The sequence below is a fragment of the Equus caballus genome, chromosome 2 (genome assembly GCF_041296265.1).
Source record: "Equus caballus isolate H_3958 breed thoroughbred chromosome 2, TB-T2T, whole genome shotgun sequence".
NCBI lineage: Eukaryota > Metazoa > Chordata > Mammalia > Perissodactyla > Equidae > Equus > Equus caballus.
Window position 1 is genome coordinate 115327940 of NC_091685.1, and position 288358 is coordinate 115616297.

General features: G+C 36.3%; 1 long non-coding RNA gene and 1 pseudogene across 3 annotated transcripts; one reads left to right on the forward strand and one right to left on the reverse strand.

Moving 5' to 3' along the window:
• Positions 1-32225: 32225 nt before the first annotated feature.
• On the forward strand, positions 32226-196473 carry LOC111772581 (uncharacterized). 3 transcript variants are annotated; one of them, XR_011436269.1, is made up of 5 exons: positions 32226-32805; positions 50825-50931; positions 64407-64606; positions 143375-143497; positions 195204-196473. It is a non-coding gene; the product is annotated as an uncharacterized lncRNA (long non-coding RNA). The 3 variants fall into 3 exon arrangements; XR_002806569.2 differs by lacking the exon at positions 195204-196473 and adding an exon at positions 153547-156552; XR_011436268.1 differs by lacking the exons at positions 64407-64606; positions 195204-196473 and adding an exon at positions 153547-156552.
• LOC100072487 (phosphatidylinositol-3-phosphate phosphatase MTMR1 pseudogene) lies at positions 125412-128226 on the reverse strand (annotated as a pseudogene).
• Positions 196474-288358: the final 91885 nt, after the last annotated feature.

Consider the following 288358-nt stretch of genomic DNA (forward strand, 5'->3'; position numbering starts at 1 on the left):
ATATTGATGCTATTTCACAGAATGCGTAGAGAAAGAAAAGTGTTCCTAGTCAAAATTAATCACTCAGTCCTCTATCTTCCTCTGCTCTTTGTATTGTAATCGTAACAGGTTTGCTGTCCTGTCTTGTAAAGTTAACTGAGCACATGTCTGCCTTTGTACTTCATGGAGGTTTCAGCAAAAGTGAAGCAGTGGGATACTCCCTTCTTGAAAATCTCTCTTCCCTTAGCTTGGGTATGATCACAGTCTCGTGATTTTCATTCTGCTTTCACATTCTCTGTCTTGTCTTCTTACACATATCCTTTATGTTTTGTTTTCCCCAGGGCTTGCCTTTGGTCAGCTGCTGTTCTCATTGTAGTACTCTTTTTTGGGAGTTTCTTAAGCACCAATGGGCTTTCACAAAACCAAGTAAATACTGTTGACCCTCAGATGACCTTTCTTATAAAATTTTCTTTTCCCCCATTTCTCCCTGTCTCAGTGAGTTAAACCATCACAGATTGTTCAACACTGACAACCCCTAGCTCCTTGCTCTCAATGAATCCAAGCTCAATTAGTCTAAATCATTATAGACCCCACACTTTTAGTATCTCTTGCTTTCATTTTCTTCTCTAATTTCCAGCTGCCATTGCACTAATTCGAAATTCATCTGTTTTTACCTGGATTACTGGAATAACTTTCTAATGGATTTCATCCCCACCCTGTCATGAGGAGCAGATTTATGGTTTCCAATTTCAACTAGGCCCTCAGAATTATTTGGCCATCCTTTTACTTGTCACTCAAATGCATCTTGGTTTTATAGCCCTGAGCGATATATTAGCAAGAGCACAGCTCTCTCCCTCACAGTGTCTAGCAGTGATTTTGGAGAGTCTAACATTGATGCTTTGCGAGTAACTGTATAGGAATTTATAAGCATCTGTGTTCATGCCAAATTGTCCCTGATCGTGTTATTTGCTCACATCTGCTTCTGGACAGCTGCTTATAGAAGCCTGTACCATTATTCCAACCTAAAATGCCAACATTCCTGCCAAGGAAGTTGTTTCTAGATATTCCTAGGACTTCTCACCTTTGGGGTATTGGAAGGATTCTGACTTTGTACCCAGGCAGGGCGAATGCTACACTTCATCACCTGAGCTCCAAACCATAATATCCAAAGTTTCTCCACCAGAATTTTGGAAGTTTTTGAGGCTCACCCCCTAATCATAGGCGCTCTCATTCAATCATGCTGCCACCAATGAGGCAGATCTCTATCAGCTTCCCTAAATAACTCTTTATTATTCTTTCCAATCTTTCCTTAGCCAAAATCTCTTTATCTACTTACTAGGTATAAAATGGAATGTGACCTTCATTTTAATGGAATCCGGTAGACACAGAGACATCTAGAAGGGGATGGAAGGAGGAAGCAAGGTGTTTACTCCAAAACAGAAGTGGGGAGCAAAAATATTCTTTGTTACCATTATCTGAATTCATCTTCCTTGTGGACTTCCCTTGCTTATTTTCTGAACATAGAACATTCTGTTCTAAGTCTACTTATTGTTCTTTGATGTGCATTCATCATTTTCCTTACTATAAATTGACACTATTGTTTCCAACGTCAAAGGGAAAAAAATCGTCCCTCAATTCATGTATTTATTCCTTCAACAAGCACTCCTTGAGGGCCTGAAAAATGCTAGGAACTCTACTAAGTACTGTGGCTGTAAATGTCAGGCATACCTTTTCCCCAAGAAGCTTACAGTGCAATAGGGGAAACATTAGCAAAGAAATAAGTAAAATTAAATGTTAACATTACTGTGTGAAAATCCATGTAGAGCACAAGGGGCTCACAGTGCAGGGAGAAGAAAATTCTATTAGGGATAGGAATGAAAGGCTTCATAAAGGAACTAAAGTTTCAGAAGTCCTCATTTGATACCATTGATATTGGGTACTTATCCCGCAAATATCGTAAGATAGATTTGAGAATTAAAGGTTATAGAACATATAACCTTTGTAGTTTGTAGTGTTTAAAAATCTTAAATGTGTGGTTTAATAAGGATGTGTATGTGTGAATAGGTTTGTGTGAATGTGTTTGTGTGAATGTGTTTTTGTGAGTGTATGTGTGTGGCAAAGGGGGAGAGGAGGAACTCTTTCCTGGCCTCCTGTTTAAAGGAAGACATAGTTTTTGTTTTTCTGCTCTTATTCTAATCATGCTGTGGATGGATCCTATTAATTATATAAATATTATATAATTTGATCTAAATTTTTCTAGTCTATACATTAAGGAACTCTTTCAAATTTTCTATGTTCTCACTTTTTTCATTTTATTATTATTACTTATTTAAGCTTTCATAGAGTACATACATATGAAAAAGCACTGTGATAAAGCTGTGACTGAGAAGAATGTAGGTGATCATCTAAACGAACGCGATGGATCTTAGCATTCAAAGGGGTTCACCGCAGAAGGGAAAGGGCAAAATAATAGTGGAGGGTAAACTAGAGCAGTCCACGTTTTCTAAAATTGTGGCATTGTTGTTGTTCTAAAACTCCCTTTTTAAGTCCCATCTTGCAGAGTAGTGAAAGGAAGGTGGTCCTTCTCTGTTTTGGGAGAATATTGCAGCTGAGGTATAGAGAGAGGCCTTAAAACCCATTACAGTTGTGTGGTCCTGGTACGGGGGATGCCCAAGATTCCTTGTTCACACTAGCATGTATGTGATTGATAGCCCCTTAGGGAAATATCACTTCACACATTTATATGCAATAGAAAAGAAAGTCTTTCTTTCAAAGGTGATCAAGGTCTTTTAAGGAAGTCATTAACCTCTAAAAGGGGGAAAATTTTAGATCTTTGGTTGTTGCTTTTTGGTCATTGTGCCAGTCCTGCCTTGAAATCACACCACTGTAAGGGTCTAATATATAGCACTGTGATATTGCGATTTATAGTAAGAAATATATATTTGGTCTTCATCCCCTTTCTGGCACAGAACTCCTACAACCCTTGGAATTTCCTAAGTAATGAGGGTCACAAAGGTGTCTTTTGTTATGTTAACGAGGCAACTTTTGGAAACACCTAAGAATGAGGGCTGGTTGCCAGTGGAGCCAACCATGTGATTAGAGGGTTGGCACTTTCAGACCCCACTACCTCCACCTCTAGGGAGGGGAGAGGGGCTGGAGGTTGACTCATTTGCCAATGGCCCTTGATTTAATCAATCATGCCTACGTAATGAAGTCTCCATAAAAATCCTAAAGGACATGGTTCAGAGAGCTTGTGGGTTGGTGAACACACAGAGATTCTCTCTCCCTACCTTGCCTTATGCATCTCTTCCATCTGGCTGTCCCTGAGTTACATCCTTTTATAATAAACCAGTGATCTAGTAAGTAAAATGTTTCTCTGAGTTCTGTGAGATGCTCTAGCAAATTAACCAAACCCCAGGAGAGGGGACTTGGGAACCTCTGATTTATAGCCCATGGGTCAGAAGTCCAGTTAACAAACCTTGAGACTGGCATCTACGGTGGGGAACGGGGGAGTAGTCTTTTGAGTAAAGGTGTATTATTCTGGTTTGGTTAGGAACCAGAACTGCTCTAAGGATTGGGGAAATAAAGTGATTCAATATAGGATTTGGGGCTTATGTGAATGTGGGAAGAGAGGATGCGGTGGGGGAGTTAGTGGATGGAGTTCGGGAGGGTCAAAAACCAGCCAGCAGTGACATCAGCCTGAAGTACTAAATCAGAGGACTCCAAAGTTGATTGGGAAACTGCTGGAATTTCTGGAAAAGATCCTATGGACTTTATTAGCCTTCAACAGAGAAGCAGGAAATTAGGGAGATGTCTGAGAAGTCCCAGTGAGTGGTCACACGACCTCCTGAGAGAATTACAACTTCTACTTCCAAATCTGTGTCAGTTCCTCTTATGATTAAACTCTAACCTGGAAACATACACAGAATGGTATTCTGGGAAATGTAGTTCCTGGCTTCTCTGAAATATAGAGAGTCTTTAAGAGCGGATGCTTGTAGCTCAAGATGAACAACTAGTGATCCAACAAGTGTGAATCATGTATTGTAAGCAGGACTTGATATTTAATACTGGATATTTGCTATTCAGTGATAAAAGCATTGACATTTATTTATGGTAAGAAAGTGGAAATTTTAACATGCTTTAAATTTTGCTTAGTTTCTTGCCATATTCTGAATATTTGACATCGAATGGCTGATAAAGAATCTTCTGTTTTCTTCACCATGTAAAAAATCAAACACAAATAAGCCTAGTACACTGAATAGCATCATACTGAGAAATATTACTTACCTAATAAAAGTTTTTAAAAAATTATCTGGAGGCATTTAAATATATCAACTTCTTTGGTTAAGTTGATGATATGATCAAACTATATTAATTCTGCTTATCACTAAATATATTATGGTAAGAATGTCTGTGTGCATTTGTTTGCCTGTAAAATCCAACTGAAGTGCCATTTCTATTTCTAAAAACTTTATTGAGCATATACACGTGTGTATATATGTGTGTGTATGTGCATATGTGTGTCTACATATGTGTCTAAATATGCCTGTGTGTATAAATATATTCTTATGTATCAAGTCAATGATACTTTTGTCCAAATTGCTAGCTAATCATAGCAATGGAATTTTTTTATTTATAGCAATTCAGCTTCTTTAATAAACACTGTGATTATCTGTACTCCTGAGCCAAGTCCAATCCCCTAAACTCGTCGAAATGCATTATTTTTAATATTCTCAGTATTCCCCGTGGTAGAGCACTGATACTTTTCTTATAGAAATTCTGCCTTTTGGGCATCAATGTTTTTTCAGCTTTAAGTAAGACAAAATTGATTTTGTGGCAGCAGCCTAGTTTTCCGTGTAGACCTATGTTAAGATACTTTTTTTAATTAAATGTCAAATCCAGCTTGGCATTGGAAACACAATGCATGCTTGATGTTTCAGGAAAAGCTGTCAGCTTGTCTCTCCTTGTCAAATTGCCAGCTGCCTCCTAGTGATTAGTCGAGGCTCAGGGATCACGGCGGGGCAAAACTTCGTGTCACAAACGGCTCGATACTGGGTGGCTTGGGGGGGAAATGTGAGGCAACCTATTTGTCTTGAGGAGATTGAATTTTATACTTTTAATTATTTGAGGTTATTTTAGGTACTTTTTTCACTGATGTACCAATAAATCAGAAATCCTATTTGGAGTTAGGAGCTAGAAGGAAAGTTGAAATCCTTCTAAGTGGCAATTCCTGTGCATCTCAGGGTCTGGGGCTGTCGCCGGAGTGGAAGATTTTATTCTATTTGCCATGGCACTATTTTGTATTAACACACTTTACATTTGGAAAATTTCAAGCCAGAATGTAATTGATAGTCAGTTACAATGACTTGGAGAACTGTATTGTCTCAGTTCTTTGGAAAAACTCATTCCCTGTGGTGATGGTTTTCGTGAGACCGTGCAATTCTCTAATAACTTAGAAATCAAATTAATCCAGATAATTAAATGCTTCCAGTTCCCCCAAAATAAACCAAAAGAAAAAGAGGAAACATTACTAGTATTTTTGCTACTCAGGAATCCAAAAGAGAATAGACACTGCTTTAACCATTAGGAAAGCAGAGTTTGAAGCTGAAATGAGGGGCATAGAGGTGGAAAGGGGCGCTTACTCCCGAGGCCGTGTCCAGTGCTGTTTAAGGCGTCCTGTGGCAGTAGCCGCAGGGCCCACAGGCAGTATTGGGGTCCTATTTCTGTCTTAAAATGTATTTTTTTTCTTTTAACATAGCTGCACTAGGCTTTTTTTTTTTTTGGTTAGAATTTGCTTAGTTTACCTTTTCCCGTCTTTGTACTTTTAACTTTTGTGTCCTTATGCATCTCTTCTGAAGAGTTTAGAGTTGGATTTTTAAAAATCCAGTCTGTTAATATTTGATTTTCACTGGAGCATTAGGTCCATTTACATGTAATATAATCACTAGTAGATTTGCATTTTTATTTATCATCTAATTTTGAGTTTTTTATTTGTTTTATTTGCTTCATATTGTTTTTCTCTTTTTTCTTTTTGGGCTTTTTTGGGATTGATTGCTTTTACTGTTTTCATTATTTCCCCTTATCCTACTTTGGAATGTATATCTCCGCTTTAGATTGCTCTGGAAATTGCAATACATGTATTCAACTCTAAAGTGAATGAGTGACTTTATCTTCCTCTCAGAAAACACAAGGATTCAGACCCATTCATCATTCTCTGCAAATGTTGAGTGTTTAATTATATTTTTCATGCTGAAATATACTATTCTTATTACTGCATAATATCAGTATTTCTTTAGGTTTACTCGCACTTTTATCCCTTTTGGTGCTTTTCGTTTCTTCCTTTCTAGCAGACTTTTATTGGACACTACTTTGCTTCTGAGTCAAGTATCCATTAGGATTTCCTTGACAAGGATCTGCTGGGGGTAAATTGTCAGTTTTTGTTTGTCTAAAAAAGGTCTTTATGCAGGCAGCCCATAATATTTATCTATAAGGTCTTTGTTTACTCCACTCATAACATGTATGGGGATCATAGCAAAAGACAAAATGGAAGACCCTGGTTTGTAGCATAATCCATATTCTCTTTCCGTCCCCAATTTTGTCCCTTACCATGAGGATTCTTACATGGGGACAACCCAGCCCGCATGTCCTACTTGTGTTTCTAAAAACAGTCTCCATTTGATGGGTGAGGCAGGGCCAAAGAAGGGTCCAGTAAATTACAGTGCCCAAGGCAAGGCTCCTGAGTGCTCTAGTTTAAGAATAGGATTATTTATTTTGTGGTCATTCATTCTTGAAAAGTATTTTCACAGTATAGAATTCTAGTTTAATAACTTCTTCTGTTTCTCAATCTTCAGGAGTTCATCACTACTGTCCAGAAGTCAGCCCTCAGCTCAATGTCACTCATTTGAAGATAATCTGGTCTTTTTGTCTGACTACTTTTAGGACCGTCCATTTGTCTTTGGCTTTCTGAAATTTCACTGTGATGCATCTAGTGTAGATTTCCTTTTATTTATTCTGTTTGTGGTTTATTGGCCTTGTTGGATTCAGGATTGGTGGCATTAATTAGTTCTGCAATATTCTCAGCAATTGCTTCTTTAAATGTTGCCTTTAGCCCATTTCATTCATTCAGTCGTTATGTATTTATTGATTGTTTATCATGTGACAAGCACTCCTCTAAGCATTAGGAATATGGGTCTGACCAAAACAGTGAAAATATCCCTGCCCTAGTGTTACTTGCATTCTGCTGAGGAAAGACAAACAATGAAGGTGCAAAAAAGCGAAATCCATAGCACTTGAAAGTTGTGCGAGTTATGAAGAAAAATAAAGCAGGAAAGAGGGCAGAGGGGGTCATAGGCATAGCTGCAATTTAAATAGTGTGTTCAGAGAAGACCTCAATGAGGTGATATTTGAGTTAATCCACGGAGGAGGCAAGGGGTGAGCTTTTCAGATATTTGTGAAGAGAGAATCTCACAAAGAGAGATTCACGAGTGTAGTGGTCCTGATGTGGGCAGAAGTCTAGTATGTTCACAGATATTTAAGGAAGCTGACCAGGTTTATACAAAGTAGTTTTTGCATTTCTTTAATCCTTTCAAGAATAGAAACTTGAGAGCTCCTCATACACAGAAGAAAACAAGATAATTGTTCATTTTCAATGAAGAGGTACATTAAACACCACATTCCTATTGTAACAGGTAAATGCTGCAAATAATGATACATATGTGACACACATATATGACTATATTCTTTTCAGTTGTATGAGTGAAACTTGGCTTCGTAATAGCAGTGGTCTAACTATATGCACACAGAGCAATATGTTTTATTTTTCAATGATTGTATTATTTGGTCTAATCTTAAAATATTGGAAATTTCATCCCATCAAGTAAAAGTTCTTATCTGTAAAAGATAAAACTTACATTCAATTAACACAATTTAAAAACTATTTTTGAGATAAATTTTTGGAATGATTTTTCTCCTTTGGATAGAAATGCATATTCTTTTTGAAGTTTGGTTCCTACTTTTCAATCAAATTTCCTGCTAGGGTAACTTAGAAGCTATGTGAAATCTGCATCAGGATCTTCAAGGTGGTGCATAAGTTTGTGTTCTACTGGCTTCATCATCTTTGATGTAGTTGGTGCTAATTAAAATCCTGTTAAGTACTTTTAAAGAACTGCATGTGGGGAAGATGTTTCATTATCTTAAAAAATATTAACTACAATTAGTTTGCTTTAGATCTTTTGTGCAAGTAATTTATAGAATCTTCAGAAAATGGGATAAAAAGTCTTCCTTCAGGTCAAGCCTGTTTAAGTGAATGTCCCCTTTTCTTTTCTGGGAATATGCATTTCCTAGAATCTTAAGCAAGAGAGGGTCCATGCATAGAACTTATTGTTCTCATTGCCTTTACTTAAGACTTGACCTTGGCAAAGACACCATCCTTCAACCCTGGGCATGCTCCTCAGGTTCTTTGGGCTTCTTTTGTTGGCCTTTTAATCTTTTTCTTGTACAGATTAATCCTTAGAGGTTTCATGTCATATGGTAACTTCAATTAACATCTGTATGTTATGTGTGTATGATGACAATTCTATAATATCTATCTCCATTCAACATTTCCCTAGAGCCTATATATTATCTGCTTATTGGTCATCACTATTTTGATGCTTCAAGATTATCCTAGATTTACCCTATCTGGTTTATTTTATTCCAAAAATCTCTTCTCTCCTTCTCTACTCTTTTTTTTCAGTGAATGGCATTACTGGCTACTCTGAAACTTGAGTGTAATTTATCCTTAACCCTGTTTTGTTTACCTATCCATATTAAGAAGCACACGACCTTTTGAGAGAATAACTTTTTATTTTATCTTTAAAGGCTTTACTGAGATATAATTCACATGTCACACAATTCACTCACATGGAGTGTACAATTCAGTGGCTTTTAATGTAGTCACAGAATTGTATATCCATCACCACCAAGTTAGGACATTTTTATTACCCCTAAAGGAAACTGCATGCCACTGTGCTGTCACCTACCAGTCCCCTCAATTGCCACAGCCCTAGGCCACCACTAATCTACTTTTCTTCCCTATAGATTTATCTAGTCTATTTCATATAAATTATCTATTTCATGTAAATAGAATCATACTATATAGGGTCCTTTGTGACTAGCGTCTTGCACTTTGCATAACATTCATTCATGTTGTAGTGTGTATCAGTATTTCATTCCTTTTTATGGTCAAGTAATTGTTATATAGATATACCACAATTTTTATCCATTGATTTATTTATGGACATTTGGGTTGTTTCCATTTTTTGGCAGTTATGAATTACGCTGCTGTAATCATTCATGTACGAGTTTCTGCGTGGACATATGTTTTCGTTTCTCTTGAGTATACACCTGGGAATAGAACTGTAGGATCACATGGGAGCTCTGTGTCTAACCATTTGAAGAACCGCCAGATACTTTTCCAAAACAGCTGCAGCATTCTGCGCTCCCACCAGCAATGCAGGAGCGTCCCAATTTTCTCACATCCTCCTGAGAGTTTTTATTATTTATCTTTTGGATTATAACCATCTTCGTGAGTGTGCAGTGGTGTCTTATGGTTTTGCTTTGCATTTGTAGGATGGCTAATGATTCTGAGCATCTTTTCCTGTGCTTGTTTGCCATTTGTATGTTTTCTTTGGAGAAATGTCTATTCAGAGCCTTTGCCTATGTATTTGTCTTCTGTTTTTGAGTTGTAATAGTTCTTTATATATTCCAAGTACAAGTACCTTTTATATATATCAACCAAAGGTGGCCTCTGTATATTTGCCCCAGGTTGTTTATTTCTTCACGGCAGGTTGAGACTTGTAGGCTCAAAAGCCCACTGGTGCCAAACTCCGATTTATACACATCAATTATTTTTTAAGTAACCCAAACAAGGCAATTTTTAGCCATTTAAAGCCTACTTGCTTTGAATAGCCTACAAGACCTCACCCCACATCTGCTAGTAATAGAAGAGATAAGCCCAGGGCTATCAAGACACAGAACTGCTGTTACCCTTTGGAGTCCTCCGATGCAGAGATTTCCCTCTGAGTAGTGACCAGGACTTCCCTTGCCCTCTTTCCCTTCTGAGAAGCGACCCCCACGCTTTAGCCAGCACAGCACAATAAAGTTGGCTGTGCTACGGCCACCTCTTGATCAGCCCCTGAACCTCTATACTACCTTATGAGATATACAACTTGCAAAATTTTTCCCCCATTCTGTGGGTTGTCTTTTTACTTTCTTGATGGTGTCTTTTGAAACAAAAGTTTTAAATTTTGATGATGTTAAGATTCTCATTTTCTTTTGTTGCTTGTGTTTTTGGTGTCATATCTAAGAAACTATTGCCTAATGTAAGGTCACTAATATTTATACTTACGTTTTCTTTTAAGAGTTTTATAGTTTTAGCTCTTATATTTAGGTCTTTGATCCATTGTGAGTTCCATTTTGTATGTGGTGTGAGATAGTGCGACTTCATTCTTTGTATGTGGATACCCAGATGTCCCAGCACCATTTCTGAAAATGATGATCATCTCTTTAAAACCACTTGTACTGATATTCATTTCCACATTCTTATTGCTGTTTCTTGAGTTCATATCACCAATTTTTTTCTGCATTTACACAAAACGATCTCATAATTAATTTACATTTGTTTCATCCTTTCCAATTTATTTTCTGTAATCAGCCGATAATCTTTTCTCAAATAAAAATTTGCTTGTGTACCTTTCTTGCTTAAAACTTTTAAATTAAGCTTCACTGATTTTAGATAAAACATGAACGTCTTAGTATGACACACAAGTTTTGCCTTATCTCCCACCCTTGCCCTCTTCTATGCTACAGCTATATTTTTAGTATGTCAAGTACTCTGTTCAATTCTACACCTTTTCATATGCTGTTTCCTCTTCCTGGAAAACTCTCAATCAGTGTGTTTTCGTTCTATCTTAGACGTCAATTCTTTGAGAATGATTTCCTTAAAGAGCATAGCACAATTGCTCCCATGGATTTGGAACTTGTCAAGGTGTTTATCGTAGGGTACTGTAATTGCCTGAGCATCATCTTTCCTCCTCTGTTTTGTAAATTCAGTGAATTGAAGGGCTGCCTTTTTCACTCTGGTATTTTCAAGGCTGAGCATAGTATTGGGTACAAAGTAGACATTAAATTAATATTTGCTGTGTCGAATTATTTTTTTACATTAAATAAAGTCAATAAGAAAATACAATTTGAGTCCAATTTTGAAAGACATGACACTTAGTGCTGTAGAAGTAGGAGTATTGATTATTTAATGAAGAATAAAATTGCTACTCAAAAGTTTACTGTGCAATTGGCCATGTTGGATGTAAACCCATGAAGTGAAATGAGCGATAAATCATTTACATACTTCCAGAAAAAGTGTTGGAGATGTATAGCCCTTACTCTTGAATAGGTTTTACCTCATTTTATATGAGGTAGTTATATCTATTGGGAGGCAGAAAGACATAGAATTAGATAATTTCAATACATTATGGTAATTATAATGATCACATTTGTAGTCATACTAGCAGAGCCTGGACTTGCTTAAATATCTATGAATCTATGATATATTTGGAAAAATGGATGGCAAAATGATTACTTTTAGCAACTGGGGAATAATAAATGAAGAAAATAAAACATGAATATAATCATAATGAGTATTTCATCTAAACTTTTTTTCCTGATACTTAGAAGCAGACAACGTTATAACATTCCCAAATATCTCCCTTAGTTGGTAAAAAATAGATACTTCAAGAGTTGTGGAGATAATGGAGGTGTGGTAAATCTCAGTAGACATTAGATCTCATCATTCTTTACCGTGAGGATTAACATTCAGAGAAGCCTTGTATTACACATAGGCTTTTTGCTCTTACTTTACTCATTCTATGCCATAGGGTAGCAATTAACCAGAAATTGAATGATGGTGAGAACTTAATAGTTTTAGTAGTTTAAGGCTATTCAGATAATTATACAGAGGTTTTTTTTGTTAAAAAAAATCTATAATTTACAAAACTGTAATTGTTACAAGATATTTCTTTCTTATGAGTTCTCCAATATTGTAAAGGCATTTTTACAAGCATACTTATATATACATAGGAGATTCTGACACAGTAAGGAGATTTTCCTTCTCTTTTAGTATTATTGAACTTAGAACAATTAGTTTGCTTTTGAATCAATAGTTAAGCTGTTATTTTATAGGAAACAATTCCCAACTATTTGCCAACTATCATCCTTTAGAGAAATAATTAGTAAGAAAATAGCATGACCTTGAAGAGGCAGTAATGTCATATTTAGGAAAAAGGCATGTGTGGTGTTATTCTCTATGCCTACATAGGCTTTGGGAAGACAAGTGTTTTCCTTCTTAACTACCTCAAAAACAGATTTGAATAAATAGCATTTCCCCAGGAAGTCAAATAAATTTGTGGAAACTTTACAAAATGCATGTTCCCGGTCAGGAGCACTGCACATGTAAATGATGCTGAATGGATTGGGGGTCATCTCCATACCAGTGCCCTAGTGGAGGGCTAGGTGGCACATTGATATAAATTGTCCTGCCACAACCTATTCTGTTTTACACTTTTCCTGGATCCAATGACTATTTCCTCTCTCCAAAGACTACAACTTGGGATCAACTGTAACTCTTTAATAATGTCACATTCTAAAAAATGACTCTGAGGGGACTATTAAAGAGTTTGGGTATGCATATAAAAATCATACTGTAGGAAGATAATAAGTAATATGATAAAGCCATGACCTCAACAAGGCATCCTATAATTAATTCCAATAGATTACAAGATGTTTCAGACATAGGATAGATAGATATCTAGAAATATTCCATTTCTAATTTTCAAATATTTCTCTGCTGACAGTTATTCTCAAACAAGATTATTTTAAAATATTATTCTACCTTAAAATAATGAAAATACAAGCCAAAAACAGGGCCAAGATATTTTCAAGTTGCATATCTAATGATCAACTTGTATCCAGCATATATAAAGAATTTTCAAAGCTCAATAATAAAAAACAAACAACCTACTATAAAAGTGGATGAATCATGTATAGACATTTCATCAAAGAAGGTAAACAAGTATTAGATAAGCACAGAAGAAGATGCTCAGTATCATTAATCATTACGGAAATGCAAATTTTGAAAAATGGGGTATTACTGCACATTTATTAGAATGTCTCAAATTAAAGCCTGACCATACTAAGTATTGGCAAAGATGTGGACAACAAAACTCTCATACACCGCTGGTAGAAATGCAATATGCTGCAGCCACATGGGAAAATAGTTGGACAGATTTTAAAAAACTTAAATGGACATATACAATATGACCCAGCCTTTCCATTCTTAGGTATTTACCTAAGAGAAATGAATGTATTTATACATAAAGACTTCCACATGAAAGTTCATAGAAGCTTTATTTGCAATAGCCCAAAACAAGAGAATGGATAAACAAATTTTGGTATGTCCATACAATGCAATATGAAGGAATGAAATATGGGTATATGCAACCTGGATGGATAGTAAAGTAGTTATGCCAAGTGAAAGAAGTTACAGAAAGAATGCATACTGTGGAATTCCATTTATATAAAATTCTGGAAAGTGAAAACTAATGTGGTGATGGAAAGCAAATCAACAGTTGCCTGGAAACGAAGTAAAGTGAAATAGCAGGGCAAGGAAAGAAGGAGAAAGAAGCGTTGCAAAGAGCCATGAGGAAACTTTGTAGTGATGACGTGTTTACACTTGTCATTGGTCCATTTTAGAGTAGGGCGTTATATGTCTTATATATATTTATATATGTAAATGTATACGTACAATCTTGATTGTGGTGAGGATTTCACCAACTTATTAAATTGTGCCATTTAAATATGTGAATTTAATTTTTTATCAGAAATATAGTTTTACCTATATTTAGGTTAAATACTCTTTTCTTAATTTGCAAAATTGTTTCCATATGATATCTTTTTAGTGGATGTTTTCTTTTATTTGTGGGTTCAATTATCCTTTTGTAAAAAAATTTCTTCAGGCCTCATTTCTCAGAAGGTAAATTCTTCCTTCAGGAATTTCATGAGCAGTTTACATCTCCGGTAATTTGACTTCTGAAACCTGTTGATTCTGAAATTTTCTTCCTCTCTCTAGAGGGGAGACTGGCAAACTTTTTCTCTGAAGGGCCAGATGGTAAATCTTTTAGGCTTCAAAAGCCACCTGCTGCTTTCTCTTCTTCCTCCTCTCCTCTTCCTCCTCCTCCTCCTCCACAACCCCTTAAAATATGCACAAACCATTCTTAGTCATTGGCCATTCAAAAACAGGCCACAAGCTGGATATGGCCTGCAGGCCATAGTACGCTAACTCCAAATCTTGAGGACCACAGCTCATACACTCCATCAAGTTTGGTGGAATTGTTCTGGCTGCCACTCCATCTTTGCTTCATATCAGCACATGTTGGTTCTCTGGGGCCATGGCTTGAGCCTTTTCTCTCTCTTCCTTTTCTCCTGGATGTGCTGTACTCTGGATGGCTGATGAGCTGTTTATTCTTTTGTCCTCAAGCCTACCAGTTCTGTTGACTTTTCTGTTTGAAATTCACTGAGGGCAATGCCCAACCATGCTTGTCTTTTCCTTATGAACTAGTCAAACCTTTGCTGAAGCCTCCGTTAAATGTTACATGGACAAGAGCTGTTCACCTCTGCAAACTCAAATACTGTATCATACTGTGTTTTCTTTCTCATTGACACTTGACTATACATTCTTAGATGGCTTCTAGACCTTGTACTAAATCACGTTCTTTAGCTGTTATTGTCATGTAATTACCAAACTCCACTTGGCTTCTTATTCATCTAGTACTTAGCATAGAATTTGTCACCTATGCCACTCAAGTTCATCTTTCATTGGAAGCTGGAAAAATGACTTGAAAATGTCCATTTCAAGTTTTACACTCTTCTATGTGAACAGCACAATAAAAGTCCTTAGATAATAAAAATTTGGTGGTATTTTTTTTAAATTTATCTAGAGCTCTTATCTCTAGGCAGAGCATACACTTACCAACAGAGTGAATGGGTTGGAGCAGATTCAAGTAACAGGTACGACATCATAATTGAAGTCACCATTCCCCGAAACTCTCATGTGTTGTTGCTGAAACTGATATCCAAGAAACTTCCCTTTTGATGTCCAAAGCCCTCATTTGCTGTTTATTTGCCTTACTTTGCACCTCTACCTCACACCTTCCTCACATTCATATAATTTAGCAGCTATGCCGTTTTTATCTGAACCCCTATTACAGACAGGGGTTGTGCTATTTTACCTGTAGGCTCCACATACTCTTGAAATTAGTGGATTCAAGCAAATATGGGACAGAGCAGGGTTCAAAAATTTTACATAGCACATTAAAATGTCAGGATGACCTTTGTTACTTTTATAATTCTACACAGCTAAGACAAAGATTAATAAAATTGTTTATATTGTGGGTATACATGTCCTCAATGTTGAAAAGCAGAAAAATCCATTGGTTCTGCATGTACCTCTCTGTTGTCATCATTTTCTCCTTGATGAAAGTTTTTCTTATGTTATGATTCTTTCAGCTCCAGATACAATGGATTATTTGAACGTGGAAAGAAATCATTATGACTGTTCACGAATATTGTTGTTGATCACTTAAGCACCAGCTCACTTGCTCTCTCTTTAAAATAACTATGCAGGAGCACAGCAAAGCACATGTTTAATTTGACTGTTAACTATTTTTTATGTAGTGAAGACCTGTCTCTAATAGTGAGTATCTGTCAAAATTTCAGCTGGGCATAGGTTTAAAAAGATCCATTTAGCGTAAGACTATGGAGGCAAATACTGATTACAGGAAAACTACATTAATTTATAATGTTGAACACTAATGGATGAAAAAATAGTACATGTAAGATGTTTTAATATGTATGAGTATTATTAAATTAAAGGGCTACCAATTTTAAATGGAAAGATATCTTACCATATGTAAAAATTATTATACTTTGTGGAAGGCATGCTAATGAAACATTAGAAAAAAGCACAAAGAAACAACTTGCTGAAAAGGAAACTATACTGGAAATGAAGATAGAGATCCCTGAAGAAAGCTAAGAAACTTGAAAGTTAGAAAAAAACTACAGAACTAATCAATTAGAAGGCAAGTAATCAACAAATTATAATAAACTGGACAGAGACCAATAATTACACTGTAGACTTTTTTTCCACACATTCTTCTTATTCCATTTAATTTAAAAAATGATTATCAGATCATGGGGATAGACATTTAAGTATAGTCATAATATACCTATAATTTCTGAAACCCCTGTCTATTTACAATCAACTTAATCTATATTACTTTTCTGGAGTTTGATTATTAAACTCATTAAGTGGTTTGTATGAAAATAGAAGTATTTTTTTTTCTTGAGAAAGATCAGCCCTGAGCTAACTACTGCCAATCCTCCCCTTTTTGCTGAGGAAGACTGGCCCTGAGCTAACATCCATACCCATCTTCCTCTATTTTATACGTGGGATGCCTACCACAGCATGGCTTTTGCCAAGTGATGCCATATCCGCACCCAGGGTCCGAACTGATGAACCCTGGGCCACTGAGAAGCAGAACGTATGAATTTAACCACTGCGCCACTGGGCCGGCCCCACAATAGAAGTTTTAATTGGGTTTCAATGAAAATCATAACTCTGTAAGTAAAATGGAATATTTATAAAGCCAAGATTGCCACATATGATGTGCTATAGAAATGTGCATATATGATGTACATATATGTATGTATATCAATACCCGTATCCATACATATCAATATCCATGTTCACTTTCGTATTCTAATATGAACATAAATAGAATTGAGTTTCACTTCTAATGTATTTTCAAATGGGAAAAATTACCTTCAAAATACTTTTGAGTTGTCAACCTACCATAGCATTTAAAAACTCAGACTCTATAAAATATAGTGCAATGAGAATTTTAAAATAGCGCTATCAAATTTCACAACTCTCTTGAAAGTTTTAGTGTTGTCATATATTATGCACATGGAAGTCTATATAGCGTTGAACAGCTTTTTGACTTCTTGATGTAGGTTTTAAAGCCTTTTTCAAAATCACAAGTTGTGTTTAGCGCCAGCAGTGGTGATCATTAGAGTAGAAAAGTAAACATTTGTCTTGAAACTGAGATCTAGAGGTATCTGAGAATCTAATGAACGCCTGGCACCTTTGACATCCATTAGATTATCAGACTTTGTTGACAGTAGGAGAAGAGTGAAGGCATTAGGTCAAGAGGCACAATAAAATAATAAAAGAAAATTTCTTGTTATAGCTAGTGGTCTGAGGATTATTGTCAGTTTTTTCAAATGTCTGATGTAGATGTGACTGTATGTAGTAGTCACTGAAATCCAGCTTCTTGGCAGTCTCCGGGATGTGTCTGTGTGACTTTTCTTTAGAAGATGCTATAGTTATTCCTAGACTTTGGCACTATGAGGTCCGTGTACAACCTAACTGTTAGAAAATCCGTCTATTTATTTTTGTGTGTGTGATTTTAAAGACATGAGGGGCCAAAGAGAAATCAATTTGCCTTGTAGATGTACTTTTTATATTATAATAAAGATTTTAACTTAGTTTTATGAAGGGATATAAAATTGGAGGGATTAAATTACACACAGATAGGTGTATCAAGCTTCTCAATTTGGAATGCACTGACACTATAAACAGCTCGAGAAAATATCTGTGTTTAAAGCCTCTGATTGGGTTTTCTGTGTTCATTTCCTTGAGGTCAAGTCACTTTCTCTTGAGCCTTAAAAAGAATCCAGTGATTGCTTTTTATATTTGCTTTGAAAAAATATCCTAGCTACACAAACATCCATGTGATACTAATGAACCCATGTAATCAAAGTTTATGTTTTTAACAAATAAAACTTAGAAAAATGATAATATGACATATATTTACAGTGTTCATAATTCTTATTGTGCTCTATGATCAGTAAGATTTTTAAGGTGAATCCCTATCATCTAGAATACTTTTAGTGGAAGATCTGGGGAGAATCGGGAGTAGTTATGAGTATTCGTTATTTGAGTATTTGTTATATCAATTTCTCCAGGCGTTTTTCCTTCTCCTTTGATGGTGACTTGCAGTTCCTTCAGTGGACATCTCCTCAGTTGGAGTTGACAAATGCTCATAGATTGGCTGGGAGAGACGTGTTCCTGGTTCCTACAGAGAAATGTGCATTTCCTGTTAACATGTTCACCAAAGTAAGAAGCCAACTGGAAATGCTAAGTTCTCTGTTCTTCCACTTTGAGAAATGGATGGTAAGGAAAAATAATTTGCTGAGATTAAATTGAAGCAGCACCACTAATAGTAATGGCCAGGAGGTTATTAACGCCACACCTCAATTTCTAATTGATTTATTCTGCTGGGATTTTAATGGTAACCATGGTAAATTTAATAACACGTATCAGACATGCAGCAAAATACAAAAATGCAAGGATGTATATCTATTAAAATTTATGATTTTCAAATGTTCTAGATCTTGTCTGAAAAAGTACAACCTCAGTCTTGTTTCAGAAAATTTAAAATTGCCTTTTTAAAATCAGAAATCAGTGTTGTGCTTCAACTTTTCCCTGGACTCAACCAATTTGGCCTTGCTCCTTCAATTGTCTTCTCTCTCCAGTGTGTCATCACATTTCTCATTACTTTCTGAGAGTTAACAACATTATACAATTATAGTATAGTGTCGCCCATCTTAAGAATAAACAGTTCTCTCTTGATGCCATTTCCCTTTTGACTATTGCTTAATGTGATAATTTTCTCTTTTCTGTCTGTCTGCTCTACAGCAACCTTTCTTGAAGCTGCCTCCCCTTCCTTGCCTCCATTCTTCCCTATATCAGTTCCAATAGGAAATGATCATCCGCACAGCTCCACTAACACTCATCTTGGCAAACTCTCCACTTACCTCCATGTTGACAAATCCAGCGGTCACTTCTTTTTTCTTGTCTTACCTTACTTCAACTCTAAATCCTGCTGGACAGCATTGATACACTATTCTTCATTCTGTTGACATACTTTTCTTCTGGTTTCCATAATTCCTTGAATGCTTTGTTTTCCCTTTTAGCCCCAGTGATCAATTTCCTCTGTCAGTTCTTATTCCTAGGCTTGATGTCTAAATGTTGGGGTGCCCCAAGCCTCAGTTCTAAGACTTCACCTTGTCTCTGCTTACACCTCTTCACTGATTATCTCATCTAGTGCCTTGGCTTAAACGCAGCCTTTATGCTGATGACTCCCAAATTAATGTCCCAGCTCTCAACACTCTTCTCAAACTCCAGCTGCCTACTAGCATACTTAAAAAACATGTCCAAATTAACAGACCAGAACATACTCTTGATGTTTATTCTGACCAGCAAGCATGTTTCTCCCCCAGTGTTCCTTTTCTTAGTATGTATCGTCAGTATCCTTGCTCTTTGAAGTTATGCAAGTATAAATCATTATCTTATTTCATCGTCATGACATCAATAACCTAAATTATCTCTCTGCTGCCATCCGTATGCGTTGCCTAAAAACAAATCTAGACTTGGGAAAGGAGTGAATTTATTCAAAAGGATTATTGCAAGAAGAGGGGAAAGGCAATAGGAGAGAGAAACGATGGCAAATAGGGAGCACTCTCTGATTATGGGCTCTGCAAGTGTCTAAACAGTTAGGCTAAAGAGGTTTTTCTCTTGTGGGGAGGAGTAAGCAAGGCTAGGAAGCATGGGATGTGGGCAAGGGAGATGAAAGAGTGGCCTGATAGATAGTAATCAGAGAATATCTTATCATGAAACCAGCCAATTTTCAGGAGACGGTGTACGCTGGCTCAGGCTGAAGGTGTGTCAAAGTTCAGGACTCTAGGGGAAGGAGACAAAACTGACCAAAGTGTCATTAATGAGCATTTTGTTCTGATTGATCAATGAGACTAGCAGATAAGCTGGTCTATAAGGCAAAGAAAGGGAATTTGGAGGGTCTGTGTCTGGCTGTGTCAGAGGTACACAGGCTGGGGGTATCAGGAGTCTTACCTGAGTCTTCTGGGGAAGGATGTTTCTTTGCAGTAAGCCGCTTCCAAGAACACAAAAACTCAAAAAGGTGGGGGGATTTCTTAACCATCACTGTTTTCCAGGAGCACAGGGCTCAGGTAAAACTCAACGTTGTTCGTATCGTCCTACCATCTATTCTTCATTGATTGGACAGAATTATCTTTTACAGAGTATTTGTCCCATAATTAAAAGATTTTCATATTTTTAAAATTTTACTTCCAGTGAAATCCAAACTTCTCTTCGTTCTCTTCAAGGCTCCATATGATTAGGAACCTGCCTGTTTCTCTGAATCCATTTTGGAATTCACTCCTTCTTGTTCAGGACACTGCTGCAAGCCCCCTGCCCTTCTCCGTGTTCTTCACACAAACGAGCTTCCTTCTCAGACCTGGGAGATAAGCCCTGTGGAAGCAGGGACTAGTCGGCCTGCTCGCTGTAGGCTCTATCCTCAGAGATGCAATTTGTCTGACACATAGAGGATGGACATCTAAACAGTAATATTTGAATGAATAAACCACTTTATATGTTAACATGCTTTTATGAATGCTTCTAAAATTCTGTTTCAATTGATGATGCATTTTGACAGATACTCCATTTTGAGTCGGGTTCATTCAGATTATCGAAATATAGCAAAGCCATTAAATTTTTTTTTTTGTGAGAATCATGTGATTTCTACACCCTAGATTCATTATTTCCTATAAATATTTTTAATTTCTTCTTACTTTCAAAAAAAGAACTAAAACTTTCATTATCATGTACATAATATGGAAATGCACATAACTTTTATGTTGTGCCTTTTGAGAATATTTCAACTGATACTCCGTAGACCTAAAAAGCGTGTTTACCCTGCCCTTTCCCCATGTTCTCTCCTTCCCACATACAACAGTCAGAGTACAACAGTATTTACCACAGATCCTTTCTCCTCCTCTTCAATCCTGGGATCAGAGGAAGAAATGTAAGTCATTTCTAGTCTGCAGCGTTTTCACTGCACACCAGAAAATAAGGATAATTTTCTTTCCATCCTTTTTCCTATATGTTTGGGAATCCTACATAGTCAAAAACAATTTCATCATAAATGAGAGTCTACTCATTTTCAAACGAATCTTCAATATGGAGAAAATAATTAATGTTAGAAGAACTCTGTTAATTTTTCTTGTACAAAAATCCATTTAATGACACAGTCCAAAATGCCTCATTGCTAAAGAATTCTGGGTTGTTAGTGATATATGAATGTGGCATATATCAGCTTGATATATAAATGTGGAATAGAAGGGGAGGAGTATTAGAAGACAAAACTATCTGGGACTATGTTTCAGGACTACCCACCTAAAGACTGCTATATTAAGAGCGTAGCTAAGTAAAATATATAGTGTCCTGATAGGTTTGACATATTCAGGTTTGACTTGAGCCAACGTTGAAGAAACAGATTCAATGCAGTGGATGGAGTTCAGCTGTATAAAAATATAAGGTGGACAATGTTATAATCAGTCAAGGCAAACACAGCATGGTTCCAGGTGGCCAGGCCTCTAGGAGCAGAATGACAGCTGCTGCTCAGGGGTATGGAGAAGAGGATCCAGTCTTCAAGGCTGAGAGGGACTGAGTGGGATGCCAGGGATGTGGCCAAGTAGTCCAGCATTCAACTCTCCAGACTCAGTGGATGATTGCAGCTCAAAATAGGAATCTGGATTGACTGATGGAGATTGAGGGAAGAGTCCATGAATTTCACAAAACAACCCTAGGACTTGTAGATTGCCACCTCTGGATAGATTTCTTATCCTCATCACTGTTGGTTGTGGAAAGCAGGCGAGACTAATAATACGTTGAAGGAACTCAATGCCAGCAGCCGAGTGGCGCTAAAAATAATCTGGTTGGTTTCAATGTTTATATAACTCTGGAAAGCATCTTTATTAAGCTTGAGCAAATGATCACTATTAGTTTATATTCTTAACTCATTCACACTCCTACGATTAAGGTTTATTAGATAGTGTCTATATTTGCCGTGAATATATGCGTATCTCTCATACCTGCTTTTGATGCTTAGTGCATTTGTTTGTACTCTGGCACTTTTCTCCATTTTGGCTTATTCTGCAATATGATAATGGTAAAATTTACCTGCAGTTTGCATTTTTATGTACATTATCTTTTGTTAAGAAAAGAGTTTAATTTATAATTACTGATTATAAATTTTATCCTACCATCTGCATTCTGCCCATGGACATATTTCCATCGGCAAGCAGAGTGTTGATAATAATAATAAAAAAAGAAGGCTTTAGGTAGGTCCTGTGTTCTCCAGTTTTCCAGAGTCCCCACAGCTCCCTTTTGTGTTGAATCAGCTGGTGCCTACCTTTACAAAGCTTGCCTGGCCCCAGAGACATTTAAGTTTTAAACCTCGGCTTTATATGCATAGGATGGTATGGGGAGAAAAGTATGCACTGGAAGGAAGAACTATTTTTCATGTGTTTGCATCTGAAACCCAATTTTGTGTAGCACCAAATTAAGCAGCTGACAAAATGCATCTTTTTAAATAGAATTATATTTCTTTTGGAATTAAGTAGAAAGACATCCTACACTTAAACAAAGCTTTGTTAGAGAAATTTTGTCTCTACTATATAACCATATTGGTTAATCTATCTTCTTCTCCCCTTTGCTTTCATGTTATACAAGCAATTCATACTCATCCAGTGAATATTCAAAGTGGGGAAAAGAGTGGAGAGGCAGGAAAATTCACTCTTAATTATGTCATATAGAAGTAACCAATGTTGACATCATGGATATTTCTTTCACATCTTTTATACATGTTTTATGTATGTATGTATGTATACATCTATTATGTGTCATATCTATATATGGATATGTCTATGTCTGTATCTCTTTTTATTGAAAACTGAAATAAATGGGAACAAATGTCTTATTTTAAATGGATATTTTTCAAAACACAAGAGGACAATTGTGAATAATTGTGCATGATTATATTGTTGTATATATAAACAGCTATTTGTTCAGTATAAATTACCTTGACTTGAGTAAGTCAAAGTAATTTGAGGCATTGGTATGATTTATATTTATCTGTCTATGATTTATATATTTTATATTTATTTACGCATATATACATTTTATATAAATAGGTAGCTGTATAAATACTATTCATATTTGTATTTCTTTCCCTAGAGTAATTTTCTAGAGTTGATGCATATCAATAAATAGTAAGTCAAAGGCTATATTATAAAATTATTTTTGCTTGTTTACCTGTCCTTTTAAGTTATGGAATCATGAGGAAAAATTAGAAATTAACTATTTAAATTAAATAATAAACCATTGTGTTTAGTCATAGAATGATTAAAAGATCTGAGTTCAAATTACTGAGTAATCCTGGAACCAGACGTTTATTTTTGAACTGTATTTTTAACTAATAAAACTTTATTTACTTTATATTACATATTTGAAGCTAGACTATTTTTTGTTGGAACAGGTTTACTTCAGGGGCCGATCCGGTGGTGCTGTGGTTAAGTGCGCACATTCCACTTTGGCGGCCTAGGGTTCATGGGTTCGGATCCCGGGTGCGGACATGGCACCACTTGACAAGCCATGCTGTGGTAGGCATCTCACATATAAAGTAGAGGAAGATGGGCACAAATGTTAGCTCAGGGCCAGTCTTCCTCAGCAAAAAGAGGAGGATTGGCAGCAGATGTTAGCTCAGGGCTAATCTTCCTAAAAAAAAAAAGGGGGGGTTTATTTAAATCCTGAAGATTTTAAATATCAGCAGTGAAAAGAGGCTGCATGGCCTGGCAGTGTACCACATCTTCCATCGGCAACTACATACCTTGCAGACACATCAAATACAGAGATCATGTCAAGAGAACTAAAACCGATTAGTAATGATAAAACCATAAATAATTGCCTGGCCTGGTGCCCTGGTCTCTAATGTGGAGTAATGCTTCAGTGGGGCACCAACAGACAAAATCAAACTGTTGTTTATCCTTAATTTGCCAGTAAGAATAAGGGTGGGATCAGCTTCACAGACTTTTGATTCACGGGTGAAAATGTGGCCTTACATGACTCATTGTCAGGTGGTCACATCTCTACAGTGTCTTTGCTGCTGGTGACCCAGGAGTGGAAAGAGCACTGTTCTTGTTTGTGGCTTACTGCTCCCGTTTGTCTACAGGGGATTTTCCCATGTTGCAGTTTATTTGTGCCAAATTTAGTGGATTCATCAGTTCTATTATCTTTGTTACCTATTACAAACTGGACAAGTGGATTATATATTTCTGAAAATAAACTGTACTTTGAAAAATAAAACTAATAATATAACCACAAGTGAAGAAGCTCAATGACAGAGCTGGCATTTTGTGTGTGTGTTTGAGGAATATTGGCCCTGAGCTAACATCTGTTGCCATTCTTCCTCTTTTTGCTTGGGGAAGATTGTCACTGAGCTAACATCTGTGCCAATCATCCTCTCTTTTATGTGGGATGCTGCCACAGCGTGGCTTGCCGAGTGGTGCTGGGTCCTTGACTGGCATCCAAACCTGCAAACCCTGTGCCGCCAAAGCAGAGCGAGTGTGCCACTGGGCTGGCCCCAGAGCTAGCATTTTTATTCTAATATTCTTCAATAACCAGGACATAAGATAAAATTACGAATAACTTAGGGGCCGGCCCAGTGGCACAGCAGTTAAGTTCGCACATTCTGATTCTTGGCAGCCTGGGGTTCATCGGCTTGAAGCCCGGGTACAGACATGGCACCGCTTGGCAAAAGCCATGCTGTGGTAGGTGTCCCACATATATATAAAGTGTAGTAAGATGGGCACAGATGTTAGCTCAGGGCCCGTCTTCCTCAGCAAAAAGAGGAGGATTGGCACTAGTTAGCGCTCAGGGCTAATCTTCCTCAAAAAAAAAAAAAAAAAAAAGAGTAACCTGATCATACATATAAAGGAGTTGGTCAAAAAATTCAATATTGTACAGAGAGAAATATGTGTACCGTTAAGAATCAACCTCACCCCGAGGCATTTTTGCTCTGAGATATTTGTGAATTCTTTAGCACATGTACTTAAAATAAATCTACGTAAATGTTGGTAAGATGTGTTTACAATTTTGACTTATGATAGTTCATTTTGTCTTTCCTATCTGTTAGGTCTGGAACTTTTTAATTTTATCTTTCATTCTCTAATGCCTAAGACAGCATCTGGGAACTGTGTGTGTGTGTGTGTGTGTGTGTGTATAAAATTATCAACTGCACCTGTCAGTGTGAGATGCATAATCTACTAATGTTCTGTAAAACCGACCAAAATCAGCCTCACAGCTTGGAGAACCATATCTAGATATCATGAGTCAGATCATCATTTGAGTTTATCCAATCTGACTATACTTGTATTTGTATCCTAGTAGAACACTTCCAGACCTTAAAACTGAATTATTGTGAAGCAAGACCATTAGGGGTGCTGGAAAAGAGGAGCACAGCTGTAGGAATTAGATCTGCACCTGCTGGGGGAGGAGAGCAGATAACCAAAGATTCCTCTTAGGAAGCTGGAATGAGAGGGTCTGGCCACAGTATGGGGGACTGTGAAAGACAATCGGAGCAAGTGGGATTCGATCCACTGAGGAAAGGGAAGGACTTCAGAAGCTTACTAGACCAGACGTTGTTCTAGATGCTTGCTCATCGCCATCCTCACCGTATGAGAGCTACATTTTCCCCAAGTGATAAGACCCGCACAGAAATGCTGTTCCACCACCCTGTTTTATTTAATTTAAATTCCTTTTACATCTGTCTAATTTTCTAAAGGTATATTTTTTTTACCTCTTCTTTTTTCCGGTTCCCATTTTTTCCCTAATGCTAACAGAAACTTGCTTTGTAGAAAGCATGTTGGTTATTACCCACTGATCTATTTCTTTTTAAGTGTCTTTAGATTGATTTTGTAAAGATTTTTGTCGAGAGCAGTAAAATATAATATTTCCTTTTGTTTCTGCAGAAAGCTTTTGCTATTAATATCATATCTTACATTCATTGGTAACATATAAAATGACAGCCTTTTTCATTTATGGAGAATTCTAGTTGTAGCTTCACATTTAGAAATCAAATTCAATTTTACTTATAAAAGCACTCAAGTTTCAAAGAGCTTAGCAAATCAAGACTAACACTAGGATACCACACACTGAATTCCTAAAGAAAAGTCTAATGCCTACAGCCAGTTTTTTTCTCCTCTACAGAAACACTGATTGACATATTTTTAGTTCCGGAGAATGGAGTTCAATGTTGTGTGATGTGTGTCAACCAATTAAAAGTGAACTGTAAGTTCATTTATTCATCAATAACAAATTTTCATTGTACTAGCTGCTAATGTTGTGTTGGTGAATAAAAGAAGTATGGTTCCTGTCCTTGGTCTGGCAGGAGTGGCAGATGACACACAAGCAAGAACAGTGAATTAATCTTTACAAATGAGGTGCAAGCACTTTTTGAGGCGGTGACAGTTAAGTTTGCTTTCTGTTAGGAATTGAGTGCACATCAATTTGCTTCAACAATTATGAGTGCCTTTATATGTGCAAGGCTGTCAGAGAGGTATGACGATACAAAGAAGAAAAGTGACAAACACTGACCACAAGGAGGTCGCCGAATAGCATCCACACCTATTTTAAAAGGCTGTTTGAGCTCTGTGTAGTTTGCTGAAATACATGTCAAATCCAACTTTTAACTTACCAGGCATTATCTATCTAATAAGAACTGAATTTTACCTTTTTAAGGTAAATTATTCTGACAAATAATTCCCTCCTTTTTGGGGAGAGAAAACAAGTATTTTCACATTGTTAACAATGAAATAAAATTACTATGAATTCAATAATGTTTAAAATAAATGTGATTTATTATTCAGAGGATAATTGCTATCTATTTGAGGGGCGTATATATAATGCACATTATCTATATAATGGCATTATTGTGCATTTATGGTTACATTGCCTTATTATTAAAAATCTGCTGCCTAAACTGGAAAACATCACTATGTATGAATTATCTTGTGGTGGTAGAAAATCTATAGGGTGAAATTTGTGTGATGCTTCAAGTCTGTAGAAGATATGTGTGTGTGTGTGTGTGACATCCTGTTATTCACATGTGAAAGATGCATATATATTTATATTTTATATGACTGTATTTTGAAAAAGTAATTTTAAAAGCAACACTTTGACACAGATGAAATGGATATCATGTTAGCGATGTGGAAATCAAAGGTTAGAATGCTTTGGAGACTTCTGAATATCACACAGCTGTGAGGAGCAGAGCAGAAGATTGACCCTGACTTTGTTTGTTAACCATTATTCAGATTTATATTATTAGTTTCTTATGCTGAACTTATACTCATATAACCTAGAAATATGCCTTTAAGAGGCAATGACGTGTTTTCTAAATTATGTTTTGATATTCAAGTTCATAACATTGACAGCTTCACATTTGCTGATTTTGTTGTATTTGAGGATTGAGGAAAGGGCACAGCTGTTTTTTGAATTAAACAAAAGAAGAAACTGACACGTCTATCTTCAGATATGAATACTTTGCAGCGTGGGATGATTTAGGTGAAACCTCAGCTGGGCTTTCTCAGACTTTCTTCAAGCCGTGAGATTCTGTGCCCTGGTATGAATGGTGCTGGTGATGTTGAAATGGTGTGTTTTCAATTACGGTTTGGGGAATTTAGCGGTCATTGGCGTAAAGTAGATCTTGCGCCTGCATCACAGAGCATTCTTTAACACAGACCCTTGGCACTGCTGGCTGGCTGGAAGCTGTCCAGGTCACTGCTGTGAACTTAGTTTAGCTCTCTTCACCCTCAATTTCAAATGAACCTTTGACTAGGTAGTACATTCTGTTATCTCCTCAATTAAGCAAGTATCCTCTTAAATTGAGAGCTGATTTTTTTGCAGATTTAACAGATTTAACAGATTTAAACAACGTCAGCTACCAGCGAAGATGGAAGCAGCAAGGGAATCACGTCAGGAAGACAGGCTGAAGGTCTCTCTGAGGCCGGGCAACTTGAATACTCATCACCCCCAGGGGCTGGAAAGAGCCTGAAAAGGACTTGCTTATAAGAATTAAACCAACAGAGGAAAACGATAGAGAAAACTCTCCATTTAATAGTTTGAAAAATTATGATTTTTTGTAAGATGGAGTTGTAATTTTTTAAAAAACGTACTTGCTTAAAAAAATAGCAAAACCAGTCGCAATTCCTCTATAGACACGCTTCTCGTGGGTTGTTTGCTTGAGTGTTTGGAGTGAAATGTTCTAAGTGAACAATGCTGCTTCTGTTTCCAGAAAAAATCTGCAGGTGGGGGCACATGGTGTTCTTTTGAAGGGTATTTGTGAATCCCCTCTAACTCAGACCCTGTTTTCCAGTCCAACCATAATTCCATCTGAGTGGCAACATTGTCTTTCTCCACATTCACAGTGAAAATGTTTTTCCAACAGAAAATCCTTCTCTGACACATGCAACAAGAGATATACATACATTACTATTACAAGGAGTGCTTTGAGAGGAAGGTAAGCTGAGGGGAGTCTGTGTTTCAGTGTGGCTTCAGTCTCCTTGAGCATTTATTGATAAGAACACTGTGGGAGTCAGTAAGATGACAAGCGATGTGCTGAGAAGGTGGGCCCAGTGTGGTTGGAGATTTTAACATGGGGCTTACATATTTATTTAAGGAATGAAATTTTTCAAGTGTTGGAAACCATAAATCAGAGCAAGATTTTTAAAGTTCAAGCAATAAGAGTGTGTGATCTAGTATCTTTTCCAACTTCACGTGGTTAGTCATCTATATGCACTCGCATGGGACTAACTAATAATACTCGCTAAGGAGAAATGCCTCCAACAGCTAGTAAGCAAAATTTTGCTTTCATAACATAGTTTACAAAAAATAATTTTCTGTGGTGTACTCTGATGGAGTCCAAACCTCATACTGTTTTACTTCAAAAAGATCCTTTTTCTTCTTCTTTTGAGACTAATTTTTTGAAAAAGCACTTAACACTTTGGGATCCGACTACAACTGAATTGTACTCAGTTGCTTTGATAACTGATCTGGGATAACCTAGCAGTATACGTTTTCTTTTCTATTCATATTTATTGAATTGCAGCAAAAAGTGGAAATGTATTCAACATTTTCCCCTCTCTTTCCCCTCCCAATAGCCCCGATATATGTGGCATATGCATTGTTTATAGGGAAATGGCGCTATTCCTTGATCCACGGGTGAAGTGCATAACCTAACTTAAATGAATCAGCACACTATAACCTTTGATCTAATGAGTCCAATATGAGTAATATTTCAGGACTTCTGGTGGGAATTATGATACAGGTCCTTTCTATGGATGGTGTTTTATGCACCTGTAAGGACTAGAAGTGCTGTATGTATTTTCCTATCATGATCTGAGGATGAATCTGACTTATGAAGAGGACAGAGCTAAGGTAGTCTCTCTCTCACACACACACACACACACACATACACACATACACACACACACAGACACACAGATATGAAATCTGTACAAACTGGATGACCAACCTAACATATCTCTTGACAAGTTTCAGTCATGTGGGACAATAATTTTCCTGCATTTTTTGCTAGTTTGATTCAGTTTTTTGTTGTTTTTTTTTTTGCTTTATTTGTAGTTATTTTCAATCAAAAGTATGTAACCAATACCATATTTGGTATCAAGAGGGGGATCTCACAAATAACAGGCTCTAAAATATTGGATTGCCTGACTTCTTTTAGGCTATAGTAGGTGAGAAGTTGAGGATATTTGTTATTTAATTGCTCAACATATGGTAAAAAGATTTTTCTTTTACTGTGGACCTTAGATCATGTACCTCCCAAGTCTCCAACATTAGGGGAAGTGAGTCAAAAGGGTTCTGATGCTGGAATCTCTACCAAGAAAGAAGCTAGCTTACTTTACAACTGTTCTCTGAAGCAGAAAGTGAAGAAAGAAAGTTTTGCTAAAAGTTGCTCTTCTGCTTTCGGTCTATGATCCAAATTTACTGACAGTCTGATAATTCAGGTACTTGAATGGTCAGACAAGCTTAGTTCCATACAGCGAAGCAAAGATAGGGTTAACGGGGAAATGGGGGTCTTAGTAGGAGAAAATAGAGGGGGCTAAGAAATACAGGGCTTCACTGGTCTCACCCAAGAGCTTTAGCTTAAGAATTCCCTGCAGGATAAAGTAGTTAACTGCTCACATTGTGGAAATGAACCCAAAATATAGGCTTAGGACAAAGATATAAATATGCATATTTTACCAACTCAACAATTACTTCAAATTGCTCCAAGAGGCAGACCTCTTCAAAAAGATCCAGGTGAATGATCAGGGCACAGAAGATCAATACCAACTACTAGGAGAGAGAAACTTCCAAGTCTAGTTCTAGGCTCAAGGTCTATGATCTAATCTAATCTCTGGTTTTGATCACTGGAACATGGAATTGGCCAAATATAAATAGACCTAGAGCTAGCTCCGATTTTAAAGGAGAGATATTTATAAAGAAACCCAAGCCTGGTAAGCAACAACCTGTGAGTGCTTAATTGAGTACTTCCTAGGAACCCAAACTTGCACTAACAGAAAATACAGCCTCAGTAAGATGACCTCTCAAATGCCAACTGCAGGTGTTTACAAGGAATAAAATTGGCAAAGGTTATACTCAGTACTGTCAAAATCAGGGTCCATGGAGAAAATGGATAAAGGAAGCCCTCACCAAAGTTAGAACCAATACTGCCATATCCGCCATTCATGAATTCTATTCCATCTCCAGAGCAGTAATTTAACTGACTTCTGTCTGGGAGGAGATGCTACGTGATGTACATTAGTGACTACCGTGTGGTGTTTCCCATTTTCCTCATAATCAACTGAGAATTTTTATTGGACAATAATAGGGAATATTGGAATTCAAAAACTCATCCTTTTTCCCTAGAGTACTAGGTTATCGAGAGCTCAGTGCAGAAATCCATTATCCAGAATAGGCCTGCCATTATGCAGTAATCCTAGCCTCAGAGCTGCGTGCAATACATTTAAGTCAGGGAGGAAGCCAGTGTGTTTCAGGCGGGTACTTGTTATTTAGTGTGTGTTTGGGAAGCAGGATGTGGATGGAGGTTATCTAGTCAAAAAGGTGAAGCATACCTGCTATCTCTGCTTGCTGTCCTAGCATCCATCACTCTTTCCTCTTCCTAAGAGCCTCGATTTCCATTGAAGATCCATTTATTTTGAGAGTAAATGGCTTGGGTCCCGGGTTTGAGCAAATCACTTGGTTTACTATTATAGGTGTGGCTGAAACTTTCACAGACCTGGAAGAACCTTTGAAAGCTTCTCATCTCCTTCATGGAACTTCTTGCCTTTTAGCCCCTCCATTTATTGTAAATGCTTTCAGATATGATCTTATGGGAGCCACATACTCACAGAAATGTTACTTTTTAGCACTCCAGAAAAATCATTTAGTAACGGGGGTCAGATTTATTGTTAAAATAAGGTGTTATTAGATACACATCTTATGTCTTTACTGAATGACCACTGGCAATCGAAAGGTAGCTATAAATAACATTACCCTACTTAAATTCAATTGTTTGCAAGCATCCTTTCTTAATGGGACGCCCAAAGCTAAATTCAGGGCAGAAAGAAATATTTAGACAACTTGATTCCTTAAAAGTTCAAACAGTGTGTTGTGTAAAAAACAATTCTTAAAGATTTTACTGTGTGAAATCTTTCTTATCACATTCCTTTCAGTGCTGGACAGGGATTTTTAAAATTAGCTGTATAATATAGGATTTATGAGCTCAAGAAAAAAATTAAAATTTTTTTTGTAATATCCTCCCTGAGGGAAAACTTTTGTTATTTATTGAGCTGCCAGTGATTGAACTTGGTTTACTTTGGAACATGGGGGTGGAAATGGTCCCTGAACCTTGCAAAGTATTTGCATTTGAGAGGTGTTTTAAATTTTTATTGAATGATAAAATGTTTCTGATTCTGATTTGATATAAATCAAATATGCCTGTGATTTCTTGATGCTTCCTAAGAAGAAGAATATTTAATTGTTCACCTTTAGGGATATATCTCCAATGATTTCTCTCGTGAATCCTAATCACACTGGTTAAAAGCATCCTTGGGGCCCATTTTCATCTCATTTAGCACCTCCCACAGTACTGATCAGAACATGCAGTCTACCTTGACTTCAAAAGTCATTCTGTGCTTGGATCCTCTCAGTGGGGTGCTGAAGACACACCGAGAATTTGGTCCTTCAGTTCTCATTACAATTCCTCTGAATTTCAGTTGGCAGAAGATGAAACACTGATGTTTACGTAGATTGTATTTAAGGAGGCACTCTGTGAAGTACTTGAAAGAAAACTGCCAAGATAAAACCTTTTGGGGAAGAACTTTTCATTCTGCTATTCAAATACATGAAATCTGAGTTTATATCATGAGATTGTTAACATAGCGAGCCTAATTTTCTTTCTCCTCCACAGAAAGGGCAGAAGACCGGCATAAAAACATGCCCTATGAGAAGCCTGGCATGACTTCATGTAGAGTGTGGGAGGAAGTGAGTTTACCAAATGAACTGTGTGCACATGTGCACACTCCAAGCACAGTGGGTGTGATAGCAAACCTGAAGTGAGTCCGCTCACCCTTTACTCGGCAAGCCAATCTCTGACACCAGGTGGAGGGGAAGAAAGTAGGATTTTTATTGCAAAATGCTGAGCAAGGAGAATGGGTGGCTAATGCTGTGATCACAAACTCCCTGAAGAGCTACAAGTAAGGGTTTTCATTTGGGGTTTTAGGTAGGGGAGGGGTCATGTGGTCTTGCTGCTCAGCGTTTTCCCACCAGTCTCTATTTGGCCTTGTGAGGCTGCTTGCAGAGAGGAGGAGGAGGGGGAGATAAGAGAATCCACAGGTGGATATCCTGGACTGTCCTCCACAGTGAATGGTGGACTCCAGCACCAGGAAGTGAGGAGTTGGGGCCTGGGAAGCTTTAGTTTCTTGATACTCTCTGGACATAAGTTTCCCTGTAATAAAATTTAAGGACCTGTGATTAGCCAAAACTTTAGTGTGTGCCCAGCATGAGGCCACCCAGGCTTTAGCAATTTGTAACTTCTCTTTGGTTGTGAAGCTCAGGAAGTCAAAGGATAGAGAAACAGACATTTACATATGAGTGCAACTAAAGAAGCAGGGGAGGGGATGAGTGCTTTTGGTTTTAACCCCATATATGCTGGGTTCAGTGTAGGGGAACTGATTGATATAAGGGCCCGTGTCAGGTGTGGGTTGATGGAGCTGTATCCACATGCTGCCTTTTTGTTTGCTGATCCTGTCCCAACTGCATGGCCGTAGATTATGTCCAGGATTGAGAAAAGAACACAAAAAAGTTAGAGAATTGATGGACGTGGGGAGCATTCTCTTATCCTATCTTTTTGGCTTCATGTATATAATTAGGAGGGTGAATTGTTAACATACTTCTGGAATCTGATTCTTTATTTAGATTAAAATTCATAATAATCAGTCTTGATCATTTTTTGAAGGGATTAGATACGATCTGATTTACACCAAGAACACTCTCCTCAGTGGCTTATGTTGCCACACAAGTTGAGGGTTTTTCCAAGTATGGAAAAGTGAATGCATGCAATTTTAAAAGTACTGATTTAAGGCCTAAGTTTTATATCTCTAATGTCATTTCAGGTTTAGGGACTGGAAGGAAAAAACCTTCAACATTGATACTACAACTGTCACTTCTACTCTTTATAAGAGAGCATATGCCAACTGTTTTTAACACTTTAGCTGGGTTCGAGGGCTGTGGTTTCTGAGGCCAGGAGAGTTAACTTCAAATAGTTAAGAAGGTTGATGATTCCAAGGCCATGATCTGTAGCTTTGAATCAGAGACAAAGTACAAGGATGTGAGGATGAAATGAAGAGTTGATCTATTCAGAAACCAAACACCCTGCTAGAAAACCAATCAAACAAGAAGGGTGAGTGAAAACAAGTTCCACATCCTATCTACAATCCAAAATTCAAAATGCTCTGTACAATGAAGGTTTTTATTTCCCCCTGGCAGTGTGTGATAAACTCAGGTGACTGCAAACTCTGAGCTGAATTGATGTGAGGATATGCACTGTCTTTATTTATGCTGCTTATCTTCAGTGCAGAAATGTTAGCACATTTGTTTATGAGGTCCTTCCTCAAATAATTCTGAGAATGTAATGTAAGTTATGTCTTTGCACTGTATTTCCTTTATAAAATCTGAAAAAACCTGTTTTCTGAAAAATATCTGAACCAAGTGTTCTTATATGGGATTGTAGACCTGTATTTTCATCTTTGTGTGCTAAAATAGGACATTAATAAATAGCAGTGTATTTGAAAATTTCACACTGAATATATATCTACATTTTTAAAATAATTTTTTAAAAATATATCCCCTACCTTTACCTTCTCTTTTCCTGACATAAGAAAAGAACAAACAGGGGCTGGCCCCGTGGCTGAGTGGTTAAGTTCGCGCGCTCCGCTGCAGGCGGCCCAGTGTTTCGTTGGTTCGAGTCCTGGGCGTGGACATGGCACTGCTCATCAAACCACACTGAGGCAGTGTCCCACATGCCACAACTAGAAGGACCCACAAGGAAGAATATACAACTACTTACTGGGAGGCTTTGGGGAGAAAAAGGAAAAAAATAAAATCTTTAAAAGAAAAAAAAAGAAAGGAACAAACAGATGGCGTTACCTACTTACCATGCGATCTCTTAGTGTAGCCTTGAAAATAGTCCCTTCAGGACTCATGTCCAGTGGGCAGAGGCAACCTGGAATGGTGGGGTAAGTGTTAGCTTTGGAGTCATAAAATAATATGCTTTTAACTAAGTCACTTAGATTTTATGAAACTCAGTATCCACATCTGAAAAAGGGAGATAATATATGTCACAGATTATTGAGAGAATTAAAGCAAATTATATAAAGCATGTAAACTGCTTAGGGAATTTCTATCTTCTATATACTTTACATTCACCTCAGAGTGGGGTGGAAGTCAGAAAAAAAAGTAACATCTGAGAAAGTGCTCATAATTATTTTTCAAAGATATTTTCATTAATAATTAAGCTAAAATGGATTAGGACCCTGACTGTTCTCCTTTGCAGTAGTGATGACAGTTGTGTATGTATGTGGATCATAGTGCTATTCTAAGCACTGTAAATATGTCAACTGGATAATCTTCCTAGCCCCATGAGATAAGCAGTCTTGTTGTCCGACTGCTCTGTTGCAGATGCAGAAATGGAGGCACAGAGGTTAATTAACTTGTCCAAGATCACATAGGTAGTAAAGAGCAGAGCCGTGATTTGAGTCCTGACAGCCTGAGCTCATAACAGTCATATTACACTACAGACATTATGCTATGATGCCTCTCACTGAAAGTCGATTGTATATGGAAATCTTGTACCATAACAGTAGCAAAACATGCATGAAAATAGTTCCCTTGTGGACAGAAAAGTCCATTCAGCAATTGTATTTTGCTATATTGGATGGTCATTGCAAGAGTAAGGAGAACAAATTATTAGTTTCTGGAAAGAAGAACAAAGTCCATAGTTTGCTGTGTGGACCAAAATGGAACTTTCTGACTTCTGATAAAAATGACGTTTCGCATTTCATTAATCTGGTTTTGGATATAATCTTTCTGAAACCCAATCTTCAAAAGTTAGCTTCTTTTGTAAATGGTAATGGCTTTGTAAATTAAAATTCTAGGTTCGTTATCAAATATCTCTTTGAACTTGAGGCAATTACTTACCTTTGTGGCATCTCTTAAAGTCACAACAATTAGTGATAGAGTTAGGGTTTGAAGCCTGCAGTATAGGATTACAGGAGTTGTAAACGATTCAAAAAATAAAGCACATGTAATATTTAGAATTCTAAATTGTTTTATTTTTATTGTGTCTCTGCAGACAGTGAGCTGAAAAAAGACTCAGCCATTTTGTGTAATTATTTTTACAAGACTTAAGGACATGCTGATCAGTAGACAGTGCTGCCTGTGTTTTCCAGAGCAGCCACACGATCACATATGAGGTTTGATCACGGAAAGCTTTCCTCATTTAAAGTAGCACAATGTGCTTCCATAACACGAATTTCCTGTGTCTTCAAGTGCTGCTCATGTGTCATTCGCTTCCTTTTTTTTTTTAAGACTTTTTTAAAATTTTTTTATTTTTCTCCCCAAAGCCCCCCCGTACATAGTTGTATATTCCTCGTTGTGGGTCCTTCTAGTTGTGGCATGTGGGACGCTGCCTCAGCGTGGTCTGATGAGCAGTGCCATGTCTGTGCCCAGGATTCGAACCAACGAAACACTGGGCCGCCTGCAGCGGAGCGCATGAACTTAACCACTCGGCCACGGGGCCAGCCCCCCATTCCCTTCCTTTTAAGGCTCTAGCGTACTCTCTTTTCTTTTGTTTCCCCAGCTGTTACTCAGTCTTTGGCTCTGTCAGCTAAATTGTGTATGTTACTAGAGGTTAATTAAAATCAATGATGGATTATAAACTGAGGTGTAAAAATCAGGGCAGCAACGAATGAGAAAACTTCAAACTAGTTTAACGCTGTCTGTGAGACACCAAAAATATTGGACGTTGTCAAAGACAAGAGCAGAGCCTTATGCGAAGTGTTAAGAGTTTGTACAGTGGAGTCGACATCTACTTTTCTGGTTCTTATTATATTCTCAAATATAAAATTCAGAAATCGTTTTTACAAACATAGACAACATAAAACTTAGTTATTGCAATCATTTAAGAAAGCACAGGAAGTAAAAACAAGCAATAATGTTATAACTCTGCAATTGACAAGTGTTTATTTTTGGTTTCAACACTATTTTTAATAGGACTTCCATGGCGAAAATATTGAATTTCATCTCTCTCCCTTAGATTTCACATCTTTCACATATCCTTTAAATGCAAAATAAAAATACAAATTCTCTGGATTTATGATGCTTGATTTCAGTTGGTTTGGTGGCTCTTTTGTCGGAAGAAACATAAAATGTACTTAACAGTATTTCAATGTTTTTGATACTTATGTGTTTATTATTTTATGTAACAGATATTATGGGATTCCTCTACAAGTTCAACTCTTTGACTGTGATTAAAAATAATTGTGAGAATTCAATGATTCAAATGCTGAGTTTCCCAATATAGTAGCCATGAGCCAAATTAATCAAAATGAAATAAAATTAAAAATTCAGTTCCTCAAACATAATAACCATATGTCAGGCACCAAATAGTCCCATAGGGCTAGTGGCTAATGTATTGGACAGTGCAGATGCATTACATTTCCATCGTGGCCAAGGGTTCTATAGGACCTTGAACTTAATTAATTTGCAACAATTGTGCATGACTTTGGTAAATATTATGTTAAATCTAAGTATTTGGTTTATGTAATTCCATATTTTAACAGCATATGTATATTCTGATGATTACAGTCCTTATCCTTACAATATGATCACTTTACTAAGAAACCAAAAAGATTAGAGTAAACCACAAATGTGTCTGTTTTGACCAGAGTAGTGTAGATTTATTCATACTTTTCTATTAATCTAATTTAGAAAATAATCATTTTTTGAAAATTTCATTCTACCCAAATTAATAAAATTCAGGAAAGATTATCAAGCAATGAACATGTATTTGTGAGTATATGCTATGTGGAAAGTATGACATCCTATTAGCTGCAGTTGAAAGAATATATAACGCAGGACAGAACAAAGTCCTTAGCCTCAAACAGCATGTAATCTAATTATAGATATGATATATATACAAAAAGTTATAAGGCAATTATTAGATTGTAGGGCTTTTGACGAGAGAGATAACAGGGCTTGAAAATCAGGGGAAACTTTGTGGAAAAGGTGGGATTTTAAATAGGTCTTGATAATAGCAAGATGATAAAAACAATCTACAGCCAATTCATCAAAACAACATATTGACTATTCAATGTTTTGAGATATCTAATTTTTTTAAAAAAGTGAAAGCAACATACAGAATTTATCCAGTTGAATCATTCTCAGTTCTATCAGACCTAATATCTATTTTTAAACAAATAATTTTTAATGTCCCCACACCAAGATGGCCTTTAACATTCCCCTGAGCTTGACTAAATTTTAGACAGGTTTCTTCTTGACTGTGGGCCCCTGACCTCCCTTTTCTTAGTGCACTTGCTTTAGAAAACTTGGAATTGCAAATTCTTTCTCTGACCCTTTGAAATGCAGATAAATCTTCTCAGTTTTATCTGAAAAATGAAGCAGTTTTACAACTCAGGAATGTCTTTCCAAAGTACCTGGGAGCCATCCCTCTGAAGGGTCGTCATCAAGAAAGATAGCATCCCTCTCTCTCAGGTTCGGTGGGAGGGGAGAAGCCTAACTTTGATAAACAATAACTAGCAAGCACAAGTGGCCTAATCACATTAATCAACCTTTCCCCTAATGTCCTCCAGTACATTTCCACTAGCTCACTAGTGCTTAAAACAGGCTGAATTTAACTCTCTCCCATATTGCAATAGTCTACCAATTTGCCAACAGTGTGATATGTGCCATCCACCTTGGAAGAAGATTGGGCAGTCCCAATTAATTCTTCAAAAGACTGCAGCCCAAGTGACAACTGAGTGCCAACTCATGAGAGACCTCGACTTAGAACATGTCAACTAAGCCAGTCCTAACTTTCTGACCCCCAGAAAGAGTGAGAGATAATAAATTGTACTGTTGTTTTAAGCTAAGTCTTAGGATGAATTTATGCAGCAGTAGATAATATCCTACTAAAGCATACCTGATTCAAGTTCACACATTTTCATCTCAGAAAGGAAAATACATTTGTTTATTATCATCTTCAGATATGAGAAAGACAAATTAGATATCAGACAACTCACAGAACAATTCCTAAAAAAATGTTCACCTGTCCTTTGGATAGGGAAAGTGAGAATTGTAAAGAGTAAATTTTGGTTAAAATAACTGGTGAGAGACAAAAGTCAGTTTATATTCATCATACGACACGGCTAAAAAATCAGTTATAATTCCCAGTATTGGTTAAACTTTACGTCTCTAAGAAAAACGAAGCACTTGAGTTCAAAACTCAATTAGCTCTCTTGGTTATTAGACTATTGTAGAAGAAAGTGAGTCACTAGAAGAAAGCCGTGGCTTCTGATGAAATGACTAACCTTAGTGGAGAGCATCCAGTGTTCTGCTAAGGAACTGTTGCGCATACCGGGGAAGGCTAGCATTAGAGGACTGAGTCCTAAGGTGGACCTTTTTGCATGAGCACATCCTGGTGGTCTGAACGGTGTCCTGAGATCTAGTCAACTTCGTTATCCATTCTCCAGAGAGGAGTTTCATGAAAATCATGGTGTTTGTCCTCATATAAATTTGTCTATAATTTTAAGGGGCACGTATTTTCTCAGGATGATAAGAACATTTGACTCAATGTGTTTCATATCTAAAAATGTGTCAGGTTTCCTCATCTCTCCTTTTTAACTGTTTTACATACATTCTGTGACTACGCAGAATTTATGTTAACAGGAATTAGAGAGACAATATTTAACACACCTGGAAAGTAGATTTATTAAAGATTGCTAGAGAGGACTTCAGCCTAACCACTATCAATGAGGATATGATTTTAAAGATTTATATTAAGAGAAATTTGATCAATTTTACCCCTTTTCACCAAATTTTATTCATAATGCGTCTCCACTCAATGGATGATGTGGTAACTAATGATCATTTCGTCAGTTCATAAATGCTTGGTAGAGGAAGATTGGTCAAGTTTTATCTCTTTTTCTTTTTTGGACAGGTGATATTTACAGTTGTGTGTTTGTACAGTAAGAAGGGGAACTATTCAGCATCTTCTGTGCGGCGGGAGCTGCATTTATATTATTTCGTTCTTTATTTACAATAAACTGACAGAGTATGGGTCATTGTTTTCATTAGAAAAAATAAAGATATTGGTTTTCTTAAAGGACAAATGAGTTGCCATAAATCGCAAAATGTAAGTGTAGGGATTCTGACTCATCTCTGATTCCAGTAAGAGGCTGATTCCACTGCACCACCCCACCTCCAACTCACAGACTGATCCTTGCAGATATGTTCTTGAAAATACATCCTTGTTTTGCCTGATTATAGCACATGTGTCTTTGTTGATTTATGGCTCACTGAATTCTAGTTTTGTTTTTGCATGGCAAATTTCATTAAAGTTCTTTTTTATGTGTAATTTTCTCTGGTGTATCATTCATTATGCGTGCTCGAATTTTCGAAACCATAACTGTCTGCTATCATCACTGTAGAAGCCATTTTATGTTTTCTTTCTACTCATCCGAAATAAGAAAAACAGTGTACACAATTTTATAATGTGATTCTATATTTTACAGATTCAAAGCTTGTGCTTATAACACTTATAACCTGCATATTCTACATAAAAATTGCATAGTGTCTTTATGATCTGTATTTAAGATTCTTTCAAGCAGCTTATAACTTTCAACTGTTTAGATTTTACAATTAGAAAATTTGGAATCATAATGCAGTTTTTCAACTAGTCTAGGTGATAAGGAATAAACGAGATAGTTCTATAGAGCTAGCTCAGAGAGTACTAAATATTTAGCCCTATGTTAACGGTTACCTTAGAACCTGAAAGGGAATAATAGTATAAAGTGTATTTAAGTGTACTTTGGAAGTCTTTCTAAACCTAAATTTAATTTATTTATTAACATTTGTGTAGATAAGTGTCTATATATAGAATTGACAGGAAGGACTGAAGAGAAGTCTGTCATTTTTATGGACAGGATCCAGACACAGCATTTTAAAAAAACTTCATGAAGTGATTGAAACAGAAAGATGAGCATTTCCACGTCACCTTTCATTCAATCACACTAACTTAGGAATGACTCTCTCGACAAGTCTTGACATTAATTTCATCTTTGAACCCTGTCAAATTTCCACGTACTCCTTTAGTATAATCAAGATAGGAAAAAGAAAAGGAATCTTAGAAACATGATCAAAACTATATATTCATAGGCTCTTAGAAGTCACATTTTATTAATCCACCCCAAGTCGATGGTAACTATTGCTATCTCATTTTCGGCCTGTAGTTTATTTTCTTGATTACATTTGCAAATAACCCAATATAGCTCATTTCTTTCAATTGTAAGGTTAAATTTATTTTTGTCTATTGCACACACAATACTACCTGTTCAAACTCCCCGGTTGCTGTGGTCATTAGGTTAAGCTAGGCCATTTCATTCTTCATGTGGTAGAACTTTACTTGTTTCAGTTATAATAATACCCAAAATATGGATGAGATAAATGGACTTAACTTTTTCCCATAGGTCCTCTATTCATGCCAGAAAATTTCATAATGTACATGGAAATGGCAGAGGTTAGATATTCTCCTTTCAGAAACTTGGATTATAATATCAGGAGTTTATTTGCTTGTGTTTATTAGTATATTTTAAGAGGTAACAGTCTCTAAAAGTCTTGTCATGTAAATATTTTTCTTTTGATATAATAACCAACATCTACCATAATGGATATGTATCTCTCATTTTATATTTTGTCTGTTTATCCTCTTTTCATTGTCAATTAGTTGTGCAAAATATCTGAATGGCCTACACTTAGTGACAAATACATATTGTCCATTGTACTCTCTGAATTAATGTCTATTAACAAATTTATAGTGGTAACCAAATGGGGACAGAGTGGATGTTCCTGAAAGTGCTGCCCAGAGAATGGCCTCACTTTCAGCCAAATGTCTTCTAAAGTGCCATATTGATTTCCTTACAAGAAACATTTGATATTCTGAAAAGAAGTCAATAGGAGACCCAAATAATTTAGATGTTATCTCTCGGATCAATACTAATGTATATTGTTTTCCATTAACTATTTCATATGGCAGTTTGAAGTCTACTTTGTGATTTACGTTATTATTCAGATAAGTTGGTTATAAACACTCAAAAGTAATCTTTTACATACATTTTTTAAGTATAATTACTTTAAAAATTGGCTCAGCTTCTGACTTTGTTAAATAATTAAAATAAGGATTTTTCTCTGCATTTTGTTTTATCTTTTAATAAATCTCTTTTAAAATAAAAGCAATATATCTATGAAATTTATAATTAAAAATTTTTCTTTTAGAAATTTAAAGAGAATTTTAGAGTTCAATAACATTTGAAAAGGAAAGGTAGGTTAAAAGAAAACCAATTTATGAAAATCATACCGAAGTCACTTCGAGATGACGAAAATGCATTTTATTAATGTTTATGTTAATATTTAGCACTTATGATCATTGACTGTGTTTACCAAATATTTGTCTCATTAAGCAAAACAGAATATAATTGAGCTAGTACATGAAATTACAAAGTCACTTTGCATTTGACTGGTTTAAATAGTCTTGGATAATTAGGTTTCTAAGTCAATTCCTTTTAACTGATAAGCTATGTTAGCACATAAGCTTTTGAAAACGTACAAGTTTTTTAAACACATTTAATATGTTTAGATAAGTAGGGAGAATTCAATGTAATATTTCAAAATTCTAGGATGTCTGATTATACATTTTCAATATAAGCCCTGCCTGAGGGTTAGCTATTAGAAGAGATTAATAGTGTCAGTTTACATATGAATTAATAAAAATTGATAAAAATTAATATTGGTAAACCTACTTTTTAAAATATTCCCTCTAGTGATTAGTTAAGTAGCATGGAGTGGGGGCACTGGTGTCCCCCATAACTAAGTATGAATCACAACAGTGACTTTATGACCTTGGGTAGGTTCTTCAGCCTTAGAAAGCATCTATCTTATTCTCTAAGTGATAATCACGTCGCTTTCCTCAGAGGGTTGTTGTGGGGATTTCATTAAATAATGCAACAGTAAGATCTTAGAACACACCCTGGTAAATACTAAGTTTTTCTTTTTAGTGCAGGTTAACTTTTACTTTAAATTAATTTCACTTTTGAAAGGAAAATCATTGTTTGCCATAATTTTAGAAGCAGTTGTTTCTATTATACTAATCTACTATATGGTTCTAATAGGTTATTAATTATCAGATGGTAAACTTTTTTCTCAGCAATTATTTTCCAGCGGAGTGACAGAAATTTGAGTGTATATCCCTTATCTTAAGAGGATGATGGTATAGAAATCAAAATTGCCTATTTGCATGATTGTTTGTGCTATCTTCTTCTGTTGCCTCAGTGATGTGGTGTGGGCCTGGGGGACAGCTGGGCTGAAGGTAGAGTAGGACTCAGGGCAATTTCCCCCAGCCACTGTTACCCAGATTTCTGGGACAGACTGGTAACTCTGGACACAAGGACAGTTTGTATAAAGTAGCTGTTCTGGCTACTCCGGCACTCCATATTTACTGACCACTCCAGATACAGGAACCATATTGGGCACCCTAAATCTTTAAGATAAACTGTAAGGAAGGCACCTTCAACTTCCTGTAAGTCCCTACTTGACCTCAGGCAAAACATATCTGGATAATGTGTTGATGTGTGTGTGTATTTCCCTAGAGAAAGAGAACCAATAGGTTACAGAGAGAGAGAGAGGGAGACAGGGAGGTAGAGAGATTTATTACAAAGAATTGACTCATGATTAAGGAGGCTGAGAAGTCTAGACCCAGGAGAGCCTGAGAAGGCTAGATCTAGTACAGCTGATGGTATAGTTCCAAACTGTGTCTGAATCTGAAGGCAGGAGAAGACCAATGTCCCAGCCCAAAGAAAATAAGGCAGAGAGAAAGAATTCTTTCTTATTCAGCTTTTCTTTTGGTTGTTTTTTGAGGAAGATGGTCCCTGAGCTAACACCCATGCCAATCTTCCTCTACTTTGAATATGGGACACTCCCACATCATGGCTTGATAAGTGGTGCGTAGGTCCACACCCGGGATCTGAACCCACAAAGCCTGGGCTGCTGAAGTGGAGTGTGCAAACTTAACCACTATGCCACTGGACTGGCCTTCGTATTCAGCCTTTTATTGTATTCAGATCTTCAGTGGATTGGATGTGGTCCATCCACATTGGAAAGGGCAATCTGCTTTACTCAATGTATGGATTCAAATTAATTTACATTTTTTAAAGATGGTATGTGATCAAAATCCAAACTCAACTGATTGTAGGAGGCAGGCAGTGGCATAATGAGTGATGTGGACTTGACGTACACAAAAGAGAAGAGGCTATGATAAATTAGAGGGCACACTCTCTTTCTGGAGACACTCAAACTTAATTAAAATGAAATGACTCCAGGCTAGAAATGCCTTTAGGCATAATTTGTGACACTTGTCTAGATGCTGTTTGGAAAAAATATGGGGAAGGTGAGTGGGGATGCAATGGGTTTGTGTGGGAGGCTAATTCAATAATCAAGGCAAGACGATGCAATCTTGGAAGGTCGGTGGTAAAAGAAATAATAAGAAGTGGGCGTAGTTTAGATATATTTTGAAGTTGAAAACAATAAAACTTAGATTGGATATGGAGAGGGGAGAGAGGAAATGGAGTAAAGTGTAACTACTTGGCTTTTGGACTAAGCATCTGCTGTACTGCAGCATTTTGTATGGAGAAGAAACAGACTTTGAAGATCATTTCATTTTGGATGTGCTACATTTGAGGTATCTGTCAACTTTCCAAGAGGAGATTTCAATCAGTTGGGTACATAGATAGAAAAGTCTAGAAATCAGAGAAGATTCTAGTATTAGAATATAATTTTTGGAGTCAGCAGAATGGAGATACTTCTTAAGCCATGGAACCAGATGAGTGAGATCTTTTGGAGAGATGTGTTGACATCAAGGACTGAAAACTCCAGCATTGAGAGAAAGTGTGAAGGAAGTGTATTCAGCAAAGTAGACTAGTAAGGAATAAGCAAGGAGTAGGAACTAAACCAATAAAATGCAGAGTCAAGGAATCTGTGAGAAGAAAATATTTCAAGAAGGAGGGAGTGGTCAACCTCAATGAAAGCTTCCAACAAATCTATAATGACAACAAATAGGAACCAATGAATCTGGCAATATGGAGGTCTTCGAAAACCCTGGTAAAAGAACTTACAGTGAGTGCAGAGGACAGAAGTCAGAATGGTGCGGGTTGAAGAGTGAAAAGGAAATGAGGATATGGAGATGTACTTGCACCTTTTAAAGAAGTTTTTATCCTGAAGAGGAGTAGAGAAATGGGGAATATCTGGGAGGATATTCATGGTAAAAGAGAAGTTTTGGTTTGTCTTGTTTTTTGCAGAATAATACTAGAATTGTCTTTCATTTTTTACAGAATAATATTAGACAATTAGGATATTGAACAGAAAAGCATCACACGGTAAACAAAGATTCACCTCTTTAAGCTGAGAGGGAATGAACAGAGAGTGCACAGGGAAGAGGTGATGTTGAGAACTGTGGGGATATTTCTACTCTGTAACTGGAAGAAAGACACCGAACGTGTGGACAGGGTTAGTCATATTTGCAGATTTGGTAGTGGAAGATGAGGGAGTCTGTTTAAACTGCTTCCATTTTTTCTGGGAGGTATAAAGACAAGCTCATCAGATGAGAAAGGGAGGAGGATGTTGGGGAGTTTAGAAGACCAGATTCTGAAATCACCCTTCCAGTGTGTGCGGAGGTGTACTCACTTGGGAAGTGTAATAGGATTGTTACAGAGAGCTCTTTGAGCTTTGTGGACATGAGTTAAAACAGGACAAGTCCACACAGTTGTGTGATTTTTCTTCACCAGTTTAGGTGGTCCTATACCCAACAAGAAAAGGCAGATATGCGGGTTGACCTCGTATATTAGTATCCTAGGGCTGCTGTAACAAAGTACCACAAACTTGGTGGTTTAAAACAACAGAAATTTATTATCACATCTCAGTTCTGGAGGCTAGAAGTAAGAAATCAAGGTGTCAGCAGGGCCATGCTCCCTCTGAAATATCTAGGGGAACCCTTCTTGCCTCTTCCTAGCTTCTAGAGGTTTACTGACAATCTTTGGCCTTCCTTGGCTTACAACCATACCTCCAATCTCTGCCTCTGTAGTCAGATGACATTTTCTCTGCCTGTCTCCATCTTTGTGTGGCTATCTTCTTGTAAAAGCACCACTTATGTTGGAATAGGGGCTTACCTTATTCCAGTATGACCTCTAACTTAACTAATTACATCTGCAATCAACCTTTTTCCCAATTAGGTCATATTCTGAGGTCCTGGGGTTTAGGACTTCAACATGTTTTTTGGTAGGGGAGCACAATTCCACCTGTAACATCTGGGTTGATGACTGAGGGAGAGGCAAGAAGTTAACTCTTTTCTTATAACTCCAGGAAAGTCAGGGATGTTTATAGAACTTATTTTCCTCACTTATAAAATGAAAGAGTTGGTCTTAATGATCTTTTGTGTACCTTCCGACCTTAACATTATATGTTCTATCTATCCGTATTCTTAATTCAAACTTCATTTTAGTCTAAGGGTGGTACACCTTTCCTATCATTTTAGATAAGATGAGTGCTTTTAAATTTTTTCTTGATCTATTTCTGCAGCACAAAATGGCTATTTTAAGGGGATCTCAAAGAAAAAGTTCAACAAAGGGATCACAGGACTCTCAAATATTTAGTCTGCTTATCTATATTCAATGTCATTCATCAGAAAATTATGCCACATTGAGTAAAGGAAATCTAAGTAGAAATAAAACTAATGGCTGAATTTGAGTCTGCATGCTAACTGCAGCCCTGAAACTCACCATAGGTTTGAGATTTTTAAACTTATCTTTATATGCAGTAAATAATACCTTGTAGTTCATTGATAGATGGAAATTGTGGTTTATTAGGAAAGTTACGTAAGTATTATGTACAACAAAAAAGAAGTTTTTGTTGTAATTTTCATGATTTCAATATCAATAGAAAAAAGGAAAAAAATATTGCAGCTCAAAAAGCGCATCAGCTACTGAAGTGACACTTATTTTTCAAAGACTGAATGCTGTGTCTGGTTCTGCTTTTAATTTTAAATTATCTAGTTTGCTGAATATCTTCATTCTTCAGGTTTTTAAAACAGCTTTTTGAATTAGCATATTGCCTTTCATCTCAGGAAAAAAATGCATATATCCTTTTTGATGGATCTATTATTCAAATGACAGTGATGCTATCTGGTTGGCTATGTTGTGTATAACTTATGCTTCAAATTATTATGGAAATAATTTTATTGAAAGGGAGCAGAAAATTAAAAATGCAGAGGCGAATGCCTTCTCTGTCTGCACAATCAAGTGAAATCGGCATTTTCTGCAGTCCAGGAAAGATTCATTTTCTTCCTCAGGCCCTGTGGTATTTTTAAAAACAAAATTCATTAACAGATGGAATTAAAATAGCTAAACATTGTTAGCCCTTTCAAAAGGAGAATTATCCCTTTGTTTTCTTAATTTCCAAAATAATATTATTGTGAAAATACATACACATAGGAAAAAGTGCAGGGTGTCAAATGGTTCCCAGGTGTCCTGTGATTGTTATCTCCTGGGTCAACCGCTGTTGCTCTCTTCTCCAAGTGTCTAAAGAAAGCTTCAGATACGCATTCCTACACTAGGTAGACACTTTAGCATCGGATTCTTGCATTTCTCTGTGTCCTTCACTTCTCTATAAACCAACCCGCATGAAACTCCAGTCTTATTTGACTTTTTATTGACAGAAAAACTTGTGAAGTATAGGTTTCTACCCCTGCTTATTAGTTAGTTCACGCATAATTATTGTCAATCCATAATAATATAACTAAAAGCACACAGGTATGACAAGGTATCAAGTAATTAATTAGTATTCTTGTAAGCATTTTTATTTCATGAGCACAATAAATTATTATTAAAATCGTGACACTTTGATAATATAGTTGTATATAAGGACATTCAATTCAGGGTTCTTATTAAGAATTTACACGTTTTAAGAATTTACATTCTATGCGGGGAGAGAAAGCAAGAAATTCTTATAAAAACATGAACTTTGGACTCAGTCAGAGCTGAGTTCAGATGCTGATTGATCATCTGCTCTTAGTGAGACACTCAGCTTTGCATTTTCCGGAATCCAAGGTGGATTAGCTCAAGCACAAAGGGAATTATTAACTCATATATCGGTCAGGAGTAAGATTCATCTCAGCAACTGCTTAATCCAGGAGCTCAAACCTGTTAGGCAAGCTTCTGTTTCTTCCTATATGTCTTGGTTCTGATATTCTCAATGTATTGATTTTAATCTGTGTGCAGTTTCTTCCTTAATGCCCAGAAAAATGGCTGCTAGCAGTTCCACACACACCCTGTGTGTGTATGCAAGGTAAAGAATGGTGCGCTGTCTCTTGTTATCCTCATTTCAAATCTGAAGGAATAGTCTAGTTAATCTGAGGAAAGAGCCTGGTTGGCCTGGCTTGGGACTCAAGACTTCCCAAAATGGCAGGAGAGAACTGGTGTTCATGGCAGATTGCCTTGCCTTGATTTTGTGAAATGAGGGGAGTTCACCAAAGGAAACATAGTTAAAAAAAGGGAAGGCTATAAAAAGATGATGAGAATCTAAAAATAGCACAAGTCCAGCTACACGTTTTAAGTTCCAGCTTTTTCAACTTTAAAATGTGGGTAATTACACTTATCTCATGAGGGTTAATGTAAACATATATAAAGTGTTTTAGCACAGTGCCTGAGACATAGTGTTTATTAGTGACAGAATTATTGTTATAATTATTATTAGATGATAATAGTTATTATTATTACATGAAAAAAGTGACCGTAATATTCGTTTAATGCACATAAACATGTACCAAGATCTTATGCTTGGTAGCGGAGAAACAGAAATGACTCAAAGACTTTTTCTTTTACAGTATTAGACTATGATTTGTGTATATTTCTTTGCATGTGTACACCTAGATACATGCATGAACGTGGGGGGAAGAGAGGTAAAGAAACAAGCACTTAACAAGAATACATTATACAAGATACTGTATTTGACCTATGAGAGTTGTATGAGAGTCTAGAAAAAAAGTGTTTGATTCCAAAATTTTAGACCAGTGACAGCTTCAAAGAGCAGGAGATGAAGTAGAATTTCAACCACGCACAGGAGATTTTTCGTCAGAGGTAGTGACAAGGACATAACAGCATGAGCAATGGCTAGAGGTATGAACAAGTGTATGTTCAAGGGACTAAAGGTGTGTATTAGTCTTCTATTGCTGCATAAAGAAATTACCACAAACTTAGCAGCCTGACACAACACATTTTTTATCTCACAGTTTCTGTGAGTAAGGAGTCTGGGCATAGTTTAGCTGGATCCTTAGCTCGTGATCCCACGAGGCTGAAATTAAGGCTTCAGGCATAATGCATTCTCATCCAGAGCCTGGAATGGGGAGGAATCCATTTCTGTGCTTACTCAGGTTGTGGGCATAATTCATCTTCTGTAGTTGTTTGACTGAGGTCCTCATTTTCTTGCTGGTTGATGGCCATGGACCACAATCAGCTCCTCCATGCCGCCCACAGTTCCTTGCCATGAAGTCCTCTTCATAGGCTCTCTCACAACATGGCAGCTTCTTTCTTTAGAGCCAGGAAGGGAAAGTCTCTCTCTTTCTCTAGTTTGCTAAGATGGGGTGTGGATCATTGGGGATCTTCATAGGTTACTATGATATGGTTACTACGATATGGTTACTACAGGGCAATTCAATAAAGCTTGGGATAAGAATCAGTCATGTGAGTAGAAAAAAGTAAACAGAAACCACATTATGAAAGGTCTTGAATTTTTTGCTAAGAGATTTGAACATTATTTTCTAGGAAACTGAGTACCATTGGGAAATTTTAAGCAGATAAGTGGCATAATCAGATCTGTGTTTGGAAAAGACAACACTGCTGAGAAAATGAAGAATGGATTGGAGTAGGGGTGAAAGGGAGGCAGGGAGATAAAGTAAAAGGCAGGGTGGGAGGGGAGGTCCACTTAGGACATTAGGAACCAGTAAGAGTGGGAATGCAAATGGAAGATTGGTCATAGAAGATTCAACATTTCTTTTCTTTTTTTTTTTGTTGAGGAAGATTCTCCCTGAGCTAAAATCTGTTGCCAATCTTCCTCTTTTTTTTTCACTTGAGGAAGATTAGCTCTGAGCTAATGTCTGTGTCAATCTTTCCTCTATTTTGTATATGGGTCAGTGCCATAGCTTGGCATGATGAGTGGTGTAGGTCTGTGCCTGGGATCTGAACCTGCAAACCTTGGCTGCCAAAGTGGAGTGTGACGAACTCAACCACTACACCATGGGGCCGGCCCCAGAAGATTCAATATTTTGAGTTTAAAAATGTAATTCAAATTTGTGCCTGGAATATCACATCAATAGGAAGATAAATACCCATTGTTTTAAATATGTCCTTTTCTAATGAGTTAAAATTTAAAATCTCATTTAAAAGTGTTTACAATGTCCAGTCACTTGACATTGAGAGCCCATCAATGTCATTTCACTGAGTTTTCAATGTGCTGTGTTAATGGTGTGTTGCCTAAACACCACAAAATTTGTGTATTCAATAAATAATATTTTGTTTAGCTATTTATATTTTACATAAAAGTAAAATATTATGGATATTTTGATAATATTTACTTAATAAAAGCAGAGCTTAGAATCATGTGAATATTTTGGCTAGGCGTGGTTCACTTTGGCCCATAAATCAGTAGTAAACATATTTGGCCCACTTATATTCCCTGCCTGTAGATTTGCAGAATTATTTTGCAACTGAAGATACTTTATCCTTGAAACTCAGGATTAAGCACAAATATTGTATGTGAATTGCTACATTGCCCCTTTAATTCAGATAACATTTCATTTTCCCTTCAGAGGCTAATGTTCTTTTGTTTTGCATATGCTGCCAGGTCCTGTGCTGATAGCGAAGCTGAATGCTAAAACCATCTGTCAGGACCCAGGGGAGCTGGCTCTTATTCACTGCTTCCTCATGGTGTAAGGTCAATACTACAACAAGGTATGTTGCAATAAATATGCAGTGAGAAGAGAAATTGTCTCCAGGTAGGAACTACCGGCTGTCAATACTATTAGTGACAAGAGAGCAGGGATGTGGCCTTGAGGGCGTGCAGACCCATTTGGGAATTGATTTCTATGGGGTTCTGAGCTTTGTTCTGCGGAATGTATTTTAACAGAAAAGAAGTATGTGTTAAAGTGACATCTTTTCAAATATTGTCTTTCCACTCAACCTCTCAAACATTATTCTTATAGCATCTATGTATGTCTTATTGTTGACGGATACAACTATAGGATATGATGTATAAAAATTTTTCTCTCCAAAGAGACAAAGGACTCATTATGTTTAAAAGGAACAAAGAAAGAGAGATTTATGCTCAGCCATCTGTGATGCTTGCTCTAAGTTAAAAATATTGTCATTGGAGCATTGACTCCTAGATAATTAATTCTAAATGGACTAAGTTAAGTATTAATGGCTATCAGGAACAGGGAAGCAGGGTGAAACATATGTCACACCCACATTAAATATACTGTTTTTGTCCAGAAATGCAATAATCTGTTGCATTATTTTGATATAGGTTAATATTTCTAAGAGGGAATAAAGAAAGTCATTGAAGGTCAAACAATTGTACACTGTGCCAATCTGAAATATCACAAATCAAATGGTGTCTTCATTCTTTCTTCACTCTTTTCTTGAGTATAATTAACATTCTTGGTGCAACCCTATATTTCCACTTTTCTTGGCAAACGTCTGTTTTTTTCTACCCTTCTCTACACAGAATAGGTTATTTTGGCTCTGGTGACAAATACTTTGAAAAGAATAAACAACATTTTCCAGAAAGGGATTTAGAAGCAGCAAGGTACGCTGAGTCCCAAATGATATCTTTATTCATTAAGAGAAAGGAAAAGCAAATAGGAATGGTTGTAGAGTCTTCAGAATCTGCAATCTGCCTGGGCTACTGGTCCCTAAGTGCTGCTTTTGTAAGGACACATATAAATGAAAAATAAAAAGCTTAATTCTCTCCGTTGAAAAGAAGGAAGAGATTGCCTCCTCTGCTTTTTCTGAGAGCATTTCCTTTAGACAGCTTGTAATTGTAAGGACTTCCTTCTCTCCTTGAAAACCAGGTAGGCATTTTGTCAGCTTTGTGACCCAGGAATGTTTTTCTCAAGGACTTGGGAACCCTCCCTTGAAATGCAGTCATCAAGAAAGACAATGTCCCTCTCTCTCAGTTTCTGTGGGAGGGTAGGAGCCTAACTTCAGTGGGCACCTTGCTCCAAGTTGCAAAACAACCTCCTGTCAGAAAGATAGGAGAAGTTTGGTTTTCCTCAGGATAAAGTTAATAAGCTAACACAGATGGTCACCTCAATGATAAGGTAAACTTAGCATGAACTATTTGTGACAAAAGGTGCTGCCAAGTACTTTACTTGAAGACTAATTATTATTGATCTTAAGAAATGTATGCAATGGGTTGTATCTGCTTGGCTATATAAAAGGACGAGATTTCTTTCTGTCTTTCCAATTTCTTAGCAGATTGCCTGAAGTGTGCATCACATTCTGGTTTAGTGTTTATTCAATAATATAACTGTTTTCACTCTTCACTACCTTGAGAAGAGGTTTTCTGGGTTGAGAGACGTTTTTTCATTTTTATATTTTTTTTAACTATATTTCCTCCAAGTTTCTCTCCTTTTTGTAAGCAGAAGGCATTAAGGATGAGGATTATTTACAAGATGGCACTTTATTTACAACCCACTAAATACACCATGAAATTTGTTCATTATTTTTTGTTGGTTCATTCCTGCCAGTACACCTGTTTTTTAATATTTCAATCAGATAAATAATCGTACTTGCTTAAAAAGAAGTTCAATGCATGGCTTACTGTAAAGACATGATGCCAATCTTTATTAACTAATCAAAATTACCACAGGTTGTAGATTTTCTCAAAAAGCCTCTTTTGTATTTCTTGGGTATATTCTAGATATATGAAGAGCTTCATAAAATTTATTACAGTTTCATAATTCCAAGACATTCAGATATAAACTGTAGAAGAGACTGTGTGACCATATTCTGAGAATGTGAGTTAAATGTAGATATTCTTCTCACGGTAAATCTTACTTTCCTGGCTAACCTTTTGGTACTGTTACAATGCCATTTTTTCTCCTAAGAATGCCACACTATGATTATGTCGAAAATGATATGGTGCTTTTAAAGGCATAGGTAAAATGGCATAATGATTAAAAGCAGGGACTCGAGTCAGATTTTCTAACCTAAAATCCTAGCTTCACTCATTGTTATCTGTGTGAATACTGCTGAATCACTTAGTGTCTAGATTTCAGTTTCTTCATTAATGTGATAGAAATGTGTCTTAAGTCAAGTTCATTGTAAAGTGACTGTTGTGGAGATTTGCCTGCAAGAGGTTTATTGGGGGTTGCTCTCAGAGGCACCTCTAAGAAAATGAGAGAAGCAGGGTTGGAAGGAAGTTGAAGTGAAAAGCAGTTGTACCATAATCCTTAACTCATGCCCAGTAGCTCTGGAGTGAGGGTGGCCCTTCAGAAGTCTCCCAAATTAATGCAAGAATTTGGGCTATTGTGCCAGGGCATTGACCAGTCAATAGCCGTGGGCTCTTCACCAGGAGGGGCAAAAACTTGAGGGAGGCTGTCCTTTTGGCTCCAGGGCATGTCCCAGAGAGAGACTCAGGTGAAAGCCTTTAGCAGCCAACACTTTCAGCAGCTGGGGGGATAAATGCCTTGGTCCTGAAAGGGGGCTGGACCTGGATCCATCTGGGCAGCTTAACACAGCATCCACTACAAAAGGATACTGCTGCCTCGTAGACTTGTTTTAAGAGTTAAAACAAATCATCAATGTGAGCTCTTAGCTCATACCTAGTAAATACAATAAAAATGTTAGCTTGTAATAAAAATAAATTAAATAATTTCCCACTCTAGGTAATTTATTTATTTAGGTTAAAATGAAGATTATGTCTGAAATATACTCTTGGCTTACTAGAGCTTTTAATGTATGGTCATCATTCTAGGATATTTTCTTTGGAGAAGAACTTTTTAGCTTTCATGGTATATTTGAAAATTTCTTCTAAACTCTCATTAACATCATTAAGATGAACCATTTTTATACTCTACAGGAGTTTCACACCTTCTGGCTCAAGTTATTGCAGACATGTTCAAATTCTGACAGTTTTTTAAAGAGTCAAGACAGGAACAGGAAAGAATCTTAATGATGTTGCGCTTGTATTGATGGGAATTTATTATATTGCTGTATAGCCATTCCATTAAGTTGGATCTGTATTATGACAATACAGTTTTTGTTATTTAAATAAGTAGTAAGACTCTTCAATGGAGTGCTCTCCATCAATGAGTCAACTTGAGAGGCATTGCATGTATTTCAATTTCTCTTTTGGAATTCTCCATGTGGCCAATTTCCCAGCCATGAACACATAAACTTTAAGATTAATATTCAATAAGACAATTTTGGACCTAAAGTCAAACGTCCCATCTTATTGAAAACTATTTTCATTATGCTTAATTTCAATATTTTTCTTGTGGTTTTAATATCAAACATATTCACTAGAATCAAGATTTGACACAATGTGAACTTAAATAACATCCATATTAAATGGGTGGTGGCACAATGTAGTGATTTTGAATCTGATGAATTTGGTTTAAAATTCTTACCTTGCTAATTATGTAGTATGTGTGATCTTGAGCGATTTATTAAATCTTTCTGTGCCCAACTTTTCTCATCTACGAAAAGGGCATAAAAATACATCATCATTTGGTATTTGTGAAGATACCACCAGATAGGGAACAGCGTATTTAATATAGACCTCCATAAATGATGATAGGTTTTATTAATAACTATTATAGTGACCCAAACCCTGAGGGCAACTTTTAAGAGGAATTCTAGAAAATGTTTTAATAATGGAAAACTTTATTGGAATAAGTGTTTGACATCTGAAAATGACCATTTTGAAGAGAAAGCCACTCATTCAAAGGTGTAAATACTGAGATTAAAAAAGAATAATCATCTTCTTTAAGACATAATTACTATAAAGTGGCTTGCCCTCGAGGGCTGGATTTTCCCTGGAGAAGCTGCATGTAATTTGAGATTTTTGTCACTAGATGGCAAACTTTAATATAATTCTACAAGTTCTTTGCATTAAAAAATGGTCCAATCTTTCATTTTTCTAAGACCAAAATTCTTCTAATAGTGATTACTCTTACTCATGTACAAAATACCTAGCAGTAATAAAGATATCAACAAATATTAAGGGCTTAACCCTTATAAAAGTCACATAAATATTGTATCTATTTTAAAGCTAGAATATAATATAAACATGCTTAAGGATAATTAGTGCTTAATTTCTTACTGATTCTTCTGTGCTCCTATTAAACTCAATCTAGTGTGTTTACCTGTTTTATAACTCCTTTCCTATATGAAGATTTCTGTAATAGCTCTTTAGGAAAAAATAAGAAAAAGAAAATGTATTTCTTTCGATTCGCAAATCCTATTTAAAGTCAGGCATCTTTCTGTGTTCCTACTAGATTTTTATCATTTTATCCTTTAATTTTAAACTATCACAAAACCTTGGGACTCATTTCTATGTGAAATAGTTAAGACAACTGACGGCCTTCATTATGTCTGGGGGGAATGCACAGAAACTGGATTTTTCTTTTCTGCCCTTTAGCTTCCTGCAAAAAAAGTTCTCCCAAAAGAAATCTTTGTGCCTTGATTCTAATGGCTATGTCTTATCTGGTGAAAAAGATGCTGCACACAGAAATAAAATAAAAGCATATTTTGGTTCTTACTGACATGAAAATAAGTGACTAAAATTATTAGCAATGATGTTAAACTTTGACCAATGATTACTCTCTCCCTGGTGTTCCAACTCCAGCCTTACTTCGTTTGCACACAGGGAGGCTCATTAAACCCTATCCACTTGGTTATCCAACACTCCTCTCTTAAACTCTTTCCTAGAGGAGCTCCAGAATGACATTTAGACAATTTAGAGGCCTTTCTTAGGATAAAGAATAAAGAATAAATTTAGGGATGAAAATGAATCTTGGATAAATATTCTAAATATAGCTACGTAATTATTTTAAATAAAAATGGGAAAATAATCTCAATTAATTGCAAATCTTAAAGAGCTGAAAAATGCCACAAATAACAAAAAATCCAGAAAAATAACGTGCAAGATATTAACTGTTTGACTCACCATTAAATGGTTTTTATTCAATACTTTTAGTTGTAAATTCTATAATTGCTTCTTTTTATGAAAATGGTTTTGTAATATAATTTTCTTTAGGGACAATAGAAAGATATTTCAGATTGCCTCCAGTGTAGATAATCAAAATTTGTTTTGTTTTTATTATTGATAGCTCATAAAAATAAATTTCAATGTCACAGGTTGTAGTTAGTAATACCAAGTGATTTATTTAAGTTGTCAAATGTGTTGAAACTCTATCACATTTCTTTCATATATGAGCTGACAAATTTAAATGACTCCTTATAGTTTGGCTCTGCACATTTCTCCTCCCCTCTCCACATTTATCCAGTTGCAAATGCTATAGCTTACTTTTTTACCTCAGCGTGGACACTGGCCTAGCACTCTTCTGTCAGGTCCCATGGTGTGTGGTAGGAGTATTCCTAGCGGACTTTTCTATAATAGGACAGCTAGCAAAAACTACACTATATATAAATGTGGCTGCAAACCGCATACCTATATCACACCAATTCTAATATAAATAATGCATCCCCAATTCATTTTCCCTTTCTGTTGACTCAACACCATATGCCATGAATGGCAGTGAGACAAAAGATTGGAAGGAGTAAAATAAAAAATTTTTAAAAGAGGAGAACTTAAGTGATTATGGTTAAAATATCTTATTATTATTATTTTGAATTACAATCACGGTATTAACAGATGGCTACATCCCCACCTAGGGCCTTGGAAGAAGGCAGAACAAGTGAGGAGCCCTGAAGTTGAAGCTTCATTGGCTTCATATTAGATTCACCTCGCTTGTTCTTCTCTCTACCCAGCCTAAAACCCATGACCAGTTGTTAGAATCATTGCCTTACAAATACCCCCTTTCTCTCCTCTTGCGTCACAATATTAACCTGGCCCAGCCATAGCCCTGGAAGATCCACTTCTCTCTATCTGCTCCCACAGAGCTGAACAGGCCTGGAGAAAACCACATTACCATACTGATTAGGCTCAGGTTAAAGTCATGGTTTTGTGAATAAGCTGGTCTTTAGTACTGCCTGGGAATCACACAGTATTTTTCCAGTCTATTCACTCTTTTACTTTCCTAGACAGCGATTTCTACATTCTCTTCTCCCCTCAAATCCCTAATACCTGACATCTTCACTCACAGCTGATGACCTAGCTTCCTCTTTCACTAAGAAAATAGAAAAACTCAGAGGGGCTCCAAAAATATTCACCTACCTACTAGCATCTGTACCCGCAATTCTGCCTTTTCTCAGCTACTATGGGGAATATCCTTGTTCCTAGGTAAAGATTCATGACCCTACTCAAGAACTGTGTCCCATCTTTTGTCACTTCTTCAGCATCCAAACTCCAACAATGGCCCCGTAATTCTGCAATATCATCTTTTCCTGTTTACTATGTCTGTAATTTATATCTCTATTATGTAAACATATTATGTATTAATTTCCCCAGAAGTCCTGGTGCTTATGTCCAGCTATACCCAAAGTCCCTATTCTCATGAGTAATAAGCATGTAAATTTTAATATGTTCCTTCCTAAACCACTGATATTTCCTCTTCAAAACTTCAACCTAATTCTGTAGTCCCATCTCTGTTAGTGCAACTCCATTTTTCCAAAAGCTCAAGTCTAAATGCTGGAAGTTGCACAATAGTGTCTTTTTCTCCCAATGCACATCCAGTCCCTTAGCAAATCCTATTGTCCTCATCTTCAAAATATACTCAGAATTAAACTGACTACCACATTTCCATTGCTGTAATCCTATTTTTACCACATCTGTCTCCTGGATTAACGCAATCGTCTGTTTACCACCCTTCTCTGGCTTCAGCTTATTTAATTCATTTAAAGTGCAAGTCAGATCATGCCATTCCTCTGCTTAAAATCCCTTCACTGTCCTCATATTTTTCTAAGAGGAAAAGCCACAGCCCCAAACAATAACCTACAAGATCTTAAACAATCTGAACCCAAGACCTCTGAGAGCTGGGTCCTATTGTCCTTCCTACTCTATTTCAGCCCCTCTGGCCTCGTTCTTCTTGTAGGTCAGGTACCCTCTATCTCAAGGCCGTGACACCTGCTGTTCCCTTTGCCTGAGGAGTTCTTCCTTTCCGTCCTCATTTCCTTGTCTCCTTTACTCTTTTCCCTCAAATCTCCTTCTCTGAAAATTCTATTTAAAATTTCACCCTCCAACTTTTCTTTTCCCATTTTTATCTTGGTTTTCCTCCGTAACAAACTTGCCACCTTGTAGCAAGCTATACACATTGAACTTGTTGCTGTTATTATTTTCTTTCTCCACTCATTCTAAGGTAAATTCCATGCGGGCAGAAATTTTTGTCTGTTTCCTTTATTGCAGTTTCCACAGTATTTAGACTTTTGCCTGGAAAATATTTGACACCCAATCATTTTGAAATGAATGTGTGAATAAAAATTAAGTGAATCTTACAGTGACACTTGGCATATTAAAAGAAGTTTAACAGGTTAGCTCAACAGCTGAAACAAAAATTTTAACAGAGATAGGTGAAAAAAATAAGCTTAGATCATTACTGCATACCAGACACCAAATTTAATTCTAGATGGATTAAAGCACTGATCACTTTTTTTAAAAAAAGTAAGAAGCTAGAGAAAATTAAAAAGCTAATGTCCATCAGATCTCTGACTGGTGGAGGATCTTCTATGTATAAAAGCAAATAAAGACACCTTAAATTAAAAAATATTTTAAAGCAACGGAAAGGGTAATGCAGGAAGATACTGATAGATGTGATTACTTCTGGATATCCATAAAGAACATATCGAAAATTTAAAATTGGATGTTTAAAACAAATAAGATAAGCAAACTTTTAATAACCTGCATGAAGATACTAGAAAAACTAGAAGATACATGAGTATAGGAGATGAATAGAAAATTCATAAAAAGATATTTATGACTGCTGCAAGCAGGATGGAGGCTGAGTGTTAACTTTTGGTCAAGATTTTTGGAAAACAAATTCGCAGCGTTATTAAGAGACCCTTTTGGCCGTACCCTTCTGTAGTCGTTTGAACAGTGCTTCTCCTCCCCATGCAACCATATGGATATGCCCCCCCTGAACCTGTGACTGTGAAGTTATTTGGAAAAATGTCTTTGCAGAGCTAAGTAAGGTAGGGTCTTGAGATGAGATGAGATCATCCCAGATTAGAGTGGGCTCTAAATCCAATGACAAGTATCATAAAGAGAAGAGAAGGGGAAAGGACACACAGAGGAGAAAGCAATGTGAAGATGGACGTAGAGATTGAAGTTATACAAGCCAAGAGCCAAGGAAAGCCTGGAGCTCCCAGAAACTGGGAAAGGCAAGGAGGAATTCTCCCCTACAGCCTTCAGAGGGAATGTGACCCTGCTGACACCCTGATTTCAGACTTCTGGCTTCCAGAACTAAAAGAGAATGAATTTCTCTTGTTTTTTAGTTGAGGTATAATTGACATATAACTTTATATTAGTTTCTGGTGTATGATGTAATGATTCAATATTTGTATATATTGCAAAAGGGCCAGCACAGTAAGTCTAGTTAACGTCAGTCACCATACATAGTTATGAAATTTTTTTCTTATGATGAGAACTTTTAAGATTTACTCTCTTAGAAACTTTCAGATATGCAATACAGTATCATTAACTATAGTCACCATGCTGTACATTATGTCCTAATGACTTATTTATTTTATAACTGGAGATTTGTACCTTGTGAGCTCCTTCATCCATTTCAGCCCCCAGCCACCCCCAGCCCCTGCCTCTGGCAGTGAGCAATCTGTTCTCAGTATCTATGAGCTTGAGTTTCCGGATTTTTAAAAATTCCACACATAAATGAGATTGTATAGTATTTGTCTTTCTCTGTCTGACTTATTTCACTTTGCATAACACCCTCAGGGGTCTATCTATGTTGTCACAAATGGCAAAATGTCATTGTTTTTATTTTGGCTGAAGAATATTCCATTGTATAGATATATCACATCTCCTTTATCGATTCATCCATTCATGGACGCTTGGGTTGTTTCCTTTTCTTGGCTATTGTAAACAATGCTGCAGTGAACATAGGGGTGCAGATATGTTTTCAAGTTAGTATTTTTGTTTTCTTCAGATAAATACCCAGAAGCGGAATTACTGGATCATATGGTAATTCTATTGTTAATTTTTTGAGGAACCTCCATACTCTTTTCCATAGTGGCTGCACCAATTTACATTCCTACCAATAGTGCACAAGGATTCTCTTTTCTTCACATTCTCACCAGCACTTTTTATGTATTTTTGGATAATACCCATTCTAACAGGTGTGAAGTGATGTCTCCTTGTGGTTTTTATTTGCATTTCCCTGATGATTAGTGAGTTGAGCACGTTTTCATGTACCTGTTGTCCATCTATATGTGTTCTTTAGAAAAATGTCTATTTAGATCCTCCGCCTACTTTTTAATCAGATTGTTTGATTTTTTTCTATGGAGTTGTATGAGTTCTTTATATATTTTGGATATTAGATATATAATTTCCAAATAGTGTCTCACATTCCATAGGTTGTTTTTTCATTTTGTTGATGGTTTCCTTTGTTGTGCAGAAGCTTTTTAGTTTGATGTAGTCACCCTTGTTTAATTCTCCTTTTATTGCCTTTGCTTTGGGTGTCAGATCTGAAAAATCATTGCCAAGACCAATGTCAGGGAGCTTACCACCTATGTTTTCTGCTAGGAGTTTTACAGTTTCAGGCCTTACGTTCAAGTCTTTAATCCATTTTGAGTTGATTTTGTGTATGGTGTTAGATAGTGATCCAGTGTCAGTTTTGTCCAGTTTTCTCAACACCGTTCGTTGAAGAGATTGTCTTTTCCTCGTTGCATATTCTTGAGTCCTTATCGTCTGCTGTTTTAAGCCCCTAATTTGTGGTAATTTGTCAGGGCAGCCATGGGAAATGAACACACCTTCCTAGACCTGAGTGGGCCCAGAAAATATAACATAGTATACACATAGGCATACACTCAGATGCAAGCCTACATGTGTGCGGGCACACGCACACACACACATGAATACTTTTTCTCATCTGAAGTGGAAAATGGCACCTAATTTTTTAAAGTAGCGTTCCAGTTTTTCAAGACAGTTTGGTTTGTGCTGGAAGACAATTTTCCTTGGGTCTCCTGTGTTTCTGCACACTTTGTGAGCAAGTCATAGAATGTTCTTTTTTCCAGACTGTCTTTTCAAAGAAATTTGAATAGAAAACAGCCTTGGAAGACAGGCATAGTGTCTCCCCCTGTAGGAAGGAACAAGCACGTTAACCACTCATTAGCAAAGACTGGAGTTCCTAAGCGCAGGGTCCCTCGTCTATAATGCAGCCCTCTTTGTGTGCAGGTGTCTTCTAGCCCTCTTTATGTGGCCCTGTAATAACTGGGGCTTGAGCATCAGCACAATGGTGATACCCTGGCCACTGCATTTGCCATGAGTAATAAACTGTCCATCTCTGATCCAGGAGTCTCATATCTTCTACCAGTGTTCATAAAACTGTGGCAGGCTCACTTGTTAGCTTGAAAGTAGTGTAAACTCTTGACAATTTATTTTTCCATAGACTCCTTAATCTGTTTGACTGTCAAACATCTATCTCTTGTCTTTGTCTATCTTATGAGTTTATGACTAATACTTGTAACAGTCTGCCAGCCATCACTCCCCAGAGGGCCCATAATGTCTCATACTGGACATGTTCCAAAATTGAGCTCATAATTTTTCCTTCAAGTCCTTTTTACCCTCTTTGAATTGAAACCTCAGTTAACGTGATCACCATTTCACTGTCTAGTAGTATTTGACTCTTCCTTCTTCTGCTTCGTAAAATCTAGTGTTTCTCGTTAATTTTACTTCCAAAATTGCTTTCATATACTCCTATCCATACACCTGTGTCTGCGCTTGTGTTAATCTAGGTCCTCTGAGAAACAGATGCTAAGGTGGGATTAAACATATTAGAATTTTATTAGGGGAGATGCCTATGTGAGAGAAAGCAGTGAGAATTCTGGAAAGGCTATGAGCCATCAGGCCATGACACAAGATTGCCTGTGAGTGAAAGAAGGAAGATGGGGTGGGAGCAACCAAGAATGCCGTGCAGTCTGAGGCAAGCTGAGCAAGCTGTGGGGGATTCTCAAGTCTAAGACAACCCTCAGAGGATCCTCATGTCTCCCAGGAATGAGCCTGCCTTAGTATTCCTACTGAGATGTGCAGTGTTCCCAAAGGCAGTCTCCGAGAAGCATAGGTTGGCGTAAATGCCACAATGGTGGCCTAAGTCAATTACTTTCCCCTTATTTGGAGATCTGTAAAATGCTTTCTCCTGGTTGCCACAGCGCTCACGAAGGACTTTGTGTTTTAATAATAGTTTTAATCTTCAGCGTTATCCAGAAACTCCCTGTGCTAATCTGTCTTGAACTGTGTTGCAAGAATTAAGTTCCTAAAGTACAAATCTGACCATTCACTTCTTTGTAACAAACTATCAATATTTTCTTATTCCCAATCCTGTTCTTCAATGCCCCATTGAAAGCATGTGCCTTTCCCCAGCATTTCAAGCAAGAATATTCTGAACTCTGCTCTCAAATTCAGGCAATTGCGCATGGCAACAATTTTGGGTATTTTCCCTGATGTTTAGTGAGTTAAGCAAAACTTTATAAACTTTAGCGTTGGGGTCAGAGTCTCCTTGTGCTGTTTCCTCTGGCTGATTTTAGATTCTAATTGCAACACTTGCAACCAGAAGCCTCCTTTCTACGGCCCCAAGTTCCTCTACTCACCTTATCTTCCCGCCTTTCCTCTCAGGCTTTCTGATTTTGATGTGAAAATCTCTTCAGTGGCATGTCTGACAACTTAATTAGATCTGCAGACAGCTCTTGTGAAAACTCTCATCCTCCCAGGAGCCATGGATCTCACACTTACGGGGCTGGAGGCTTGAGCACATATGGAGGTTTGCTTACATTCTCGTGATTTTTGCCATAAATTAAATATTCCTCTAATAAACACCTGGTATTGTTCTCTTCGTGAATTTCCTGTGGGTCATACATTATAGATGTCTGTTCACTTTTATTATTTACAGCTTTTTTAAAAAAAAATAACGAAACAATATTTAAAAATTTTTCTGTGTTTAGAATTTTTTTCTTTTCTGGTATTTATTTTCATAGTTTCTATTTTCCCAAAATCTTAATTGTCCTCATTCTCAATTATTTAAAGAATTAAAAAACAGATATATTCAGTGATTTAAAATTTTGATTAAAATTTCATTAAGAATTAGAATCAACTAAATGCACGTGTCAATAACTTTGAAATTAAATTGTTGTATTTATATTTTCAGAATATTTTTACTAAAATATTCAAAATCATATATTGAAGTTAAAATAAATAATATAAATTGTAATTTAAGAATTAAATGAAATTAAATAAAAATTAAATAACAAAACAAATGTTTTATTTAATTTTTGGCATTTTAATTTAATCTTATTAAATATTTTCATAAAAATGAAACTCTTTACAATTCATTGAACATCATGTAGCCAAAGTAAAAAATGATACTACACTTCGTGATGGTCAATTTTATGTGTCAACTTGACTGAGCCATGAGGTGCTCAGATTTTGGTTCAACCTTATTCTGGCTGTTTCTGTGAGGCTGTTTTCCTATGAAATTATCATTTAAACTGGTAGACTGTGTAGAGCAGGTTGCCCTCTTCCTTGTGGGTGGGCCTCATCCAGTAAGTTTAAGACCTGAATAAAACAAAAAGGCTGACCGTCCCCCAGGTAAGTGAGCGTTCCTTCCTTCTGCCTGTTTGCCTTCTATCTGAGTCACTGGTTTTTTCCCACCTTTGGATTGTGACACATCGGCCCTCCTGGGCCTCCAGCTTGCCGCTCACCCTGCAGATCTTGGGACTGGACCTCATCCTTGATCTCATGGCGCTCTCTCGCTATATATATTCTTTTGGTTTTGTTTCTCTGAAGAACTCTAATGCCTGCTTCATGCACATTATATCTAAATTATAATACACAGACACAAGTTTAAGAAAAGAACAGAATGTTTAATATTGGGAAATTTTCCTCAAAGACCGCATGCCATTATTGTGACTACTGTGCTAACCTGTGAGTACCATGGTGTCACGAATTGGGGCACCAAGAAAAACAAGGAAGCAGATGCTTGACACTACTTCATTATGCAAGAATCTATTACATTCTTGCTATCTAAGAGGAAGGGTTTGACAAGTTAATTAATTTGTCTTTCCTCTTATCTAAGCACTTCCATCATACAAGTCCTCTCTGCAATGCAAAACAGTATTTGTCTTCAGCAATGCCAGCAACACTGTCTGCAAGCCTTCACGACATCAGCTGTGCTTGTGTTTTGTTATGAGGACTTACAGCAAGAGATATGGAGAAGCATCCTGTAGGATAGGACCTGAACAGCATAAGTCACACCAGCAGATGTGCAGAGTTTATGTGAGTACTACCTGGTGAATCCCAAGTGACACAACTGTTTGCGTGTGTGTGTGTGAGTGTGCATATATTTGTATGCCCATGATTTCTGAGGCCTTTAAACCTGATGGCTCTAAATCTGGGGTCCCTCTTGCCTAGATGTCATAATGGTAGTGATAGAATTAGCCCATAGGCTTACCAACTTTGTTGGAGTTTAAAAACATTAGGGCCAGACATTATGTTCTTCCTATATGACATAGACTGAATGTTTACGTCCCCCCAAAATTCACATGTTGAAATCTAATTCCCAATGTGATGGTATTTGGAGATGGGGTCTTTGGGAAGTGATTAGGTCATGAGAGCAGAATTAGTGTCCTTATAAAAGAGGCCCCAGAGAGCTCCCTCACCCCCTTCCACCATGTGAGGTTACAGTGAGAAGATTACCATTTATGAGCCAGGAAGCAGGCCCTTGATTTTGGACTTCCTAGCCTCTAGAACTGTGAGAAATACATTTCTGTTGTATATAAGTCACTAAGTCTATGGTATTATTATAGCATGCTGAACAGACTAAGATACTATAAAAGAGAAAATAGACCTACTTTAGGGCTGACACTGTGTTAATCTTGGGGCTTCAATGGTGAGCAATAGGTATGATTTCTCTTATTGGGGTCATTACAATCTATTGATGTATATACATGTTAAACAGATGATTACTCATAGCGTGTGTGCTAGGAACTATATAGCAAAGTTACAAGGTACGATGGATATTCTGATTGGTAGGGCATAGGTCACTGCTATGGTTGGGAAGGTGAGGTATGATTGTAACTGCAGGCCTTTCAGGACCAGTTCAACTGACCCCATCTCTTATGAACAGGGTTGATTAAGAATTGCCTTTCAGAAAATCTGCAAAGTCACTTAGCCAGGGTATGTGCAAAAGAAAAAATTGTGACCTGAAACGACCTTGGAACCAAATATCCTCCTTCCCATGGAAGCCAAAGACAGGAACATGACCGGAATTTGAAAGTCAGACTCTTATCAGAAGAAAGAGGGTCTCTCATTCAGGAAGATCCAGTGTTAAAACTCCCTCCCCACCTCATCAAAAATGTTTAGAACGCCATCATAAATGTTTAGAACCCTGTCATAAATGTCTAAAACCTTACTGTAAATGCTAGAATCCCACCAATCAAAACCTGTCCCACCAGCATTTCTGCATGCTGGCCTCTTCTCCCTAACCTCTTCGATTTTGCCCTAAATCTTGAATTAGAGAGACAAATCTGAGGTCACACACCCCCTGTCTCCCTGCAGATCAATCTCACAGAATTAAAGCTGATTTCTCCCCTGAAGTCTGATGCCAAAATCCATTGGCTTGTTTACACACATCAGGCTGAGAATCTCAATTTTGTGCAGTAACATGATGAAGGCTGGTTTCCACCAGACACATGTATTACCATTGAAGAAGGTGGTTTCCCAAAGTCAGAGGACTCTGTTTATATAAAGATGGTCCTCTACTATGAGAATCAACATTTAAGAACATTCCTGAACAATGAGTATGAGTTGGTCAGGGCTGGTGTCTTATATTTGAACTTTATTGCCACATAATTTATACTTGGAGCCATGAGAATGCATGAGGACCCTACTGACAAAGTACGGAGTGACTATCATTGAGAAGAGTGTCCAGAACGATTTTAGCATTTATCATCAGGCAAACAAAACTGAGACCCACTGGCCAGAAAACAAAGTTTGATTAGAATGCGTAAAGCAATTTCAGAGTGCCCTTGGCAGAGGCTGTACCCTTAATATGTTTAGTTGAATTATGAATCATGCTTCTGTAGCTCTCTAGACTTCCAAAGTGTCATTGTGCTCTGGGGACTGATTGTCCCGACAGATGTTTAACCAGGCCTCCAGGACAAAAAGAATTCAAACAAGTTAATGAAATCTTTATTATTAACTTGGGAAATTTTAGAACAAATTTCTGAGAGAGGACCAACAAATAAGTACATCAGCTAAAGGAATCCAACATCCTAACTATATCAATAATTTGGAAATGATGAGCCAAATATGACATTTAATATGTATTAACGTAGAGTTTGAATACTTGGGTTCAAGAAATAAGTAGCAAATCTAAGAGGACACACTAGCTCAGTAGCATCACATGCGATTTAGGGACTTAAATTTTCTGTAAGCTTAGTGTGAGCCAACAGTAAAAGATGGCTGCCCAACATGCTCGAACAATTTCAAAGTACTTTAACAGGAGCATAACCTCTAGAGTGAAGGAGGTAATATGTTTGATCTTTTGAGTTTTAGACAGGCAAGTAAAAGGTATGATGCTAAACCAGAAAACATTTAGAGGATAATTACAAGAAAGATGAGAGTACATAAAACGAGAGGATATTTATTCCATAAAGGAGAAAACTCAGTTGTCTTTATGTGAAAAATTTTCTTGAAAAACTAGGTTAGACTTGTTCTTTAGGTCCTGGCTTCCATTTAAATAAGGTTGTCAAGAAAGGAAAGTTGGGGCAAGTGACATTTTATCAGAGATGTGAGGAAAGTGATGAATTGGGCAGAATAAAGATCTGGGGGGAAATAAGTATAATGAGAAAACAGCCACTGTACAGCCTGAGGCAGGAATGAGAAAAAGGTTTGGAAAAATAGCAAGATTCTATACATACATACATGAGTTAAAAATAACATGGGTGTGCATACACACATGTACATTTAACTGTATGTGTGCTCTGAAAAATTGTTTCACCAAAGAGGAGTCTAGGGTCTTATGTTAAGGGTACACGCTCATGGTGGAAGAAAGACGACTCGAAGCATTTCAGCAATGATGTCCCTTTAAACTAATTAGTGCTGCTTTCCTAAAGGGTGGTTCAATGAGGGCAATTAATCCTTCAATTGTTTTTCTAGATTATATCATTGAAAATAAACAATACAACTTTATTTAGAGTTAGCGTTATAATGATTGTTTGAACATTATTCCCTATCCATTTAGGCAAAATTGTGATTCGATTTCATTTTCTATGTGAAATAGGAAGACTGAGAAAAAGAAAAAAAAGAATACAGTAAACAGTTGACCATTCAAAGGCAGATTATTGCAGTTTATCTGCAAATATTTCTCAAGTTTTTGGTTGACGTGCTTATCACCAACTTTGCAAAATTAACTCCTTTGTTTACACTGTCTTGCCTTCTCTGCTCTCAGGAGATTATTTCAGGATGATTTCCTTGTGTGGATTTCAATCAGACTTCTGGAGTCCCAAATTACCCTTTTCTTCATTATAATTTCATGAGGAGAGTCTTAAAGATCATATCAGATCCCTTCTCATGTGTGAGTACTGCTTTGAGTCTGATTAAATAAATGAAAAAATCATTTAAAATTTAGCAGATGAGCTCATAGAGGGAAAGAGAGAACAAAAGCAAGTCTGTGGTCCAACAAAACCTCTTGTTTTTCTACAACATAAATAGCTCCCTAAAGTCATAGGCCCTTTTACAAAGCGTATTCATATATACCAGTTTGATCTTCACAAAGAGATTTTGCTAGAATGGGTATCGTATATATTAATTTGATCAGGAAACAAATTCATAGATTTTCAGCAACTTTATCAAGTAAGTAGAAGAGTAAGAACCGGAACTACTGGTTTCTTCCTTCCAGCTCCAGGTTGTTTACACTTTCCTAGAAATGTTTTACTGAAAAACGGAATAAGCTAATCAATTAAGAACAGACAAGAGATTTTCACATATTGAGGTATGTAGGGTAACTATTCAGGTTCAAAACTGATTCGGCATGAACTCAAAAGCCTGACTTATGGCCTGTCAAACATACATTGTACATCTGCTTAACCATTAAAGAATGCCCTTTGTTAAGGTAAGAAAGCAGACTTCCCCTCCTACGCCCTGTTGGTAACACTCCATTAGTAAAGCTCAGATTAGTCCCTTTCTGGAAGTGGGCGTCATGTTAACCTACTAATTTGCAACTAAAGATCTCTTTGAAACTTTGATGAAAATCTATCCTAGGTGGTGTTTATTGGATGTTCCTTGTTCTAAAAAGATATAAGACTGTACTGAAAACCATGCTTCTCTGGAACACTTTCTAAGGCCTTCCTGGGTTGTAATCCTCGCTCTGGCTCAGGCAAAACTCACCTTATTTCTCTTATCCATACAATGATTATTGGCTATTTTTCATCAACAGAACAAAGAATGATCTAAGCAAACAGATATCAATTTCTACAACATTTGACGTTATAAACTTTCCCTACTTTTTGAAACCGTGTTCCCTTGGCTTCCCAGACCCTGGAATCCACTCAGTCTTCTTCTAATCCTTCTTTTGAATTCCTTTTGCTGATTTATCCTTTCGTGCTCTGACACTCAGGGTTCCATAGGATTTATTCTTGCTTCTCTTTGCAGCCTGCACACTCCTCCCTAAGGATCTCAAATTTCTATTTCCAGAATTCACCTGCCTTCCCAAGTTCCAGTCTATTCTGAGCAGATATATCATCGGTTGACGTAGGTGTGGTTTTGTAAGGATGGGAATTAGAGAAACCTGAAAATGTTTACAAAAACAATTTACTGGAATGCAAAAGAAGTCAGCTAAAAATAAGTAAAAGAAGCTTCAGCAGCATTGAGGAACAAACTTAACTTGTAATCTAAGGCTTTGTGGTGAAACCGATCGTTCCAAGAATTTTCAAAATTCCAGCATAAGAAGCTGAGAAAACTAACATGATTATCAAGGAGAAGGAGAAAGGATCTCAAGGATGGGGGTCCCTGTCACCTAAGTGGTCAGGACCAAAGAGCATCGTGATACAAGCCTGGGAGGAATGTAGAATTGTCTGTTACTTCACTGCTGTGACTCTGGCACCTATAATCACGCTAGCATACAGTAGTTGTTTAATCAGCATTTATATGAATGAATAAATAAATAGAAGCTGGAAGAACTATCGCTGACAATGCATGTGATGGATATTCTAGAAGAGTTTTTCATTAAGTTCCATATTCTTTAAAACATAGGCAGTTTTAAAAATGATTAGTTTGAGAATGAACCTGTCCAGTGTGTTATTCTTCCTTCCTTTAACTGAACATAATCATCAAATTCTATGACAATGTCAAAAACCCTGTATTTGGCAAGGGTAAATTTGAAAAGAATGTTGAATGATAAATAATGTGTGCTTTTACTTCTTGACCAAATAAGATTGGTATTGATTTTTTTGTGTGTTTAAAGCAAAATGTTTTATTCCTCTTTCGATTTATTCTTTCCAGCTCGTTTATTGTTGATGGAGAACAGTAAGTACCAACTATAATTTTGTTAGACCATGGATCTCTTGTTATCAGTGACAATTCTGAGAGTATCAGAGTGAAAATGAAGTGTGTTGAGAGGACCAGGTAATCGTTACGCCTAAGGGATATTCCGGTGCAATTTTTAGACAGCTTGCTTTAACGACTAAATGGTTTTATTTTTTTGTGTTGTACTTATTACTAATTAAAATTTTGATATTGGTGTTTTTGAGACACAAAAATATATTTGCTTCAGTGCAGTGTTATGATTGGCCTGCCTTGATCACACGCCTCTTCTCTAGTTAGGAAAAGGTGGGGAGTCTAATAGGCTCACTTGATTTTATCCAAAGGGAAAAGAAAAGATCCCCAGAGGATAGTGGGGACTGACAGAAAGAGAAAAACACTATTTTTTGGTCTGATTGTTTTATTAAATAACTGCCTTAATTCCATTTTTTACATGCGGCTAGAATTGCAGTTTCAGAGAACTAGGAAGCAAGAATTAAAGGAAGGGAATGGGGATCTTTAGCCAAAGACAAAAAGACTGAGAGGAGTTAGGGTTCATTCACTTTAGTGACATTGCTTAATGAAAATAAAACACAATATTTACACTGCAAGATCACAAATTTGTGTTTCTATAGTACTAACAAAATATAACTGGTATTTTGCAATATTAATTAGATAATAACTGAAACAAAAATTTGTCTACAATATTCAACAGTCTTCATTCAACATTGAAAACATGGTCACACATTTCACTTATCATTGGTTAAAGAAAATCCACACTCTCTTTTCTTTGTAAATTTAACTTTTCTGAAGACATACCCACAGATAATCAACTATGGCCTCCATATTACTAAAAACATTTACTTTCATTTCAACCAAACACTTTTTTGGGGAAAAAAGATTTTAATTTCCTCTATTTTTGAAGTCTCGTAGAAGGAGGACTTCGAACTCAGTGGCAACCAGGGTGGAGGTTGAAAGGAAAAGTGGGCCAACATTCAGAAACAATTCTGTCCTATTCTATTTCCTTAGGCCAGTAGAACCATAGCAACAAATAATTTTTGAGTTATACAAATCCCTGAGCTAATCCTTTATTAATGTGCTCGTCTAATTAGCTCTATAAATAGTATATGAATGAATGAATGAAAATTAAATTAATAAGTGCATAAACTAAAACAAAATAATAGCCTTTATAGAATAAACAATTATTGCTTCACTGAGGGAAAACATTAATACATATGAATTGCTTTTAGAAAAACTTTTCACACCGCTTACTCTCTTTTGAAATTTACTTAAATGCTTTTTATTTATAACTATATATTTTGACTTATAGAAAGTAATATAACCAGCGATAGACTGCAAAATTGGTCCCAAACTCTTCCCTTCCCATCAAGAGGTAGATTTTCTGCCCTTGCTTCTGGCTGCTATGCAGCCTTCTTGGACCAATCAGACATTAGCAGGCGTGTCATAAGTAGAGGCTTGAAAAATGCTTATAAATTGGTGTTTACTCTTTTTGACTCTTGGAACTCTCCCTGCGTTCTGTAAAAAACCCTTAGATAGCCTGATAGGGAATGAGTGATTCCACGCAGCAGAGAGACAAGCAGTCCCAGCTGAGTTCCCTGTCCATCTACCCACCAACCTGCCCTCAGCTGGCCTGGCAGCTAATTGCAGGTCCAAGTGTAATACCAGGTGAACCAGAAGAACTGCCCAGCTGAGGCAAATAGTCATTGTTTTAATCCATCAAGTTTGGAGTAGTTTGTTACACAGCACTAGATAACTCACACAGAAATTGGTATTTAGAAGCAGAGTGTTCCCATAACAGAAAATTTGTATTATTGGAGGGCAAGTAGAAAATTATTAAAGATGCTGTTTGCAAAGGCTGGAAAAATGTTAAGTAAACTTTGTGGAGGCTGGAAAGATGGCAAGAAAATGGATATGGCATACTGGAAAAAAAAAGATCATTCATGTGTGTGGTGAGACAACTGGCTAAGCTGTCAACTGTAATAACTTGGAGATAGAAATGGACTAATGAGCTTGTGTCATTGGCAAGGTGATCTCCAAACAGAATGCTGAAGTGTCCATTGCTTTCTTTTAGCTGCCTCTGATAAATAATTCCAGGAAGAAAGAGACAAATTAAAGAAAGAATGGTTCAGTTTACAAGAAGAATTCAGAGGGAATATAAATGGACCAGGATGTGAGGATCTGGAAAATGAAACTGTTTGTCTTTAGCCAAGGACAGAACTTAAAATAAATAAAAACCTGGAAGATGAAATCCAAAGCATTGCCAATAAAACTTGGCATCACGGTCATAATGATTAAAGAGAGTCATGGCATCAGATCAAATCAAGGATATGGCCTTAAAACTGTTTGTTAAGACCTCTAAAGATTTAAGGAGACTGATGTATCCAAAATAGAGAAAAGCCTGTGTGGAAAACAAATGGGGATGTAATTTTTATCAAATGTAATGGCCTATTATCTGATACAAGGGAGTTGTATCAGTAAAAGGGTCCCAGCTTGAAATAAAGAGACTGAGAAAATTACATAAAATCCTCTGGGCCTTTCATTTTCTATGGATGGGAAACAGGCTAAGAAATCTACTTAGCTTTTCTTGTAGAAAAGGAAGAACTTCTCTGAGGGTGGAGCCAAGAGCCTAGAGTGTGGAGTTAAGAGCTACGAAGAACAAGAAAATGGATAAAGGAGTCATTCTCATGATGAGGTGGATGAGAAAATGTGCTGCTCAGATTTTGTGTACTGGAAAGCATAAATGAGTGATGCCCGCTACCTACCTGGTCCCACCACCGTATTGAGCCACTTCCTATAGGCCGCTCTGAGGCAATGACTGACCATAATGGGAGTACGAATGCTGACCCATGCCTGCAGAATAAGAAATGCCTTTAATAACTTTGGCTCGAGAACTCTCCGTCTGCCTCATTGAAAATTTTTAAAAACTCTACTGCAGTCTGAGGCTCCAAGTCCTCAGCTTTCTTCCTTGGCCCTCTCTATCATAGGTGGTCTGAAATCTTGCTCTACCTTCTCTGGCTCTGCCCCTTCATCCTTCATCAATAAATCTCTTGCTCATCTAACACATCTTGGTGTCTGCTTTTGGAGAACCCAAACTGTCATAGGGACATTCTCTGGTCATTTTCTGTAGAACATGACCCCATCATTCTCCAGTTGCCTTAGCCCAGCTTCATTTTTCTCGTTAACCTATCATCTCATTCCTGTTTATTTCTCTCTTCCCTCAATAGAATGTAAGATCCTTGAAGATGGAGAATTTATTTCTTTAGTTTCTATAATGCAGCCTCTGTACAAGTACCTTTCATATGGTTGGCTATAAATATCTGTTGAATGAGTAAATGTATGAAGAAAGAGGCCCGAAGCAGCTGTGGAGGAGGCCGATATTGAAATTCAGGAATAAGGATATTAGGTTCCATGTTGCTAAACAGCCCTGTTGCTAAATGATGGAAAACATTTCAAGCATATCACAAGAATCTTTGGTTAACTGATAATGGTTGAAGTAATAATTTAAAACTTTGAGTTGTTAAATTACTTTTTAAACTCTTCAGCACTGCTAGGAGCAGCCTGCACACAAAGAACTCTGGTATTTTTGATACCCATTAAACTGCTGTAAGTAGTAATCAGCGAACCCCTGAACGCTTACTTTAATACACACCTTATTCCCCCACAGTGATAAGTCAATGTTTGTCACTATGTGCCGTGGAATTCCAACATCCCTCCTCGAATGCTAATCAATTCTTTACTGACTTCAAACTCATCAGATGAGATGACCAATTTCAAATTCCCATTTTTTTTGAGTGCTAGATGCCTCAAACTACCTCTGAAGTCAGTTGGTATAGTGGTTATTATCCTTACTCTAAGTCAATAGACTCCACTCTCACAGGTTAGGGGGAAAGTATTTATTAAGAAGTATTAATAAACTCCCAGTCGTTGCTCTCAGACTACACCACAGAACCAGAGGGTTAGCAACTAATGCTGCTGAACCCGCTGCCACAGTCACGATTAGGAATGGGCCATCACAATTATTTATTTTATTCTTTTAGCTTTTAAATTGTTTTGTTACTAAAAAAACCTTCATTTTTTTTTTTTTTTTTTTTTTTGTTTTCTGACTTTGTGCTGTGCCTTCAACACTTTCACAATGATTTTCCCACTCCTCAGCAAGGCAAGTTCACTTGATCCTATCGCGGACATATTTAGCACACATGGAACCACCCGTAGCCCTGATAACATGGTTTTTCACTTTAGATAACCTCATAAGAACTTTAGGTCTTACAGCATGAGTCCCTTGAAGTCAGCCTGGGCACATGGCATATGCAGATTTTGGTGTCTTCCTAAGCATCTTGGTACAAAGATATACAGTTCTATTACCAGGGGCTCAGGACAGCCTAGTTTTGTTAGAGGCTGTATTTTAGGGTAGCTTATGATGGTATGTGAAACCCTGGATGTTCAGAATGCCTCTAGACACATCCTGGAAAAGCAAAGGGCCACCATTATTGCCAGCCCCATAAATTCACTGCCTCGCCCCTGTGTGCTCCAGCTATTTGGGTGCCCTAGTTCTGGCTGATTTTCTGACATGACTTACTTGTGAATCAAATTCACATGCAGGCACATTAAATTGGCAGAACCTGATTCACATATCTTCAAGCTAATGGGAAAAGTAATTGGGAATATAGGGTTTCAATTTGGGAAAGTGAGATTCACAATGCAGGGAGGTATTGAAATATACAAAGAGTGCTTGATAGCTTTTAGACAGCTGCTAGTGACAGATTTCCACTGAAATTAATATCTAATTTATAATGATATAATAGCAATACCTATAAAAAGCTTACTTTGTACAAATTTGTTTTATGCATTCTACATATATTAATTCATTTTATCATCACATCACTCCTGGGTGATTTATACTGTTATTTACCCTATTGTATGGATCAAGAAACTGAAGCATTGACATGTTAAATGACGTGCCAAAGGTCACAGTGATTGCACAGGGCAGAGCTGAGATTCAGATGCAGGTAGTGGTTCAGGAGTCCACATTCTCACTTTTTACCAGTGTACACATAGGCTTTCACATATGTGGATATAAAGTGCATCGGCAGATCAATGTGGAATCGGCTTTCACATATGTGGATATAAAGTGAATCAGCAAATCAGTGTGGAATAGGCAAAAAAGAAAAAGAAAGCAAAAGGGGTAGACTATATGAAGAGTGTCGGGGAAGTGGGAGAATCCCCCACCGACTTTTCCTTAAGATTCTTATGGCTGGTCAAATAATTAAAAAGGTAGATTAGCAGGAGAAAATTAAACCAAGTTTAATAGCATGTATACATGGGAGAAACTCAAAAGAAACCGAGTAACTCAGCCATCTGGCCGAGGCCGCCTCTTTAAATATCTTCAGCTATAGACAAGGAAGACATTGCGGGTAGTGATTTGGGGCTTCAAAGGGGTGGAAGTCAACTCACATGGAAATGGAAAAGCAAATGTTTGGTAAACAGAACTTTGCTAAGAGTGGGCTTAGCAAGGATCCTTCCAGTCTACCTGAACCCAAAATGATCTACGGTGATGGCCTGTCCTGGGGACAAGCCTTTGTTTTAAATTTCTTTTAGGCAGTTGGGGGGAAAGGTCGAATGTTCTTCCTGAGTCTTCTGAGCCTTTATTGTCTTCAGCTCGAAATAATCCCTATACCTGAGAAGTGCATCTTGGGGCAGCCTGCCCTGAACCCCATCAATAGGAAAATCACAGGAAATGAGCAGTGATGGTTAATAAAATGGATATTAACTATACAATTATTTCATATTTCTTTGGGCCCAATACTCACACACATTACCTGGATAAATCATATTTACCTTAAAGAATTGCCTTAGACATCAGTTTCTCAAAGTTCATTTACTGGTTCTTCAAATACATAGTTCAAATCCCCTTCAAGCTGCCCCATACTACTAACCGTCAGAACAGTTCCAGTCCTGAGTTGTAATTGTTTAGTTTCTGGGTGTCAGCATCATGAGGACACACGCATTGTCTGACACACCCTCAATGATATACTTAGCATTCGTCACACAGTAGCCACTCAATGAAAATTGTTAAATGTAATCACACGTCTGCTATTAACTCTTCAAGGATTATTGAAAAATTCTAGGCACCTGTTCCTTTAGAAATTTCTAATATATACTAAAAAAAAGTAAAATACCTTCTCCACACTAGAACATGCTCTAATCTCCTTACTTAGAGTTTTACTCCTGTAACATATGTTAGCATATTTATTAAACCAACAGAGACTGAAGTCTTTTCAAAGGAGGTTAAGAAAATACTACAAATTGTAATGATTCCTGAACAAAGCAGAAGATAACGAAATCTTACCAGATAGAAATCCATCCACCTAGTGGATTAAAATAACAAGATGAAAAGGAAGAAAATAAAAGAAAAAGAAAAAATATTCAAAGGGCTCTGACTTTCCTATATAAGAACAGCTATCCTTGGAAGATTAAATCTACCTTTGAAAGAAGTGATTTAAAATCAGTCTCAATTAAGTGAAGTTGCACTTGCTGTGATTTCCTTTCTCTAAAATTTCTTATATTAACTTCTCTATTTGATTTGACTGTGTGCTTTGCATATGAATATATTCACGTGTTAAACTGTCTGAATTAATTTAAGTTTGATTTATTGTGCTTAACATTAACAGTCTGTTTTGACAATTGAAAAAAAAAAGCGTCTTAAAAAATTGAAGACCAAAGGACATGAAAATTTTTACATCAGGAAGAAATATGTTTTATTGGCTATACGATAGCATTAAAATTGCACAGATAAAACAATTCTTGCAGAACTTTTCATTGTAATTTATATGAGAAACAAGCAAGGGTGAGAATTTAGGACCAGAGAACAATCATAACAGTGTTGTAGATGATAATGAGGAATATGCTTTTGATTCTAGAACACTATCTGCCTGCTTTTGAGAAGAACTTGCATGTATTTGTGTTTTTGAGAAAGCACAGTTGAATTTTCCCCGAACCATTTAATAAACAAGACCAAGGGCCCCAGCAAATACCATTGGAAATGTTGCTATTGGGGGATATATGAGCATAACTGCAGGGCGTCTGTGTTCCTAAGCTGAAGCCCGGGATGAAGCTCATTATTCCCCAGCCATACAGCCGGTCGGGGCTCCCTCCAGAGTCCTTCTCCCAAGGAGCAGACAGGAATCTGGTGCTCTCTGGGCAGCTTCTCTTGAGAAAAGGAGGAGAGCAAAACGGAAGATTGACTTATCTCAGGAGTTCCCTTCCTCAACTTTCTGATTCTGTAATTCTCTCCTTCCACTTCCTGTCTAAGAGGAGGAGTATGTTAGGATACAACAAGCTCCAGAGCAGCACATTCTATCAGGAAGGTGAAAAAGAGTTACTCTCCAACAGCGCAGATCTACCCCGTAGTACTGCAGCACATTAGGGCCTGCAAGGTTAGCACAGAGCCCCATCTGAGAAATGCCACGTGTTTGTGAGAAAGATGTTCGGAATCCAAGTTGGAGCCTGAAACTATTGGACACAGAGTGCATTGGCGGGTTTGATACTGTGTATTTGCTTGATAAAAACAGAGTCTACTAAAGTCCCAAATTGGGGAGGAGAATAATATAGCAACACAGGAAAACTGGAAGAAGAATTTAAAGAAACTGTCATGCAAAAGGAGAGACTTAGGGCAATGGAAAGAAAAGAACATCGTGAGTGCTTCCTAATCCTGGGGCTTTGCATGTATTTAAGAGCTTGTGGCCTTGTTTTTTCCTTTTCTGTGATCTGCCCGTTTTCCTCTTGGTATTTTGGTATTTTTCTTCTTAATGTTAGGAGTCTTTATATACTAAAAAAATTAAGCCTTTGCTGTGATCTGTGTTGCAAGTAGATTTTTTCTCACATGATCATTTCTCTTTTGATTTTGTTAATAGTTATTTTAGGCACAGAGAATTGTTTTTTCCTTTAGAAACAGAAGACTATAGTACACCTATTTTGTGGTTAGCATGAAGTGTGAGTATGTGTTTGTGTGTTTGATTGTTATTCTATTTCAGAAATATAAACTTCATTTGAGGACATTTCAATCATTGAGCTTAGTTAATTTTTTTCTCAGTCATTAATATCAGGAGTTGACTTTGATTTAGATTTTTTTTTTTCCCCCAAATGGTGAGTGTTATATGCTTTGAACTTTATATTGATCCCTATTTTGCCTCGTTTGTGTCGTATTGTTTGTAAGAGCTTCTGGGGTTGTGTATCTTTCGGAGTTTAATTAGAGCTTTTAGGATTAGTATGTACAAAGGAAAGCTTAAATAATTGGTTCAACACACTTTTATGGATAATTTTTTCTGTGCAATACATTATACCTTGACAAAATAAACAATTTAGGACATGCAGCAATGATTAGATATATTATCCCTACCTGCCAATTTTTCCTTTCCTTATAGTTCATACCCACCGTTTTAGTTTTCAGATAGATGATAATAGGATTCGGAGCTTGATCGAGTGCTATGGTGCTGTTTCCCCCTAATGAGGAAGGCGGTTAATGAGCTCTCCCTCTCCTTTCTAAGTGAGTTGCTCTCAATGTGACTCAGGAACACTTTCTGCATAGGCATTGCTTACTTTCTTTTAAGCTCGAATGAGAGCTTTGTTACATATTACTTTTTAAAGTTCAAAGTAATAAATTTTCAAATGATCCTGTAAACCGAAAAACAGTTTAAATTCCTACAATCTGACAAGATATTTTAGAGGCTTGTAATTTTATTAACATGGTGAGCTCAAGCAAAAAACACAGCTGTTTAATTTATACTACTGGCCAACTTCTGTGCAATTAAATGTATCAGCAAACCATAAAACTGCAGAAATTACATTAAAATAATGCTGTAGTCTAGGATTGATGATAAATTTATGCAATTCAGCCTAATATAACTACAACTGAATTGACAACAACTTCAACCCCGTGTCTTTTCATCATTTACACCATAGTGGAAATACCACAGGGTGGAAGATGGATTTTAGCTCGGGTAATTGGCATCGGTGGGAAAGCGAAAATTGCTTCATATGGTCCAGGAACTGGTCACCTAGTGAAAGTTCTAATTAAAATGTAAGAAATATTCATTAAGCTACTATTGGTGAGTAACAAAGATGTAAAAACCTTAACCAGGTTTATTTTAATATTATTTTCAATCCTTATCTTCAGGATAAATTTGGCAAGAGATAGAGACCACGCTTTGTGGAATTGCTAATTCTTGTGTTTCACACAGAGGGGACAAACTACAACACATATAGCATTATTTTAGCTCCTGTTATTTAAATTATAAATAAATATTTTGTCTTAAAAATAAAAAGTGGCATATCCTGTACTTTTTCTAAGCTAATTCTCTCTTTTGCATTTTCTCTCTTTGGAGGGAGAAAAAATAAAAGAATATTTGCTGACTAAAGAAAATAAATAAAATATCATCCAATAGGAATATTGAGCCTTAAAGTCTTCTCGGGAGGATTATTTGATATCTGTGTACAAATCTAGATTTTGAGTCTTTTAAGAATAATTTTGAATCTGGAATGCCTGGTTCCAGGTCTTTATGGGAAAGGTTTTGATCCATTTCAGTGTAATAAATAAGGAGCCCTCGGCTAAAACAAAGAGGCTCCTTACACTCTCTTTAGAAACGAGATGACTGGAAGTGGTTCCTGACTAACTTTCCTGCTATGCTTGGCAAGCCCGGTCTCCTCCTATTCTCTACACAGCGGCCAGACTCATTCTTTTAAAATAAAAGTCTTGACAGTATCAGGTCTCTGTTTAAACATTCTGTACTCCATACCATGGCCTCCAATGCTCGCATCATCTGTCTACGGAATTCCTTTATCACATTCTGATTTTCCTCTTCTCACTGCAGGCGATCAGACTAGCCAACACATTCCTGCCTCCAATTTCTCAACTCTTGCGCCTCACTTTGCCGTTATCTGCAGAGCTCACTGGCTCATTTGCCGCGGTTTCAGATGAGATGCCATATCTGAGAGGCTTTCTTTCATCACTCGGTACAGTTGATGCATGAGCCCTTTCCATATTCAAACTCCTTACCCTGGTTTATTCTGTTTACATTACTAGAATTAGCTTATACTTCTGTTTTTTATTATTTTTCTCTTCCTGCTGGAATTTAATTTGCATGTGTGAAGAAACTTTGCTCTTGTGTTCACACTTGTATTCGTTATACATGTTTGGTATGTGAGTGCTTACTAAACATTTCCTGAATGAAGAAAATAATAATTGGTTGAAAAAATGAATAAAATGGTTAATGAATTAATTATCTGTAGTTTATGCGAGAGGTGCTGGTCTTTAAAATTAACCGAAGGAAATTCTTATGACCATACTGATGAAATTAATCTTCGTGTGCCAAAGTTAAGTTTCATTCCATAAAGAATGAGAGCTGCTTCTTCCCCCTTTTTCTATTCTTTGCTTTGTGTGCGTGTGTGGAGGGGTGAGACGTGGGGCTTATCCTTTTGTTCTGAGTTGCTTATAATAACTCAGCAAGGTCTAGGAACTCTGTTTTCTCAAGTCCTCTTCCCTATTTGGTTCTGGGTTACAGTTGGCCAAAACAGAAACATACACAAGGTTTAGATGGTAGAAGTGAGGAGGAAGCCCTTACTCTTAGATGGTCATGATGGACAGACAGAGTGACACACAAATGCAAATGCGCCTAGAGGGCTTGAGCTTTTAACTTGTCTTCCCAATGACTGGCCCAGCCATCCAATAGCAAGAAAAGCTAATATTCGACTATAGTTTTCTCAGAGGTAGCAGCTTTCTCAGATCTCATTATAAAACCCTTCTTCATGGATGCCCCGGGCTACCAGAGATCCACAGCGTGTGAGATTTTCCTGTAAGCTCTTAAATGCCCACTCACACTATTGCTTCAGGCTATTGCGGTACATGATTTTCTCTGATGCTCTGACTCCCTACTTTGAAACCTTTCTTCTCGTAACTTTGCCGCATCTGTGTAAGCTCTCATTTCTATGGTAAACACCTTGTTCCCATAATACTATTAGTGGTTCTGTTTTGATGACTAAACTGGCTGACAGAACTTTTATGACCGAATATTGGCTATCTGTCATACTTCTCTATACTGTTTGATCTTGGCTGCTATATATAATTATAACCTCATGAAAAACAAGTTGTAATATATATGTATTTATATTTTTACATGTGTGTGCGTAGATAGATAGCAGAACTTTTGAAAAATCTTTTAATTAAGCCTGAAAAAGGACATTTTTATAAGATCCCTTTTCCAATCTTCACAATGTTAGAAAAAACTTCAACAATATATTATAACCCTAAAATGGTTATAAATTCTATTTTTGTCTTTTAATAAGTGACGATGCATAACCAATGAATCTAGTCAAACTGTTGTCACGGCACACTGTTCAAATTTGCTGAGTCTCCAAGGTAAATAAAAATGCCTTACTGAATTAGAAAACTAATCATGATCCATTTAAAATGCAGAACACATTTGATCTTAAAACAATCCTGTATACTTTTAAAATCTGTTCTACCAGATCATCAAAGTATTTTCCAGATTTACCTGGAAAAAACAGCAAATGAAAGATTTTTCTCTACCATAAAAAACAGGCTATTAATGTTCAGAGGAGCAGCTTGTGGATTTGGTCTTTTTCACTTTGTTTTCTACAGTCTACTGGAATATAATGTGTTTAAAAACACCAGTATTTTGTAGTCATATCATGTAACTTTATATCATTCCTTCATATTTTACTATTTTCCTTTTATTTTAGTTTTTGAGAGCAATTAATGTTCTACTTACAGTATTTTGTGATGAATCTACCTAAGGTGTAAAATTTATCTGTACCTCTATATGCACACATACACACTCTCATTCATGAACATATATCCTAGTACAAAGTTATGTCACCTTTTCATTTACTCATATATTCAAAAGTATTTACTGAATATTTCTCTGTGTCAAGTATTACAAAATATATGAGTAAATTAAACAGAGGTTCTCACTCCTTCCTTCAAAAGTTATAATCTGGTAGGAATTGCAAACAACGAAACATGATTGAAGTGAAGTGTGGTAAATGCCACAAAGAGAGAAATACAGAGAGTCTGCAAAGTAAGCATATTGATATGCAAATACCTGAGGAATGTTCTTTCAGCTGGAATCTGCCTGAAGTTAGAAGATACCCAGATTAAGTGGAGTGGGAGTTGGGGGAATTTCCCAGTCATCAAGTCTGAGTGAAGATGCTGGGATATGAAAGCATCTTAATATACTGGAACATGGATAAAGGCAGGGAATGGCAGGTAACAAGGGAGATCAGAGCTAAAGAGAATTAACAAGATTTGGATGGGATTTCAGACTTTATCATGAGAGCAAGGTGAGACATATAAGAAATGACGTAGAAACATTAAAATTTATTTTCAAGAAGGTCATCTGGCTGCTAAACTGAGAATGCTTAGGGAGGAAGGGATAAACCTGGAGGCAGGGGAACCATTTACAGAATAAGAGATAACTCTTCTAAACTCTGCTAGTGAGGATGGATTTAATAGTTTGTATCTGAAAGGTATTTACGAAGGGTAACGTATGGGATTTGGTAGTTGATTGCTCGGGGGGAGGAGGTTGAAACAGAGGAGTGAACTTTATTTCCCAGATTTCTAGAGTGAGCAAGCGGTCAGAGAGAGACAGCATTCTACAGAATGTGGAATGCTGGAGGCAGAGCAGTTTTGCGGCTGTGGGGTGAGAAATAGTTCAATCTGTAACTAGTAAGTAAGATTTTATCCATCTGTGGTTACATGACTAGAAATGTCCTATAGGCAAGTGAGGAGATGGCAAGTGAAGAGTGATTTGGAAGGAAATATGAAATTTCTTAGGCCTAAAAAAATTTTAAGGTATAAAATGCGATCATTTAATATACGTGTACATCGTGAAATGATTACCACAATCAAGTTAATTAACATACCCATCTCCATACGTAGTTACATGTTCGTGTGCGTGGTAAAAACAAAAGATCTACTCTCTTAGCAGATTTCAAGTATACAATACAGTAGTATTAACTGTAGTCACCAAGTTTAAGGTGTACAGTGTGTTGATTTGATATATTTATATGTTGCAGTAGGGTTACCACTGTAGCGTTAGCTACACATCATGTAATTATTTCATTTTGTGGTGAGAACATTTGAGACCTAGTCTCTTAGCAACTTTGAAGTATGTGCTATAGTATTCTTGACTCTAACGACCACACTGTGCATTAGATGCCCGGAACTTATTCAACTTATAACTGAGAGTTTGTCCCCTTTGGCCAACATCTCCCATTTCCTCCACCCTTTCACCCCTGGCAACCATCATTCTACCCCCTGGTTCATGGTTCAGTGAATTCAACTTTTTTAGATTCTAAATATAAGTGAGATCACACAGAATTAGTCTTTCTGTGTCTGGCTTCTTCCACTTGGAATAATTTCCTCTAGGTTCATCCATGCTGCCACAAATGTCAGGATTTACTTCTTTTTTATGGCTGAATAATATTCTATTGTGTGCACGCAGGTATGCATGTATGTAGATGTGTGTGCATATCTATATCTATCACATTTTCTTTACCCACTCATACATCAATGGACACAGGTTGTTTTCATGTCTTGGCTATTGTGAATAATAATGGAATGAACAGGAGAGTGCAGATATTTCTTTAAGATACCGATTTTATTTCCTTTGGGTATATATACAGAAGTAGGAATGCTGGATCATATTACAGTTCTATTTTTATGTTTTGAGGAAACTTCTTAATGTTTTCCATGGTGGCTGTACCAATTTATATTCCCACCAAAAGTGTACGAGGGTTTCTTTTTCTCCACATCCTCCCCAGCACTTGTATTCCTTGTTTTTTTGATAATAGCCTTTCTAGCGGGTGTGGGGTGATATCTTATTGTGGTTTTGATCTGCATTTCTCTGATGATTAATGATGTTGAGCACTTTTTCATATACCTATTGGCTATTTGCACATCTTCTTTGGAAAAATGTCTTTTCAAGTCCTTTGTCCATTTTTAAAATCAGATTATTTTCTTTTATGCCATTGAGTTGTATGTGTCCCATATATATTTTGGATGTTAACCCCTGATCAGATATATGGCCTGAAAATATTTTTCCCATTTCACAGCTTGCCTATTCATTTTGTTGATCTTTTTCCTTTACTCTGAAGAAGTTTTTAAATTTTATCTAGTCTCACATACTGATTTTTGCTTTGTTTCTTTGGTCTCTTTTAGTCATCATCTGGGTAACTTTGCATTGGTGTCTGTCCATTTGAAGGAGCACACACATCTCTTCCAATCTTTACAGACTTAGTTTTGGCACCTAAACACCTTCTCCTGTCAGGTCTCCAGGCTGATGGTATTGCCTCTGGGATTTCAGTTGAGTGGAGTTGAAGCCAAGTCTCATGCCTGCCACTGGGTCCATAGTGGTGTCTGCAATTAGCAGGCCTGTTACCAGAATCATGGGCAGGTGTGGGTCCTTTCTGGTGCCTAGGTAGATGGGACGGTCTAGGATTTTTGTCAGTAGGGCTGGTATTGGGACAAAGATCTACTTCAGGGTCCACAGACAGTGAGACCATTACCAGGTAGACAGGTGAATGTGGCTCCCACTGCATCCCTGTGCGGGTTCCTGTTAGGTCACTGCTTGGTAGCTGAGTGTTCAGGACTACCCTTGGACTACAGCTGGGTGGAGCTGAAACCATGTCACAGGGCTCTTCAGGATCCAAAGTTAGATCAGTGTGCTTGCCTCTGGCGACAAGACAGGTGTGCTTTCCCGCGGGTCACTGAGTGGGCAGGACTACTCTCGGACTGCATCTAAGAGGGGCTGTGATAGTCACAGGGCTGTTTCAAGCTCTACAGTGGGACTGAGGTTGGAGGGTCAGGCTTAGGGGTACAGAGAGGTATGTCTCCTGCCCAGCCACTGGATGAAGAGGACTGGCAGCCAAGAGGGACTGGAACGAGATCATGGGCTGCTTCGGGGTCCAGAGCTAGGACTGAGGTTAGCAGGCCTATTACACAAGGCATGGGGGGATGTGACTCTTTTTAGGTCCCTTGGTGGATGATGCTGGTGGCAAGACCAAGGCCACATGGGGCTATAGCTGAGTCCACAAGGGAAAAGCTTATTTCTAGGTTTGTAGCTGGGACCACAATTTGTGAGCCTGCCATCTAGGCATGGACCTACCTTCTCAAAACAGCCCTCCTTGGTCTTGGGCTCTACTAGGGTTTCACAGCCTCCTACCTGGACCCTTAAGTTCCCCTAAAGGTACTTTTGTCTATGGATGGCTGCCAAATTATTGTTGCTGATGGGAGATTCAAGCAGGGGACCTCTTCTTCTGTCACCTTGCTGATGACACCCTCCAGGCTTTAAAGTTTTAATTTAATTCCATTTTTATGTGAAAGAGATTTGCTCATGATTAGATGTAGATTGGCAGAAATGAGTAAAGGAAAATAGAAACCTATTCAAAACTTGCCTTGGAGATTATTAAAGAGGTCTAAATACTTATATTTGTGTCCAAAATGCACAAGGTGAGTTAGAATCAGCTTGTATTAATTTGGTTTAGTCTTTTAAAATCTAAAATATTTGAAGATTTGAAGTAGTAAAAGCAAACTTCTAAATTATTATATAATGGCTAAATAAATTTAATTTCTTCTTTCCAATTTTTGTGAATATCACGTATACATAAATATATGTACATGCTTACATACATACATGTATACGTATTTTTTTCTACACTAATTTCCTGTTCTGCATAAACAGTTCATTAAGGATCACAACGCTTCTGTGAAGGTAGAAATAGAATTCTGTGTTTTACTTGTTACCATCAGATAATTTTTTTGACATTGGTTTTTAATGCCAGTGCCAAGAAATGTTAGTTATTGGATTATTTCCTAGACTCATCTAGTTTAATATGTACCTAACATCTTCCCGCTTCAGCATAAAAATAACTTCTAAATCTTACTGAGGCAGTCAATCAGCAAAACACAGGTATTTTTCACTGTTGCTAGTTACATAGCCATCAGTGGGAGCTGCGAAATAGACAAGGATTATTTGATGGTGAGAGTATCATAACTATGATCATGCAAATGATCTAAAGGGGCAAATGGAAAATCAAGTCAAATGCCAAAGTGATGTTTTCCTGGGATATTTTTACTGGTTTTTTTTATTTGCATATCGGAGAGGGACCAATTTGCCCTTTACTTATGTAGGAACAGAAGACGATCATTGCCTACTTCCTAAGAATCTTATCAAGATGCTGTAAACTATGAAAGAAACAAATGTTTATAAGATAGGAAAATAGGAAAAATAGAGAATAGAGTGCTTTCTATGCATCTGCTTATTTAGAGCACAATATCTTTATAAAATGTGCAGATGGCCCTTTTTGGATGTAACTATTAGCGCGCATCATGAAACTACATTTTTATGTGTTAATATACTATAAAGTGCTGTGCAATAATTATGACATTTTACAAAGCTTTACAGACTAAAAATAGAGAAAAATGGCAGGCAAAGCTTATTTTCCTATTTGAAATGAAAACTGCTTAATTTGTGAAGAGATCTTCTGTAGGAGAGAAGATGTACACTAACAGAATTTGGGGAAAATTGTCAAAAACAACTGATTTCCTTTTACATTTCACCATAAAAATATGTGGCTCTAGACGTAAGATCAAAGCAAATGAGCTGAAGATTTGTCATGAAAGTTTTCTAAGGATGGATCACTTCATTTCTTTGGAAATATTACAGCCAATTAGCAAAATGTTGATTTCATCAGTTTGCTTTTGAATAGTTCTCGAGGCACTATTAAAATGGTCATTGATCTTATACAGACCATTTTCTTACGCTTGACTTTCTTTAATCATGACACTGTTAATATGGTGCCAAAAGATACAGGAAAGTTCCAGGTTTCTGGTTACCTCAAGAACATAAGAAATCAGGTTTTATAGGTTGAATCTCAAAGTAACATTTGGGGGCTGGGTTACAGTGGGAGACTGTATGATGACGTGGTTCAATGTGTGGGTATTAATTTTTGTAAGTTCTTTTCTGAATTTTTCTCAACTGTAGGGCAATAAAATATAGCTGCCATAGGAGCTAAAGTGCAAAATACTGACAAGGGCAAAGAAGACCATGTACCATTTATTTCTCACAAGAAAAATGACATTAATGCCTGTCACCTACCTTTCTCACAAATTCCTTTCTACCAGATGCATCAATTCATAGATGTCACTTTGGTGGCAATCGTTCTTGGTATTTCCTTTGGCAACTCTCCTTCTCACAGGCCCAGATTATGTCCACTTATTTCTTTTCTTTTTTCTTTTTTTGAGGAAGATTAGCTCTGAGCTAACATCTGCTGCCAGTCCTCCTCTTTTTTGCTGAGGAAGACTGGGCCTGAGCTATCATCCATGCCCACCTTCCTCTACTTTATATGTGGGACGCCTGCCACAGCACGGCTTGACAAGCGATGCATAGATCTGCACCCAGGATCTGAACCAGCGAACCTCGGGCCGCTGAAGCGAAACGTGCAAACTTAACCACTGCACCACTGGCCTGGCCCCAGCCATCCCTATTTTTAACATAACTCACTAGAATCGTACATTTTTTTTAACCAAAGATCAATCTACATTGACATGTATTCATCCAAACTCCATAATTTACCTCAGAGTTTACTCTTGGTGTTGTACATTCCACAGGTTTGGACAAAAGTATACTGACAGATATCCATGATTATAATATTATAGAGAGTATTTTCATTGACCTAAAAATGTTCTGTGCCCTGGCTGTTCGTCTACCCTTCTCCTGACCCCTGGAAAACACTGATCTTTTTACTGTAACTAAAGCTTTGCCTTTTCCAAAATGTCATGTTGTTGGAAACATATCTTATGTAGTTTTCTTAGATTAGCTTCTTACACTTAGAAATATGTATTTAAGATTACTCTGTGTCTTGTCATGGCTTGACAGCTCTTTTTTCTAAGCACTGAATAATATCCCATTGTCACATGTACTGCAGTTTATTTATCCATTCACCTATGGAAGGACATCTTTGTTGCTTCCAAGTTTGGACAATTATGAAAAGCTGCTGTAAACATTCTTGTACATGTCTTAGTGTGGACATAACTTTTCAACTCCTTGGGATAAACACCAAGGAATGTGGTTGCTGGATTGTATGATAAGAATATGCTTAGTTTTGTAAGAAACTGCCAAACTCTCTTCCACAGTGGAGAGCCATTTTTCATTTTCACCAGCAATGTGTGAGAGTTCCTGTTGCTCCACATCTCGAGTTTGCTGTTGTCAGTGTTCTAGACTTTGGCTATTCTAATAGGTACGTATTAGTATCTCATTATTGTTTCAATTTGCATTTCCCTGATATCATGTGATGTGGAGCATCTCTGCATATGTTTGTTTGCCATCTGTGTATCTTCTTTGGTGAAGTGTGTGTTAAGGTCTTTGGCCCATTTTTAACAGGATTATTTATCTTCTTATTGTTGAGTTTTAAGTGTTCTTTGTATATATTTGGATAACAGTGCTTTACCAGCTGTGTCTTTTGCAAACATTTTCTTCCAGCCTTGTCTTCTCATTCTCTTGGACATGGATGTCCAGTCATTCCAGCACTCTTTGTTGAAGAGACTACCTTTGCGCCACTGCATAGCCTCTGCTCTTTGGTCAAAGATCAGTTGGCTACATTTATGTGGGTCTATTTCTAGGCTGCCTATTCTGTTCCATTGATCCATTTGCCTATTCTTTTGCTAATGCCACATTGTCTTGATTACTGTAGTTTTTGTAGGAAGTCTTAAGTCAAGCAGCGTCAGTCCTCCAACTTTGTTCTTCTCCTTCAATATTGTATTGTCTGTTCTGAGTCTTTTGACTCTCCAAATAAACATTAGAATCAGTTTGTCAAGAACCACAAAATAACCTGCTAGGATTTTGATTGAAATTACATTGAATCTGCAGATCAGTTTGGGAAGAACTAACATCTTGACAATGTTGTGCTGCTATCCATGAACACAGAATACTTTTCCATATATTTAGTACTTCTTGCTTTCATTCCTCAAAGGTTTTTAGTTTTCCTCATACAGATATTATACATTTTTTGTTAGATTTATACCTAAGTATTTCATTTGTGGGGAGTACTAGTGTAAATGGTAATGCAGGTTTTGTTTTGGTTTTGGGGGATTTTTTTTGCCAAGGAAGATTTTCCCTGAGCTAACATCTGTGCCAGTCTTCCTCTGTTTTGTTTGTGGGTCACTGCCTCAGCATGGCCACCAATGAGTGATGTGGGTCTGCACTTGGGAACTGAAGCCAGGCTGCCAAAGCAGACCAGACCAAACTTAACCACTAGGCATCAAGCTGGCCCTCAATGGAAATGTGTTTTTAATTTCACATTCTACTTGCTCGTTGTTGGTATGTAGAAAAGCAATGGACTTCTGTATGTTAACCTTGTATCTTGCAACTTTGCTGTAGCTGCTTATTAGTTCTAAGAGTTTTTTTGTCAATTCTTTTGGATTTTCTCCATAGATGATCATGTCATCTGTGAACAAAGATAGTTTTATGTCTTCCTACCCAATTTGTATACTTTTTTTTTTCTTTGCCTTATTGCAATAGCAAGGATTTCCAGTATGATGTTTAAAAGGAGTGGTGAGAGGGGACATCTTTGCCTTGTACCTGATCTTAGTGGGAAAGCTTTAAGTTTCTCATCATTAAGTATGATGTTAGTTGTAGGTGTTTTGAAGATAGCTTCTGGCATTTTGAAAAAAGTCTCCTCTATTCTTAGTTTACTGAGAGTTTTTATCACCAATGGCACTGGAATTTGTCACATGCTTTTTCTGCATCTATTGACATGATCTTATTTTTCTTTTTTTGTTTGTCCATGTGATGGATTACGTTAATTTGTTTTCAAATGTTGAATTAGCTTTCCTAATAAATCCCACTTCATTGTGATATATAATTCTTTTTATACATTTTTGGATTCAATTTGAAATTTTGTTTTTCTTTTTTTCTGCAGGGGAAGATTATCCCTAAGCTAACACCTGTTGCCAATCTTCCCCCTTTATTTTTCCTTCCTCCCCCCACCACACTCCAAAGCTCCAGTACATACTTGTGTACAGTTGTAAGGTCTTCTGGTTCTTCTATGTGAGGCACCACCACAGCATGACAACTGACACAAGAGTGGTATGGTTTGCACCCAGGAACTGAACCCAGGCCACCAAACTGGAGTGTGCCTAAAGTTAACAGCTAGAGCATCCGGACTGGCTCTCAATTTGAAAATTTTTGTTGAGGAGTTTTGCATCTCTGTTCATGAGAGATATTGGTCTGTAGTGTTCTTTTCTGTAAGGTCTTTGTCTGATTTTGGTATTAAGATAATGCTGGTCTCGTAGAATGACTTAGGAAATGTTCCCTCTGCTTCTGTCTTCTGAAAGAGATGTAGAGAACTGGTGTAATTTCTTCTTAAATGTTTGGTAGAATTCACCAGTAAACCAGTCTGGCTCTGGTGCTTTCTGTTTTGGAAGGTTATTAATTATTAACTAAATTTATTTAATAGCTATAGGCCTCTTGTGATATTCTATTTCTTCCATGTGAGTTTTGGCACATTGTGTCTTCCAAGGAATTGGTGTATTCCTCTAGGCTATCAAATTTGTGAGTATAGTGTTGTTCATAGTATTGCTTTATTAACCTTTTAATGTCCATGGGGTCTGTAGCAGTGTCCCCTTTTTCATTTCTGATATTGGTAATTTGTGTCCTCTCTCTTTTTTTCTTGGTAAGCCTGGCTTAGAGGTTCATCAATTTTATTGATCTTTTTAAAGAACCAGGTCTTGGTTTTACTGATTTTTAGTTTCCAATTTCATCTCTAGTTCTTATTGATTCTTTTCTTCTGCTTACTTTGAATTTAATGTGCTCCTCTTTTTATAGTTTTCTATGGTGGAAACTTAGATTATTGATTTTACATCTTTCTTCTTTTCTAGCACACAGATTCAATGCTGTACATTTCCCTCAAATTGTAAGTTGTGTTTTCATTTTCATTTAGTTCAAAATATTTTAAAATTTCTCTTGAGATTTTTCTTTGACCTGTAAGTTATTTTCAAGTGTGTTATTTAATCTCCACATATTTGGGGATTTTTCAGTTACCTTTCTGTTATCGATTTCTAATTTAATTTCACTTTGGTCGAGAATAGACGTTTTATGATTTCTATTCTTTCAAACTTATTAAGGTGTGTTTTATGGCCTAGAATGTGATCTGTCTTTGTGAATGTTCCACGTGAGCTTGAGAAAAATGTGTATGTTGTTGAATGAAGTAGTATCTACATGAAAGTTACATCCAACTGATTGATGGTATTGTTGAGATCAACTATGTCCTCACTAATTTTCTGCTTGCTGGATATGTCTGTTTCTGAGAGGGGCATGTTGAAGTCTCCAACTATGAGAGTCGATTACTCTATTTCTTCTTGCATTTCTATTGGTTTTTACCTCACATAGCATGATGCTCTGTCCTTAGGCATGGACATGTTAAGGATTGTTATATCTTCTTGGAGAATTGAATCCTTTATCATTATGTAATGCCCTTTTTATACCTGGTAACTTTTCTTACTTTGAAGGCTGATCTGTCTAAAATTAATATAGCTTCTCCTGCTTTATTTGACTAGTGTTAACATGGTATATTTTTCTTCTTTCATTTTCTTTTAACCTATATGTATCTTTATATTTAAAGCGGTTTCTTGTGAACGATATACAGTTGGGTCTCATTTTTTGATCCACTCTGATAATCTCTGTCCTTTAATTGGTTCATTTATACCTTTGAGATTCAAAGCAATTATTGATATAGTTGGATTAATATCTACCATAATCATTACTATTTTCTACATATTGCCCTTGTTCTTTGTGTCTATTTTCACTCTTTTACTGCCTTTTGTGGTTTTACTTGAGCATATTACATGATTCCATTTTCTCTCCTTTCTTAGCATATTATTTATATTTCTATTTTTACTTTCTTTAGTGGTTGCCCTAGAGTTTCCAATATACATTTACAGTTAATCCAAGTCCTCTTTCAAATAACACTATACCACTTCATGGATAGTGTGAGTACCTTGTAATGATAAAATAATCCTAATTTCTCCTTCCTGTCCCTTGTGTCTTTGCTGTCATTTATTTCACTTATATATAAGCATATATATATCTGTGTATATATGCATATAAGATACGTACATAAGCATACATAGTTGAATACATTGTTGCTATTATTATTTTGAACAAACTGTTATCTCTGATATCAACTAAGATAAAAAATTTTTTTTATTTTACCTTGACTTATTCCTTCCTGGTTGCTCTTCCTTTCTTTCTGTAGATCTGAGTTTCTGACCTATACTATTTTTCTTCTCTTAAAAGAATTTATTGTAACATTTCTTAAAGATGGGTCTACTGATAACAAATTTCCTAAATTTTTATTTGACAGAGAAGGTTTTTATTTCTTCACTTTTGTAGAAAAATTTCACAGAGCACAGAATTCTAGGTTGTTGTTTTTTTCTCTTAATGCTTTTATTTTGCTCCATTCTCTTCTTGTTTGCCTGGTCTCTGAGGAGAGGCAGATGTGATTCTTATCTTTATTTCTCTGTAGGTACGATGTTTTTTTCCTCTGACTTCTTTCAGGATTTTTTTCGTTATCTTTTATTTTCTGTAATTTGAAAATTATATGCCTAGGTCTAATTTTTTTTGGCCTTTATCTTTCTTGGTTTTCCATGAATTTCTTGGATCTGTGATTTGTTGCCTGACATTAATTTGGGGGAAATTCTCATTCATTATTGTTTCGAATATTTCTTCTATTCATTTCCCTCTTTCTTCTCTTTCTGTTATTCCCATTTCACATATGTTACCCCTTTTGTAATTGTCCTACGGTCCTTTGACATCCTATTCTATTCTTTTTTACTCTTTGTTCTCTTTGCTTTTTAATTTTCAAGAATTCTATTGATACATCCTCTAGCTCAGAGATTCTTTACTCAGCTGTGTCCAGTCTGCTAATGAATGCATCAAAGACATTCTTCATTTCTGTTACGGTGTTTTTGATCTCTAACGTTTCTCTTTGGTTCTTTCTTAGAATTTGCCTCTCTCTGCTTCCATTGCCCTTCTGTTCTTGCATGCTGTCTACTTTGTCCATTAGATACCTTTGCGTATTACTCGTAGTTATCTTAAGTTTTCAGTCTGATATTTCCAAAATCCCTGCCCTGTTTGGTTCTGATGCTTGCTCTGTCTCTTGAAATGTTGTCTTTTGCCTTTTGGTAGGCTTTGTAACTTTTTCTTGATAGCCAGCGTGATGTACCAGGTAAAAGGAACTGCAGTAAAAAGGAACTGCTTTGGTGATTTGGTGTGGAGGAATGAGGGGAGAGGAAGCATTCTATAGTCCTGTGATTGGGTCTCAGTCTTTTAGTGAGCCTATGCCTCTGGACTGTGAAATTCACAAGAGTTTCTCCTTTCCCCCCCCCCCCCTTAGGTGGGATGGGATGTGTATGGTGGATTAGAATTGAGTATTTCCTCCTGCATGTAAATTTCACACTACTGTGTCCTGCTGCATGACTGGGTCCCCTGGAGTTTTAATGTCTCAGAGCTATCCCTTCTGAGTCTCCAGCAATTCATCAATTACAAGTTCCGTTTTCCTCTCCTGGGACTGGTTCCTGAGGCAGTTTCCTCTCAAACATCTCTGCTCCGAGGATAGGCTGTGACTCTGCAATCCACCAGTCTCCGTCTCCACTCTTAGAGGCAGTATTTTGCCCTGGGCCTCCCTCTCTCATGGATCCAAAAAGAGTGATTAGTTTTTCAGTCTATTCAGCTTTTTCCTCTTTCTTGGGATGGAGTGGTGACTTCCAAGCTGTTTACCTGTGGAATTGGAAACTGGATAAGTATGTTTTCTTATAAGCACAAGTGCAGGAGAACACAATTCAGTATCCTGTACGTATTTTCAGTGGCTCTCAATTATGGTTGTTTGCTTTTACTGTCTTTCTCTTCATATGCTACCAAAATTAATCACAAATTTTCAAAATGGACAGAATTAAAATTGGACTCTTTTGCCAATATCTTGAATTTAAATAACAAAACAAAATAGCTCCAAAACTGTGAAAACAAAATAGAAACATCATCATATAGGTTCTAGGGAGAGGAGAAATCCTTAAGTAATTATCTTTTCTGTTAATAAACAAAATTAAAATGTTACAAATAATGAAAATAAATATTTTAAGGTTTTTATATATAAGCTTTTGTATCTCAACCTGAACTTTGTGGTTTTTAAAATAGTAAGTAACAGTGGAATTATTTCTGGCTGTGCACTGTCTCTTTTAGGCCAGTTTTCCACTTCCTCCCACTACGCTTCTTACTGGCTAGCTAACTTGACACAAAATTTATGGGAAAAAATGGACTCATTTGAATAATTTTTACCAGTCCAGATATATGCAAACATCATTTTCTGGTTCTTCATACTATTTCCACAGGACAGAGTGCTCTAGGGAATCAGAATTACCGCTCTGCCTATTGTTGGTCCACAGCCTCAGGAGCTCTCCCAGGGAAACTGACTCCTATACAGAGATCAGGGAGAGACTGAAGAAAGAGGCAGACCACTCCAGATTGGCGGGTGACAGGTATCATAAGCAAGAGAACTTACATACAAGGCTTGTCTGGGGCAGGCGCACACAAGTAGATCTCTGCACCCACCCACCAGAATCTTAAAAGTTTCTATAGAGGTCTTAATGGAGTTCAGTCACATTTACAATCCAGATGGTCTTAATAGCATTGTACTCTCTTAAGGCTGCATCCTTGAAGTGCATCCTACTATAGGAATGGTGGGAGGCATGTACATTCCAAGGATGAGGATGAGTTAAAGAGCCTCTCATTGCCTGGATCCAACTCACAGGTCAACTGGCAGACACATTTCTCCATGAGTTCTCCAAAACTCGTTGGGACAATATTTGAGTACAGAAATAAGATTCTTAGACAAATGCCATGATAAGTTTGTAACATAAGAAGGTAGGGGACTAGGGGTGGATATTATCATTAAAGGACTATAGATAGTAGTCTGTTAGTACACAGAAGACTTTAGGCATTTGTCTAAATGCCTAAAGATTTAATCTGTGCAAAGAAGAAAGGTCGGGTGAAACCTAACCCCTAATTGTAAAGGAGGTGAGTATGTCTAAAGTTACTAAAATATAGGTCACATACCCCAACAAAGAAACGGATCCAGTTTCTTGGTAAGACCCCAAATTTGAGAACTACCAACAGTAATAACGACGCTAACACAGTAAGTCTAGAACTCTCCACCATGAAGTGACGATAGGCCCAAGAGGTAAGTTAAAGCTGAATCTGCAGTGAGCGAATCAAACGGCCTTATCTGACGAGAGAGGTGGAATTAAAACAAGTGAAACTTCATCCCTAACAGGTGTTAAAAGAACACGTGGTGGCTTGCTTTGGGGCATTCTCACTGTTGCAAACCACACTTGCCTTTGGCAGTACACCTACAGGTTTTTAAACCCTGCTGTTTAGAAACTTTTCTCATTGAACTCTTTAATGTGAATTTACATTTTAATACAAAAGGTATTTTTCCTTCTAATAAAATAGAACAGATTTATGTAGATTAACTCGTTTGAACTCTGCTGGTATCTTCAATTGGACAGTAAGCTCTGTACCGCCTTTCATCCCACTAAATTTAAAGTCAATATTCCATGTTTGATCTTCATGTCGTTTAATTTTACAATATATAATATCTTTCCTGTTATTGTAAGTTTGTAGTAAGTACATCTATTTTATGTATACATATACACATATTTATGCATACATATGTATATATATACAAATGTTATGTTTTATCTGTTACATATCTAAGATTTTGTTATATTACAGACTTTTAATACGGGACTTTTATGAAAACACCTTCTTGCCTATGGTGAAAACAACTCTTCTGAGTTTGTCTTCATACTAGACCAAAATAACAATGTTAACACAAAATAAAACAGCAGTTCATGTACAGGTGCTTTTTAAAGATTTTTATGCATCTTGCCTTCATTAAACCTTACCATAACCTTATAAAATAGATATTATTCATTCTATTTTCAGAGATGGGAACTGTGGCACATAGAGCTTAAATAACTTGACCAAGGTAGTTGTTTGGCAGTGACGAAGTCAGGATTTGAACCTACGAAGTCTGGCTTTTGAATCTGTCTGCTTCCCCGTACACTACATTGTCTCCCCAGGTATGAATTAAATATGTTTCTACAAGGTAACTTCAGGAATAGATGAGAGAGTATAAAAGTTTTATTTTTAATTATCTTCCAATAAAGTAACATTAAAAAGTGGCATTTTTGCATTAGGGAAAAAGAGAGCATCCTGTATATGGTTAGCAGGAGCTGTAAGATAAGGAGTCTATAAAGTTGTACCTGCTTATTTTGGACTTGAGTGTAGTGATTTGGGGACAAATTATTTCCAAGCTCCATATATTTCCTTTCTGACTATCCTGGAATTCATAAACCCCAAACTGATATTTAGAAACTGCCAACATTCAGCAGCCAAAACACATACATTCAGCAAACATGTTTTAGTAGACTGTTAAAAGACAGAACAAGGGAGATGTATAGCAGGGGCGAAAGAGTGTCTCTCTGGTGGTATCAGAGAAGAGTACATAAATCAATCACTAGATTGGGCAAAGAGATCCTAAACCCAGAAACAGCCTGCAGAAAGACCCTGACTCAGTCACCATTGCTGAGCTGCTGCTCATTTGCATGATTGCTCTCAAATCAATTTCTTGCCCTTCCTCTGCTCTGCTCTGAGTTGCTAGAGGCTAGTATCAGCAGTATATCCCAAGCTCCCGTGCTCACTGGCTCTGTCTAATGTCACAAGGAGAGATTGGAGGGTTGAGAGAAACAAGCCAGGGCATATTTTCCCCATTTTTTTCTGTTTCTGTCTGTGTCCCTGGCAAAGGCTCTATTTCCTCTGTGCTTCTAGTTCCTGGCAGCCCTTCTTATGTTGTGACAGTTCCCACTTAGGGCCTCAGACTCCTGAGCTCTGGTAAACAGGGGATGGTGATGGCTTCCTTTTCTTGCTAAACTCTGGATTGTCTCACCATGCCCCACCGTTTGCCCTTTCAGCTCATCTAATAACTTTGTAATGGTTCTCCATAATACATTACCTACATTGAAATTTCTGGTCTAAGCTTTATTTTCCTCACTGCACTCTACTGATAAAATTTATTTTGGTAAATAAGCAGGATAGAACTTATAAGAAAATAGCCTGTTATTTTCAGGTGCTTACGGAAATTCCAGGTATAATTCATTAAATAGATATTTTGATTCATTAACTAGGCATGGAAATCAGAAGAGAGGCCAGCAGGGATGTTAAAAGAGGGAGAATTATCAGCATACTGTAAATGAAATCTCCTACAGGCAGAGCATAGAGGAAAAAAATGGCTAAGGATAGATGTTCTATAGGAATCAAATCAAGAGGTGAGCAGATAAAGAGAATTGGTAAGGAAAACTGAAGAGCACATGAGAGAAAGATGATAACAAAGAATATATATAGTATTCACCAAACATAAAGTATTCAGAGAACTCCAATGGAGATAGGGGCTGAAAATTTTCTGCTGGATTTGACCTTTAGAAGGTAATTGGTCTGTTTGATAAAGACAGGGAAATTCGGGGGTGGAAATAGGATAACTATGGAGATCTATTGTTTGAGGAGAGGGAACTGCTAAAATAAATAATCAAATGAAAAGTATTAAGGACTGAAAAAACATGATATATTTTATTCCATTCAGAATTTCTCAATCTTTTCAGCAAAGCATTTGATAATGTCATTTGTAGCAACAATACAAATTGGCTTGACCCTTAGAAGTACACAAAGGAGGGTTGTTGAAGGTTCTGGTGAGAGTAAATCAAAAGACCAGACATGGATCCAAGGTCAAGAAGAACGTGAGGCAAGGAAAGAATTAGAAGGATGGAATAAATTGTTGTTCCAATGGTCTGGGTATCATTAAGGTATAGAAGAGGAGGTGTTCTATCACCTGAAGGAAGATGATAGCACGGCTCATGACTGACGTAGGCGTAGGACAAGGAACAGCCACCATTACAGATGGATAAAAGAAAAAGAATATCTTTTAGGAACAAGAAGATGTATGGGACAAGGAGATAAAATCATCTGTGTAGAGGTTGAGGATGAAGGAAAGTTTATTTATGATGGACTAGGGGAGCCTATGACCACGATGGTATGGGTTGTAAGAAATGTCAATAGTGGGATGGTGAATTCATGGGCAAAATGTGTGAGACAGTGTAGAAAGGATAGAGTGTGACTTAATTATAGTCATGATTTCATTTTGTCTATCTGGTAGTTCCGAACTGCTCCAAGTTGCTGAACATCCCAGGGCTCTCTTTCCTGCCTCAATTAATACGGAGGCTTGGAGCACTTTATACTCTTTTAAATTATCCGTATTGATTTTTTAAATCGCATCGTTACCTGTTAAAGTTCTATACATTGAGTACATGTATGTGTATATGTGTGTATGTGTGCTTGCCAACCTGCCTCAGCCATTACAAAGGGCTTTAAGGAGAATATAGAATGCCTTTGTGAATTAGGTGCCCAGCAAAAGCACCTCAGAAATTTAGGGAGAAGGTAGTAGCAAGAAGTTTTCTCTGTCAGCTTTGTTTTCTGTACGGTTTATAAAGGAATTTTTATCTTACGTACTTACAAATGTATATAAGCAAACATACATGAAAGAAAGAGAAAATAGATTAATTATGAGCTCTAGAACTCCATTTAATCGTGTGACTAAGGAAAACAGTAAAAGCTAATTGTAATTTAAGATTATCTACCAGACATTTTGATGGTTTCCGACTCGTGATGCCAATTTGGTGATCTTCTTATACATCTTTGAACTATTCTTGTCTTGTTTTTGCCAGGTGTCTCTAGAGAAGGCCAACTCATCAAACCAAAGTGTGTTTAGCCAGGAAACACTGCAGATTAAAAACATCATTAACCTTTCCAAAAATAATTTGAAAAAGCTTTTGGATTATAGATTTAGATTATTTCACACTACATTTCCTTCCACTAACAAGTATAAATGTCATTTGGCAGAGTTTCAGAAAAACCATCAAAGCTTAAATCAAACATTTGCAGAATGTTGTCTCTATTCATGCAAGTGATTCCTGAACACTGTGCAATAATTTATTTGCATTGCTTCCAAGAAAACATTCCAAGCAATGTTTGAAAGAAAATAAAATCCTAATCTTTTACAGTTCCGCTGAAGTGAGTTCCAGGAAGGAAAATCAAGCATGAAGTTCAGTTGCTCTGCACAAACCATTTACTCAAGTTTATCCTAGGCATGTAGTTAGCTACATAAGCCTGGGCACAAAGCCATAGGTATCTTCAGGTTGAAACAACTCTCTGTACACTCTTTCCAGAAATTCCCTGTTCTTTAGGCACAAGGGTCAATGAACTGAAAGATTAGGTCAGGTGCTCTAAACAACAACAAAAACTCTTGAAACTACGCACAAGTTTTTCTAATAAAAGGGAGACAAATAGTTCTGCCAAGTTCTTTTACATCTTGCGTTAGGAAAAGAAAACAACAAAGCTGAAAGTATAAAATGAGAAACATAGACCCTTGGAGAGATGTATTTTAGCAGTTCTTTTATGCTTTTCTATCTATACTATTTTTTCTATATTAGATAAATTTATTTGGGATTTATAGAGGGTGCATACGCTTGCTCACAATATGGAAAAACTGAAGCAGAAAATAAAGACAAGAAAGGGAAGGTTACAGAAAGAAAGAAAATATGCTAGTTCTTTGTGTACTAGGTAATGTGTTAGATGCCTTTGTAAATATTTTAGTCTACAATTTTCTAAAATTTTTACTAATTCTACTGTATTTCAATGGGGTACATGTTCTCACTGAATTTATTTTAAATGTCAATCATCTGAAACAGAGTAATGATTCAAAATTTTGCTTTTGAAGGCTATTAGGAAAAGCATCAATGCTTCTAGAAGGCTGGATAAATTTCTGAAAATGTTGAAAGAGGTGGAGGGAAGTTTGGGGAGGAGGAACATAAATATCACGCAGTATAATCTTCCTGTCAATGCTTGAATTCCTTTTATAGTCTTCACTAATATTTGTCAGCTGTATGTTTCCTATGGCTGCCATAACAAATCACCACGGACATGGTGGCTTAAAATAACAAACTTTATTCTCTCAGAGTTTTGGTGGCCAGAAGTCCAAAATCCAGGTGTCAGCAAGAACAAACTCCCTATAGAAGCTCTAGGAGTGAATTCTTTCCATGCATCTAAATTCTGGTGGTTGCCTCTTACTTGGCTTGTGGCCGCAGCACTCGAATTTCTGCTTCCGTCTTCACATCGTCTTCTCTTCTGTGTGTCTCTTGTAGGGACCTTTGTTGCATTTAGGGTCCACCTAGATAATCTGACCTGGATCTCCTCATCTTCTGACCCTTAACTTGATTACATCTGCAAAGATTCTTTTTCCAAATAAGGTAAGTTTCATAGGTTCTAGGGATTAGGATGTATATTTATCTCTTGGGGGGCTACCAATAAGCCCACTGTGTCTACCATCTGTAATGCATCAGGTGAAAAGAACTTATTATCTTTCAAGATGACCTGCTAAGGCTATGATGCTAAAATCTGCTTTCCCGTAGTTTCATCATAATGATTCCAGTTCTACCATTTGGAGTCCCAAAGAATGAATGTACTATCTTTTCTAGAACATAATCTTCCAAATATTTGAAAGTTGCTATAATTTCTCCTGAAAATGATTTTAGTTAAAATTTTGACATTCCTGAATTTCATTTCTTTATGACTTCATTTTGGGGATTTTCTTTTTTATCTTATTCCTAGTGAGTCACTCTGCCTCCTTCAAGACTCACCTCATAGGTACAACTGAATGTTTTGCTATCATATTAATCACAAAATGCCACAGTGTGTAATATAATAATATATTGCCTCTTTGCAGCACATTATTCTATTTCATTATTTATAGATACTTGAGGATAGATGTTTTCCCCAGACAGGTTGAATTTAAAGGATTTTAAAAAAATTTACTGCTATTTCTTCTATTTGTGCTAAATTTCTTTGGTAATTTATGGCAGGTGTCATTCCTATTCTCTCAAGAATTGGTGAAACCCAAACAGAACTATTAATTTTATCCTCAAAAAGGCACATTGAGTGATCTTAGAGGCAGTACAGAGCTACAGATAAAGCATCATTACACATATTCTGTGGGGTGAGAAAACACTGCAGAAGGAAGGACACACACACCCATACACAAGAGAGTTGATTTCTAATGGAGTGACAAATGAAGAAGTGTTTTGGTATAAATTTAGTAGAAACTAATTTAGGAAGAATAGTAAAAATTATCTGTTGAAATATGCTATGTTACTATTTAGATAATTCCACTTGAAATTATTCCTTTTTGTCATTCTAATTCAATTCATGATAAATGTAAACCATAATTGAGGTTTTTAAAAATGTAAAATCTGCCAAACTATTGTCACCTTAAAATATATTAAAGGTAATCCCAGGCTTTTGGATTTTCTGAGAGCTGAATAATTAATATATTATCAGGAATATAGTTTCACAAATATTCTCTTATTTCATATTGAAATATGGTCAAAATATTGCCTCAAATATGTTCAAATGGCCCTTCCCTTAGTTTCAACAGAAAGGATCATGAAGTACATAGTACAGTGGACATAGGCATATATGAAATATTGTCACTTTCATCTCCAATCTTGTTTCATCTCCAATCTTCCACCAACATACATTGTATATTAACATCAAGGGCTTTGTCTCTTGGAGGTAATTAATGCATCGTAAAATGACACGAAAGAGTAGCCTTGGTATTGGTTACCAAGGAATTTGGTTTGACAGACTATACTAACTAACGGAAATACTATGTACTGAAATAAACACAGACAAGAGGATAATGAATAAAACAAAATATAATTGTGTTCTTCATGTAAACTCTAAAATAATGTTCCTGACCAGGAGATAGCTTTCTTCCAAGTGGTGATCCAAAACTACAGACGATTATTTTCTCTTGCACTACACGCTTTCCATTCCTGGTGTCCAAGTTCTCTCTTCTCTTCTGTATCAAACCAAGGAGAAAAGAGCATGAAGAATTGAGAGCACAGGTTTTTATGGGCTGGCCTGGAAGTGGGGCATGACGCTTTCACTCATGTTCCATTGATGAGAATTTAGTCACACAGTCACACACAGTGGCTGGGGAATCTGGGGAATGTGCTCTAGCGTTTTGCTCACAAAGAAGAGAAAGTGGGTTTAAAGAAGAGCTACCAAGCCTCTGCCATACCGGGCAAAATACTTCACTGAAAAATATCATTTAAACGAGTTTCTTGGTTTTAGGGAGTATTGTAATCCATATAATAAAAGTTTATTATTTAGGAATCAGGGAGAGCTATGTAATTACAGGGCTCAGTGCAAAATGAAAATGTGAGACTCCTTGTTCAAAAAGTAGAGAAATTGCCATTAAATATACTAACATATAAAGCTTTTTACTTTAAAAATCTTGTATTACCTATAGACATAGTAGGCAGTAATAGTGATGCATACTTTTAATAGTGTGTACTAAATCTAAACTCCTGCTGGAAAAAAAAAATATTGGGAAAATATATAAAACAAGTCTTATAAGGTCTTAAGACAGTAACCCAAACAGGCAGGTCTTGAGTGACCATGATCCCTGAAACAATGGAAGCCCATAAGATTAGTCCAAATTTGGATTTTTCCTGGAAGGCGTTGTCAAAATTGTAATTGAGGGATATTGTACTCAATCTGAAAAGTGCAGTGTCGAAAAGGACACAACACAGAATGCTCAGGGCTGCCCAAGAAGCCAGGACATGATGAGCAAAAGTCCAGAAAGAAGGGATTGTTAAGGCAGGTACAGGGCATGTATTCCAAGAAACAAGGCAGGAAACAGTCACTGAGAAGCTGAAGAGTTGAGAGGAGATTTCAGCAGCTGTATGATCCTGAAGAGAAAAAGGATTTCCCACCCCATCATGGTGGAAGCATTCAGAAAACACCTGACTTTCAGTTGAGACAATGGAAGAGCCCCAACTTATGAATGATGGTCACTCCTCAAAAGCAGAGGTTGTACTCTACCATGATATGTTACATAGTATGATATTTATACCATATGTGAGCTACCCTATAGAGAGGTTCATGTGGCAAGGCCTCCAGCCAACAGCCAGTGAGCAATTGAAGCACTCACACAAGAGCCCAGGAGGAACTGAATTACGCCAAGAATCATGTGAGTAAGCATGGACATGGGTCCTTCACTGTTAAGCCCTAGGAGGACTGCTAGTCTGCTAGCTGGTTGCAGCTTGTGAGAGCCTTTGAGGCAGAAGGTCCAGCTAAGCCATTCCTGGATACCCGGACTACGAGAAGTACAAGATAATAAACGTTGTTTAAACCAGTAAGTTTTGGAGTAATAGTAATAGATACACAGTAATAGATAACTAAGTTGGCTATACTATAAATGTAAAACTGAAATAAACTAGCCTTAACCAAGACTCAGATCCAGCCTAGACGAATGAAAGTGAGCTGCTGGCATTCTAGCTACCAAAAATAACATCAACCAGAACCTCTGCAGTTTTAATGTATGCTATTGGCATCTATTCAAAATTTATGAGATATGATAAAAACAGGAACAAATGACTGACAAACGAGCGAAAAAATAGAGCAGATCATAAAAAGAGACCAAGAGTTGATTAAAAATTCAGAATAATCGAACAATGACTTTAAAATAATCAAGTAGGGGACATGTAAAGCATGAGTGTGTCTTTAAAACACGTAATGGAATTTTAAAGTATAATTTCAAGCTCTAAATGCACATTTTGGAAAAGAAGAAAGGTTGTACATCATTGATTTAAGCTTTCAGTTCAAGAAGCTTGTAGGGGAAAGAAAAATTAAGCCCAAAGAAATAGAATAAAAGAAATAGTAAAAGTAAGAGTAAAATGCAATGAGATAGACATAAAACATAAGATAGATCCAGAATTTGATCTTTAAAATTTTTAATTAAACTGATAACCCCTTCGCAAGTCTTATCAGGAAAACAAACAGATAACACAAGTTGTCAATATCAGAATAACAGAGCATCACCGGATCCTACAGATGAAAGGATATTATGACTAAAGTTTAGCAATAAAGTTAAAATTTTTGAAATAATAGACAAATTCTTAAAATACATAGTCACAAAACTTGGCATTGGAATAAATAGATAATCTGAATGGTCCTATTTAAGCAAATTGGATCTGTAGTTAAAAACCTACACACACACGTGCACACACCTACCTTTAAGCTCTATTTGAATTTTGACTCGTTTACTGGAAACTTAGGCTTGAGCTGCCCCAATTTAATTAGAATTACACAAAACAGAACAACTCGAAGTGTAGAAAGCATATTCCTTCTAAGAAGAAGTACTAGATTAAGTAGTTTCCTAATTAAGAAAAATTGGAGAGTAGGGACAAATTAAAGTTCTTGGACATTGGCATTTAGTCTGAGTTTCTGCACGCTCAAGGTGCATCTGAGTCACCTGGAAGTTTTTCAAAGTGCATACTCTTGGGCCCTAAACAGAAAGTCCCTGATTCAATAACCCTAGTACACGACTTGGGCATCTAGGTTTTAATAAACTCCAAGGATGCTCTAGTATACATCAAGGTGGTCTACTATGGCGTGAAGTTTTGCATAAAAATTGTAGTACTAGGCAAGGAAGTATCTAATCTTTCTTTGGAATTTCCATAGGTCATATTTTACAATCCTTATAGGGGAGTCCATCAAAAAGGAATTGAAAATTGTATCTGCATACATTGACGTGACTGGAAATGAGTATACATTTCTAAAATGTAATATGACTCTGTGTCAAAATTCATAACCTGTGACTCAAAAATGTATAAATTTGTGCTACTGAGCCATGGTTCATTGATTACTATATATAATAATAATAAAATGCACGTGGTCACGGAAGCTTCGCTAAGTCTGTAGTGCAGTCGCTGGTATATTTCAAGTGCTGAGTACATGTCAGCTATTATTACATGTGCTTTTTTGAGGCAAAATATGTGTTGACAGAAACAGTGGGAGGGACGGTCAGACTATTAAGAGATTTACCAAAATGTTACCAGTGTTTGCTTGAGCAATATGATTCCCCAATTTAAACTTTGTTTATGTGTCTCCATGTTTATTTTCTCTTATTTTTTCAATTTTCTAAAAAAATGATAACATTACTTTTATAATCAGGAGAAACTTTCAAAAGAAAATTAGAAAATTGTAAGTTTCACTGAAATCTTGTGTGATAAAAATATTAAGATAGAATATACATGTTGAGAATAATCACTGTATAAATTGTTCACTTAGGTGGAAAAATGAGCAAAAAAACCTCCAAGAATTCTTCAGCTTCCATTTTTCAGGAACACTGGACTTTGAGAGCAAAGGAAACTTTTGACTGGTGCATTTGTAGCATGATGGTCACAGTTATTTAACCTCATATTTTCTAAGTCATTCTTGTAGATTACCTCAAATTTATTGTGGTAGACTGAAGGATGACCCCAAAGAAGTCTGTTTTCGAATTCTCAGAACCTGTGAATCTTACCTTACAAGGCAAAAGGGACTTTGCAAATGCAGTTGAGGTGTGGAGATATCCTGTATGACACCATGGGCCCCATGTGATCACTGACCCTCCTAAGAGAAAGGTCAGAGGATCAGAGTCAGAGAAGACAATGTGACAAAGGAAGCAGAGTCAATGAAAGAAAAGTGACGACACTACACTACGCTTGTCTTTGAAGATCGAGGAGGGTGCCATAGCCAAGAGATACAGGTAGCTTCCAGAAGCTGGCAAAGGCAAGAAAATTATTCTCCTCTAGAACCTCCAGGTAGGACTGTTGCCAGCTCTTAGTTAATATCAGCTCTGATATTGATTCCCCTACAGTGAACCCAGCATATATGGGTTAAAACTAAAAGCACACATTCCCAGTTGTCTGGTTCTTTCGTTACACTCATGTGTAAATGCTTCTTTCTTTAACCTCTGACTCCCTGATCTTTACAACCAAATAGGAGTTACAAACTGTTAAAGTCCAGATGGCTTCACTCTGGGCTGCCACTAAAGTTGTGGCTAATCACCTTGAAGTTCTTTTACAGAGAAACTAATGTCCAGAGAATATCAAGAAACCGAAGCTTCCCAGGCCCAACTCCTCGGCTTCCTGATGTCAGAGTCTACCTTCCACCATGGAGATAAAGAGCCAAGGGCGTTCATCTGAGAAATCCTTTGTCTCCCTTGCTGGAAGCAGCCCCAGACCAGGCCAATGGGAAAATGCTGACCAAGAAGGCCATGGCCCTCCTCCCCTAATTAAAACCCCAAATAAAAACCCCCACCCATTTCTTAACAGGGAGCTGGCAATCTTTGAGGCACTAGCCCTTGCTTTGCTCCCTCTGCCTGACAAAGTAAAGCTTTCCTTTTTCACTCAAGACTCCATTCTCTTTATTTGGATTGGCACTGGGATCAGAGATCCCAGATCAGATCACTTCTGGTAACAGAACCAGCCCCACTGACATCTAAACTTTAGTCTAATGAGATTCAGTTGGGGTTTCTCACCTCCAAAAGTATAAGATAATAAGTTTGTATGTTAAGCCATAATTTTGTGGAAATTTGGAAAAACAGCAATGGGAAACAAATACAGTTATTCCACCTCTTCTTATTCTCATAAATTTAAAAATATATTAGAGGGGTCAGCTTGGTGGTCCAGCAGTTAAGTTTGTGTGCTCCACTTCGGCGAACTGGGGTTCACCATTGTGTGTCTCAGGTGTGGACCTAGGCACCACTTATCAAGCCATGCTGTGGCAGGCATCCCACATATAAAGTAGAGGAAGATGGGCATAGATGTTAGCTCAGGGCTAATCTTCCTCAGCAAAAAGAGTAGGATTGGCAGCAGATGTTAGCTCAAGGCTAATCTTCCTTAAAAAAAATTAAAATAAATAATTTATTTATGGATGAGCTAACATCCACAACAATCTTCCTCCACTTTGTATGTGAGTTGCTGCCACAGCATGGCTAATGAGTGCTGTAGGTCTGCGTCTGGGATCCAAACCTGTGAACCTGGGCCACGGAAGCAGAGTGTGCCAAACTCAACCAGTACACCACGGTACTGGCCCCCATAACTTATTGTACTTTTTGGTAGAGGCATATTGAAGTATAAAGGACTTCAGAAGTGTATGTGCTGCCTCCAGGAAGTATTTCTGAAAACGTTTAGAACCACCTGAGTTTTACATAAGTCAACATGTACGAAACATTCCTGTGGGCAGTTCACCTAACTTGGCATGACTTTACGAGACCTTTCCAAGATCCGTAAAATAGTTGATGATTAGTCTTTTCCATCATTAGAAAATTCTGCATGTAGACAACTGGAAATTTTTTTTAGATGTGTAATATTACAACAATATAAAAATGAATATTCAGTATCTTAGCTGGGAACTTTGGATCTTACTTAATATTCTTGCCTTGGATGGAAATTACAGTCTATACTCCTCTGAGTTGTTAGCAGCAATGATTTTAGAAGTGAGGACACTAACCTTCCCCAGAGGGCTGTCTTTTGCCTCTAGGAGATGATCTGGGCCCTGCATGTAGACGTGTTTCACAGTATTAAGTGAGAAACTACAAATATATCTGCTCGGTGTAGGACAATGACTTGAAGTTACATTATTCTGGTTATGTTAAAGTTCCTTTCCTTTAATTGTATAATTAAAACCTGAAAACAATTTCCTGGACAGCTGAAGCAATAAATCGCAGAGGTCAATTCTAATGTGTTGGAGGGAAAGAATGAGGTTCCTAGTTGGAAACCTATGGAAGAATGAATAATATCACTAGGAAAAAAAAGCCATATTGTGGAGCATCACGGCCTGCTCACGTAGTAGATAAAACAATAGAGTCAGCCTCCCATGAATTATAGAGGGTGTGTCCTGTGGAAGGCAATTTTTATTTAGGAACTTGTAAATTCGAAAGTCTAAATATAAACACATCTTCTCATGATTAAAAAGATGTAGCTTATAATACATGTCTCATTGCTACTATTTGAATTTCTTATTTCATGGGGTCATTGTCCTTAAAAAAGTAATTTTTTTAGTCAAAATATGTTTACTTCTTCACGTCATGAGCTTTACCTTTATCTCCTCCCTTTGAAAAATCATATCTATGTATGAATGTGTATATATGTATCTCATATATATCATATGCATGGCATATAATATAAAACACGTATACATATATCATTTAAAATCATATATATATGTAACCAAATAATTCTGAATACAGCCTTAGTTTCATCCTTTTATTGTACTATAATTAAACATGAGATTATCCCAAAGGATAAGTTTGCATTGAGAAAAAATGTCCACTAAGTTGGTATTTTCTTCCTGGTAGGCTGTCCCTGTTGCATTTCTGATAAACTGCGGTTATCTTGTGTTTAATGAATTTTCTTCTAGCAAGTTAGCATATATTTGTTTAAAACTATTCACTGCTTTTATTTGGGACTGGCTATTGATCATAGCTTTGGTACAGGAAAAACGATTGTGTCTTATTCCTATATCCCTTACTGCTATTTTGAAATGGACTATTAGGTTTGTCACTTAGACAATTAGATAAATAATGGCTGTTGGGTTTATTGTTTTTGAAGGTCATTTTTTGCAATACCTTAGCAATGTCTATTAAATAGCTGATCAATGTCTGTTGGATAGAAAACATAAATTCTTTACAGGAAAATAATTGAACCCTGAGACAGAAGAACACAAGTATAAAATACATTTGCCTTTAATTCCTTTTCCCATTTCCAAAGTTCACAATCTGCTGGGAGATATTTGTTAGAATGATGTATGTGTTTAATTTCATCCAAATAAGGAATACGAGAAGTTTGAGATCTTAAGCATACATCATGCATTACAACTCTGCAAATTAGTTGTGATCTACAGTTTCACTCTGTTTTAGAGAAACAAAAGTTTGTCTTTTTTATTCTTTGATTTACATGATTGATGTGGGACCGTGTTAATTCTCACGTAAGTACATATATCTCCATTATATCATAGGAAGCGCTGAGCACCTTGTTTCTCCATTGCTTTGGCAGTTTCATCAAGCTTTTGCAATGTGTACTGCCAGTCACGCAGCAGCTGGAGATCAATGTGGAGAATAACAAGGCCCTCTCAGGACTGTAAAACCTCTTCTCCTGAGTACCATTGCTACATTTGTTCCATGACAAGGAATTTATGAATGGCACTGTTGCATTTTTATGACTCCATAAGCTAGTTTTAAAGCTTGGACTAAATAATTTACACCTCTTCTGTTTTGCTAAATCCCTGGCCATGCCACAATTTTTGTTTCTTTGCTTATAACTTGTTGCTAACTAAACAAGTACACATCAGTTATAGGCATTTGCTTATAGAGTTACAAAACTCTCATATGAAGTTTTCCAGAACACTGACATTCTATGTGTACTGTGACAGGGACAGCTACTGATGCAAAAACAAATCGTAATCCCTTTCCACACTGTAGAGTTATGGCTCAAAACTGGCAGACCAAGCCATCTTAACATTTCCTAGCAACAAAAGATGAACATAAGAAATGCCTGTATTCCCAGTCAAGGCATTAAGATGTAAAAATGACTTTTCCACCTTCTCTCTTCTTGATTCTGTTGCCTGGATGCCGATGGACAACCTTGAAAGCCACCCGTTGCAGAAGTCAGACTCTGTCAGGCTCTGTCCCTGAATGCTTGTCTCCAGCCAAGTCCACTGCCCTTTCCCCTTCCCGTCACAGGTCAGGAGCAACAACTTTTGAATTTGTGTGATTGAGCAGCAAATTTCTGTCGTGTTAAGTCACAGGTATTTCTAATGTTTACCTTGTCTAATACACTACTGGATACACTATTATCATCAATATTACTTTGTATTACAAAGCCAGATCATTTAGGTTATTTAGACACTAATCTCCAATCTATATGTGGTAAGAAAACTATGGAAATTCTCATTAATTTCCGTTCTAATAATTCTGAATTATGATCGTTCAGTATTGTTTTGATAGAAATTTACCTGTGAAACTTCAATGAATGAAAGAATAAATAAAATAATTAGCTACATAAATACTACTTAAAAAAACTACAGGTATACATTTAACATAGCCAAAAATATAGAACATTTGAGGAAACTTAGCTATATATAAAACAGATTAATAAACCCAGCATCAAAGACAGAGAGGTCTGGGTTTAATCTCAAGGTCTGCCATCTTAACTGGAGGATTTCATACAGGTCATTTAATTTCTCTACTTTATTACCTGAAAAATGAATATATCAATTATACCTACCTTAACATGTTACAAGCATTGACAGAGATCACTGCTACAACTGAAGGGCTTCAGAAAGTTCTGAGCTTAGTTATACCAACAAAATTTCGGGTTATGTCAGAGAGACATTCAGTAGGGAAGGGTGATACAGAATAACTCACTCATAAAGTGGAAGTGGGGTAATCAACAGCATGCTATGGGGAGAGAGGGAGTTCAGGGCAAGTTTACCACATATATGGGCAGATTGCTTCACTCTCCACGGAGTCCGTGAAGAAGCCCTCTGAGTGCCTCCTCACTCCTGCTGCTTTGCGGGCCAAGCCTGTGACTCTCTGCTGTCAGAGAGAACACAGGCTGCTTGGTTTACTTATGAGAGCTTATAGATTGAGGGCCATTTCACCAGGAAAATCAGCATCAATATGCCCTGCAGATGATAAAACCTTGATGGAAAAAGGTAAGGGCCAGCCTGAACAATGAGAGAAGTTGAAGTGTTTTTCAGTGGAAGAACAGTTAAGTTCTCACTGTTGGCAGAGTGTATGGATGATCAAACACTCTTGGGTTTTAGCCAATGGTTGTGCTGAATGGTTAGGCAAACAGACCCTAGATAAATGCACAATAAGACTCTCCTGTGTGGGACAATTATGGAAATCTCTGTGAGGATTTTGAAGAATTAGAATGAGTTATGTGAAGCCCTATTAAAAAACTTAGTTGTCAGCTCAAAAGCAGTTAGAATGACAAGGCAAATGCTTGGTCAGACCCTAATGCTAGCTATCTGGCTTCGTAAAATGAGTAGGCATGTTGCTGCTAAGGCCGAGCGTGGCTGGGACAAAACAGTCTCCTTGTACCCAATGAAAGAGCTAATATGATTAAAAAACAAAATATGAAAAACAAAACAGAACTATACCTAATATCACCTGGAAGGGAATTCATTGCAAATGCCCTTGAGTTAAATTCCCCAAGGTCAAGGGCAGTATAGAGCAGGTGACTGGATTACTTTGGACCTTTATTGCAACCTCCAAAACTACAATTGGATGCTAACAGGGGTTATTCCATCCTCTTCTAGGCATTGTTTGTTCTATAATATATACAACTTCAGATAACACAAGTGAAGCTATGAAACATAAAATTCTCAATATTTTCCTTTCTGCCTGAGAACAATTTTCCCCACTTCTATGGTTCCTCAATGCCTAAGCACATGTAAGGCTCAGCTGAAGCATCACCTATAATTTTAATCATTTCTATCACCCTCATACTTGTTTAGGTGCCTTTTCTCTGTCTTCTCATAATATTCTTTGTTTACATCTATCGTAGTACATTTAATGAAGTTTTTTAATCTAAAAAAAATCTATCTATGGACCTTCAACTTTTTAAGCAAAATGGTAATGGTTTTAAATTTCCTTATCTACTGTACCAATAAACTACCTGGCATTTGGTATATGCTTGACAACACAAAATTAAATGAAATATTCAATTATTTTCTATCACATCAAGAATTGCATCTGTTCATTGTATCAAAAATTGCATATATAATTTATATAATTATATCTCTGAAACTCCAAGCAAGAGTATGGATATGTAGTGTTTGACCAAGATTAAATATAAAATAAAAGAACCCACATACACAAATATAAAGCAAATTTATTTTGTGTTGGTTTTGTGATACATCAACTCTGCTAGGCTGACATATTCTCCACAATCCTTTTTCTAGTGTGCTTCCAGATACAGAGGGCTACAAGAGATCTTCTCTCCCACAAGTTAGAGGGTGGAAAGGAAGAAGCTGCCATTTTGTAGCGTATACATACTTTGTTCCAGTTAGCCAGTCACACATTAGTGTAGGTGCTGCTGTGAAGGGATTGTACAGATGTAATTAAAGTTCCAAATAGGTTCATTCTGAGTTAATCAAAATAAAGGTTATCCCAAGTGGAGCTGACTTTATCAGGTAGATGTCCTTTAAAGAGGGAGTAGGCCATTTCATAAAATGTTTTTAAAGGCTTAATATTTATGAAATTATCATACAAGGGGAGAAATTTTAATAATTGCTTTTATTTCAAATCTGTGTAATTCCCCTGGGCAAAGACTTATCACACTGTCAACTGTCACTTAGCTGCCATATATCTGCCTTCAAATCTTCCTCACACTTTAACAGAGCACGAGTACTTTATTTTTCTACTCTTGCTTTTTTATGTGGAAAATATTTGGGATTTGATCTAGATAGAAATTAATTATGCTTCAGCAAATGAAAATTCAGTGTTTCCTCCCCATAGTTCATATTCAATCTCTATTGAAAAAATGAATGAATGAATAAAATAAAGTCCTTGGTGCCTTTGACTATATCAAGAATGACTCCAATGTGTGTGTGAGTCCATCTTATTGGAGAATACAGAAATGAAAATTAATGAAGTTTTTTTTATTAATTATTGAACAAAGCCCTAGTGGCCTTTAACTGTATCCAGAAACAAAGGAAATGTGTGCTAAATGACCTGGAGTTTGTTCTCTCCGATTTGTGCCAAAGTTTAACCACTCTCTCATCTCTTCCACAGAAAAGAAATATAAATAATCAAGGGTGTATTTGTTTGCTAGGGCCGACTTAACAAAGTACCGCAGACTAGGTCGCTTCAACACCAGACACTGATTTATTTTCTAGAGGTCAGAAAGTTACGATCAAGGTGTTGGCAGGGTCGGTTTCTTCTGAGGCCTCTCTCCTTGGCTCGTAGATGGCCATCTTCTCCCTGTGTCTTCACATGGTCGTCTCTTTATGTGTGTTTGTGTCCTAATCTCCTGTTCTTAGAAGGAATCCAGTCACATCATATCGGGGCCCACACTATTGACTTCATTTTAGCTTAATTACCTCTTTAATGACCCTGTCTCCAAATACAGTCACTTCAACATGTGAATTTTTTTGTGTGTATGTGGGCACAATTCAGCCCATAACAAAGGGCAATTGCTGATGAATTTTTACAGTTTATTTGGATAAAGTTACCCAGACATGAGCTCTTGAATCAATGTTTTTTTTTTAATTAAGATTTTTTTTCAAGAGTAGTTTAAGGTTCACATCAAAATTAAAGGGAAGGTACAGAGATTTCCCACATACCTCTTGCCTCCACATACGCATAGCCTCTGCCATTATCAACATACCCTATCAGAATAGAACATTTGTTGCAATTAATGAACCTGCACTGACATCGTAATCACCCAAGTCTGTAGTTTACATTATGATATTATGGTTCACTCATGATGTTATACATTCCATAGGGTTTGGACAAAAGTATAATGATATGTATCTACCATTATGCATTGTGATATCCTGAGAGTATTTTTACTGCCCTAAAAATCCTCTGTGCTCTGTCTATTTATCCCCCCACCACTGTCAACCGCTGGCAACCACTGACCTTTTTACTGTGTCTATAGTTTTGCCTTTCCAGAATGTTATATAGTTCAAATCATACAGTTTGTAGCCTTTTCAAATTGGCTTCTTTTAATAAATAATATGCATTTAAGCTTCCTCCATGTCTTTTTATGGCTTGGTAGCTCATTTCTTTTTAGTATGAATAATGTTCCATTGTCTAGTTGTACATAGTTTATCCATTCATCTACTGGAGAACATCTTGGTTGCTTACAAGTTTTAGCAATTATGAATAAAGCTGCTATAAACATCCATGCGCAGGTTTTTGTGTGAACATAAGTTTTCAAGTCCTTTCAGTAAATATGAAGGAGTGCAATTGCTGGATCATATGATAACAGTATGTTTAGTTTTGTAAGAAAGCACCAAACTGTCTTGCAGAGTGGCTGGACCATTTTGCAACCCACCAGCAGAGAATGAGAGTTCCTGTTGATCCTCATCCACCCCAGGATTTGGTGTTGTCACTGTTCTGGGTTTTGGCCATTCTAATAGGTGTGTAATGGTATCTTTCTTGTTGTGTTAATTTGCATTTCTCTGATGACATACTATGTGGAGCATCATTTCATATGATTACTTTTCATCTCCATATCTTCTTTAGTGAAGTGTTTCTTAAGGTCTTTGGCTCATTTTTTAATTGGGCTGTTTGTTTTCTTATTGTTGAGCTTTAAGAGTTCTTTGTATATTTTGGACTACAGTTTTTTTAATCATATGTGACTTTTGAAAATATTTTCTCCCAGTCTGTGGCTTATCTTCTCATTCTCTGGACATTTTTTTTTTTTTTTTGCAGAGGGAAGTTTTTAATTTATTGTATTTATTTATTTTGAGGAAGGTTAGCCCTGAGCTAACATCTGGCACCAATCCTCCTCTTTTTTGCTGAGGAAGACTGGCCCTGAGCTAACATCCATGCCCATCTTCCTCTACTTTCTATGTGGGATGCCTGCCACAGCATGGCTTGCCATGCAGTGTGTAGGTCCACACCCAGGATCTGAACTGGTGAACCCCAGGCCACCGAAGGAGAACCTGGGAACTTAACTGCGGTGCCACTGGGCCGGCCCTGACAAGATTTTAATTTTAATGAAGTTCAGCTTATAAATAATTTTTTTCATGGATCTTTTTCTCGTTTTATTGCCCGAATTCAAAGTCATGTGATTTTAAAAATAGAAACTCATGCTTATTTTCTGTCATTGCCCACCTCCCCCATATTCACTTAAGAACCCGTGGAAGAAGAGGAGATTAAGAATATTCAGTAGCCTGAGCATGTGTTGCCGTGAAATCGTCTTCAGTCATAGGCTGAGCACTTTGGTCTCCAATAGGGAAGAGCTAAATAGGCCAAGGGGAATCCTTCAAGACTTCAGGCAAATTTGCAACCTCAAGTGGAGTAGAAGTAAATTTGACAGTTAAAGTCCATCTATTCTGACGCTTACCCTTGGCTACAACCTTTACAACCTACTTTTTCTTAAATCTCTTTAGTGTATCTATAGAAGTAGAGGGCAGGCATGATTTCCCATGGATTTTCAAGAGGAATGCTGCCACACAGAGCAGGACTTCCTGGGCCACCATCCATCACGTCAGACCCAGTCAGTACGTCCCCTTACTGGGCGGCAGAGTTCACGTAATGCAAAAGAGAATCCATGTTAAACAGAACCATGGTGATCAGCCTAACCTCACATACCTCAATGAGGGTTCAACCTTGGAATTAGTACCCAAGAAAGAAATGGGGCTCCTAGAAAGCTGTCTGGATCTGCTTAGTAACGACTCTAAGAATGAAGCATGCAACAACAGGTGGGATTCGAGTAGCAGCTATCAACTTTAGTACAGCATGCTGGCTGGTGCTCCTAGACAATATGATTCTGACATCAACTAGATTTTCAGTGAACACATGCATGAGCCTCCAGCAACAGCATCTCTGGTCTACTGTATATTTATGATGCAGATACCATGACTTTTCTTTCTGAAGATACATTATTGCCTCTCAAATTCAGTTTTGGTGACACGCATATGTGTTCCTTAAGCAACGAATTTGTTGATGTCCTCCTCCTTCTGTAGGATATCAAGGGCTCTAGACATTGTAAAAATTTTCCCTGAATTCATGACAGGAATGAGTAACAATGCTGTATGGACCGCTTTCTAAAACATGGAAAAACGATTAAGGGAATTTTTATTTTTTCTCAATCTAATAAGTAGAAGGTAGAATCTTACTATTATTTTAATGTGTGATTCAGGTTACTTTCTATGTGAGCATCTATTCATTTTCTTCTTTGACATCCTGTTTTCTCATTTTGGAAATTGTCTATTCATTTAATTGCCGGTTTTATAATTGGATTTCCTGATTTTTCTAGGCTTTCCAGTTCTTTTCATATTCAAAACACTAAAGTGTGTTAGTTATAGATATTGCAAATACTTTCTTGTAGTGTTCCAACTTTCCTTTAATTATGTGATTTGAGTCTTTTACTAAACAGAAATTCTTAATTTTAATGTGGTCAAAAACTATCATTTGGTTTCCCTTTTATTCTGGGTCTTGCATAATTGATCCTCCCCATATCAAAGTCCAGGAATACAGGAGTGATGAGGGGATGGAGAGACATCCCAGAGAGAGCAAGCCTGGAAACTGCTGCCACCACTAGGCTAAAGGGACAAAGGGGGGAGGTGTTGCTACCCAAAATCACACAGAAATAGCAGGTGTCCAGGTGGGATCCTGGGCTATTTAATCTCGGCTAGATTAAATACAGGATGCCTAGTTACATTTAAATTTCAGGTCACAACTGCTCCTCCCAAGATACTCTAATTCTCAGAAATACACTGGCTTCTGCCTTTCTCCCATCCTCCAATCTCCTGAGAGTGACTTTTATTGGCTGAACTGACCAGAAGGCGGAAGACAAAGGATCTTGGAAAATATAGCTGATTCAGTGAAAGAATAGATCTAAGAGCAAATAGGCTGGAAAACTGATAAGGAATCATTTCTACTTGAATTTTTAATCAGTGAAGTCAACTGTGGCTATCCTACAGATTGGCCCTGTCAATAGCGATGGTTTCTGCCAGTCGTCTTAGTCACTAAGGGAAAGAGCTAAGACCAAAGCATCACACTGAAAGAGTCTGTGGTAGGCTGCATAAGAGCCATAAAGAGCTGTGAATTTGCCTGCGAGTTACCTATACGTGGCAATGGGAGTGACTTGTGTTTTTGATTCTATATCCTGAAGGTGCTGTTAATTTTCACTTAATCACAACCCCTCACAAACAAGAAAAGAGGCATTTTAACTGAAGGCAAAATGCTATGAGTTACTGGCCACTTAAATGCTTTCCAGGTAATTCATCACTGACCAAATGGGTCCTGTTTAGGATTAAAGCCTATGGCACAGTGTGAAAGCCCCTTCACATGGGAACAAAATTGAAAGTAAACACCAAGTTATCGTCCATGTGGACTCTAAAGCCTTTGGTTCTTAATTTCCGATATTCAGTTATTTGCTCAACAAATTGGGTTTTCTGCTCTTTGCTGGATAACACTTTGAGGGGTGGGGATAAATGAAAAATATATAATTCCTGACTTCAGGGTGTGTGTGCGTGTGAGTGATACATAAATAACCTCCAATGAAAGGTCGCTGATTCAATTTTTAAAATATTTGCATCAAATATTCTCTATTTTGTCTCTGAGACTCAATCAGAATATCTGCTATATTTGGTTGTGAAACTAGACAAACACATTTTTAAGTGATAAACCAGGGCAAATGGTCATTTCTTCTAGATTGCTGGATTCCATTATGCGTGCTCCCGTTGTTTCCTCTGGCAGGGTCTTCCTCAGAGACAGTCCTCCTCACTTCTATGGAGCTTGGGGCACCATTTTCATATGAATCAAATATATTTGAATTCATACACACACACACTCTCTCCAAAACAACCTGCAAAGAAAAATGTATTATTTAATTCATTTCAGAAGTCATGAATATGGAGGATTTAGCTAGCATTAAAGCTAGCATTATTTAATTTCATCTGTTAGATCTTTTTCCAAACTCTCTTGAGTACCGAGTAGGCAGTTTGTAGAACAAACTTGCATTATACAATATAGTTAGAAAGTACTGAACCTTGGAACAAAAAGTCACAGTTGTATTTTATTAAGTAATCTGGCTTTTAAAGTACCTGAAAATTCCACTTCGGAAAAAATAGCTAAAATGAAATAATTTAATGTGCAAAATTGTTGATATCATTTGGCAAAATTACTATATCTAATGCAATTTCATATATTGCTGATAATATATAACTCTAATTATATTACAATAAAACATGAATTTTCTTTGACATGACAAAAACATATCCAATAATTAAGGATTTAAAAAATAAGCCTGATGCTTTATTCATATATGTGTAAAAGATTCTCAAATGAGAATATTATACCTCTTTCTTTTTGTTTCTTTTAGTTGTCTTTTGAATTCTCTTTATAATATCTTTAAAGCAGACTCATCTCAGATCAGGACATTCATTCATATATGTGTGTATATATGTATATATATATGTGTATATTATATGTGTATTTATGTGTATATGTATATACATATATATGTATATAGCTTTGCTTTGGTTAAAGATTAGCAAATTCTAGCACCTATATCATCACATACATTTCAACTTGAACTACTGATGCTGAAAATAAGCATTTTTTAGGGAATCAATATTCTTTCTATACTCATTTCCCTATTATATGATAATGAGTAATAGACACTTACCAAAATATAAATGCAAACTTGATCTACTCAGAATTAAATAATAAATGTAGATGGTGTTTCAATTAACAAATTTTGTTCTTTCGAAATGGGATCAATAGAGTAATCTTATTTTTTTAATGTGACAGATAGTGTCCATTTTGAAATTCCATGGTAAAAACAACATTACTACAATCATGTTAATATAGCAATCAAAGGAAATGTGTTATCCCTGAAATGTCAAGGAAAAAAACATATGGAACAGGTTTTTTGTCTTTCTACTTGAGTCTGTATTTCTTCTAATTTTTTTTCTCTAAATGAATGAGAAAAAGCTTCTTTCCGTTCCCTATGGTTGACACTGTCTAGCACAGTTAATATACTACAGTTTGTGTCCTCAAACTCTTACAAGCTGTTACAGATTGGAAGAATATTTTGGTCTCTGAGCAGCATTTCAAGTCAAACATTAGTCTTGTGGTTCATTCCTGTGCTTAATTTCAAACAAGAGAATTGACGTTACAGCTATCTTTCAGAGAGCGAAGTGCAACTAAACTGAAGAGGAGATTCAGTATTGTAACAATGAGCCTACCGGGTTACTCCAAAAAGCTTGGTCACAGAAAGGAATCCAATATTTATTTTCTCAGTAAATTTCTATGTTAATTTGTATTTCTTTTATATACAAGGATTTCTCAAACCTAATTGATAAGATTAGTAAAATATACAAAGCTGGTTAAAGAAATCCATGCAATAGAAATGTTAAGATGGAGAGGGAAAAAGATATTCAAAAAAATATTGGATTTAGGTCCAAGATACACAAAAGTAGTCAAACAAAGAGAGGTGGGAAAGCTCAAACTCATGAAGAAATCAAAGAGGATTAAAAAATAAGAATGATTCTAAATACTTCCTATTTTATCAGCAAATCCACAAAATGAGAAATGTGTTAAATTCGTTCCTGTTTAGGATTTAAAATGTAATACAGAAATAAAAGCATTTTTAAATGAATACAAATAAATAGTAGTTAAGGATTTAGGTAGATAGTGTTTTTGATAGGTTATGGTAAGATACAGATAAGAAACAAAGTCAGTGAACAGAAAAAAGCAGTAAAAATAAATCAAAGAAACGAGAATGGTCAGTATTAAACGGATTTTATGGTAATATTCAAATGATATTAAATGTTTAATTCATAAGGGAATGAAGCACATCTAACTTGAAGTATAAAACAGAAAGGCAAAGCCCTATGATACTATGTTTCTTTAAAGAATTAAAGATAATACTGTTATATACACAGAATAATTTTAAAATGTGTTTGTAAAGTTCTATTGTTCATGTCCTTTGACATCTATCTAAAGACACAAATAAAAAACAAAGAAGCATATATATATATATATTTTATTTTGGAGGAAGATTAGCCCTGAGCTAACATCTGCCACCAATCTTCTTCTTTTTGCTGAGGAAGACTGGCCCTGAGCTAATACCCTGCCCATGTTCCTGTCTTTTATACGTGGGACACCTGCCACAGTATGGTTTGATAAGTGGTGTGTATGTCCACGCCCGGGATCTGAACTGGTGAATCCCAGGCTGCTGAAGAGGATCACTCAAACTTAACCACTATGCCACTGGGCTGGCACCAAGGAAGCACTTTTGTTTTTTTAAAGGAAGTACGTAAGAAAATGAAAGACTCTGAGCAATCATGTTATTTCTACTTAGGAATGTAAATAGATTAAATCTTTCCCGTTAAAAAAATATCATCTCTAAGAGGTTATCAGTAATTTCAGCCATCCAAGCTTTCCTTTTAAAAGATTTACTAGAAACAAAATTATTCACAAGAATTGATAGTAAATTCATTTTTAAAAATATATGTGGGAGCCGGCCGGTGGTGCAGCAGGCAAATTCGCACGTTCCTCTTCGGTGGCCCAGGGTTCGCTGGTTCGGATCCCTGGTGCCTACATGGCACCGCTTCGGAAAAGCCATGCCGTGGTAAGTGTCCCACATATAAAGTAGAGGAAGTTGGGGACGGATGTTAGGTCAGGGCCAGTCTTCCTCAGCAAAAAGAGGAGGATTGGCAGCAGTTAGCTCAGGGCTAATCTTCCTCAAAAATAAATAAATAAATAAATAAATAAAATAAAAATATATGTGGCACATTTTATTAGTTGCTTTCACATATTTTGGTTCCTTTTCTTCTATTGCCCTCCCTGTGGACGGTTACCCATCCTTGCCCTGTGGAACTCAGGCATACTTACACGTCCTACTTGGGTTGATGAAATGCCACACCAGATGAAATGATGCTTGTCATTTCCGAGTATGTATTTAAACCTGAAACTTTCTGTCGTGACAGCGGCTGATGCTCCAGATAGAGGCTGTTCCGGCATTCTGGGGCAGGGAATGGAGGCGAACTGAGGCGGAGCCACAGCAGAGCCTGAGAGGCAGGTGACGGGAGGAAGGAATGAACTTTTGTTGTTGTAAGCCACTGAGATCCAGGAAGCCATTTTTTATACATCTTAACCATTTTTTATACATCTTATCTGGCTTAGTATATCCAACGAATGTAAGCAAGCAAGAAATTAGAGGCCAGCTTACATACGTTAGAGAAACACGTTAAGGTTAAAAGTCTGGAACTGAACAAAGAACCTGGAGATAAAATTATCAACAACCTCTATGCTCCAAACCATGTTATAGTGGAAGCTATAAGGAAAATGCTCTGAAATACCAGGAGAAATGGAATGGAACACAAGCAATGTCATATGTGAGTACACTGTTTTCAATATTTAATTGATTATGTTATCAAAAATGTCTTAATTCAGGCTGCTAGACAGAAGTACCATAGAGTGATTGGCTCATAAACAACAGAAATTCCTCTCTCATAGTTCTGGAGGTTGGAAAACCAAGAGCAGGCTGCCAGCATGGTCCAGTTCTGCTGACAGCTCTTCTGGGTTGCAGACTGAGAATTTTGTTGTATCCTGACTTGGTAGAGAGCAGAGAGAGGAAGCAGGCTCTCTCAGGGACACTAATCCCATTCATGGGGTTCCACCCTCACGACCTCATATCATTCTAGTTGCTTCCCAAAGGCTGCACCTCCTAAGACCATCACGGAGGCAGGTAGGGTTTCAACTTATGATTTTAGGGGGGACACAAATATTTAGTCCATAACAAAAAATAAATACCAGGATATAAAATTGAAAATGAAATTAGAAAGGTAACACAACAGATTTATATCACACTGACCTAAAAAGACAATAAATCTAGAAATGAATGGGAAAACATTCACAAAATATTTAGTCATTTGAAAAATTACTGAATATTAAGTAAAATGGAGCAAAAACGAAAGTTAAAATGTTACTATTTTAGAAATATTTTTTAAATTGAGAGTAGTATTTAAAATATATGGATGTGGCCTATTGTATTCATGAAAATCTTAGAGCTTTTTAATTGATTCAAGAAATAAGTGTGAAAGAATAAAAATATAAAAAAGGAATACATAAAGGTATAAAAGTGAGAAAAATGAAATTGTTATAAATAGCAGAGAAAGAGTAATATTTTTTTTTTAACTAAAGGAGACAATAAAGAAACACGGAAGGAAATAAAAACTCTTTCAAAAAGCACCATGTCTAGAACAATGTATTAATTATTTTTTAAAAATCTTTAATTGTCAGATAATACCTTATACTTTTCAGACTTTGATTTACGCAAAAAGAAACTGTTCAAAACTTATCCACTCTTGGGGCTGGCCCCGTGGCCCAGTGGTTAAGTTCGTGTGCTCCGCTGCAGGCGGCCCAGTGTTTCGTTGGTTCGAATCCTGGGCGCGGACATGACACTGCTCATCAAACCATGCTGAGGCGGCGTCCCACATACCACAACTAGAAGGACCCACAACCAAGAATATACAACTATGTACCGGGGGGGCTTTGGGGAGAAAAAGGAAAAAATAAAATCTTAAAAAAACAAAAAAACCTATCCACTCTTGACTAAAAACAAGCAACGTTAAAACTTTTCTCAAACCTACTAGGTGACATGATCTTAATCAATGAAAATGTAAATTTTATATATTAAATCTGGAAGAGAATTTAAAAAATTAAAAATGCAAAGCAAAAATAATTACCAACAACTTGGTATATATTTAAAAAAACCTGTAAAACCAAGTAGTATGTGGAGACAGCTGGTGAACAGCCCTTCGGCGTTGCCTGTAGGTGTGTAAATTGTTACACCTTTTGTGAACATTAATTTGATAATGCACGACAAAGAACTCGAAAATGGGATTGCCTCTAGACTCTGAAATGCAGCTTCTGAAAATTGAGTCTCAGGAAAATATTTACGCACATTAGTACACCAGCATTTTACATTTTTTTAATTAAGTTTGGGGATTGTTAATGTTTGAGAAGACTCATCAGTGTTATCCTCAGGTGCTAAAACCCTTCCTTCGAAGGGTTGTGTTTGTGTTCCGTCTTGAATTTCTCTTCTCTCATTCTTACTTGAACGCATCATGTCATTTAATCGCTCTTATCAAGGTTACCAACAGTCAGTGCACAACATTTATTGCTCGGGACCTGTCTGCCTCCTTTGATCCAGGTGATCAAGCTCTTGCCCTTAAAATATTTACTTCAGTTGGCTTACATAGCACATCCATGCTGATTTTCGCCTTTCTCTCAGCCTCTCCTCAGTCAGCCTTGATTTCTTCTCTTCTCCTTGGCCTCTAAACATTGACATATCCCGGGGCTCTGTCCTTGAATTTCTCTCTCTACAATTATTTTTTTAGTGATCTCAACCCTAGGATATCCCTCCATTTATTTAGGTTACCTTTAAATTTTCTCAATAATTTTAATTTTCCGTGTGGAGGTCCTACATAACCATGGTTAGATTTGTTTCTTGGCATTTTAAGTTTTTGACCCTAGAATAGATGTTATCTCTTATTATTTTCATTTTCTAAGTGTTTCTTCCTGGCATATAAAATACAATCAATTTTGAATGTTAACTTTTTATTCAGGAACTTGGCTAAATTTGTTTATTCATTATAACAGTTCTTCGTAGTTTCTTTCTGGTTTTCTGTGTACGCAATCATCTCTTCTATCTATAACAACCATTGGAAAAAATCTTTCCTTTTGCTTTGCTCCACTTGCCCTGAGTTCAGCTACACTGGTAACTGGAAATGGTGATAATGCGTATGTTTGTCTCAATCCTGACCTCAAATGATCTACTTCAACATTAATTAATGCAGTATTTTTGGTTTGCTTTTTTCTACTTCCAATTACAAGCTCCATTCCATTCCCAGTTTAATAAGACATTTTATTTTGCATGGATTTTAAATATTATGAAACTACTTTTCTGAGTTGATTGAGGTAATATTTATTCTGATATTCCCTTTTATTCTTTCACGATGTTGACTTACATTGATTGATTTTAAAATTTTGAACCAAATTTGCATTGCTGGAGAAAGTCTAGACTGGTCTTGAAATATTATCTTTTTATTATTTTATTGCATTCAAGGTGTTATCAGTTTGTTTAGGATTGCTGTATCCATACCCATGACTGAAATTAGGCTTCAGCTTTCTGTAATCTTAATATCCTTGTCAGGACTTTTTATCAAGATTATGCTCACCACATATAATGAGTAGCTAATATTTCATCTTTTTATTATTTTAAAACTTCATTTTAGATTCTTATTTCTTCTTCATTCAGTGCTTAATAGAATTCATTGGTGAAGCTATCTGGTCTTGGGGCTATTTTTCTGGGAATTTTATAATTTTTATTCACAGGGCAATTGAAGTTTTCGTTTTTTACTTTCCAAAACTTATTCTAAGTTTTTTAATTTATTGGGAGAATATTGATCATAACATTCTTTTTGCATGATGCTTTTTATGTCTTGTATTATATGTTGTGGTGCCGCCTCTTTTATTTGTCGTGTTGATTATATGAACTCTCTCTTTTCCTAGATTGGTATTTATCAAATGCATTAGCCTTTTCTGAGAACCAGCTTGTTACTTTGTTGATCCCCTCTATTGTTTTATTTTCCCCTATAGCCTTACCTTTTTACTCTTATCTTGCTATAGTTTTCTCTAATTCTCCAGGTTTAATTTACTCCTATGTGTCTGTTTTGTTGAGAAAGGAGCCTAATTCACTGTTCTTCAGCTTTTCGTCATTGCATATTTGCCTAAATCTCCCTCTAAACACAGTTGACTTTCATCTCACAAGTTTTAAAGTCACATTTGTATTACCGTGAAATTTAAAATATTTTTTAATTCCCAAGTTTAGTTTTTGTGACCCAAGGTTAATCAGAAATATGCAGCTTAAGTTCTAAACATTTAGAGATTTTCTAGTTATCTCAGTGATTTCTAATGTTATTCCCCAATGGTTCAAAAACAAGCTTTATATGATATTAAATCTCTGAAATTTATTAAGATTACTTAATGGTCAAGACTTTGGTAAACTTTTAAAAATATTTCAAGTGTATTTATAAATAATATTTATGGCCCAGTATTCTGTGGATGTTGAGTCAAGTTTTTGAATTAATTTAATATTCAATGTCCTTAATTGTTTTTATTGTTCTTCATTTACTGAGAAAGATGTCTTGAAAATTTCTTAGTAAGATATTGAGCTTGCTAATATTTTTTTACTTCTGTCTGTTTATGCTTGCATAATATGTTGATTCTATAGTATTAAATGTATACAAATTTAGAATGATGATGTCTTTCCAATGAATGGAAGCTTTACCATTAGCAATATTGTTTTTCACTTCTAGTTATTATTATTTTTCTTAAAATTTGTTATTGTCTACCTTTGCTATTGCTTTAGGTTAAGGCTTACATGGTATATATTTTTCTGAAATGACAATTTTAGTCTTTCTGTAACCCTATATCTAGAAGAACCAAATGACATTTATTTTTTCTTTCTGAAATGAAATATATATTTTATCCCAGTTGTAAAATCTTTATGACTTAAAATATTTAATTTATTTAAATATAATGTAACATTTGGTTTTAAATTTACCAACTTTCCATTTCATTTTTATTTGTCCCACTTGGTCTGTGCCCTTTCTCCTCTATTTTCTTACTTTATCATGAACTATTTCTTCTTCATTGCCTTATTGATTATACAAATTCTTACTGTTCTTTTTTTTTATTACCATAGAGATTCAAGCATTCATTCTTTTTTTGTTTTATGTATATTGAAGCTTTATTAAATCAAGGATAGGAACGGAAGATCTACATGTTATTTTCCAACATTTAAAAGTATATGTTTACTAACAGGACAGCAAGGCTTTTACTGACATATTTTTGAAGTCGTATGAGTCTTCATTCCTAACCCCAAGCCTGCATTCTGGACCTGGCCAAGTGGGCACCAGGCATGGGAGGTCCAGGTGGGCGGGGCCCATGACACAGGGGGCTCCATCTACTCCAACTGGGTCAGGACTGCTATTCACATTCAAAGGACATTGGGCCATTAAGTTCAACTCAGAAAACATTTCATTAGGGGAAGCGGCAACAGCTAGAGTAATACAAACAAAAAAGTAAGTCTCTGACTCACATTTTTGGCTCCTTCTCCTGGAAACTATACCATCTACCTAAAAAAGCATGGTTTCAAAAACTCCATAGAAGCCCATAATGAAATTCTGCACCTCTTGAGGACCAAACATATCAACGCCGATTAAACCCATCCCAAAGGGTAGTCTGTTACACTGCGGATTTTGCAGAATGTCTTCTAGAAAGAGCCCCTCGATTACTTTTTCCCGTAGTTCTTTTTACATCAATTGTACACACAGACAGTTCATTTTTTTCTAACGCATTAACAATGGTATTTTAAAAGAAATTAATTATACACGTTTCAGAGTCTTAGAGCTGTGAGAGGCATCTGAAATCTTCCAATCAAACCTCTTCTTTTCATTCTTAAAATCCAGTAAATATAAAAACGATATAGACGACATGAAAACAGGCACTAAGCGATATGAAAAATGGAAGTCAGTGTGAAGATGTTAAACACAGACACACATTTATCTAGGCATTTGGGAGGAATAAGCTACTTCATGTCCACAAAAGTGGTGCTTTTCAGAAGCATCAGAAGACACCCAACCATTTCCATGTGCCAACCCATTACTCCCGTGGGCAACAGAGGCTCCTGGTGGGGGACTGGGCTGCTGCTGTTTCACAGACTACAGCGTGAGGGAGGCAGAGGTCCTTTGCAAAGGCCCCAGAGTGATGGTGTAAGGCGGCCAGGAGGATCAATCATGAGCACATGGCTGCTGGTGGAGTCATGGCAGGTTCCCTTCATGTGCCTGTCTTGTCATTTGCCAAACACAATCAATAAACTGAAGAAATATTGGGGATCGGTCAGCATCCGCGTGGTTGTCATTGCCATGGCCCACACACACAGTGCAAACTTATGTCCAAAGCTGATCCACTCCTTTTCTATGAGAGCCTCGAACCCTTTAATGGTACGATAATAACTGTCCAACATCAGCATGGCCGGAGACATCAGCTGGGCTGTTCGGTCCCAACCATCGCTGCAATGCACCACCACCGAAGTTTTCCCAGATTCTATTTTATCGGCAATTCTTACTGCCCCAGCAAGAAGCATCCTTATATACTCTAGCCAATGCGTCCCATCCACGTTGGACAGCCACTGTGTCTCATCGATGGAAGGGTGCACAATCTCTTTCAATTTACGTAGTGACTCTCTCAACACGTGAATGTTGTGGATCTCCAAGAACACGAGTTCTGCGTTGGGGTAAGCACTTTCAGTTTCATATCCTCCACCCTTTGCCTTGTTAGTATCAGCAACACTGTTTTGTCGGGCATCAAAGATGATAAGTTTGTGAGACTGTGCATAAGCATCCATTATTGTTTGCAAGTATTTTTCATCTTCTTTGCAGCATTTATCATTGGGACCCACAAGTAGCTGGCTGCAACGGGTAATCGTTGCCTCACTTTCTGGATGAATCCATGACAACACAGGGACTCTGCCTTTTGCTCGAAAGGCTGCCACTTTTGAAAGGTCATCATCTTTCACACTAGTTGGCACAACAATGATGGCAGGGTAGGTGTCACAGAGCTCATAATTACTGTTTACTTTGGATATTTTCCAACTCTCATTTGGCAAGCCCTGTCTCTTATATTCAGATACTGGATCATAAACTTTCCATGCATTAATTGGAAATTTCTCTTTATGGTTGAATGCAAAGAGTGCCTGTCCGTTGGAAAGAGGAAATGCACGTTCGGTGAGGTTTTCAAATATCCCCAGTTTACTCTGTTCTTCCTGTTTGTAAGCAAGTCGTAAGTTCCTCATATCCTTGCACACGATCTCTATACCACAAGAATTGTCCTCGTGGCTCTGCGCGCCAATCTTCTCAACTCTGCTGATCACACCCAGGGGAACATCAAGGACGAAATGTGGGTCCCTCTACATTTCTGAAGTACCTCTTGAAGTCAGTCACTGTCAGGGTTCCACTCACTGCTTCCATAAATGGGCAGACATACGTGACGTCTTTCACAACGGCCTTGATCGACTCTCCTGGAAAAAGTGGTGCTTCTTCCATCTGTGCCAGCTTATTTCCATCTCTTAGAGCCTTGTAATCTCTGGATACATTTTCTGATGTCACTGGACCTGAAATCTGACTAGAAATTGTAGCAGCTATAAGCTGTTTACACCATTCAACATGGGATCCTGTAGGACTGTCCAGGGTCTCCACGCTGGGCTGCTGGGCTGCCGGGCGCCGGCTGCGGGGCCCCCCGCCCCCCGAGGGGCCTCCTGCCGCCCGCCGGCTCCGGGCCCGGGACCCCGCCTCCCTCGCTGCCCGCCGCCGCTGCCGGCCTGGCCGTGACGCGCCGAGCCCGCCGCCGCGGGGAGCAGAGTCGGGACGGGTCGGCCCGGGAAGGCCGGCCGCGCGCCCCCTGCCGCCGCGCTGCACCCACCCGCTCAGGCGGCCGCCGCCGTTAGCTGTCCAAGCATCCATTCCTGACTTACTCAAGGGCAACATGAGCACTTTCCAAAGTCTTTAGCTCCATTTCCCATTGTATGACTTATATGTGATTATTGTTATATATTTTAAATACATATATCCCACAATACACAGTAAATATTCTTTTACATAATTATTGTTTACTTCAGTTACACACGTATTTAGCTTTTCATTGCTGTGTATTTCTTTATCTATAATGAACTTCCATCTCAGATTATTTTCCTTCTCCTGATCAACAATTGTGCAATTCTACTGGTACGAAATCTTCTCTTTTTTTCGTTCTTGAAGGATATTATCAAAGAATATAAAATTCTAGGTGAGGTAATATTGTTCCTCAGCTCTTTGAAGATATCGATTCAATGTCTTCTGGCTTCCTTTTTGTTTTTCTGTTGAGAAATTAGCTGTCCCTCTATTTTTTTCCCCCTCTTAAAGTGAATCTATCATTATCTCTCAAGGCCTGGAAGATGTTTTGTTTGCTCTGGATTTATAACAATTTCATGCAATGTATTTCAACATGATTTTATTTGACTCATCCTGCTTGAGTTTCATAGGGTTTCTTTAATTTTGACTTATCATTCATTAGTTTTGGAAATTCTTAGGCATTATCTCCTCAAATATTGCTGTACTCCATTCTGTCTTCCCTTCTTCTGAGATTTCAATACAATATGCTAAATTTTATCACTTTTATTCCTTATGTCTCTTTTACATTTTCAATCATATTGTCTTCGTATGCTAGATTTTGTGTACATTCTTCCGACATGTTTCTGTTTTTAAATTAACACACTGTTGTAAATCTGTATTGATTGTATAATTTTGGTTTTGAGTTTTTAACTTGCGAAATTTCCATTTGATTCTTTATTATAATTCCCATTAGATTGCTTCCTATGTCTTTAAACATATGAATTACAGTTATTTTAATGTGTGTGCGTCTAATATTTCATTTACCTACGTCCATGTGGGTTATATCAGGATTTTTCTTTTCCATGGTTTATATCACATTTTTATTTCTATTCATGCACCAGATTTAATTTTATTTAATACTAGACATTGTCTTTGAAAAAAAAGGTTCAGAGATAATCTTAGTCCTAAGGCTGTGTAAACTTTCTTGAATAGAGACTTACTTTCGTTTTGAAAGGGCACTAGTGGGAACCTGCAAACTTCAGTTCTGATCAGGTCTTATCTATTTCCTGTTTGCTTTCACTGCTAGAGCACACCCTTTTGGTTCTAAACACAAAGAGTAGAGATTTTACTAGTGCCTATCTCCTCAGAAGGCTCTAGAATCTTTTATCACCATAGTTCCCAAGACTGTCAAAAACTTGCTTAGCTCCTTAGATCTGGCCGTGTTTTCCTGAATATACAGATGCCTATAGAGGAAGAGTAACCCCATAGGCCAAGCTTTTTCTTATTCTCTTGTATTTTGGCACTATGATTCCTCAAAACTATTATTTATACCTTTTTGATGCATTTAAGCAGATGTTTAAAAAACATATATTTTGTCTAGCTTTTCTAGCTCTCCTTGAAAGAAAAGATGATTTAAAATATCTAATTCACTATTATCAGAGAAAATTTAAAATAATCCAATATTGTTTTTAATGGTTTCCTAAAGTTTTTTTGAACATATATTAACAATGTTATTTTTAGTATTGAGTATTTTCCAATGTTTTTCTATCGTCACCTTTCAGATGACCAACCTGTTATCTTAATTTTTAATTATATCAATGTGTATAGGCATGATAAGGTAGAAGAGCAGTTAAAACCCCATGTTTATGAACCACACTGAGGAAATAGATCATCGTGACGGGGGAGCCAATAAAGGGACATGTGTAGGAATTTTCAACACAAGAGGTAATTTGACAATTAGGAAAGACTTTGAAATTAATGTTTAGAAGTAAAATAGAAAATAAGAAATGAAATCTGAATCAATTAATCAAATATTATACACACGATGCTGAATAAAAGTTCTACCAAAGTATTATTACAAATTTTAAAAAAAATCTCAAGGAAAACAGCATTGTTTTTTCTAAGTGTTAAGTTGGAGTAACTCAACTCTTTTTACTATAGTCATATAGCCATATTTATTTCTTTTCTAAATGCATCACTCCCTCTAATCTGCAAATCATAACATTTCTCATATTTGACATTTCTGTTTAGCAATTGTAACAAGACATAAAATTCAATATTTTAAAAGGTGAAGATAATCTGTCACTTATTTCTTCTCTATTAATTAGCTTTCTATTTGTTTTTCCTCTTTCACAAAATCCAAGAAACATATCATTTCAGTTATTTATTAACATCTTTCCCGCATATATCTCTTTCTTTCCATTGCCACTTCTGAAATCACTGTCAGTTTGTTGATTCAACTTTTTCTTGTCTATAACTTCTCTCTTTATCTAACAATCTGACATTTATTAACCTCTGAAAATACCGGTTTCATGTTTTTCCCTGTGATAGATGTTATAGTTTCTTACTTGATATCCATTAAAAAACCTTATAAATATACCTAATTAAATATACTTAGCGTCCCATCCTTTCTTGCACATAGACAGCATGTGGCCCTATTCTGACCAATACAAGGTAAATAGAAATATACCAGAGTGGGAGAACGCTTTGGAAAAAGTATGTTTTTTTAATATTAAAAGAGAGTAGACCCATTTGACACATGACTTCTACTAACAGCACACCGTCTAATATTCCAGTAAAATTGCACATAAATTGATTGACTTTGAATCCATAATATATGAGCAATGGCTGAACTGTATGGGTTGGCATTCTGCATGCAAAATGCACACTTATACTATTCCCTATAATGTGAAGTATGATTTTGGAATATTTACAGATTATTTTCCTTTTATGATATATGTTTTAGTGATGCTTAACTTAAGTAGTTTGCTGTTTTGATTAATTATTTTAGGAATGTTATTACCTTCTCATCGTTATTGCAAGCTTAAATAATTGTTAATTTTTAAACAAGAATGTTTAAAATATTCACACTTCAGTGTGAACAAAATGTATCATGTGAGGTAGTGATATCACCAGGAAAAGCTGGTGATTTACTTTGATAGATTTAATTAGATCCAAGGATAGGTCCTCAACTTTGTACAATCAGGGAATATACCAGACTTTAAAAATTAAGACATATATACAAATGTAATTTTTATTTACAATAAAAAATATCAGCATCTTGACCAGCACTTACTCTCCCTGTAGGTAAAACACCAAAGCAGTTAAATTAAAGTCAGAAAGGAGCTGGAAGGCATGGAGTGCCAGTGTGGGGAAGTAGATACCAAATAAATATCTGTTCAATGAATGAGTCTACAGGCAAATGTATGAACATGAGAGATAAAAAGACTTATGATGATGTCTATTTTATGAAGGCCTAGTGAGAAAATTTTTATTTTTATAAAAAACCAACCCCTATAGAATTCACCCGAGATTTACAAAACCAAGTGGAAAAACAGCAAACAAGTGAAAAATGGCTGAGTCTAAGTCTGAGATAATAGCTAAATTTAATGAGTTATATTCAATCCGCTTCTTCGATGTACCAGGGAATATGCTGTTATTTTATGTGGATTTATTTTAATTCTCACAAAATTATTTGAGATAATTTTATTAGTTCTATTTTGTTAATGAGGAAACTGAGGCTTAGAAATATTAACATACCATAGGTGACATAGCTATTAAGAGGATACTTGATGCCATCTGTCTCTGGAGACAATAATCCATTCTTCCCCATGCATTTAGATTAGATTTTCTGAATCATTATAATAGTAAATTCCAATTTCAGGTCAACTGATTATGAATGATATATCTAACATGATGAACATATGAGTCACTAGGCTTGAAGTTTGACTTGTAAATGGTGCTAATTACTATCTGTGTGGAATAAACCTGAAGTACATTCTGGTTGTACCAAATGGGTTTTTTGTTAGAACAAAGTAAAATAGGAACAATGTAACAGTTCAGGCAAACTCCTTAAGCTAGGCATTATTGACACCTATCATAAGAGGAAAATAATTATAAATATTCCCAAGTTATTCCCCATGCTGCAGGGACTAGGATAACTATGCATTTTGCATGCAGAATGCAAACTCATACAATTCATCCATTATTCACACATTCTGGTTGAAAGTCAATTTATGCTCAACTTTGTTGGAACAACGGGACAGTTGCCTGGCCGTATAATCAAACAGGTGGAGAAGAGCTTCACTCAGAGCCACATTGCATAGCACAGTTCAGCGAACTTGGGCAGTGCAAAATAATGCACACATTTTAGATCAGATCTGGGTAAACCTTCCATCTTTGTTGCTGTCAATCTGTTGACAAGAGAGGCTTGTCATTTTTGTTTAAAAAAGTAAAAATGTTTTCAAATGAATGCTTTTGTGACAAAGTGGACTGTTAAATTGTCTTCTGAATCTTGCAGTTTAACCATTAATCATATAAATATGGAACAATAACGTTGAAGATACAGGTTTCTAGCAGTAAAAAAAGCTAGTTTGTCACCAATGTCAGTTATATATTCAGCAAAAAATATGAAAGTAATGGCATTATTTTGGCTCTAGGGAGAGATTTATACTGTTCACTAGAAAATGCACTTTGGGGTCATTTCTGTTGAGAGACTGACAGCTTACTCTTCACTTGCAGTGTCCCACCCTCACTACCATGTGTCTGTGGGACAGCCTGCCGATATTGGCCAAAGGTCTTCTAGCAAGATGTGTCTCACCTGTCTGTCATCCTTCCCAAGCATTCACTTTTTGTACCTGCTATTACAAAAATATTCTTAATTAAGACAAAGTAAACAAGGAATACTCAAATATATTCATAAATGTATACATAAGTTTTAGAAGACTTCAAAGTACTGAATCAGAAAAAAATAGATATACGACCATACGCTAACTCAGATTTTTTAAAAATTATTTTATTGAGGTCATATTGACTTATAACTTTGTGTAAATTTCAGGTGTACATTATTTTGTATCAGTTCCTGTATGGACTGCGTTGTGTTCACCACCCATAGTCTAATTTTCATCTGTCACCATACATATGTGCCCATTTACCTCTTTGCCCTTCCCCAACCCTTTCCTTCTGGTAACCACTAAAGTGTTCTCTGTGCCCATGTTTATCGTCCACATCTGAGTGAAATCAGACAGTGTTTGTCTTTCTCTGTCTGACTTATTTCTCTTAGCACAATATGCTCAAAGTCCATCCACGTTGTTGCAAATGGCACAATTTGGTCTTTTTTATGGCTGAGCAGTATTCCATTGGATATATATACCACGTCTTCTTTATCTATTCATCTGTTGATGGGCACCTCAGTTGCTTCCACATCTTAGTTATTGTGAAGAATACTGCAATGAATATAGGGGTGCATAAATCTCTTTGAATTGTTGATTTTGTATTCTTTTGGATAAATATCCAGTAGTGGGATAACTGGAAGATACAGTATTTCTATTTTTAATTTTTTGAGAAGTCTTCGTACTGTTTTCCATAGTGGCTGCACCAGTTTGCATTCCCACCAGCAGTGTAACAAGGTTCCCTTTTCTCCACACCCTCTCCAACATTTGTTATTTTTTGTCTTGTTAATTACAGCCATTCTGAGAGGTATAAGGTGATATCTCTTTGTAGTTTTGATTTGCATTTCCATAATAATTGGTGATGTTGAATATCTTTTCATGCACCTGTGGGCCATTTGTGCATCTTTGGAAAAATGTCTGTTCATATCTTCTGCCCATTTTTTGATTGGGTTCTTTCTTTTTTTGTTGTGGAGTTGTATGAGTTCTTTATATGTTTTAGAAATTAACTCCTTGTGGATATATTATTTGCACCTATTTTCTCCCAGTTGGTGGGTTGTCTTTTTGTTTTGTTCATGGTTTCCTTTGCCTTGCAGAAGTTTTTGGCCTGATGTAGTCCCATTTATTTATTTTTTTGTTTGTTTCCCTTTCTTGAGTAGACTTGGTGTTCAAAAAGATACTGCTAAGACTGATGTTGAAGAGTGTACTGCCTATATCTTCTTCTATCAGTGTTATGGTTTCTGGTCTTACATTCAAGTCTTTAACCCATTTTGAATTATTTTTTATGTATGAGGTAAGAAAATGATCTACTTTAATTCTTTTCCATGTGGCTGTCCAGTTTTCCCAACACTATTTATTGAAGAGACTTTCCTTTCTCCATTGTATGTTCTTGACTCTTTGTTGAAGATTAGCTGTCCATAGATGTGTGGTTTTATTTCTTGGTTTTCAATTCTGTTTCATTGATCTTTGTGTCTCTTTTTGTGCCAGTACCATGCTGTTTTGATTACTATAGCCTTGTAGTAGATTTTGAAGTCAGGGATTGTGATACCTCCAGGTTTGTTCTTTTTCCTCAGGATTGCTTTGGCTATGCAGGCTCTTCTGTTATTCTGTATTCATAAAGTTGTCATTAATTTTCTGATTGGGGTTGCATTGAATCTGTAGATTGCTTTAGGTGATATGGACATTTTAACTAGGCTTATGAGCATGGACTATTTTCCATTTCTTTATGTCTTCTTTGATTTCTCTCAATAATATTTTATGGTTACCTGGAGACAAATGAAAATAAAACACAACATACCAACTCTTACGGGATGCAGCAAAAGCAGTATTAAGAGGGAAACTTATAGCAATACAGGCCCACCTCAACAAACAAGAAAAATCTCAAATAAGTAATCTGAAACTGCACCTGAAAGGGCTAGCAAAAGAAGAAACAAAGCCCAAAGTCAGTAGAAGGAGGGAAATAATAAGAACCAGAGTAGAAATAAATGAAATAGAGATTTAAAAATCAGTAGAAAGGATCGATGAAACTAAGAGCTTGTTCTTTGAGAAGATAAACAAAATTGACAAACTCTTAGCCAGACTTAGCAAGAAAAAAATAGAGAAGTCTCAAACAAATAAAATTGGAAATGAAAAGAGAAATTACATCAGATACCAGAGAAAAACAAGGATTATAAAAGAATGCTATCAGAAGCCAGGTGCCAACAAATTGATAATCTAGAAGAAAGGGATAAATTCTTAGAATCATACAACTTCCAAAACTGAATCGAGAAGAATAGAGAATCTGAATAGAACAATCACAAGTAAAGAGATTGAACAGCAATCAAAAAACAAAAGTCCAGGACCAGATGGCTTCTGTGGAGAATTCTACCAAACATTCGAAGAAGATTTAATACCATCCTTCTCAAACTATTCGGAAATATTGAAGAAGGAGGGGTACTTTCTAACTCATTCTACAGGGCCAATGTTACCGTGATACCAAGACCAGACAAGGAAAACATGAAAAAGGAAAATTACAGACCAGTATCGCTCATGAAAATAGATGCAAAAATCACCCCCAAAATACTAGCAAATCGGATACAACAATACATTAAAAGGATTATACACCATGATCAAGTGGGATTTGATGCAAGGATGGTTCAACATCTGCAAATCAATGTGATGCACCACATTAACAAAATGAGGAATAAAAATCACATGATCATCTCAATAGACGCAGAGAAAGGATTTGACAAGATCCAACATTGATTTATGATAAAAACTCTCAATAAAATGGGTATAGAAGGAAAGTATGTCAACATAATGAATGCCATATATGGCAAATCCACAGGCAACATCATAGTTAATGGTGAAAAACTGAAAGCCAGTCCTCTGAGAACAGGAACAAGACAAAGGTGCCCATTCTCCCCACTCTTACTCAACATAGTGCTGGAATTTTTACCCAGACCAATTAGACAAGAAAAAGAAATAAAAGGGATCCAAATTAGAAAGGAAGAAGTAAAGCTGTCACTTTTTGAGGATGACATGATTCTATATGTAGAGAAACCTAAAGAATTCACCAGAAAACTATTAGAAATAATCAACATCTTCAGCAAATTTGCAGGGTACAAAATCAACATACAAAAATCAGTGGCATTTCTATACACTAACAACAAACTAGCAAAAAGAGAAGTCAAGAATACAATCCCATTTACAATAGCAACAAAAAGAATAAAATATCTAGGAATAAGTTCAACCAAGAAAGTGAAAGACCTATGCACTGAAAACTATCAGATTTTTTTTTTAACATAAGGGTTAACTAATCCTGATGCCAAACCTTGAAATCTATTAAAGATAGAGTTCCAGAAAGATTTGGATTTTCTTGTCCTGTTTTTCAGATTGCTACAACATTTGTTTAGTCAGACAATTTAACTATTTTACTCAAGGCAACTAGTCTACTTACATTTATATTGAAAACCTCAAAAGCTTTGCTAATAGTTTACTAATCTAAGCAGTTTTACCGTATTTCCTTTGCTCCATTAGATCCTGATCTATGAATTAGTTTGCCAGTAGGGACTTTGAGCAATTATCCAGTAAGGGCAGTGCCCTCAGTACCTTCCTGTCCTCCTGATTTGCATTTCCTGCTTTTAGGCATTTTAAATAGAAATTTTCTGGGGCTTGACTGAATTATTCATCAACCAATGTACTCTATGCACATATTATCTGAAAACAATATCTAAAGTAACCCTCACCCAGGCCTCTTTTCCATATTTCTTAACTTTATTGTTTACATAAATAAAATGATATAAATATAATTTCATAGTAGCTTTAGTTACTACCTAGATATATGTGCTCTCTAACAGAATGCCCTAAAGTTTTAACATGGATAATAGACAATTATAATTTTTCTTATATTAATGTCAGCTGTAAAAATATTGATGCTATATATGAGAAAAAGCATACCACTCTTGAGACACTTTTCTTTATTGGTCCTGACTCTTATTTTTATATTCTTTACCCTGGTCCCCTCAGGGAAAATGACTAAATCAAAACTCTTGACTCTTTCTCCCTTGATTTTCATTTATTTTTTCAAGAATAATATAATATCTACATTACCATTGTATACTTTCCTTCAAAGTAAGAACCTTTGTCATGAGAACAGCAAAGGGAAAAGCTAGAAATGTATGCTACGAAATAATAGTGGGGTATGTACAGTCAGATGTATTCAAACACCTCTTGTAGCATTGAGAAATCCTGTATATCTTCAAAAACAGTAGAGTCAAATGCACTTTGCACTCCCTCCTATCCAGATCTCTTTATAAGGAAATCGATTGTCAAAGTAGTGGATGTGATTATTTTAAAAATCTTTGAAAGTTCTAAAACAGTTCCTCCGAAATCTCTTTATTCAAGTTAATTGGATGTCAAAACACAAATTTTGACGATCATTATTTTCCAAAGCAATTAAAGATATTATATCACTTTTACTCAGGGTATTTAATAATTACATATTTCTTTAGCATATATTTCTTTTTAATTATATCCAAAGAAATATAAGATGAATAAGCATGATAATACAGTTAACCTAAATTCACTTAGCATTGCTTTTTAATGTGTCTTTTTACTTTTTCAAGCTGGAAAATAATACTACATTGCTCTCTCTTTTCATCTAACTGTCAGGATCATGTATATTCTCTTACTCTTTCAGAAGAAAAGAAAAAAATTCCTTTTAATTTACTTAAACTATTTGCACCAGAAATTAAAAAATGAAATTAAGGATAATTTTATTTAGTTGAAAAATGGTTTCTCCACTGAGCTGGAATGGAATGAAACAGTTAAATACGGTCATGTAAATACTACCAGTTGTTTTCCAAAACAAAGTCTTTGGATATTTCAGCAAGATGTTCAAAGTTGGGAGGTTACGCATCACATACCTTCCAACTATTTAATGATGTTAAAGAATAAGGATAGTACACATGGACCCATATAGAATGTTCTTTGTGTTTGTTTCTTTTTTACCTGAGTAGAAGGCAAAATAATTTGGATATACAAATAAATCCAAGTTTTAAATTTTATCTCTATTCTCTAATCTATAAACTCAATCCAGGGCATGTGCACAAAGTATGGGAGTCTTGGTGTCCTTCTTAAAATTCTGCCTCTCACATTATTGTCAGTCAGTTTTTCATTTTATTTATTTCTGTACTTATCTTTAATGATTTCCTTCCTTTTTTCTCCTTTGCTTAGATTTTCTCTTCATTTTCAAGTTTATTAAGGTGGAATCTTTGATTACTGATGACAAACTTTGCTAATATAATGGTCACATTATAGTACTGCTTTAGCTGTAAACCACAAATACTGTTTTGTTGAATTCACAGCATCATCTCATTCAAAAATTGCTAATTATGTTTTTTTGTTGTAATCATCCATTTACACACTGTATTTTAAAATTTCTAAATGTTTAAGAAATTTATGTATGTTTTTGTTATAATTTCCAATTAAATTCTAATCTTGCCTAGGAATATATTTATATGTTTCTGTTCTTTTAAATTCATTGAGGCTTGTTTTATGACCAGCAAAGTGGTTTATCGTGGAGAATGTTCCACATGCACTTGAAACCAATGTACATTCTGCAGCCATTTGTTGGCGTGTTCTATAAGCATAATGTAGTTCAAATTGATTGAAAGTGTGGTTCATGTTTTACCTATCATGTCTCGAGTCAGGAGTGTTGAAATCACAAACGTAATTGTACATCTTATATAATATTGACTAGAAAAGGTTAGTTTATTTCCTCTGATTTTTCCTGATGTTAGACTAAATAATTCAATAATTTACCACTTAATATTAGGTCAGTTGTAGATTTTTAGTTGATATCCTATTTTAGGCTGAGCAAGAAAAAAGTTTCCTTCTATTTCTAAATTGCCAAGTGGTTTTCCTTTTTTTCTTCTATTTCAATTGAGAACTTTTGTTTGAAATATTGTCAAATCCCTTTTCTATATATAGTGGAATGATCATATGATTTTCCTCCTTTACTTTGATATTGTGGTGAATTACAATGAATAATATTTCAAATGCTTAAATAACCATGAAAATTTGGGGATAAACCAAAATTAGTATTAATGTATTATTTTATACATTGGTGGATTCAATTTGTTACTACTTCCTTAGGAATTTTTCTATATTCTTGAGTAGTAGTAGACTATAATTTTATTTTTAATGTCTTCATCAAGTTTTGGAATTATGGTAATGCAGCCCTTATATTCAGAAGTGTTCCTACTTCTATTGTCTAATAAAACTTGTGTAAGTTGTGTAGTTATTGTTTATTTGTTTTATAGAATTCCACAATGAAGCAATCTGAGTTAGAATTTTCTTTGTAGGAAAGTTGATCATGAATTAATTGATTTAACAGCTGTGGGTAGAAGTATTCAGTTTATCTGTTTCATACAATGTCTATTTTGGTAAGTTATTTTTTCAAAATACTTGTCCATATCATTTAAGTTGCTAAAATTTTTCTTCCTATTATTCTCTTACTATCCTTTGAATATTGGTAAGATCTATGGTGATACCCTCTCTCACCTTGCATTCCTGATATTGTCCATTTGTGTTCTCTCTTTTTTTTCCTGATCTGACTAGTTAGAGGTTTATTAATTATGTCTATCTTTTCAAAGAACCAAATATTAGCTTTGTTAATTTCTTCTATAAAGTTGTATAAATTATATGTTTCCATAAATAAAAGGAGCAATATCTAATTTGATATTGTGACTGAGTTACTATCAATCCATATTAAATGCTGATAAATTAAATAGAAGTTATCAAGTTTTAAAATGATCAAATCTTAATTTATAAAATCAAACCATAAATAAGTAAAAAAATACTTTAAAATTGAAATTATAAATGGGCATGGATAAGTCATTCTTTTTCAGGGATACTTGACCTTGAATCTCAATCCTTACTCTTATTGTCAGTTAAGTTCCTATTTTGTGTAAACATTTTGTTAGAAGCATTAAATAATGATTTTAGAGTGTGAGAAAACTGTTTGACACATAAAAGCTTGTAATAAATCCCAGTTTCATCCTACCTTTCTCCTTTATCTTCTTTTTCCTCTTTTGGTTCTTCAATATTTACAGACAAGTAAGCTTAGGTTTCAATAAATATTTATTAATTGATAACGGTTCTCTTCAATATGTTACTTCCGCAGCTTTTCCAAGTCATAATTGACATGTAATATCTGCATATATTTAAAGTGTGCAGTTTGATACATTTTGGCATGTGGATATACCCATGAAACCATCACCACAATCAAGATAGTGAACACACCTCGCACCCAACCATGTCCTCATGCCCCTTTGAATCCTTCTCTCCCTTTCCAGAACCCTCCTTCCTTCCTGGGCAACCACTGATGTCTTTTCTATCACCAGAGATTAGTTTGCATTTTCTAGAGTTTTATATAAATGAATTCATGCAGTGTGTACTATCATCTGGCTTCTTTCACTTAGTCTAATTATTTTGAATATTCATCCCAGTTGTGGTATAAAACAATTGTTTATTCCTTTTTATTGCTGAGTAGTATTTTTTAAATTAGTTTTTGTTTTTGTTTTCCTTTCTGAAGCAATCTTATAAAGTTCCTCAGATCATATCTATAACACCTTAGATAATCTTCTAAGAAAATATGTTCTCTCCACTGTGATATATTTTGTTAAAAAAAATTCCTACAATTTAGCCCAATTAACACACTCTTTGAAGTAAGATAATTTTTGAATTAATTTGATAGCGTAATTGGAACATTTGCATTTTGCTCATGTATGGCAAATACTGTGTATTTAAATGCACAATAAAGTTTGAGAATATAGTTCTACTGAGATACCAAACAATAATGAATTATAAAAAAGATCTATTATAAATGAACTAAAATAATAAATGACCAAAGTAAAATAAGAAAGGCAATTTTATTTGTTGAGAAACATATCTACGAATCTCTAGTTTTCAGCCAATATGATTAAGATATCTATTTCCCATTTATTCATTATCAATATGTTTAATAAGATTCACTTGCAAAAAAGATCAATGGTATGCCAAATTTTTCAAACAGAATTTCAGAGAATAATATACTTGTCACATGTAAAGTAAAGAAAGAAAGTAAATAAGATTATTTGAATTGGTAATTATTGAGGGGAATTAAAATCATTTTTAACATGTTTCCACTAGGAAATGATTTTGTGCCTACTAGGCATGTAAATTGTGCTGCCATCTGGCTTTTAATGGTATTATGCTTCTCCAATGGCTCCATGAATAAACCACACTTCAAATCATTCAAATAGATTATAAAACCCAAATAGTCATGACAAAGCTTCTGCTCTTCCATATGAGTGGCACATCCCAGAACCACTTAAAATATGGCTGTGCCAATTTAAAGTTACGTAATAGTGAATGTAGATGATTTAAACAGGAAAAGAAGGGGAGGTCATTAGATAAGAGCAGCTTGGCAAATGGAGTATTCAGATTTTGAGAATTTCATGTATTTATCAAAAGCCAAATTAAGCGGTAATATATGAGATAAACATAGTGATACAGTTGTGCATATCTGCCACACATGCTTATTATTCTTTGAAATAAGACAAGTATCACAACAGGTGTATGATGAAGAAATCACTTGGTAGGGCGTGAGGTTTGTATTTTACTGTTTTGCCCACTAGTATTCATTCATTTCACTCAAAAATGTATTAAATTCCCATTTTGAATAAATGCCAAGTTAGCTGTTGATTTTACATTTGTAAACAAAACATATAATCTCTATCTTCATGGAACTTACAATCTAGTGGTGATTCAGGAAATAAACATTTACCTTTATAAAAGGTATGTAATTATAAAAAGTGACAATGTGATAACCTAAGACCACAACAGTGTAGATTGCTCTCTCCTGGGCTGTCGAGAGCCTGCCTGGGGGGTTTAATTTTAGCTGAGCTTTGAAAAATAAGAGCGAAGGATGAGAAAAAGGCAGAGAGTGAGAGGAAGAGGTTTCCAGGAAAGAGAAGAGTTTACATGAATGAAACACCAGTATAAAAACAAAATAAAGTATAGGGGGAGCTGCTCTTTTACAGACAATATTTTCAAAGACTGTTTTGTTTAGTTCTCACAATGTTCTTTCAATACTACGTTACATCTGAATAAATTTACTAAATATGTAATCATAGGTACTTCATTAAAATCAAAGTTAACAGAACAGTTAAACATGCAATTAAATTGGTTCATTTTAAAGTTTGAAGTATCAAACATCACATTTTATCCTGAGTCAAGTTAATTGACAAAAAGGAAGTTAGAGACTAGAAAGATTCAATCCTTAAAATAAAGGTGAGTAAATAAAATTCTAGAAAGAAGCTACTGTAGTTTTCACTCCTATGTATCTGAATACCACCTGACATTTCCAGAAAAGGTCTGCGTGATATCCAGGGTGGGCAACATGTCCTAGGGTCAAATTCGTGTCTCACTACTTCAAACACAACATAATCAGAATTAAATCCAACAGCCACTACCAAAATGTATTTTCCCTTTTCTTCTAGCTAGTTCTCTTAAAAACGACACCTCATATACAGTTTCAAAACATCAAAGTCTGCAATAGCTTCTCCTCTTTCATCAATTATTTACAAATTTAGAAGTTCAGGTTATTTAATTTCTATATGACTGCAAATTGTCAGTTAGTTTTCATTAGCGAGGCCATTAACAAAGTTACAACCTTCCCTCTCTCTTGCCTCATTGCCTCTAGCAAGCAATGCTTGCTTCCTCTTCTCCCACCGCAGACTTCAGCCCCGTCAGGTATACCGCTCACACTAGCCCAAAGGGAGGTTGCTAAATCAGTCACTCTCAGGTTATAAAACCAGTTTGGTTCCATCCCATTCCCTGAAAACACCGTGTCCTTTTCTGTTGTCTTGTCCAATATTTGTTTTCTTCACTCATCTATCAGGAGCCAACATTACATGTGCTTAATTCTTCCTCATCTTAAAGCCTTTATTATTCTTTTAATAGAATAAGTCTTTTAATTTTTTTAAATACCAAAGGTTTTTATACTTCTCTTATAGAATTTGCGGCATGTCACTTAAATTATATTTAGTAGCATGCATGCTATTTTCTCCTAATATGTTGCACTTTGTTTGAGAAAGTGAGCTGGAATATTATCTTGAGTGAATTATAAATCAGTGATTTCTTCGTGGAGTCGAATTTCAAGAATTCAGTAAATGTCCAAAGAGTTTTATTTAATATAAATCAGTTGCTATAATATCAGCTTGAAGTAGTGTATGTTTTGGTGAATAGAGATTTGCTTAAATAACTTTTAAACAAGAATGAGCTTGTCAATTGATTCTTCCTTAATTTATTCCACATTTCTTTTTTAGATCTCCTTCTATGTGTACAGCAATGTTCTAGATACAGGCCATCCTGCTTCCTGCAATGAGTGGGAAAACAAAGCTCCCACACTAAAGGAACTTATCAAATTGCAGTGGAATATCTTTCACACAGTAAGTTTTGCAGAGTCTCTTCTAGTGTCCTCCCCATCAGTTCAAATGAGGTATCTGTCAAGGACTTCATTTATGATTTATTGTAATTATCCAAATATGGACATTTTTTAAATGTTGACTCAAAGTTTTAATAGAATTTGAGAAACATAGATCACTCATGCTCTACATTTTATTACATTCAGTCTTATTACTTTCAGAATCTATAAATTTGTGTACTTATGTACAGTGTATTTATTCAGTAAAGCTGAGATATTCTGTAACAATTTATCAATATATTTTTATTTCTGCTCTAATAACTATCACATATGCTCATTAATATGTTCTTTACCAGTATTTTATAATATTCACAAGTGACAAATTAGTATTAGATTGCTAAGACAGTTGCAATAAAATCATTCATTTTATAATTCATTTCAAATCTTCTAGTAAAACTTCATTATTAACACAAATCTTAGATGGGATCCTGATGTTCGTTATTTCAGTTAGTAATATGTGCACTATTAAAGAAATTGAAAAATTTAATAATATTATGCTACAATTACTCTTTGATCTCATTAAGAACAGTCCCACAATACAAGACACACTGAAAGATTTTTATTATTTTAGTTAAATGATAATTTGAATATGGGATTCTATTTAAAATAACCAAATCAGAAAAAATAAATAATAACATGCTCACAAGGGAAGGTTATGACTTCCAACTGTAAAGGACAGCACAAAAACAAAAAAAATCTGGATTTCTTTTGAATGCTATAGCTTGTAATCGTTTGTATTTGGAATCCTTGGGTGTCAATAGATCAATGTAAATGTAGTTTAAAACTCAAATTTTTGTTTTCTATTTTATTCTTCACAAACAATTAAACACTAGGACAATCCAGCAACAGATGTGTTGTTTTTCAGTTACACAATTTCAATTTCAGCTATATAATATTTATTAATTTTATAACACACATTGAGGGAGCTGTTCAATAAATCTGTGCTGGCCTGCATTAGCGTTACACGTAGCAGAAACCTTGGAGGCACAGCTCATTTAGCTACGCACATTGCAAAGCAGGAGTAATGCTATTGCTAAAATGAGAGACCTAAGCCTGAAAACAGGCTTTCTAGGGAGAAAACAAGGACTGCTGAAATAATTGTTCATAATTTTTTCCTTTTCAGATAGGTATTTTTTTTCAAAACCAAATAAATGATGACATCTTTTCTCTAGCATCCCAGAGAGTCCTTGATTTTGTTGTCATCTCTACATTTTGAACAGACACTTCATCAAAGACTGTATACAAATGGCCACTGATCACATAAAAACATCCCCAGGTTTATTAGTGATCAAGGAAATGTAAATTAGCACCATATTGAATACCATTTCACGTCTACTAAAATCTCTAGAATAACAAAATTCTGGGAACCGCAAAGATTGGCAATGATGGAAAACAAGTGGCACGCCATAATATTTCTGATAGAAGTGTGAAAGTTACTACCACTTTGGAAAACTCATTTGTAATTTCATATATACCCAGGATACATAAAGACTTAGCCACAAAAAGCAATTTCATGCATAATAGCCAAAAAGTAGAAACCACTCAAATGTTCGTGAACTGGTGAATGACTGAACGACTTATTTTATGTCCAAAAAATGGAATACTACTTAGCAAGAAAATTACTGATACATGCAACACGGATAAATCTCAAAAGTATTAAGGAAAATAAGCAAGGCAACCAATTTCTGCCATAATTACATGGATTTCTACATTCAGTGACACATTACTTAGATTACAGTGACCCACTGTAATTAATATGTACACGTGTTTTCTTTTAGTAAATATAAAGATGAATTTGTTCAAACACATTTATGTGTTCATTCAAAAATATTTATTATTTCCTACTGTATTCAAAGCACTATATTAGATTCTGGGTTTAAAGAGGTTGATAGACAAACAAGTTCCCAGCTGTCATATAGTTACATTCTAATGAAACAGGTATTAAAATAACTAGACAATGTATACATAATTTTAAGTAAATTCTATGAAGAAAATTGAGCAGCTAACATTTGATACTCACTTTGTGTTTTTAAATGTTTATACATATAATCTTATTAAATCTAACAAAAACAAATGTGGAAAGTACCATAATCTGTATTATGGTAAAGTATTATAATCTGTAATTTTACAAATTATGAAACTGTGGTATATAGTCTTAGCGATGACTCACTTAGCAAAGCAACACACTAAATATAGGAGCTGACATGCAGACTCTGGCGATCCTGTTTCGGGTAATGGAGACTTCATCTCCACCCTACAGTGCATCCTCAAATGTTAAGCTGAGAAATGTGAAAAATAGTGATGTGGGGACATGGTCAATAGATACGGCATTGTGTGGATAAGAAGAAATAGTGACATTTGAGCTGACACAAAATGACAAAAATGAAAAGCCTAGAGAGCATGGAGGTAAGAGATTCCTGGCTGTAACAGAGAAGTTAGTTTCAGACTTCTCCTCTTGTAATAAAGAAATAGAGAAAATGTGGTGAAATGTATTAAGCAACTATTTACTGGCATCCTGCACCAGACAGCACATGTATGTCATCTTTGAGAAAAAGGAACACATTAGATAAATCCTACTTCTCCCTGCCTGGGGCAATTTTCCAATGGTGGTATGGGAACAGAAGCCCAGGCAGCGTGATTTGAGAAGGAAGAAATAGGCATTCTTGGAATTGCTGGGATGGCTAGAATTTATGATGCAAGTTAGAAAGAGAAGGTAGGTCAATAGAAGAGCTCATCAGATATCTGCAGACATAAGTTTCAACTTCTTTATGTAAATACCAAAGGGTGGGAACTCTTGATCACATCGTAAGAATATGCTCAGTTTTGTAAGAAAGCTCCAAATTATCTTGCAAAGGGGTTGTATCATTTTGTACTTCCACCAGCAATAAATGAGAGTTTCTATTGCTCCACATCCTTGTCAGCATTTGCTGTTGTCAATGTTCCAGATTTTGACCATTCTCTTAGGTGTGTAGTGGTCTCTCTTGTTGTTGTGATTTGCATTCTCTGATCACATATTATGTAGAACATCTTTTCATGTGCTTATTTGTCATATGTAGATCTTTTTGGATGAGGAATCTGTCAAGGTCTTTGGCCCATCTTTTAATAGGGTTGTTTGTTTTTTATTGTTGAGTTTCAAGAAATCTGTGTATATTTTGGATAACAGTTCTTTATAAAATGCGTCTTTTTGCAAATATTTTCTTCCATTCTGTGGCTTGTCATCTCATTCTCTTGACATTTTCTTTGACACAGCAGTTTTTAATTTTAATGAAGTTCAGCTTGTCAATTCTTTCTTCCATAGTTGTACCTTTAGTGTTGTACCTAAAATGTCATTGCCATCCCAAGGTCATCTAGATTTTCTCCCCTGTTATCTTCTAGAAGTTTTATAGTTTCGCATTTTACATTTAGGTCTGTGAAACATTTTGAGTTAATTTTTGTGAGGGGTATAAGGTCAGTGTCTAGATTAATGTTTTTGCCTGTGTATGTCCAGCTCCAGTACCATTTGTTGAAGAAATTATCTTTGCTCCATAGTATCACCTTTGTTCCTTTGTCAAAGCTCAGTTGACTATATTTACATGGATGTATATCTGGGTTCTCTATTCTGTTCAATTTATCAATTTGTCTATTGTTTCAACAACACTACACTGTCTTGATTACTGTAGCTTTCCAGTAAGTCTTCAGGTCAGAGAGAGTCAGTCCTCCAATTTTATTCTTCTCCTTCAATATTGTGTTGGCTATTCTGGGTCCTTTGCCTTTCCAAATGGCCTTTAGAATCAGTTTCTTGATATCCACAAAATAACTTGCTGAGATTTTGATAGGAATTCCATTGAAGCTATGGATCTGGTTAAGAACTGACATCTTGACAATATCTAGTATTCCTAACCCTAAACACGGAATCTTTCTCAATTAATTTAGTTATCCTTTGATTTCATTCATCAGAATTTTGTTGTTTTCCTCGTATAGCTCTTATACATATTTTGTTTGATTTAAACCTAAGTATTTCATTTTGGGGAATGCTAATATAAATGGTAAAGTGTTTTTAATTTAAAATTCCACTTGCTCATTGTTGGTATAGAGGAGAGCAACTGACTTTTTTATGTTAACCTTGTGTCTTTCAACATTGCTGTAGTCACTTATTAACTCCAGGAGTCTTTTATGGACTCTTTCAGATTTTCTATGTGGATGATCGTGCGATCTGTGAAAAAAGACAATTTTATTTATTTCTCAAGCTCTATACCTTCTGTGTCTTCTCTGATATCATTAACTAGAATTTCCAGCACAATGTTGACAAGCAGTAGTGAGAGGGGACATCCTCGCCTTGTACCTGATCTTTATGAGAAAGCTTTGAGCTTGTTGCCATTAAGTATGATGTTAGCTGTAGGTTTACTGTAGATATTCTTGATCAAGTTGTGGAAATTCCCCTCAATTCCTGGTTTACTGAACATTCTTATCACGAATGGGTCTTGAATTTTGTCAAATGGTTCTTCTGCATTACTTGTATGATCATGTGATTTTTTTTCTTCTTTGTGCTGTTGATGTGATGGATTAAATTGATTTTCAAATATCGTTCCTGACTTGGATATCTGGGATAAATTCCATCTGGTCATGGTATATAATTCTTTTTATACATTGCTAGATTCAATTTGCTAATATTTTGTTGAGAATTTTTGCATCTATCTTTTTGAGAGATACTGCTCTGTGGTTTTCTTTTCTTGTAATGTCTTTGTCTCATTTGGTATTAGGGTAATGCTGGCCTTAGAGAATGAATTAGGAAGCATTACCTCTGCTTCTATCTTTTGGAAGAGTTTTGTAGAAACCTGGTATAGTTTACTCCTTAAATGTTTGGTAGGATTCACCAATGAACCTATCTGGGCCCAGGACTTTGTTTGGAAGGTTATTAATTAATAATTCATTTTATTTGATATAGGCCTATTCAGATTACCCATCTCTTCTTGTGTGAGTTTTTGAAGATTGTGTCTTCCAAAGAATTGGTCCATTTCATCTAGGTTATCAAATTTGTAGCCACAGAATTATGCATAATATTCATTATTATCATTCTAATGCCTTTGGGAACCATAGTGATATCCCTTCTTTCATTTATGATATTGGTACTTTATGTTCTCTCTCTTTTTCCATTAGTTAGCCTGGCTAGAGTCCTATCAGTTTTATGAATCTTTTCAAAGAACCAACTTTTGGTTTTGTTGATTTTCTCTGTTTTCCTTTTCTCAATTTCATTGATGTCTTCTCTAGTATTTATTATTTATTTTCTTCTTACTTTGGATTTCATCGGCTCTTCTTTTTCTAGTTCCTGAAGGTTTGAGCTTAGATTAATGATTTTAGATCTTTCAGATTATTGATTTTAGATCTTTCTTCTTTCTAATATTTGCATTCAAGGCTATAAATTCATCTCTAAGCACTCCTTTCACTGCATCCCACAAATTTTGATGTTTTGTTTTCATTTTCATTTACTTCAAAACATTGTTCAATTTCTCATGAGATTTCTTCTTTGACTTATGTGTTATTTAGAAACGTTTTGTATAATCTCCAAGCAGTCTGAGATATTCCAGCTATCTTTTTGTTATTGATTTCTAGTTTAATTCCATTGTGATCTGAGAGCAAACATTGTATTTCTATTCTTTTAAATTTGTTAAGGTGTATTTTATGGCTCAGAATGTGCTTTATTTTGTGAATGTCCTATGTGAACTTGAGAAGAATGTGTATGCTGCTAATATTGGATGAAGCAGTCTATAGATGCCCATTATATTTACTCAGTTGATGATGCTGTTAGGACCAACTATATCCTTACTGATCTTCTGCCTGCTGGCACTGTTGCTGGTACTCCATTTCCGATGGAACAGTGTTGAAGTCTTCAACTGTAATTGTGGATTCATCTTTTTCACCTGGAAACTTTTAGTGTTTGCCTCACATATTTTGAGTCTGTTGTTAGGCACGTATATTTTAAGGGTTGTTACATCTTCTTTGAGAATTGACTCCTTTATAATTATGTAAGCCCCTCTTTATCCCTAAGAACATTCCTTACTCTGAGTTATTCTGTCTGAAATTTTTATAGCTACTCCAGCTTTCTTTTGATTAGTGTTTGCATGGTATACCTTTCTCTATCCATTTATTTTTAATTTATATGTGTGTTCATATTTACAGCAGGTTTCTTGTAGATAACATAGTTGCATCATGTTGTCTGACCCACTTTGACAATCTTTGTCTTTTAATTGGTTCATTGAGATCATTTTCATTCAAATTGATCATTGATATATTTTTATTAATATTATATTTGTTATGGACTTTTATTTTGTGTCCTTTGTTTCTATTTTTCTCTTCTTTTTTTGCCTTTTGTGCTTTTAATTGAGCATTTTATATGATTCCATTTTCTCACTTAGCGTATCAATTAACTTCTTGTTCTACATTTTTTAGTGGTTGCCCTAGAGTTTGCATTATACATTTAAAATGAGTTCAAGTTCACTTTTGAATACCACCATACCACTTCACAGGTAGTATGAATGGCTTATAATAAGAAAAATAATCCTAATTCCTTCCTCCCATCCCTTTTATCATTGCTGTCATTCTTTTTCCTTATATATAAGCATATATGTATATATATTCATATACACATAAGCGAAATAGTTGAATGCAGTGTCTCTGTATCATTTTAAACTGTTATTTGTTATATCAATTAAGAATAAGAAAAATAGAAGTTTCTGTTTTGCCTTCAATAAATCCTTCTCCAATGCTCTTCCTTTCTTTATGTAGATCTGAGTTTCTGATCTATACCATTTTTCTTCTTTCTAAAGAACTTCTTTTAAAATTTGTTACAAGGTAAGTCTACTGGCAATAAATTCCTTCAGTTTTTGTCTTTTGGTGAGCCTGTGCTTCCGGACTGTGCCCTTCACACATGCATCTCAGTCCCCCATGCCCCGCCCTTAGGTGGGACAGGATGGGTAGAGTAGGCTGGAGTTAGGTACTTCCCTTCCTCCTCTTAGAAGGCTAGAGCCAGTTGGAATTGGGTATTTCCCTTCCCTCAAGTCAGTTGGGCTCTGATAAAACCCCAGCAGGTCATGCAGTGCTTAAAGAATTTCTCTTCAGGGCAGACTTTGTTAAGAAGAACAGAATGCTCTAGTGTATTTTCAAAATGGTTCCTCTGCCCCACCCCGTGCCAGAGGCATAGGGGATTTTCCTCTGAGATTCAATGTGAGAACCTTGTAGACATCCACCTTGCTAGAGCTCCTGATAAGTGGCTTCCTCCAGAGTTTTTAACTCTTAGTTGCCCACACTGAGCCTCTAGGAATTCATGGGCTTACCTTAGGTTTTCCTACCCGGACAGTGCTTCCTGCAGAGATTGCTGCTCTGGTTAGTTGTGATTCTCTGTACCTGCTGGCCTCTCTAATTTTGGGGGCAGCAGTTTGCCCTGTGACCTCAACTTGTCTAACAGACGTAAGAAGAATTGTTGATTTTTCAGTTTGTTTAGCTTTTCACTTGTCGTTAGGATGGAGTGGCAACTTCCAAACTTCTTTCATGCTGGACTAGAAACAGGAAACTATATTTCTTTTTCTTTCTGGACTTTACACTTACCTACCTCTATAGAGTGGCTCTATCAGCTTTGTTTGCATATGGCCACCCCCAAGTTGGACCTTTTCCCACTGTTCAAATTGGGGGAATAGAATTTAGTCCTAATTCGAAATTATTAGAAGAGAGATACTGTGACTAGACTAACCTGGATGTAAGTAATTGAAGTCAAATGGGAAAGTCATAGTACAAATATAGCCACTGTGATCACCCTAAAAGTGTCTAACTCAACTTGTGAAAATAGCTTTCCTATTTAGAAGTTACAGCTAAAATGTGAAACAAAACAATGAGAAGTAAAAAATTAGTAATTATAAAAACACACCATTCAAGAATAGAAAAAACCTTTTTCACAATGAAGGATGGATTTTAAGAGCGGAAACTGGATTTGGAACTTACAAGGGGCAGACTACAAAGCTAATAGTGCCAAATTATCGTTCTTAGTGAACATACTATAAATAAACCTTTATCTATTGACCAATGTATAATCTTGACACAGGCTGGACACGATAAATGCTTTGTAACTCTTGAGTCCCATGCAGGTGTGCGTTATAGATTTCATATACTATCCAAGATTCAAAAAACTAGTATAAAGAAATCAAAATATAAGCAAACATATAAATATACTCATACATACATTAATAAGTAACTTTCACTTTAAATCTAGTTTAATTTGGCTACTGAAGGCCAAATGCCTTTTCACCTAAGCAAATATAGTGTCCGAGACCAGTGATGAACAGCAAGGGAGCAATTAGTAGGACAATTATGACAAACTAACAACTGGGATGAAATGTTATAAACTCTTAAATTTATCCTAGTTAGATATGCATGTTAAGACATGTTGTTCATATGATACCAACAGCTGATAGTTATTTTTTAACATGTTCACAAATGTCTCTTCAATGTTAATGAGAGAATTTTCATGAACTAAACTTTGTTCTTCAAACTAGACAAGCTTATAATGTCAAGTCACAAGAAGTTTTGAAATGTTATTCTGATAGTCAAAAATATCAATGAATTCTTCATGGTGTCTATATTCATAAGTAGAGATAGATTTCATCGGCAGGACAATGCATTAAAGATAACTATATATTTTATTTGACTAAGATAACTTTATCCTAAAGTAGATCTTTTTTAAAATGACTAGAATAATTTGGATATTTTTCAATAAATTAATATTTAAATTAATTAAGGCATTTTAGCAACATTGTACTTTAACAATTTTGAATAAATAAAACATAATTATAATGTGATTAAGGAGCTTCCATTCAGAGTATATAACATGTAACTTGAGGTTTATAAGAACATTGTCTTTGGAGTAATTTTCTCTAGCCGACCCCAGGGAGTCCCAGTTTGACAGATGGAAATAATGAGTAAAAGCAGCAAAGAGAAAGGCTTGTTTTCTGTAGTGTAATGTATTAATAAATACCCAGCATGTGACAGGAGAATAGATGTATTTCCATAAACTCTGGCCCTCTTCCTGAATATTTCTCTGGGTGTCACAAAATCATCTGTGGTTAGCCAGACAGTCTAGGAAAATGTGAATACAGATAATGATTCCTACCCTAGAGAAATTATAATTTTCTCTTTCATTCTTAAGCTCCTCTGTTTCTTTTATTTTGCTAAGGGGGTGTGTGTGGTGTGTGTGTGTGTGAAATGTTCTCTATAATGTATCTGTGGAAGCATGTTATCTGAAGTCTCACCCTATAGCTTTGCCCTTGTGTTTGAAGACATCATGGCTAGCAGCCCTCCTATGTATTTTCAACAGCTCTGGCTTGTTCATCTAAGAACACTAACATATTGGATATATTCATCTCATAAATAAACTTTCTTAATGAATACGACATGAAGCCCTTTGTCAAGCAGACATGAGCTTGACCTGAGAACAATACAAATTCGATGGAAAAGGGTAAAGTTTCAAAGACCAATATCCTTTCCAGGGAAACCGTATTTTGGTGAAGGATTGTCATATTGTCACAAGCAAATCACTTAAAGATCCTTGAAAGTCCACAAATACTGGTAGTGAAAATGGTGAGGCTGGTCACAGGGCATCCGGCAGGAAAGTTTGTGCCTGTGCTTATGCCCCCAGCCCAGAAAAAGGATTTTGACCCAGAGGACACATGGAGACACGACAGCGATTAATGTCAATCTAGTAGGAAAAAAATTATGTTTAAAAAAGACTTAACATGCATATTTTGTCTGTTTGTTGTATTGTAAAAACTAGTAGATTTTACAGCTTAGTATATAAGAAAACGTGTAGGTAGACAGATGCGTGCTTCATAACTACCATACTTATAATCATTTAATGCCTAAATATTTTTCAAAAGTATGTGAAAAATGGCATTTTTCTACCTTTGTTTCTTGGTTTTAGTGAATCCAGTTAAAGCTAGCCGGAATTACCTTTCAACGTGGTGTGAAATTCTTTTTTCTTTCTTTTCTTAGGGAATGGAAACCCTGGAGGTCACAGTAGAGGTCATTGTAGACGAAGAGCAGTTTCTGGGCATCATGTTTGGTTTCACTAATTCCTTCTTCCTCTTCCTTCTTTGGTTTACACTCTTGGAGTCCGTCTTTTATTCAGCACAGACAGTCTAATATTTCTGTTCTTAATACCTCTTGGAAAATTTTCACTCAGCTGTAAGCTACTTATAAAACTCCTTAAACCTGTGTGTTTTCTAGCTTGCTTTGTATTTTCTTTAGCATGGTTGACAGGTTTGTAAGTTTCAGTAAAAAAACTCTCCAAAATCCCTACTCAATAGATTCTAACATCAGAATCATTTCTAAGGCAGGAAAAAAGCATGCCAATTATGAAGCAGTACTATTGTCATGGTTATATGGAGACTCAGCTTGCAATCATAACTGCTGCTCGTTTCCTTCAGGTATTAAAGGCAGCCATGCACGATGAGAGTAGGAATCCAGTGAAGCAAGATGTGATGCTCCCATCCATAACTGTGCAGATCACCATTTCCCATAGATTGTAAGACAATACAGAAAAAAGACAGGCAGGAGAATGAAACAAAAGTAAAGTGCAAATAAAACAAACAGTCATTTCCATGTAGCTTCTTATTAATTTTAATAGGACAAAATCTGGAATTTTTTTAATGAAGTACTTTTGGATATAAAATAACTAGTGATATACAAGAACAGTGTTACAGAGAGTTTTTGAGTCATGTAAAATATTTATGCCTTTGTTAAACAGGGAAACACTCACTAGGTGCTGTAATAAACAGCTCAACTATCTTAGCTGCTTAATACAATAAAATGTTTATCTCACATCCATTTTCAGTGCAGATCACGTGACTCGCCTGGATCCCCTGCAGATGATGACTCTGGGATCTGGCTTCCTTCTGTGATGTGGCTTCTTTATACCAGGGTCCTTTACTTTCAGCCACACTGGTAGGAAAGAAAGAGTGAGCTAGATTTCAAAGGAAAAGTTCAATAAATATTCATCCATTGACCAAATCTATTCAGAAATCCCAAATCTACTTTAAGCAATACTGTGTAACATATTTTTCCTTTTGTCCAGGGGGAGATACAGGATTTGAAAGTATTGCTGTAGCCAATGTTTTATTTTGCTATTTTAAAAACAGTACACTTTAGGGGCCAGCCTGGGGATGTAGTGTTTAAGTTCACATGCTCTGCTTTGGAGGCCCAGGGTTCACAGGTTCGGATCCCAGGCATAGAACTACTCAGACCTACTCACCGCTCATCAAGTCATGCTGTAGTGACAGCCCACATACAAAACAGAGGAAGATTGGCACAGATGTTAGCTTAGGGACAATCCTCCTCACAAAACAAAAGTACATTTTATTTTTAACACTATTTCATAAAGAGGGTTTGACACCAAAGAAATAGGAATCACCTAATCCTTTTCACTGAATGTATTAAGATCTGCAATAAAATAATGTCTTAAGTACTAATCTATATCAACAGGGATCAAAATGAAAGCTCTGAAGAGATCATAGTAAGACCCCTACCAGAGGCTCTCTTGCCCTTATCTTCAGGAGTCAAGACATTCACAGAAGTGTCCTGGTGTGAGGTGTCCACATGCCAAGGAGGACCTGGACACAACCCTCCTTACCATCCAACGTTTGTTCACAGCCTCATCACTGCTGTCTGCCTTGAATTGGCCAGGACTGCATTCATGGTGCATTTCTTGGTCATCTACTGCTGTAAAATCAACTGTTACAAGACTTAATGGCTGAAACTGAAATGATTTATTTACCTCACAATTATAGGGGGCCCCGCTTCAGTCTGTACTAGGCTGGGTGATCTGTTGTCTTAGTGGGACTCCCTCACATGTCTGTTGTCATCTGAAAAACTCAGCAGAAGGTTGGCTTTGCTGATCTTCTCTGGGCTCTCTCATTTGTCTGGGGCCTCACCTGGGACATCCGGGCTGATTTGGTTCTGTCTACAGGGTTGCATCCCATTAGGTCACATGCAGAAGAAGCAGAAAGATGCAAAGTCTCTTGAGACTTAGGCTTAACAATGTATACTGCATACGACCTCAACGATGTAATACGTATTTAACAACGTGTACTGCACACTTGCTGATGATTGCTAGCAAATATCACCACTAAAAATTAAATGCTTATTAAAGTTTATCATTTTAGAAACACAGAAATTACTATCACTGAAATCAATAAAAATGTTTTTATTTACTAATTATATGGGATAATGCACATATAATGTAATCTATTTCCAAAACAGTTCTGCATGATAATTGTTATTACGTCTACTTTATGGAATGGGAAACATTTGCTCAAAGTGGCTGTATGACTCTTTGAAGGCTCAAAAGCCAGTAATAAATGAAGCATGAGTTTTAATAATTTACTGTAGCATTCTAAAATCGAAGTTCTTTCAAAAAATAGAATGCTGCCTCTGATTGGTTAGCACATAATTGCGAATTTTGTAATTTTTCCAAAAATATACTTTGACATAGGAATATTTAATTGATAATTGTAAAAATTTCCCCTGAAACCATGCACACAGTTTTTAAATTGAAAGCTTAAGAGAACTGTAATTGAAATCGATATAGTCATTATAGTCTTTCTACCCGATATCATCAATGTACATCATAGTACATGCAACTTCATATCGATTATATTTTGTTGGAGATATTTGCTAGTTATGTAGTGTGGAAAAAAAATTAGAGCTGGAATTGCTTTAGAATTCATCTACCTTGCAATGATGAGTAGTTGATATAAATATATATTAAATTTCTGCTTCTTATGTGAATGTACCACTTAAATCCTCAAAATCCTCAATCAGCCACTAGATTTCCACAAGTGAAAAGAAAAACTGAGTAAAGATTTTTGCATGGATAGCATTTTGTCAATCTGACATATTAGTCATACAAATGTAATGAGAGTAAAATTTAATGAAGTCTTAATTGAACCATGAGAGTCTATCGTATTAAAGAGATAGGGAGTTTGGGCATGACATCAGCAAGGTGGCAGAATAGGAGGTCCCTTGCTCATAGCCTCCTATGACAACAATAATTTGGCAGTCATTCACAGACCAAAGTGCCTCTGGGGGAGCTTTAGGATCCAGGTAGGAGGTTGAGAAAACCGGGGGAGCTCAGGGGGCTATTTGGAGAAGGCAGGCCCACATCTAGTTGGTACTTTCAATGACCACGGTCCTGGCTACAGATCCATAAATAGCTCTATCCCCTGTGGACTCAGTAACAGCTCTGTCTTGCCTTGGTCCTGTCACCAGCACCTCACCAAGGGACCTGAGAGGAGTAACGCCTGCTCATGTCTTGGGTAGCAAGCATGCTGATTTTAGTCCTAGCTGTGAACTCTGAAGCAGCCTGTGACCCAGCTCCAGCCCCTCTCAGTTGTGGTCCAGGAGCAGTTCTACTCATCTAAGGACCCACTGGGAAACATGGCTGTCCATGCCCCCAGAGGCAGACCTGCTGACCTCAGTCTGACTACACATTTTGAAGTGGCCCTGTGGCCTGGCTCCAGCCCTCCCTGTACAGTCTGGGAGTAGTCCTTCCCAGCCAGACCAGTGACCCAGTGGGAGCCCGTCCAGGAACCCAGCAGCAGCCACACCATCCACAGACCTAGTAAAAGTCCCACTGTCTGCAGACCCAACTGCCAACCCTAAGCAGACCCTTGTCCCAGCATCAGCCCTAATGACCAAGGTCCTGGAGGCAGCCCTGTCTGTCCAGAAACCATACGTGATCCACACCTGCCCAAGCCCCTGGTAACAGGCCAGTCAACCGCAGACCCAGCAGCAGCCAAGTGATCAGCTCCAATCCCACTCAACTGTGATCTCAGAGACAATCGCTTCAGCCCAGGAAACTGACAGGAAAAGGTCTCTACCTGCAAAATCAGTCTGTCAAGATTGGACGAGCTGTTTGCATCTTCAAATGCACAGACACCAATGCAAGGCTAGATGGATCATGAAAAAATAAGGCAAACATGACACCACCAAAGGAAACTAAAAAAGCTCTGGTAACTGACCCCCAAAAAATGGAGGACTATGACTTACCTGACAAGAATTCAAAATAATCTTAAAGAAGCTCAGTGAGATGCAAGACAACAGAGATAAACAACTAAACAAAATCACAAAAATAATGCATGAACAAAATGAGAAGTGTAATAATGAAACATAAACCATAAAAAATGAAATAGAAATCATGAAGCTGAAGAATACAATGACAGAATTGAAGAATAGAGATCTTCAACTCAACCACAGAGAAAAAGAATCAGCAAACTAGAGTACAGGTGATTTGAAATTAGCCAGTTGGAGAAACAAAAAGGAAAATGAAAAAGAGTGAAGAAAGCATCTGGAAGCTATTGGATAATGTCGGTCAAATGAACATACACATTATGGGAGTCCCAGATGGAGAAAAGAGAAAGGAGCAGAAAGCTTATTTAAAGAAATAATGACTGAAAACTTCCCAAATCTTGGGAGAGATATGGATATCTAGATTCATGAAGCGTCAAAAGACTCAAGCAAGATCAACCCAAAGAAGCTTACTCCAAACACATTAGCATCAGATTATCAAAAGTCAAATTAACAAGGGACTCTCCATAAGGCTGTAAGTGGATTTATCAATAGAAGCATTGTAGGCCAGGAAGGAGTGGGATGGTATATTCACAATGCTGAAAGAAAAAAACTGCCAAATAAGAATACTATATGTGACAAAGCTGTCCTTCATGACAGCAAAGCACAGACAACAAAAGCAAAAATAGACAAGTGATAACGGCATCAAATTAAAAAGCTTCTGCACAACAAAAGAAACAATTAGCAAAATGAAAAGGCAACCTAGAGAATGGGAGATAATATTTGCAATCCATACATCTGATGATGGGAAAAAATACTAAATAGATAGAGACCTCATATAGCTCAATAGCAAAAAAACGAAATAGCTTGGTTAAAAATGGGCAAATGACCCTGCTGTGGTCTGAATGTTTGTGTACCCCCCAAATTCAGATGTTAAAATCCTAATCCCCAAACATGATGGCATTAGGAGGTGGGGCCTTTGGGAGGTGCTTTAACTATTCAGACTCTTGTTACCCCATATGACTCTCAGATTCTTTGTTCTATTTCTGTGAAGAATGTCATTGGGATTCTGATGGGGACTGCATTGAATCTGTAGATTGGTTTAGGTAGTATGGATGCTTTAACTATGTTTATTCTTCCAATCCATGTGTATAGAATATCTTTCCATTTCCTTTTTCTTTCTTTTTTTTTTTTTGTGAGGAAGATTGACCTGAGCTAAAATCTGTTTCCAACCTTCCTCTTTTTGCTTGAGGAAGATTGTCACTGAGCTAACATCTGTGCCAATCTTCCTCTACTTTATGTGAGATGTTGACACAGCGTAGCTTGATGAGCAGTACTAGGTCTGCACCCTGGATCTGAGCCTGTGAACCCCAACCTGCCAAAGAGGAGCACATGAAATTAACCATTATGCCACCAGGCCAGCCCCATCTCTCCATTTCTTTGTGTCATCATTTGTTTCTTTCAATAATGTCTTATAGTTTTCACTGTATAGGTATTTCACCTCCTTGGTTAAATTTATTCCTAGATGTTTTATTCTTGTTGTTGCAATTGTACAAGGGATTTTATTCTTGACTTCTCTTTCTGATAGTTCATTATTAGAGTATAGAAATGCAGCTGATTTTTGTAAGTTGATTTTGTACCCTGAAACTTTGCTGTAGTTGTTGATTATTTCTAATAGTTTTCCAATGGATTCTTTAGGGTTTTCTATACCTAAAATCATGTTGTTTGCAAATGGAGAGAGTTTCATTTCTTCCTTTTCAGTTTGGATCTGTTTTATTTCTTTTCTTACCCATTTGCTCTGGCCTAAACCTCCAGCACTACATTGAATAAGAGTGGTCAGAGTGGGGGTCCTTGTCTTGTTCCTGTTCTCAAAGAGGGATGGTTTTCAGTTTTCTGCCACTGAGTATGATGTTGGCTGTGGGTTTGTCATATGTGTCCTTTATTTTGTTGAGGCACTTTTGTTCTATACCCATTTTATTAAGAGTTTTTATCATAAATGGATGTTGGATCTTCTCAAATGCTTTCTCTGCATCTATAGAGATGATCATGTGGTTTTTATTCGTCATTTTATTAGTGTTGTATATCACATTGATTGATTTGCAGATGTTGAACCATCCCTGAATCCCTGGTATAAATTTCACTTGATCATGGTGTATGATCCTTTTAATGTGTTGCTGTATTCAGTTTGCTAATATTTTGTTGGGGATTTTTGTATCTATGTTTATAAGTGATATTGGCCTGTAATTTTCCTTCTTTATAAAGTTAAAAGTTGCCTTTGTCTCACTTTTGGATCAGGGTGATGCTGGTCTCGTAGAATGTGGTAGGAAGTGTTATGTCTTCCTCAATCTTTTGGAATAGTTTGAGAAGGATGGGTATTAAATCTTTGAATGTTTGGTAGAATTCTCCAGAGAAGCCATCTGGTCCTGGACTTTTATTTTTTTGGAGGGTTTTGATTACTGTTTCATTCTCTTTACTTGTGATTGTCTATTCAGAATCTCTGTTTCTTCTTGATTCAGTTTTGGGAGGTTGTATGAGTCTAAGAATTTATCTATTTCTTCTAGATTGTTGGCATTGTTTTCCAATTTGTGGGCATAGTTTTCCATAGTATTCTCTTATAATCCTTTATATTTCTGTGGTGTCTGTTATAATTTCTCCTCTTTTATTTCTGATTTTATTTATCTGAGCCTTCTCTCTTTTTTCCTTAGTGAGTCCAGCTAAGGGTTTGTCAATTTTGTTTATCTTCTCAAAGAACCAGCTCTTAGTTCATTGATCCTCTCTACTGTTTTTTGGGTTTTCAATTTCATTTATTTCTTCTCTAATTTTTATTATTTCCCTCCTTCTGCTGATTTTGGGCTTTGTTTGTTCTTCTTTTCCTAGTTCTGTTAGGTGTAGTTTAAGATTGCTTATTTGAGATATTTCTCTTCTTTGTTGTGGTGGGCCTGTACTACTATGAATTTCCCTCTTAGGACCACTTTTGCTACATCCCATATGAGTTGGTATGGTGTATTTTCATTTTCATTTGTCCCCTGATATTTTTTGATTTCTCCTTTAATTTCTTCAATGATCCATTGGTTTTTCGGTAGCATGTTGTTTAGTCTCCACATATTTGTCACTTTCCCAGCTTTTTTCTTGTAGTTGATTTCTAGTTTCATCGCATTATGGTCAGAAAACATGGTTGATGTGATTTCAATCTTCTTAAATTTCTTGAGGCATGCCTTGTTCCCAACATATGGTCTGTCTTTGAGAATGTTTCATGTGCACTTGAGAAAAATGTGTAATCTGCTGTTTTTGGATGGAGTGTTCTGTATATATCTATTAAGTGCATCTGGTCTAGTTTTTCATTCAGTTCCGCTGTTTCCTTGTTGACTTTCCATCTGAATGATCTATCCAGTGATGTAAGTGGAGTGTTGAAGTTCCTTACTATTATTGTGTTATTGTTAATATCTCCTTTTAGGTTTGTTAATAGTTGCTTTATGTACTTTTGTGCTTCTGTGTTGGGTGCATAGACATTTATAAGTGTTATTTCTTCTTGGTGCACTGCCCCATTGATCATTATATACTGCCCCTCTTTGTCTCTCATTGCCTTTTTTATCTTGAAGTCTGCTTTGGTATAAGTATGGCAACAACTGCTTTCTTTTGTTTGCCATTAGCTTGGGTTATTGTCTTCCCTTTACTTTGAGCCTGGGTTTTTCTTTAGAGCTAAGATGTGTTTTCTGGAGGTAGCATATTGTTGGGTCTTGTTTTTTTGTCCATCCAGCCACTCAGTGTCTTTTGCTTGGAGAATTCAATCCACTTACATTTAGAGTGATTATTGATATATGAAGGCTTAATATTGCCATTTTATCACTTGTTTTCAGTTCTGTATTTCTCTTGCTTCTCATTCTGTGTATTTCAAATTGCCAATTCAGTTTGGTGGTTCTCTATGATGGTTTTCTCAGTTTTCTCTTTATTTGTCATTTGCATCTTTGTTCTGACTTTTTGTTTAGTGGTTACTGAGAGGTTTGTAGAAAAGATCTTATAGATGAGATAGTCCATTTTCTGGTAGCCTCTTATTTTCTTAGTCTAATCAGGTTTCATCCCTTTCCCCTTCCCTGTCTAAGCTGTTGTTGTCACAACTTATTTCATTTTGTGTTCTGAATTTGTGATTAAAATGAAGTGATTATAATTACTTTTGATGTTTTCATTTCTTTTATCTTTAATTTTGTAATTAAGTGTTTGCTAACCGGTTCTGATAGAGAGCTGCAATTTTCTGATTTTGTCTGCCTACTTACTTCCTTGCTCAAGGTTTTGTAAACCCTTTCTTTTTTTTTTCAGGTATGAGGGCCTTCTTGATCATTTCTTGTGGCAGGAGGTCTTGTGGTGATGAACTCCTTTGGATTTTATCTGGGAAAGTTTTATTTCTCCATCATATATGAAGGATATTTTCACTGGATAATGTATTCTTGGCTGAAAGTTTTGTCTTTAACAATATTTTAGCAACACTTTTTGTCTTTCAGGATTTTGAATATATCATTCCACTCTCCCCTAGCCTGAAAAATTTCTGCTGAGAAATGGCCTGAAAGCCTGATAGGGGTTCCTTTGTAGGTTATTTTTGTCTGCCTTGCTGCCCTTGATATTTTTTCTGTCATTGACTTTTGCCAGCTTTACTATTATATGCCTTGGAGAATGTCTTTTTACATTGATATAGTTTGGAGATCTGTTGTATTTCCAGCTCCTTTCCCAGGTTTGGGAAGTTCTCAGCTATTACTTCTTTAAACAAGCTCTCTGCTCCTTTCTCCCTCCCTTCTCCCTCTGGATGTATGATTTGAAATATCTTCCCCCATTCATTAGGTTGCCTTTTCACTTCAGTGATGGTTTCCTTCACTGTGCAAAAGATTTATAGTTTGATATAATCTCATTTGTTTATTTTTGCTTTTATTGCCCTTGCCTGAGAAGACTAGTCCAAAAATCCATTTTGAATTTGTTTTTGTATATGGTTTAAGATAGTGATCCAGAATCATTCATTTGCATATGGCTGTCCAGTTTTCCCAATAGCATTTATTGAAGAAACTGTGTTTTCCCCATTTTATATTCTTACCTCCTTTGTCATAGATTAATTAACCATTATATGCTTGGGTTTATTCCTGGTTTCCACACTATTCCATTGATCTATGTGTCTAGTTTTGTGCTAGTGCTATATGAATTTGATGACTATAGATTTGTAGTATAGTTTGAAACCAGGGAGCATGATACCTTCATCTTTGTTCTTTCTCAAGATTGCTTTGGCTATTTGGGATCTTTCTTGGGTCCAAGCAAATTTTAGGGTTCTTTGTTCTAGTTCAATGAAAAAAACCATTGGTATTTTATAAGGATTGCATTGAATCTGTAAATTGCTTTGGGTAGTTTGGACATTTTAACAATATTAATTCATCCAATCCATGAATATGGTATATATTTCCGTTTATTTGTTATCCTTCATTTCTTTCATCACTGTCTTACAGTTTTCAGAGTACAGGTTTTTGCCTCTTTGGTTAAATTTATTCCTATATATTTTATCCCTTTGATGCAATTGTAAATGAGATTCTTTTCTTAATTTCTCTTTCTGATAGCTCTTCATAACTGTATAGAAATAACTGATTTTTGTATATTAATTTTGTGTCCTGCAAGTTTACTAAATTTGTTTATTAGCTCTAATAGTTTTTTGGTGGAGTCTTAAGGTTTTCTATATATGATATCATGTCACCTGTAAATAGTGACAGTTTTATTTCTCCCTTTAAAATTTGGGATGCCTTTTATTTCTTTTTTGTGCCTACTTGCTGTGGCCAGGACTTCTAATACTATGTTGAATAAAAGTGGTAGGAGTGGGCCTTCCTGTCTTCTTCCTGATCTTAGAGGAAATCTTTCGGCTTTTCACCACCGAGTATACTGTTAGCTGTGGGTTTGTCATATACAGCCTTTATTATATTGAGGTATGTTCCTTCTATACCCATTTTGTTGACAGTTTTATCATAAATGGATGTTGAATCTGTCAAAAGCTTTTTCTGCATCTATCAAGATAATCTTTCATTTTGTTAATGTGGTTTATCATGTTGATTGATTTGCAGTGTTGAACCATTCTTGCATCCCTGGAATAAATCTCACTTGATTGTAGTGTATGATCCTTTGAATGTATTGTTAAGTTTGGTTTGCTAATATTTTGTCAAGAATTTTTGCACCTATATTTATCAGAGATGTTATCCTGCAATTTTCTTTTATGTGTTGTCTTTGTCTGGTTTTGGTATTGAGGTAATGCTGACCTCAAAAAATGAGTTTGGAAGCATTCCTTCCTCCTCAATTTTTTGTAACAATTTGAGAAGGATAGGTATTAACTCTTCTCTAAATGTTTGCTAGAAATCACTTGTGAGCTGTCTGGTCCTGGACTTTTGATTTTTTTGGAGTTTAATTACTGATTCAATTTAATTACTTGTAATTGATTTATTCAGATTTTCTATTTTTTATGGTTCAGTCTTGGAAAGGTATGTGTTTCTAGGAATTTATCTATTTCTTCTAGGTTTTTACGATGTGTTGGTGCATAATGGTTTGTAGTAGTCTCTTGTGATCTTTTGTATTTCTGTGGTGTCAGTTGTAACTTTCTTTCATGTCTGATTTTATCTATTTGGGCCTTTTCTCTTTTTTTCTTGATGAATCTGGCTAAATGTTTATTGATTTTGTTTCCTTTAAAAGAAACAACTCAGTTTCATTGATCTTTTCTATTGTATTTTTGGGTCTATTTCATTTATTTCTGCTCTGATCATGATTTCCCTCCTTCTGCTAACTTTGGGCTTTGTTCTTCTTTTCCTAATTCCTGTAGGTGTCAAGTTAGATTGTTTAAGATTTGTCTTGTTTGTTGAGGTTGGCCTCTATTACTATGAACTTCCCTCTTAGATATGATTTTGCCACATCCCATAGATTTTGGAAAACTGTGTTTCCATTTTCATTTCTCTCAAAGTGTTCTTTGTTTTCCTGTTTGATTTCTTCATTGATCCATGAGCACCCACAAGTTTGTGGTTTTGCTAGTTTTCTTCTTGTAATTTATTTATAGTTTCATACTGTTGTGGTTGGAAAAGATGTTTGATATAATTTCAATCTTCTTAAATTTATTGAGAACTGTTTTGTGGCCTAACGTGATCTATCCTGGAAAATGTTCAATGCGTATCTGAAAAGAATGTGTATTCTGTAGGTTTTAAGGATTTTTTTTCCTTTTTCTCTCAAATCCCCCCAGTACATAGTTGTACATTTTAGTTGTGGGTCCTTATAGTTGTGGCATGGGGGATGCCACCTCAGCATGGCTTGATGAGTGGTGTCATGTCCTCACTCAGAATTCAAACTGGCGAAACCCTGGGCTGCCGAAGCAGAGCGTGAAAACTTAACCACTCGGCCACTGGGCCAGCCCCTCTATTGGTTTTAAATGTAACTTTTTGTATATATCTATTAAGTCCATCTGGTCTAATGTGTTAGTTAAGGCCCATGCTTTCCTATTGATTTTCTGCAAGGATGATCTATCAACTGATGTGAGTGGGGCATTAAAATCCCCTACTACTGTTGTATTGCTGCTCTTTATGTCTGATAATATTTGCTTTGTATATTGAGGTGTTCCTATGTTGGGTGCATAAATACTTACAAATGTTATATCCTATTCTTGGACTGACTTCTTTATCATTAGATAATGCCTTTCTTTGTCTTTTGTTAGTCTTTCTTTTAAAGTCTATTTTTTCTGGTGTGAGTATTGCTGCTGCAGCTTCCTTTCATTTCTATTTGCATGGAATATCTTTTTTCATCCCTTCACTTTCAGTCTGTGTGTGTCTTTAGATCTGAAATGAGTCTCTTGTAGGCAGTATATAGATAGGTCTTATTTTTTTTTATTTATCAACTCAGCCACCTTGTGTCTTGATTGGAGCATTTAGTCCATTTACATTTAAAGTAACTATTGATAGGTGTATACTTATTGCCATTTTGGTAGTTGTTTTTTAGTTGTTTTGTAGTTCTTCTCTGTTACTTTCTTCTTCTCTTGGTCTCTTTCCTTGTGGTTTGATGCTTTTCCTTATTATTATGTTTCAGTTCCTTGCTCTTTGTTATTTTGTGTATCTATTGTAGGTTTTTGGTTTGTGGTTACCATGAAGTTTATATGTATCAACCTGTACATATAGCAGTCTGTATTAAGGTTATACTCAAGGTCGAACACATTCTAAAAGCACTACATTTTTAGTGCCTGCTACCTTGAATTTTATGTTTCTGAAGTAATACTTTATATCTTTTTATTTTGTGTAACCCTTACCTACTTATTGTAGTTATATTTGATTTTACTACTTTTGTCTTTTAATCTTCATACTAGCATGTTAAGTGGCTAAATATTTCCTTCACTAAATATTTGCCTTTACCAATGTGATTTTTTTCATTCAGATTTTTCTTATTTCTAGTTATGGCTTTTTCTTTTATGCTTAAAGAAGATCCATTAACATTTTTTGTAAGGCTGGTTTAGTGGTGATAAACTCTTTTAGTTTTTCCTCATCTGGGAAACTCTTTCTCTCTCCTTCAATTCTAAATAATGACCTTGCCAGGTAAAGTATTCTTTAAATACTTTTAAAGTATTTTGAAATAAAGTGAAAGATCACTTGATAGTCTTAAAGTGTTCCCTTGTGTATAACTTGTTTTTCTCTTGCTGCCTTTAAGATTCTTTATCTTTAACTTTTGTCATTTTAATATCTTGGTGTTAGTATCTTTGGGTTCATCTTGTTTATAACTCTCTGTGCTTCCTGGACCTGGATGTCTCTTTCTTTCCCCAGGTCAAGGAAGTTTTTAGCCATTATTTCTTCAAATAAGCTTTCTGTCCCTTTCGCTCTCTCTTCTGTTTCTGGGACATGTGAATGTTGGTATGCTTGATGTTGTCACAGAAGTCCCTTAAACTATCCTCATTTTTAAATTTTTTTTTTCTTTTTTCTGTTCTGATTAGGTGATTTCCACTATTTTCTCTTCCAGATTATTGATCCATTCTTCTGTATCATCTAATCTGTTGTTGATTCCCTCTAGTGTATTTTTTATTTATTATTGTATTCTTCAGCTCTGATTGATTCATTCTTATATTTTATAACTCTTTCTTGAAGTTCTTACTGTGTTCCTCCATTCTTCTCCCAAGTTCCATAAGCATCTTTCTGACCGTTACTTTGAACTCTTTATAAGGTAAATTACTTATTTCCTTTTCTTAGGATTATTTTTCTGTGATTTAACTTGTTCTTTCATTTGGAACACAATTTCTCTGTCTCTGTTTTGTTTGGCTTTCTGTGTTGGTTTCTATGAACTATGTGAAACAGCTACCTCCCTCAGTCTTGAAGGAGTGGTCTTGTGTAGGACTGTCCTCTATGTAGACCGTGCGTGCTGGGCAACTTTGGAAGGCCAGCTGGAGTGGGTGAAGCCTGGGGTCTTAGGGCATGTTATATTGCAGGAGTCTTGGTGGGCCAGCTGGAGCAGACATGGGCTGGGGGAGTCTCTCAGGGTATGCTGCATCCAGGGCACCTTGTTGGCCCAGCTGGAGGTATGGTATGCTAGGGGCCTGGGATGCATGGGGGTGGCTTTAGTAGGCCAGCTAGAGGGTCTGGGTCATGCTTCCACCTGTGTCATCAAGGAGGAGGGTGAACACAAAAAATGGGGCTCACAGGCACCTCCCACCCTGGGAGAGTTCCAGCAGTTCCCTGCCCATTTGGCAGATGCTCTAGGGTTAGTAAATGCATTTCCTTCCCATATAGTCTAGGTACCCTTTGAATGGGTCTTTTTGCTGTGCCCCAAAGTAGGCAAACCTGTATGTGTGGGTCCTTCAGTGAAATCCCTCCCTGCTTCAGGTCATTGTGTTGGGGGTGGGGTTTACATTAATAGCTTGTCTCTATCTCTCCCACCCATCTCTATGTGATCCCTCTAATGGCTTGTTGTACAGAAGCTCTTCAATCAGCCCTGAGTTTTTCAGGAGGAATTGTTCCAAATTTAGCTATAGATTCCGTGTGTCCACGGGAGGAGATGAGTTCAAGATCTTCTTATGCTGCCATCTTGGATCTCTTTCCCAAATATATACAGCAATTGTATGTCAATTATACCTTAATAAAGCTGAAAATAATAAAAATACAAATGAAAAAATAATATTCAAACAGTGTCAATTATATTGTCCACAAGCGGAATCTCTTAGATTGTATTACTTGAAACAAACTTGACTTTATCACAGAGAATAATTCTGAGTGGTAATGCAATGGGTATATTTTACTTGGTCTTTTTTATTTGTCATGATTTATTTTCACAAAATACTAAATAGTAGTTGATATTACTCGTCTTAATTTTATTTTAGGAAAAGTTGTGAAACAAAATAGAGAGCATATATATATATATATATATATACCATAAAGTATGATCATACATACTGGATTGTCTGCAACTGTCTCAGCTGTGACTTTTGTCCTACTGTAATCATTAGCTGTGCCCCCTTTGACACTCAGGAATATCATGTTTGGAAAATAAAACATTTTCACAGCAACAAAACGTAGGACTCATTGTGCAAAAACTTTCATGATTTTGTTTCTATTTCAAAAATATGTGAGATAAACAGTATTGGAATATAAAGTTAAATGCTATTTATTTTGCTTAAGTGAATATCAAAATAGAACTTATATTGCAGATGTAGCTTATTTGGTTTTATAATTTCCAGGTGTTAAATTTACTTTCATTGATTTATATGATTTTATAGTGGAATATAAATCAGAACTATATCCACTGGCTTCCATATCCCTTTATGTCATAAATCTTGGTGTGGTTATCCCTTAGACCCCAATGTACTTGTTATGTCAAAGGAGCAAAGTCTGCTGCTTTCAGAATTCCACACAGTTGCCAGTTGCGGAATTCTATGCAGTAGTCAGTGCACATTCCTGTGTATCGCGCTGTAAACTGAAACAAGATATAGAGTTCTTCTGCAAACTTCTAGGGTATAGGGAAAAGAAGCCCTAAAATGAGTAATAACAGCTGGTGAGAACAGCATTTGAATCACCTAAGAGTCCTGGGTAGCTTCTCAATGGCATCAGCTTTGCTGGCAGTACAAATAGGAAGGGCTAGTTTTCCTTGCATTGAAGTAAGAAAAGTGTAAATTTTATGGTACTTTGGTTTCTCTTCCCATGTTAGCGTTCATCAGTTTAACACTTTGTTTGCCTTTTCCCAAGTGGCTGGTGCAGCTACCCTTCATCCTCTTGCTTTCATATAGGCACACGATCTTCTATCCAAGTTCTTCATTATTCCCTAATGTGGTTTCTTTATCATGTGTGGTTTCCTAGCTACATGGTGTGTGGATGAAAAGGAACTCTTGGAGGTGGAATCTGGACCAAGATATAATCTGGACCAAGGTATGAAGTAGATTCAAGACTAGGCCATAAGGTGCATAAATCTATGTCCACAAACAGGGCAAGTCGTTCATTACCAGCTAAAGAAGTTATAGGGAAACCCACTAACGCATGCAAACGCCTTTGTAAAAGGTCACCACCCATGTCTCCCCCTGCCGTAGGGTCAGTTTGAGGCAGGGAGGCACAAAAAGATGCAGGGGAATCAGTGGGAGTTGGCACTGCAGAGAAAAGAGCAAAGTTCTATAAAGGGAAAATGCCTTTAATTCTTGCATTTCCTCACTTTTCTTCTGTTTATCCAAATAATTTTTAAAAAAATTTTCTTAGAATGATTTCAACCCATACAGCCAATAATTCATGTTTTTGGGTTGTTGGACGTTTGGATGATTCCTGTCTAAGAACCCCAAGAAATACGTTAATTTATCCACATCAAAAGAAGCATCCTCAGGTGACTGGATTCTCATTTATCCATTCCAAACAGGACATAGAGATATTATATTAGCGCTTTAAGAGAAAAACCTGCAGGCAACATTCTTGGCTTCCTGTGTATTCTAACCATATGGTGATCTTGATGGAATTTTAGAGCCCATATTACCTAAGATTGTTCAATAGTAGCATCTTGAATTTAGGGAGGAAAGTCCATCCAGCTAGCATTTTGAAAGAATGGAGAGCTAGAGAGACACTTTTTAAATTCAGGGTCTCTTATCTGATGTTGTGTAGTCACAGGCCGTCAGCTGATCTACTCAGTTCAGGAGCTTCCAGATATCCAGTCCCTGTCGCCAGAAATATAACTAAAAACAAAATCTCCTCCTAATCCAGAAAAACTATTCACAAAGATAGAAAAGAAAGAAAATTTGTTTTTATCAAAAGACATTAAACCAGAATGTAATGTATATCACAGACAATCCATTAAGAGAGTGCAAAGACAGAAAGAAATCTCACCCTTTTATTTAGCCAAGTAGACACAATCCATTCCATCTATATTTTCAAGAACAATAACAACTAGCCCTCAAGTAAGAGGACTTGACAGAACCATTAATCACACATAGTTCATCCTAAATTCAGTTGGTAATTGGGGGAACCATCTGTGCTAGCTAACTGGCATTATTCATAGAAAAAATAAACTTCTCATATCTTTATGACAAAAGGTAGTTTTGGAACTTGGATTGAGATGTCTACCAAAGTTAGGCTCCTATCTTCTGACAGAAACAAGGATATAAGGGCATTATCTTCCTTGATAATTACATTTCAAAGAGATGACACTCACATCCTAGAGAAAGGTATTCCTGGGTTGTAAACTGGCAAGAGGCTTGTGAAAATATTTACATATCAAAGAGGCAGAGAAAGAATTTACAACTAAAGCTTTTTATTTTATTTTATTTTATTTTATTGAAGTCATATTGGTCTACAACATTGTGTAATTTCAGGTGTACACCATTATGCATCAGTTTCTACATAAACTGCACCATGCCCACCAGCAACAGTCCGGCTCCCATCCATCACCATACAAGTGCGCCCCTCCACTCCCCTCACCCACCCTGCCCATCCCCTTCCCCTCTGGTAAGCTTCAATCTATTCTCTTTATCCAAGTGTTTATCTTCCATGTATGAGTGAAATCATACGGTGTTTGTCTTTCTCTGTCAGCCTTATTTCACTTAACATAGGTCCATCCATGCTGTCGCAAATGGGACAATTTTGTCTTTTTATCGCTGAGTAGTATTTCATTGTATATATATACACCACATCTTCTCTATCCCTTCATCAATTGATGGGCACTTGGATTGCTTCCATGTCTTGGCTATTGTGAATAATTCTGCAATGAAAATAGGGATGCATAAATCTTTTTGAATTGTTGATTTCATATTCTTTGGATAAATACCCAGTAGTGGAATAGCTGGGTCATATGATATTTCTAATTTTAGTTATTTGAGAACTCTCCATACTGTTTTCCATAGTGGCTGCACCAGTTTGCATTCCCACCAGCAGTGTATGAGGGTTTCCATTTCTCCACATCCTCTCCAACACTTGTTATTTCTTGTCTTGTTAACTATAGCTATTCTGACAGGTGTGAGGTGATATATCATTGTAGTCCTTTTGGGGTTTTTTTTGAGGAAGATTAGCCCTAAGCTAACATCCACCATCACTCCTCCTCTATTTGCTGAGTAAGACTGGCCCTGAGCTAATATCCTTGCCCATCTTCCTCTATTTTATATATGGGATACCTGCTACAGCATGGCTTGATAAGCAGCACATAGGTCCGTACCTGGGATCCAAACTGGTGAATGCTGGGACACAGAAGCAGAACATGTGAAATTAACTGCTGTCCCTCCAGGCTGACCCCTATCTCATTGTAGTTTTGATTTGCAGTTCCCTAATAATTAGTGACATTGAACATCTTTTCATGTGCCTGTTGGCCATGTGTATATCTTCTTTGGAAAAATGTCTGTTCACAACCTCTACCCATTTTTTGACCAGGTTGTTTGTTTTTGAATTGCATGGGTTCTTTATATATTTTGGAAATTAACCCTTTGTCAGATATATGATTTGCAAATATTTTCTCCAAGTTGGTGGGTTGTCTTTTTGTTTTGTTCATGGTTCCCTTTGCCTTGCAGAGGCTCTTTAGTCTGATGAAGTCCCATTTGTTTATTTTTTCTTTTGTTTCCCATGCCTGAGTAGACATGGCATTCGAAAACGTCCTTCTGAGACCAATGTCAAAGAGTGTACTGCCTATATTTTCTTCTAGGAGTTTTATGGTTTCTGGCCTTACATTCAAGTCTTTAATCCACTTTGAGTTAACTTTTGTGTCTGGTATAAGATAATGGTCTACTTTCATTCTTTTGCATGTGGCTGTCCAGTTTTCCCAACACCACTTATTGAAGAGATGTTCCTTTCTCCATTATATGTTCTTGGTTCCTTATCAAAGATAAACTCTCCATAGATCTGTGGTTTTATCTCTTGGCTTTCAATTCTGTTACTGATCTGTGTGTCTGTTTTTGTGCCAGTACCATGGTGCTTTGATTACTATACCTTTGTAGTGTGTTTTGAAGTCAGGGATTGTGATGCCTCCAGCTTTGTTCTTTTTTCTCAGTATTGCTTTGGCTATTTGGGGTCTTTTGTTGTTCGATATAAATTTTAGGATTCTTTGATTTATTTCCACGAAGAATGTCATTGGGATTCTGATTGGGATTGCATTGAACCTGTAGATTAATTTAGGTAATATGGACATTTTAGCTATGTTTACTCTTCCAATCCATAAGCATGGAATATCTTTGCATTTCTTTATTTCTTCTTTGATTTCTTTCAATAGTCTTATAGTTTTCAGTGCATAGGTCTTTCACCTTCTTGGTTAAACATACAACCTCCCAAAACTGAATCAAGAAGAAATAGACAATATGAATAGACCAATCACAAGTAAAGAGATTGAAACACTAATCAAAAACCTCCCAAAATACAAAAGTCCAGGACCAGATGGCTTCTCTGGAGAATTCTACCAAACATTCAAAGAGATTTAATACCAGTGCTTCTCAAACTTTTCTGAAATATTAAAGAAAGAGGGACAGTTCCTAACTTATTCTACAAGGCCAACTTTACCATGATACCAAAACCAGACAAGGACAACAAAAAAAGGAAAATTACAGACCAATATCACTGATGAACATAGATGCAAAAATCCCCAACAAAATATTAGCAAATTGAATACAACAATACATTAAAAAGATTATACACCATGATCAAGTGGGATTTATTCCAGTGATGCAGTGATGTTCAACATCTGCAAGTCAATGTGATACACCACATTAACACAATGGGGAATAAAAATCATGTAATCATCTCAATAAATGCATAGAAAGCATTTGACAAGATCCAACATCAATTTATGACAAAACCTCTCAATAAAATGGGTATAGAAGGAAAGTACCTCAACATAATAAAGGCCATATATGACAAACACATAGCCAACATCATACTTAACAGTGAAAAATGGAAAACCTTCCCTCCGAGAAAAGGAACAAGACAAGGGTGCCCACTCTCACCACTCCTATTCAGCATAGTACTGGAGGTTTTGGCTTGAGAAACTAGGCAAGAAAAAGAAACAAAAGTGATGCAAATTGGAAAGAAGTAAAACTCCCTCTGTTGTGGACGACATGATTCTGTATATAGAAAACCCTAAAGAATCCAGCAGAAAGGTATTAGAAATAATCAACAGCTACAGTAAAGTTGTCAGGTACAAAATCAACTTACAAAAATCAGTTGTATTTCTATATATTAATAACAAACTAGAAGAAAGAGAAGTCAAGAATACAATCCCATTCATAATTGCAACACAAAGAATAAAATAGCTCAAAATAATTTTAAAAGCTTTTAAAAATGATCTATAAAAAGAGAAGAGTGAGACCTCTGAGGTTAGGTCATCTGGATTCTCTACGGGTCTGGGTGAGAGGCAGATCAGGGACCTAGAGGCAGGAAGAAGCCTGTGTAAGGTTTAGTCAAGCTGAGAGGAACATTAAAGCCCTCTTGAACACAGGCACATTTGTGCTTTAGCATCCTTTGCATGCAACCTATAGTTATTTTTCAGATATTTTATGTCTTAGTCAGTTTTCATAGAAGTAAATCATTTTTATCCTGATTTTCAAAGTTCTCTCAAAGCTATTATAATGTTGCTGTAAATCTAATCCTAATAACATAATATCTTTACTTACTTTTTATTTTCAAAGACACCCATTTCCTGGCTAGCACTTGCTCTTAAGCAAAAGACAAAGGCCAAAATCACAGTCAGATTGACCATGTTATCTATATACTAAAGATTTATACCCAAAGGCAGTGTCATAATTTCAAAGCAGAAATTAACAAGTAAAAATTGGAAATCACAAAAATGTATCTAGGGATGTTTCATGGACTAATTAAAACTATCACTGAGATCTCTCTTTCTTTTTTTTTTTTTTTTTACAAAACCCCAAAATGCCTTGCTCTTTTTCACTACATACCATCAAAATGTGTTTTGTTCTGATTCAAATTCAATTCAGGTATGAATCACTCTAAGATTACTTGGGTAAGAAAGAGATCCAAAGCCTAAATGAGATTTTTATTTCTCAAATCTGAAAAAGATGTTTTTAAAGAAAGGTGGTTGTTATTTCATTGACATAGTCTTTTTTGTTTTTTTTCCTGGAACGACTTCTAAGTCTTCTATTTTTAATTTAGTTTCTTTTAAAATTCCTGAAATTTGGAGTGATGTCACCAAGACAGTGACGTAGGTTGATCCTGACATTGCTCCCCCTCACAGGAAAAGCAACTGACAACGACTCATGGACAAGATACTCTTGAGAGAATCCTGGAACACAGGGGTGAGGCTGAAGCAACGCCTGCACCACAGAGACCAAAACAGATCAGATTATAAGGGGAAGAGGAGAGGTGACTTGACGACCAAATTGCCCTCCCCCAGGCCAGCACAGAACCATGTTGAGAGGTCTCCCCTGAGCTTCCAATAAGTCCAGGGGGAAAGCAGAGTCCAGCATGGACATCCAGCAGCCCAGGGGCGTGGTCACTTCCTGGGAGCTCTCACTGCAGTCTCATCCCACAGATATTGCATAGGGATCTGCAAGGCTTGACCACTGGGAATCTGATTATAATGGAGAAGTGGGGAGAGGCTTGCAACAACCAGCACTTGGATTATGGCAGACTGAATTCCTGCCTGCACTCAGGAATAAATTTAACTAACAAGGTATGTACTAACATGCTTACTAGCATAACTAACATTATGATATTAGCATAAAGACAGACACATAGACCAATGGAACAGAATCAAGAACCCTGAAAAAAACCCTTGTATATATCAACTAATTGTCAACTAATATTTGACAAGATAACCAAGAATAATTAATGGAGAAAAGACAGTCTCTTGAATAAATGGCTCTGGGAAAATTGCATATTCACATGTAAAAGAATGAAACTAGACCCCTAACTTACATCATTGACAAAAATTGGCTTGAAATGAATTAAAGACTCAAAGGTAAGACCTGAAACCATAAAACTCCTAGAAAATAATATAAAGAAAAAGCTCTTTCATATGGGTCTTGGCAATGATTTTGGATATGAACCTTAAAGCACAAGCAAAACAATAAAAAATAAACAAATGAGATTACACATCATACATAAAAATGTTCTGCACAACCAAAGAAATGACCAACAAAATGAAAAGATAACCAACAGAATGAAATATTTGTAAACCATATATTTGAAAAGGGATTAATATCCAAAGTATATAAAAACTCATACAATTCAATAGAAAAAAAAAATCCAATTAAAAAATGGCCAAGGACTTGACTAGCCATTTTTCCATAAGTGATATATACAAATGGCCAACAGGTATATGAAAAGGTGCTTAACATCACTAATTGTTAGGGAAATGCAAGTCAAAATCACAATGAGCTATCACGTCATGCTTGTTGGAATGGCTATTATCAAAAAAACAAGAGATAAATACTGGTGAGGATGTGGAGAAAAAGGAACACTTATGAACTATTGATGGCATTATAAATTGGTACAGCCACAATGGAAAACAGTAAGGAGGTTCCTCAAAAAATTAAAAATTGATCTACCATATATCCAGCAATTCTACTTCTGGGGATATATCTGAAGGAAATCATAACAATGTGTTGAAGAGACATATGCAGTCGCATGATCATAGCAGCATTATTTACAACAGCTAAGACTTGGAAACAACCTAAGTGTCCATCAATGGACAAATGTGTAAAGAAGTGTGGGGCTAGATATACAATGGAATATTATTCAGCCATAAAAAAGAAGAAAATCCAGCCATTTGCAACAACATGGATGGTCCTGGAGGGCAGTATGCTAAGTGAAAAAAGTCAGACAGACAAAGCAAATTCTGTATGATCTCCCTTATTATGTGAAGTCTAAAAAAAGAAAGAAAAAATGCAAACTTATAGAAAAAGAGATCAGATTTGTGGTTACCAGAGGTAGGAGGAAGGAGAGGTGGGGGAGGGGGGAGTTGGATGAAGGTCAAAAGGTACAAAACTTCCAGCTATAAGGTAAATAAGTACTAGGGATGTAATGTACAACATGATGCCTATAGTTAACATTGCTATATGGTATGTATGAAAGTTGTTATGAGAGCAAATCCTAAAAAGTTTTCATCACAAGGAAAAATAGTCATCCGTCTTTTTTTTTCTGTAGCTATATGAGATAATGGATGTTAACTAATCTTATTGTGGTATTTCACAATATGCATAAGTCAATTCATTATGCTATACACCTTAAACTTATACAATGTTGTGTGCCAATTACATATCAATAGAACAGGAAAAATAAATTCCTGACATTTGCCCAGACACATAATACTTCTAGACATTTTTTCTATGGATAGTTTTGAAAATTATTTTGTTTTGTTATTTATTCTGCTAGTTTGGGTATGTCACTTAATGTCACAGAGATTTAGCTCTTCATTTTAAAATGTGAGATTATAATGCTTGCCTTAGTTAACTCATGCATGAGTTGTAAAAATAAGTAATACGACGAATGTGTGGGAGATTTGAAAGTTAGAATTCTTAATTCCTTAAGGAATGTATGTTTCTCCAGGTTTATTTCTCGTACTTAGAATCACTATCAGGAAACTACAAAGTTTTTTAACCAAAATCTTCCTTTAGTTAGTTGTTTTGCAAAATATGATGACCATTAAATTGATGGTTTGATTAAAGAGTTGAAAATCAACACTTGGCAAAGCTATACAGTTCAGAAAATAATATTAGTAATGGAGAAGGTTCCTGAGGGAGATCATGTGCTCTGGACTTGCAAGGAAGATAAATCACAGTCTCACATAACGTTATTGCATAGAGGAGTTAGTACTTAACTAACGGATAATTTCAATCAACTACAATCCACCGTGATCACATACCTAGATTAAATGAGTTTTTTCAATTAACTATAGATATTTCAAACTCAACTATATAGGATATAAATTTAAAATACCTATCATGCTCACCTTGTGTCAAGTCTTTAAGATTTATGAAATGTTAGAGGATTCCTAATATTGAAATTGTAATCTAAATTTGTAGACTGCAGACGCCAAGAACTGTACATCATCATTCAGATGTTTGGCACTGTAGATGGAACTTCACAAGTTTCATTTTTTTATAACAATTTTGAAAAGTTACTTTCAAAAATTTCTATAGTTCAACAAAATTGAAACTATTACAGGAGATGATCCACATTGTACGTCATCAGGGAAATGCAAATTAAAACAACAACACAATACCACTATACACCTATGAGAATGGCCAAAATGCAGAACACTGACGCCACCAAATGCTGGGGAGAGTGTAGAGCAACAGGAGCTCGCATTCGCTGCTGGTATGAATCCAAAATGGTGCAGCCACTCTGGAAGATAGTTTGGCAGTGTCTTCCAAACCTAAACATTCTCACTATATGGTCCAGCAATTGTGTTCCTTGGTGTTTACCCGAAGGAGTTGAAAAACTTAAGTCCACACAAAAATCTGCACAAGGACGTTTATAGCAGCTTTGTTCATAATTGTTAAACCTTGGAAGCAACCAAGATGTCCTTCAGTAGGTGAATAGATAAAGTATGGTACATCTACATAATGGAATATTATCCAACATTAAAAAGAAATGAGCTATCAAGCTATGAAAAGACATGGAGGAATCAAATGCATGTTACTAAGTGAAAGAAACCTATCTGAAAAGGCTACATAGTGAAGATTCCAACTATATCACATTCTGGAAAAGGCAAAACTATGGAGAAAAAAAGATCAGTGGTTGCTGGGGTGGGGGGCAGCTGAATAGTTGGAGCACAGAGGATTTTAAGGGCAGTGAAAATACTCTGGATGATATTATAATGATGGATATGTGTCACTATACGTTTTTCCAAACTCACAGAATGTCTAACACCAAGAGTGAACCCTAAAGTAAACTGTGCACTTTGGGTAATTATGCTGTGTCAATGTAGGTTCATTGTTAGTAAAAAAAGAGTACCATTCTGGTGATGGATATTGATAATTGGAGAGGCTATGCACGCATGGGGCGGGGGGCAAATGGGAAATCTCTGCACCTTCCTCTTAATTTTGTTGTAAACCCCAAACTGCTCTAAAAATAATAAAATCTTTAAAAAACGCACAAAACCTGTATGTTACCCAATGTTCTCATTTATCTATTTGATCATATTTATTTTATCCTACATGTTGTCTCTGGCTTTAAGTCATTTTGCATAAAATAATCACAATGTAATCAATAAAAATAAAATACATATGTGTAAATTAACTAATAAATTTAAGGATTTATTAAATTACATTTATATAGTAGATTTTATATAGATATTATACATAATGTACTATCTGTATATAGTAGATAATTTAATGTATCTATATAAAATAAAGCTTTAAAATTTTATCATTTGATATGTATTTTTGGAAGTATATTTTTATAACTATGAACAACTGAAATTACTTAAAATAGAAATCACAATAACATATGTCATTTCTTCCATTCTTGTAGTGTATATCTGAGATTGGAGGTAAAAAACCTAATATTTTTTCTTTGAATATTTGTCAACTAAGAAACTCAAATAGTTTAAAATTTTTTCATGCTATTTTTCTATTCAAAGGACAGTAAATACGTTACTGTAGTTTATAGATTTAGCAATATCTTAAAATTGAGCTATTTTATATTTTTTTCTAATAACATCTAAAGCTGGCTACAGATTGCAGGGGAAAATACTGCACTCGGCCTTAGCTGTGTTTCAACCACAATATTTGAATGCATATGCTTCCTCAAGCATAGCGCTGAGGCAGTTGCTCTGTGAGACTCAGAAATCAATAGCATTGTCACAAATGTTCTAAGTGCAATATTATGAAAAATATATTTTGCCGGATGGAACTACAAGAATTACTGTAATTTTTAACCTCTGTCAACAGAATTATTTTTATATCAAAAGTATTTCAAGACATGTTTTGACCTTTTCTGCAAACAATTACAGATATGCAAATAAATAAATTCAAACATTACAACTAGTTTGAAACGCTATTCAACAGAGCTTTCATTATCCATGCAGGAATCCTTTGTTATTTTCATGTATTTCATTTCTAGTTATAGTTAAAAAAAACCCACACTGCAGAAATCTCTCTCACATTTTGTGATAATGATGTGTTACTTTGTTTTCTTAAAGCATTTACATTTTGAGCAACATTCTTTATGGCTTTCTATAAGGTAGCAATAATGTCACCTTTTGGGTACCCTGCTGATTTCATTCAGCACCCTACTCTCACTCAAAATTGCTTTGTCTCACAAGTTCTGGAATTAAAAATTTGCTAGTGAACTTTCGGTTAGCTGCTAGCATATCACAAGGAAGGTTTCACTTCCCATCTTTGTCATTTTTTGATCTCTGGCAGCAACACCTACAAAGGATTATTTTTAGCCTTTCGTTTTCCTTACTTTTTTCCCTCTTTTTTCCATCTTTCTCTTTCTTTTTTTGGCTATTTCCCTTCTCAAAATGCCTCAAAAATACAGCTCTAGGTATACAGCTTGTAAAATCATCTTCAAACTTTAACCAATCCAGGTTAAGAAAAAAATAACAGACAACAGTAGCAAGTATAGTAGGCTGTTACTTAGGTAGCTGTCAATGAGCTTCTCAGCATTCATGCCTTTGTGTGGTCCCCTACCACATTGATTCTAGTCAATTCTAGTCTGTTTCAACAATAGAACACATAAGTTATACTGGGCCAGTTTCATATCCAGTCCTTAATTGTCTTGGAAACTTCTTTTTTTTTTTCCCCAGCAGCACTCTATCTAGGAATGTGCTATGTTGCAGTCCTGAGCCACCTTGTATGAAGTCCAGGCTTCTTTCTGGAGAGAAAAAAGCCATGTGGAGAGGCCCTGGAGAATGAAACGCTATAGAGAGAGTGCAGAAAAAGAAGCGCTAAGGTGCCAGACATTCAGCACCAGCTCCTGTCCCCGTCACCATGTTACCCTGTGTGAGAGTCTCCAAGAGCACCCAGCACAGGGACTGCTCCGCTGAGACCCAGCTGGCCCACAGAATCAGGAGCTGCAATAGCAACAGAGCCCTGGAACTGTGTCTGGTACCTAGAAGCAGACTGCTGACACAGCGAACATCTTAAATTTGCAGCTTCGACTTTGTGAACGGGTGGTGGGCAGAACTGAAGAGCTGCAAAGAGATGGTGAAGGTTTGAAAAACATAAGCTAATAGTTACTGGAGTCTGGAAGAAAGAGGACTAAAGATGTGTACTGGAAGAATAATTAGCAAAACCATAAGCTGCAGTAACAGGAAATGTGGAAAGGGAACCTGGTGGATTTGTGGATTGGGGTAAGGAGATTCCTAGCAGGAGATTGAAAGCATCAACCAGCTTCTTTTGGCTGCCTATTATAGAGAAGCGAGATAATCTTAAAAAAGAAAGAAAGAAAGAAAGAGAGGTGCTCAGGTTTCAGACAGAATTTATAGAAAATATTAAAAATCCAGGACTTCCTTGGGACTAAAATAAAAGTTTTTCGTTCAGAGCCTGCCTCTTCAGAAAACAAGAACCTCCAGGTAGGAAATGGCTTCTGGGAAAAGATCAGATATAGCGCTCTGACAGTAAGCATAGCTTCAGGGTAAATTTCAGATAAAGAGTGTGGCTGTAAGACCCTTTATTGAGACCTCGGGAAGATTTAAGAGGGTACTTTATCGATTCTTTCAGCTAGACACAAAGGCCTCAAAGAATATTAAGAGTGTGCCTTGTATCCCCTCCAACTAAACAACTGGGATTCTAAAATTCTTCGGGGCACTATCCCACAGCACCTTGACTCCTAGCCCAGGTATACCATTGGTATAGTAACACACAATTCCATAATCTCTGTTTATATGTTACTTTGGGAATAAGTAAAGGAAAGATTCTTTCAAGCCATTAGGAAATATAATGATATAAATAACTGAAGAAATATCAATTATTAATTGAGAATGTTTTTACTGTTAAAAGGAAATCTAGGTTCAGATAAAAGACAGCAATGTAGGAGGATCCTGAACTCACCTCCTCCTATGAACACCCCAAATCTACAACTACATATGGAACAATTTTCCCCGGAAAAAAACCCCAAACTAGCTGAGTGACTCTTGCACATTGGGCAACCAACATAAACCCACATGGAAGCAGGTAGGGGAGCCTGAGACACTATCTTGCTACAAACCCCACCCCTGATGAGGCAACATATAGTCGGGAGACAACTCCCCACTTCGAGTTTCTCACTGAGGAGTGAAGGCTTTGAACCCCACATCTGGCACTCCAACTTTTAATACCCGCTCCCGAGAAATGAGCCCCCAAAACATTTAGCTTTGAAAGCCAACGAAGCTTGCATCCACGAGACCCACAGGCCACAGAGAGCTGAGAAACAGTTTTTAAAAGGCTTGCATGCATGAACTCACCCACCCCTGAGCCCAGTGCAGAGGCAGCCAACTGAAATGCACCCAGACTTTCTGTGAAAGAGGTTTATTTGCTTATCTGAAAGCATCAGCCTAGGGGCAGGCATCAAATTTCACACACATCTAGGGGCCTCCTGACATAACCTCCTGAGAGGCTGATGGATGCCCTCTTTGCACTCTCCCTCTGCCCCATTCCAGCTCACCAGTATCTCCCAGAAGAAGGTTGTACACTTGTCTGGCTCCCTGATTTTTACGGCTGCTGCCCAGAAGATACCTCTAGATTACCTGGCTCTGGTGGCCACTGTGCCTTACACTCACGGGTCCCACAGGACTGTAACAAACAGAGAAAGTTTTTAATTGGCTATCACACTCAGGGCACAGCAGAGAAGTAACAGACTGAGGTGCCCAGACATTCTGTGAAAGAGGCCTTAGTTTATTTTCATAGCTGAGGCCTGAGGGGCAGGCTTCTAATTAAACACACATCTAAGGGCTGATAGTTAGCCTCTCCAGAGACCTGGGAGGGCAGGTGCTATCTCAGGCCCTCCCTCTGCCATGCCCCAGGGCACCAGTATCTCCTGGAGGGGAGCTTGTACTCATGTATGGTGCCCTGGTTTTTGTGGCTGTCACCCAGGGGATGCCCCTTGATTGCCTGGCCCAGGACTTGTGTTCATGAGTTCTATGAGATGCTAACAAAGAAATAAAGAATTCTTAACTGGCTATCACCCTAGGGCCCAAGCACAGAGGGAGCAGATAGGAAGAGCTATCTCTCAGTCATGCCCTGAAAGAGGTATATTTGCGTACTTTAAAAGGTGCTTTCTGAGGATGTGGCTTCCAATCACCCTGAATGTAGGCACTGACTGAGATCCTCCTCTTTGCGATACTGATAGGTCTTAGAACAACCGTTAATTACTGGGAGCCAATAAAAACAAAGTAGACTGTTTGGACAACTACAAAGGTTTCAGAGACAGCAAAGAGCTAGGGCAGGGTTGAACAATAAGGTTCATCGACTACACAAGGCCACTCCTTGAAGACTGGGAGACATGGCTGTTTCATCTAATACATAGAAACCAACCCAGAGCATCAAGGAAAATGAAGAAACAAAGAAATATGTTCTAAACAAAAGAACAAGATAAAACCACAGATACATGAAAGGAACAGGGATAAGTAATTTACATGAAAAAGTTAAAAATAATGGTCATAAAAATGTTCACCAAGTTTGGAAGAAGAATGTGTGAAGAAAGTGAGACTTTCAACAAAAAGAAAAACAGAAGAAAGTACCAAATATAAATTACAGAGCTGTAGTATACAATGACTGAACTGGGAAATACAATAGAGGGGTTTAACAAATGACTAGATGAAGCAGAAGAAAGGATCAGTGAACTCAAAGACAGGGCAGTGGAACTCACCCAATCAGAGCAGCAAAAAGACAAAAAAAAACAAGAATAAAAACAGTGAAGGTTGCTTAAGGGACTTATGGGAAAACATCAAGCAAACCAACATTTGCAAACAAGGGTCCCAGAAGGAGAAAAGAGAGAGAAAAGTGCAGAAAACTTATCTGAAGAAATAATTACTGAAAAATTCCCTATACTGGGGAGGGAAACAGACATGCAGATCCAAGAAGCCCAAAAAATTCCAAATAAGAAGAATTGAAAGAGATCCACATCAAGACAGGTTATAATTAAAGTGACAAAAGTTAAAGACAATGAGAGAATCTTAAAATCAGCAAGAGAAAACAACTTGTTACATGCAGGAGAACTCACATAAGATTATCAGCAGATTTTTAAGCAGAAACTTTGCAGGCCAGAAGAGAGTAGCAAGAAATAGTCAGGGCCCAGCCTGGTGGTGCAGTGGTTAAGTTTGCACATTCTGCTTCGGTGGCCTGGGGTTCACCAGTTCAGATCCTGGGTGTGGACCTACACACTGCATGTCAAGCCATGCTGTGGCAGGCATCCCACATATAAAGTAGAGGAAGATGGGCATGAATATTAGCTCAGGGCCAGTCTTCCTCAGCAAAAGAGAGGAGGATTGGTAGCAGAGGTTAGCTCAGGGCTGATCTTCCTCAAAAAAAACAAAAAAAGGAAATATTCTAAGTGCTAAAGTAAGCTTCCAGCCAAGAATATTCTAAGGGGCAAAGTTGTCCTTCAGAAGTTCATCATGATTAGACTGGCCTTACAATAAATGTTAAAGGGATTTCTTTAAGCTGAATTGATAGGGTGTTAATTTGTAACAGAAAACACGAAAATAGAAATCTTACTGGTAAATGTACAGTAAAATTTAAAATAATCCAGTGTCGTATAGGTGGTGGGTTAATCATTTATAAGGCTACTATGAAGTTTAAAAGACAAAAGTAGTAAATATAACTATAACTACAATAATTTTAGAGGAATACACAAGACAAAAAGAAGTAAACTGCGACATCAAAAATATAAAATGTTCATGGGGGGTAGTGAGAACCTAGACCTTTAGAAGGCATTCAAACTTAAGGTCTTATCAACTTTAAATAAACTGTTATAAATATAAGTTGTTTTATGTAAGTCTCATGGTAACCAGAAAGCAAAAACCTGTTAGATATTCTATTCAATAGATAAAGAGGAAGAAATTTAAGTATATCACTGAAGAAAATCATGAAATCATGAAGACAGAGAGCATGAGAACAGAGAAATTACAAAACAGAAAACAAATAAAATGGCAATAAATACATACCTATCGTTACTTTAGAAGTAGATGGAATAATATTCCAATCAAAAGACATAGAGAGGCTGGCTGGATTAAAAAAGCAAACTGATCTACATGCTGCCTACAGGAGAATCACTCTAGATGTAAGGATATGCAGACTGAAAGTGATGAAATAGAAAAAGATATTCCATGAAAATGGAAAGAAAAAGAAAGCTGGAGTAGCTATTCTTACATAAGACAAAATAGACTTTAAGACAAAGACTGTCATAATGGACAAAGAAGGTCATTTCATAATGAGAGAGGGGTAAATCCAGCAAGATAATATAATGTTTATAAATATTTATGCATCCAACATAGGACAACCTAAATATATAAAGTAAATATTAACAGACCTAAATAGAGACATAGCAATACAATAAGAGCAGGAGACTTTAATACTCCACTTTCATCAGTGGATAGACAATCCAGACAGAAAGCCAATAGGGAAACATCAGATGTAAACGATATGTTAGATCAGATGGACTTAGCAGACATACAGAAAACATTCGATCCCAAAGCAACAGGAAAAACATTCTTCTCATGTGCATATGAAATATTTTCCAAGATGGGTCATATGTTAGGCCACCAAACAAGTCTCAATAAATTTAAGAAGACTGAAATCATCTGAAGCATCATTCCCAACCACAAAGGTAGGAAACTAGAAATCAATTACAGGAAGAAAACTGGAAAACTCACGTATACGCAAAGATTAAAAAATAGGCTACTGAACAACTAATGGGTCAAAAGATAAATCAAAAGGGAAATCAAAACATAACTTGAGACAAGTGAAAATGGGAATACAATATACTGAAAATTATGGGATGCAGCGAAACATTTCTTTTTTTTATTAAGATTATGATAGTTTACGAGCTTGTGAAATTTCAGTTGTACATTATTGTTAGTCATGTTGCAGGTACACCACTTCACCCTTTGTGCCCTCCCCCCACCCCCCCTTTCCCCTGGTAACCACCGAGCAGTTCTCCTTGTCTATATGTTAACTTCCACCTGTGGGGGAGTCATACAGAGTTCGTCTTTCTCTGTCTGGCTTATTTCACTTAACACAATACCCTCAAGGTCCATCCATGTTGTTGTGAATGGGACAATTTTGTCCTTTTTTAATGGCTGAGTAGTATTCCATTGTGTATATATACCACATCTTCTTTATCCAATCATCAGTTGCTGAGTACTTAGGTTGGTTCCATGTCTTGGCTATTGTAAATAATGCTGCGATGAACATAGGGGTGCATGGGACTTTTGGAATTGCTGATTTCAGGTTCTTAGGATAGATACCCAGTAGTGGGATGGCTGGATCATAAGGTATTTCTATTTTTAACTTTTTGAGAAATCTCCATACTGTTTTCCATAGTGGCTGCACCAGTTTGCATTCCCACCAACAGTGTATGAGGGTTCCTTTTTCTCCACAACCTCTCCAACATTTGTTACTCTTGGTTTTGGATATTTTTGCCATGCTAACAGGTATAAGGTGATATCTTAGTGTAGTTTTGATTTTCATTTCCCTGATGATTAGTGATGAGGAGCATCTTTTCATGTGTCTATTGGCCATCCTTATATCTTCTTTGGAGAAATGTCTGTTCATGTCCCCTGCCCATTTTTTGATCGGGTTGTTTGATTTTTTGTTGTTGAGCTGTGTGAGTTCTTTATGTATTATGGAGATTAACCCTTTGTTGGATAAATAACTTGTAAATATTTTTTCCCAATTACTGGGCTGTTTTTTTGTTTCAATCCTGTTTTCCCTTGCCTTGAAGAAGCTCTTTAGTCTGATGAGGTCCCATTTGTTTATTCTTTCTATTGTTTCCCTCATCTGAGGAGTTATGGTGTCTGAAAAGATTCTTTTGAAACTGATGTCAGAGAGTGTACTGCCTATATTCTCTTCTAGAAGACTTATTGTTTCAGGCCTAATCTTTAGGTCTTTGATCCATTTTGAGTTTATTTTTGTGAATGGTGAAAAAGAATGGTCAATTTTCATTCTTTTACTTGTGGCTGTCCAGTTTCCCCAGTACCATTTGTTGAAGAGACTTTCTTTTCTCCACTGTAGGCCCTCAGCTCCTTTGTCAAAGATTAACTGTCCATAGATGTGTGGTTTTCTTTCTGGGCTTTCAATTTTATTCCATTGATCTGTGCACCTGTTTTTGTACCAGTATCATGCTGTTTTGATTACTGTAGCTTTGTAGTATGCTTTGAAGTCAGGGATTGTGATGCCTCCGGCTTTGTTCTTCTTTCTTAGGATTGCTTTAGCAATTTGGGGTCTTTTCTTGACCCATATGAATTTTAGGATTCTTTGTCGAATTTCTGTAAAGAACATCATTGGGATTCTGATTGGGATAGCATTGAATCTGTAGATTGCTTTAGGTAGTATGGACATTTTAACTATGTTTATTCTTCCAATCCATGTGAGTGGAATGTCTTTCCATCTCTTTATGTCATCATCAATTTCTTTCAAGAAAGTCTTGTAGTTTTCATTGTATATATCTTTCACTTCCTTGGTTAAATTTATCCCAAGGTATTTTATTCTTTTTGTTGCGATTGTGAATGGGATTGAGTTCTTTTTCTGTTAGTTCATTGTTAGCGTTTAGAAATGCTACTGATTTATGTATGTTGATTTTATACCCTGCAACTTTGCTGTAGCTGTTGATTGTTTCTAATAATTTTCCTATGGATTCTTTGGGGTTTTCTACATATAAGATCATGTCATCTGCAAACAGCGAGAATTTTACTTCTTCATTGTCGATTTGGATTCATTTTATTTCTTTTTCCTGCTGAATTGCTCTGGCCAACACCTCCAGTACTATGTTGAATAAGGGTGGTGAAAGTGGGCACCCTTGTCTTGTTCCTATTCTCAAAGGGATGGGTTTCAGTTTTTGTCTGTTGAGAATGATGTTGGATGTGGGTTTGTCATATATGGCCTTTATTATGTTGAGGTACTTTCCTTCTATAACCATTTTATTGAGGGGTTTTATCATAAATGGATGTTGGATCTTGTCAAATGCTTTCTCTGCATCTATTGAGATGATCATGTGGTTTTTGTTTCTCATTTTGTTAATGTAGTGAATCACATTGATTGACTTGTGGATGTTGAGCCATCCCTGTGTCCCTGGTTTAAATCCCACTTGATCATGGTGTATAATCTTTTTGATGTATTGCTGTATTCGGTTTGCCAGAATTTTGTTGAGGATTTTTGCATCTACTTTCATCAGTGATATTGGCCTGTAGTTTTCCTTCTTTGTGCTGTCCTTGTCAGGTTTGGGGATCAGAGTGACGTTGGCTTCATAGAATGTGTTAGGGAGTGCTCCATCTTCCTCAGTTTTCTGGAATAGTTTGAGAAGGATAGGTATTAAATCTTCTTTGAATGTTTGGTAGAATTCTCCAGAGAAGCCGTTTGGTCCTGGACTCTTATTTTTGGGGAGGTTTTTGATTACTGTTTCTATTTCTTTACTTGTGATTGGTCTATTCAGATTCTCTATTTCTTCCTGATTCAGTTTGGGGAGGTTGTAAGAGTCTAAGAATTTACCCATTTCTTCTAGGTTGTTCGATTTGTTGGCATATAGGTTTTCATAGTATTCTGTTATGATCCCTTGTATTTCTTTGGTATCCATTGTGATTACTCCTCTCTCATTTCTAATTTTATTTATTTGAGACTTCTCTCTTTTTTTCTTAGTGAGTCTGGCTAAGGGTTTGTTGATTTTGTTAATTTTTTTGAAGAACCAACTCTTTGTTTCATTGATCCTTTCTACTGTCCTTTTTGTTTCAATATTGTTTATTTCAGCTCTAATTTTTATTATTTCCCTCCTTCTACTGACTTTGGGCTTTGTTTGTTCTTCTTTTTCTAATTCTGTTAGGTGTCGTTTGAGGTTGAGTATGTGAGATTTTTCTTGTTTTTTGAGGTGAGCCTGTATTGCAATGAATTTCCCTCTTAGGACTGCTTTTGCTGCATCCCAAATGAGTTGGTATGACATGTTTTCATTTTCATCTGTCTCCAGATAATATTTGATTTCTTCTTTAATTTCCTCAATATTCCATTGTTTGCTCAGTAGCATGTTGTTTAGTCTCCACATTTTTGCCCCTTTACCAGCTTTATTCTTGTAGTTGATTTCTAGTTTCATAGCATTATGATCAGAAAAGATGCTCGATATTATTTCAACCCTCTTGAATTCATTGATGCTTGCTTTGCTTCCCAAGATATGGTCTATCCTTGAGAATGTTCCATGCACCCTTGAGAAGAATGTGTAACCTGCTGTTTTTGGATGAAGTGTTCTATATATATCTATTAAGTCCATCTGGTCTAATTTTTAATTTAATTCTATAATTTCCTTGTTGATTTTCCATCTGAATGATCTATCCATTGGTGTTAATGGGGTGTTGAGGTCCCCTACTATTATTGTATTGTTGTTTATGTCTCCTTTTAGTTTTGTTAAGAGCTGCTTTACAAATTTTGGTGCTCCTGTGTTGGGTGTGTATATATTTATAAGTGTTATGTCATCTTGGTGGAGTGTCCCTTTTATCATTATATACTGCCCCTCTTTGTCTTTCTTTATCTGTTTTGCTTTGAAGTCCACTTTGTCTGTTATAAGTATGGTGACACCTGCTTTCTTTTGTTCATTATTAGCTTGGGGTATTGTCTTCCATCTCTTCACTCTGAGTCTGTGTTTGTCTTTGGGGCTGAGGTGTGTTTCCAGGAGGCAGCATATTGTTGGGTCTTCTTCTTTGATCCATCCTGCCACTCTGTGTCTTTTGACTGGAGAGTTCAATCTATTTACATTTAGAGTGATTATTGAAATGTGAGGCCTACTGCTACCATTTTATCACTTGTTTTCTGGTTTTCTTGCATTTCCTTTGTTTCTCGTCCCATGATTTTTGTATTACTAATTCAAGTAGGTAAATTTCTATATTGGCTTTCCTCTTATTTGGAATTTGTGTCTTTATCCTTATTTGTTTAGTGGTTACCAGGTGGTTTGTATAAAATATCTCATAGATGATATAGTCCATTTTCTGATAGCCTCTTATTTCCTTAAATTAAAACGTTCCGTCCCTTTTCTCTTCCCCTTCTAGGTTGTTATTGTCAGATTTTTTGCCCTCTTCCTTCTTGTGTTGTGAGTTTGTGGTAAAAATGACAGGATTATATTTATTCTTGGTGTTTCCCTTCCTTTTATCTTTAATGTTTTATTTAACTTTTGCTAACCTGTTCTGATGGAGAGCTGCTACTTTCTGTTATCGTCCTTCTACTTATCTCTTTTGCTCTGGGTTTTGTAACCCCTTTCCTTTTTTTGATTTTTCAGGTATGAGGGTCTTCCTGAACATTTCTTGAAGAGGAGGTCTTGTGGCAATGAACTCCCTTAACTTTTGTTTATGTGGGAAAGTTTTTATTTCTCTATCATATTTGAAGGATATTTTCGCTGGGTAGAGTATTCTTGGCTGCAGGTTTTTATCCTTCAGAGTTTTGAATATATCATTCCACTCTCTTCTAGCCTGTAAGGTGTCTGCTGAGAAATCTGCTGATAGCCTTATGGGGGTTCCTTTGTAGGTTATTTTCTTCTGCTTGTCTGCCCTTAGTATTTTCTCTTTGTCGTTGACTTTTGCTAGCTTCACTACTATATGCCTTGGGGTTGGTCTTCTTACAATGATAAAATTTGGAGATCGATTGGCTTCTGTCACATGAAGTTCCATCTCTCTCTCCAGGTTTGGAAAGTTCTCAGCCATTATTTCTTTGAATAGGCTTTCTGCCCCTTTCTCCCTCTTTTCTCCCTCTGGTATACCTATAATCCTTGCGTTGCATCTCCTAATTGAGTCAGATAATTCTCAGAGAGTTTCTTCATTTCTTTTTAGTCTTAGTTCTCTCTCCTCCTCTGTCTGCAGCATTTCTGTACTCCTATCCTCCAAATTGCTAATTCTGTCCTCTATATTATCAACCCTACTGTTCAGAGAGTCCAGATTTTTCTTAATCTCATCCATTGTGTTCTTCATCACCAGTATTTCTGATTGGTTCTTCTTTATAGTATCAAGCTCTTTTGTGACATAGCTCCTGAACTTGTTGAGTTGTCTATCTGTATTCTCTTTTAACTCATTGAGTTTTTTAATAATGGCTATTTTGAATTCATTGTCATTCAGGTTATAGATTTCATTGTCTTTGGGATTGTTTTCTGGGTCCTTGCCATTTTCCTTCTGTTCTGGAGATTTAATATATCTTTTTCATACTGCTTAATGGCATGGATTTGTGCCTCCGCATAGAGATAGACTTTAGTTATGGCTTCCACTTGTTTCTACTGGTGTGGGAGGGAAGCAGCTGTTTAGACTGCACCAACCAGGAACCCTGTCAGCTGTTGCTGACTGGACCTGGGCCCCTCTGGGGGCAATTGCAAGGGGGCCTCAGGCTGCTGGTGCCTACTGTTGCAGACCACCTAGATGCCCTCCCTTCTTGGGGTCTGCAGTGGTGTTATGGGCTTTCCCAGCGGCCGAGAGCAGGATCACTTATATTCACAGCTCTGTCACTGTCAGAGCCCACAAGATCTCATGTGTCCACTATAGGTCACAGCAGAGCGATGGGTATCTTCTGCAGTCTGTGCTTAGCTCACCTAGCTGTGCTACTTTTGCCCCAGGGCCTTCCAGCCTTGTGATTGCCGGTCGGGGCCTCTCCACTAGTGCTGTACAGAGGCTTTTGCTGAGGCTGCTGTGGGACCATGGATTTTCCCCCTGGGCTGCAGAACCAGGCCGCTGAAACTCCACCCAGCCCCCGGCCACTCCCACGGGATCTCTGGGTGTCCCTTGCCCCCTCTGGGACACAGCCAGAGTCCATGAGTCAGAGGCAGTTGTCAGGCTGCTGCCCTGCCTGGGATCCTCCTCTCCCGGAGCTTCCCAGGGTTCTGAATTCTGGGCGGAGCCTCTCCACTAATGCCGAGTAGAGGCTTTCCCTGTGGCTGGTGCGGGACCCTGGAGTTTACCCCTGGGCCACGGAGCCCGGCCGCTGGAGCTCCACCCAGCCTCCGACCACTCCCACGGGATCTCTGGGTGCCCCTTGCCACCTCTGGGACACAGCTGGAGTCTGTGAGTCCAGCGGTGGCTGGCAGGCTGTTGCTCTGACCAGGATCCTTCTCTTTGGGAGCCTCCCAGAGTTCCAAATGCTGGGGGGGGCCTCTCCACTAATGGCAAGTAGAGGCTTTCCCTGCTGCTGGTGCAGGACCCTGGAGTTTCCCCTGGTCTTAGGTGTAATCGTGGAGAGCTTAGGTAAGGCTGTAGTCATCTGTTTCCACTGTCGCTCCGCCGGTGTGCACACACTCCCACCCTTGGTGCGTGGTAATGCTATGGGGGAGTCCACTGGAAGAAAGCTGCTTGCAGGTACTAGGCTGTCCGGGGGTTGGGGGTCGGAGAGTTTTCACCTATCTCCACCTCCTCCTGGGGCAAGTCTGTCCACCTTCCAACCCGTATAGCAGCACGGGTCTCTCAGGCATCCTGAGATGCTATATGGATATCCTTTGTTAACCGATGAATGTCCAGTTAGTTGTAGATTTGAAGGGGGAGAGACAAAGAAGACTACTGACTCCACCATCTTGGTGACATCATCCCAAAAACATTTCCAAGGAGGAAGTTCACAATGAGGAATGTCTACATCAAGAAACAAGAAAGAGCTCTGATAGCAAAGTACCAGAAAGGGAAATTAAAAAACCAATGCATTTACAGTTGTATCAAAAAGAATAGAATACCTAGGAATAAAGATGAAAGACCTATACACAAAAAACTATAAGACATTTGCTGAAAGAAATTAAAGTCACAAATACACAGAAAGATACTCTGTGCTCATGGATTTCAAGATTTAATAGTGTTAAAATGCCCATACTACCCAAAGCAATATATAGATTCAAAGCAATTTCTATCAAAATTGCAATGGCATTTTTCATGAAACTAGAATAAACAATCCTAAAATTTGCATGGAATCACAAAAGACCCTAAATAGCCAAAGCAATCTTGAGAAAAAAGAACAAAGCTGGAGGCATCATGCTCCTTGATTTCAAACTATATTACAGAGCTACAGTAACTAAAACAGTATGTGTGGCATAAAGAGAGACATGTAGATCAATGGAACGGAATAGAGAGCCGAGAAATAAACCCATGCATATATGGTCAATTAGTTTACAACAAAGGATCTAAGAGCATACAATGAAGAAATGACAGTCTCTTCAATAAATGGCATTGTGAAAACTGGACAACACATGTGAAAGAATGAAACTGAATCACTCCTCTTACACCATACGTAAGAATTAACTCAAAACGGATTAGACTTTAATGTAAGACCTGAAACCATAAAACTAGAAGAGAACATGGGCAGCAAGCTCTTTGATGTTGGTTTTGGTGATGATCTTTTTGGATTTGACACTAAAAGCACAGGCAACAAAAGCAAAAATAAAATACAAGTGGGACTACATCAAAGTAAAACGCTTCTGCACAGCAAAGGAAACTATTAACAAAACGAAAAGGCAACCTACTAAATGGGAAAAAATATTTGCAACTCATATCTGATAAGGAGTTAATATCCAAGATATATAAAGAACTCACGTAACTCAATAGTAAAAAAGCAATCTGATTAAAATGGAGGCAGAGGATCTCAATAGATGGTTTTCCAAAAAAGATGTACAGATAGTCAATAGGTACGTGAAAAGATGCTCTACATCATTAATCATCAAGAAAATGCCAGTCAAAAACACAATGAGATATCCCCTCTCACCTGTTAGAACGACTATTACCAAAAAGACTAGAAATAACAAGTGTTGGCAAAGATATGGAGAAACAGGAAGCCTTGTGCACTGTTGGTGGGGATGTAACTTGCTGCAGCCAAAATGGAAAACAGTATGGAGCTTCCTCAAAAATTTGAAAATAGGAGCCAGCCCAGTGGCACAGTGGTTCAGTTCGCATGTTCTCTTTCAGCCGTCTGGTGTTCACTGGTTCAGATCCCTGGTCTGGACCTACTTACTGCTTGTCAAGCCAAGCTGTGGCAGGAGTCCCACATGTAAAATAGAGCAAGATGGGCACAGATGTTAGCTCAGAGCCAGTCTTCCTCAGCAAAAAGAGAGGATTGGTGGCAGATGTTAGCTCAGGGCTAATCTTCCTCAAAAAAAAAAAAATTGAAAATATAACTACATGTGATCCAGCAATTCCACCTCTGGGTTTTTACCCAAAGAAAACAAAAACACTAACTTGAAAAGATATATGCACCCTTGTGTTTACTGTAGCATTTTTTTTTTTTTTTACAATAACCAAGACATGGGAACAACCTAAGTGTCCTTGATGGATGAATGGAAAAATGAGATGTGGTGTACACACACACACACACTGGAATATCATTCAGCCATAAAAAAGAATAAAATCTTGCCATACGCAGCAACATGGATTGACTTTGATGGCATCAAGCTAAGTGAAATAAGTCAGACAGAGAAAGACAAGTACTGTATGATGTCACTTAGATGTGCAATCTAAAACAAACAAAAACATTCAAGCTCATAGATACAGAGAAGAGATTGGTGTTTGCCAGAGGTGAGGGGGTAGTCGTGGGCAAAAAGGATGAAGGTGGGCAGAAGGTACAAGCTTACAGTTACAAAGTAAGTCCTGGGGATGTAATGTACAGCATGGTGACTACAGTTCATAATATTGTATTGCATGTTTGACAGTTGCTAAGAGTAGATCTTAAAAGTTCTCATAACAAGTTAAAAAAAAATTGTAATCATGTGTGGTGACAGATGTTAAATAGACTTATTGTGGTGATCATTTTGCAATATATACAATTATCAAATCATTATGTCATACACCTGTAACTAACATAATGCTATATGTCAGTTATACCTCAAAAAAATTAAGACTAAATTAATAAATACAACTGAATGATACATAATATATTGTATAATTATTTTTAAAAAGTATTTAAAAAGTAGGAGAGAAAAATAAAATTTTAAAATAACAAGCTTAGAAACAACAAAGTGTTAAAGTCACTTAAGGATCTTGGAAATTACCTAAGCAGAAACACTATAGTATATAATTCCTGCTAATATAGAAAATTTCCAGAATAATTTAAATAAATACAATTATATATCATTCTTAACGTTAAGTAACATATAATACTCATATTGGCTCATCTAACCTATAAACAAGTACAAGAAGTTCAGGGATTAATTAGCCTCTTCATGAAAACAAACACAAATCTTATTTATAAAAAGTTAAAATATACACTCTGATAAAAAATAAGGGAAAAGGTATAACAATCTTTTTGTATGAATCTTTCCTTTAAAATATATTAATTCAACCAATATTTTTTAATATCTCATATGTACCCATCAAAAATCATGGATTTTGGGAAAACTCACAAACTTTAATAGGCGTGATTCCAAAGAAGTTGGAAGCAAATTTTTCTTTTTGGTTTTTAAACAAAAATTTATTTCTCACCATTCTGGAGGCTGAGAAGTCCAAGATGAAGGCAATGGCAGATTCTGTGTCTGGTGAGAGCCCACTTCCTGGTTCACAAACCATGTTCTCACTGGTCCTCATGTGGTGGAAGGAGACACTTTTTTTTCCCAATTATTTTATTGAGATCATAATCGTGTATAACATTGTATAATTACGGGTGTACAAGACATACCTATTTTTTAAACCCTAATTATCCAATTAGTTTGATATGTCTAAGGATTCAGATGGATTGTGTGAACTTGGATTCTAATAGAAAAATGATTCTGAGTTAGTAGTTTCTGGAGAAGTTTTTGTTTCTGTTTTACTCCCAGGCTCACTTAAAGCATTAATGGTTTTTCAATTTTGGTGTTTTGGTGGAGACCACGGTGGCATTCATCTGTTCTTTTATGTTAAATTTAGGTTAGTCTTGCTGAACTGATAAAATAGAGATCATTTAAAATTATTTTTCCAACTCTAGATTATTAAGTTTTTTCTTTTATTTAGTGAGCAATAAGGCCTTTGTCAATGGTAAACTCATAGACTAGTTGTGTTTGGCCAAAATTTAGTGCTTTAAAACAAACATTTTATTATGCACACCAATTCTGTTTCAGAGCTTTGGAGAGAGAATGAATGAAGTCTGGAGCCTCAGAAAGGAAGAATTCAAAGCTAAAGTTGACTTGAAAGCTGAGGGCTGGAATCATCTGGAGGATTTCTCACCTCACCTCAGGCACCAAGGCTAGCATGACTTGTGGACTCAATCTGCTGACATGAGCACACGCCCTTCTCTTGTAGCTTGGCTGGTGTTTTGCTTTCAAAACTGGGAAAGATAATTACAAAAAAAGAAAGGTAAAAACTTTGTTATCATACAAATGTAGAGTGAATTTGCTTAAAAATTAATTTAACTATTAATGAGGGTATCAGCAAATTGATAAACCTGTTAAACATATTTTCCCAGAATGAGTCATTTTCTGAAGTCTCCCGAGCTGGAGAAATTTATAGGGTCTAAAGTTGAGATTCCTTGTTTTGATGAAGCTGAACTATAAACACTACATAACAAATGAGGGTTCTAAAGGATACTTGTTCATTAGTAATATTCTAAAACTTCATTTTCAGCTACATTGTATGTTATGTGGGTTTTGCAGATAATGGCCTAAGGTTTGTGTGCAAAATTGTAGGTAGTGATGCAAACAATTATAAATAGAAATTTGGAATGCAATCATTTTCCCTACAGCTGCTTTGTCTCCAGAGCTAAAGGCTGTGAATCAAGAAGGGCGTCATACAGCCACAAGGAGTTATGCATACATAGTGATTGCTGAGGCTTGAAAGCTTATTTTTCTTTTCACATAATCAACACCAGATTTCAGTTTTTACATTCATAATCAAAATAGGTAGAGATTCTTTTGTATTTCATTGACTTTTTCATATCAAAATTTTTCTGCGGCATTATTTTTATGTTATGCTAAAGCTCTAATGTCTGTATCAGTTGCTTAAACTTTCTAATTTAAGCATTTATTATTTCTGTTTCAGCTGTGTGATTGTACAATATAAATTCATGATTTTTTTGGATTCAGTTGGAACGAATACGGTCTCCAGTAGATTTCTATCTGTAGAATTTAACACTCATGGTAGTACATATTCTGTAAAATTAGCTTTCCAAGAATTGCATAGTTTTAATTAAATGTTCTCTTTGCTCTCCAAAAAATCAATGCGTTAGTTTTGCTTCTTTTCCAGTTTTGAATATTAGCAAAGGCGAAAGGGATAAGCTAATTTAAAACACCAAGTTACAGTGCAAAAAGGTGGAAGAGGAAAACCCTTCAGTGTTAGCGTGTAATCCAGTAAGAGGAACCCTGCCTTTCAAGGAGCAACTGGACCTGCATTGCAATTTCTCCATCGGAACGATTCAGTTGTTCTTCCAACCAGAATGTCGTGAGACTCCTCACTGCAAAAAAATAGGAGAAAATCTACTTAGTGACAGGATAAGAACAGATTTCCAGTATCACATACATTTTGATCAGAATTCTATTTTGGTGTACATACAGCACATTTTATGAGCTTCTTTACAATGATTTATCAGGAAACAGACCATATTGAACACATCCTCCCTTTTAAAACTGTTAGGCTGACAATTTACATTTTAACAATCTATTTTCTGTTACAGTGAATTTTGACCCAGAAATCTGAATTCCTTAAACAAATAGAAATATCAAGTGGACTTGAAAATGACTATATATGTACATAAAATACCATATTTCTCACCCTAATGTATGTTTCAATCAGAAAATAAATTTCATTATTAAGAAACTTAAATATAATTATCCATGGCTTTGGTTTTACAGCACAGAATATATCCATTAACGGATAAAAACTTCAGTGTATACAACTGTGAATCAAATATAACATGTATATTTCTTCGTATTTTTGGTAACCAAAATGAGATGAATTAATTTGGAGGTCAGAGAGTCTCTATTCTCTTTTGCTTAATTAATTAAGAGTCAGTTTACTCATTATTTCTCTTCTAAAATAACAGCAACATAAAAAGAATTCACAGAATATTTTTGTATTTCATTGATATTTAGATATACAGATAGAATTGCTTTGAGGAAGGAAATAGCAACTTGAGAATTATATGATGCGAAATATATGAAGCTTATTTTAGGGTTAATTGTTATCTCAATTTTACAAAGATGAAAGATTCTAATTTATCAGAGTATATTTTAGATAGTATATGAAAATCATTGTAAAAGATAAACATTGTTAAAAGATTTATCTGCAATTTTGAAACCTCATTAGTAGTTTTGGTCATCATCATCATGGTGTCCGTTATGCTGAAAACTTTCTATTCTACATCTTTATTATTATAAAGTGTTTCATACTCTCAAATCTGCTCTCAAATGTTCTCTAGGAGATAATTCATTGTGTGCCTTGGCCTCCAAGACTGCAGTCTTTTGAATGAGTTACAAAAATAAAAGACAGAAAATTAGAATTTCTTAAAACCTAATTCCAGGACACAAAGGCAGAAAATAAAAGATATCCACAATTCCTCTGATTTCTTGTACATCTATGAGGATTTCCAGAACATTAGATTCATACACACAATGGATGATAAAGGCCATCCATCCCACATTCTACAGACGTGGAGAACATAGCCTAGGGAAATTTGGTTTCCTTCCAGCATTATGCAGTTAAAGGGATTCCTGTTACTCCCAGGGGAATGCCCTTTCCACTTTATTATGTTGCTCTCTCTCCCACCCTCGAGTTAAAATAGCAGCAACTACAATCGCCCAAACAAGTACTTTACATGTAAATTCCATCTACACTTTCATTATTTTATAATAATCATGATAATAATCATTTAATATATATTATGGATGGTTATTTATAGTTATATACATAAATTATATGCACAACCAGATGTTTAATGAGAAGATGACAATTAGGGGCTGGCCCTGGGCCAAGTGGTTAAGTTCGTGTGCTCCACTTGGGTGGCCCAGGGTTTTGCCAGTGCGGACCTAGCACCACTCATCAGGCCATGCTGATGAGTAGAGCCAGAAGGACCTACAACTAGAATATACAGCTATATACTAGGGGGCTTTGGGGAGAAGAACTAAAAAAACGGAAGAAGATTGGCAAAAGATGTTAGCTCAGGTGCCAATTTTTTTAAAAAAAAAAAAAAGAGGTGACAATAATACCTTACAATCTAATGATTCAAAGAATGCTTACATACTGTAATGTTTCAGTGTATTGAAACCCATCCCTGTATTAGCTCCTAACGTTATTAAAAAATGTACTAGTCCAGAGATTTAAAGAGAGTAAATTGCATATACAGAGAAAGAAAATGAATATTTGAAAAATTTCCTAAAGTGTATAGTTAACAATTCTTATCTTAGTTCATCCACTCAAAATGATATCCATTTATTCTTTAAATAGAAAATATGCAATATACATTTTAAACTGAAAGAACACATTAGTGTACAAGGTAATGAACTTCTTTCAATTACATTTTATGATTATAACCTTTATTCCAGCAATAATTTAACATTTTAATTAAATCTGTAACTCTTCTCATTTCTGAAAGATATCCCTCATTATTTAGGACTACAATTTAATGAAGTGGTTTTCCATTGCAATTTATAATAGCTGACTATAAATCTTAATATAATTTCTCAATGACTTAAATCTGTATTATTCACCTTAAAACAAACTTGGAGAATATAAAAATTATGAAATAGTTAATCAGTTGACACATCATTGACTATATTTTAGGTGCCATATATGTTAGTACTCAAATGTAAATGTCTTTTTTTTAATGTTCTTTTGGTGAGGAAGATTGGCCCTAAGCTAACATCTGTTCCAAATCTTCCTCTTTTTCTTTTTTCTTTTTTTTTCTCCCCAAAGCCCCAGTACATAGTTGTATATCCTAGTTGTAAGTCATTCTAGTTCTTCTATGTGGGCTGCCGCCACAGCATGGCTTGATGAACGGTGTGTTGGTCTGTGCCCAGGATCTGAACCAGCGAACCCCAGGCTGCTGAAGTGGAGCGTGTGAACTTAACCACTCGGCCATGGGGCAGGCCCAATAAATGTCTTTTAGACACTCATGACATAAGAGATATATAAGACAAAATCTGTATGACTTTGGTAGTTTAAGTATTTCAAAGACATGGCAAGTCTCAGGAAACCAACAAAATCCGATAATGTAGGTGGTGAGGTAGACCATGCTTCATTTTCATTGAGTATACTCAGTAATCTCTTTGGTCCATTTTGAAGACTGTCACAATTTTCCCTCCATTGTATATTACTTATTACTTCCTGTATCATTTTAACATAGCTTAGGTCAACAATGAGTCAGAATTCTGCCTGGTGTTATAGTTTAGATATTTGTTTCATTACGTGCTATGCCCATTGGCAGTATGGAGATCTAGCTTTTCAAAAGGCGTATGCATGATCTCACTTATTATTTCTTCAACTGCATTTTCAAAATGCATCCCTATTCATATTATTTATATCCATAGAATGCATAATTTATATTTATATAATGTAGCACCACACAATCTATGAAGCTTAGACTTTGGGTAACCAAATTTTAGAAAACAATAAACTACTTAAAGAAAAAAATTATTTTGCAGCATCTTTTCTTTATTGCTTCCAAACACTAAAACAAATAAAAATGGAGCACTATCATTTAGCCATATGCACACATGTGCATGCACACACACACCCTCTGTTGAAAATGTCACCTTTTTATTTTTAACTGCAAGAAGATTCTTTTGCAATTACTATTCTGTCCTGAGCAGACTCTGAGATAGCCTCTGATGATCTCTACCTCCTGCTGTTCAAGTCCTTACATAATCGCTTCTCCTGAATGTGGGCTGGCCTAGTGACTTGCTTCTAAATGACAGAATATGGCAAAGGTGCCACTTCAGTGATTAGGTAAAAAGAGGTTTATAACTTCCATCTAGCAGATTCTCTGCAATTACGCTTTCCCTTGTTGGCTTTGATGAAGCAAGTTGCCATGTCAGTGAAGTCTGTGTGGCCAGGAGTGGAGCATGACCATCAGCCAACAGCCAGCAAGAACATGAGACCCTCAGTCCAACCGCCTCAAAGCAAGTGAACCCTGGCAACTACCATATAAGAAAGCTTAGATTTGAATCCTTCCCCAATCAGGCCTTCAAATGAGACCCAAGGCCTAGTTGCCACCCTGATTGTAGCCTCATGAGAGACTCTGCTGCCAAAGACTAAAGTAAGCTGTGTCTATGTTCCTGACTCATGGGAACTGTGAGATAATAAGTATGTGTCGTGTTAAGCCCTTAAATTTACCATGATTTGTCACAGAGCATAAATGTATACTGCTATGTATATATTTTTAATTTTAGAAAGAAATATATCAGTTTTATTCACTGTTTTCCATGTCCATGCCAAATTTTTGACATTCTTTTTTTTTTTTTTTTTTTGTGAGGAAGATTCATCCTGAGCTAACATCTATTGCCCATCTTCCTCTTTTTGCTTGAGGAAGATTGTTGTTGAGCTAACATCTGTGCCCAGTCTTCCTCTATTTTATGTGGGACGACCACCATAGCATGGCTTGATGAGCAGGGCTAGGTTTGCACCCAGGATCCAAACCTGTGAACCCTGGGCCACTGAAGCAGAGAGCATGAACTTAACCGCTATGCCACCAGGCCTGCCCCTATCATTTTAAAATGGTTCATCTCTGTTTTCAACTTGTAAAACAGGGAAATAGTCACTACCACTATATTGAAGAAATCATATATATAGTTTATTGTTTATTAATGTAGTTGAGTCCTTATTAAACTAAGAAATGTGAACAGGTTTTAATCTGATATTGTAAAACTGTTATAAATCTGATTACCAAGAGAATGTAATTTATAGGTATTAACAGAAAAGAAAAGATGCTATTTTATCTGTATCTGAACAGACCAGACTTGAATATTTATGTTTAATGGAGAAGGAAAAATAAAGTAACATCTTGAATCCTTAGGGTTATCACGGCACTTTACACAGGTGATGTATACCTTTAAGATATTGAATCTTGCTAGGAGTGCTCATCAGCATTTGTTTGATGGCTTGTGGAGAGCCTTATTCCCTCAGTAATAGCAGGAAACATGGCTGCTCTTATCAAAGTCCGGCAGTTTTACAGAAATTGAATATACTATTAATTGAAAATGCTGAATCACTGATTTCTTTTACAGTTTTATAATCCATTATATTCAACCTTGATTCTCCTATCTTAATTTAGTCTGCCTGATACATTTAATGCTCCATTTGAAAATATATGAAATTTTAATAGTATTTCACAATTGATTGATTCATTAAGTAGTTTAAAAATACATGTACATAAGAACACTAATACCAAGGTGTAAAAATTGCTCAACTTTAGCACCAAGAAAATTTTACTTTTCAGATTTGAAAATCTGGCTCAGGAAAATAATTCTTTTTTATAGAAAGTGCTGACATTATATAAAGAAAGCTATCTTCAAGAAGGAGAAAAAAATCTCAAAGGTAAAAAGGTAGATACCAGTTATACAGTATCTCAATGGAAATGGGCAGGTGGAATTGTGGCAGTCATCTGAATGACTTTTAATTGTATCCAGTCAAACTAAATATGAGTGAAGTCAATAGATTTCCATGTGTTTAATGTGAATGGATTTGCCTGTGTATTTAATGTCAAATAGGGAACTATTTAGTCACCTTATCTGGTAGTTGTTCATTCAGTGTCTATTCACAGGGTACTTACACCACCCCCACTTGTCATATGTCCTGCCTCAGATTCTGCTCTCAAGCATGTCTCAGTCTGAAGGGAGAAATGGTAAATATTTGCACAAGTTACTAAAGACTGTTTAGTTTATGAGCACATAATTTATAGTGGGGATTCCCCAGTGTTTCTTGTAAAGTAGCTGCTAAAGTAGATAAGTAAAGATTTAGTATGAGTTTTGGCTCAAGATGACAATGTAGGAGGATCTTGAACTTACCACCCACGGACACACCAAATCTACAGCTACACATGGAAAATTTCCTCTGAAAAAAACCCCAAAACTAGCTGAATGACTCTTACACATTGAGCAAACAGGAAAAAAATCCACACTGAAGTGGTTAGGAGAGGCTGAGACACAGTCTCACCATAAAACTCCCCCACTGGCACAGTGACCCACAATCTGCAAGGAACTCACAACCATGAGCTTCTCTCTGAGGAGCAAAGAATTTGAACCTCACATTAGGCATTCTAACTTTTAAACCCTACACCTGAGAGACAAGCCCCGCAAACATCTAGCTTTGAAAGTCAATGGGGCTTGCGTCCCCAAGACCCACAAGGCAGTAGGGTAACTGAAAACTAGTTTTTAAAGGGCTAATGTGAACACAGACTCACCCACCCCAGGGCCCAGAACAGAGGCAAGCGACTGAAAAATGCCCAGACTTTCTGTGAAAGAGGCCTATTTGCTTATCTTAAGGCATAGGTCTGGAGGGGCAGATTTAATTAACACATATCCTGCTGTCCACTGAAATAAGAAAGGGCGTGAAATCGTAACAGGAAAATATAAATCTCACTGGTAAAATTCAGAATAATCTAATGTGTAAAGGTGGTGGCTTAATCACTTATAAAGCTAGTATGAAGGTTAAAAGACAAAGTAGTAAAAATAACTATAACTACAATAATTTAAGGAATATACACAAGATAAAAAGGTATAAATTGGGACATCAAAAAAAAAAAACCTGGGGGAAGTAAAAATATAGAGCTTTAGAATATGTTTAAGTTGTTGCCAACATAAAAATAGACTGTTATAAATATAAGTGATTTTGTGTAAGCCTCGTGGTAACCACACAGAAAAAAACCTACAGTAGATACATAAAAGATAAAGAGAAAGGGGGGCCTGCCTGGTGGTACAGTGGTTAAGTTCACATGTCCCGCTCTGGTGGCCTGGGGTTCACTGGTTCGAATCCCGGGTGCAGACCTATGCACTGCTTATCAAGCTGTGCTGTGGCAGGCATCCCACATATAAAATGGAGGACTATGGGCCTGGATGTAAGCTCAGGGTCAATCTTCCTCAGCAAAAAGAGGAGGATTAGCAGCAGATGTTAGCTCAGGGCTAATCTTCCCCGAAAAAAAAAGAGAGAAAGAGAAAGGAATCAACCATACCACCAAAGAAAGTCATCAAATTACAAAAGGAAGAGAACAAAAGAATAAAAAGACAGAGGAATTACAAAACAATCAGAAAACAATTAACAATGTGTCAATGAGTACATATCTATCAATAATTACTTTAAATGTAAATGTACTAAATTCTCCAATCAAAAGACATAGAGTGGCTGAATGGATTAAAAGACAGCACCCATCTATATGCTGCCTACGAGAGACTCATTCAGCTGTAAGGACACACATAGACTGAAAGTGAAGGGATGAGAAAAGATATTCCCTGCTAATGGAAACCAAAAAAGCTAGGGTAGCTATACTTGTATCAGACAAAACAGAGGTTAAGACAAAGACTGTAATAAGAGATAAGAAAGGTCATTATTTAATGATAAAGGAGTGAATCCAACAAGATGCTATAACATGTATAATTATGCACCCAACACAAGAGCATCTAAATATATAAAGCAAATACTAACAGACTTAATGGAAGAAATAGACAACAGTCCAATAATAGTAGGAGACTCTAATAACCCACTTTTATCAATGGCTAGATAATCCAGACAGAAAATCACTAAGGAAACATTGACCTTAAATGACCAGATGGACCTAACTGCATACACACAGTATTCCATCCAAAAGCAACAGAATATACATTCTTCTCAAGGGCACATGGAACATTCTCTAGAATAGGTTACATGTTAGGCCACAAAACAAGTCTCAATAAATTTAGGAAGATTGAAATCACGTCAAACATCTTTTCTGACCACAATGGTATGAAACTAGAAATCAATTACAAGAAGAAAACTGGAAAATTCACAAATATCTGGAGATTAAACAACGTGCTACTGAACAAATAATGGGTCAAAAAAATCAATAGAGAAGTAAAAAACTTGAGACAAATGAAAATGAGATACAACATACTAAAAGATATGGATTGTGAAAGAAGTTCTAATAGGAAAGCTTATAGCAATAAATGCTTACATCAAGAAACAAGAATAATCTCAAACAACCTAACTTTACACCTCAAGGAATTAGAAAATGAGGAACAAACAAAACCCAAAGTTAGTAAAAGGAAGGGAAAAAAAGATCAGAGCAGAAATGAATGATATAGACACTAAAAAAGCAATAGAGAAAGATCAGTGAAAAGATAAAATTGACAAACCATTAGCTAGACTAAGAGAAAAAGAAAGAAGACTCAAAATTGGAAATGAAAAGATGTTACAACTGATACCACAGAAATATGAGGGGTCATGAAAGACTATGAATAATTGTTCACCAACAAATTGAGCAACCTAGAAGAAATGGATATCCTAGAAATGGATAAATTTCTAGAAACATACAACCTACTGAGAGTGAATTATAAAGAAACAGAAAATCTGAATAGACTGATTACCAATTCAATCTACTTACAAGTAATCAAAAACTACGCAAGAAAGCCCAGGACCAAGGACTTCACTGGTGAATTCTACCAAAAATTTAGAGAAGAATTAATAGCAATCCTTCTCAAACTCTTCCAAAAAATAGAAGAGGAAGGAACACTTCCAAATTCATTTTATGAGTTCAGCATTACACTGATCCCAAAGTCTGAAAAGGATACCATAAGAAGAGAAAGTTACAGGCCAATATCCTTGATAAACACAGATGTAAAAATCCTCAACAAAATATTAGCAAACCAAATTCAACAATACATTAAGGATCATACACCATGATCAAGTGTGATTTATTTCCAGGGACGAAAGAATAGTTCAACATCTACAAGTCAATGTGATATACCACATTCACAAAATAAAGGATAAAATCGTGATCACTTAGATGCAGAAAGAGTATTTAACAAAATTCAACATCCATTGATGATAAAAAAACTCTTAACAAAATGGGTATAGAAGGAATGCACCTCAACATAATCAATGCCATGTATGAAAAGCCCACAGCTAACACCATATTCAATGGTGGAAAGCTGAAAGCTTTTCCTCTAAGATCAGGAACAAGACAAAGATGCCCACTCTTGCCAGTTTTATTCAATGATATTGGAAATCCTAGCCAGAACAATTAGGCAAGAAAAGATATAAAAGGAAAAGAAGAAGTAAAACTGTCACTCTTTGCAGATGACATGACACCATATATAGAAAATCCTAAAGATACCACTAAAAAAACTGTTAGAATCAATCAATGAATTCAGTAAATTTGCAGGAAACAAAATAAATATATAAAAATATGTTGTGATTCTGTACACTAATAATGAAGCACCATAAAGAGGAATTAAGCAAACAATCCATTTATGATTGCATCTAGGGAATAAAATACCTAGTAATAAATTTAACCAAGGAGGTGAAAGACCTATATGTTGAAAACTATAAGATAGTGATGATGAAATTGAAGAAGAAACAAATAAATGAAAAGATATTCTTTGTTCACAGATTGCAAGAATTGGTATTGATAAAATGTCCATAGTACCCAAAGCAATATACAGATTCAATGCAGTCTCCATCAAAATTTCAATGGCATTTTTCACAGAAATAGAACAAAAATCCTAAAATTTGTATGGAACCACAAAAGATCCTGAATAGCCAAAGCAATCTTGACAAAGAACAAAGTTGGAGGTATCATGTTCCTTGTATTCAAACTATATTACAAAGCTATAATAATCAAAAGAGTGTGATATTTGGAATTAAAAAAACCACACAGATCAATGGAACAGAATAGAAATAACAGAAGTAATCCCATGCATATATGGTCAATTAATTTGTGACAAATGGGATCCAAGAATATACAACAGGGAAGGACAGTTTCTTCAGTAAGTGGTTTTGGGAATACGGGAGAGTCATATGCAAAAGAATGAAACTGAATTACTCTCTTACACAATTCACAAAAATTAACTCAAAATGAATTAAAGACTTGAAACCATAAAACCCTTAGAAAAAAACATACGTGATGAGCTTCTTGACATTGGTCTTGGCCATAATCTTTTGGATCTGATACTAAAAGCAAAGGTAACAAAAGCAAAAGTAAGCAAGTGGGAGGGACTGGCCTGGCGGTGCAGGGGTTAAGTTTGTGTGCTCCGCATTGGCGGACCCGGATTCACTTGTTCAGATCCGGGTTGTGAACCTACCCTGCGGCAGGTGTTCCACATATAAAAAATAGAGGAAGATGGGCACAGATGTTAGCTCAGGGCCAATCTTCCTCAGCAAAAAGAGGAGGATTGGTGGCAGATGTTAGCTCAGGGCTAATCTTCTTCAAAAAAGTTAAAAAAATAAGCAAGTGGGATGACATCAAACTAAAAAGCTTCTACAGAGCAAGGAAAACCATCAAGAAAATGAATAGGCAACCTATGGTATGGGTGAAATATTTGGAAATCATATATCTGATAAGGGGTTAAATCCAAAATATTTAAAGAACTCACACAACTCAATAGGAAAAAAACAAACAGCCCAATTAAAAAATGAACAGAGGATCTGAATAGATATTTTTCCAAAGAAGACATACAGACGGCCAACAGGAACATGAAAAGATGCTCAACATCACTAATTATCAGGGAAATGCAAATCAAAACCACAACAAGATATCACCTCACACCATGTTATTATAGCCTCTCATCAAAATGACAAGAAATAAGTATTGACCAGGATGTTGTGAAAAAGGAACACTTGTGCACTGTTGGTGGGAATGTAACTTGGTGCAGCCACTACAGAAAACACTCTGGAGGTTCCTCAAAAGATTAAAAATAGAACTCCCATACGATCCAGCAATTCCACTTGTGGGTATTTATCCAAAGAAAACAAAAAACACTGACTTGAAAAATATCTGCACCCCCATGTTCACAGCAGTATTATGCACAATAGCCAAGACATGGAAGCAACCTAAGTGTCCATTGATGGATGAATGGATAAAGAAATTGAGGAATATACACACAATAGAATATTATTCAGCCATAAAACAAAGGAAATCCTGCCATTCATGACAACACGGATGGGCTTTGAGTGCATCATGCTGAATGAAATAAGCCGGACAGAGAAAAACAAATACCATATGATCTCATCTATATGTGGAATCTTAAACAAAAACAAAGTCATAGATACAGAGAACAGACTGGTGGTTGCCAGAGGCAGGGGAGGGGGGGTGTGCACAAAGAGTGAAGAGGGCCAAAAAGGTAGAAACTTCCAGTTATAAAATAAATGTCATTAGGATGTAATATACAGCATTGTGACTTTAGTTAATAATACTGTATTGCATATTTGAAAGTTTCTTAGATAGTATATCTTAAAACTTCTCATTACAAGAAAAAACATTGCAACTATGCATGATGATGAATGTTAACTGGGCTTCTTGTGGTGATCATTTTGCAACACATACAAATCTCAAATCATTATGTTGTACACCGGAAACTAATATATGTCAATTTTATCTCAATAAAAAAAGATTGAGTGTGTGTGTGTGTACGTTGGGGGATTAAGGTGTGAAAAAAATAAGTACTTTTTTAAAACATTCAATTTACTTAAACTAAAAAACCACAAAACCCCCAAACAGTTTACCCTTTTCTCCTACCCCCCCCAATCTCTGGGAGTGTTCTGGGTATTTATGGGCTGTTTTTCTTTCTTTAATTATTTTTTAGCTTGCATATAGAAGAGAGATCATATGTATTTGTCTTTCCCTGACTCATTTCAGTTAGCATAATGCCCTTGAGCTCTATCCCTGTTGTCACAAATGGCAAGATTTCCTTCTTTTTGTGGCTGAATAATATTCCATTGTGTATACGTATCACAATTTCTTTATCCACTCATCCACTGATGGACACTTAAGTTACTTCCATATCTTGGCTATTGCAAATAATGCTGCAATGAACATGGGGTTGCAGATATCTTTTTGAATTAGTGATTTCATTTTCTTTGGATAAATATCCGAAAGTAGAATTGCTGGATCCTAATGTGTTTCTATTGTTAAATTTTTGTGGAAGCTTCACACTGTGTTCCATAGTGGCTGCATCAATTTACATTCACACCAACAGTGCACGGGTTTTGCTTTTCTCCACATCTTTGCCAACATTTGTTATCACTTGTCTTTTTGACAATAGCCATTCTGACAAGTGTGAGGTGAGATCTCATTGTGGTTTTGATTTGCATTGCCCTGATGTTCTGTGCTGTAGAACGTCTTTTCATGTACCTGTTGGTCATCTGTATGTCTTCTTTGGAAAACTGTCTATTCAGATCTTCTGCTCACTTTTTAATCAGATTTTTTTTTTTTTTTTTTTTTTTTTGGCTCTTGAGGTGTTTGATTTCTTTCTTTATTTTGGATATTAGCCCCTTCTCAGATATATGATTCGCAAATGTTTTCTCCTATTTTGTAGGCTGCCTTTTCATTTTGTGGATGGTTTCCTTTACTATGCAGTAGTGTCTAGTTTGATGTGGCCCCACTTGTTTACTTTTTGCTTTTGTTGTCTGTGCTTTTGGTGTCAAATGCAGAAAATCATCAAGACTGAAGTCAAGGAGCTTATGGCCTACAGTTTCTTCTAGGAGTTTTATGATTTCAGATCTTACATTCAAGGCCCTAATCCATTTTAAGCTAATTTTTCTGGATGGTGTAAGACAGTGGTCCAGTTTCATTCTTTTGCACGTGGTTGTCCAATTTTCCCAACACCATTTATTGAAGGTACTCCTTTCCCCATTGTATGTTCTTGGCTCCTTTGTTGTAAATTAATTGACCATATAAGCATGGATTTTATTTCTGGGCTCTCTATTCTGTTCCATTGATCTATGCGTCTGCTTTTATGCCAATACCATTAATTACTATAGCTTTGTAATACAGTTTGAATTCAGGGAGCATTATGCTCCAGCTTAGTTCTTCTTTCTCAAAGTTGCTTTGGCTCTTTTGGGTCTTTTGTGGTTCCATAAAAAATGTTAGGATTGTTTGTTCTATTTCTGAGAAAAATGCCTTTCGAATTTTGATAGAGATGTACTGAATCTGAATATTTATTTGGGTAGTATGGTCATTTTAATGGTACTAATTCTCCTAATGCATGAGCATGGAATATCTTTCCATTTATTTGTGTCTTCTTCAATTTCTTTCATCAATGTCTTATAGTTTCCAATATAGTTTTTCAGTAGTCTTTCACATCCTTGGTTAAATTTATTCCTAGGTATTTTATTCATTCTCTTTTTAAAGAGTTAAATAGAATTCTAAGTTTAATTTATTTCTTTCCAAAGATTGACACCTGAGCTAACATCTGTTGCCAATCTTACTTTTTTTCTTCTTCTCTCCAAAGCCCCCAGGTACATATTTGTATATTCTAGTTGTAGGTCCTTCTGATTGTGCTATGTGGGACGCCACCTCAGCATGGCTTGATGAAGTGTGCTAGGTCTGCACCCAGGATCCAAACTGGCAAAACCCTGGGCCACTGAAGCAGAGACCAGAAACTTAACCACTCAGCCACGGGGCTGGCCCCCTATTTTATTCATTTTGATGCCGTTATAAATGGAATCATTTTCTTAATTTCTCTTTATGTTTTTTGGGGGTTTTTTTAGTTTGAATAAATTGAATAAAAATAAAATAAATTACTTTTGATGTTTAACATAAAAGAGCAAAATGAAGAAAAATCATAAACTCCAAATAGAGACAAATAAGAAATTCAAATAAGGTATAAGGAATTTAAATATTATAACAAAAACAAATTCAGAAAAGTTGGCCATAATTTCATAAGAAGAATAAACTTTCAAATGGGACAGAAATATCAGTAACTTTTTTTCCTTAAATTTATTAGGTGTGAAGACATTTTGCTCTCACTGTCCTCATTAATGAGGTCTCTAAATTTCCAATAGCTTGAGACAAAAGAAAGTTCCTATCTTGACTTTTGCAGAGGAAATGAACCAGAAGATGAAGGTACAAAGCTGACGTCTCTCTTGAGAACCTTATTCACTTTCACTGCATTCCTCATCATTTCCTTTGCATTCTCATTCTAGTATCTTCTCTGTTGTCTCCTGAAGTCTCAATCTGGCTGGAACAAGACACCACAGAGAGTTCTCCTTCATTCCCTCTAGCTTACCAAGGTCTATTTATTCCTGCAATATCTTTTCTTTTTCTCCTAAAAGTTGTTCCACTCATTGCTTCAAGCTCAGGTTTGCTGTTTCTTTCAAATGGCATTTCTTCAACTGAGAAATGAAATCCACATTACCTCCTGAATTTAGAAGCACTTCTATGAATAATGCCTCATTCCTGGCTTTCTAAGTTTTAACAATCGCCTTTTAACAAAATTGTGAACCACATTGTAGTCTAGTATTAAGAAAGGACCACAGGTAAGAGTTATAGACCATGTAGGAGGAGAAAAATGCATAATAGTCGATCAATGGAGGACAATACATCGGTACAGGAAAAATAGCATGACATCTCTCAAATCGCCATTCACTTGTTTGACCACACCTGGATCTGGCTCTGTGATTAAAACAAAACAAACAATACACTGAGCTGTATATAAGCTTGAGAAGGTTCTCTCTCATCTCTGTGTCAATTACATTCATTCTAGAAGAAAATAATTACAAGACACAAAGTAATTTGGTCACAGAGTACTGACTCTTCACAATATTATCTACGAAAAAGATAATTATTTTTAAATGATCAATTCAGATTATTTATATGCTGAAAATTTTTTTTAGCTTATAAGGTTTATTTCAAATATCCTAAGAGTAAGGTAAGGCCAATATTTGTTTAATATATATTTTCAGAGAAGTTGTGGCACAATTAGATAGAAACCTGGAAAGCAGGAGAAAATAGGGATTAAAAGTTGACATAAGACGACTTTGAAGGTTTTTTATAATCTTTAATGTGTAGTATTTCAAAGTCCCGTTCAATGTACAGTCCACACAGAAGTAGGTGTTTTTGTCCTCCTAAGTACACACACCCAATATCAGTGAAAATTTGTTTTGGATGCTTAATGTCAACTAACTAGTTTAACATAACTTTCTACTTAATTCACCTGTTTGGACATTCTAGTACAAATTTGCTTTTAATTCTATTACTGTGAAGAGAAAGGTGGGGAATGAAGAGAATTCGAAGAAGTGATGCATACCCATTGTACTTTCAAAATACCTTTAAAAATAGAAAGATTTTTTATATCCTCAGAAGCTCTTCTTGACTTTTAATAACATGTCTTTTCTTGCTCATTTTTGATATTTTCATGCATTTTTTTTCTAGTCTCTTTTGTCTTCCTGAATCCCCGCTGAGAAGTAAAAATGTCTGTTGACTAAAAGAGGCTCTCCAGAACAGGGTGATAGAAGGTTTTAAAAAAGGCTTCCTCAAGTGTACTGGGTAAATTAATGAAAATCAATATTCTTTCATAAAAGACCAAAAGCTTTTTAGGTCCTTACGAATACTTCAGTTTCTAAAAACAAAAATAAAATGGATTTTTCTTTCAGGTTCGCATAATTACTTTTACAGTGGCATTTTTTCATTCCTGTTACTCATTTACTGCCTGTAGACACAGCTCAGAGTGTTGCTCCTGGGGGCAACAGCCTGTTTCCTCCACAGAAATCATACCCATCAACTGAGTCACCGTCTAGAGTTTTTGTAGAATTTAAGTAATTTCTTTTTCTGCACTGGCTGGCGAGACTAGATGTGAGGAAGAGCAGTTAGAAGTGTTTCGGGAAAGCCAGCTCCATTTTGTTTCTGAGAGATGGGAAACTGCTTTCTACAAGGAGTCAAGAACACTAAAGCAGAGCCGCTTGAGAACTTCTATCATCAAAATCACATTTTTCTGTTGACTTTTTACCTTGTTCATCTCCCCCAAATTCATATAGAAGAATGAGATTGGTTTGTCCGTGATTACTTAGTTTACAACAGTGATGGTCATATGATGCTAAACATAAGGGATGCTGCTTGCATTTTAGTGAATTCATCCAATACAAAGATGAAGAAACTAGTCTGTGGTGACAGCACTATAAAATATATGCACACACACCCCTCACGGATGGAGAAATCAGTGAGGAAACTAGCCATGTCTTATTTTTCAATTTTTGTAGTACATTCAATAGTGACATATTTTATTCTCAATAAATACTTATTAAGTATGTGTTAAATATTAAAGCATATCATAACCGACTCCAATATAAATTTTATTTTAGATATCATACCTGAGGCCTACCCATTCTTAGAACAAATTGAATGAGGCTCTTATTCTTGAAATTGCTGCTGAATATGCAACACAATTTTGTCTCTGTCCTGAGACTGTTAGAGACCTTGCAGATACAGATGGAGAGGCCAGAAAAAGGAAAAGAATAGAGTGGGGAACATTTCTCTCCAATTTTTCTTGTGGCTATTTGTAAATTTTAGTCCAAAATAGATGCCATAGTAGGTACCTGGCCTTAATTGGTGTCCAATTATTTTTTGATAAATTAGTTGATTATTTACAATGGGAGGCAAAAATACATTTTCTCCATGATAGGGTGCTCATAATTTTGTTAGCTACCTAAAACTTTGGTTAACAATGATATTTTCAGAAACACATAAGTTTGGCTGGGAAAACCAAAATTGAATAATTATTTTATGCTACATAAATTTATTAAGCACCACCTAATTGCCAGGGTAGTTGTTAAAAAAAAATTAAAGTTACCCTATGAGAGACAAAAGGTAAATATTTTTTAAAATCTCAAATGTTTATTATTTAGTACTTATCCTTATAAAATGTTTATTTCAGTTGTAGTTGCAAGATCAAGACTCAAAGAGAGTAGATTCATGAGACTAAACAATGTGGGCAATTACACGACTTGCCATATCTTTGGCATTACTTTTATTTCTGATATTTTTCAACTTCGATCTTGACCTCTCAAGCAGATAAGCTTTTTTTTTAATATTTCAGTGTTTATTACTAAAGTGATGTTTGATAATTTGAATTTATTCTTAGAGATGCGTTTCTTTCTTTTAATTCACTTAATACAACATTTAGAACATTCTATGAAAAAGGCAATATGATAGACACTAAATTACCTTCCCACTAATGCTAATTTTAGTACTATTTTCTATACCAGCAGTCAACAAACTACAGCCCAGCTGACTCCAGTTTTGGCACTAAAGTTTTATTGGAACACAGCCATGCCCACTTATTTAAATATTGTCTCTGACTCATTTCGTGCTAAAACACAGCAGCCTTGAGTAGTTGCTACAGAGACCATACAGCCTGTAAACTGAAAATATTTATTACTTGGCCCTTTACATAAAATATTTATCTGCCCTTGTTTTATACTATCAATTTGAAAAGTGCTAAAATCAAATTAAAATTCAGTGTTTGATTAAGATTAATAATTATATTCTTAATAGGGGGGTACATCGTAATACAATTGTTTATATTTGAAGATCAGATAAAGTCAATGCCTAAATAAAATGAATTCCAAACCACACTTTAGCACCAGAGAACTACAGAGAAAATATCAATACATTCTCTTAAAGCAAGCAAACGATTTTCAGATAACAACTGTGTACATACATATTAAATACTTATTTAAGTAATCTAATTAGAAGTGTTACCTATGACTCTTTATTGATTAGACTAACAACTTTAATTGAATGCTTCATCAGTTTTTGCTGTCTAAAGCAATTCCAACAATCTTTAAAAGAACCTTAGCACCTCATAAATGCCTAGAAGAGCATTTCCTAAATAGATAGCAACTGGTCTTCTGCAAACACACGAATCATTCCAAGTATACACTTCATCTCACTCAAAGAATATTTAAATTAATAATAGTCAACTTTCTCCTCCCAACAACTCAGTTAGACATTAGACTGAGAAGAGAGGTCATTATAGTAATTTTATACCCTAGTTATATTAAAAAGTCAATGTTTTCTGCTCATTTGAGCTTTTTAAAAATAATAATCACAACCCTGAAAGAAAGACCAAAATAGAGCAGTGCTATTTTAGCACATAGATAGCTACTAAGACAAAGTTTTTTAGCACTTGTCTTTAAATATTATTTCATATAGAACAAAGTCTAGGCCACTTAATGTCATTCATAGAGATCTGGACAATGCCACAAATAAATTAAGTGCTATGGCAACAAAAAGATGGTGGTGAGAAATATACAAATAAGTGATTTGATGATTACACCTGAAATTAAAACAATTAGTTCTGTAAAATGAATATTAGAACATACGTTGATTTCTCATAGACTTCTGAAGTGCTTTATCTATTTTCCCAAAACTTATTTTGAAAATGTTTATGTGATGTAAATGTTTCCCCATTATAATTATTGCTATGTTAGAAGATGATCTAAACAGAATTTAAATTGTTCAATTTCTTCTAACTCAGTTCATTACCTTTATATCAAGAGACTGTCACTCTCCCTGTTGCATACAGTTGCTTATCAATCTGAAAAGTCATTTAAACAACCTATTTACTGATTTGATTCATCAATACTTTGAATAACATTATTTTGGATGTATTATTATTTCATATTATTTCAGACAGTCAAAGTTTCAGTAAAGGAAGAAGCATACAAATCAGGAAAAACAAAATTTAATTTTAAAAGGAATGCTAAGTAGATTGGCAAAGAAAGAAAAAAACCCAATCTATTTTAAAATACCTTTTTCAAGATATATTTTCCAAGGACTAGTATTAATATAAAATAGTAAAATCACTATTCTTTTGCTACCCAACATGCCTGTTGTGTGGATAAAATTGAGACGTGTCCATCAACAAGTAGCTCGATGCTAGTCACAGTGACAGCTAATTCCCCTGGGTTGCTGGAGGTGGAAATGAGATTGCCATGAATTGAGAGGCAAAAAAGTGGTAAAGAAACAAAAGTAGATAAATCTCTGAATAAATTTGGCTGCAATAGAAAAATGAGCGCTGTGATTGTAGGGACCAACATAGGAAAGAGTATATCATGAGAGCATGCACTGCTTATAAGGAAGAAGATGGTAAGAGGTGGTAATTTAACACATACGATACAATGAGGTATTAAACATTTAACTTCATTAAAGGTTTAGAAGGATGGTAGTATCAGGGAAGATGACCTCTAGACACAGGTAAGCAGCAACTGAAAAGAATCAGGATGAAACAGAAAAGAGCGAATGGCAATACAAATATAGGTGTGGGTTTAATAGCAGGAAGTTGGGTACTATTTTCTCTGTGAAGGGATGTTGAGTTTTTCTGCTGCCAGATGAGAATTTGTAGGGTTCGATGCTTAGAGAAATTGAAAAGCTAAATAGCTATTGTGAAGAATATGAGTGAAATAGATGATTGTTCTACAAATTGAGGGCATAGCTGAAGTTGAATCCTCTGAATTTGAACTGGCAATATTCTTTAAAGTTTTATGACTCACTCCAGAAGTATTCAGCAACCTCAGAGTAGGAGGAGAGAATGCAGAACAACGTCCATCTGGAGTTTCCCAGGACAGGAGTTTTGCCGAGTGACTTGAAAGGAAAGACGACAGGGGACGACACATTCTTTAACACAACTTGTTACGAGTGTGAAGTGATGTGCCTTTGCACCTAAGCTGGAAAGCTAAGAGATCATGTAAAACAGGGAGTCCATTGGACAACAGCAACAACAGAAAAACAAAAAGCGACAGAAAACTTAGAGGTCACAAGATTGGAGTTCTCAAAGTTAAGGAAGAGATGTTTAGGGGTAACTGAACGAGAAAAAAAATGCAACTAAAATATAAAACGTTTGAACCGAACATTTCAAAAGCCTGCGACCCGGATGTTACTAAAAAGAACTGAACATATCACTGAGAATGGACATTTCAGTAGACTCAGTGGCTATCACTGTCAAGTAACTAAGAGGCTGGGTGATCTTTGATAATCCAGACAGATTCGAAACCAGCAAGCTAATGGCAAGTCTGCAGAAAGAGAGGAAGACATAAGCTAAGTTCCAAAATCAACAAAAACGAAGGTAAGTTTACCTGAAAACAATGAGGAGAAAAGATTACTGTAGCTGAGAAGCCTTACTACCCTCAGTGGGGCCAGGCTACTTTATAAGAGAGTGGAGAAGGAGGGGTCTAGAAGCCACTGGCAGGAAGCAGGACTCTGTCCCCACCTTCCTGAGAAGGCAGCAGTGGAAGCAGCATAACTAGTCTCCATTACAGGAGGGAGATGAAAGAAGTTAGCCATGAGAGTTTATTTTTTAAGGACCAGAGGTTCCAGAGTGTGCAGTGAGATTATTTGGGTGTATAGAGGGGGTTGAGGTGACACAAAAGGAATCATGGGTCTGTATGGGATGAAAGTGTGGGAGGGATATACAACCAGAGAAGACCCCATCACAGATGATCAACAGATACTAGGAATATATAAAGTCTGGTAGTTTAATTGAAAGCATTTCCTAGAGCCTTAGTCAAGACAGTACCCAGCTGGGTTAGAGCACAAGAGGACGTTTAGAAGACTCTCTGGCAATGACCTAGATGGGCTGCTCCCCTGGTAGTTATGGAGATTCCAGGCCATTCCAGTCACAGAGGACAGGAGAGCGGTTCGGATCCATGGCCTGTTCTAGGTCACAAGCTTTTACTGCTGCTTATATTCAGGCTTGTAGGGTTAGGAGCCTTGTTCTTTCATATGACATTTCTGCTTTTATCTGCGCATTTGTTTCATTCTTCCCGTGCTATAAATTAATTATCGTGTCCAAAGTTTCTGTTCAGCCATAATGTTCATTTGTATGTGGTTAGTACGGCTTTTTTAGCCTGTTTCCCTAGAACATCATCTATACACTTCAATTCTCACTGCTAATTGGCACACTCTTCCCTATTTCTTTCTTTGGATGCCTAAGACCGATAGGCCTAGCTCTTGTTTGCCCCCTACCTAAACCCCAAATGTCACTGGCAGTCCATGGTAATCCTCAGGTTGAATCTATTCAGGTAAATTGTATACAAAGCATTGCTTTATAACACAGCAAAGCCTGAAACCAGGGCACATTTCATGATAGACATATTCAGATCGAAAATAAAAAGATTCATACCTTAAAATATATTGATCTTGTACCATACAAATTGAGAATTTATCTTTTCTTTTTTCATTGGACAAGGGCAAATAGTTCTAAGCTGAAGAATGTGCCAAGGCTTGTAAAAGCTTTAATTATACAGCCCTTTTTATGAGAGCAACGCAGTAAATTGAGAAATTAATAATACATATTTTCTGGGGCCCTGTAGAGGTGGGCAAGACAATTTTTTCAGGAAGTTATTTGTCCACCTGACCATTCTGATGAAGCATTAACCCTAACCCAATGTTTACTAAAATTTGAAGCTCTCCTATTTTTGGCAACAGAGGAAATCCATATTCCAGATCTTTTTCAGAGCATACGTTCTTAACATTCTTCCATCAGCGCTTATCGGAAACTTATTTCTGAGAATTATTATTTGAAAATTTTGTCACTCAGTTCTTTCTTTAATCTGCTGTGTCACTCTTAGTTTAAGGAAGACCATAAGAGAACTGGATACCTGGACTGCATCAGGCTATCTGCATACAAATACATCTAGTGAAAGGCACTTTAATTATTATGTTAATAACTTTCTGTAAAGTGTGTTGTTAGGAAAAAACCCTATGATTAAAAAGCCTGTTTTTGTACCAAGGATGTTATTGAAAAACTTACTCAGTTCATTGCACAGAGCCTACCTGATAAGAATACAAGACAGACTTTTCTCCAGGGTTTTTTAAAGTTGTGTGTACGTGGAAAATCATGTAACAGATGTTGTGGAAAGTAAAGCTGCATACTCAGAATTTAAAATACGGCTTTGTTTTCTAGAACCAAATATGGAATATAAAAATAAGAATATGAGTCTATATAGCCCAAAGGAGTACATTTTCAACTTCCTCAGCTCCTAAATCCATTCCTTTTTACCCAGATCTCTGGTAGGAGCTCTCTGTGACAGACACCCCTTGCTGCTCACCACCAACCCCCTCCTGAGCACAGAGCTCTTCTACATTTCCCAGCCACCTTTGCTGCTCACAGTGGCCACGTGTCTAGATCTCAGCAATGAGATATATGTGAAAGTGATGTGTAGCTCTCCAGGTCAAGGTTTTCAGGAAGCAAATATGTCTTCTCATACTCTTTTCCCTTGGCCTACAGGGTACAGATGAAGAAGAGACCTTACGGAATAGCAGAGTATAAATAGAAAGTACCTGTGGTCCTTAAATCATTCCCCTAAAATTTGCATTTCCATTGACCTGCAGGCTTTGGTTTGTTTTGTAAATGCAAGAGAAACGTTCATTTTGATATGCCCTGAAATTTTACAGGAGCCTTGCTTCGCTAATATATTTTCAAGATTATTTTTTGATCAGTAGGGACAGGAGAGCTGTGACACTACAGGAAAAGGAAAACACAAAACTCTGTCCTTTATAAAGCAGGATTCTTTCTTCACTGACCCACTTTCTCTTCACGTGCCCACTAGAAAAGTCTTCAGTAAACAGAGATGATGTGTAGACAGTGCTTACCCTGTCAGTTGCCTCAGACACACAAGTTAAGAATGCCAGCTCGTGGTAAGGCTAGTGTCATTTTTGTTTTATTAATCATTATGGCCAAACTAAAAGGCCACAACTACACCTATTGAAGGCATTTTGTTTACTGTACCAAGACTTCATTTCATGTTCCTTTTGGACCATTTTTCCTTTTGTTTCACAAATGTCCCTCCCTTCTTTGGCCATGTTTTTCTATTAGCTGCCTTTCTACAAGAAGATTAGAAATAAAGTGGCAGGCAGAGGATCATACAGGATTCGGATGACAGTGCATCTGTCACAGGGGAGGACATGGTATCCTTCCACCCCGCACAGGATGACTCCTGCGAGCAGGCTTGAGTGCAATGGACCAGGCAGAAAGATCCACAGGGGAGGTCTTGAGGAAATAAGGAAAGTGAACGTAATCTACAGAGAGATTGAAATCTGGGAGAAAATAGAATCATGATAAAGACAATTGATAGATAACTCAAAGTTTATCCTGAGAACATTCTCCAGTGAATGGTAGAGTTCGTGGCACTGACCAAAGGGGAAGACAAAGCAATCCTAAGAGAGTAATTATCTCAGTAGTAAATCATATTTAAATATCACAGTAATATAAGTGATATTTACCACTTTTCAAGTTTTACAATCAACTTAGAGAACAATCTTGGAATATTTCACAATGGTTATAACTTTGACAAAATAAAATTATAATCACTGCTGTGGGGGTCTGGGACAGTGAAAGGGATGAAGAGCAGGAGGGAGGGTGGGATCACTGTAAAATGGGACAAATGCAGTCTGGGGCACATATGAAAATAGTATTTTAATTACGCTATTTGAAGAAGAACTGAGAACCTGTAAGGAAACCAAAACTATTAATATAATTCTTTGAACTGAAGAGGATGGGAAAAGAAAGAAAGGTGGAGTGTATGGTAAAATTTAGCCAAATTCTATGCATGTGTATTTAAAAGCACTATATTTTAAATATGGAAGTAAATATTATAGAACCGAAAAATGGCCAAAACTGCTCACTGCTGGGGAGTAGACCAGTGGACAGGGGTCTCGATTCTTCCTGTTGCTCTATGATAATCTTTGCTTTCTATGATGCGAGAGTGTGTTGCTTTGATGATTCTTATGGGGATAAAAAAAGATTGGAAAGAGAGTTCCATGGATCTAAGTTTTCTTTGTTAACATAGGAATAATCTTTGAGAGATATCCTGTAGGCCCGGAGTATGTTATCATACCTGCTCAACTTCCAAGCATGGTGCATGGACATTAGAAACATCTGCTCTTGTTCTTCAAGAGCACCTTTAGCCTGCAGTTGGCTGTAGATAATACACAGCTATATAACTGCAGCATAGACAGGTAGATAATATTTTGTGTATATACAATGAGACCAATATTATTCTGAAAATGTACAAATTCTAACCAACAACATTGAAATATATAGATAAATAAATATAGACTTTCAGTTAAAACTCATTGAAAATGCGCATTCTCAACACAATGCAGGGTCACAATAGTTTAATTGCGTTTTATTTTTTTTCCCTTCCTAGGGTGTATTTCTATTCCTGAGACCTATAACCTTGAAAAGCCCTGCTAAGTTAATCTGATTAAAAGTAAACAATTCAATGTAATTGAGAAAAAGACAACAACAAAAGGCAGTATTAGTCTCGATAACCAGGACTACAGAAAGAGAGACTTAGCCCAGCTGAAGAAGACCAAGAGGCCTCCAGGGGCATGTGCTTCTTGGCCATTAAAGAGATTTATGTGTGCCATTGTTAGTTAAACTAAGCCTCACGTTAAACAAGCCGTCACATCCTCATTATTACAGTTAGCCATCACAAGACTCAAGGGAAAATTTTTTCCTTAACAACATATTTTAAAAACCACACAAGTTTCATGTTTGATTGACTGGTTCATTGATTAACTGATGGCTGGATTTTTTTTTCTTCTTCAAAAGCTGTGTATTGTGGAGCACACCAATAAGAGAGAGAAGGCTTGCTTGACTTTGCCGGCTTACTTGAGGTATACCATAGCTCCCTCCATTTTAGAGAATTTAGTGAGAAACACAAAAAGGAGAGTGTGGCCAACCTAAATACTTGGAAGTGAGTCCACTAAAATGGATCTGTAATAGCTGAATAGATTGCAGCTGCGTGTGTTGGTAAAGCAATACTGTTTTCTTCAGTAGGGCACCAGCAAAACTCCAGCTCACGTTTTATCTCAACATTGCATCAGGATCTTCTAGGTTTACCTAATACGAGTCTGGTGTAGCCCAAAAGGTAAACAGTGACTTCATCGTACATTTATAAGGGATTCTTTGCTTGACTTTGCTCTAAATTGGGCATGAAATAAATGTATTACTGCAAAAGCAGGGAAACAAACTCTATCATGAACTTGAATCTTGAAATGGCAGATCATTTTCTATGGTGCAGTATTTTCTCTGCAATTATTGTGCTTGATTCATTTTTAAAGCTTTACTGAAAAGCAATTATGTTATCCTTTCTCTTTTCTTTCATTACTTATGAAGTCAATATTAACTTTTACCTCATCACCATTTGGTTTTATTTTTAAAAGAACCATAAGGATTTTAAGGAGTTTAAAGGCTCTATTGACTTGGTGACAGTGTTATCTATTGTCTTTTCACTATCTTTTCACAGATTTCTCCAGCATGATGAGGTTTCCCTAGTATATTAAAATGCACAAACAATTTAAAGTTATAATAGAATTCCTTAATGATTACAAGATGAACTATTTACAATAATTATAAAAAATAAATTCAAGTAATCAAATTTCCAGAGCTTTTAATCCTATAGTTTCTAAATTCCTTTTTGTCTTAGTGGTGTGATTAACTTATTAAAAAGCTGCAGGTCAGTGCATTTAGTTGTCAGTTTGGTGAGTTTATATAAATTTAATATATTTTCAGATTCATTATTTGTTGTTGATGACATATCATATTAGAGATCAGTATACATATAAAGCTTATCTCCAAAAAATGAGTTAAGCTATTTTAAAAGTTAATGACATATTTGTCATTATGTCAGAAGGCAAAATGGTCTGAATTTTTTAACCAAACCCATTATAATCTTAGGAGTATAGGAATTTCTGCTCCAATATAAGTATTTTTGGAAACCATCTTTCTGTGGAAATAGTCAGATAGGCAGGCCACTGAAACCTGTGAAACCTTGTAACCAGATCACTGACAAAATCATGATCAAGATAAAAGACCTAGTAAATGAAAAGACCTAGTAAATGAAAAAGACCTAGTAAATGAAAAATATCCTAGTAAATACAGAATTTAACAAAAATTCAAATGTGAAGATAGTTTGATAGACAGGGATGTGAGGCAGGATTGGAGCTGCTGAGTGAGGAAAACAAGAGCAGGGAACATCTCCAGCGGGGACACGAGGAGGAGCCCTTAGCTTCTTTTGCCCCCAGGGAGGGTCTGTGCAATGAGCACTCCCACAGCAGAACATAACGTCAGACTGACGCAAGGAGGGCTGGGCTTACTGTCAGGCTCACACGGTCTTTCATGGGGACTAGCAGCCTTCAGCTGCCTAGGGAACCTTGCTTTCAGCTGCTGATTCTTTGCAGTAAAAAGCTTAAATGTGCTGGGGGCAAACACATGAGTCAATGCTTTTTCTGAATTATTACAATATCATTCATGTATTTGTCAATTGCACTGATTTATCCATTTGTTATGGAGCTATGCACTGTTGAAAAGCAGTCTATATTTGTTTTAAGGAATTAAGCTGCATTCTCTCTCTTATTTAATATAAAAAATGTATACGGATTTCAAACAATTCTCAAATCTTTGAGTCATTTATGCTCCCACAGAACTGAAGAATAATAATGCTCTTACATTGATTTTGTTTAGGAAAAAATTACCTGGTCAGTGTTTCAAAATCCTTTTAATGAAATCTCTCTGTAGATAATGCCATACAACTATATACCAATTGTTTTCATATTTTCAGATTCTCTGTGAAGCATCTTCACGCTCTTTGTTACAGTCAGTGAATCTAGAGTTAAAATTCCATAGTGTAGAGAAATAGTGATCAGCTCAGAAAATGTGAGAAAGCACCCCAATTTTTAATTCATTCATTAATTAATTTCTTCTATATTTTAAGAGTGCACTATGGGGGCCGGCCCCGTGGTGCAGCAGTTAAGTGCGCACATTCTGGTTCAGTGGCCCGGGGTTCCCAGTTTGGATCCCGGGTGCTGACATGGCACCTCTTGGCAAGCCATGCTGTGGTAGATGTCCCACATAGAAAGTAGAGGAAGATAGGCATGGATGTTAGCTCAGGGCTAATCTTTCTCAAAAAAAAAAAAAAAGTACTATGAATTAGAGCCGTAAAAGGCACATTTAGGGCACTCAAGATTGAAAACAAAAGGAATACCATGCAAACACCAACTGTAAGAAAACTTTTGCATTTATTAACATCTCAACGTATACTTCAAGACCACGAGAATTACTAGAGATAAAGAGGGTCATTTCAGAACGAAAAAATGGTCAACTACTTAAGAAGTTATGAAAAACTAAATGTTTATGCAATTAGTAGAGTTTCAAAATAAAGAAAGAAAAAATTAACAGAATTAAGGGAGACATAAACCCTTAACCGTAGTTATTTTAATACTCCTCTTTCAATAACTGGTAGAAGAACAAATAATCTCTAAGGATCTAGAATTTCTGCAAAACACTCTTAGCCAACTTGACTGAATTGAAATTTATAAACACTATACCTAACAGGAACTGCAAACATACTCTATTTAAGTATACAAGGAACTTTCACCAAAGGAAACCATATACGGAGCCATAAAATAAATCTCAGTAAATTCCATCCCATACTGAAATACAAAACTAAAATCATACAGAACACGTCCTCTGACCACGGCAGTGTTAAGTTAGAAATCACTGTCTAAAAAGTGTCTAGAAAATACCTAAGTGTTTGGAAATGATGCCACACAATTTAAAATAACACAGGAGCCAAGTAAAAAAAAAAAATCACAAAGTAAATTAAGCATTTTTTTTTAACTAAATGTAAATGAAAACCTGTGTCTACAGCTAAATCATTCTACAGAGGGAAACCGAGCACTCGCTAGGCTTATACAAGATTAGAGCGTTAGTTTCCTACGGCTACTGCAACACTTTACCACCAACTTGGTGGCTTAGAACAGTGCGCATGTATTTTCTTACACTTTTGGAGGTCAGAAGTCCAAAATCAGTTTCACTGGGCAGAAATCATGATGTTGGCAGGGCTGCACTGCCTCTGGAAGCTTTAGAGAATTCATTTCCCTGCTTTTTCCAGTTACTAGAGCTGTATTACTTGCTTCCCTGGTTCCTAGCTCTTCCTCCATCTTGAAAGGCAGAACATCTTGCCTCGGTCATCACGTTGCCTTCCATCTCTGTAGTGGGAGCGCTCCAGCCTCCCTCATTGTAAGGATGCTTGTGATTACATCATTGGACCCACCAGGATAATCTAGGATACTCTTCCCATCTTAAAATCCTAACTCCATCACATCTACAGAGTCCTTTGTGCCACATAAGATAACATATGCACAGGGTCCAGGATGTAGGACTTGGATGTCTTGGGGAGCCATTATTCAGCCTAGTGAGGAGACAAAAAGGTTTAAAATTAGTGATCTAACATTCTATCCGGAAAAAGATGAGACAAAAAATAATATGACAGCAAATTAAAACCGAAGAGAGGAGAAATAAAGTCACAATGAAGATAAGAGGAGGTATGGGTGAAATAAAAGCAGTCATACAAAAGAATATATTACAGACAAAACTTGTTTCTTTTAAAAGATTAATAAAGTTAATAAATCCTGAAAGATTAACAAAGACAATTAGAAAGAAAAACATTTCGTGAATAGAAGGGATGAAAATAAATATATCAGCCCAGGTCTTTCAAATATAAAAAAAGAAATACTGAGTATATTATAAACTTGATATCAATAAATTTGACCACATAGATAAATCATTTGCATTTGTGTGCTTTAGTTATTTTGGAATTGTGTGGCTGTTTTTGATAACAAAGTTCTATTGTAAAAGACTTAGAGAGTAGAAAGTGAGAAATGAAAAAAGCTCAGAGGTATTAATGTCCAGTATCTAAAGGCCACCAGGAAGCCACGTGTAGTAAAAGAGTTGCAACAAGTGTGTTCACACACCACGGGCACCCTGAGCCATCTCAGTGAAAGGACGTCAGGGGAGGCATTCTATAGGGTTTGGGTTTGTGCAGGATGGTTTTGGGTAAGGTTCAAAGAGGCAAGGGTCTCCTCTGGATTGGATGGTGTCAGAAAGTTGGGGTAATTCTATGATTGGGTTTCTTGATAACTTTCACCTAAGTGACAGGTGAAAGAAACCAATGCTAATGTGATTAGTAAAGAAGCATTATTCACTAAGGATAGCCAAGAGACGAAGATGCTGGTCATTTTTGTGATTTGCACAGTGTTTCCATTTGTGTCTTGGCTTAGACGTGGTCACGGTGTGATATGGTTTTGTTCTGCTCCAACACATTCACAGAGTGACATTGGCTAATGGCAGTCTATGGAATTATCCATGTTAAGAAGGGAACATCACGGCATAGCTGTTAGTGCCAGGCCAGGTAGCAGCTGACAGCTGTCAAGCCTGCCTTTTTCTTTCTCAGAGGCCTGAAATGGCTAGAAGTATAAAGGGAATTTCTGTCAAAACTAGAGAAATAGTCTCATACTGAGAGAAAAGAGAAATCGTGTGGGTTTTAGAGCACATTGAATGTTGAATGGGATGGCAGCTATGTGGACCATTAATAGAGTGAGGGATCAGAAATACTAGTCCAGTAACTTCCCACGAGATCCTCATGTCCAGCCTGGACACGGAAGTGTTAGATATCATATATAAGGGACTGTGAGGACAGTAACAAAGGGCATCACAGCAGTAAAGTGTGTGAACAAATGACAAATTACAAATGACTTTGAACTGCCTCCCTTACTTCCTTAACATATGAGCACTTTTAAGTCCTAGAATCCTTGACAGAAACCCATACTTGAGTGGCTGGGGGGAATCCTTATGAATTACTGTGTTAGAATCTCTTCTCTCTCTTCCGTCTCTCCTATCTCAAGGAGTTTGGAAGACTAACTGGTTCACAAAACATAAATTACTTTGTGCAACAAAGTAAGAAAATGTGATTTTTTTGAATTTCAAATGGTGGGTTTAAAGTCTAACCAGGTACATTCACAAAATTTATATTAGATTATTGACTAAATAGAAATTATTCTATATAATTGTGGAAAATATGATACTCCATGCCAATTTTACACCCCTTTATACTTTATATGGTGGATCTCCACTGTGTCATGAGGTTATTTTGGGAAAGTCTATACATTTGTGTCCTATTTCTACGGGGCTTCATTATCACATTTCTAAAATAAGATGCGTGGACTAATATGTACCTCAAATCTCTATTTTTTGTTAAAATATATGGAAATTAGCATCTATATTTAATTTCAAATATTCGTACATATTTGGAAGAACTACAGGAGACAGAAACTCAGTTCCTGAAAACGTTAAGCTATATTTTGAGGGTGCCTAAAGGAAGCAAAATAATTTTTCCAGCCAAAAATAGTGCTAAAATATCGTTGGCTGACATTCCATAAATAACCCAATGTCTTTTTTTCCCAACTACAGCTTTCTATTTCTCTCCACGCTGGACTTACCCTTATTTAGATTCAGGACGATTCAAGATGGGTCAGCAAAATAAGTGGGAACATGCATCAGAAACAGCAGCAGCAAAGCTGAGTATGTGCTGGTGGCCACTTCGAGGCTTGTCTTTCATACACAGTGTCTATATGAATTTATAGCACCATTGCACCATCATATTCCATTTATCTTCTGAATCTACTCATGCTATCAAAGTAAAATGCATCTAATGTATGAAAATAAATGTTTTATTAGTTATTGAACTGCAAAGAATCTGTCAACAATGCCACTGAATCAAAATTATTTTGTATGTTATTTTTTCCTAAATTGATTTTATTTGAGATTTGTGGGAATTGTTTCACTGTGGTGTTGTGGTTGTGGTGATGTGAAAAGATCATTTACCTTGAATCCCAAGTACTAGATTCACTCTTGGGTCTTTCATTTATTCAGTGTATGACTCTCTGGTGAATTACTTAACATCTTTGAGCATCAATGTTCCCACTTTAATGTGGGGATAATAGTATCTGCTCTGTACCCTTCCTGCCACACAGATTTATGAAACTAAGTCAGCATGTGTGAAAAAATTTTATTTAATATAAAGTAAAAGTATATTATTCTATGAATAAAGAAAAATTCTTAGCTTATGAAGATAAAAAAAGAGACATGAAAATATTGACAATATCTGTACAAACTAGGTTTGTGGCTGGTGACTATAAGCTCTGTAAAGGAGATGGCAGATGAAAACTTGCTTGCAGGCCATGGGGGCTTATTTTGGCCTCTGCCACGGATCAGGCACATGACCCTGGACAAGTTATTTTATCAATTTCCTCATCTGTAAGATACATATGATAATATATACATTAGAGTCTTGTGATTTTACATTTAAAAATGCACAAAAAGTGATTAAAATTATCTGGCACATGGCAAGTGCCTAATACGTGTCAGCTATCAGATTGCCCTGTCCCACTTCTGGCCTCTATGGACATTCACTTTTCAGATTTGTCCTTCCAGCATCTGTTTACATTCTTTTTACCTGACTACATTAGCTCTTTGACACTTTTTAGACGTACAAGGAATTTCTAATATAATATAAACATCCAATTAACATTTTTAGATCACATAAGGGAAAAGAGAGTAATGGGATCATCTATTCATTCTCTCTATAGAGCTATTCTTTTAATCCAATAATATCAGCAGGACTGTCCATAATATCTTTCACATGCCTCTACCCTTATCATAAAATGTGATCTGCTCTCCCAGCCCTTCCCTCCGATCATCTGGACAAAGCAATTTCTCTGTGTGTCTATATTATAAATGTCATGTGTGGTGGACATTAATACAATTTACCAATATTTATAGCTTTCCTCCTTCCCAATACACAAGGTATTTGCATGCCCTGCCTTCTTGAGGTTATCTCTGGAGTGGTTAATGGAATGTGTGCCCTTACAGATGGATATGTTCGGTGTCTGGTGCTCCACTCTCCAATCCATGCCTCCTCTGGTTTGGTGACTGTGGAAAACATAGTGTGATAAGAATGTGCCATGAGGTTGAAGCTGCCTGGACCCTGGAGTTTCTCCATGGACAATAACTGCCCTGAACTGTTGCCTGGATGCTCACAAGTTGAGCGAGTGAGGAGGTATACGTTTCCTGTGTTAAACCACTGAAATTGCCAGGTTATTTGTTACCGCAGCCTAGACTAGCCTATCATGAACTTGTATTATGCAAACTAAACTGTTTTAGATTAAGATTAAATCTGCCATTGTTACAGGATTTTTTTTAAAGGATATTATCTGTGTGCTAACGGATTTTAAAAGACATTTGGAGCATGGATTAAAATATTTAAAAATCAGAGCTGCTTAGGAATAGATTATCTACATATACTGATTTGAAAGGGTAGTAGAATTTAAGCTCCTGTTATACTTGACTGACCTCAGAATGTACCTTTTTCACGATGCTGGTGCAAAGAGGCTTTCGTGTGCCCACACTGATGCGGATTACTAGTGTGATTTTAATACAATGGAATAAAGGGATTCAAATAAAATTTGGAATAACAGTTTACCATTTTTATCTAGGTTTGTCCAAAATGTTGAATACAGATCAAGTAGCCTTATTTCATATCATTTCTAGCATATATTTCCCCGAACTTTTAAAGATAAATTTTTGGTACATTTAACTGAATCTATAGGTTGGCATAAGATCATAGAAAGATTAATCAGGGCCGGACCAGTGGCGCAGTGGTTAAGTGTGCACATTCCACTTCAGTGGCCTGGGGTTCACCGGTTCACATCCTGGGTGCACACGTGGCACCACTTGTCAAGCCATGCTGTGGTAGGCGTTCCACGTATAAAGTGGGGGAAGATGGGCACGGATGTGCGCTCAGGGCCGGTCTTCCTCAGCAAAACAAGGAGGATTGGCAACAGTTAGCTCAGGACTAATCTTGCTTAAAAAAAAAAGAAAAGAAAGATTAATCAAATTTGCATTATTTCCTTTCCAGTTGACATTGCTATGCAGGACTGTCGGATCAGAAGACCGCATTTCTGTAGCTGTAACGTCACTCTATTAGACAAATAGACTAGGAGATATATCAGGATTCTACCAAGATTAGCCATGGTGCCTGGAGATCTTCTCTCCTGTTTCTAGAAGTACAGGAGTTTTTTTCCCCCTTCTTAACATTTCAGTTAGATTCAAAATTCATTAATATGCTTGCTTTCATTCCTATGTTTTAGGTAATCCTTTAATTTTATAGGGAGTGATAGTGTTTCAAATTGAAAAGCTTCAGAGTTTAGGAATAAATTCAGAGAAAGGGTTGCTGTCATCCAAGCGGCTTCACCAGATGACATTATTAAATGTTCCACCATCAGTGGTCTAGCTCTCAACCTAGCAGCCTTGAAAACAATGAATTCAGGACACACAGAGTGAAGCCATATATGAGTTATTAAACTTAACATATCTCGTGAGACTAACTTGGACCAAATCTTCCTGCTAATTTTGAACAGGTGACATTACGAGTGTTGGTTAGTGTACTTTATGGTTTTTATTAATGTGTCCTTAAGACATGTCAATAATTTGCAGTACTAAGCATAATATTCCTGTGGATTGTATTACTTGAATCTGCAAGATTAGAATGCCTTCTCCCTTTATTCAAATCTACCTGGAAGCCAAATTAAAATCGACAATAGCCAAGCTATGGAAACAACCTAGGTGCCCACTGATGGGTGAATGGATAAAGACAATGTGGCGAGTCTTTTATTCAGCCATAAAAGAGAAGGAAATTCTGCCATTCATGACATGCATGGACCTTGAGGGCGTTATGCTAAGTGACATATGTCAGACAGAGAAAGGCAAATACTGTATGATCTCACTTACATGTGGACTCTAAAAACATCACACTCATATACTAGGGTTTTTGTTGTCATTGTTATTGTTGTTTGATTTCATTTTCAAATGCGACTCGCAGACCACCTATATTAGAATCACAAGATATGTATTTAATAATGAAGACTTTTGGGCTTCATCTCTGGTATATTGAATCAAAACTTAGTTTCAAAACTTGATATTAATATTTTATTTACAGATCTCGTTACCATTATTTTATTTTTAATTTTGAGGTTTAATTTTATATTATACTTTCCTATTTCGACCTGTATTTCTATTGTTTGGCTGCCTAAGTGGTGTTTTTTATCTATAGACACACACACACACACACTCACACACAAAGGATAAGGGCCTTCTCAGTAACAAGATCAACCAAAAACTGCAATATTATGTATGTAAGTATGTATTTGTTATTGTTGGTAGAAAGGTAATAGAAAAAGGGAAATAATGAAAGTGGATTTCCTAATAGTTCCAAAGATTAAATGTCTTAAATACTTCCAAGAATGCTAAATATTATTTTAAAAATACATATACAAAACATACACATTTTTTTTTCTTGTCTGAGTCTGACCAACATATATGACTGGGGAAAATGATAAATGTGTGCTTACCGAGAGAAAAAGAAACAAGAGAAAAATAAAAGAAAAATGCTGATCTAGCATTGTGTTAGGGAAAAACATTTGCCTGGGCACTGGGGCACATCACAGCAGGGTCAGGCATGACGCCTTCATTCCCACCTTCAGAGGAATGGACACGAGTGAAGGAGCAAATGTAGTATAATGCAATAAGTGCAACAGTCAAAAGAGTCAGGTTTTAGACATGAGTTGACATTGGATTTGGGTGTTCATTTTGGATGGGGGAGAAATTAGGGAGACAATTTTAGGCCAAAAGAATAATCTGTGCAAAAGCACAGTAAAATGAATGTAAGACAAGAAGCTTTAAGTGACTGTCATATAGGAGCAATTCATAAGGAGATGGAGGAGACTTGTGAAGATCAGATTGGAGAGAATAGTTGAGACTGAATTATAAAAGGTCTTGGATGTTTTCTTAAGTAACTTAGACTTTACCATTTGGGTACTGAAAAGTTTATAGCATTATGTATTGAAGAAATTTTTCTTTTTAATTGTTAAATTTTTAAAATAAATAACTCTGGTAGTACTATACAATTTGGTAGTAATTTTAATAGTGGAGAGGCATGCAAAGAGAGATACACTGTGAAGCTAATGAAGGTTAAATCAGAACAGCTCATTTCGCCTGGCCCTTTCCAAGACACTGTGGGAGAGAATACAATGTATTCACATATTCATAAGTTTTTATAAAATTTGAAAAGTTAAACCCAAATAACTTAAGACCACTGTCACTTACCACATTAACTTTTTTTTTTGCAGGGAAAGAGTCACCCTGAGCTAACATTTGTTGACAATCTTCCTCTTTTTTTTTTTCCCTTCCCAAAGCCCCAGTGCATGGTTGCATATCCTAGTTGTAAGACCTTCTAGTTCTTCTATGTGAGCCACTGCCAAAGCATGGCGACTGACAGACAGTTGGTGTGGTTCTGTGACTGAGAAACAAACCCAGGTGGTGAAGTGGTGAGAGAGCCAAACTTTAACCACTAGGCCATCAGGGCTGGCTCCACATTGACTTTTTCCCCATCTTTCTTCCACTTGTCAGATAGTGATGCAGTTTCCTTGGGCATTTTTTCCATTATTTCAAATTCCTGGAAGATATAGGGAAGTTCAGATTGCATTAATATCAGGACAGCGTGTAGGAACAGCAAGCCCATGGTTGTGGTTTGGTTTAACACTTTGGATTTAATCAGAGAAGTATTGAGAAAAAGTTGAGGAATCATAGTGGAAATTTTTTAGTGCTCCATGGTCTTTCCCAGTCATTTGAAATATTGTAGTCTGAAAAGGATATTCTATTTTGTACACACCTGGAAGAAAACCAATTAACATCAAACATCACAGAGGAGCAAAAAGAGTATATGGTATACCAAACTACTTCACATACTCAAATAAAATAATAATTTTAAAAAATTGAAATATGCCCTTATAAGGAGTAGTCCTTTCAGATGGTTCTGAGCAAGGTAATGGGTAGAAACCCTCATGGAGTAAAGAGAAGGACCAAAGAAATGAGTGTGTTTTGCTTTGAAGTAAATGTTATTATGACTTGTGTGACTTGTATATCTACATTGGCCCAACAGCTCCAGAAGTTGATCTCACCGGAAAGATGGAGAAATGTAGAGGTGTTGTATTTGTTATCTATTTCTGCATTTTTACCACAAACTTATTGGCTTCAAACACAAATTTATTATCTGAGTTTCTACAGGCCAGAAGTCTAGGCACAGCTTCGCTAGATCCTCTGTACAGTGTCTCACCGAGCTGCAACCAAAGTGTTGGTCAAGGAGGAGTCTATCTGGAGTTTGGAGTAGGATGGAATATTCTTCCCTGGCTCACACAGGGTTGATCACACAGCAATCAATTCTGTGTGGTTGTAAGAATCACGATGTCTTGCTTTCTCACAGCCAGTTGAGTGAGAGAGAGAAAGAGAGAAAGAGAGAGACTTCAGCAAGTGCTACTCTTGTATGATCACGTACATGGAGCCACACACATCACATTACCTTGGCATCCTTTTACTGGCTGGAAGTAAGGTACCGGTCCTCACAACTGCAAATGCCAGGAAACTGAACATGAATTAAATTCTGTTGGCCAGAGAGTATTCTCTCTCTTTGTGAGCTCTACGGTGAATGACTCGATGTAGGCATCCTGTTGGGCAAATGACACTCTATAAAGAAATGGGCCCAGCCAAAGGGGGTAGTATAAAAATGAGTCTGTAATTTGGGATAGTAGCTAATGAGAGTCAACTGATTAGGACTGTTAAGAAATTTAAAACCAAGCACCTCGAACACTGAAAATGAAGAGAAACATTCAAAATTTCTCTTTCAATTTCAATTTATGCCATACTCAATTATATACCTCAGAAAATTTCATTAAATGTAATGATAAAGGTTGTGAATATCTTTTTTTTTAAGATTTCTTACTTAATAGGGAAGAAAGACAAATATCTACCACTGTGAAACTATCTACTTGCTCTTCTCAACATATTAAGCTGCTAAACATATATATATAAAATTACAAACTAAAGTGCATTTCTTTGCCAGGAAATGCTATTGGAAGATGCATAGAAAACTCCTCAGAGAATAAGAGTCAAGTGTCAGAGGGAATTACAGTATGAAAGATTCGCAACTCGGTTGCTGCATGTTCAGATACTCCTAGGATATTTCAGTTTATGGCATTTTCTGGATTCACTTTCAGTAATAAAATATTCTAAGAATTGCTTCTTAATGATCTATTAGAAGAAAGAAGTACTGGAGAAGAATACAGTTAAAAGCTTTCTTTTTTTTTAACAAAAATGAATGCTTGGGTAAAAACTATGTATGGATAACCGTTGATGAAACGGTCACTTTAACTTTGGAAAAAATAAGGGAATGCAATATCGTCACAGAGTAAGCGCTATATTACTATCTGAAATTTTTTTCAATGAATTATTCATAACCCAGTTAATGTATCAAAGTGCATAAAGTGTTGAAGGTCATCATCACAGGACATTCCAAAGACTGGACAAGCGTAAATATGTGTGTCATATTTTACAAAAAGTCATGTGCTCTAAACTGGTTGAATTTTCTGGGAGAAAGGGGAAAGTCAAAAATATACCACCAAGCAGATAATTTTGAAAGAATAAGTGCCCGCATTTTACCTTTAAGGTAATGTAACTGCTTTGGGGGGGAATTTTGTAGGGAGTTTTGAAAGCAGGTGACTAGAAGAGTTTCCATCAGCTAAAGGAGACTCAGTAAGCCATCAAGGTTCAGCTTGCTTAAAGGCTGCCAGGAAATTAGCCTGAATTACCCAGTTTTTAGTAAGCATGAAAGAAACATGTAGGGATGTTTTGACATTGTTTCAGTCATTTGCACCTGATGAGTATGCAAAGCATGAGGCCAGAGTCTCCAGAACAGTGAAGGAGGGAGGAAAAAGGAGGAAAAAGAAACACTGAGGTTAAAGTTGAAGAAAAACAGAATAGACCCTCCTCTGTCAGGAGGTGTCAGAAGCATGGTTGTCATTGGGGCCACTTGCGGGACTACAGACGTTTGTCCCTCCTACCATGGGTGTTCAGATCTGGTGGCCATTATCATATTCCTAAGTTTCTGTAACTTTTACCTGCAGAAACTTGTAGTATTCTCTTCAATTTGCATTTCTCTGTCAATCACACCCTGATTTTAATACCAAAAATAATATAAATGTGTCACCCCCACACACACAAAATCTTATATGGGAAACTATAGAAAAAGTTGGTAAAAGAATGGTTCAATTCCTTTAAAAATATTTTGTATGAAAAATTTCAGTGGGGTTTAAACTTAATACTAAGATTATTAAAATGCAGCACATTTGATTAGTTCTTAAAGAAAAATTGATTGACATCAGGGGAGATAGTAGTTTATGATCTTAATTTCAAGTTTCCAAATAAAACGTTGCATAATTGGTGAATAGAATTTAAAGCAAATGTCTTAATTAGCACCATGAAGCCTACGAAGTACTTATTTAATTTGGATCAGTATATGTTGGTATCTTTCTCATCTACAACAGTCATTAAAACCAAGTAATGATGTAAAATGGATTTAGAAATAGATATTAGAATCATTACATTATACTGAATTAAACAGGAATTTTCAGATAGAATTAAGCATATTCAATTACATTGACTTTGACATTGTATAAAATGAAATGAAATTCATTTAAGATTACTGTTTATTTCATCTACTTCTTTCAATTTAATTTATATTTTGCTTTGCAATATAGTGATAGTTCCATAGTGGTACACAAACAGAATCATATAACTAGTGTGGGTGTATATTTTGTATACAAAAATAATAAAGCTGTATGATCCAAAACATTTGGAGATGACTACCAGATAACTAGACCAGATATTGAAGTTGACTGAAAGGTCAATCAGAACAGCCAGGAAGTCTTTTCTCCAGAAAAAGATAAGTAAATACTGTACCAGTGGAGACTTACCAATGATCAGAGTGTGGCACCAAATTTTGGAATCACGTCTCTAATGGCATTGATATGCCACAATATATGTCTCAATTATTATGCTAAGATATTTAGTTTTCTGATGCCATTAACTAAAATATGAAATATAGGAAGTGAGTCACATTAAGAAGTATTGAATACAGAACATATATTTAGAAATATAGTCAGTTCTGCTTTAATGTGACATATGCATTCCTAAAAAGAACCCCACTGCTAAAACAGAATAAAAAAAAAATCGCAAGACTTATAGAGAAAATCTGGTTTGGGGCACAATACTCAAAAACTTCATCAGGGACCCACTTACAAAAAAGAAAGGAAACTAATAAAAACAATAGCACAATTATACGTATGTCAAATTGTTAAGAAATACATGAATGCTACAATAACTATGGCGCTTTATCTTGAAAAAGACCTGAAGTTGCTTGTGGAAGCTGGCGTGGGAAGGATTACAAGCTGCAGCTCGTGCATTATTGTGGAGTGTTTAAAGGAGAATTACCTGTACTGGAGGGGAAGTTGTAATCCTGGATGTGGATGGTATGGCTCGCACATGGTTAATTGAAGGATCAGGTAGATGTTTGAGGGATGTGTGTGTGTGTGTGTGTGTGTGTGTGTGTGTGTGTGTACACGTGTTTTGTGTATTCCCATTTGTCTTGGTTCAGCTGAATGTAGTTTTCTGCATTCACCAAAAGTCTCAGCTGAAATTGCAAATAAGTAAATGCAACTTTATGTTATGTTAAAATTATTTCTTAATATAGCAATCACATTGGAACAAAGTATTCAAAACAAGCCTTACAGCAGAACTGAATGTATGTTGTAGAGGTTTAGATGGGATCAGCCAAAGAAGAAATGTAAAATATAAGCAAGATCCAAAATTTATACCTGGAGTTACTGCCACACATACCAAACAATATTTTTTACTAAATTAAATTCATCTAACAATAATTACAAAAGTGGAAACTACAAATGATTACAAAAGACATAAAGTTCTATTGTTCCGAGGACAGTATACTGTAGTATACAGTAAACTGCAGACTGCTTGGCGGCTGCAATCCTTCTCCAGGTGAAGATAATCCAGGCGTGGACTTGTGTAGTCACAGTGGAGATGGAGATATTGGGATTTATTTTGTGTTAGAGCCTTTGAGCCTTGCAGCAGGATTAGATATGGAGGAGAAGGCCTGAGAGGAACCAAGGGTTATTTATTCTTAGGTATTGGCCTGAAAGTAGTAACTACTCACTTAGGGAACAATGGAGGAGGAACTGACCCATGAAGAGGTGTGGAGAGAATTCTCTCTATCTTAAGATGGCTTATTGTGGTAGCAAAATAATGACTCCCCTACAGATGTCTATATCCAAACCCCCGGAACCTATGAATAGGTTATTTTATATAGTAGAGGGACATTAAGATTACAGGTGAAATTAAGATTGCTACTTGGGTGGCCTTAAAAATAGGGAGATTAGCCTGTATTATCTGGATGAGCCCAATGCAATTACAAGGTTCTTTAGAAGTGAAAGAGAGAGGCAGAAGAGAAGGAAGTAGAAAGAGGGCAGAGTGAGAAGGATTCAGCCCAAAGATGCTGACTTTGAAAATGGATGAAGGGGTTCATAATCCAAGGAAGGCAGGCGGTTTCTAGAAGCTGGAAAAGGCAAGGAAATGGATTCTTTCATAGTGCCTCTAGAAAGGAACTCAGCCCTACTGAAACCTTGATTTTAGCCCCAGGGAAATCTGTGATGGAGTTATTTTTTTTTCCTAAGAGTGGCACCCGAGCTACCACCTGTTTCCAATCTTCTATTTTTTTTTTTTATTTTCTCCCCAAATCCCCCCAGTACGTAGTTGTATATTTTAGTTGCGGTTCCTTCTAGTTGTGGCATGTGGGATGCCACCTCAACATGGCCAGCTGAGCGATGCCATGTCCTCACCCAGGATCCGAACCAGCGAAACCCTGGGCTGCTGAAGCAGAGCACGCGAACTTAACCACTCGGCCATGGGGCTGGCCCCTGTGATGGAGTTCTAATCTGAAGAAATATAATATGATAAATTGTGTGGTTTTAAGCCAGTGCACGTGTGGTAATTTGTTACAGCAGCAATAAGAAACTAATATACCTATTAATCATCCACTTAGAGGTTGTCAGAAAGAAGTTAATTTTTAAATATTTAGTTTAGAGAAGAGGTTGGATAAAGACACATTGACAAAAAGTAGATAGGCAAAGAGGAGGCCAATTTAGATAATATATGTGTTGTGATAGATACAATTGTGCATTTTGGATGCCTAACATTACACAATTACTTTGTAGTAAGATGAGTGAATTACCTAGGGTGAGTGTCAAGAGACATGTAGAAAACCCTATTTAATTCCTGATATATCCTTTATATAGTGAATTATTTTGTTTGGAAGTATTCAAAAGTATACTTATATTTTATACTTTTCATTTGGTACAGTTTTTAACATACCGAAAGTAAGCATGAGAAAAATAACATACGCGAGATACAACAGAACATTTTAAAAGATTTATTCTCTAGTAGGAAGATTGGAAGGTTTTTGTTTGTTTTCTTTCCCCTCTTCCGTATAATTTCATACTTCTTGACCACTACTGAAGAAATTCCAAGATAGCACTAAGTACAAGAATAAACAATTTTCCGTTTGCCAAACAATAACTATTATCTCTCAAAGGATCGCAAAATGAATATTAATTAATATTTTTGCCAATTCTGAACTCTACCTTGTCAGTTATTTTGAGAAATGATAAAAGTTACTCCATGTAAATTGTTGGTAATTAAAGTCCTTTTCCCTTCATTTAATACACACATCACATGTTATCCTAGAGTAACATTATATTTAACTATTTAAATTGTTTGACCATTTGTAGTTGGAGCGCTATTTTTCCTGGCTTCAGCAGTATCTTACTGAGACAATAATGAATTCTCCGAGCCAATCTCCTTCTCTGCAGTTGAAAAGACTTTGCTATTCATCACAGGTATAAAAAAGGCTGTTTTTTCCATGAAAAAGCAAATGAAAGTGAAGAAAAAAAAAACAGTAGTGGAGCATACATCTTGAGAAAGCTGCTTCGTGAGGAGAAAGCTGGCGTGAAGAGAGGCTGGCCCTTTACGGTCGGATGACGGCTTTCGCTGGCATCACTTAAATTTAAAGACACCATGAAAGTTGTGTGACACAGCATTAAAATGCTTTTAGACCTTTCTTTGGATACAAAAATGCAGGTTTCATGTCACTTTTATCTCTCTAAGCTGGTGGAGACCAGGGCAATGATGTCTGTACTTTAGAGCGCACTGCAAGCTACGGTCACAGAATCCAAATGCAGCCAAATAAGAATTGAGCACAGCTTATTTTCACTTGTCTTTTTTAAACTGCAATGTTTTAAAGATTGATGTTTCTCTATATTAAGAATTAGCTGCCTCATGGATATTTTACTCAAACTCAGTTACATTATTTATGTCCTATCAAAATTAAAAAAAAAAACATTTTACCACTCCTATTAAAGTCCTTTCAGCATTTGCAAAAAAATCTTGCAGCATTCAACCATGTGAGATGTTTTGACCAAAAAGTAAGTGTAACTCCGATAACTCTAGTTTGTAATGGGAGTTCTGATTTAATAAAAAATGAGCTCCCACTGACTTTCATTCATGATAACGGAAGACCCTCACGCGTAGTGAACGCATAGGCCTCACCTCGCTGGAGAGGCGAGGAGCTTTCCTTCGTCTCTCATCTAGACAGAGGTCATTTCCTGTTTGTTTTTGTTTCTCTGTTTGTTTGTTTTATGAGTGTATTTGAAGCACATATTTAAAGTGTTCAATTTGAAAAGCTTGGATAAATGTATTAATTTCCCTATCACCACAATCAAGATAATGAGCACATCCATCATTCCCAAACTCTCCTCATCTGCCTTTGCACAGCCTCACTCTTGCCCCTAGACCCCATCCTCAGGTGACTATTGACCTGCTTTGTCAAAGTGGATCACTGCACGATTTTGATTTTTATATAAAAGATATCATAGAGTGTATACCCTTAGTTGGGTCTCATTTTTTTCACCCAATAATTATTTTGAGATTCATTGTGTTGTAGCATGAATCAATAGTTAATTTATTTTTCCTGCTGTGTACTGGTCTATCATATGGAAACCCTCCAGTCTGTGTGTCCCTTCACATGTTGATGTATACTACAAATGAAGTTGCTATGTGATTGAGACTTATGTTTGCCCAGTGCTTAATGATGTCAAATATGTTTTCACAGGTTAGTTGATCATGTATCTTCTTTGGAGAAAATGTCCAAAATCTTTGGCTCATTTAAAAAAAAAATGGATTGTATGATTTATAATAAATTTCATTAAGAGTTTGAGTTTTTATAGTTCTTTCTAAATAACATACTCTGGATACAGCTCTTCATGAGACATGATGTGCAAGTACTTTCTCCAGGCTTGTTTTTTCATTCAGTCATAAAGGGATGAGAAAGTATACATTTCTTTTTCTTGTTTGACCAAGAAATTCTACAAGTATCCAAGCTTCACAAGAATCCTCAGGAGTCAGTGACAGTATTATTACTTCAAGTAGCAAATATAATTGTAGAATTGGGATAGTTAGAAGCTATAAACTGTTTAGCGACAGAGCATATTTCTATCTCTAAAATCTAAGCATCTTGAAAGATTTCTTTGTTCTAATAATACTTCCAAGGAGAATTTTGAAATAACAGAAAAAAAAACCAAGATTGTACATTTTTTTAATGGAAGCCTTCACATTTGACAAGAGTAAGACTTGTGTTTTGGGAATGCTCTCAGTTTAAGACTTATCAGCTCTAACTTTATGAATTTGAATTGTGCTTGCTCTGCTGTAGCTGCAAGAGGAGAAACAAGATATTCTCTCTTTGAGAGTATTTTTCGCTATCATTATCCTCAAGGCTCAGCAATTGGAATTTTACCAGTTAATACTAAAGGAAGAAAGTAGGTCTAAAACACTTAAACTTATGTTATAGGGGAAAAAAGGGAAGGAAAAAGTGTGTTACCAAAAAGATGAAAAGGCATTTAATGTTTTGCTTCTATATCAGGAATCATTTGTTTGAAGGAAATAGAAATATACCCAAATAAGCCTAAGTAAAATATTATAAATAAACTGACACGTCTTGGAACTTATGGGCAGGAACAATAGCAAGGCTTTACGAGAAACAGGAAGTATAAACCTCCAGAAAAATTAATGCATCTATTTCTTCCTTTTTCCTCTTCTTCCTTTTTTTTTTTGGTGAGGAAGATTGGTTCTGAGCTAACATCTGTTGCCAATTTTCCTCTTTTTGCTTGAGGAAGATTGGCCCCAAGCTACCATCTGGGCAATCTTCCTCTATTTTGTATGTGGGATGCTATCACAGCATGGCTTGATGAGCGATGTGTAGGTCCGAGCCTGGGATCCAAACCCATGAACCCCAGACCACTGAAGTGGAGCACGCAAACTTAACCACTACACCACTGGGTTGGCCCCTTTCTTCCTTTTTCTTACTCACTAAAGTCAAATGGTCTACTTGTTAATCTCAATTGAGCATCTGTTTATTCATTTCTTGTTTTTGCCAATAAGCTCCTTCTTCATGCTTTTCAATCAGTATGGCCTCAATGTTGTGAATCCAATGAGGCAACCTTAGCACCTGGGTCAAGATCTCTTATAGGCCTGTGACTCATATATAACTGAAACAAGTCTCCCTATGCCCAACTCCTATGTCCTGAAAGTGAGTGATCATATCTTTGGTCTAATTTCAGCAAATATCCATCTCCGATGTTATTAGCCATGGACAAGGTAGTAGGTCGTGTTGGAGAGAAGTTGGACATGTTCTGTCTGTACGTCTTGTGGTGTGAGAGTTGATATCTGAGAGAGAGGAATGGATAGATGCAGGGACGAGTTCAGTCTGGTACTCCAAGAATTATTTACTACATGAATAGTGCCAGAAAATTTAAAATGTACTACAGTATTCTCCCAAATTAAATTTACAAGAATTATTTACATTTGTATCGTTTACTTCCTAATCATTCTCTTAATCTCTTTTGACCTCTCAGGAGCCAGGTCGGTTGGGATGGGAAAGAACACGTTGTATAAAAGAGTTGGCTTTTGCGAAAATCAGGACAGTCAATACAGGGCAGGAAGAAGAAAATCAGGAGTGACCTATGAATATCAGCTTGTTATATTGTGCTAATTTGCTAAAATTATACAAAATATTAATAAAATCATCTTCGCATTTTCTTCTTTTCTAAGTTCATCTCCAAGGGTTTTCCACTTTCTACTGTACACTAGCATTTTTTGGGGCACCTGTCAAGAGATAAAGAAACTACACATAAAAAATAAATAAATTGAATGGCATCAAGCAGTTTCTTTTTCTAGTTGTTTATTTTTATTTGTTTATTTAAAGCTGAAAGTAATTACGATGGCAGAAAACAATACTTGTTAAATGAAAATGTGACTTTTTCAGATTCTAGAATTTTCACTGAAAGATAATTAGAGAACCTTTGGAAAAACAGCCAAAGTAGGAAAAGGTGAAAAATCCTATTTATCAATGTCAGGAAACAGAGATATTCTTAATACATACATTGTTGGCACTCTACATCATTCACATGAATGTAGAAATTGTCAAATCTATAAAGATAATTTACATATAGGAGAGTAGGCGCACATCAATTCATGAAGAGTAGCTATGGTCTATTTCCATTATTATCAAAATTTTGACACTTCTGCTTCCCTAAGATTGTCTTTCTAGTCTCTTGGTTTACTGTGAGTCCATCTTTTTATAATGTAAAGATTACCTTCTTTTTAATGTTGGAAGATATTTAGAATAGACTTCAGGTAAGCATAGATTAAATAACTGATTTATATTTGATAAAGCATTGCTTCTTTCTTTGCTTTTTTATGCTTTAAAATAAAGAAAAAATATGCTCTGTACAGTAATGAAAAATATCAGAAAAGTACTTATTTCTGTGATTGCATTATTAGATATGATGTAAGGAATCTCTTTCTTTCAGGTTACTGACAAAACAAATTGAACAATCCAAATTATGTATTTTCATAATTTTATTTAGAATGAATGAATCAAATCTCATGATTTGTCAAATAACATGAAGAGTACAAATCAGGTACTAATTGAGTAATAAGATTAAAGTTTTTATCTTTTTAAAAAATTTCACAAATCCTAAAAACTGGCGGTATGGTATAGTGAAAGGACTCTGGATTGAAAGAATGATCTGTGTTCAAAACTTTTCTTCATCAATTTCTTGCTCTGTGACTCTGAACAAGAGATACTTTAGTTCACCTATAACGTAGGAATAATACCATGTTTCCTCACTTCGAATATCCGTCCTTTCAACGTCCCTGAAACTGGGATGGGGATGACACAACTCAGAAAATCAAGTTAGCTTACAGGCAGGGTATTAAGTGTTGTGAGGTTACTGTCTTCTGTAATGAACTGAATCATGATTGATGATATCTATTTGTTTGATTGCTGAGTTAATTTATTTGCATCAGTTTCAGTAGAAATTGCCAGTCTCATGGAATAAATCAAAACTTGGAGATATATGTAAGAGTGATTTCAAAGGAATATTACTTAGGTTTTAAATATATGTCAAAACCTACCAGCTGGGTTACAAAATAAACTGAAATTAAATTAATGGAAAATAAGACCCAAAAATAAAACCTAAAAAAAAGAATTTCCAAATAGGAAGTGCAAACAAATTGCAGATATTCCCCAACCCACCAATCCATGTAGATACAGTGAATAAAGTGATCCTGTGTGTGCAAATGTGCAAAATCTCCCTAAGTAGTAAAGAAAACTGTGTATTTCTTATAGCAATATAAGAAAAACAAAACTGTTTTGTCTTACTGAGTGGTCAAGCCCATAAACATAAAATTAAGTGAGATAATATGTAGGAGAGGTAGACGTTTTAAATATTGTAAAACAATGGTGGGATCTTTCACTTCTGGACAGGTGGAGTAATATTACACCACTGCCTAAACACAAAAACAAATGAACAAAAGTCAGACAAAATATTTGAAGCAACAGCACTCCAGGCATTGGATATCAAGAGATGACAGACAAGAGATGGGAAACCAGGAGTTGGCCCAGTTTCCAGGCCATAGTTCAGGGAGGAGAAATCCAGATGGAGCCTGGCTGTCCTCCAGAATTAAGGTGATAGAGGTAGAAGGCTTGGCAAGCCGAGGCCGTAGAGTTTGCTGGAAAGAGCACTACAGAAAGAGAGCTACCCAGAGAAAGAAGTCCACTACATCCAGAAGGGTCCCCTTAAATATTCAGTTGATGACTGACTGATCAAAGCACAAAGCAAAGACGCTACTGGTGCCAGAGAAAGAACCATTCCAAAAGATGAGAGGTAACCGTATCTGGCATTTAAAGAGGATATGGAATAACGCCTGTTCTCAAGAACCAAGTAGAGAACTTTATAATTAGGGGAGCAGCGATTGCAGTATTCAGCAGGGTCTTACCGCAAAAGTGGGAGAAAAATTACTCCTAGACTAAACACAGCTCTAGTCCCACCTAACAAAGCTCAAGAGCAAGATTCGAAAGGATTACAACTATTTCCAAAAAGCTTAACCATGTCCCAGAACAAGGCTCAAGAATATAGTAATATAAAAATATTCAGTGATTATCAAGGTAAAATTCACGATGTCTAGTACCCAGACAAAAATTATCAAGAAGAAGGAGGTATTTGCAAAGAAGGAGGGAAATAGAAACTCTAAAGAGGAGAAAATCAAAACTGACCCAGAAACTGCACAGATGATATAAATTGTAAAAAAGGACACAAAAGCAGTAATTATGGTGCTATACTTATGTTCACCTTGGTTAATGTGGTATTTAATAATACTTTAAAGTTGCTGTTTTTCTCTTTGTGATTAATACCACGTTGAAGTAAATTTATGAGGTGTTTATAATATAAAATGCTATAATTTTTAACCTTCGAAATGAAAAACTATATCTCCAAAAGACACTAAATTAGCCTTGACATTTATTTTACCTCTAAACACACTTGCCTAGTTATTCACATTTTCAAGCACAGCTAGGTTTAAAAAAGAGGGGGAAAAAAATCTTTCCTTTGCCCTTTGATTTCTGGACTCTGCACCTAAAGGGCAAAAATCTCCCCTGCTTGATTATCTGCATAGTATAGGCTACTTGATTCTGCCCATCGCTATCTTCTATCAGCGGAGCAATCCTGTATTTAAAATAGACTAAAGAATAAGAAGGACTCAGAGGCGGCAGTTTGGCGGAGTGGTGGGAACGTGGGCTTCAGCCTCCTCTGAATCCCAGGTCCTCTCTTTACTCTTCCTGTGACTTGGGACAAATACTCTCTCTGAGACCCCTCACCTATAAAGTGGACATCATAGTACTTACTTGCTAAAGAGAAGAAATAATGTAGTAGTAGTAATATAATAGTAAAATAATATAATAATAATAACATAATAGCACTCATTAAATGTCAATCTTTAGGGATGATCGTGAAGATGAAGAACAGAACCGAACTTGAATATTTATGGGAACGGAACTTGAAACGTTTAATTAGGCCATATGTTTAGCAGAAGCCATATCTTCTTTTCCCGATTGTCTATTTGTGTGTGCGTGTGTGTGTTTATAATCTATTTTACTGTCCTTTCAGGAGTTCTAGTTTAAAAATGCAGACTGCGAGAATGAATGCCCTGTTCTGGAGAATTTACTACTGGACTGCTGGCTTTGGAAGGGGTACAGTAAATCTTCAAACTGTTTAAATTTTGCCGTTTGGTCCATTGTTAGGAAATTCAATGATACATGAGTTAAAGTGCTCTAATCGGTAAAGCATTATAAATATAAGCAATTTTAACAGTACTTATTAATATTTTCCACCAATTTTAGTTGCAATGAAAACAATTAAATGAATCAAATTTTGTTGTCCTGTGGAGCTCCGTGACTCAGTAAATCGAGCGGCTCCCTGCTGAGAATGCTCCACACCAGCGCACAATTGCTTTTATTGCCCATTTAATGTGCCTCTAGATAGATAGAGTTAGAAACAGTATAGGTATTAAAACTCCAAAATTCTAGGGGAAATAGAGGTTAAACAGTAAACACAATATTTCACTGGCATTGATCTCACAGTTACGTTGACAGTTTCTAAAATATTATCAGGATCAATGAATAAATGGCACTAACATGACCTAAGAAATGGGTTTGATTATTTTGCTTGGAAAAGTTCATCCCTTTAAACTTGCAAATGTTTACCAATTCATAGAAGATTAAATGACTCTTATTTTCTTTAGCTGTCTCCATAGCCATCTTGGGTGATTATCTAGAGCTAATCTGATTATGTGAGTGAGTGATTGATTATTTTGGCCTTTGTGTTGAGCAACCTGAAATGTATACAATTTATTGCATACTTCGGAGCACTGATGGTTTAAGACTGTTGGTAGCCAGAGCGTACTTAATTTGGAAGATAGACTGGGGAGACTCCATCCTTCCTTACGATGGTTTTCTAAAGGCATCTGCTGAATAAAAAGGATAGGTTTCCTTAAAAAAAGTACTTACAATTTTATCAAATTATTGATTATAGTTTGATTTTATATGACTATGTTTAGTCATATAACATAAAGACACATAGTCAAGTATCATAGATATTTATACTATAAAGATCATAAATATCCACACTTTGGAATGAAATGTCATTTGCCTAAAACTTCAATAACTGGCTCAAAATTTCAAATTTTGTTTGTATATGTATTTCAGTAAGGTCTCAAACCCGTTTCCCTATAATCAAGTATTCATACTTGATTTTAAATGTATAAATATTTCATTAGAAAAATATGTTGAGAAGTCACTTTGAAATCAATAACAGATGTAATAACAAATTCAATTTGCCACCAAAGAGATGTAATCCTATGGGAAATCCTACAGGAAGTTTAATTTGAGTTAAATGGCTGATGATGCTCTGAAAGATTATAGCTGGAATAGCATAGCCCAGGGTAGATTATTTTGCAGTGTGGTTAAATATAGTGTCTGGTAAATTAAGAGACTACCGCTTCTTGTTCTTTCTTTTTTGAAGGCTTATAAATACATATTTTATTTACTGTACATATGCTGTCCTATTCTGAAGTTGACTGTAAAAGTAAATGAATTGTTTCTTTAACAAGGAAAAACTGTAGTTTATTCTGCCATAAATGAAAAATGCCTTTCTATGGTAAAAACACATCAAGTTATTATAAAAATGCATTGAGTTTCAGAACCCAGAAAATATCAGTAGAACTGTGCATATATGTGTTTGTATAAAAATGAGAAATTTTTTGAGGTTTCTATTGGCTATGATATGTTTAAATATACAATTAAAATATGAAATGGTAACATGATATGTATTCTGATTGTTTTATAATGCTGAATGTGTACTGTGTTGGTTTCCTAGAGATGCCCTAATAGATTACACAAATTGGGTAGCTCAAAACAACAGAAATGTGTTCTTTCATAATTCTGGAGGCTAAAAGTTCTAAATCAAGATATTGGCAGGGCCATGCTCTCTCTGAAGCCTCTAGAGGAGGCTTCATTGATTCTTCTAGCTTCTGATGATTGCTGGCAATCCTTGTCTTATAGAGGGATCACTCTTCCATTGTCACATAGTGTTACTCCTTTGTGTCTGTGACTCTGTGTCCAAATTTCCCTGAGCCTATACGGTTCCAGGTGGACATGACAGAAATTTTAAGAGCAAACTATTCAACCCAGTACATGTGCATACTGAGATCCAAATTATAATGCTTATGTGAAAGGTCAGTCTCCAGGATTCTGCTGATTTAATTGATTGATGGTCTTATACAAGTTTCTAGGGTTTTATCAGGTTAATGGTGCAATTTATTGTATGTTCTGCAGTGGTGAGCATAGCAATATGATGAAGAAAACATGCAAGAATATAAGAACAAGAAGGAAAGTGTTAAAGTATTGAAACAATAGTCATGTTTGCAGCATAATCGCCCAGTATCTTGGAATCTTGGGGGAAAAAAGGGCAAATTTATGGAACTGTATTATATTGTCTTTTCTAACCTTGGAAATTGATTATAATAACAAAAAAATAAAATCTTTTTTTCAATTTTAAAAGTAATAAATTGTTAAATGCTTCTAAATTATATAAATATTATTTAGATAGTCTAACATTTAAGTATTCTTTTCCCTAAAGTTGGCCTTTTGTAGTCACTTCATCAAATGGGGCTGGTCAGACTTTGAAATATGTGTTGCACAGTGTCATTTGACTGACCTGAGATATTTTGTATTCAGGAGCTTATTGGAAGATGCTTGTTTCAATTAGTGTTTTAAAGACAGGAGAATTACCCCTGTCAATTATATGCCAGCTATAACACATGCAGCTCTGAGATAGCTAGATGAATGTTATTTATAAGTCTCGTAAAACACAGCAACAAAATCACTTCATATCTGGGAAACTGGTGTATGCCACTGGCAGATTTTTTTTTTCTCTAGAGCTTTTTGGGTGATAAATCAAAAATATGGTAGTTAATATATTCACATTAAATAATAGATCTCTGTGAAATTCAAAGTTTCTTATACCATTTTTTAACTATGGGGAGAAAATATTTGAAGTTGGAAGAATAATCATTTTGCTCCAAATGTCAAAGCAAAAATTAAAAAAACTGTTAAGATGTCTATAAAAATATGACATTTGGGATTTACATAATTCATATTATTTTATATAATTTTTAGTTTACATCTAGTGTCAAATTATTTCTAAAGCAAAATTTAGAACATTGTTGAAAATTTTACAGCAAAATTTAATGTGAATGTAGGAAATGGGTGCATTTTAATATGTAGGGAAAGAATGTTATAAGTACCAACGGTCTACGGAAATTAAATCCCTTGTCTAATGGTGTTTTCCCACTCAGGATAATTTGACAATCTGGAAAAATACAAAAAAAAATCATCAGGCTGAAGGCTTTGGAAACTTAATAACACAGGAAAGAATTATGGACAAGAACCAAAAGAATAAGGGAAATCAGAGACACGAGCATTGTATTGGGGGTGACTTTCCCCCTATATTCTTCAGCTGATTCAAAAAGAAGCAAGTGAGGAGCTGCGAAGCTGAAACGGAATTTTCAGTCTCGGGGGCCCAGAAGGCTTTCTCAACCTTGGCAGTATTGAAATCTCGCCCTGGCTAATTCTGTGTTGTGGTGCTGGCCTGCGCATTGTAGAGTTAATAGCATCCCTGGTCTCTCCCCACCAGATGCTAGCAGCAACACCCTTCCTCTCCCAAGCTGTGACAATCCGTGTGTCTCCAGGTAATGCCAAGTCCCCTGGGAACAAAACCGCACCTGACAGAGGCCTATTGAGCTAAAGGAACTAAAATTTTAGGTTAGGGCTTCCAAAGAGGGGTTTCCTAGTAAATGTCCCAGGCTTTGAATTGATACCCCGAATGTATTCTTATACTTCTAGATGTAAGCATAAACTTGGAGGAAATTGGCCCTGGCAGGGTCTGAAGCCCAACTTAAAAAAGTGGAATCCCTGAAATGTTACTAAGTGGTCCGAGATTGCTGGTACGCCAAGTGTCCGCAAGAAGCAAACCTAATGTCAACGTCACCCCAGGCCACAAGCTATGATTACCAATTTTCATATTCACTGTATATCATTTAATCAACCTAAATAAGCCTTTAACAAGAGCAGATACCAGGATCAGAATTCAAGAGACACTAAAAGCCAGGGTTCTGTGTAATGGAGTTATGACACAGACGTTTTAAATATAGACGCGTAATTTTTGTTAGCAAATAAAAGATGAAATTGTAAACTTTTGCAGAGAATTGGAAAGCATAAAACTGAAATAAATAGAAGTTTTAGAAATGAATATAAAAACTCAAATTAGAGAAGTGGAAATTATGGTCAAAAAATTCTCCCTGAGGCATCAAAAATAATAAAGCTCTGGGAAATAGAAGAGAAGTTAAGATATGGAGTAAGGAAGATTCTGCTTCTGGTAAAGAGGGAGTTACAAAGGAACGGGTTTACCTGCCATCCTCCCTGCTTGAAACAACAAAAACAAATAGGGGGAAAAATATATATATAAATATATATACATATAAATCAAGTGTCTTTAAGACCCTGGACATCAGGCAATGCAGGACATTGGTCCCTCGAGAGAAGAGACAAATGAGGTGCCTCCTATAATTGTCCTTATTGCCTTAACAGAGTTTCCAGGCTCTGGTGCCAGGAAGAGGAATTGATGTGGAACCCTGGGAGCTCCCTGAGTTGAGGAGATAGATCTGAAAGTCTAGGGAAACCAAGGCACTAGAGTTTGCAGCACAAAGTACCAGAGAGAAGAGAGCTGCTCAGAGAGAAACCTGCAGTCCTCTCCTGAGCATCCAGGAGAGTATTTATCAGTGTCTGCGAGTGAGGAAACTACTTATGGCCAGGGAAGCACTGGCCAAAAGGATTCAAGGTGACAGTGCCTGTACTCCCACCTGCTAGCCATTCTAGAACAATTTATAATCCATTGGGTTATTGTAATATATATACATTATATATAATATGTATATAATATATATATGTAAAATATATATATATGTATATAATCCATTGGGCAGAGTACCCAGGACCATCTTACCGCAGTTAGCAGGGAATAGTTAGCTCTAGATCAAGCAATGCCCCAAACCTAACTAACAAAAAGAAACACAAGACCCCAAAACCTCAAATGGCTTTCAAGCACTTAACCATCCTCCAGAACAAAGCACAGGAATATTTATAGAAACGCAAAAACATCCAAGACCCAACAATGTCAACTTCACAATGTCTACCATCCAAGAACATTTTTCTAGCATGCAAAGAATCAGAGAACGATGGCCCATAATGAGGAAAATAATCAATAAAAAAATGATACAGAACTGAATTAGCAGATAGGGATATAAAAACTTTTTATGATTATTCCATATGTTCAAAAAGTTAAGAATATAAGAATATAATTTGGAGAATACAAGAAAATTTAAACTTTTAGAGGTGAATGTTACAGTGTCTAAGAGGAAAAATACACTAGACGTGATAATGTGGATAATTTGAACATGAGTAATTTGTCTAATAGGCAAATTACACATTGCAAGAATGAAAAGTAGTGAATTAGAAAATACTGCAAAAGAAAAGATACAAAATAAAACACATAGGGGAAAAAAGAATTTTGAAAATGAAAAGGGCATCATTGATCTGGGGAACAATATTCCTAGACACCGTATCTATAAATGACAAAGAAGATTGTCCCTTGGGGCATTGATCCTGATTGATCTTCCCAGCCACAGTAATGCCATTTCCCTCTTTGGGCAAATGAAGGAGTTCTTGTTAATGAGACAGGAGGAAAAATCTGCTGGAAGATGTGTGGGAAAGCTTTCCTTTGTCTAAAGGAGACATGCCAAACTATCTTCCCCTTTTCTTTCATGAATGTGGTGTCAAGAAATATTGTAAGATGCTGTGACCATGAAGGTAGCTAGTCTGAGGATAAAGCTGACAACCAAGATGGTGGAGAAAACAAAATGGAAAGAATCAGAACACTTGATGACTTTATTGAGTCGCTGAATTAACCAATCATCATCCCTTGGGACATGGTCTATCTGATAATTTTCCTCATTGTTTAAGCCATTTTGAGTGGCGTTCTCTGCTGCTTGTTGATATGATTGTCCAAGTCCATAATCTAGAAACCAATATCCACAATTGGACCAGACCACTCTGAAAACTTCCAAACATATATCTAAGTATCTTTGACATAGGCTATTTCCTCCTTGCTAGCATCTATGCTATTTCCTAGATAAAAAAGAAACAGCTTCTAAAGTCCTTAGACCTAACCCCAGTAATTCTAGTCCAAAAGGCTTTTCCAGATCTTTTGAAATACACCTCTAGAATTACACTGGTAAAACACCAATATTAGCAAATCACTCTCCCACATGAAACTCTCCAGGGGTTTTGTGGTAACAGAACGTTTCCTTAGCTTCCATGCAGGAAATTTCATGAGCTGAGATGCCCCTCCAGTGTCATTTCCCATCACCCTCTACCAAAATGCTTTATTTTTAAGCTACTAACTTTAATTTAATTAGCGCCATTCCTTTTTTGTAAAAAATAATTTGTAGTTACGAACATTTCAGATTTCTTGACTTTGCTCTAATATATGCTGCACTATCTCCCTAAAATTCACTGTTTAAGTCTGAGATGCCTTGTTGATCCTTACAGAAAAATCTTTCCACATGATCACCACTCTACTCCCTTGCCAGCATACACTTCCGCTGTCCATGGCATGATATTAACGGTACTACTCCTTTGTTCCGATGTCTAGGTAAATGTCCTTTTCTCTATTGAGGAAGAGCTTGTTGGAAGTCAATAACAGTAAAACATTCATCTATTTAAATACCAAAACCCTAGCTTAGGATACAGAAAACAATAATTTCTTAGTTGCTGGTTGAATGAGTGAATAAATGAATAATTTATGATCAATTTATGAAAAACTCTATGATGAAAGATTATTGAAATCTCTTAGCTTTAAATGTAATAAATGAGCAAAAAATTTTCTTTTCATTTTGCAAATGTTGTTGTGGTATACAAGAAACATATTTCAATATATGTAGTTTTCTTACATCCAAGTATCTTATGTCAATAAGGTCGTAAAAGCTATTAAAAGAAATGCATAATATCATGACAATAGTAAAGAAGCAATTTGGACTTGTGAAGAAATCCTATGTTTGATTGTTCTTACTGTGATCTTAACCTCTCAGTTCCCATATGCAAATGCAGATAAAATTGCAATGATATATTTCTGTGGGAATACAACGAGATAATTTATGTCAAACTCCTCTGTAAATGATTAGCAGCTATTCACAGGTTAGCTCTAAATTTATCAAATCCTACTTAGCATATAATCAAAATAATTTGTCATAGGCTGCATCTGCTGTGCTGACATATGGTATATCCTGGTATATGTATTTGAATAATTAAGCACATATATAGAGAAGTAAGAAAAAAACAATTTTCATTGACCAGATGGAAACGAAGCTTTCTAAAGCTATCTGTATCCATCCTGTCACCCTCCTCCCTTTGTCTCTAGACATAAATTAACTCGTAGCTTTTATAATTGCTAAATCATGAAGAGGTTATTTGAGCTCATCTGAAGTTATACTGATATCCGATCACAAGAATTTGCATCATCTTTCTCCTGGGAGGTGGTGCAACATAGTTAACTCGCTTGTATAGAAGACAATAGATTTCGTCGTTTAAAGTCTAGTTTATCAGACGGCTCATGAATCATATAAATCATATATAGTGGAGCACTCAAAAGGATAACTCTAAAAACAACATAGCATGACGAATGTGTTTAGAAATGTAGTTGAAAACATATATAGGCTTTATAAGTTACGTGCTAGAGCAGAGCTCTCCAATGGAACTTTTTTCAAGGATTGAAATTTTCTGTGCTGTCCTTAACACTTGAAATAAGGCCAGAGTGACTGAAGAACTACACTTTAATTAAATTAATATAATGCCTTTAAATCAGTTTAAATATCGCATGCTGCTGGGAGCTACTGTATGAGACAGCAGAGATCTAGGAAATTAATTTGGGGAAAGAAAAAAACAAGTCCTCTCATCTTGAAAATCAGTGGGAAATCCATCATACGTGCCCCACTAAGTTCCCCATGGAGAGAATCTGAAAGTCACACAAACAAGCCACAGGCCCCTAGACTATCTCAGAGCTGCTAATAACAAGTAAAAACGTGAGGAATGGACTTGGTTTTTCAAATATTTTCCATGTGTATGTTTGAAAACTAAAAATAGTTTTGGAAATAGAGCATATGTTAAAATAAATAAAAGATGGAATAAAGCAAGGAAATGCAGTAAAACGCAAGATAAAGGGAAGTAGACAGAGAATAAAACAAAAGAAACAATGAAGTAGAAACTGCTTTGGGCCTGTCAGATATCTGAGAACCATAACCACCAAGTCTTGCAATGAAAGGAGGAAAACCACTTGTGCATTAGAGTGATAACTCAAGAGTTGGAGAGAAAGCTACTCCAATGGTCATGACAAATTTATTGCAGCAGGAAGCTTGAAGATTAACAATAGGGTCTGGAAGGAGAGCCTATATTAAGCAGGACTGCTATGTATCGTTGTCCAGGTTGTGGCCTGCACAAGGTACCTGGATGATGGCAAGAAAGGGTTGAAATTCAGCTGATCCTCCACTTACCAAGCATTGAGCCCTGCTGTCCGACAGCATTTGTCAGAAGAAAAGATGCCATTTTCTAATTTTTCCATGCCGAAGCAGCCTCTTTTCTAACCCTTTCATCTAGAAGTCCTACTTTTATATTCTCCAAAGGCATAGTGTACATTTAAGCAGAAGCCCCAAGACGAAGATTCCACAGTTCATTACAGAAGTAACATAACCGGACGATGATAGCTCAGGGCACGCGAGGAACAAGGAGAGAGGCGCGACAGATGGAGTTTCTGCATCCAAATAATTTGAACCATCTTAGTTATATGCATTTAAAGACAAAAAATAGGAGCAAGCTGGGGTGAAAAAGCTTATAATTATGATTTTGGTTTATTCTCTCTCTCTCTTTTGCTCTGCAGGTGTTCTCTGGCTTATGAAGCCTCAAGTTACAAGCTTCCCAGAAATGTGGAACAATTGTGTCTGTGCCACGGAAACCAATAATTTTCCTCCATTTGCATGTACCTAGAGATATATCCATTCTCTTTTTCACGACTAAATGTAAAATGAGAATAATTACCATGATTCACAACTAAAAAGAAAATTCTCTTAAACTTTACAAACATTTAAATATTACTTTATTACAAGGCATTCTGCTATCTTTTGTAGGCCATAAAATCTCTCAACACAGTATTAATAAACATCTATAATACAAAATGAAATGAAAGCACCATAAAAAAAGTAAACGAAACGCCACAGGAAAGGTTGACACATGTGTCTTACAGACGTCAAGGAGAAAGAGAACGGTTTAGGGAAAACTTTGAAAAGGAAGTAATGTTTGAGAGAAGTATTGAAAAATTGTCAGGATGGATTTTGATTGCTGGAGATGAGTGGATTGCCAGTCCCAGGAGACGTCTGAGTTAAATGCACGGAGGGAAAACAGACAGACAAAGCCCCATGTGTGGTTACAGGCAGATGTATTAGCCCCATTCGACTGGACCGTAGGGCACAGGAGGAAAAGGCAGAAAAGCCTGAAAAGATATGTTGTCTCACTGTTGCAGAGGGTTTTGAATTAAAAAGAAAAGAAAAGAAAAAAGAAAGAAAGCATCATTCAATCAGTGATGTGAGGTCACGGAGAGTCTGACCACAACTGTGCTCTGGGAAGGAGCATGTGTGGTGGTGGGTGATATTGGGCCACAGCTTGGTCAAAAATGACTGAGAAAATAAGAGGAAGTTTGTATATAATAATATGAGAATTGTTTCATATGTGGGGTAAGCATTCATATACAAGGTGAAATCTAAAGGATAAATTTGGAAGCTATCTTCGTGAGTTTACAGTTCATTGTATAAACACAAACCTATTGAAATGGATTAGATAATTGAGGGGTTCTTTTTTTCGTTCCTTCTCTACTCAATCAAACTTTTTTGAGAAACTACACTTACCAGGAATATAACAATAAGAGCCTGTGACACCATTGGGAAGGCTTGTAAGTATAGGAGGCATTACTAATATACTGCATTTTCACATGCTGTATGTTTGGTTTTAATACATATTCATGAAAAGTCAAAATAAAAATTATTCATACTATTTACAAAGATGGTAAATTAAAATTAACATGTTCCTAAAATTACTATGCGTTCTGTTCAGCAAAGCCTAAAAAATATTTCTTTGGCTTCACCTTGAACCTTCTTAACATTTTCAAAGTGTTTCTAAAGAAAAATACAACTCTAAGTTTGAAAACATAATCATGGACTGATACTGGATTTCAATTCACTTCTATAACTTAAGGATTGCCTCAGTGACTTTAGAACTTTCCAGGAGAATAGAACTTTATTAGCAAATATATAACAATATAGGGCAGCAGTAATTAGCTGCTATATATATATATATATATTTCCCTATTTATATAAGAAGGGAATTGTAAGCGCATGTGCAATCAATCTGAATTTATATTTTTGTTATTAGTTTTACGTTCTTTTAGTTCATCCTTGGAAAATTGAGTTTATCAAGTATAAACATATTATTTATTGGTTATTTCCATGATCAAAAATATTCATAAGCTTTAGGGATCACAATATGTCTCTTTCACATAAAACCATTTAGAGAAAGGGGATAAACACTTGATATGTCTCTCTCTTTTTTTAAAATGACAACAGCATGAAACAGCAAAGTCTGAGGCTATTTTCTTTAAAGAAATCACCGATTGCACAGATTTTGAATTAAAGTTCATTCTAACGTGTAATATGACAATGTTATAATTTTTATTTAAAAAGATTATCTTATCTAAATTTAACATCAATCTCATTGTTTGTTTTCTTGCCTCTTTTAAGTTTTAACTAAATATTCATTGACTGGAGGTAAACTATAAATTGTCTGTGTTTTTTCATAGCATTTATATGCTGACATCAAAATATGTATTCACAAACATGAACTGAAACATATTAAAAATACATTTTTCAAACAATACATTTAGGGAGATTATTGTTCTGTATTGATTTTCTATTGCTGGCAATCTTAGTTCACACCAATATTATTTGAATTTCAGCTAACACTGAAAATCTAACATTCTGTATTTTACCCATCTAAAGATTACTGAACTAAAAATTTTAAGTTGATAATAAAGAGTGTATGAGAACTCTACACAGTCTTAAAAAAAGCTTTATCTTGTATTACATGTAGGGTAATGTTCAATGTTTAGATTAAGAATATACATTGACAGAGTTAAATTATTTTAGGTAATACTCTGTCAAAATCTGAGTAAATTACGTTGAACCTGTGAGGAGAAGAAAACTAGCTAGTCTATTGTCAAGTTGACTAATGGATGTTTAATAGTTTTATTGTTCATATTGTTGGACACATCTGAAGATGACACTGTTAATGATGTTCCATTTCTTGCATGCATCAATCATGGAAAAATGTGTCTAATGACCTCGGCTGCCTGCCGCACCGTTGCGGGTGGTTCATCAGAATGCCCGAAGCCACCGTGAATCTCATGTCCATCTACTGTCTGCCGTTGGCTGGCACGCCTGTCTGCCACTGCCAGAGGAGAAAAAAATGGCTTTTCTCTCCCTGCCTTCGAAAGCTTGTGTGACTGTTTCTCTTTGACAGCATCCTAATGGGAAAGCAGCTGGCAGGGTATTCTGGCAAATATTATTCACAGACTTTTCCAGGGTAAGTAATGGAAAAGGTAGAAAAGGTGGGAATGATGCTGGAATGGCAGGAAACAGTCTTCACACTGGTTGAGACAACACGGAAGAAAAGACAGTAAGAGGCATCTGGCTTTTATCCTTCACGATCACATTTAAGAAAGAAGGGAACTATTTAAATGCTAACTTATCAAATCACATTAACGTATGAAATCTGAGGTGTCCCTGGGAAACTGGAATCCTAGGAACACTGAGGCTGAGTGGAGGGCAGAGTTGTTACAAATGCACCTGAAGTGAAGCAGCCTGCCCTCCGGCTCACTTCTCTGCCCCATTTCCACACTTATTAGATTATTTAGCATTGCTTCATTTTAAAAGAAAGTTGTGACCCACGTGAAAACAGAGTCTTAAATGAGAGAGAGAGAGAGGCTTATGATAAAGAATAGGCACAGGATTACGCATAGGAAGCATTATGTAAGAAATCAAATGTATACATAAAGAAAATACCAACTGTTTCAAATAAAATAAATGATGCAGTCTGTTGTTGCACAGGAGTTGAACTTGGTTTTACCTGGGGCAGCTGACTCTAGAGGGATTCAAGGAAGCGCATCAGTGAAGGGCTCCTTGAGGACCAGCAGCTGTGGCTCCACCTGGAGGTGGTCGCGTCAGGGGTGACCCAGCAGCATTTGTGCCATGATCTCTGCTAGCATGGCACTGATTTGAGTATGGGTAAATTAGTTGCCCTGAGTTCTTTCCCATTTTCTAAGCCAGGCTGTTAAACCTTCCTCTTGATTCTGAGTCATCCACTTTGCCTCCCAGTAATTTCATTTCCTAAGTAAGTTAAAGAAGCTAGACTATTGGGCTCTTGGAATGAACTTCAGGCAAGAAGCTTTGACAGAAACTGGGTTACTCTGAAATGAGTTATCAGCACATTTGGGGCTGATGGCAGTGTGAATTCAGCTGTATTAAGAGTAAGAATATGGCAGTTCAAGGTAGGCGATAATGAAACTCATCATTACAATATCACTCACTCATGCCTAGAATGAAGAGCCCTTTGAAAAGAAGGTTTAGGGAAATAGAACCTTTGGTGTTTCTCTGGGTAGCAAAAAGAGAGAGAGGAACTCCACTTATGTTGCACACTAGGAAGGAGTAGTGATCTTTGGAAGATCAGGTCAGAACAGGAGAGGGTAGAGGTCAGCAATTTTGAGAGGTAAGGTCTATTTCCGTATTCCAAGCCTGTGAGAACTACTGAGAAATCCTCGCCTCATAGAGAGCAGTACGGTAGAGAGATCTGAACCTGGAGTCTCTTGAGATTTTTTTCAAACTATAGGTAGTTACCTATTTATTAGTAGGTTATGAAATCAGTTTAGTCAGTTGCAAGGAGAATTTTTAGTGAAATAAAATAGAGTAAAATAGAATGAAACAAAAATAGACATATGAGTGTACATCACATATCTAAAGTAGGAAAAGCATTACTTTTTGAAACTGTGTTTCAGTTGCATAAATGTATAATGTTGGTTCTCGTGGGGGGTGTGTGTGTCTGTATTGAATTGTGACAAGAGACGTGTTTCTAATGGCAGATCTTGGTGAAAAATTTAAAAATTACTGTGTTAATGGAGAGGAGAAGGTAGAGGTAAGAGGAAGTCATGAGACTTTTAACATTGCTGTTAAGACATCTAAGAGTGTTGCTTGTTTGCTATTAAATTTTTTTAATATTTTTTTCCTTATGAGACACAGATAAGAAGGTGGGCTGTCTCGTGTGATGTCTCTCTAGGACAAGAGAAAGTGAGGAGAATTCAAGCTAAGGCAACACTGTCCGGGAAAAACAACCCGTAAACAACTGACAAAGATTTGCTCTTCACAAGTGATCACGTCCTCCGTACAGTCCACAAGATTATCTATATATGAAAAGAAAAATAATATTAGAGGATAAGTATAAATCCTCAGCAAACAGAAAAGTCACATATTTAAATATATATTTGAGCCTATAATAGATGATGAAATTTTGTAATTATCATGGTATATATGTTATTTTTAAACCATCACTGGGAAATTTGAAACACTCTTGATTTTAAAATTATGAGACAATATTATTACTAAAAATTGCTCACCTAGGCTATAAAAACAATTCCTAAAATGTTTCTAAAATTGAACTTTAATCTTCTGTAGCAGTAGGTAGGATGGTCCCTCAAAGATCTCCACGCAGGCCCCGGCAATGCGTGAGTGTGTTATGTTAAAAGGCAAAGGGAATTTGTGATTAGAGTTACCTGCCTTAAAATGGAGAGATTTCTGAATTATCAAAGATGCTCCAATCTTATCCCACGAGCCCTTAAAAGCAGAGAACTTTCTCCAGCTGGAGGCAGAAGAGTGTGAAGAAGGAGAAGCCAGAGGTCAGAAGAGCGAGACACGCTCGCCCTGTGGCTGCTTGAAGATGGAGGGGAGATATGACGAGGAAAGTAGCTGGCCTAAAATAGCTGAGAGAGGTGGGCAGCCCCGGCTAGCAGTCAGCAAGAAAACTGGACCTCAGCACCAGGGCCACAAGGCATTGAGTTCTGCCTATAACCTGAAGGAACACGGAAACGGACTCTCCCAGGGCCTCCAGGTAGAAGCCCAGAGCAAAGGCACTTTGATTTCGTCCAGGTGAGACCCAGAGTGGAGGACGAGGCTGCACTCTCCCAGAACTCTAACCTATGGAACTGTGAGAGTACATTTGTATGGTTTTAAACTGTTGGGTTTGTGGTAACTTGTTACGACAGCAGTAGTAAACTAATGCCCATTCTGAGCTTACATGTCTACCCTTCACATGCTAAAGTGATTGCAGAACTACGTAGTGACAACTCTTGAATGAAAATAAATATTGTTATGACAATATTTTTTCAGTCTTGATACTACTCCAAAAGTAGACTTTGCATTAAAGAATCAATAGTGAGATGGAAATGCTAAGATGAGTGCTTTGTGCTTAAAATTCTTAACGTGATGAATAGTTAAATATTTATTCCTTGGTGAGTTCTCCCTTTGGTGAGTTTGTGAAATGTTTTCCACTTTAAAAAATGGCCAATCCAGAAACATTGATTTCTTTTAAAATGGATTATACAGATATTTCCCAGTGCTGGGCAAGCACAGAAGAAAAGATCATCTGTGATGAAAAATAAGCACACAAAATTGTTTATTCTGAGTCATTCATTTTGAGGTCGCATAAAAAAATAAGAGCAAAGAAGAAAAATGTGCAGTGGCTTTTGTTAAACATGTGCTTTGACCTTAAAAATTTTAATATCATGCTCTCTGACATAAGAAATTTGTAAATATGTATCTTATTTTCCGGCTGAGTTAACTTTCTTTCTCCTCCCATAAAAAAGTATTGCTTTTTCCTTTTTAAAGTAGTTAAAATTAGAGAATGAACATTTAAATGAGATATTTAAAAGAATAAGTATGTATTTCTTATAGGAACATTCTAAACATCATGAAGGACTTATTTTAACCTTTACTCATGTTCTCGTTGGACACAAACTACAGAAATAACCTTACATTTTTCCTCTGAGTTCTCAACCTTCAGATTTGCTATGATCCCACATGTTCAGTATTCAACTTTTCCTTTGTCCATATAAAAAAGAGAAACACACACACACAGAGGCTAAGTCATTATGATTTTGAGAAAAGGAACAATTTCCTCTGGATTTCATGAAAGAAAAATGTGACAATTGGATACAGTATGACACAGGGGCAAAGCAGCTTGGAGCAGGGCGGAGGCGATGCCAGGAGGTGGGGAGCGGGTGGTAGGTGAGCTGAGCCCCATGGATCCTCTAGGCCTGCCTCCTAGGCTTTGAGGCATTATTGAAACATTTGCACAATTTTTAACAATAAATAGAAATTCCAATTTGAAAAACAGGTCAAACTAATTTGGGAAAATGAAAGTGTTTAGTTTTTCTACCCATATTGGCTACAGCTACTGGAGATAGCCTTATAAGTCAGAAAAAAATTCCGTTAAATTGTGGAAGTGAATTGAAGCTGTGTATATGATTCTGTAAAAATATTGTGAGAGAACTGAAAAGAATGAATAATTGTTTTTAGTTCTGTGGTTATTTTTGACAATGTATGCCAAAATAATCTTAATCCACGTAATTTATTTAAGATGCTTTCCTTCTTATTGAGTCTGAGACTTATTTTGTCCCTTTATGTATTACTTATTTATTGTTTCTATATTTAAATTATCTCCGTTATCAATTATTAATATTTTTCAGCTAATAAATGTATGAAAGTAGTATGCATACAACAATAAATGTTATAGTCATTTGCTTTATATACAATTTAGAGCATTTGGTACATCTTTTATCTTTAGAATGTTTGACATATTCAAGTAAAAAGTTTTTTTCTTTCTAAAATCAGAATAAAAAATCAAAGACATGCAATGCTTGCATACAAATTATTTACAAATATAGTAAGAGAGAGGTAACAAGAAGAAAAGCTTAGTTAGCATAAATAATAAATTAGGTATACTCTAAACCAGTCTACTTGATGACTAAGAGAAAAAATTACTTCTTCTCATCATAATGTATTGATAAAGGTAATGATATCATAAAGACTGAAACACAGGGCACCATGTCAAGAAATGACTTTGTCTGTATCCCATAGCATCATTTCTGGCAGGCTGATATTCATGGGCAGGAGGTGAGCCTGCACACGCATGCTCCCTTCTCAATCATCCTGCAGGAAGGCATGCTTGGGCCAGGGCTCAGGGGAATGCACTGTGAGGCTTTGCTCTTGGTCAGGGATCTCATTCTCAACTGTCCCATTTATATGAGGTGAGCTTGGGAATGGCCCTGCCAGTAAAGAACAAGTTGTTTTCTTGGCTCCAGCTGTTTACAGAGACACTGGGAACCAGTTGCTGAGAAGAAGCTGGGATTTTGTGTAATCTCTTCCCGTGGTTCTATGAGAAACATAGTTCAGGGCAGCTCCTCTTAAGGGAGTGGAAGCCTCAGTTCCTATTATTTATCTTTTCCAGTCAATCTGGAGAGAACTCCCTGAAACATTCACCATGTGCAATCTTACCTGTCTCCATACTTAGTATAATAGAGGTTTATTTTTTGCTTCACATAAAGATCTACCAGCGGGGACGCAGGTGTACAGAAAGTCTGACATATTCAACCTGTAGCGCATCACTTCCACCTACATTTCATGGGCTAGAACTCACTCATGTGCTTACCCATAACAGCAGGGAAGGTATAGCTAGTTTCCTTGAGAAAGGGGACATGGGTTCAGTGAATAGCTAGACAGTTTCTGCCACCAAGAAAGTAAGATATCCATTATAAAATTGTTTTCTTTTCAGGTTATTCTCATTTCACATTGGTTGTTGAGATATTTCCTTGGAACGCAATCACAGTGTCTTTCTCACCAACATATTTTCTTAACCTAAATTCTGGAAAGAAACTGGTAAATATGGATGATAGTGTTACTTGTTGGAAAGAAGTGTTTTGCTCATACAAAATTTTATTTGCATATGGAGTTCTTTGAAAATGAAACACTTAACACGAGATCTTTTTATCCCCTAAAAACTGGCATTTCTAGTTAAATTCAAATTATAGAACATTATGTGTAACTATCTTTAAAATCCACATGACTATAAAAGCAAATCTCAGATGACAGTTTGCTGGGTTCATCTCACCTTAGGTATACCCTGTAAGAAATGCACAAAAATTTATTTTAGAGATTGAAACGTTTAGAAAGATTTTTGTTTTTAAACATTATGCAGAGGGTTAGAAACAACGAAAATCATGCTGTTATTTTTTATAACACTGCTTATACACTAGCAACAAAATTACAATTTAAGAGGAAAAACAGATTAGAAGAAATCTGTTAAGAGCTAACAAAAATATATAAGAAATCAAGAAGTAAGTTCACCTTAAATTTAATTATATAGAGTGCTTGACAAAAAGTGAAATGCGTGAAATATCAGTTACTTACTTAGGCTTGCTTTATAATGTTCCTCAGCGATCAAAAGCTATTTCCAAAACTTGCTACTTCCAGAAAGGTAAGAGTTTTCATTTTGATCAGTAAGACAGACGCTTGTAGTTTAAAAAGAAAATTATTTACACAAAGATCATATGCACCCTAATATGCTAATAAGTAAAAGGCATAATAGAGAAATTTTGCCACTTGAAATCTCTGCTTTAAAGTGATTGACAAGCTGATAATGAAGGTTTTTAAAATTCAAAACATCTCTGGGAAAATTATTTTAAGGGAAAGAAAAGGATGAAAAAAAATTGGAGGGAACCAGAATCGCAGCATACTTGCAGTCCTCATTAGAGAAGTATTTCTCTTTTCTTCCCAGCAAAGAAATTTCAGCTTTTCTAAACATCTCAAGCTGAAGTCTAATAGGGGAGGGAAGATGCTTGGAAACTTTGTCTGGGTTTTACTATTTAGCAGGCATGAGTGGAGTATCATAAATTTAGTCATGTTGTTATGAGCATTTATCTAACAAGGATTCTGCTCTAAAAGTGCTCTGCATTCTTATTTGTAAAGCTTTACCATTTCATAACTGCACATCTGCACAGTATGTAGCTCCAAGTACTCACATGACAAATAATAGGTTGCTGAGAAGTGCCTACTGCCATCAGTCTGACTCGAAAACTTCATGATTAATGGGATGTTGAGGAAAGTACCCAGAAGGTTCACGCCTAAGTTGTGGGGAGTAATTAGCCTTGAGCAAAACAAGGCGCTAGTCTTGCCAAGCAAATGTTAAAAGCAAGACTCAAAAGTATCAAATAGTTTCTGTAATTTAACTGCATACCAATTTTGTTTTTAATCTCAAAAATATTCACAGGAATCCAAAAACATACAATTCCCAATAAGGTAAGTTTCATGATATCTAGAATGCAATAAAAAAAAGTTACTGGATTGGCAAAGAAGTAGAAAAATATAATTCCTAATGAAGAGGAAATAAATCAATTAAAACTGACCCAGAATGACACAGATGTTGGAATTCGTGTAAAGGAAAATAAAAGTTATTATAACAGTATTCCATATATTCCAAAAGGAAATAGAGACAGATATGTTCAACTCAAACTTCTAGAGGTAAAAACTCTGTCTATGCCTATGATGAAAATATACTGGATGGGATTAATGGAAAAAACACACTGTGGAAAAAAAGATTAAAAGACTTGAAGACATAGCACAAAAAATAACCAGAATGAAACACAGACCAAAAGAAACAATTTTAAATTAATGCAGCATCAGGAGGTTATGGGACAACTATATGCAGCCTAATAAGTATAAGATAGGAGTCCCAGGAAGAGAAAAAGGCCCAGAAAAATATTTGAAAAAATAATGGCTGAAAATTTTCCAACTATGAAAAAACATAAGAACCTAGAAATTCAGAAAGTTCAATGAACACAATCACAATAAACATGAAGAAAACAACTCAAAACCACATCATAATCAAGATGTTTATAACCAGTGATAAAGATAACTCGTAGCAGTATACAGAGAAAAAGGCCACTTTGAATTCAGAGAACAGAGATCAAAGAATTGTAGTGCAGTTTTCATGGGAAATAATGTAAGTGTAAAACAGTTGAGTGATATTTTTAAATATTGAAAGAAAAGAACTGCAATCTAGAATTCTATACCCAGGAAAAGTACCTTTCAAAAATGAAGGTGAAATGAAGACTTTTTCATATACACAAAAACAAAATAATTATCTCCAACAGACCTGTACTACAAGAAAGATTAACAATAATAATAGTAGTAAGTCCTTCAGGCAAAAGTTTAATGATCCTAGATGGAAATGTGGCTCTATACACAAGAATGAAGAATACTGGCAAAAGTAAATGGATAATATTTTTCTCACTACTTAAATCTTTTTGAAAGATAATTAACTTTTTAAACAAAATAATAATAATGCTATGTGGAGTTTATAACATATGTACAAGTAAAATGTGTGACAGTAAAAGCACAAAATCCAAGAGAAAATAAATGGCAATATTCTGTTCTGTTAGTCTTATACCAGATATAAAGTGGCAAAACATCACTTGAAGTCAGACTGTGGAAACTTACAGATATATACCATTAACAACACATTAATAATACAAAGTAGTATAGCTAGGAAGCCACAAAGGAAATAGAAAGGAATAGAAGAAATACTCAATCCAAAATCAGGAGAAAGAAAGGGAAAAATAGAAACAAAAATGACATAACTAAAACTAAACATATTGATAATCACAAGGAACAAAGAATTGCCTCCAAATTAGAACTGCATTTTGCTGATGCACGACTTTTCCAATCCTGTAAAGAGGGACCATGAATTAAAACATACCATAAATTCCAAGACACTGGAGCTCATCCTTTATCTGATTCACTTTTCAATATCCCCATTCACCATATAACATTCTACATCTATTTGTAAACCTGCCTGATCAAGAATAAGCTGCCACCATGACACATATTTGCGCGTGATCATCTTCTCACACTGTGGTGGGTAGAACTATGTCTTTTGCGTATTGTGCATACTATAAAAACACATTTATTCTTAAGCCATACTTCTGTTCTCAGACCAAATCTAGTTCCTGACATGTCTTGGTGGTCAAGAAACATTTTATTCAGATTTCACGCTTACAGTAGAATGTCAATGTCAGTATTTTTGCACTTAATCTAGAACGTTCTAGAATATGTGCAGAATATGATACACATTTAATTGTAATTTAGTCCTGTGCTTCTCTAATGAATTTGATTTTATTCTTTATTTAATTCTTAATGAAAATTTAAAATAGAATATTTTACAACTTCATAAATGTGAACAATAAATATTTGCATAAAAATGAAACTATTCTTGTCCCCATATTGTGTTATTTCTTTTGTGTTGCATGTAATTTTTCCCGCATGACATTTTATTAATTGTTTCTCAAATATTTTCAATTTTCAGAAAGTTTTTATTCACCCTTACTTTGGCATTACTTATGGTCGGAAACAAATGGGCCTCTTATAGCTGGATAGGTCTCCAATTTCTAGAAGGGCTGCATAGCTACTGGTCTTGTAAATGCGAAGTTCATTACTGCAGGGAATGAAAAATCCATCTGTCCATGTTAATATTCTCCAATGATGGTTGCCTGATGAATAATTCCTGACTCAACTCATTACATTGTAACGCATTAAGTACTAAGAAAACAATTTTAAAATATTTTGTGGGGCTGGTCCGGTGGCGCAGCAGTTAAGTGCGCACCTTCCGTTTCAGTAGCCTGGGGGTTCGCTGGTTCAGATCCCGGGTGCGGACATGGTACCTGCTGTGGCAGGCGTCCCACATATAAAGCAGAGGAAGATGGGCAGGGATGTTAGCTCAGGGCCAGGCTTCCTCAGCAAAAAGAGGAGGATTGGTAGCAGTTAGCTCAGGGCTAATCTTCCTCAAAAAAAGAAAAAATTTCATTAAATATTTTCTGATTCCATGAACACATAGGGCTTCCAAAAATGGCTCAGATTTGAATGAACCACCCACCAAAATAAATCTTTAGGTTAACTGAATTGTTTTTAAAGTGTTTCCTTTTTAGTTTGAAAGCTCTATACTACAGTTTAAACAAAAATGCTGTAAATATAAACTAGTGAAAAATTAATGTCTTTATTTTTAAATTTTTAATGTTTTCACAGCTGTTTTCAATATTAGATCAATTCTGCAGATCCCTAAGAAAGTTTTTAAAAAAATTCAGTGACTCGCAGTGAATCACACTCTCTTTGGTATGAGGATTAGGAACAGGGGCTCAGGAAAAGGAGGTGGTTCACACAGAGTGCTAGTTCTCAAACTGTGCTTCCCGGTTGTCTGAGGAACTTGTGACAAGCACAGAGGTCCCTGCCCCACTCCGGTCCTACTGCATCACAGTCCTTGACAACGAGGTCCAGCATGCGTAATTTTAACCAGCTTCCTGGGCAATTCTAAATTACTCAGACTGGATCACTGACCTCAAGATTGAAGAATTCAGTTCTAGAACTCAAGCTGCATATAGAGAAAGCAGAATAGGAGTCAGTCGTGTTTAAAGAGTCTCTTGAGATTTTGAAGGGAAGCAGCAGAGTTTTCTAGAGTAACCTCTAGAATTAGAGTTCTTAGAGTTCAACATACTTTTGCTGCTTAGTATTTATCTCTGTTAATGAATCCAAAATAATGTTTCAATTTGCTTATGCAAACTGGAATACTCAGTTTCGGGTGTCATTGCACAATCCTGGGGTTTCTCTAAGTATCATATATTATTCTTCCTATTTCAGTCATGAAGGTACAAAAACTGAGAGACGGTAAATACATTTTTCAAAATTACATGGCTTGCAAATAACATACTGGAGATTTGCATTTACAATTATTTAATTTACCAGCAATGTTTTCTCTAGTGCAACATCTTATCATATAATCAGATGAAGAGAAAGCTAATTTGTCTAGTGCGATAATAAAAAGTTGAAAATAAAATTTTAATTTTTAATCTTGGTGAGAGGAGTACAGGAGAAAGTCATGCACTGTATTATTTGGTAATATAATTGCAAATTGGAAAACTTTGTGAGAATACATAAGGATAAAATGGGTATAATTTGTTCAATAATGCTCTATAATTGAGGTATCCTCACTGGAAATGTGTATATTTCATAGCAAAGAGTGTTATATAATGGAGTTAACAATCAAGCTGTCTGTGGCAAAAAATGAGGAGGAAGTGTAGACTCTAGGAACAGGCCTGGTGAAACATCTGCAGAAGCCCTTTGTGAAGCAGGCAGGAAGGAAGAACATCCAGGGCCAGCAACTCAGCTGGGAAAGAGCAGCAGCGGAAGAGAACTCATGAAAACATCCGTGCATCGGTTTACAACGAGGCGATACATGAAAAAGAAAGAAAGTACATGAGAGTATATTTGGGTTTGCTGATGAGAGAAACTCTGTCATGGACAAGTGTCCATGAGAAAAGTTTATATGCGATATAAACTTACTAGGGATATTTTCAAAATAATATATTTGCTTTAGTTTGTGCAAATTTGAAGGGAATAAAACTGTTGCTATATTATGGCTGATAGAATGGTATTAGTAAATTATTTTCACAGTTCATTCTTTTGTATGGAAACATACGAATAGAGATAACAGGGAATTTAGATCTCTCTTCTGTTGAGTGGGGTGGGGTGTGTGTATGTGCGTGTGTGTGTTTGCGTGAAAATATGAGAAGAATGCTTGTTTTCTTTTACTTAACACAGACACAAAAAATTTATGGTTGAAACTAGGATCGAGCTGTAACCCATACCTTGACATTATGTCATTGAGAACAGCAAAATAAAAGTAATGTTGAGAAAAGGTAGCAGGAGACATGTCAGCTACTGATTCAGAACGTAGGTTCTACACATGATCCTGCATTTCTTTGGTAGAGAAAATCCTGTGCCTTTTGGGACTTAGGATTCATTTTTGCTTTGCTTTATTTATTTTTGTTTTGTTTTGCTTTCTTAAGACAAGGAATTGCTGAAAATAACTAGCTTGCATTTTTTCAGAGTATTTCCTTGTAAAAACTGTGTGACTAATAAAACTCAGTCTCTGTGATAAATATCACATGCATGATAACTTACACCACCGTCATCTTTGCCCACCTTGAAAACCAGAAATGTTCTGTCAATGAGTGTGTTATTGATGAGGCTCTATATCAATTCATCACTTCTGTCAGTAACCTTGGTTAGAAGAGGGAAAGTGAGAGAAAGTAAGAAAAACAGAAATGAAGACACACACATACACATGTACATACACAGAAATAAAAAGGTTGTGATATAGTGAGTTTATCTAAAGCCTGGTATGTTTGACCAGATTCTGAGAAATAAAGACAGAAAATTGGTCTTGTAAACAATAAAGGTACATATATAAAATTTATAATATATTTTATATGTATATTATATCATTAAAATTGTACATACAAAATATGAAAGTCTAAAAGATGCTACTACCCTGCTTGTACAGGCAAAGACAATCATCTTCTGAGATTGGATGGATTAAGCCCATCAAAAATTTGGGTCTAATTTAAAACTCAACCTCAATTTCTTTCACTCCTCCCACAATAGTCTACAGAGAATTTCTCAGCGTTCTCCCAAATTCTAATATCCATTCATAATCATGTAGCTTTGTGGACATTGTTCTAATTTTCTAGAATAAACTTACATCATTCATTTCCTTTCAAACACCTACTCACCTCTCCAGACCAAGATGATTTGTCATCCTTTATCACAATTACCTTCCACAACCAGATTTTATGTTACTGTATTTTACCACAATTTAAAAAAATAAAAAAATTATGTCCCTCATTATTATATCTTAAAATTTACCTCATTCTCCACTGCTTCCACATTCAAGTCTATTCCTTTCTCCTCCTGCCTCATCATCAGCTGACTCAGTCAATTATCTTTGTTCCATTCAGACTAATTTTATCCAATTTTCAGGCATTTCATACTCTTTATTGCCTGTGATTTATCTTGCCCAGCTATTTTCTCTGCTTCAAACTCCTGTTAAAACTCATCCCACAATGATTCCTCTACCTCTCATTTCCTCATTCAGTTCTTAGCATAAATGTCAATTCTCTCTGGGACTTGTAAGCAGCTTCTGTCTCCTCTCACATAATTCTGAAAAAACTATAGCTTTCCTGTAATCACATTCTACTGAAATTGTCTGTCTCCCTGTCTAATGCTTTCCAAACAGACTCTTAACTCTTGCAAAATAGCGTGTCTTCCAAATTGTTCATTATCAGGTGCTGACTTCCTAGCACCGTGCCTAAGCTAATCGTATTCGCTAAATGTATCTTGTAGAAAGGCTTCCACATATACAACACCAGTTGATGAGTGCAAAAATGGTCAAGGAAATTAAATGACAGAAGCGTTTGGTTAGCAAGTGTTTTAGTAAATCGTTTAGGAGAACATGTCTTAGAGTAGGACTGGCTGGGTTTCGTCCCAGCCCCACCATCTGTACCATTTAACATTCAGCAGCTTATTTATGTTATGTGTCTCTCTTTCATCACCTATGAAATGGTATAATTATATTATCAACTTCATAAGTGTATTTTAAATATTAAATGAGATAATATGTGTCATTTGTTTAGGAGAAAATCCGGTAGACACACAAATATGGTAGACATTATAATTATATACTAAACAATGATATGGGCATAAAAAGATTGAAATTACAGTTCTATCTTCTAGCTTTTTCTGGAGCTCATAATTAAACAGGGGAACTAGAGATGCATGAAAAACAAATCTGATATAAACTATTGTAGGACTACAGCAGCGTAAATTACAATCTACATGAGACTAAATCTAGAGGAATTTGAGAAGATTCTTTGAAAGTAGCAGAGCTGGCACATTTTCAAAAAGGAAATATATTACTATTTTATATGTCAATTATACCTCAATAGAGAGGAAATTTTAAAAAACATCTAACGTATTTGTGGAAGTGGGATTGTAAGTGAAGTGACACGTTTGAATCAAGACCAGGACTCCGAAGAAAGGCAACGCAGCATTCAAGGGACGCTGAACCCACACATGGTGAGCTGGGCACAGGGCGCAGTGCAGGAAACATGTCTGCAGTTTAAGCTGGACAGAAAAGAACAAACTGTGGAAGGTTTACAACGCTGGGCTGAGGAAGGAAATTTTCGTTCTGTATTTCATGGGACGTCTGTAAAATTTGATCAAGCCAATAACAGATTCAGTTACATATCTAGTAATCATAAATATTAGAATAGCAAAAAGTAAGTAAGAGGTAAAATTCTTGTTATTCCTTTCACCATTAACATGGGCTTGAATCTGAAGTTTATTCGGTCAGAGAGGGGGTTTGGCGAATGTCATCTAGAAAACAAGCAGTTCAATTTATATGGAAAAATTAGACAATGAAGCATTATTATAATTTAATAATAACATTTTTGATTTTTAAAGGTTTTGCTTTTCCTTCCAAAAGAGCATGGATTGGAAAATTTGGCTGAAGCATGATAGACTAGATTATAATACTGCAAAATCAATCTGGAGAGTAGAGGAAGGAATGGGATGTCATGTAAGAATTTTACTTATGTGAATCACAAGAATTTTACTCATGAGAGAAACGAGTTCATTAAACCACAGGATTTGGAGATGATGAGAGTGATATTAAGATGCTGCCTGTATCTCTGAGGAGTGCCCATTCTCCAGAACCTGAGGCTTGTCTGGTGAGAGGTGGGTCCAAGTCGATAGAGTCAGAATTTGAAAGCATATGGGCTGTGTGTTCTGCCGTGGCACCACAAGCTTCTCTAATCCAGGCTGGTGTCAAAAAGACCCCCAACATTCCCGGGCCTACAGAGGCAGGCAGAGAAGTGTTTGAGAGGCTGGTGTCCAGAAAGATGCTTGGCTTTGAAATGAGCAGGGTACAGAGTAAGAGGTCCTCCTGACTCAAGTCCGTGGCAGTTTTAGGTTCCGCCGCACAACCAGATGCTGCCAGGACAAGCACCATCAGTACTGAGGCTGGGAAACACCTGATCAAAAGAGAAAGATTTGAAAACTTCTCCAGTGTCCAAATGCAACCCGAGTAGAAATGAAGGACATGGGCATTTTCTGAAAATGACATCTAAAAACAGAAGCAACAGAAACTAGTTGTCATAAATTTTTATTAGTTTTGTTTATTTTGCTTGGAAGACTTGGGGTCTCAAATATAAGTTTATTATTACTGTTATTTATACATATGCACATTTACTTATTTTTTATTACAGTTTGGTGAATTTTCCTCCAGCTTTATTGAAATATAATTGATATATAACTTTGTGTAAGTTTAAGGTGTACAAGGTGTTGACTTGATACACTTGTATATTATGAAAAAGTTACCACCATAGAGTAAGCTACACCTGCATCGTGTCACATAATTACCATTTCTGTTCTGTGTCTTAAGGCCTACTGTCTTAGCAACTTGCAAGTATATAATACAGTATTATTAACTATAATCACCACACTCTATCTTAGATCCCTAGCACTTATTCATCTTATAACTGGACCTTTGGGCTCTGTGACCAATATCTTCTCTTTTCTCCCATCCCCCAGCCCCTGGTAACCACCAAGTTCTTTCGTAGATATTTAAGGGAAGTTTAATTTAAACATATCTGAGTTGTAAGGTATAAATTATAAGCCTGTGACATAAGATTATGGAGATCATATGTAGACTATGATGATCATATGTAATAACGGAGAACGATGGAAGTCTGAGTGTATGACAGAAAACTACTTCCCCCTCTGCTACAATTTCTCCTGCCACAAACTACTGGAAAAGTTGCTTGAGTCAGAAGCACTGGTGGGGAAGGGATCACAAGGAGGATACAAATGGGGCAGGGCCCCTTGGTGTCTGTGTGAGGTCAGAAGACCAGAGGATTCTGGAGCCAATACTACACCATCATGGAGAACGCAGCCTTCTTGATTTTTGACCTAACCCAAACTATTTTTTTTTCTGAGCATAATAGTGTCCTTTTTGTGTTCCTGTGTGCTTCTTTGTTCATTCCATCTCATCCATCTTTCATTGTGTAACTGTCATCTATGCCCATAGCATCTGTTTCTGCACATTATGACAAGATTTTTTCAGAACTCGATATTAGCACTGTATCCTACAAAATCTTTCAAAAACTTCTTATTTTTATTCTATAGCTTATATTGTTACTTACATGAGAACATCTATGTTCCACCAGTAAGAACATCTACACTCATTTATTCTAACACTATCTTTTTGTGTTGGGACTACATAAATAATGTACAAAATACCAATATTTTTCCGTATTATGGATCTGCCTTAATGGTCTAACTTGCCATAAACTAGACCTCATCCTTCTCAAAACATGCAAGTTCATTTAATTCTCTATGTAGAATAATTATATTTAGAAAACTCTGTAAAATTAAATCTCAAATAAAATACTAAGAAGTATTTCCCTTGTGTTTTCATATGCGTTTACATTTGGAATGGGCTCCAGAGACCACAGAAATCATATTTACATAATGAAAAATATATCTAAGGCCAGAAAGGCTTTAACATTTTTAATAATCAGTAGAAAAAGTGAAAATTCCAGCATGGAAAAATATGATAAGCAAATTAAAAGGAAATTCACAAAAGAATAAAGTACTATTAAGCAAATACAAAAACTCAGTCAAGTTCACATAGTAAATTACTGGCAATGCCTCGATAGGATGCAGATTCTGTATCTTTCTGCCCAGATTTCTTCCCATTATATTTTACTATCACTTCTGTAATTATTCAGCCTGTCTACTTGTGGTAAGGAGCAGTAATCTCAGTACTATTAAATGTTTATGTCTGAATTTTTAAGTTATTTTTGCTCTTCATAAAATTATTTTAATCTAGCAAAGAAATATTTACCAGCTCTTAGGAAATGGTTGGTTCATATACATCAAGCAATCTACCATAATTCATGGAATTCAAAAGTCTATGTAATTTCTTAAGTTATTTGAAAAGATGAAATACTGTTCTATAAAGTGTAAAGATTAAAATAACTTGTTCATCTAGCTCTATATAGTGAAGAAAATTTGTTGTAATATTCTCATGCACAAAATTGTTACATTCAGATAATCACACATTTATTCAATCTTATTATGATGTATAAACCTGTCAAAATTAAATTATAGTTTATTAAATCTGAAGCTCATAAATTAAGTTCACATATTAAACATAAAGTTCTATCTTTTAAAAGAGTCAGCAAGTTCTGTACTGATGTCTTATTTATATACATCAGATTATAACAAATGATCAGCTTCTTTAATACAAATGGATCTACATAGTTAGTTACTGCTCTTTTGTTATTTCTCTTTTATTTTTTTTGAGCTAGTCCTTCTACTCTGCCAGAAAGAAATAAAACTAAATTACAAAGAGTTAAAATACTGAACATAAAACTTATCATAAAGCCAATATTCTCTCTTTCAAGACATGATACCATAATTGGTCTGTTCAACTTGCTGTTGCAAAAAAATTGTAATTTTGAACTTTGGACAATTTTCAGTTATTTTAAAACATTAGTTTGACTATAGTATATTCAGGGATCCAAAATATGATTGACACACAGGTTTTCAAAAAAAACGACAAAGACAATCATCCATCGAAATAGACTCTTATATGTAGTTATTTTGAGTCTATTTTTAGGTACCTAACATTTGAAACTAGCTTTTAAAAAACTATCATAACATATATTTCTAATAAAGTGTTTTTCAAGTTTTCTGCAGGGAAAGATTCACCCTGAGCCAACGTCTGTTGTCAATCTTCCTCTTTTGTTATTTTTCCCTCTCCAAAGCCACAGTGCATGGTTGTATACCCTAGTTATAAGTCCTTCTGGTTCTTCTACGTGGGCTGCTGCCACAGCATGGCTGCTGACATGGCATGGCAGCTGGTGTGGTTCTGCAACCACAGAGCGAACCTGGGCTGCCAGGGTGATGGAAGCATGGGACTTTAACCACTAGGCCATCAGGGCTGGCTCATAACATATATGTTTAAAAGGAGCATTTACAATGTGTTTATATTAACATGCTTGTTAGCATAATACCTAACACAGATATTTTATGACTAAGAGATATCCCGAGTATCTAAACATTTCTCCATTATTCTCTCTGTCACAGAAACTTGTCCCTAATATTAGCCAGTCACTGTGTTTGAATAATATGTTTCTGATTAAAAAAATTACCCACATATATACACAGAGCAAGACAGCTATCATTTAGAAAAAATAGTGCAAAGAGTGGACATAGTGTTTTGCACAAGACCAATCAATGTAAGATACAATGGAAAGTCCTGTATGTACAGGAAAAAAAAAGATTAACATTTAAACATTTTGCTTTACTGAAGTAAAGTTTAAGGAAAGATTTGAATGTTTAACTTAGAAAATCATTGAAAATAAGTAATAATTTATTAAAAATTCACGTTCACTGGGATTTAGCAATGAGAGCTGAATTTATGGGAGCAAATGTAGAAGAGAATTTTGATTCCCCTTCATGTAAGCTCCTAGCCAGTAAGTGCATCATTTAACTCCTTCACTTAAAGGCTGGAAACTACCTTCTAATATGAAAATAGATGGAAAAGGAATAAAATATGCAGGTATGAAGGGTAACATATAACTAAAATATAATGTTTGGCTTGTGAGGTAGTACAAAGTTGACTGAAATGATAAACTTAAGCACTCCCCCCCACTCTTGATGATGTATTTAGAAGCCTCTTATCACTCTTACCTGATTAAAATAGGTTGTAGGAAATACTTGTATTAGAACATTTAAAATGATCAGCTGCTAATTTTCATAAAACATGGAATAGAAAAGGTCATATATGACAGCACACTTGATTATCTCTACCTTGACACATAAACAAAATTTTCGTTAGGATTAGACAATGAAAGGCAGAGCCCATTTAACATACAAAAAGCAGGTTAAATAAGGCAAAACTATTATCAAACCACAAAGGATTCTGTTTAGCTTTACTGAAAAATCTGTAATAAACTAAACTTAGGACCACAAACAACTTCTCATGACAAAATCACCAATATAAATTGTTCTACATTTCACTAGGATTTCAGATAAGGCATCAAGCAATACAAAGTCCCCAGGGCTCCATCAGGACACTGTTTATTGTTTTCTTCTTCTCTTCCTCTCTTTCTGCTTCCCTTCCTCCTTTCTTTCCTACCTCCCTCATTCATTTCATCAATCTGAGGAACATGGAGTACTGCAATACTATTGTAAATGAGCAGGATCAAACACATTCGGGACATGAGAAATATTGCAGAAGTACTAAAAAGCATCAGCAAACCAACCATCAGAGAGATGACATCAGAGCTAGAGTCGTAATTCGTGGAAGGATGGCCTCTTCGGAGTTTTATGTGCTCTCCAGAGAACCGAATCAATGTGGCGCTCTTTAAGTCCGATAAATTAAACATGTCAAATAAAACTTCTTAGGAAGTGGCAACCTGGGAATCAGATTTAATTGCAACTTTCACAAACATGTAGCTGTATAAGAAGTTATATTTCCTTTTGGACACTGAAAACAGTAGATACCAAACCTGAAACAAACCTCCACTGCTCAGCTTTTCCAGCCGTGACTTAAAACCTAGGTCATGTTATGGTAGGACTCAAAAATTCAGCAAGATTTTAAATGACTAATCGCTAATCTTTTTCTTTTTTTCTTTTTTTAAAATTTTTCTTTTATTTTTTTTTAAAGATTTTATTTTTTCCTTTTTCTCCCAAAAGCCTTCCGGTACATAGTTGTATATTCTTCGTTGTGGGTCCTTCTAGTTGTGGCATGTGGGATGCTGCCTCAGCGTGGTTTGATGAGCAGTGCCATGTCTGCGCCCAGGATTCGAACCAATGAAACACTGGGCCGCCTGCAGTGGAGCGCGCGAACTTAACCACTCGGCCATGTGCCAGCCCAATCTTTTTTTTTTTTTTTTTTTTTTAATGTGGAAAGTGCTGCCCCTGCAGTGCCTATCATAGAAATCGTACAAGAAAAAGCAAGTCAGCTGGGGAGAGCCGTTGCTTTGTATGTGAAAGTTTTCCAGAGTCTGCCTGAAAGGACGTTTCCGTGTAGAACTGGCCCATTATCCTAGAATCAGCATATGGCAAGGTGGGTAGTGATTGAGATTCACGTGCCAAATTCAAGGGAAAAATGAAGCAACTCCAAGGAGCACAGAAAGTCTATTACTGTAAGTAACGGGGAAGTAGAACAAGAGACAGGGGTACTTAATCTGGATCCACGGCTCTCTGAGCTCATCTGTGTATGAGCAGAAACTTCCCTGAACCCTTGACTGTAATATGATCTTTTGTTTGGAAATGCATATATGTCTTTCTCTTGGGATTTTTTTAGAGAAATATATAATCATAGTTTTTTAAAGAAACAATGGTGGCACAAAAACACATACTCTTAGACTGTACAGGTTTGATATTCAGTAAACAATATCAGGTTTTTAAAACGTTCTGAGAAGACTCAGATATTATATTTACATGTATATATGTGTGAATATATATATACATATTCAATCTTATCAGAATGAAGAGGAAAAAATATGACTCGGTAGCAAATTAGTGCAGTTTCTGTCCAAGATGCTGGGGCAGACAGAAGGCTGAAATCATAGGCATACAAATTGGTCTAACGATGTAGAGCTGTGATGGCGCTGGGCTGAAAGACGCAGGTCAGCAAATCCTCCAGTCTCAACCAGGTGATGTGCAGATGCAGCTTCAGGCTGGGATGTGGAGACTGAGCCCTACACTCACTTCCAGAGATTTGGAGTGAATTCTGATCGGACCCATTACGGTCATCAGTCACTCATTCTCTAGTGTTTCTCAAATATCAATACAGGTGGGATTAACTGAGAAAATGTGAAAGACTCGGACAGCTTTGTGCTTCCCCAGTTGTAGCAAAAGGGAACATCTCGCGGGCTTTTGCCTGCAAGCTCCTTTCATCTCTCCCGGCTAAAGACATTAGTGAAGCTTGAACAGGGAAGTAATTAATGATGAATTATTCCCTAATGATGAAGATTAATGCTGAGCTCTTTCCTTCCTCAAAACATGTCCAACTTCCACTCCCAAGACCTGGGAGTAGGTTATCTGATGTCAGATGGGAGGAGTCACACACATTTCCAGAAGGAAAAGGAGCAAGTGTAAGCAATGGAATTTAAATAAAAGGAGGTCCTTAGGGTACATTTAAATGTTACAAATAACTTAGCATATGCAAAGATCAGTGAATTGTGATCACACAACAATTATCGATGTGGGCATATTAACGAGTTTCTCTGCCTCATGAAATACAATGTCTACCCCCTCAAAAAATAGATGAATAATTGAAGGAAAGCAAAAAAAGAAATCCTATAATTTTCTATCTAATTTTCCTGTTGAGTTAGACACAGAGATACATCACCCGGATGACCCCTCAAAGAAGAACCCTGTTCCATGTCACAGCAAATGTAGTACGAACTGAACTACAGGCATGTGACTTCAATAAATGTATGTTTAAAAAACTAGGAGAAATGGGTCAAGGGGGTCAAAAGGCAAAATAAATAAATAATTAAACACATACATATATACTAGAATATATCCCTCGAGGCTGTTTATATAACATTCCTAAAGACCTTACCACACAGTCACTCAATAAATATTTAATGAAAGAATGAATGAACAACATCTTTTTAAAAAAGGAATGAAACTTTAAGAAATAACTATAACTGATAGCTGAAAAGAGAAAAAAAAAAAACAGCCCTTGGCATAGCCTCTGGCAATTCTAACTATCTGATAAACAGTAGCCATTCTTTCCCCTGTGTCTCTTAACACAAGCCCCAATTCTATAATAAGCCCCTCCTTGCTCCCTCTTATTGAGATCCCCCACAGTTCCTCATGGAGCATGCTCTGTATTGCTGTAAGTAATAGACTACTATTGTTTCTACAGATATGTTTCTGGTTGTTTTTGGTAGGTGAAAATACACAGTTATCTCATAGGACTGTACGAGTTCTCCTCTGGGTGTCAAAGCTATGTGGTGCATTGCTAAAGCCTTCTCTGAACATTCGCACCACATCCATATATTCAATACAGCAAAAATCAGGCTATGCTTTAATTCTTCACTTGAATGTCTTCCTTTGCACTGGAGTAAATCTTTCAAACAAAGTCAGTGTCTTTTATTGTTCCATCCTCAGAAACTACCTGGAACGGTGTAATCACTCTTATGTGATTTGAAAATAAATGAATATTCTTGAATTACCTCTCAAGATTTCCATTTCGAGTCAGTAAACTTATGTGCTAAAGAAATGGTGGTCACAAAAGGTTACTAGAGGGAACAATGTCAGAATATGGCAAAGATATTTGCTATCATTGATTTATTTTCCTCTAAGTATAAACTGTCACTTGTACATTTTGGATGTTAAAATGTGATTATTTGAGAAAATAATATTGAATCTTAAATGTATAATATTTACCCATATGAAAATGACAACTTTTTAGCCTGTATGTGCAGAGAAAGAAAGAGACAAACAGACAGAGGAAAGGAGGGAGAGAGGCAGAGAGAAAGAGGACATTGAACCGATAGAAAGACATTGAGATTGAGACTGAAACCAAGAGCTCAATAAAATACAGGTTGACTAAGCGACTAGGAGATTGCAATAAAACAGCTGAGGGTGAAAGTTTCTATGCCATATAGAGATGACGTGGGAATTTGAACAAAGGCCACGGGAAGTTAGAAGAAGATAAACGTTACCATAAATGGATGTTCTTGGGAAGGAGGAAAATTTCTGCTACGGGAAGAAATTTTGGGTGGATTCTATGAAGAACAAGAGGATACAGAATAGATTTTCTCTTGGTCGCTATAGAATGGATCTTAAGAGGATAGGAGAGAGGGTGGAGATGGGAAAGTTAGAATTGGGGTAAATTAGTGAATAAACTTTAATCAATATAGAAATTATATTATTCGAAAGAATATGTCATTGAAGAATATTTTGTTTGGGACAAAGATGATAGAGATTAAGGAATTGTGCGATCAATGAGTGCTAATGTTTCATCTGCATGAACATATGGCCAGATAATTTTGAAGAACAGATGTGATTAAGAAGTCTGCAATGTCTGCTGATGGTAGCAAACAGAATCATGATGCAAAGTGTTCTTTATTTTCCCTGAAGGAATTTCCTCCAAGACAGTTTGATGGGGTTCAAAATAGATCTTAACATTAAGTCGTGCTGATACAAACTTCATCACATTTTTTAGTTCTCATTTAGATAATATCAACTATTGCCAACCTTTACTGAGAAAAATGTTTAAAAATGCTATGGTTTAAGTTTTATTTTTATTCATCTTCTACTATTATGATTTAGAAAACTATTTAGAAAAACTAGATATTTAACTAGGACACATTTATGTCAACACAAATGCAGAACTACTTATGCTGATCATACACACATTGACAAGTAACCAGCAAATAATCTTTTATTTTTCTTTATATTGTTAAGTGAAAGAAGCTAGTCTGAAATACTACAGACTACATGATTCCAATTGTATGACATTCATGAGAAGGCAAAAATATGGAGATGGAGGGGCCATCCCTGCGGTGGAGTGGTTAAGTTCACGCACTCTGCTTTGGCGGCCCAGGGTTTCACTGGTTTGGATCCTGGGCACGGACGTGGCAGCACTCATCAGGCCATGCTGAGGCAGCATCTTACATAGCACAACCAGAAGGACCTACAACTAGAATATATAACTACTTATGGGGAGCGGGATGGGGCACTTTGGAGAGAAGAAGAAAAAAAAACAAAGATTGGCAACAGATGTTAGCTCAGGTGCCAATCTTGAAAAAAAACAGAGAGATGGTGAACAGATCAGTGGTTGCCATTGGGCTGGGCTTGGATTGGGGTAGGGAAGGTGAATAAGTGAAACAGGGAATTTTTTTAATATAATAAATACTTGATGCATAATGGTGAATACAAGAAATCAAGTATTTTTCAAAACCCATACAAAAAGTAGATCTTAATTTTTGCAAAGAAAAGTTAAGTAGTCAGGGGATCCCAGAATGGAAGTCAGAAATCTTAAATGAGTTTCTCGGGGTTAAAATCAAGTGTCATCAGGGTTTTGTTCCTTCTGGCAGCTCAAGAGGAGAGACTGTTCCCTTGCCTTTTCCAGTTTCCAGAAGCTGCCTGAATTTCTTGGCTTTGGCACTTTCCTCTATCTTCAAAGCCAGAAGCGTAGCATCTTCTAGTCTCTCTCTGATTCTGACCCTTCTGTCTCTCTCTTGTAATTGCTCTTATTACATTGGGCCCGCTCAGATTATCCAGGATAATCTCCCCATTTCCAGATCTTGAACTTAATCACATTTGTAAAGTCCTTTTTGCCACTTATGGTAGCATATTCTCAGGTTTCTTGAATTAGAAGGCAGACATCTTTGGGGTGGCCATTATTCCATTTGTCACAGTAAATAAAAGATATAAGTCAAATATGGCAAAATACTGAACTTAAATGAAGCAAAGGAATGGATTCAAGGGTGTTCTTTATAATAGCATTTTTCCAAATACTGGAATAAATTATAATAATTATTAGATAAATAAAAAAATTAGACTCTGGGGCTGGTCCAGTGGTGCAGTGGTTGGGTTCACATGCTCTGCTTCGGCAGCCTGGGGTTCACCGGTTCAGATTCCAGGCCTGGACCTATGCATCACTTGTCAAGCCATGCTGTGGTAGGCGTCCCACATATAAAGTAGAGGAAGATGGGCAAGGATGTTAGCTCAGAGCCAATCTTCCTCAGCAAAAAGAGGAGGATTGGCAGCAGATGTTAGCTCAGGGCTAATCTTCCTCAAAAAAAAAAAAAAATTAGACTCTGGTTGTATTAGGAGACAATTCTTGGATTCCTTATGCTCTGGTGTAGGCCAGACCTTCTGAGCAAAGGGCACTGAAAGAATGTTTTCATAACAGACAGCCTTGGAAACTAGAGAGTATCTCTAAGTAGACAGTATCTGTAAGATAGAGACTCACACAATGATCTGGAGTTGTAAAATCCTCTCCTTTCCCTCCCTGAAAACATTTGCTTATCCTCCAGGGTGATACATCTAGCAATGCTTCCCCTCTATCTATCAGAGAGTATTTGCTCAGTGAGGAATCTCTGTCTCTCTTTTGGAGGGGAAGATGGGCAGATGTCCCAGCTGTCCCCATATGAGCTCTAGATCTTATAATTTGGGGGATCCTCTCTGGCATAACCCATTGGTGAAGATTTGGCTGGCACCATGTTATTCCTTGTGGAATTGGGGAGTGGGGAACCCGTGTAATCTGTGAGATACCATCTCAGATCCTTCACAGTTTCAAAGTCGGCATTTAAATTTCTGTCCTTAGTCACAAATATGATTTCTGTTGTATTTTCCTGCCAAGCAATGACAATGGATAGGGATCTACTTCTGTTGTTTCACAGACTTCTTCTTCTTCTTCTTTCTTTTAGTGAGGAAGACTGGTCCTGAGCTAACATCTGTGCTAATCTTCCTCTATTTCGTATGTGGGACCTCACCACGGCATGGCTTGGTGAGCAGTATGTGGGTCCCCACCCTGGATCTGAACCTGTGAACTCTGGGCCCCCAAAGTGGAGTGTGCACACTTAACCACTACGCCACTAAGCTGGCCCCACAAAGACGTCTTCATCCCTCAGAATTACACATTTTTAACTGTGCATGATATTTACTTATAGAAAAACATGTATAAAATGGTTATGAAAAGAATGCAGCATGATTAGCGTAGGGACAGTGAAAGTTCATAAATTGCACATATTGTTAATCACTTCAGATGTTTTTAACAGACCATGAGCTCCCAGGGTTTTCCATCTACACAGAAACTCCTCACACAAAGTTAAACACCTCAGTGACGTTCCTGGTTTGTTAAAAAACAGGGAGGTCAGTTCTCCTCCTAGCCAGTTACTTACAACGCAGAATAAATTTAAAGTGCCTTAGTCATTACGAAATCTAAAAACAAAAAAAATAAAATAAAAATGCAGTTGTATTTAAGGCTTCAGCAATAAGTTTGAATAAAATGTTCTTCTGGTTTTAACCCAAACATAGCCAAGTTTACATTGTAATTCGTCTACTTTCATTAATATAAAATTTTCAGTGCTCTGTGTATCTATGTATCTGTATCTATCTATATCTGAGTGTATCATTGTATCTCTCTTTCAAAATTACCATTAATTTTGTTTTGATCATATTATATATTTCAAAACGTCAAATAAAATTAGAGATTGATATTTTATTTTTTAAAAGAGATGAGTTACAATAATTTTTAATATACCTTCATAACTATTTCTCACATTATACCATTTTTCTACCTCTATTAATACTTAATTTGCTCAAAACTCCATAAGAGTTCCCCTAATAAATGGTAACATTCTCCATCTGGTATCTCTGCTTCTATTGTTCACTGATCAAATTCATTACCTACCTAGCTACCAGAATAATCTTTTCTTTATTTGTTTGTAAAGATTGGCCCTGAGCTAACACCTTTTGCCAATCTTTTTTTCTTCTTCTTCTTCTTCTCCACAAAGCCCCCTGGTACATAGTTGTATATTCTAGTTGTGAGTGCCTCTGATTGTGCTATGTGGGACGCCCCCTCAGCACGGCTTCAAGAGCAGTGCCATGTCTGTGCCCCAGATCCTATGGGGCAAAACCCTGGGCCAGTGAAGAAGAGCGCGCAAACTTAACCACCCAGCAGCCACTGGGCTGGCCCCCAGAATAATCTTCTTAAAGAATCGAGTCTTCTTCTTTAATCTCTTCACTAAAATAATTATAGGCCCACAAGATACAGTCCAAGGTTTCTTTCTTGATGGATGAAAACTGGCACCTGTGTATACTCTCGGTCTTAGCTCTTACCCCTCGTTGCTTTATCAACAACAACAAAACAGCTGCTTGTAAATTTTCCTTTATTGATCACATTTTCTCTCCTGTGCCCTCAGTTGTGGCTGCCCATGTGACTGGCGCGCATCCCGTTTCTTCTGTTTCTAGAAAGTGTAGCCCAATCCATCCGTCATGTCCTTCTGCACCACCGCACACACAAATATTACATTCCTCTCACTAGACTCTAAGCTCTTTGAAGAAGCGAAAGTTAATTAATTCTAACTTGTATATTTATTATACACACAAATATATATATACACATATAATGCAAACACGTAAGATCAATTATACAGTCTATTTGAAACTATAAATTTCCTTTTCAAAAGTTTCTTCCCCTTTAAAGTACCCTTGTAACCAAAAATATTCATATTATTTAGGAAGAAAGATTTTATTAAAACTATAAAGTATGCTGCTGTAATTTATACTAACTTCAAATTAAATTCTTTAAAATAGTAATATATGTCATGTCACGTAGTATCTAAAGCCATGGGAAAATCCAATATGTAACTACTAAATATTTTAAATACATTATTCAAAGTGAAGAAAATTTTAGAAAAAGAAACAGAAGATTTCCTAAGAATTTAATTGTGTATCGTATAGTATAACATGTATTTTTCTGTAAAAATTAGAATAAATACATTCATTTGTTAATGTTTCTCCTATTTGCCTGCATCAGCCTCAAGTTCAATTGCTCACATTACGATGAGAGATCATAAAGTGACTGAAAATTTACTGATTCATATACGTCAATGAATGAAGCAATCAGATGCATAAATATGCAAATTTAAATCAGAGTAAATGTAACAATTTTTTAAAGGGAAACCGATTAACTCCTCCTTTCACATTGTAAGGTTTTCTTCCATCTGTGCGAAAACTGAATTGGTGTCATAAATCTAGAGGCATCCAAAAATACAAGCCCACATATAACATCCCACTTATGCAAATAGCGCATCTGCTGCTAGATGAGGAGGCCAAAGACTGTTTCCAATTAGACTTATACACCCACAATACTGTGAGGATTAAATCAATCCAAACCACGTTCTACCAGAAATAGAAAAAAACTTAATATATCCATGCAATATCACTATGGACAACCAGCTTGTGAAGTGTTTTAATTACCTAGTACATCCGAATGCCAACTCATATTTTGACTACCAATAGTCAACTGTCCACAAAAAAAGTTCCCTCTGCATTTCTATTAGCAGAATCTTTATATTTTCTGAAAATGTTTGAATATGTTAACACATATTTTTTTCTCTTCCAACTATATTCAAACTCTTCCATTATTTAACTACCAAATTTGGAAATTAAACCAAGGAGAGCGAAATATGAGATTTTTCTTATATTTATATACTTTATAGAACCAATTCATCCTTTTTGTAAAGAAGAAAATCTTGGTTATTGATGTGCTATGCTTTAATTCTTACTAATACTCTTAGTGGTGTTTAAGATGTAAATATAAATAGTTTCATCGTTTTAAAATGTATTTTACATATGTTATCAAAAATGACTCTCACTATCACTCTATGAAGAAAATAGATCTTTTTTTTTTTTAACCACATGGCAAATAGGAAAAACACTCTTTTATTAAATGATGTAGTCTAAACTCAAAATGAGGTTTTCTGAATTCCGAAGAAATAGCTTAAACTATGATGCATGAAGCCACTAGGTTTGTCTACATTCAGTGTTTGTAAATTTGCTTATGTGCTGACTTAATAACAAGTTAATTAATGTCTATCAGTTTATAATGAGTAATTATTGAGTTATTCATAGAGCAAATTATTCATAGGAGAAACATATTCTAGACTTACTTTGGTCATGGACATTGTTCAATAATAAACCATGTTAGTGATCACCAGATTATATAATTTATGAAAATGCTACTCACGCTGACTTCCCTTTATAAACCGCTTTACATTTTATCTCTACAGATTTATAAGGCTGCCTACTGCAATTGTTCTTTACGTAAGAGCTTAACAGTTTGACATCAATAACTGACAAGAGACTCAGTAGCAAGTTCTATAATTAAAAAAATACAAAATATATATACTTTGAAAAATATGCAGAAAGAAATGTGGTCTTCTCCATCCCAAACTAGGATAAGCAGCCATATATTGTCTCCAACACTCAAAATCACTTCTCTAAAATAAACTGCAACTAAATAGCAAAAACATGCCAAGCACTCTTACAATTTTTCTCAGGTTTGTAATTTTTACTTTTTAATTTTATTTAGATATTTTTACATATGTAAAACTTCTCAGGTTTCAAAATTCAAAGCTGCACCATAATATGCCATAGAAAGTCTTGCTCCTACTTTGTTCCTCAGAGCACTCATTGCATATAAATGCAAACAATGTTATTGTTTTTAAAAATAGATTTTGAAAATATATGTATCCAAGCCAATGCATTTATTTCCTTTCCTCCCTTTCATTATACAAATGACATATAGTAGTTACAATATTGAGAATATTTCCTTTTCTATAACTTGATATTTATCTTAGAGATCAATTAACATCAATATGTAACCACGTTCCTCATTTTCATTTTAGAGATTCGTAGAAACTGTATGGATGCACCATGTCCTACAGCTGTTTTCACTGCAACCACCATTACTCACTTTGCTGCAAAAGCCATAATCTAATGCTGATATATTAATTGGGGGCAAAATAAACTTTTAACTAAGCTATTCAAATAAGTTCTTAACTTTTCTCCTTCCTTGCTCCCCAGAAAATCCATTCTTTCCTTCTAAAGTGACTATCTAGAACTCTAAGACAATCCTGTCACTTCTCTGCTTCAAGTCATATCATGGCTTCTCATTGTTCCCGTTTACACTTTCTACCTCTTCACCTACTGTTGTACTTTTTCTAAGCTGAAGGCACAATGGCTACCCTTGTACTTAGTTGTTATCTGTTAAGCAGCCACTTGTATGCTATGCTCTGGTCTAGACGTTGAGAATACCAAAGGGAACCAAAAAAAGTTCCATTTTTATGATGCCTATGTTCACATGGGTAAAAATGGAAAATAATATAAAAATATATATCAGGTGACAAAAAGTGCTAAGAATGAGAAGAAAGAGGATAAGGAGATATAAAGTGATAAGACATGCAGTATGTTTTACAGGGTGGCAAGAAGAATTCATGTAGGTAACTGAGGCACAGAATCCTAGGCTGAAAGCAAAGTAGTGGCAAAGATTCTGAAGTGGAAGCATGGTTATGTAATAAAGAAGTAAGTCCCATTAAATTTGGAAAACAGACTGGGTAGGCATGGGGATATGAATGAAAGCAGGGAGCATAAAAGCACTGAAGAAAAAAAACTGATGAAGATGATGGTGTCATGGGCAGAGAGAAACAAGGAAGTGACTGAAAACCAGTCTAATGCAGAATATAAATCAAACTGGATTTGCTAATGGATTGGATGTGAAAAGTGTTAGAATGGAGGAGTCAACCATAACACAAAGGTTTTTGGCCTGAGCAAATATAAATTGCAGTAATTGGAGCAATATAGAAGTAGCAAATTTTGAGGGGTTTTTTTTTGAGAGAGAGGCAGAGTTCACTATTAGATGGCTATTAATCATTTAAATGGAGTCAAGCAGAAAGTTAGATGTATGAGTGCAAATGTCATGGAGAGATCTGAGCTGGGTGTTTGAGTTTGGAAATTCTCAGAAAAGAGATGCTATTTAATGACATGGGACTGGATGGGATTACCTAGCCAGTATTGTGGATGAGGAAGAGAGAACGAAAGACTGATTCCTGGGACTTTTTGTTATTGAGAAATTTAATGAAGGGAACTGAGAAGCAGCAGCCAGTGAGGTTGTAGGATACAGAGTTAGGTCACCTGGAGGACAAACAAAGAAAATATTTCAAAGAGAAAGGGATGATCAATAGTGTTAAAGGCTGCTGATAAGATAAGAGAACAAAGGCAAAGAAATGACCATTAGACTAAGCAATGTGGAGCCCTATTATGATGCTGAAAAGCATAATTTGGGTGGAATAATCAGGATGGAAGCCTGATTAAGTGGATCCAATATAGAAATGGAGGAGCACAAGTGGAAACAATACATATAACTCATTCCAGGATTTTTCACTCTAAGATAAAAAATGGGTTAGTATCTATGAAGAGAAGAATGACAATCTCCAAATAATTCTCTTTCCCTTCACTCCCATCAGTTTCTGCTTTATGTATCCTAAATTGCTGCTACTAGCTGTATAAACATTTATGACTGTGATGTCTTCTTGATTTATTTTTCATTTTAGCATTCTAAAATGTCTCTTTTAAAGGTCTTGGCTTGAAGTCCTGTGTGTCTAAGAGTAATAAGGTTATCCCAAACTTTCTCGTGTTGACTATTTGTGAGCATTTTAATCTGGTCTAAAAAATTTGCCTTTTAGTTAAACTGTTTAGTTCAATTATATTGAACGTAATTTGTTGGGTTTATGCTTTAAGCATGAAGCTGGTTTTGGCTGCTTTCATGCTACAATGGCAGTCGTGAACAGTTGCAATAAAGGCCATGTGGCCCTAAAATATTTACTGTCTGACCCTTTATGGAATGAATTTGCTGACCCCTACTTCAAAGGATGCTGAATTTTGTTCCCTAGAGCAGTTAAATTATTACTGGATCCTCTTCATCTTGTCAAGCTTGGTTTTACACTGTGTTAGGGCAGGAAGGTCTATTTATGTTTTGTCCTTAATACTGGTGTTGGCCCTCTTGCTACGGCTCATTTTTCCCCTTGAAAGTAGACCTTTCTTGGAGCTTCAGCTGAATGCCTGAAACCCTCAATGAGGTCCCTCCACTGTCTCTGTCCGTGCTGAAACTTAAACATCTCCAGTACTGCATGATGCCTGTATGTCTGTTCTATTCTCTGTCGGTGTCGCAATCCAATGCACACATCAGGATAGATGCGGAGAGGGCTGATGGTCACTCTGAGTTTATTATAACCAGCGTTTCAATATATACACAGCTTACATCTGTTAAACATACACAGGTGTTCTGGATGAAGTAATTAGCGAATACCAAGAATTCTTAGTGATTTCTCAAGGAGCCCTCCCTCGGCCTCTGTTTTGATATTATGATGTTACTGCTGTGCTCCTATATTTTTATCTCTGAGCAGGCAAGGTCTTCTAGGCAACGGCCCCTCCTGCTCCCGATATTGATATCTTGTCTCCATCTGTGCCCCCAGGCGACTGCACCTGTCTTAGGTTGCCCCTCCCTGCAGGTCTTACCCATCATTGGCTGATGGGCCTTCTCACCTCTGGGTCACAGTTTGTTGGCAAGCTTTTTCTAGTGATTATTAACCCTTCCTGCATCAGGGGCGGCTACATTCTCAGCCCTATAGCAGCTACAACATTGTGCTTTAGAAAGTCTTACCTGTGCACAACAGGTCTAGACATGCAGTCCAGACCTCAGCTAAAGATTAAAGGTGAGGGCCGGCCCTGTGGCCTAGTGGTTAAGTTTTCGCGCTCTGCTTCGGCAGCCCAGGGTTTCGCCAGTTCAGTTCCTGGGCGCAGACAACCAGAGGCGCTCACAAGTAGAATCTACAACTATGTACTGGGGTGCTTTGGGGAGAAGAACAAAAACATAAAACAACAAAAAAAAGAAACATAAAAAGAAGAAACTTATAAAAGATTAAAGGGGAACGATAAGCACAAAACTGTGCATATGGATGTTTATAGTATCTTTTTTAATAATTGCCAAAACTTGGAAGCAACCAAGATGTCCTTCAGTAGGTGCATGGATAAATAAACTGTGGCACATTTGGACAATGGAATATTATTCAGTGCTAAAAAGAAATGAGCTATCAAGCCATGAAAAGACCTGGAGAAGTCTTAAATGCATATTCCTAAGTGAAAGCAGTCAATCTGGAAAGACTGTCACCTACTGTATGATTCCAGCTATATGACAATTCTGGAAAAGGCAAAACCATGGAGTCAGTAAAAAGATCAGTGGTTGTCATGGA